The following is a 274,935-nucleotide window of genomic DNA, read 5'->3' as shown; positions in this document are numbered from 1 at the left end:
AAAACAAACACACTATAGTAGTGTGCGTGCAGTCATTTAAGCTAGCAAAGTCTGCCATATTGCCATATTGGACATGAATATCTCTCACTTTTTTCACAACACAATCTTGAATAGAAATATGTTAATATGTAATTAAGATGTTTTTTTCCATTGCCTTTGTCTGCATGGGGGTACAGACGGTTGTCTTTGCCTAACATAAGTACCTTAAACGTTTTTTTGCTAGTATGATTCTTATTTATTTGTTGAGGGATCAATAACTCTTATGTTGTGATGCAAAAAAGGAGTAGTTCCCATACCGGGAGTCGAACCCGGGCCGCCTGGGTGAAAACCAGGAATCCTAACCGCTAGACCATATGGGAAGCTGTCCAATGGTCATCTTCGTGGTTATATAATATAAATATATTTTTATGTGTGTTAATAATTGTCACTATGGAAATTAAATTAATTAAATTAATTGCTTTATATAATGCTATTCTGACCAAATATCTCGTGAGGTAGCACACAATATTTAATGTATCGTTAAGATACATGCAAACAACGGTTTGCGCCAGTGACAAGGTACATTATAAAATAAAGTAATGAGGCCAATTTCCACTGCAATGTCTTTGTTGGTCTGCAAGTAAAGTTGTATGTACTTACATCAAATTAAAAAAATAGTAGTATTAGTAGTTTTTATAGTAGTATAAATAGTATTTCTTCTTCTTTTTTTTGAAAGCCGACGGCCGATGTCGTCATCACAAATGGACAGTGTTGTCATTCTTGAAATGTAGGAAGCGGTTGTCTTTTTATTTCTTTCGTTTTATATTCTTCGCTGCCTTTTAACCACCAAGACCTAAAATGTAAGTAAGGAGACACATTCATTATATTTTGTCTGTAATGTTAGGTGATTTATTCAGCTCAGGGCAGGAATTCAGTTAGCAGTTAGCCACATTAGCTGTCCCAAGCTAAGGGTTGTTTAACTCATTTGTTATGATTGCTAACAATAGTTGTCTGCCTTTTCAGGGCTGACTACTGGAAGTCACAACCGAGGAAATTCTGCCAGTACTGCAAGTGTTGGATCGCCGACAATAAGCCTGTGAGTTGGCCAAAAACGTGCAGTAGTTGTAGTGCATGTTGCTCAGGAAAGTCTCCATGTGATGCTAATATATTTCCTCATGTTTGTTTTCATCTGCAGAGTATCGAGTTCCATGAAAGAGGGAAGAATCACAAAGAAAATGTTGCTGCCAAAATTACTGAGGTAATAACATTTTTAAAAATATATTTTCCTTGTGTTTAAGTAATGATTGAATCAATCCACATAGCAGGAGTGAAATGGTGTCAAGTTCTAATGTAATAATTGATATGATCTCCAGAAATAAATAGAACCAAAAGAAAATATTTCACTGAAATTCAACCATGAGTCACTTGAATTGAAATTCACATTTTGCATGAATCCTGCACATGTATATCCTCAGTCTGCTTGCTCATTTACAAACATGGATTGACATTTGGTACAATAATACACACATTACACACACACTATATTCATCCGTGGTGGTTCTCAGTTACATGGGCATGAATATAAACAGCCAAGAAAAACTTGCGTGTCTTGGCACCGTCGTCAGGACTGGCAGGAGAGATAAGGTCCAAACATGACGGTGTGACTCTAAAGCCGTCTTCTTATTGGCCACAAGCAGCTGCCACTCATCTCATCCTATCTGTCTCTCTGCAGATTAAAAAGAAGAGTATTGAAAAGGCGAAGCAGGAGGAACGTATGTCTAAAGAGTTTGCAGCGATGGAGGAGGCTGCGCTGAAGGCATATCAGGAGGATCTGAAGAGGATGGAAATGGAGTCAGGTAATATTGTGACATTTTAACCAAAACAGGAGGAACCTTTGCTCTTTGATTACACTTTGATCAAATGTTTTTGTGTGTTAGGATCAGGTTCACAAGCTCAAACGACAGAACAACCACAACATCAGGCACAACCGCAGACCAAAAAACTGCAAAAGAAAAAAGAGAGACCAAGCAAGTCATCCAGACAACAAACAGAAGCACAGGCTTGGGTTGAAGGAATGACAGATGATGGACACACATACTATTACAACACAGAAACTGGAGGTGAGCATGACTTGAAAACACAATATTCAATCAAAACGTGCCATATTCCTAAAATATATCCATACTTTTTGGTAAATTAACTCTTGCAAATGTGGTATTATGTTGTGTATGTCTTGTCTGTCTACGACAGACTCTCAGTGGGAAAAACCAGATTGTCTCCAGGGAGACTTTCCAGACTCTGCACAGCCTGAACAAACTGAGGTTATTAATTTTTTGGTTGTCATACATTAAATTAATATAATCTAAAATATATATTATCTTCTGTTAGTTGCTGATAACATTAATCATGACATTGTGTTTCTCTGTAGAGCTCCTTGAGCAGTGCTTGGATGGAAGGCGTCAGTGCTGATGGTCTTATATATTACTACAACACAGAGACAGGAGGTGGAATCACTTTTGCTTAATTACTATTGAATTACTCTTTTTCTGGATTACATTTTATCCTTATTATGGAGTTACCTTCCTGTAATCACAACCTCTGTCCTTCTCACCTCTCAGAGTCCAGCTGGGAGAAGCCAGCAGACTTTCCCTCTTATGAGGAGTCTGGATCCGGCCGTGGATCCAGCAGAGAGGGGGAGAGTCAGGAGGAGCCATTGACCCCTCAGCCGGAGCCACTCTCTGGAGGAGAGGAGAGCTCAGATGGGGCTCGGGCATCTCAGGAGGCTGAAGTCACTGAACAACCCAGCCAGCAGCCTAAAGTCCCAAAGATCAGCTTCAGGGTGAGAGAAGAGTCCTGACAGTGAGGATGTGTCAAGAAGTATAAACTGCTGTGAAAAAAATCATCTTCAGTTTTAAACTCAATTAACCAACTTCTTTATTTGCTGTTTTCAGAAAAGGAAAGCAGAGGCTGAGCCCTCAGAACAGGAGGGAGAGGATAAGGCTAGCGATGGTAGTCCTAAAGAGGATGCTGAAGAGAACAAAAAAGAGGAAGAGGTCCAAAGCACAACAACTGAGCCTAAAGAGGAAAAAGAGCCACAAGCCAAGAAGCCAAAAGCATATAACCCATATGGGACTTGGGAACAGATCCAGCTGGAGGAGGATCCATAGTAAGTATCCCATCTATAAGTGAGGATGTGAAACTGTTTAAGTGCTAAAACGTTTCTTATCGTTCTTTTTTTTTCTCCCTTCTTTCCTCTCCAGTGCCAGTGTGGACTTACAGTTGCCCCAGGTGGAGGGAGGCGCAGCCACCACTCAGGCCGAGCTGCCACCAGAGCCCAAACCGAAGTTCAAGGAGCGCATCATCACCTCCCTCGGTGAGGAAGGTGGACCTGCTTCATTCAGGAAAAACAAGACACAGAACGGCAGATCCAGGAGCCTCCGACAGAGAGACAATGATGACTGAACCAAACACATACTGACTTCATGCCAGAGTTCTGCTGAATTATTTACAAAAGTAAATACTCTTCCTAGGGACGTTTTTGACATTTAGATGTACCATTTTAATGTTTGTGTATTAGGATTTTGTTTACCTAAGATGCACAGGTAGCATCTTTGTTTTTTTTTTTTTGTTTTTTTAAAATAATTTTTGGACAAATTGGCCTGACAAACCTGAAGACAAAGTAATCAAATCTACTGCTGTTTTTTCTCCTGGAAACCCCAATTTTTTTTTTTTAATCCTTAAAATATGTGGCATTGGAGATAATCAATTTATTTTCCTTTGTACTGAAATCTATCACAATAAAGGTGTGCCAGTTTTATACAGAATAGGTATTAGGTTTACAATATTCAACTAGTCAGCTTCCCGGTGTGTACATTTATCCATATCTATCTATCGTCTATAAAGAGCAATTCAAATAACTTTTTTTATTGTCCATATGTTTTTGTTTTTTTTTTACCAATGTGCACTGGTAAAAGCTAGTAAGGCACCCATGTGGACATGTCATTGCAATGTTTGTCAGTTAAAGTGAATTACTATTATACTTTAATAAAGCAATATCAAAAGAGGTGATTAAAGATGGGAAAATTATCACCATAAATGATGACTGTCAGGGTACTAAAATATATAAAACTAAAAGCTTTTTAACCACAGCTGAATTAAAGATGATCAGACTTTATCTCACAAAGACAGGCACTAGTCAAGAGTGAGGAAAACATTAATTTATAATAAACAGGCCAAATGACTGTAGAAAAATACTAGAGGCTGCCAGTCAGTTGGCACACACATGCAGGGTGTGACATGCTGGTGGGGAGCATGTGTGTATAAACCTGATAGGTGATTTCACCGCACCCTGGTTGGCACAGAAGGATACTTACTGAGTTACACACATGTATATTGATGTCTGTTTACAGTAGAAAGAGCAGCATTTGGCCTGTGGCTCATATCTAATCAGTCCAAAATAATTTAGTAGATTAAGTAGAATTTAGTAATCAAGTAAATACAACTTAAGTAGCTCAATTTGCAAAGAATTTGTCACCTCTGGGATAAAGCAATTTAACAATAAATCCAGGCTGAAGTTCATGAACAATAAGGAGACAAGTGAAGGCGTTTAGCCTCTCCTAAAGAGAGGTTATGTGAATAAGTTTAATGTAGGTGATGTCTAAAGGATATTCTGATTTGTCCTCCAGTTTAAAATATATTTATAAAGCTGCTGTGCAAATTAATATGCAACAACATACATAATTTAAGATTTTATTACAAAAATAATGAGTGATACCTGAAATTTGTTTCACACTGCATTATTTACAGTATTTCTGCACACATTTTGTTGCAATATTACATCAACAATATATATCTCAGGCCTAACATGCAGTCGGGCTTCCACCAAATGACGTACTGTATATTCAGTCCACTTGAGAGTAAGTTGTGGTGGGTGTCAGTCCGCAGATTGTCCAGACTGGTCATTTCAGGCTGCTGTTGCTATTCACCACCATCTCCAGAAGAGCCTCCCTCTCTGCGTGTTCGAGTACGTCAGAAATCAGATCATCGAGGGCCTCCCCTCCTCTCATGAACTCCTGAATGTGGATCAAAAACAGATGTGACAACAGATACAAATTTCACACCTCAGGCTGTTCTTGGTGATAAAGAGTTGGAGTAGCAAAACCTGACTAAAAAGGCAATAAAATAAAGCTTCTACCGTCTTTACATCATGTGGGGTGAAACTGTTTGACAAGAGAAGCTCCCTGAAGTCTGACAGTTTAAAATACAGGAATACAGGTTTAATAGTTTCCTTTGATTTTTCACACAGAGTTTGGGGACTCCTGTGTGCTAACCTTAATATCTCTGGTAACATAGCCAGTCCTGTGGTCTGTGACTCGATCCTGGCTGAAGTTGTAGGTGCGAATCCTCTCTGACTGAGAGCGTGTGCCCACCTGGGTAAGAATGAATAAATAGTTTTTTAAAAAGTCAATAAATCTGTGAATACTCCTTGCATTTTCCATGTAGAAAAACGGGAAAAAACCTTCTATAGAAGGTCACTCACCTGCTGTTTCCGCGCTGTATGCCTCTGCTCAGTCTCTTTACCCATCATGCTCTGGTAAAGCCGGGCCTTCAGTACGCGCATGGCCGTGTCTCTGTTCTGCAGTTGAGAGCGAGTCTGCTGACACTCTGCCCTAATACCTGTCAGGAGGGAAGGAATACAATTAAAACAGAAGCAGAATATGTTTGGAATTTTTAAGAATCTGTTTAAATGTTTTACCTGTGGGAAGATGAACAATGCGCACTGCGCTGTCTGTTGTGTTGACACTTTGGCCCCCAGCACCTCGAGATCTGAACGTGTCAATGCGGAGGTCCTTCGAATCGATGCTGACATCAAACTATGAACACAAACACAACCCATAAAGGACAACATAAACAGACAGGTGATGAAGAAACAACAGTAGAATAGGGAGTACCTCAATGGGCTCTGGCAGGATAATAACAGTCATGGTTCCAGTGTGGATACGCTGCATCCTGGAGGAAAGGCCCACCTCAGGGATCCTCTGCACCCGGTGTGTCCCTCCTTCATGCTTCAGACGTCTGTACACGTTTTCCCCGACAATTCGTACCGCTGCATGGTGCAAACCACCTGAGGAACACGGTCAAAAACAAAGTTTAAATGTTAATCCTGCAACAACTCTGGACAGCTCAGTGCATTTATGAAGATACAGAAAGTTACAGGAAAAACACTGGCTGATTTTCTCAAGACAGAAACACTGTCAGTAAAGTTCTAATGTCTTCAGAGTATTACAGATTTGAGATTTGGTTGATAAGATTCCAACTTTTGCAACCACTGAAACTAATATAATACATGATAACAGACCTTTTTCTGCATGTGACTGAAAGACAGAGGGAAAAGACGTACCATACTCAGCAGGTGTGTAGTTTAAAACTTCAAAGTCCCAATTCTTGTAAAAAGCAAAACCCTGGTACATGTCAAACATTTCACTGGTGAACTGCTGACAGATGTCCCCTAAAACAACATAAACAGGTATTAGAAAGGATCAGAAAGCTGCTAAATACTGGTGAGCTGTGGCTGTAACTTAGTATGAGTATGTCTAATACTTCAACTTAAATACATTTTCAAATAGTAACAGTGGAAAGCCTGATTTCGGGCTTCACAAAACACGCTAAGCAGGAAATGAACTGCTAATGTCTTTAATTAAGCAGATAATGTAAATGTATTATTTAGTCATTAATCTAAATTAGACATGCAGCAGGTAATCTGTAACAGGAAAGTGGAAAACTATATATTAGACATATAATATTTCAGGAGTTGTTACATACCTCCTGTTGTCCGACCTGAGACAACCTCGAGCAGCACATTACTGGAGTCAAGAGGGTCAGTCGGCACAAGAGCTTTGATTAACTGGAGAGAAAGAATATACACTTAAATACATTAAAACCTGATGTTTTGCAACACATTTCTACGCATATTTGACCATCTATGTGTGTTCTTACATCTTTTCTTAAGGCTACAATTCTGCTGGAGATCTGTGCTTCCTCCTCTTTCAGCAGCTGGGTCAATTGTTTGTCTTCGTCTTTGGAACCAGCTGAACCTGCAGTCAAGGGGAGAGCAAAACATATTTATTTGCATGTTAAGGTATCTCAATTATTTAACCATAATCAACAGACAGACTGTGAAAAATCTGCTTATTTACAGCAGCAAATACATGATAAACACTCTGATTTGTGTTAAATAATACAAACTGGATGCATGCTTTGTTTTTGGTTTTTAAAAAACACCCCTATACCTTTCTAATACTGTTTAGGCCCTTACATTTTTAATTTCAAGACTTTGTCTTTTTGACATTTCAAGGCAATCAATCATTATGTAAGTGTTTAGTTGATCTATTTACATATTTTTTACAAAATATTACTGACAAAAATACAGAAATAAAAAATCTACTCACTGTGCAGAACTGATAGGACTTCCTCGAGGTCTTTCAGAGCTTGTTCAATACTCCGAAACACATTTGCCAATGGCAGCAGCTCTGTGTGCTTCTTAATAAGCACTTTTCTGTCTGACTCGCTGAGGTATGCATGCTGTAACTTTTTGCTGAGGTCTCTGTACTCCTCCATGAGCTGCTGGAGATACCTCTGCACGGACTCATTCTTGTATAAGTCCCCCAAATCACTGTGACAGAAGCGTTTTAATGTCACTTTGTCCCAGTGTTGCACCTCTGTAAGTGTCCTCCATCCTGCTCCTTTTCTGCTGCTGTAAACTACACGGCTACAGGAAGAGCATAAACGAACCCAACGACGCATTTGACTACATACGAAATAAGTAAAGTCACAGTATGTTCACAGGTGTTTTTGTGACAAATGAAAATATCATTCCCACTGTAGCTCGCAGCATGTAAGAGAAATCGGATGTAGTTCAGCAAACAAGGTCGAGGAGGTCGAAGTGAATTCTGGGAATTGTAGTTGTATGCTATACGGGCAGTTATTCACCTTGCTGTAGTTGTATGATTTGTTTTACATTTTCAGTAAAATACGACAATATAATACATTATACTATAATATAACAATATCTTAAATTATCTATCTGTATAATAATCTGCACATTTATTTAACTAAGTTATCTATTTAACGCTAGCTTGATATCTAACGTATCTATCTATAAAACTACTTTTAGCATCAAACGTTTTGCCGTTAAGTCAGCGTTAACGTTAGCGAACGTTAGTTAGCTAATTTAACTGATGTGAAAATGTCAAATTTCAAAGCCAGTGAAGATGGTAAGACTATTTTAACCAGTTTGACATATTTATTTACAGAATTAAACAAATAAAATCAGTATTAAAGTGTTTCAACAGCTGACACTATGAAATAACAACTTATAACTTTATATTTTCGCTAGTTAACCTTATGCTAACAGTTAGCCAGCGATAATTTAACTTATTTAGCGTTACTGTCAATGTTTTCTTTTAGTTTAAAATTAATTGCAGCCTTATTATTTGGCGGTTTATTAGCTACAAACCCTAACTTTTTGTTGTGTGTCAAAAGTGTATCGCAGCCTACAATCTATGTAATTTTGAAAATACTGTCAGCAAGACCTAACTGTTAAAAGTCGGATGGTTTAATTAACTGAAACCGTTAATACACTTTTATTAACTGATCCTCAGGAACACGGCAAAAGTGTTCATTAACCAAGGCGGTGGAGGATGTCAGCCAACGCGGGTACGCACAAACTGAGGCCCTGAAAGAAAGACAGAAGACACTCAGCTCCCTGAAGGTTCACCTTACACCTCTAATTATACTCAGACTAACATTGCATGTTAACTAAATCCACTTATTCTCATCATTATGTGCTCAAAACACTTTCTTGGTGTTTACATAGTAGCTGAGGCAATGATAAAAGTAGTAGTTGTAGAGGTAAAAGTTGTTGACACTACGGTTTTAATGGTACTACAACCATAATAATTTGCCATATTATGTTTGGAGATCTTTACTTCTAATTTAAATCTATTGTTTTGTATTAGCCAGGATACAGCAATAATAATAATAACTTTAATTTGGCCAATATACCACCTTTTAAAACAGAGTTTACAAAGTGCTTTGATAGCCAAAACAAAAGCAGGATGCTCAGAAAGCAATATAACAACAGAAAGACAGCCAGACAGTGAGGCCAAAACAAAACAAAAGCAAGACAAAATTAAGATAAAGTTAAGACGAGAAGACAAAAGACACAAAAAGATAGTAGAGAGAAGACAAAAAGATGACGAAAGAAAAAAAGATGATAAAAAGACAACATCACACAAAAGCAAGTCTATAAAAATGGCCAGAAGGGCCCCAACACTGGAAGGAATCAGGGAAATCCTGGAATAATTCGAAGAAAAAAAAGTACAGGAATAAGGAAAATAAGTAAAAAGGAATGCAACAACTACAGTACAGCTGGTACACCTGTGTTTCCTTTTATACTATTTGTTGCTGGAACATAAACATGGTTGAAATTAAGGTACATTCTTCAAGTTATAGCCTATAGCCACATTCACATTTACCGCAGTAATAAATTAATCATTTTTATTTGTGATTTACTTACAGAAAATATAGTCTTGCAAGTCTGGCCTGCAAACACCTAGATTAGGAAGAGGAAGTCCATGGTTAAATTAATATTTCTATAGGTGATCCCTGCAGTAAAGTTGTTAAAAAACATATTTATATTAGAATTTTCTTTTGCATCCAGTTGATAAGGTTGACCACTGTCCAAAAGAGCTTTTAGGTTTAAACATCTAATGTCTTCTCCAGGTGAGTCTCTCAGATGTTGAGAAGAAAGCTGAGGAGGCAGAGCAGGAGCTGAGATCTAAGGTGAGGGAGCTCCTCATGCTGGAGGGTGAGGTGGAGCATCTGGAACTGCAGACACGAGTCCTGCACAATCGCTGCGCATCCATCAGCGCAGACAACACAGAACTCCAGATTCGTATAAGCGAGGAGGAGGAGAAGGCTTGCACGGCACTGGCAGGGTTCAACACTTATCGAAACAAGATGGAGGGCCACAGAGCAGTGGTTTTGCATGCAGAGAGCCAGACGGAGGCCCACAAAGAGCTGGAGGAGAAGAGAGCGCTGGTCAGGATGTTGACACAGACGAAAGAGGAGCTAAAGGAGGATTTGGAGAATCCAAATGGAAACACAGTGCAGATGGCAAAGGTGTTATATGGTCCTGATTCTTTATTGGGTTTTTAAACATAATAAAATATATTTTTATTTTATTTTTGGTCTGTAGGACAAAAAATTACATCTCTTTCTTTCTGTTGTAGAATATCAACTTAACTCCTGCCCTCCTCCATTTGTCTCTCAATTTCTTCCTCAATTCCACCGAGTTCTGCAACATTTTTCTGCATTTTGTCAACAGAGAGAGATTAATGCTCTAAAAGGCGAGATTACAGTGATGAGGAAGAGTGTAGCTGAGAGGAGAGAACAATTGAGAAAAGAGTTTGTGACCCAGAGCCAGATAAAGAAAGACATACAGGTATGGCATACAAAATGTGAAACTAATAACCGTTAATAGATATGTTGAAAATGATACAGCAGAACAGATGAAGCTACAGAATTTCCCTTTTTGGACAATAAAGAACATCTTTCTTTCTTTCTTTCTGAAAACTCAACATTCATGTTTCCACTGTTTAAGATCCAAAACAGGCGCTATGAAGCCATCATCAAGCGCCTCCACTGCCAACTGAGCAAGGCCCAGGCTGTCCACAGGTAAAAATAAATACAAATACAACACCAGTGATGGTGCAATCTATATTTGTATCGCTATGAAGTGTTTATGAACGCTTAATTTCAATAAATGTTTTGCACAGATGTTAAACCTACATTTATGGAAGACAAGCAAGAAGTAAACTAAGAACTAAAGATCGCAAAATTACATTATTTTTGCTCTACAGCAGCTTTAAAAGACAAAATAGGAGGGAGAGATCTATTTTTTGTTTATAATAATACTCCCTATCACTTTTCATACTGTATATAGTAACTTAGCATTTGTTGTAATATAACAGGAGGCTCTTTGGAGGAAAATTGCTGCAAGGGCAATAATGTCCCGCATATTAAACTCTACTGAAGTACTGTCTGCTTTACACAGGCAAATGTCAGGAGATATCTACCACATGGAGAGACAGATAGCCAAGCTCAAACGGCAGCTGGAGTCATCACAGGACTCAGTGGTGATTATACTGTAGTGTCAGGTATGTCTTATTTAGATTAACATGGTTTATGAAACCCTCTTATTTGGATTGAAATGGTTGTGTTATGAGTAGCTCTCTTTGTGTAAGGAAGAGTTGTTACTGTTACTACAATTGAACAGCTGGGGGCAGCAGTGTCAACAAAATGTCTAACTTTATCTTCTTAACTCCTATCACAAAGCCCTCATCTCCACTGTCTTTGATAACAGATATAAACAACGGTTATCACTCTATTTATTCCTCTTTATGAACAAGTTTTGTTAGAAAAAAATAGAAGAGTATTAACATATTCTTTTTTTATCGTATCAAATGATTTCCTTTGATAGCAGCAAAGCATGTACGCACTTTGTGTCACATGTGTTTTAAGACCAGATCAGGGGCAACATCAGCCGTGCGTGGGAAGGGATTTTAGGTCTGGTGGCGATGACACTGATATCAGCTTGTCCTGTCGATGTCCACAACAGTGACCCGTCCAGAACAAAGGCCAAGTGTCCACTCCAACTGTCGATGAGATGGTGTTGTTTTGGTACACGATGTTCCAGCTTCCGCTTCACCGGGTCGGTTGATGGACTGCGAGGTGACAGTCCCACTGCCGGCTAACAAGGGCGGGACTGTGCTACTTCAGCCATATCTCAAAAACTAATTAAACAGCAGAGCTGCCATTTCAGAGCATTTCTCTACATCGGAGTGCGTTGCATCAGCCTCAAAATGAGTTTCTGTGAAGGTTGCACATTTTTCTATACCTGAATTTATTGGAACATTTATGTAAAAACCAAGAAAAGTCATGGAACTGCATATCCAAAGCCTGGAAAGGAAATTCCAGGCTATAGAAAATTTGATTTCCTGTAGCATTACAAAGCTTAAAAAGATGAAAAAAATATCCACACACGCTTCTTATATTCTACATGGACATGGCTTTTGGATGTGTGTGTCTCGTGATGATTGCCAGCTTTCCAAATCTTACCTGGCATATATGCGGTTAGTCATCCACTAAACAACAAAATGAACAGTTTCAAAACAACAAATGCAAGTATTGCACAACAAAATTATACTTTTATTTGATGAAATATTTGTGGGAAAAGTTTTGAGCAGGAACATACAGTATACAGTATGTGGTAACCCCACAGCTTTAATTTACAGTCAGGGAGTCTGGTTGAATGTGTGGGAGGTAAAGGAAAATGTGTGATGAATTATCTAAAAGTTGGGACTGTTTACTGTTACCCACTCAACCACAAATTATAGTTTAAGGGTCCATTTCCTCAAAGGTGCTCTAGGGGAGTCCATCCAGCCAGTGTGGGATGTCTGCTGTACTGATTGACCTCGTTAGCATGTTCCTGGTCTGTCAACCCTCTGCTCAGCCCCCAGCCTCCTCTGCTCAAATTGTCAAATTACACCCTCACAGGATTACACAAAGATAAACTGCAGAAAACAGTCCAAAACATCCTCCTATAAAGAATAGTCCAGTATATATAAAGACGTACTGCAATGTCACTGGCGGAGTGATTTTTCTTTCTCCCTTCGAGCATTCACATTTTACAGTACAAGCACGTGCCTGTACACTCACCCCCACTGTACCACTGCTAACAGTGTGACCTTTTGAAATACACGAGACATAAATATTCCTCGTCATCACTTGCTTTAAAAAAAAAAAGATTCCCTTTATCAAATTAACTTATTTTCGTTCCCTATAAATAAACTTTTTTTCCTTTCAAATGCAGAAATATTATGCTCCTATATGCCATAGTGGAAAACTGTTAACTCAGAGTGAATCATTTGTTGACCATAGTCATGCAAGTCATGCATTGTCAAACACACCTTAATTACGTTAGAAGGGGTTCTAGAACTGTTTTTTTGAAATGCGTTTCCTTGTAGTTTGTTCCTTGTGTTAGCAACTCTTTAAATAAATGCTCCCAGTCATAGCTAATTAAGCCATGCTAATTTGGAAATTAATTTAACACCAGTCTTCTACTTCATGCTGGTTTTATTTATCTGGCAGTGGCACATTTGTCTCTAATTTGGCACCAATCGTCATCTCAAAGTATACTTGGCAGCTCAATTAAAGGAAGTACAGGGGGAGTTTGGGGATTTACCAGCCAGTGGAAACTTAAACAAACTTAAAATTAGAGATTTATTTTTCTCCCAAAAGGCAAAAACAATCCATATTTTTGTAGTTATATCACCCTTGAAGGTCATTTTTACACCATCAAGAAGTACCTTGACATTCTCATACTGTAAAGAGATTATCATGTAGTGACATAAAAAACATAAAAATCTGGGTCTTTGTTCTTTGACCTTAAATAACAAAATTCAAATTTTAACATTCCTTCTTCCAAGAAACATGAATTGGCCTTTTGATAAATGAGTGTGCTATGAAAACACGGCTGGCAGCATTTCAGATCAACTGATAAGCTCTCTGCAGAAAGGCTGAGCACATGTGTTTTTGCATGCAACATTGTTATCTTTGATAGAAGCAGCACACTATGTATTTATACATTTCTACTCATCCAACTAAGCAGCATCCATAGAGAAAGTAATAAAAAGCGAAAAAAGAAGAACTCAGTTCATTTCACTGTCAATGTATTTGACTAAGAGTGAGCCAGTGTGTTAACGAAGCTTATTGTCCTGTATCACATTAATTTAGCTTTTTTAGAATGTGTAATGGTAAATAAAACACTATAAAATGTACAGTACAAATGACCAGATGCACAAAATATTTAGTGGGTCAAGCTCTTTCTTTATTTATTTTCAGTGGTTATTCGATAAAAAAAAATTGAGTTCAGCAATGATAAGGATTTAGGACAGCTATTAATAACAGAATTGTTGCATTTATTTTCCTGTCTATGCTGAATCATGAGGCCTTTTGCGTTTTGTCACTGAGAAATTACATTAATTTGGAGGAAAAAAAGGTACTTTGGTGATAAATATGGTGTTTATCTTAGCAGCTAGATTTATTTTTGGCATTGTAATCCAGATTTTTTTTTTAGCATCTTATTAGATTCTATATGTTTCAAAGGTCCACCTGCTCCATCTAGGCTGATTTAGTCCCAAATAGTAAATGGCAACGGATGACTGTAAACTTTAAATTGCAGAAAACATACTTCTTCCTTTGTTGCATGTGCATCAATGGTTGCATAACACAGAAAGACATGGTGTTTTTTTTGTAGGTGTGCGGTTATAAATCTCTTCTCCAAAGGAACAAGAGATGTTGGAAGCAGAACAGAATGTGACAACCTGTAATTTCATATCCCGCTCTCGGCTGTGTTTTGTTTTGCACCGTCACAGCTCTGCACACCTCCCTTCTCGTGCATGATGAAGTGTGTCTGACTGGCACATTTATAGCTGTTTTTTTCCCTCCTCTGGCTAGCTGCCCATGTGTGTTGCATGGAGGCAGAGACAGCTGACCCGAAGCGTATGAGAAATCGTTCTGCGTGCCTCGAGTGTTCGGTTATGTGTAATAAATTCCTGGACTCCTACTACTATAGGTTGAGGTGTATTTACTGCAGAGTTTGGCAGCAGCACTCTACTGAAACATAGCACTAGGAGTGTAGAATAAAAAAAAAACAGATGATGCACCGTGGGAGCTGTGTTTATTTTGCTGGTTGTGTGGGTGTGTATGTTGTTTAAACATGATGAAAATCTCATTTGGTCTCTTCTGTTTTCATGTGCACTTGTATGTGTTAACACTCCCTGATTTCCAGTAGTCAAAATCCAGTTTTAAACATTTTATCTCACCTGAGTTACCTCTAACTCCTGTGACAACAATTTTTAAAACAAGTCAAGATAATCCTCAACTTATGAAAACATTGTGTCTTCCTTAAGTGTCACTCAAATGCGTTGGACAGAACAGATCACATTCCAGACAAATGTGTATCAGCTGCTGTAGCTCCCTTTTCAACATTAAAATAACAAGTTGTGTTAGTCTGTCAGACTGTTTTTGCACAGCAAAGATCCTCTGTGGCTTTTTTCCAAGAAGCAGGGACTCTGAGTTATCCGGAAAATTTGGCCATTTTCATTGAACATTCATGGACTAAACAATTACTTGGTTAATCAAAAAAATAAAACTATGGCTGCAACTAATGCTTTCTTTCATTATCTTAATTATTTGCCAGTACTTTGTTGATTAATTGACTAGTTTTTTAGTCCATAAAATGTCAGAAAATAGTGAAATTTGGCAAGTTTCCAGAGCCCAAGGTGACGTCTTCAAATATCTTGTTTTGTTTGAACAACATTTCCAAAACTTAAAGAGATTTTATTTGCTCTTAAATAAGTTAAACTAAAGAAGGGTCTGGAACCAGTACCTGTAGGCATTTTTGCTTGAAGAATAACAATTATCAAAATTGTTTCTCCTCTCGATTGACAAATCTTTAAAATGACTTGTCGTTTCAGCTTTAATTCACATCTCTATCAAACCAAACACCCAGCTGATATCTTATGGTCATTAACAATCATTAAAAATCTCTTTTTATATGTGTTTGAGCTTCTCCCTGTATCTTCAGGTGTATTTTTACACCAGGTTAATGGTGGGTGGCTCACAATTAGCTGAGCTGATGTGCGCGTAAACACACTAAAGAAAAGTTTTCATGCAGCTCATTAAAACCTGAGAAAAGGTGCAGTGATCTTACCGAGAAAGCATGCCTGAAATAAGCTCCAACTGACTGGCCTTCACTCAGTATCACCTCCCTCCTCTCCATGTTGTCACACAAGCTCAACGAGTTAGGAGAGGGTGTTGGATATATTGGTGTTTGATCTCTGAAAGATGAACCCAGTTTCAGAGGTTGATCGTGTATCAATTCCCAGAGAAACATGCATTTCAGTGTTTCGGGTAATTGTTTCACGGTGTCTTTAAGAAGCTTAGACCCCCCAGGCACCAGCTTGAGAATGGATTTACCTCCAGAGACCTGAGAGAGTTTACTTGCCTTCTTTTGTTTGTACAAGTAATTACTGTCTCTGTAAAGTTACCCAAACAACTCTGAGAAGGGCCTGTCTGACAAAGCAGTAATCCTGATTCATGAGACACGAGCCCCTGGTTTGTGTCGGACTCGGTGTGTAGTTTGCGTGGGCGTAGCCAAATTAAAAACGATGTGAGGATGGGATATCCCTAGAAAGGCAAACTGAGCACACAGGGGAAACCACTGTGACTCTGCTGGCCTCTAATTGCTCCCATCGCTCCTTGTTAGACTAAACAACAGCATGACACAGGCCTTACACTACCTTATTTTGCCTTTTATGTATCTGATTAAATATGCAATAATAATTGTCAATATGTGATTCATTGATGACTAAAATTTTCTCCTCAGTTCTTTTTCTTCTTTTACTTTGAAACAAAACCACTCGTTGAGTCACAAGGCCGTTTATCAAAGATTTATGGTTTCCAGAGGTCAAGAGCTGTGCCCTTTAATTGCAACACACAGAAACCAGGTACAATGAAAAGGTGTTCAGAGCTACAGTACATAATTTAGGGTGTGGTTTGGCTTTAGCCTGAGAAATGTTGTGATCTGCATGGACACGAAATGATCAACAGATGAGTTTGACTTTGCGTGGGGAATGCTGGATGAGGGAATTAAATAGCATGACACGGCTAAAAGGTCTTGCTCAACTTCAGACATGAGCCTCGGACAAACACGCCTTTAACAGAGCCACACCCTGCAATGTACCTGAGCAACGCAAACAAACACACACACTTTATGTCCTGGTATCCATGGCACATAACAGGATCAGATCTTTGTTCTAAAACACAGCTTGCATCATATAATACATGTGGGCAGCATGTTGTAGGATTTATTTAGTCTCCTATGAATTTTGAATCTACAAGAACGCATACTCTATATATACAATATACTGTATATGATATATATCTGGCCCCCCTGCCAAATGCACTGTACATCTGGAGGCGTGTGAGTCAGTGTTTCACACCCACCCACCCAACAGTGAGTCATTTTTGTAAACGCTGTTCAGCATTTCACCATCTTAAATCATCCAGTGTTAATCAGATGGCTACAGCTTCTGTCCCAGAGAAAGAAAGCATTTAAAATCATAAAAAAATGATTAGTTCCAGTCCTTTTCAAATAAAACATTCTGTGGTTGCAGCTTCCTAAAATATGTGGACATTTTAAGATGACACACAAATTATAATGAGCATTTTTCACTATTTTTGACATCTTACACTCAACACAATTAAGTGATTGTTCACAAAAATAATCAGAGGATTAATTGACAATGAAAGTAATTGTTAGTTGCAACCCAAAATCAGTTATGCCAAGGCCTCAAATTATGTAGAATCTTCTGTCCAGACTGTTATTCAGCGTATGTATGTGTGGTGAGAAAATAAACACATTAGGAGGAGGATATTGATTATTATTTCTTCTAGTAAAAATGTTAATATGTAGTTTTTGCACAAGTCACAGACTCCTGACTCTGTGCATTAAATATGTGTTACACCTGTTCTTCCTACTTTGTATTTAACATCTTTGTGTAAAATATAAAAGAAAGCTTAAAACATGCATACATCAACATTTTCCACAGCACTAATCTTCCTTGTGTGTAATCTGTCGAGGTTCTGTGTAAAGAGTACATGGTGATCCGGATTAAAAAAAACCCAGCCTGATCCAAATGACATGAATGACATTATGTCTTTTCCAAAATGGCCTAAATTTGAGAACATGCACCACACTAGTTATAAATAGCAAAGGTTCTGGTGTAAATAAACAAGTGCAATCTGAGACATGAGATGCTTTATGCCATATGCGTGCAAGCGAAACCGTAAAAGCTCTGGCCTCCCTTTAAACTGAAACACAAGATATGAGGAGGCTGATTTTCTTCCTCCGCAAGCCAGAAAGTAGGACAGCTAGGGGGAGCAGCAGGGAGTCCCGGGTCGTCCATTACATCATGAGAACAAGTGTGCTGGCAGGAGGAGGGGGCTTTGCCTTAGCTTGTTTCCTCCTCTCTGTATCCTAATTGCAGACAGAACATTGGAGCAGTAAATTATGAATGAAACTGAGAGGGAAGCATTTGTGGGCAGGAACTAAAACTCACGTATCTCTCTCTCTCCCCCCACCTCTTTTTCTCTCTCGCATGCAAAGATGGAAAAGCTCGGCACCGTCCTGTACATACTGTTCCCTATTTATTTCCCCCTCGCACAGGCACACAGAAACCACAGCTGCAGTTTTATCACTCTACAGTGATTTTTTTTTTTTTTTTTCACAGGGCATTGAACATGGCCAATGAAAAACACGAATAACATCCTCCCCTGTTCCTAAAATGTTCTTGCTCCGATCTATATGACTGAGAACATTAAACCTTATATGGATTTCCTTATAAGGTTTCACTCACATTTTAGATTCAGTCAGCCTCTGTATGTGGACAAATATTATAAAACAACCTAGAAAAGCCTAAATTTACAGATACTGGTGTCACCTAACACCTCATTAAAACATTTGTACTGAGAATAGAAATCAGCCTCTATCTAAATACCAGACAGCACTCAGAAATGACCTTTGAAGACAAACCAAAAATATTAGAGCCTTGACTTTTAAAGCAAAATTTTAAACACAGGAAGAAATTAAAAAAAAAGCAGGACATTGTAACATAACTGTATAATTAAAAGTAAGTAAATTTTGGTCACATTTGGTGAAAATCCTCAGACAAAATATGAGCCTTTCAGCTGAGGAAATGTCATGCTCTTTCCCACAAAAGTACATTTTTTATTCTTTAGTATTTAAATAGGAAAATCACGGTGATAATAAAAGGCTATGGGGATGATAATGTCAGCCTGTTGGTCATTACTTTTCATCTAGCACCACCACTTTTGCTGTGAAATATCTCAACATCTAATAAGTGGATTGACACAAAATTTGGTGTAGACTTTCATGGTTCCCAGGTGATGTATCGTCATGGTTTTGGTGATCCTCTGACTTTTCCTACAGCGCTACCATGAGGTTGAGATTATTTTATTTTTTCAGTTCAGTTCAGATCTTTATTGTCCCACAAGAGGAAATTATTTTTGCAGCAAGGCAGCATAAAAAGAACCATGAAAACACAGCAAGACAATAAGCAAGACAATAAAAGACATTAAAGGTGCCAGTGCTATAAACACAATTCAGACAACAAGGATGTATGTTAAAAGCAAGGAGAATAACTTGACAGCTATTGGATGGATTTCTCCCTCAAGATGAATCATAATAATTTTGGTGATCATCTGAGTTTTCATCTGACATTGGTTTATGTGCAAATACCTGCAAAAATGACATTCCCATCAGCCTCACCTGTACTTTGTGATGAATAGCAAACGTCTTGTGTTAGCATGGTAACACAAGATGGTGAACATGTTAACATGCTGACATCTGCATTTAAGCTCAAAGCACAGCCTCACAGAGCCGCTAGTGTGGCTGCTGACCGGCTATAACAAAGACAAAACGTCTTACCAGTCGCTAATATCCTCCATAGCTTTATCCTGCCTCCTTCAAGCTTTTGAATAAAGCAGATAGAAGCTCCTACAAAGTAAAGCTACATAAGCAATATGCACCATTCTTCAGTGTTTAGATGTGAAAATAGGCTTTATATGATGATAAAAAGGCTTCTTTTTATCTCCCACAAACACCATTTTAAGCACAAGAAATGTAGGGTAACTGCAGCACATTTACAACATCGCTCTTATCCCTCATAATGACAAAGGAGAGGTTGACATTCACCACTGCCGTACTTCTCCCATGGCACTCCAAAAAGAGGCTCCAGACTGAGATAAACACTTGATGCAAACAAACCCAGCAGCCCTTTTTCAACCCTTGCTTATTAAGAGGCTGCTTGTTTACCTCTCAGTACTGTAAACCAGGTGTGTGTGTGGGTGTTTAGATGCCAATATTTGCCTTTTCTCTGCTGGTGTTTTTTTTTTTTTAAAGAGAGTGCTTCTGGGTAGCTGCAGGCCCAAAAAAACATTTCATTTGCACAAAGAGTATGCTTGAAAATTTTCCAGTGTACAGTATACTAAAAAATCCAGCACAGTAAATGTTAAATCTCATTTTGGCTTTAGCAGAATTTCACTTTTGTCATTGCTTCATTGTGCTGTGTATTACATCAGGCTTTATGTCAATCACTTGGCACCTACAGGGAGACTCCCCCATGGAGTAATCCTTCAAAACATGTCGTATCAGAAGCTTTACTGTCACATCGTCATCTTCATATTCGGGACGTCTTTGTAAGCCATGACAGTCTCTAATGTAACGTTAGCTTTGACATTTTGTATTGTAAAAATGACAAATTATGTACAGCTGCAAAACTGACAACAGTCAATGGGTAAAAACCTGAAATTGTGCTGTTTTTCTTGTTTAAAGCACACGAGAACTTCAGTATTTTGCACATTCTGCCTACGCTCTGATGTATCGTGACTGCTGCTAAAACACTGACCCTTCCACTGCTTTTGTTTGTTCTTCCTCTATGGTTGTTGTGCATGCATGTGTGTTTCTTTGTTCATTTTATCAGTCTGAGTGTGCATGTGTGAGTTGTATTAAGCTTCAGTTCCCACATTTCTAAAGTTGCAAATACAGTATTTGTGTGAGTCCTGGATGAAGGAGAGAAATAAGATCTTCTCTGAGAACAGAGGAGATATGAATTAATCTGGAAGCTGAGGGTGTTTCAGAAGTTGTACTACGATTAGAGGCATTAAATCAATGCTGCCAGACGACAAAGCACAACATCATGTGATACAGACAATTCAAGCATGTGATAATGAGGGGAAAGCATTTGAGCACTGATGTAAGTGAGAAGAGACAGTTCTAGACGTATAATCAAGAGTAATTTAGCGCTGATAGATCTAAATGATCAATTTGTTGGTCCAACATGATTAAATATAGAAAAAAAGAATCATACACCTTGTGATTTTTAATGTAATTTATAATGAAGTGATTGAATTAAAAAGGCAAACCTAGGGTCCAGATTGTGATGACAAGTGTTTGGTATCATTTCAATACTACAGTTCACATAATTTAATGCAGTTAAACATACGTGGCATTAATGTTTTGTGCCGTTTTATTTGTGCTTGAAAGCTAAATCACAAAGTAACTTTGATATTATGTGTGTCGGCTTTTCATATCGTCTTGTGCTAATAGCGCCATTTTTCGGAACTTGAAAACGTACACATAAAAACACCTTTACAAGCATGTCGCCAAAAAAAAAAAAAAAAAAAAAATTTAAATCACTTTAGAGGTCCATTATTTACTAACTATTTCCTGGACAGAACGGTGTAATTTGATACAGTACATACAGGATATAGAAATAACCTTGAAATAAAACTCCATTTAAACACAAGTAAATATTTAGTGAATACTGTTTCTATTTTCCTTGTTATTAATACCAAATTAAATAATTTTTTTTCCAAAAGTTATCAGATAATTACAGACCTGTAAAGTGTTGTGATCTTTTTCCATGTATGTTGATCGTAAAACAATAGTTCTGAATGCAGATGAATGCTCTGAGTTTCTGTAGGTATTTCATAGTATTTCACACTTTATCTGATATAAGGAGTAAGAGTAAAGATGACATCTACCATATGAGGATTCATTAGCTTATGTGAAAAAAAGATCCCTAGAGAACAATTATAACTGGCTGCGTTTTTCTTCCCACACTGGATACAGACTCCTTTACAAAACTGAAATGTTGTGGTGAAGAACAGAAGTGCTTCATCTGTATTTTACAACATACAGTACATCCTGTATTCATGCCACATCCCATGAACTGCAGGTGTTTTGTGTCCCACGCCTGACACTCATATTTAACGCTGCCCTGCACCTGTTCTGTTAGAGACGGACTGATGAGGACACTGTGTACTGCATGGAAATATTAAAAACAATGCAAAAAAAAATGCAAATGTTGGTGTGTGTGTTTGTGTGTGTGTGTGTGAAAGAGAATACAAGTTGGGCGGGCGCATTCTGATGCATGCACACACATGTGTGTCAATACATGCGAGTCTGCTGTATTCTATATGTACAGACTGTGCTGGAACAGCCTGTACTTCTCAAAGCCTAAAACCCCACGGCTAAAGAGAGGAGGGGTGGTAGTGCTGGTGGGTGCTGGTGGGTGCTGGTGGGGGGGGGGTTCAATCGGTGTTTCCCACAGTGAGGTTGACCTAAATATCAAGTGTACCTTTTGTATCAATCTACACGGTTTAATTCTGATTAGAAGATTGATTGTTTAACACTTAAGGCAATCGCTCTTTCTTTGTCTGTTTAACTCCCCTTGTTTTCGCTCTCTGTCTCTCTTCATTTGCTTTGATGGGAGGATTCAGAGGCTCAATGAATAAATAATATCCCGTATATCATCTATCAGGGCTGCATTGTTCTAGTGAATCTTGCTTAAATGCATAGAGAAAAGCAGAGGAAAGAGAAACGTTAGAACATACGTTAAACCACCAAGTCCTGCTAATCTGTATCATTTTAGATTGTCTGTGAGTCCAGTTATGACACGTGACCTTTTATTTTGTATATTTTTATCCTATTTTTATCCTTTACAAAGCAAAACATTACAGCTTAATTGTGAGTGACGTTTATGCAGCTACACAAAAACATTTCAAACAACCATTTTATATATTTTAAGACAGTGAAGTTACTAACATCCACTCTAAGTTTAAACTATCTTGAATTATTTAAAGCTCACCTCCACTCAAAAATGTTTTTCTTCTTGTTCCTTCAGTCGCATGTTTGAGCTTCACTGTGCAGAGTTTGACACGAGAAGGCAGTTTTCACTTTAATCTGCTGAAAGTGGAAAGTTTCTCTGTGCTCATTGAAAATCTGAGTTTAAAGCGTATTCCTGCGCTCATAATTTGAGACATCACAACTAGTTTGGAGCCAGTTGTTGTCCTACACAAGTGTGAGATGGAAACCTGAAGCCTCCAGTGCACATAGACTGAGAATGAACTTTTCAGTGAAGTACAAGACATCTTGTATCCAGCAGTTAAACTTTTGAAATTAATAATATTTGCATATTCATAAATTATGAATTTTTCAATGAGCTAGAAGGAGGAGATGTCAATTTAAGGATTTTTAATAAAGGGTAATTGAACTTTTTTGTGTGGAAAAAAACATATCAGACACAATTTATTTTATTCCAAGCAAAGAGTTCGTATATGACGTGACTGGAGGGAGTCTTTAAACTAAACATAGCTACATTTATGTATCATGTAAATCCTCAAAGCTTTAAAATGCTTGATGACTGTGTTTTCTGTCGCCCGCTGTTAAATTAGTATCAGCTGGTCTTACCCAACTGATGGTCACATGCCTTAATGCATCTACTGTACATTGCGTACAACATCTCAATTGATACACAGTGAAACTTTGATGAAATTCAGTCACATACAGCCAAGTTGCATAAAAAGGTTTGACATGTAATTCTGGCACATGTGCATTTGGCTGTGTAACTTATTCTTTTATGTCGTCCTTGGCCTTCATGTTTCTCTCACTGCTTCACTCTGCTGCGTTTGTGCTCCTCTCCGGTTCTTGCCTCTGCCTGCGTTTTCTTCCTGCTGATGTTGGCACCACGTGTCGCTGTCTGCTGCCTGGAGCTGGACTAAAAACGTGACAGAGACCCTCAGACTTAAGGAGGGAAGAATTTAAAGAAACACTTCAGATTTTTGAAGAAGATTGTCTTATCTTGCCAGTCAGGTGTGAGATGTGACACCAAATTATTTCGCACTATGAGTGGTAGTAAAGAATTTCCTACAATATATAGATTAATGGGCAACTAATATTCAAAATAAAGGCTTTCTATTTAGGGTTAGTGGTTATTTTGTAATCTAGCCTCAAGCAATAAATGTAATTTTAGCTGTCAGGATATCATCGACCGCCAGTGGTCCAGTATTTTTAGTGCATTTCCTCCAGTAATTATCTCAGTGTCAACAAATAGAGAAGAGATGGAAATAATCCAGTGATGTCATACTCTCTGTGGTGGACATTTCCTTATATATCTGAGTTGCAACATGCAGACTTTGTCTGAAATATTGGGCCTCATGAAAATGACTTTGTTTATTGTCATTTTTTATATTTCTACTCTTTTCTTGTTCAAAAAACATGTCATTAAAATGCACTCATTCACTATTTTTGAACCAGTCCATTTGTGTTGTTTGTGTAACCAATTTCCTATGTCAAAAATACAACCTCATTCCAAATCTACAAAATTTGAGCATCAAAAAAAAGAGTATTCAAAAAGAAAGCATCACAGCAGATGGTAGATATGCAGGAGGTCAGTGTAATAAATGTAAAAACAGCTGGAGATGAGCATAAGAGCAAAGACGAGAATAATTATTTGGTATTTGTTGATGGAGATGGATGAGTTGGCCACCCCCTAAAAAAGAAGAAATTACATGACATCCCACCGTTCTGTTAAAAAAATAATAGAAGTGGAAATGAGAGTGAGGTGAGAAGTGAAGGACGGCACGAGGAAGAAAGAGAAGGCTGCTGATTTCTCTTCCTGTCTGAAAAATAGGAAACAAACAGGAAACACTGCCGTGATAGAAGCTGACCTCAGACTATGTGTGTTTACATTTGCGTGTGTGTGTGGTTGAACACTATGTACCAGACGTAGGCGGAACCTGTGTTCAAGGACATGGAGGATACACAGAAATACAGTTTCAGACACACTGAAAATGTGAGAAGACAGCTTGGATGTGAGAGTTTTAGTTAATGTGTTGTCACACAGCTGTGGTGTCTTCACATATCTGTGGCTGCGTGACTGACTGACCCAGATCTGCTCCATCTATCTCTGTTAAATTGCTGTTTATGGTGAGCTGAAGGAGAGCCAACAACAAAATGACTCCCCTGATAGCGCTGCTGCAAGAAAAAAAAAAGCTGCAGAGGAAGCTGTGTTGTGTCTGTGGAAGCACCCGAGTGTCTGGCTAAATTGGAGGAAAGATGAGCAAATATGCTCTGAGATCATCATCAGCCTGGGTTTGTTTAACTTTGCCCTGTCAAATTATCTGTACACTGAACACACCCACTCTCCGGCCCTGCAAACAAAGAGTAGGATTTGTGAGTTTCCGAGAAGGGCTTTGCACGTTCTTGCAGATGTGTCGGCCAGTACAAACGGGCAGATGTCAACCAGATGATGCCTAACTTTCCACTTACACCAGTATCTGGGCTGATCTAGGTTCAGGTTTCCATGACTTTTACCAGATCTGTGCTCCTACTTTATTTAAAAGGCCTCAGGCTTAGTCCACCATTTGGTGCACACCTGCTCAAACAAACTCGCTGTGGTGAATTTTGCATAAACAAAAAAGTCTGGATTTCTGGCACAACACTGGATTGTTTCACTTGTAAGGTCATAGATCATGTTCTTCCCAATCAGATCACGTTCACATCGATCGTCTATGCCTGCCGAGTGTTGAAGTTATTTTTGAGATTGCTGTGGTTTTAGGTCACATTATTGTGGTCAACAAGGTCGAGACTTCTCCTTCCTCCGGTCTGAGTGCTGTGCGAATGCATACATGTAGAGGAGACAGAGGAAGGATGTATTTAATGCTCACACTGGCACTGTGACCGCCGAGCGTGCCCTCTGATTGTTGCTGCTCAGCACATTGTCTGCCAGAGAACAGACTGTCTGCCCTTTACTTCATGAAACAGTTGATGTCAGAGAGTCTGTATAAGGAAGGAAATCAATTATTATTGATGTCACAGTGTGAAGCAATTATCTGTTGCCCCCTTAGTCACTGTTGCTACGCCTGTCAAGCTTTGAATGTTCACAGTGATAGTGGTGGTAGATTTATCACTTGAAATCCTTGGTATTTTCTCGAAATAGTGGGCCCATCATGTCAGACAGAAATAAACAGAAGCAGCTTTTCATTTCTAGCCAGAAATGACGGTTTTTGTCAGCTGAAATTACTACTTTTATCAGCTGAAAGTAGCTTGCTAATTAAGCTCCATGAATTGGTTGAAAATGCCGTCTCAGACTGACTTTTAATGTTTCCAGTTGACTTAAACAAGACCCCTGTTAAATATGCACTATTATAGTATTAAATGTAAAATATCATTCTAATATAACCCTGTTCAGCAGTTTCATTTACATACTTGTTCATTCAACTATTCATTTGAATAGTATCTTGTCACTTTTAACGTTACAAGAGAAAAAGGCTTTTACAATGACAGAGCTGCTAACGTTAGCCTGAACTCTGATAGCTTCCACACAGTGGGGAAGTACTACATATTGGATGCGTTAGTTGTGAACAAGGCTTTTTAAAATATAACCAGTAACCCCACAAACTAATGAAAGTAGTTAATGATGGGCTTCCTGGCCTTGGGATTAAAGCTCTGTCATGAGAGTAGCAGGAGATGGACCCAAAAGCAGGACAGAGCAGGCAGTACGAACTGAAAAATATCTCTTTAATGAGGATGCAGACATGCAAGCTGAACCAGACAGAACACAGGACCCAACAAAACTGAACTGAAAACCAGGACTTAAATACAAACTAAACTAACCAGGAGATGAGGAGCAGGCGGGGAGACAGGAGAACAGACAGGGAGCCGATTGGCTGCGGGGAAACACAGGGAGCAGGGCTGACGAGGCTGATAGAGGGCAGGTGTGAAGGGAAAAGCAGAACAGGGACACAGGAGTAAAAACAAAAATCCAAAACCCAGAATTCACATGAATATAACTTAAATACACAAGTTACTCTGAGCAAAAACAGTAAACACACCTCAGTATAACATTACCAACCTTTTTAAAGACCTTAAACATACATTGCTATTCACATAAAATTGAAACAATAAGTTTATCAAGTAGAGTGACATGCATATAAAGGCTGCATGTAACAAGACAAATTGTCAGACTGTCATCCCAGTGTTACTTAGTTTCTACGAGGGTCAATGTGAAGCGAAACAGCATCTCAAGTGATCCTTTCATATGATCTGCAACCTCTCTCATCCGTCCTTCTCCCACTCAGTCAAGTTAAACAAGGAAAAATACTAACAATAGCAGACAAATACACAGTTTAATTAATTCCTTACACTTTTTCTCTTGTGGTTTTGGTTTTATAAAGGCTTAAATAAAGACACTACCATCCAAACTCTAAATGTAGTAAATACAATATTAATTATATTAATAAAATAATAATAATGAGTTCCTCCAAATGGGTTAAAAATGAGGTAAAACCTTTCAATGTGATACCTTACAAGAGGAACGTACTGACTAGAGTTGAGTATCGGATGCATTTTGTCAACACAAGCTGATGGGAGACAAAGAGTTTTGTTTTTGTGGTGTATTCAGTAAACAAAGTGACACGTAGGTCAGAAACAGTGTTGACGTAAACAGGATGTTGTGGTCAAACTGTTGAGGGTTACTTTGTGTATTTGACTCTGTTTCTGTAGAATATGACATTTCAGCGGTAGATTTATTTCCTTTTTCTAAAGCTGTGTGCAACACACCGACTTAATCTCCGTCATACCATGGATCATTTAAACACTCGTTTTGACACAAGCCTGTTCCTTCCTACCAGACGCAGGTTATACTTCACTGTATAGCCAATAAACTTAAAGTCCTTCAAGCGTCCTTCTTCTAATAAACTGGAGCAGTCTGCGCCATAAACAACCTGATTAAGAGGAAAGCTCTTTAAGTGAACGTAGCGTTGTTGGGCCTGTTGTTCTCTCTCCTGCTGTGTCGGTTCAACAATGGCGTAATGACTGTCTGGCTGCACGGGAAAGACGCACACACACACACACACACACACACACACACACACACACACACACACATTCAAAGCAACAGTCTCAGTATGTCAGCTAAAACAAACAAAGAGTTATAATGAAGCGCACTCAAGCAGAATCCAAGTTTGCTTCCACATCATTTTGTAAAGCCACATGTAATCAGATTCATTCTTTATGTATGTGTGTATATATATATATATATATGTATATGACAAGAAGACAAAAAAGGTGGTAAATTCATGAATTTCTGTGCGTCTTTTCTCGCTGACATTTCGTCACTTGAATTGTGCTCAAGGGAAGTGGCTGCATTCATTACAAATTGTCTAGCAGACGCTAAACACACATCAGGAATGCAGCTGCTTTCTCTCAGTGACACTTAGTGACACTAAACAATAATAACACAGTTAGGGAACTGGTCAAACCACTCTGGGACAGCTGACTGAAGAAAAACCATTACCTGTAAAGGATCCAGTACATTACACTTCAACCATGCACTCAAATGACTAAAATCACATTTTTTAAAAGAAATGAAGTGATTACTGTCCTTGTTAACCCGACCGCATCAGACAGACAGAGAGTTTAGGATGGAAACTTTTCCTGTTTTGACAGCTCACAGGGAGCGAGAGAAGGTGCTGAGAGGAGGAAAAGTGGAGGATAAGAGAGGGCTGTAATCCCCCATAATCCCCTTCTCTCTCCCAGTGGGGCGCGAGCTCCGTGCCTCTTTCAGCGCTTCTGTCTGCAGTTTGTTTTGAATTTTCAGAGGGCTCTCTCGCTCGGCGGCGGGGCACGTGCCTCTGAGAAATGTGACTTTGGATAGAGGACGAATGAGGACACACAGGAGAACAGACCTGCTACAGGAAACACGCACATAGACACCGACCTTGAGCTTCACACAAAATAGTAAATACTCCTGAAAAATCACACTAATAATACTGCAAATATTTGAACTAGTGTTTTACGCAATAAATGGAAATTGAGGATAAAATGGCAGCCAAGTTGTAGCACTGAATGCACGCTGTTAGTGTGTTTAAATTGAGTTTATTATTATGTGATACATCTCGTCTGAACTATATGAAGCCCTGATATGTTTTGTTGTGCATTAACATGTCAAATCTGTCCTCTAATGCTTTAAAGTCATTGTTGTGCAGTTTGTGAATGAAAAATTGAGGTTAGAAATAAATATGTTTGGTTATTGAAAAAAATTTTTCTCTCTGTACAGAATCATCAGTTAAGTGCTCTTTCTAGAGTTAATATTTTGCTCCAATGTTCGACAATAAAAGGGCGGCAGCAGGAAATCCGCTCCACAGCAGAAGAGGGAAGATGAGGAGATACGAGAAGAAGAGATTTTCTCATTTTCTGCAATGGCAACCTCAAGAGACCAGAGTGTAAAACAGCCACAAGATAAGCTGCATTTTGAGTAAAGATGGAAAAATGTGCCAAAGTCAACTTTGATTTCCTTTTTTTGACAGCTTGTAAGTGTTGCTGAGATAGTACAGGACCTTTTTCATTTGGATTTAGCCACAAAAAGCCATAAAAAACACGTTTATTAGTCTGTATTTTTTTTATAAATGCTATTCAGACATGTTGTATTTTATTATCGGAAATGGAGAGACCACTTTTTTTTTTTACATTCTCTCCTCAGAGGCATTCATATTGTTCCCCTCGGTTGTGAACATACAAAATGACTAAAGTTGCTGTGTGAAGACTGAAAAAAAAAGTTTCACACCTTGGCTCAGTGGTAAGTTACAAAAATTGTCAGACACCGGAAATGGGGTTTCAGATGTCATTGAACAATGCAAAGCACTTCGTTTGAAGCATACTGAGGCCATTACAACACTTCCTTACACAGCAAAATAACTCCTGGGGTTCATTGTCCAGCACGGTGATGATAAATGCATCTCCGTTAAATTCGTGACTCTTCAACAGACATCTCGTTCTTCAAGACTCTGTGCAGGTGAAGGAGCTCATATGTTCAGCGTGACTATCCTCTAGACTCTCATGCGCCATTAAAGTGCAGCCCCCTGTTCACACCTCCCCTCAGCTGTTTCCCAAAAACACAGACGTGACCCAGATATAGCCACTGGACATCCAATTAAATGTGACCAGTGTAGTAGAACTGGTAATTTCCAGGGGAACGTAAACACACACACAGACACACACACACATTTTGAGGGTTTCTCCTATTGGCGTCACATGGTGCATCAAATGAGTCGCCCTTCGTCTGTATTTTGCATGTATCCGAATGTTCAGATCAGCTCAGAGATGTACTCGCAGGCCTGTGGCGGCAGCTGACTTGAATTTAAAAAAACAGCGCTGATTGAGGGCACATGCATGAGTCTGTGTGTGTGTACATGTGACTGAAAACAAGACTCCACATGCGGTCTATTTGTGTGGCAGCCTCGGACATATACGCAGACCACTGAATCAACTGATCACGTGTGTGTGTGTGTTATCAAAGAGTTCTCCCAGTTAAACAGAATATCAGATTAAAACGTCAGATTGAAATTTAAACAAAACATCTCTGACCCCATAATTTTTGGTGCAGTTTAAAGAGTAGTATCACTGTTTTCCAACCCAAAAAGTCCTCCCAACAACCTCTCCTTAACCATGAATTCATTTATTTTATTGGCTCACAACCAAAAAAAAATTGAATCAGCCTAAAAAAAAAGTCCCAAAATTCCCTGCAAAAACATCATCTGTAGCGTCAGTTTTGTGAAACTTTACACAATCTAATGGTGCAGTCATGTAGTCCTTCAGAAACCAGGAGTTATCGAAGAAAAACATCTCAGGGGAGCACGTGAAGAAACAAAGACAACCATAGAGGCCCCGACTAAACTTACAATACGTTACATAATAACATTTTGTTAAATGTGTTTTTTATTTTTGGAGCCTGTATTTGTATGAGTCATACTTGAACTTGCTGGTTCTTTCTATTTCCACAAATGTTGGCACTTTCAAGACATTGCACAAGTGTAAATAATAAAAAATAATGAATTCCATTTGGTTTCAGGGTCCGGGTATTGTGTTCGCTGGCTCACTGTAACGCTGTCATGGCTTATTGGGACCATCGCTAACATTTATTAGTAACACCTGTGCTTTTCCTACTGACAAGTCAGAATCTCTGCTGTTGGTCAGCCAAAGTTTAACTGTGCACGAAAGCACTTTTTCTCATACGTTTGCTGTTATAACGTCCCCCTCAGCTCAGCTACAATGTCAGGTTTTAGCCTTTTAACCTGTATTTGGGATTTTGCAGACATGAGTGTGCTTGTAACAGCTTTTCTTTGTGTGTGTGTGCAAACATGAAGTGTGTTTCCGATGCCCGGACACCGGACAGGCTAATCCTATGTAGCGTCTCGGGGGGGGGGGGGGCCAACAGGAGGTGGAGCCTCCCTGATAGTCTGGACAGCCGGGGTTTAACCAGCAGGCCACCTGCTTTCTCAGCAATAAGAAATACATCAACAGCACAGAGGGAGGTCCAGTGAAGGGGGGCGTAAAGAGGATTTTTAGGGGTCGATTTTGGCGCAGATTGGTTTTTGTGTGTCTGGTAACAGTAGACCAGAAGTAGAGGTTGTATATTTACGTGCATCCTTGTCAATAAAAACTTTATAAGTATGTGAGAAAACAGCGTACAGTATAAAACAAGCCACCAGGTCCAAAGACTTCAGTGATGGATCATAGCACATACAGCACTGTTAATTCTGTCCTCTATATTTGAGCCTCCAAACATCACCGGCGGCACAAACAGAGGAGGTTAATCCACGTGTGATCCCTCGGCCTCTGAGTACATCCTGTACTGGTGGCGGCGTGCTTGAAGAAAACACCTTTTGTCAATGAAATGGGATTTGCGAAAGTGCCATCTGGACACGAGAGCAGGAGCGTCTGATCCACCGAGACAGTCAGCCACTCCGAGGTCAGGCACCGGGATCAGACTTGACCTGAGGGGGGCAGAGCGGAAGTGGGGCAGGACACAGCATTTGACCATAGACCACAATTGATTCAATTTTGTTCTGGGACATCCCAAAATGAAGCACATTACTGTTATTTTCATACTAGGGGTGAACAAAACAAGAAGTTGCATTGATTTGAAAAGAATACCTTGATTAAAATACATAAAGATGTTTCTTTTGATTGAAACAATTAAAAATCTTCATCAAAAAGGCCCTGATTTTGATTGGCTGATGCTTTCTACTCTGCAAAGCTATGTATGTGGAAAAAATGTAGCCTAGAAAAAGTTTCTAAAAATACCGTTCAGACACCTCGAGGTTGAAATGTGGCCTTGAAAAGAAGTGTCAGTCAATGAAATATTAAATTGGATGAGCTTAAAGATTCATCAGTGACTTTGGGAACAGAAACTTCTTAGCACAAGGTCCACCTCGAACTTTCACCAACACCTCATGACCCTCTTAAGTGGACGGTGTTGTCATGGAGACTTTAACAACTGAACCATCTCCTTGACAACTGAGCAAAATCCATTCACTGATGAAGGCCAAGGAATGTGGCCAAAGTCTTTGGAACATTTCCAGTAAGTGTACATTGTACTAAAAAATGGTGTAAGGTTGCATGTAGGGCTGCAACTATCGATTAGTTTCATTATCAATTAATCTATCTGTTATTTTCCCAATTAATCAATTAGTTGTTTGGTCTATAAAAGGTCCACGACCCAAAGATATTAAGTTAATGGTGATAGAAGATGAAAGAAAGCAGAAAATATTCACATTTGAGAGGCTGGAAACTGAGAATTTGGACATTTTTTTCTACTGAAAATGATTCATTGATTATCAAAATAATTAATGATTAATTTAATAGCTGGCAACTAATCAATTAATCGACTAACCCTTGAAGCTCTAGTTGCATGTGCTTCATTACAGTTAGGTTGCCTTCATGTTTTACATTTGTAGAGCTGCTATTTTTAAAAAAGTATTAAAATTATTAAAATTAAATTGAATCATTGACATAATAAGACATTTACTGAGACACTAAATCTGCAAAAACAACCTAATTCAAATCAGTTACATGATTTACTTTTATGTTTTATCTTTGTCGATGTGAATAAATATGTATAGAGAATATACTGTAGTATTTGAGTATGTTGGGAGGAGATTACAGAAAAGATTTATAATAATCCCATCGTCAATATTACATTAATACTATACAGACATGGCAGCAGAGCTTGGCTATAAATCCACATTACTGTAGGAGATTAAAAATACCCTCAAGTATATAAACCCACAGACACTAAGTACAAACTGGATTTGTATTTCTTTACAGACACCTATTTTTGTCATCACGTGTTTTGTTTAATATATATTTTTATCTGCATAAATCGAGTTAAAAACATTTTCAAGGCTTCTTAACGCCAATTTACACACAAACCAGTCCAATTGAGTTAAGATAACCAAACAATTAAAATAATTTAATATCAAACACCGTTTTCAGCCTCTACCATCGCCCTCTCATGACGTCGCCCTACATTTATGCGCGCTCCCCCTTAGCGCGCTCTCACCGGCAGCGTGCACATCCACGTGAGGAAGCGGTGGGCGGAGCGGGCATGAGGATGGCTTCAGGGGGGCTCGGTCGCGTACAGCCAATGAGTGGGCGCCATATAGATCAATATTTACATGGTGAGCCTGCTCTGCGCATGTGCAATGTGATCTACTGGACTGTGTGTATACTAGTGGAATAAGATGGTTTACTTGTGGTTTACCTACATTTTTGCTTTAATTTAATGACTCAAATCAAAAGTTTTAGAGAGTGTAACTGATTTAATTAGGTTTTTAGAGAAAGAAAAGACAGATTTAAGCCTGATTCTTATTTTAAGCTTCGTATTTCTAATGAATGCATCTATTTTCTGTGAGAAACACAGCACAGATCAAGTCAGACTTGATTGTAAAATCTTTAAAAACACCAAACAGTACAGTTTAGACTTCTTTTTTTGTTTTCATTTTTATTTGAGGTGCAACTGTCTAGTGCAATTGTAACGTCACATTTGTGATGGGCTGAGGAACATGCACAAAACATTGACATACTTCTGCTAGGCGTTTTCCATTTTTTGCCAAGTGTCTCATTTATAGTGTTCAGCGCTTTAGTTGCCCTACAAGCAACTTAAAACACTTGGCTGTACAAAAGACAAAAAGAAATAAAGAAAGAAAACACCATCGTCATTCATTAAAAAAAAAAAAAAAAAAACCTAAAGAAAAAACTACACACGTCCCCAAATGGAAAACCGTCTAGATCATTTGAGCGAGTGAGTTAAGCGACGGCGGCGGAGAGTTCACATACAGTACGAAGCCGTGTGTCACTGCAGGAGAGACAGCATCTTAGTGTCGAGGTAAATAATCCTCTTCTGTTCCCACCCTGAGTACTGACATCACAGGTAGTTCAAAACCTGGCAAAACCATAGATATATATATTTATACACATATACTGTATATGTACATTGAATAAAATAACTAAAAAAAGGTTTTTATATATGTATCTATGGTTAGAAACCAGGCACTTGGCAGAGTTTAATTGGAATTTTTTAAATCTGTACAAAGTTCACTACCTAGAAACAGTCATGTCCTATTTATACGCCTTTCCATTATTTATTTTTTTTACAAATCACTAGGACATTAATTACATTAACAAGAGCAAAAACAAACAGACAAAAAAACTAATTGCAATCCCAGATCTTTCTCAGCCCTCCCTAAAAAAAAAAAAAAAAAAAAAAAAAAAACAATAATAAAAAAAAAAAAACACATTGATTCCCTGCATAAATGTTTAATGTTCCATCCAAGACGGGGCAGAGTGCGGCGTTAAGGGGTGGGGACAGCAACGTGAACCTCGAAAAAGAACACCGAGTTCTCAAAGTGAGCAATGAGGCGCTGCTAATATATATTTAATCTTTTTTTTTTCTCTTTTTATACCCCTCCTCAACCCAGAACACGAAGACCTGGACTAATTGTTTCTCCCATTCCAGATGGGGCGCACAAATCTTTTGTTTGTCCTTTAAAAGTTCGTCCGCTGTCGATGTGGCTGAAAAAAAACAAAAAAGTGCATTAAACCACGGCACTGAAAAAATCTGAAGCATGAAACAAGAAGAGTAAAAAAAAAAATCGTGTGCAGATGGATAGTGCTGGGTTGAGGCGGGGCGGGGCAAGACAATGGCACACTTCTCCACGGGTCACACTGCGAAGGATTTGACGGTACTGACGAGAGCGTGCAGCGTGCTCCCCACCCCAATTGGTCGGGCCCTGCTTTAGCTCCTCCCTCCCTCCATGGAGGGGGCCCTGAACAATGGCAGCGGCGGCGGCGGCTGCAGTGTCGCCTCTCAGCTCTGTCCTTTCCCTCGTTACCACGATGACAGCGATTGTCTTAAGCAGGTAAAAGTTGGAGACAAAGTAGACACACGCACACACACACACCGGTGCAACTCCACAGTCTTTCAGTTAAATAAAATGTGCAACAAAGTAAAGTTGTTTGTCGTCCTCCGGGTGATTGTAGTGTGCGCTCCTCGAGACGGTGGCATAGTCAGCTTGAGTCACTTCACAGTATGGCGAGACTCCTTCCTCCTCATCCTCCTTCCATCTTTAATCCTCAGGCGGCTTCTTTCCAGGTTCTGTGTTACGCAGACGTGCCTGAGTTCTGTGTGGGAGGGAGGGCTTGTGTCGTCCCGACTGAGCCCGGGAGCGGAGGCTGGGCGGCGCTGGTCGGGGAGCCGCCGGTCTGGACCTGCGCCTGGAACTGAGCCATCTGCTCGGGGCTGGCCAGGGTCTTGAGCAGGTTGTTCTCCTGCTCCAGCTGAGTGTTGCGCTCCATCAGCTCTTTGATCTGCTCTTTCAGCACCTCCACCTCTTCACGCACAGCGTACATCAGGTGACTCTTCACCAGGTCCTGACAGAGGGGGGAGAAACAGACTTTTAGACTGTGGTATTATTATTGTACAAACCAACTTTTTCATTTGTTTATTCTTAAAATTAAATCACACTCATTACATGCACTCCTTTCTAAACAACCCTTTGTTGCTTCCCTAAAATGTATTTTTTACTCATCCATGTTTATTCTATTTATAAATACTGGGGGAAAAATACTCACAAAGATCTAAAATCAACTACAGGAAACACTGAGTAAGTCTCACAAACATGTCACAGAAAAATGCGTGACACAGCACAAAGGCTAAATTTGCAACACAAATCACTTCACTGGCTCACACGGCACCTGCCAGCTGTCACTGAATGACGGGAGGAAACACAGGGATGCTCACACATCACTAATTCCTCCAAAAACACCCATAAAACAGATTTTTTAATTATTTTTTTTTACATGCTCAGCTTTGTAGTGCATCCCCATGATGATGCCTGAGCCGTGTGTTGTCCCAGCCTGCTGAGACAGGGATTAATAATCTGAGCATCCCCTCCTCTGTGGACCCGCCTCCTCCTCCTCCTCCCTGCTCCAGCAGGCAGCGAGGGAACAAAATGTTCCTGCACGGGGTGGGAGGAGCCAATCACCGGCGGAGTTATTTATACCGAGCGGAGGGGAGGCTGCTGCTTGCCTAGCAACACGGCGCGGAGAGGGGAGAGGGACTATGTATATGCATGAGAAAGATAGCGTGTGAACCTTTAGCCTGGCCCACATCAAGTTGCCAACAAGCCGGAGGTCATCGGTCCAAATCGTGACAGAGCAGGAAGCTCCTGTTGCTCCTGCTTCTTAATTGACATACCAGCAGATGCACAGATGCGGAAAATAATCAGCTTTTTTATCCGCATTAATAAACTTAGAATTGAGATACTTTTCATTCATTCATTCGTCTGGAAAGCTTTTTTCTCTACTGTTATCACTCTGAGCTTCCCCCCTCCCTCGTTTATTAAAACATACATAACATTATTTTGCAAATATGATAAATTAAGTAAAGAAAGTAGAGAATAAAGAGCAAAAGTGGGTGATAATAGTTGTGTGTCTCTGCTGAATGAGCGGAGAAGTGTTTGGGTTACATAACACCGGAGGCAGCACATACATGTAAATGATGAGCTGGGCCTATTTACTAACACTGCAGCAACAATATTACTGGATTTTTACATGATTTTAAAATGAAAAACAACAACAGTCGCTTACCATTGCTTGTTCAATCTTGTTGTCAATGGCCACCACACTTGCACCAGAGGAGCTGAAAGACAGAAAAATTTGAATTAAAAAAAAAAAGATTATATGATGCAACATTAGCTGAGTGTGTATTTGGTGCAAATGTGTCTCCATTAAAGGTGTTTTTTTTTTTTATAAAGGCAGAGAGGCATTTGCTGTTTTCAGGCAAGGTGCCAAATAAAAAAATAAAAATATTAAGCTGCTAACATCAGCTGAAACAGAACAACAGAAATCTTAACGAGCGTCTGCAACAAAGCGGAGCAAATGGAGGTCGACACAGCAGCAGTTTTGACTTTGATGGCGGTGAATCAACCAGGCAACATTTTTCAGATTTCATGTTGAATCTTACTGCACATCGCTGAGAAAAAAAAACGCAGTGACATTTACCTATTGTCAACCCTGACTGATGCACTCTCCTTCCCGAGCACAGAGGACAGAAACGATATTGAGAAATTCCTCAGTTGACAAACGCCAAGGTCCATCGCCACTGTGTAACACTGGGAATTCATGCTACCCCGTCCATCAAAACACCCAAAGGCGATTCTTCAGCTGTACAAACTGGACATCCAGCGGTATAAAAAGTAGAAAAATAGAGCATTATTGAGGGGGAAAAGGGGGGGGAAAGGTCTGCTCTCTCCGGGCGACGCGCAGCTCGCAGCCGGGACTGAGCACAAAGACTGAAACGGCGGGCTGCGGCTCCCTCTCTGCGTGATGAGTGCAGGAAAACAGCGCCAGCAGCCCCGTGATTGGCCGAGAGGGGCGCTCATTTGCATAATGTATGCGAGAAAACAGCCCCTGCGTGCGCCTGATTGGACGACAGGTCGCTCATGATGATAATTTATTTAACATCTCTCTACCTGGGTGCACTGTCCTCTATAAAAGCCCGCATCCAGTTTACCCGCCACAGCGCGAAATGAAAGGAGGGTCTAGGAAACGAGCTTCAGTTGTTCTTTTTTTGGTCTTAAAACGTGATGTTGCCTTTCTGGATTAAACCTGTCTGGACATATAGGGGCTGCAGGTGATGCTGAAACTGATATGTGAAACAATGCCTCCACCTATCGGTTATAACGCATGTATGAAGGGGTTAAAACATGCGGGGACTCCTTCACAAACTGTATATACTCGCCTCATGTCAGTTGAGACATTAATCAATTGGCCCTGTGATTTAAAAAAAAAAAAAAAGTGTGCAAAAGCTGAGCTCAGCACTGTCCAGCTGTCACGTCTCGTGGGAAGTAAATAAACAACCCTGAAAGTGCAGCCAGTGTGAATAAAAGTGAAGAGTCAGATGGCACAAAGAGAAGCTGTTTCTCAGTAGATCATCAGTTTGACTGTGAAGTGGGAACACGCTGTTCTTTACAGTAAAACAGGACCACCCCTCCAAATGTGTATGTTAGAGACCAGGCTTTGTTACAAATCATTTGGCATCTGTCTCAACTTGTATTTTATAATTTTAGGATGTGTGATTCCTGAGTAGAAGTGTTTTTTAGCCCCCTGAACAAAAGAAAAGAGTCATATATATATATATATCCATATGGCTTCAGCAGAACCTATATTTTTGCAGAAGTTTTTTCATTTTTTTTGATTCTGAAAGTATCAAAAAGTGTAAATTATCATTGTCATCACAATGGCTGTTAATTCAGCTTTAAACAAGGACATTACATTATTTTGAGATTGTTAAAATTGTATAATATTACAATAGCACAATCAAATATAATATGAGAAGGAAGGAAATAGAAAAAAAAATGAACCCAATCAATCGAATTGTCTACAAAGTGTAATAAAAGTAAAAAAGTGTATATATCAGTGCAATAACACATTTACAGTTGTTTTTGATGTAATCACGGGGCTGTAAATGATTTAAGCAGCTGATCAGATCCAAGTAAGAAACACTAATTACATCACATAAACATCTGACAACAGTTACTGATTAATTAAGCCACACTGATGTGCTTTGATGGTATAAAAAGGTGTGGACCCAGTTTGGATAAACAGTGCATGTGGAGTCAAGATAAAAGCACTGAAACCACACAGACACATTTTAATTGAATCCTTATGAGATAACGGACTTGTTGCTGCTGCTCATTCACACCTTTTACTGACTTTGACTGGAAAAAGGGGGACACATGTAAGAGATCAAACTGTTGTCTGAAGCTTGGATCAGCTGTGTTGTGCTCTTTGACTGCATGTCGGGACACCTGTCCTGCTTTAAGCACCTTAGCTGTGTTATATCCGTCTCTGGGCGGGACATTAATGATCACTGAGTGTGCTGTGTGTGTGTGTGTGTGTGAACGAGATCAGAAATCTGTTTGAAGAGACAGGACTTCCTCAAAGACATAACCCCTCCACCTGCTCATATCTTTGTAATTTCCTTTTAGAGAGCTGGAATATGTTTGTAGTGACTTCTGCTTTTCTTTTATCCAAAAGGAGCAGTGTCACATGTCTGCAGTGTAGTAGAGGCCTTATTTATACATGAATGCTTATGCAAAAATGATTGAGATGAATATTAAATACACTGATGGGAAGGAAATTGTAGAAATTTTGTGCTTTTTGTTGATTGTACAACTGCTTTATTGGGTTTGGGACACTGACGTCTATTAGTGGCCTCATAACTGAGCATGGGGAAGCAAATGTGGGTTCGCCAGATCAATTGAGGAACTGGAATATGATGTTTATCTCTGACAGTTGATATTGGAGGGAAAAAATTAAACTGAAAGCAGGCGAGACAGCCACCCCATGTGATCGCGAGCAAACACCAGTCAACCAGGCTTTTTCACACTCGCATACAGTCGAGCGTAACAACATGCATGTGCAGAAGCAAGAACACTGTGTCCTCGCACACACACTGATAGCCCTTCAGGGCTGCTGAGCAGGGGTTTTGCACATGCTCAGGTGATGCCTCGCTGCAGGAAGAGAAGGGCATAAATTCCACATGCTGATGTTATAAGATAGATTTCAATACCGCTGGATAAAATGTTCACACGACATTTAAAAAAAAGACTCCAACTGAATGCAACAACACCAACAACAAGTAGACAGATACAACAACAAGCCTCTTTGTGTCCACCCTTGTTTATGCCGCCGCGGACCCCCTGACAACATTACAGTCATCGTTACCTCTTCAGATGTTTCTCCAGCTCCCAGAAGAGCAGCTTTAGGGCCATGGCGTCCCTGCCCTGTGCTCCTCCTGCCCCGGCCAGCCCCTTCTCTCTCATTGATGCTCTCAGGCTAAAAAAAAAAAAAAAAACCCCACACACTCCGACCAAGCACGCACGCCCGCCCCCCTCCCCAAAACACCCCAAACAAACACCACCACTACCACCACCTTCTCCCGTCCTCCTGACCTGCGCCCTTCGGCCCCCGACCCCTTGCTCCCCTCAGCTGTAGCAGCTTCACATAGGGGAGCCTGAGCAACAATAGAGACCAGGATGGAGCTTGTGTAAAGACGGGGATGGGAGTGGGAGTGTGTTTGTGTACAACGGGAGCGCGCGTTAGTGTGTTAAGTCCTCCTGATTGCCCCCTTACTAAGCCACCCCTGTGCCTGAATCACATATAGACTGTCAGACGATTGGGCGCACAGCGAGGCGAGATAGGAGGGTGGGCTGTGATGTCACTGCATAAGGAGTCAAGTCACCTCCTCCTTCTGTTGTTATGTAAACTGTCAGCTGAGATTAGGGTGATCCGTCCAATGGGATGAGCCATTTTTGACCACATACCCCGTTAGCACGCGCACAGTCGTCTACAAGCCACTCCCTTCAGCCTGCAACATCCTCTGCAGAGGTGATGGATGATGGGATACTACAGTGGTACCCTGCTCTAAAGCTCCTTCTATCAGTTTTCCACCTTCATCCTTCTTATTTTCTCACACTGGAAGCATTGCACCCCTCCTCAAAATATCTCAGGAGCCTTTAACTGCCCTGTCACTCCTCATAAGTGGACGCACACTGGACACACACACACACTCACAGTATGGTTCTCCACTTAAGTGCGCCTCACGTGTACCTCCATGCTAGCAAAAAAAAAAAAACTCCCACGCAGGCTATGGAGCAGCACGTTACCGTCTGAACAAAGACGATCAAAACAAGATGGCGAGAAAGGCTTCAAATCAGACAATGAACTGATGCATAAAATCGTATCTCAGCGTTTAAAAAACAAAACAGCATCAAGTGTTGAGTGGATGAACTGTAGAGAACAAAAGGGAAGAAACAATGTACAGTGCAGTTATAGGGGACCACAAAATGGCGGCGAGCGGGGTACCGGGCGAGTTTTGTTGGTGGGATTCAGCTCAGTTCATGCAGTGAAATTATTAACCTCATTAGGTCGAGGTCACGTCTTCTTTTCTTCCCTCCACTGTATGTGTCACTAATCTAAGGAGCCGCAGAGGCCCAGGAACAAGATGACAGAGTGGGAAACGAAGGAAACTGCCAATTGCTGAGAGACTAATAAGGACCTATGACCTATTCAAAAGTGCCAGTATTGATTAAAATGCAAACACTCTTCACATACTGTAAATCTGTACATTGTGTACTTGTGGGGTCTGGGGTCACTGTGCGCATGCCCACTTAGAACAAAAGGCTGGAAACCAGTCCGAAGGGAAGCATTCACTGATGTGGAGACAGCTTTACTTTCAACCAATTGCAAATGGCGCAACGGTCTCCACTCAGCCAATGGTGGGAGACTTTGACGCCATGACATCACACATAGCCCAGATGGGATGCTTTCATTCATTGTGTATCCACGTCTACCCAAGGCTGTGTGTGTGGCCTGTTCAAAGAGCTGACCCATATATTACCCAACCATTATGTTGAAGCTTATATGTATACTTAGAAGACTTAGAAATGAAAAGATAAATGTAAAAAAACAGAACAACACAGTTAATTTAAGTCTTCCTCATTAGCCAAGCTACCTCGTTGATGTTCCACTAAGGTTTATTAGTTAGGTAATGAGCTCTCAGCCTCACCAAACTGTGTATAAACCAATTTAATGGAGTTCATTTTAACTCTATTTTAAGCCTTTAACAACAACATGGTGTCCAGCATCTTCATCCATCACAATAACCTTTCAATCCAAGACAATCACTTCCCAAAAATAGCCTACAAGTTGGCTCCGACAGTGTGAGCAGATCTGAAAAGAGTAAAGAAAACAAGTGGCAGCGGTGTACATCTTCACCACACCCTGTAAAACTCACAAAAATGGCAGATGTGTAGCCACATTATGGCAGCAGATGGTGCCTGCAATTGCCCACATAGTTAAAAATATAGAGTTTCATCTCAAAAGTATATTTGAGAAAAGCAACACTTGTCTTTAAAATTCAAATTCTGGTGTACTGGGTGGAAGAAACGCTGCTTTTTTGGATCTCCTGTATATTTCAGAAGCTGCAAAGTAAAACTAATTTTAATTTTTTAAAAGGAGCCATAAAAAACTAAACTAAACCTCAGAGGCTTAAATGTAAATTCAGCCTAGAAGAGACGAGAAACAAGCCAAAACAAGCTCTAGATGTTCCAGAAAAGTAAAAAGCGAGAAATCAATGGTGCCAACATCAACCTAAATGCCTTCTAGTGTTGTTGCTGTACAGTTTAGTATCCATCCATCCTCTTTATACGCACTCTCTCTCACAAAAGCGCCCAGCTGAGTGCAACGCTTCACTATATTGTGTAGTTTTGACAGAAAGCAGAGCTGTGCCCGGTCGGGGAGCCGTCACTCAGGCTGCTGTGTGTGGTCCTGAAAAACACCCAAATCCTCCACAACTTGAATGAAATAATTAAGAAGTCAAGGGTTTGATAACAGCATTCGTAAGAGTAATCACCAGAAAAAAAGACACAACACAACTGGACCCAATGTCATGACAAAATGGTGCATCGCAACAGGAAGTGAATCTAAAAGTAGACACTTTATATCATGCCCCTCTTTTCTTTTTTTTCTTTTTTTAATCAGTGTGTATGCTGTGCTGTGAATCGCCTCCCTCTGCATCATTTCTCTTCATGCAGTTGGGAGACACAAGCTTGCGTGCATCTCTTTGTGTGTGTGTGTGTGTGTGTGTGTGTGAGAGAGGCTATGTATGCAGACTGGCGGAATCCGGTTTCGGAGGCTTTTTACACATCGGAGAAGCAAAGGCCGACAGCCAGATCAACCCCTACTACCGCACACACGTCACTTGAGCAAAAGAAGGGTTTTTATTTACCAAATATGGGAATAAAAACAAAAAGACAACTGAATCTGCAACCTGCAATTATTTTACAAGGTATAATTCCTGCAAGTGCACCAAGGTAGCAATCAAAAGCAGGATTCGGTTTGTTTGCAATACTTGGATGAAATCTTTAATCTTTGATTGCACACAGACAAAACAAAGAGACGGGAACGCCCCAAAAACTCGAATAGCTCTCATGGCATCTCAGAGCTTCGGGGCAGTGATTCTCTGAAGCGTAAGTGAATCGCTCTCTGCCATGCACGCAAGGCCTTACATAACCAGCCTCGGTGCCATATGGGCCATGAGAGAGAGACAGAGAAAGAGCAGGAAGGACGACCGTTAGCGCCAATATCTCTACTGGTTTAATGACAGATCAGACACACCTTGTTCTTCTGATGGATGAGGTATTAACTTTCAACACCCACAGACATTCTTCACACTTTTTTTTTTAAAAATACACAGACAAAAATAACAGGGAGTTTTATAGCTGCTAAATTTAGCGAGGAATTTGTGACACGTTAAAAAAAAAAAAAACGCCCAAAAAGATGATATAGATTTCAAAGAGGACGCTATGATGCATGTATGTGCCTAAAAACACAAACGCACTATTGTACATAGGGAAGAAATTGTTGAGACAGTATAGGATCTCCTGACGTGAGGTCTGTCACTTCCTTACGACTTATTTTAGTCGATTTAACTCCGTTTTGCTCAGAATGAGAAGTTAACAGAATCTTCTGTGTAAAAAATATGCTACATGTGAAATAAAAATCCAAGAAAGCCACACAAAGAGTAAACTGAAATGTTCAGGTATTACTGGGCAGATATAAATGTATTTTCAGTATTTTATAAAGATGTCTGTTGCCAACATAAAAAAAAACAGGGCACAACTTTATGCTAATATTAAACAGTCAGTGTATTTTGTGTTAGTCAAGGAATCGACAGCACTGTAATGTTTTTATCCTGAGTGAGAAGGAGTTAAAAAAAACTAAAAATAATGTTTTCTAATTTCCTAAAATCTAACACTGTTGCTAACAAAAGATTTTCAGTTCATTCCAGTGGATATATTATATTAACATCTGTTTCACCTGGTTTTTAGAGGGTTAACATGAATGTTTAGGTAACATCAAACCAGGTTGTATTTCTTTCACACCTAACACACACAAGAATGAATATTTAGCTTTTTTTTTACTTGACAAAAACATTTGGATAACTCTCTTGAGCACAGAAATGTGACCTTTTGCAAATTTAATAAAAAAAGTTTTTAAAAAAGACCACTGACAGAAGTGATGCACCTCATGTATGGGCACCCTACTCTCTTCATGTTGGCCTCCGTTCACGAGGTCTGCAGTTGGACCCTCAAATAATCTTCTACAAACAAACATCACACAATCTTACGACGCACAGACAACCGTGAGACGTCACAGGAAGTTAGGTTATCGACCCAGAGTCACATGGGTGTGCACAGTGTTTCTGCCTAAAGCTTCGAGGTGTCTCTGTCAATGTCAACAAACCAAACTAGCAGAGCATTAATAGTGAGGCGGCTATGTGAGGTTCTCAGCAGCAATTGAGAAACATTGCTCCAGGCTCTCTGCAGTGTGCTGGCTCCGTGCGCTGCTCTGAAAGTACTTTAACAGTAGGAAGGGTCAAGGTTTTGACACTTTACGCAGAATTATTATTATTTCTCTTTACCATGAAGTCTGTGTTTTACCAGGAAGTGTCAATTTCAGGGGGGATAAATGTTTTTCTTTAGCAGGTAGCGGAGGGGTTATGTTACTCAGAAGTCAACCAAAATCATCCCTTCCATGTGAACAAAAACTGCTCAGGGACAAATTATCCTCTTGCAGAAAGCTGAAGGCTCAGCTGGCTACTTTGAGGTGTTTTGGCATCCAAGGTTCAATTACAGGATTTGAAATATCATCATCATCATAACTGAGAAAAGCCAGGGGGTTACGTTATGTAAAGAGGAAATAACAGAGAGGAAGAAAATAGCCGTACAGTTGTCAGAAGAGCGATCGCGACACAACCAGTTAAAGCCAAAAATGTTGCTTCTCATGATTTCCCCTCCGTTTAAAAGCCTGAAGAGGGAAAAAAACAGTTCAAAAACCTTTAAAAACTTCTCTCCTGTAAACACTTACCATGCACACACACACACACACACACACACACACACACACACACACCATAACAACCCAGAGGGGAGCGTGTTTATGACTTCACCCATCAGGGAGAAGCAGACAGACATGCATGGACACATATTACATCCTCTCTAGGCCTGTGACTCTCAAAGAATCCACAGCTCTGCGTGAAGGCACAAGGCGAGCAAACGTGACACCCTCCAAAACCCACCCACCCATGTGCCTCAAAACCAAATCTGTCGGAGCTGGATGATGTTCCGATCATGCTGCATTAACGTCTTCACGCACAGAGGTCAAGATGCCCTTTCAGAGATGCTGGCAAAGCCTGAAAACATCGCCCATCCGGTGTTTTCTCTTGGATTCAAACATATGGTGTCAGAGCAAAAATAAACATGTGACGCATGCATAAATAATGAAGTCAGACCACTCACATGCACAACAAAGAGTCTAAAACAAGCTCTTTTCATTATCAATTAATCTCCTAATGATTTCCTCCATTAATTGATTAATTTGATCTAAAGAAAGAACTAAAAATAGCATAGTCCATACCACAAAACCAACGGTATGACATATGACAACGCAGAAAATCCTCACAATCAAGAAGATGGAACAAGGAAGTGTTGATTTCAACATTTAATGGATTATTAAAGTTGTCAATTAATGCTTTAGCTCTATAATCCTGTACTGACAGGTTTTATTGAGAATTTTTTGGGGAAAAAACAGTGACAACAAACAAAAAAAGAACCCCAGTCTTATAAGGCAGGTAAAGCTGGGTGCGTTATTATGGCAACTAGAGACAACAGCTGTGCAGTGATTCATATTCAAGATGAGACGCTGTTAATAGTACAAATTAAAAAAGGGAATCCACAATAACTTCTTGTGTGTGACTCATTTATCAGTCACTCAGACAAGATGATACAAACTTAGTAGTACTGGGCAAGCACTGGCAAGCGTGAATCGGTCCATCCCTAAAAATAAGCACACCTACTGTGTTATAAACCCTGCCGGAGGATATATTATATCAATCATTGCACTGCTGGAGCCTTCTGCAGCCGCTAACCTCACTTATCAGACATCACCCACCCATTTTTACTGTGAAAAACACTAATTTGTTGGTGATTCATTCATTGCATGCAGAAAGGCCATTTCCACTTAGCTGCAAGGCACATTTAGGTCAGTGATTCTCAAAAGCACATTAAGGTTATATAAACTGTTGTCCAGGCCGGGAGAAATTATGTGCAGAAGCTGCCACCTTGTGGCGAAACAGCGGTACGACAGCATGAGAGAGCCGAGTTATGTGGCTCAACTGAAGCATGATTTTATGTCTCATTTCATTAATAGACAGATGATTTGACTACCTTCAGCTGTGATTTATTGTTCATGACATCCAGGACAAGCCCGAAAAATTAGAAGCATTGCTGAACTCATTGTTTCACAAAACTTACAGCACACAGAACATCCAACTGAAAGATGCACCAAACAGGAATAACAGCGCAGTAAAAGAGAAACCAAAGGATGGGATATCACTCAGTTTAACATTAAATACTTGATGAGAACTTTAAAAACAAAATAACACGAAATTGGGACAAATTTTAGGGCAAATTATGCAGTCGTATTCTTCCCATTATCCTGAGAAAACCCATGTTTCCCCAAAGTATCAGGGATCTCCACCAGAATTAAAATCAAATTTTGCCAATTTTGAACACTGAGTTTGTAAAAGCTGAAGCAGAGGTGGGTCCAACAGAGTTCAAGAAGTTAACACGGGAAAAAAAAAAAGAAAAAAAGAGAGTTGGTTTTATCTAGAATATGTCTGATCCCAATAACTAAATCTAACATGAAAGAGTAAAAGTAAGTATTTAGCACAGAGGAAGGCATTAAGTTGGCTTTTGGATTTTTAGGCCATCTATTCTGCTACTGGCCACCTAATTTCATATTTAATGCAGAACTCTTAAGACCTCAAATTTGAACAAATGATAAAAACTACTTTGCAATAAGGCATTTTGAATTTTACCCGCTACAAAATTCTCTTCAACATGCCTTGATCACAAGGTCTGCACATTTTAAATCTCACACAGAACAATATGAAGTGAATTCTGTGCAGATTAGTTTCTTCCAGATGTGAAAAAAATGTAATATATTGCATTAAGGATTCAGTTTTAAACTTAAAGCTGTTGTGTCTGACTTTAGTCTCATCTTTATAGCTTGTATAAACCATGCAGTAGTAGACTTAACATTATTATCTTTGGCTGTGTTCACAAGAGCAATAGTTCACAAATGTTTGATGTTAGGTATGACTCACTGCTTAGTTGTAAATGTTTATGCAGAGGTAGAATGGTGTATTATGTTACACTTACAATCCTAAATCCAAGTAAAAAACATTTTTGAGGACACTAAAGCTTCCTTATAATCTGGTTCTTAAAGAAACTAAGACTTTGTTGAAATCATACATCCCTAACAGCAACTTTCCTTTTGGCTCCATGCATATTTGGCCGTTGGGGACCTCACTTTCATTAAAAGCTCAGCTTTGGATGGAAAGCCTTATTAAATACAGGCCTGTCGATATTAACAGAGCATAAATCACCAGCCAAAGCCAGCAGAGCTGCAGTTTGACAGGCAGCTTATTATCACAAAAAACATATGCAAGATCAGAGGCTGAGTTTACAACATCTAAATGTCACCTGACAACTAACTTAACCACCTCTGAATCACAAAAAAAACAAACCTGTATCCCTTGAAAAAATAAAAAATAAAAATCACCCAAGTAACTGCCACAACTTCAAAATATTCACATCTTCACTACAACAAGGCTCTCTTGACAAGATTGATTGTTTTACCAGGCACAATAAAGAGTCTTGACACTCTTACATCTATCTTTTTTATCTGTTTATTGTTACAAAGGCTCTGTTGACTGAATGATAATTATCACTTCGCTCTGTGTTCAAGCTGTAAACCCTTGTGTTTGAACTCACTTAACCTCAGCTGCCAATGAATACGTGTTTACTTAAAGGACCAGTGTGTAAGATTTAGTAGCATATAGCGGATTGGACATGGCAGAAATGGAAAATATTCATAAATTTGTTTTAATTAGTTTATAATCACCTGAAAATAAGAATTGTTGTGTTTTCTTTAGTTTAGAATAAGACCTTTATATCTACATAGGGAGCAGGTCTTATTCTACAGAGCCCGCCATGTTGCACCGCCATGTTTCTACAGTAGCCCAGAATGGACAACCAAACAGACTCCAGAGAGGGTCTTTCATATTTTTCACCACCATAGCTTCTCCTACACGCTAGAAAGGGAGCAGGAGGGGTCTTCAATTGGTTGTAATCTGCAACCTCACTGCTAGATGCCACTAAGTCTGACACACTGGTCCTTTAATTAAGATGCTTATAAAGAAAAAAAAAAAGTTTGCTAATATAAATCTGTCAAGAAGTCAAGAACAGGTGTGTCTAGTATGTTTTATGAGCCAATTATCACTAAAGATGCCGTAACTTTTATGGCTCAAAATGATTATGTCATGCCCCATAAAATGCACTAAATGTACTATGTCACTTAACACATCTTTGACAGTTAGCCATTTACACACTTTATATAAAACATATACAACACCTGGGAAACATTTTTAAAAGGACAAGTGTGCAGGATGTAGTGGCATCTAGCGGTGAGGTTGCAGATCGCCACCAAATGAATACCCCTCCCCTCCCCTCCCCAACAAAAGACCCTCTGTGGAGCCAATGTTTGGTTTGTCCGTTCTGGGCTACTGTAGAAACATGGTGGTGCAACATGGAGGCCTCCGTGGAAGAGGACCTGCTCCCTATGCAGATATAAGGGACTCATTCTAAGGTAACGAAAACACAACGATTCTTATTTTCAGATGATTATACACCAATTAAAACATATTTAGATATAAGTATGGAGTATAACGACCCTGAGATTGTCCAGCAGCTTTTGTTCTTTTTTAAGAGAGATGAATTCGTTTAGGGCTTGCAATGTTTCATTGAATCTGTTCTTACTTATTGCTTTGTGGCCTGGTTTGGTTGCCTCACCCTGTCCAGTAAAAACAGGCTGGCAAAGCTTGTTAAAGAGGCCGATAAGGTGATCGGGGTGCAGCAGGCCCAGCTCCAGGACATTTACAGTAAGCGCGTTATCAATAAGGCCCAAAGTATCCTTAACTGTCCTGACCCTCCACTTTATAAGGAGTTCAACCTCCTTCCCTCTGGCCGCCGTTTCAGAATCTCTGTTGTTATTGATAAGCATAATTTATCGGACTAATTTTTCTTGACTTTTAACCTGCACATCCATATATATATGTAATATCGTTTATTGTTCAATGTGGTAGGAGTGTCCTTGTTTTTACTTGAGCTGACAGTTTACTTCAGATTTTTATTTATTATGCTTGTTACTGTCAAATGTTTATATGTCTCTGTGTAACCTGATGTGTTTGATGCCTGCTGTAGACCAAATTTCCTTCAGGATAATAATAAAGTTGAAGTAGAGGCCACTAAATCTTACACACTGGTTCATCAGCAGAAAATAATTTTGTCATGGTAATTGACTCCAAAGTAATACACACATAAGTATTCATAAGGTATAATTTTGGTTTTGGCTCAGAGCCAACATCACGCTGAACTAGAAGAAAGACGCCGCTGTGCAAACATAAGCAGCCTCTAAGCTGTGCCGTCTCCCCTGTGTTGCTTTGTGATATTATTACACTCGATTTCTGCCTCAAAACAACTTGCAGAAGCTGATATAATTCAGTTTAAAGAAGACTAAAACCCGTATGCAAAGTTATATTTCTCTGCAAGTTGTAATAGATGCTGTAAAGAGAGAAGAGTGTTAGGACAGCAGGTGCATGGTATACTGAAAATGTGTGTGTGTGAAAGTGTTTTCGCTCTACTGTCAGCCAGTCCTGGCAGCTATTCAAAAGTCAAATTATACCAGCACCGACGTGCAGGCTGAAATTCCACCCGGGGAAGCACGAGGACCTGATGAAAGCGCTGATTAATACCACTGTCCTCACTGCACTGACTGATATACAAACAGACAGCGAGCAGGTGAAAAGAAACAAGCTGAATTCTACAAAACACAGACACACCCTCACATCCCCTGTTTTACAACATGACAGCTCACAGTCATGACAGCTGCAACATAAGGCTTCTAGAGACAGGTAGTCACTGCTGAAACTCAGAGTGAACCCGGCTGATTTCCTGGATCATCCTGGAATACAAGTTGTTGTTGTTCCAGTAACTCACTGATAGATAAAAGAGCGACATACGGGGCTTCAACTAACCATTATTGTCATTATCAATTAATCTTTTTGTCTGTAAAATGTCAGAAAATTGTGTGAAAACAGCCTGTTATAATTTCTTAGAGCTTAAGGGGCATCTTCAAATGTCTTATCAACAGTCCAAAATCTAAAGATATTCAGTTTACTATCATGTAAGACACATCAGTAGGGCTGCAGCTAATTATTTTCATCATCGATTAATCTGTTGATGAGTCATTTGGTCTATAAAATGTCAGAAAAGGTGAAAAATGTCGATCAAAGGCCAACATGCAACCAAAAATGTCTTGTTTTGTCCCAATCAACAGTCCACAGTCATAGAGGACTAAAGAAACCAGAAAATATTCACATTTAAGAAGCTGGAACAAGAGAATTTTTATCTTTTTTTTCAAAAAAAAAAAAAAAAAAAAAAAAAAAAGACTGAAAAGATTATTTGATTATCAAAATAGTTGCCAATTAATTTCCTGTTCATAAATCAACAAATCATTGCAGCTTTAGCAAAATGTAACAAATATTTTAAGCCCAGTCACTGTCTTCCTGTCTGTGTTGCTCCCACTAGGTTTGTCATTTAGTGTCGACCCAAATACTGCCCTCAAAACAAAGAAAGAACTTGGCTTCAATGCAAAAAAAAAACTTGTCAGTAACAAAAGCTTTCAAGGTCTGTTAATTTGGTCTGTTCTTCTCTTCAAACTCAGTTTCATTAGAGAAGTTGTTCTTGGACATGTTGAGATTAGCTAAAAGGTACTGACACAGTTCTCATTTCACTCTGCTCTTGCTCACTCTATACAGTAAATACTGGTGTAAAATCCCAAACATACTGGTTGTATGGCTGTATGCTTGCAGGAGACATTGCAGTAGGAGAGGAGAGGGATATTTTGAGAGGAGAAAAGAATAGAAAAAGACTAGTGTTCAGAAGAAAAGGGTAGAGAGGAACAGTTTGGACAGCTGACATAACGCACTGAGGCCTGTAAGAGGAAAAGAGACAGGGTGACAAAGAGAGATAAACAGAGAATAAGCGACAGAAAGAAAGCAGAGACAGCAAAAGAGTCACAGATTGCAGCATGACATGACTATGACTATAAACAAAGCAGACACACACATATATACACACACCAAGACTGTCTGCAGCTCCTGCAGCCTGCAGCACAGAGGCTGATTCATGGAAAGAAAACGAGCCGACAACTGGACTGATACACAGAAACACACTTAGAAAAGGAAGACATGCACAGGCCATGCAAAACACACACACACACACACACAGCCATGATGGGACGCCACGAATCACTGACAAAAGCCTCCACTCAGAATACAGCCCTGCTCTGTCTGCAGCTGAATATGACTAAGACTACGTCGAGATTAAGCCAGCAGTTGTTGCACCCTCCGTCTCTCTGTTCCTCAAGCACAGACACAGTCTAAGCAGCTGAAAATACATAAATGCTAGCTTCAGCTTAGCAATGACAGACTGTGCTGACGACTGAATTAGAAGTAAATCATGGAAATACTCGGAAGTGTTTATTTGTCTCCATTTCTGTGCTGGTAATTTGTGTATTTGCTGCCAACAGCTAAATAAAAAGCCCCAATATTCACAAAGATCTTCTGTTTCTTTGCAGTTATGGGTGCTTGGGTGAGGCAGACAGTACTCAGTTTAACTCCCTTCAAACCCAGGAGGCATTAGTGTTGTACTCACAACATGAATCTCCTGCTCAACCAGAACACAGGACAGTACAGAGGTAACACTACACTGCTGCCACAACAGTACTCCATTTCTCTGCAGCGCCAGTTCATCAAATTCATGCAACACAACTCTTGATCCGACTCTACAGTCTCTACAGGACTGCATCTTCAAATGGGGGCATGGGAGGGTTTTTTTTCCAGGTCATCAGCCGTATTTAGACCAACCTTGCGTTTTTAGAAACCACCTGCAACTGCAATAACCACTTTTGGAGGACGTTAGCATTTAGTAATTGTACACATAAATAAACTATTGCGCAGTTCCCTCGGGATGGTGCCAATCAACAGATCCAGTGTCTAATAAAAGAATAAATCTAAGGGAGAGAGGAGGGAAAAGGAAAACACTGAATGAGGGAATAAGGCTAGGGTGAGGCAGTAAAAGAGAGAAAATGTGGCCTTTACTGACACAGAGTACTGAGCTAATGGAGGTGGATATATGTCTGATGGTAGGGGGTCTGTCAGGGCAGCGCATCTGCTGAGTCACCAGCTCCCTCAGTGACTCAGCAGCTCCGCTGCTTCTATTCAAGCCACTGATATTTTTACAACAGCAATGTCCAGAGAGTTGTTTTTAACCCTGCTGTCTTCCGAAGGCTGACAGAGTGACCTCAGGGGACAAGCGATTTGTGACATTGGACTCGACCTCTAGATCTGAATGAGACTCCTGCTCTGCATTTAAAGCCAGGCAGATCTACAACTAAGTATTATTTAGTCAGACAGTAATATTACACTTTGTTAATCATGCTTGGTTGTGTCAAAGATGAGTGTGAATGTGAGGGGGGAAAGGAGAAATACTTGTGATGAAATGTTGATGAATGCTGATAAAATGTTGCACAAGCTGTAGCAGAATTAATTACTTCATCTCCTTGTTCAGTAAAAAAACAACACACAGTTTACGTAATAACAAACAACTGCCTGTCCTCACCTGTCTTCATCTCCGTCAGCATGCTGAGTCCTGAGGCCTGCAGCCGCCGCAACCATGAAGGCGCTGGCCTCAGCTGACATCCCCATGTGCGCCAGGCTTCCAGCAGCGCCACCGGCCTCTGCAGCTCCCTCTCCACCTGCTGCCACCCCAAGCCTGGGCAGACCCAGCAGGCCTTGGTGCTGGAACAGAAGCTTTTGGGCGTCCTCCAGCTGGGAGGCTTTTAGGGAGCTCACTCCGACACTCTGGGTTAGGGTCGCACCCGGGTTGAGGAGGGGCTGGAGGTCAGCTTGCAGTGCAGTCAGAGGCATGTATGGGGTCACCTGGGGGGGTGGTACTGGGACTGTGGCAGCGGAGGGGGGCTGAGGTTGGGGCTGTGGGTGATGTTGTTGGGGCTGAGTTGGCAGGGTTTGTGGTGGAAAGGTTGCCAAAGCAGGTGGAGCCACCTGACCTTGATGGGGTAGCTGCTGAGTGATGCTGACCGGTGGCTGCGCTGTGACCCCGGGGCCTGGTGCTATGGAGATTCCTGTTGTAATGTGCGGCAGCGGAGGCTGGACCTGGGTCTGGAATGGAGCAGTGGGCTGGATAAAGTCTGGCTGCCGGACACTACCTTGGGCCATGACACCTGCATGGAGCTGAGGCGCAGGGTAACCTCCCTGGGGTTGCGCAGCATAGGGCAACTGTTGGGGCATTACAGGAAGAGGCTGATTTACACCAGCCTGTGCTGTCACCTGTGGAGCTGCTGGAGGGAGAGCGACAGGAGCAACTGGTTTCTGCATGTGAGCTCCACCGACCACCTCCTGCGGTGACACATAGGTGAGAGGGGCGGTTTGGGCCAGTCCCTGTGGTGGGCTCTGCATGGCTTGAGGACTGGTGAAGTCCTGGCTCGGTGGCTGATAGGGCTGCAGCGTGTGAGGTGGTTGTACAGCAGGTGGGCCTGGATTAATACCAGCGTTACCTGCCTCAGACTCTGCAGCAACCTCTGCACCTTTTGGTGCCTCAGACGTAGTTGCATGTTGAACCTCCTTTTCATAATACTCTGTACACGTCCATCTTCCTTTGCGGAACGGCTCAGAGTTAGTGTCTAGTTTGACCACCCTGAAACGAGAGCCGGTGGCTGTCTGAGTTTGGGTGTGCTGGGGTTGAGTGTTGGGGGCAGCAGCAGCAGGCTGGACTGTTCCTCCTCCAGTAGAAGCCACTTGCCCACTCACACTTGTATTGTCAAAACCTGGCAGCCCAGAAGGAGGAGCAGCAGGGACAGCAGACACGTTAGAAATGTTCACATTGCCTTGTAGATCAGTGGCTGCCCCACCAACAATAGCTGAGGTTGTCCCTCCTGCAGCTTTATCCAACATTGGTGGCCTCTGGGACTGACTAGTCCCAGCTTTGGAAACCATAGCTGGGCTGGAGCTAGCCAAGGGAGCGACGGGGAGAGCTGGCAATGGGGGTTCACCTCCTCCCAAGCTGTCAGAGTGATGATGGTGGGGCTGGCTGTGCTGCTGAGGATAATAATGATGCACGGTCCCGTTTACCATGGAGGCATGCTGCTGAGAGCCCTGAGGGATGGAATGGGGATGAAGAGGCTCATTGGGTGACACAATGCCGGGTGTGTCGACCCCATGCAGACTGTTTAAGGTCTCATCGGAAGAGCTTCGCTCTGGCACACCTGTATCCGTGGCCCTCGACACAGAAACATCCAGCATCTCAGAGGAGGAGAGGTCCTCAGTGTGTGACTCATCCATATCATCATAGCTCTCAGTGTCATCAGCTAAACTGTTGTTACCACTCACGTTAATCTGAGCTGAGGTGACACTCGTTATCTGGAAGCCACTCTTCTTCTTCACCTGAGCTCCAGCCACTTGGGACTGGGCCTGATGCTGGTGGTGGAGTCCCGGAGAAGAGGACCCAGCCTGGGTTGGGTTGTCATCGACCACGTTGGATCCACTGCCGCCGGCTGCGGAGGAGGCAGACGCACCGCTACTGCCCCTCCTGTAGTGGGTGTAGTGCGTTTTCCTGCTCCCGGTGCCGGGAGGGTCTCCGGAAAAGTCCTGGTGGTGCATCTTTACTTTGGAGGGAGTTAACGTTTCTAAAAGGCCAAGAAGTGGCTGACGGCTAACTTAGCTGCAGTACCGCGATACTAACGAGCCATAAGTGACAAGTCAGATGATTTATGTCCTTTAAAAAAAATCAAGCTGTGGTTAGACAGACTCTAGCTTATAAGCAGTGTCTATATACAACACATAAGTATTAATCCAACTTGAGAAAGATTAAAAAAACGACTGTATTCAACGAGGCAAATAAAATAAACAACGAAATCCAGCTAGCCGTTGGTTAGCTTAGCGGTTAGCCACAAACCTCCAGCACTTGACGTACCTTTTTCACTGCTAATAAAAATGACGTCGCAGATATTACACTCACAAGTTATGCACACAGAAATAGACTAAATAGTTTAAGGTGCACCCAGGTGGGTCTTCGAGGTGAATGTGGAGGTTTCCTAGCTGGCCGGTGTATGTCGCAGGAAATCAGCCGTCGCATCCATTCCTCTCCTCGGACCCGGAGTCTTCCTTTTTCCCGAAACAAACGTGAGCCTGGTGAAGATATAAATCCATCTGTTGTCAATAGACAGTTGCGTCTAAATAATTTCCGTCTTTGTTATGATAAAAAAGTGGTTGCTACGTCCATCTCCGTGTTTGCTGTATCATTGCCGGTGAGCAGCAGCAGCTAACGGGCTGTCAGTCTGCAAACACTGCGACTGCGCATGCGCGTCTCAGCCCATTTTATCAAACTGGTGCGACGTTCAAGCTCCACTGCAAAATCGGATTTGACTTGATTAACGTGTTTAAATACCTCTGTTTCGCTTTTCTTGGGGTATGAAGATTTATTTATTTAGGCATTACTCGTCTTTCTCCTCTTAACGCACTGTTTAGGCAGTTAAGATGTTAGAGAATTGTTGTTTCTGTTTTGTTTTTTGTCTTCTTGTCCTTTGCCTTTCTTTTCTTATCTTGTGTTTCTATGCTAGTTGGTTATTTTCTGCTATGAATTGCCAGTATGAAGTGTAAAATGCAATGAATTCTTACTATTTGTTACCAGTAGTTTATACTGTTTTGCCCCAGAGGCGTTTTAGGGGAGGGTTGGTGTGGGTGGGGTTAAGGGGGTAATATATGGTTGGCTGCACTGTATTTGTTTTACTTTTATAATTTTTTTTTCGTTGTTCTACGTCTATTTATCTTTAAAAAATAAATCAAAAATATAGGTGTTGGAGAATTAAACATTTCCCACAATATTTATCAATACATCAGGTCGACTGAAAACAAAGTGTCCGTTTTACAATATTTACTAAGCAACTGAAGGCAGCAGAGGTTCTGGGTTGTTTATTTTTTTCTTCTTGTGCCCCACTGTTTGGGAAGTGCTACTATACATGTATGTGAGCTGTATCAACCAAACAGTATTGACTGGTGTCTTAAACCTCTTCCACTCCACCCCTGTTTTGGAGCAAAAACTAAAATGGCATACCCAAATTAAAATGACTGTAGCTCCTGAACCACAGTGACTATTTGCATAAATAAGGTCTTGTCAGAAAGGAAACCTCCCAAAGTTTCTTGTGAAAGCATCAGGAACAATCATGGTGATACAGAAACAGCAGAAGTTTTTGAAATCAGTCCACCTAAAGTAAAAGTGCTTTTCAGTCCAAATAACACATCTGAACAAGATAGCACACAGTCTGGCAACTCTATAGTGTTTTTTTTTTTTCATGAAAAGGTCCAGGCAGATTTCCAAAATGGACATGTGGAGACCCCATATTTATGTAAACACATGGTCTTCATGATTACCGCAAAACCACAAGAAAGGACGAGAGGGACAACTAGCAGACACTGGCATCCAAGCAGAGTTAATGAGGTTAACCCTTCTCCATGTGTAAGCTTTTTACTTGTTTATATGCTAGTTATTGGTTAATATTTAACAGTTTATACCTTTATCTCACATCCACCCCCATTCACATAAATCAGGAAACTCAGGCAAGCTGATTGGGAATAAACTACACTGCATCTTAGAACAGCTGCGGCCTCTATATTCTATATTCAAGTAACCTTTTAATGGATGAGATAACAAACCAATCATCATTGACAGGTAGTGCAAAACAAGTCCTGACACAAAGATAAAGGTCATGCTCCACCTCCTCATATAGGGTAAGCTTGTTATGCCTGTTTGGTCCAACTATACCAGAGGATCTATATAAATTATCACACAAATACTCCCCTTCACTCCACTCTTATACATAAATGACACACTAACAGCCACTTTGATTTTGATGCACCTGTTTGTTTTTGTGCTTGCCTTCAGGCGACAGATTCTCGATCTAACGATAAAACAGCAGGGCAGCAGGTACGACTGAACTGCTGCTGCAGTAAAAGGAAAGAGAAATCAAAGAGTTGAGACATGCCTGTCAGAACTCCTCCGACATGTGAGCATCACTGCTATTCATAAACACATCACATGCACCTGTAGGGGAGGGCGAGCTCTGGGAAAGTTCCACTCTGAAGTCTGATTCCAAAGGTTGCGTAATGTTGAAACCGCAGTAGTAAACAGAGAGATGTGAGCCAAGCTTTCTGTAAACGTCAACCTGAATGTCAAGACTGTTCCTGGACAGCTGCAGCTGATAAGAAGTTTAGACAGTGTTTAATCAAGTAGGATAGTTATAACCTCTAATTCAACTTTACTGAGATAGAAAAATCTGAATTTATACGACATTTTTCAAGGTGATTTATTCCAAATCTTCAAAAAGTACTGTATTGAAAAATAATAATAAATTTCAGAGTAAATATATAAAACAATCATATTACAGCAATTATAACAAATAACAACTGTAACAATGAGCAAAAACATCCATAGATGGAAAAAAAACCCATCCAGACTCCCAAAGATGTTGATGAATTAATGTGGCCTCGTGCTGTCTATCAACTAATAATACTAATAATACTCCTTACGATGACCAATCACAGTGGATTGAAGTGTTAACAGTGGTATAAAAGCGATCACTGCAGGTCTTCACAGGAATATTAGAGTGATCCCACAGAAGAAAACAAAAACACTACAAAGTCCAGTGACCTCATTATTATATAACTCAGTAGTGACTCTGTCCCTGTGTAAACCTTCGTTTTCATGACTATTTTTGCAACAGAGGGGGGAAAATGTTCTTTTTGAGTTACTGTACTGTAGATTTATTCAAAAAAATAAACTGTAGTTCAAAATGTAAGAATCAACCACAAGGTAAAATCAACAATCCCTCAGGTCATTTGTAATTCCCTGCGTCCTGTGTAGGTCTCAAACAGTGATGTCTGCTGCAGCCTGGATCTGCTGTGATTTCAGGTTGTAGTACATCTTACTCCAGAGCCAGAAACTGTCTGGGCTGAAAAAACAAAAGTTAAACAGCTCATAAAGAATCAGAAGTCAATTTGAGTTAAGTCAAATGTATTAACATTAGTCAAAATCACAAAGGGATTACCAATCTGCACAACATGACACCCTTTATCCTTAGACCATCAAAGATATGTGAAAGAGGAACATATATATTTATGTTTACTGGTTATTTGCATTAAGTCTTTCATTTTATTTATTTTTTTGAAACATGATTTACTGCAAATTCAGTGTTTCACAGTAGCTCAAACTTAAGATAATGACTGGAAATTACATTCCTAGTAATCTTAGTATATTTTGTACTTGCATAATCTTACCATCAGTGGTGGAGAGTCACTTTATTTTACAGATGTCACTTAGGCTTCTTGTCTTCTGTAGGTGTATTTACATAACCTAGAGCTACACTGTCTCCCCTGACCGCACTGGTGAGAGACTTGAGCCTGACTTTCTGGCACCAGTTAACAGGCTTTGCAGATGTGGATGGCTGTAACGCAGGAGAGAATTCTTCAAACGATTGCCCTTTACAAAGAAAAATAGCACAGATATTTTCCTCAGGGTGAAATTTATTACTGCGGACACATCTGATCATCTCTCAGCTGTGACACTATTTACACTTTCTCTTAGCAACGTCCAACACATGAACATCAGCAGAAGCCTTATTATGGAAACAGACACATGACATTTAAGGCCCACGTTAATGATGTGATTGCCAGAGAGGAGAAACACAGAGAGACTTGTAGTGATACTCCACCAAGTAACTATCTTGAGTATCAAAGACTCACCATCTGTAGCTGTAAAAACTGGCTAGAAAAGCTTGTTGTTTCCTTTTTTCTGCCAAAAATTGCAGATTTTGTCTGTCAAGTTTTCAAAGTGAAATTAAGTGTCAACATGTGCTTGTAAATCTCTCAAAGTGCAACAAGGTCTCTTAATTTGTATGCTCACTAAATTTCAACCACTGATTGTTTGTATTGCTGATCTCAGGCTGGGAAGACCCTGACATCACAGATTATGTATCTGGCTTTACATAATTCCAAGAAGCACTTGACTTTATCTAAACATTTGCCCCGTGTGAGGCTCGAACTCACGACCTTCAGATTATGAGACTGACGCGCTGCCTACTGCGCCAACGAGGCCCATGATATAACCAAGATGGATTGTTCTTCATGCACCGATGCTTCTGTCCCTTGTTTGTTTCACCATTTGCCCTCCATTTCCTTTTTCCTTCCCTGAGTATATATACACCATAAACTCTGAAAAGCAGGAAGGTCTCAAAAAACACTCATGGAGAACTCTGGAAGAACAAACTAAGCAAGTAGACTTTGTATGTTCTAAGTGTTTGAAGCCTGTCTGTTAGCATGAAAGTGCAACAGAAGGGAAGCAGAAAGCCAACAGAAACTAAAAATCCTAGGATGCCACTCCAATTCGTATGTCTGATTGTACATACAATATTTCAGATATGTAACATAACATTTGCCCCGTGTGAGGCTCGAACTCACGACCTTCAGATTATGAGACTGACGCGCTGCCTACTGCGCCAACGAGGCCCACACCAACTCAATTCCAGAGGGAATCAACTGGTTGTCTCCACTTTAAAATAATATGCAATATGTGAACTGTTGGAAAAATACCCTGCATTAACATCATATGTCAACATAACCCTATTTGATAATGTATACATAATCTCTTTTATACATTACTCCAATTGGACTTCCTGGATCTTATTTCATTGTCTTACCAGAACCCAAAACACACGCCACCACCAACATAAAAGACGTAATATTGTTCAAATACGGGGATAACAGCGCATGCTTTCCGAAAATCTCTCCTGGAAGGCAATAATTGTGTTGCAACATTATCAACCATTTGGAATGGTGTTTCTGGCCACTCTTTTAGCTCTGTTCTTCATCTTTACCGAAATATATTTATCTTCTAAACACTCCAATCACCAGCTAGTCGCTAACTATTTGTCTGTTTGCTGCAGAGCTGCCTGCTCCGGCTCAAAGCGACACTATGAGAGCAGTGAGAGTGAACGAAGGAAGGACCTGTGTATCTGATAATACAGGATTTCAGCTGAAACCATACATGTATCAAAATACATGCCCCATGTGAGGCTCAAACTCACGACCTTCAGATTATGAGACTGACGTGCTGCCTACTGCGTCAACAAGGCCCAGAAAGCATACAAAATTGATGGTTTTTCAGGGCCTATGCTTCTGTTTACCCTCAAATCCCTTTTACAATGTAATGTCCATAGCTCAGAAATTCAGGAAAAAATTAGGTTTGTTTCTTTTTCTCTCTGGTGTTATGTCAGTGAGTTGGAAATGTCTCACAAACCCCAGCATCTTCTGATGCATCTCTCCTGGTAGAAACTGTGAGTGCAGTTTTATGTAGATGTTGAGTTTCATGCTCTTGTTTTGGTGTCTCTGCAAAACCTGCATGTTCGGTGTCTTGCCAGAGAGCTCAACTGGCTGGTGGGGCTCTAATGTATTTAAGCCTCTATCAATTGTTCAGTCCTCTTTCGATAGAAAAAGAGAATCCCCCTCAAAACAGAGTGGGCTCACTGAAACTGACGGATGGGTGCATCGTAGTGGAAACCCTTTACATGGCTTGGCTGTCTAGCATCTAGCCAAACGCAGTCAGCACAAACCATTCAATACCATAACATCCCTGCTGGTACACCATGAACACCTTTGTATCTCAGTGTACATGATTCCAGGCAGAGACACAGACAGAACAAAACTCCTGCCCTGTGTGAGGCTCGAACTCATGACCTTCAGATTATGAGACTGACGCACTGCCTACCGTGCCAACGAGGCCTAGAACATATACAAAATAGATGGTTTTACAAGTCCAAAAACTTCTGTTTTCACTCAAATCCATTTCTCATGGCTTGGTCAGCGCAGTGTCCTTAGCACCGAAACTCTGGAACATTTTTCCCAAGACTTTGTCTCTTTCCCTCTGGTGCTCTGTACCTGTTCCGAACAGCTTCGCTAAAACGCGGAGTGAGAAGCCGTACGTCACAGAGACGCGAGGGGTGTGGGGGAGACACAGTATCGTTCAGATACGAGGATAATGGCACATATTTTCAGACAATCTCTCCTGGAAGGCAGTCACTGTGTTGCACTTGGTTGTTAACATAAAAAGTGACAGAAATACTTGTGTCAAGAATGAAAAATGAGAGCAAGAGAAAGTTCAAACCTTGGCTCCTCCCCTTCGCACAGCTAGGCAATCACTGCGTAAAGTGGGCGTAATGTTGGTTTGTCCATATCAGAAAGTTAGGAAAATGGCCATGTGCAGCTTCCCCATGTCCGCTGGTTGGGGCGGGGTTTAATGGTCGTCTTCTGACAAGCATGTCTGAGGGAGTATACAGCCATCTTTACATTGCTTGGCTAGCCAGAGTTTTCTAGTCACAGGGAGTCAACACGTAACACATGAACCATTCAACACCATAACATCTCTGCTGGTACACCATAAAGACTTGTGTTGCTGACGCAGGATTCCAGATGAAATATATAAGAAAGCATCTGCCCTGTGTGAGGCTCAAACTCATGACCTTCGGATTAGGAGATTGATGTCTGATGTCTCACAAACCCCAGCATCTTCTGATGAATCTCTTCTGGTAGTAACTGCGAGTGCAGTTTAATGTAGATGCTGAGTTTCATTAACTCACTTCTTTTGGTGCTCGCTGTAAACATCTTTTATGTTCAGTCTCTTGAAGATGTCTCTACTGGCTGGTGGGACTCTCATGTATTTAAGCCTCTTCGATTCATTCAAACCTCTTTCGACAAGAAAAAATGAGTGCCTCCAAAGCAGAGTGAGCTCACTGAAATTGACAACTGGATACTGTCAACTTAACCAGGACCACCAGAAACCTCGTAGTAGAACTCTCTGAGGTGGCTGGGCTACCAGGCATCTAGTCAGAGATTTCTGGTCAAAGACAGTCAGCACTTAACACAAACCATTCAACACCATAACATCCCTGCTGGTTAACCCCTAAACACATTTATCTCTCACTGTATATAATTCCAGGCAGAACCATACAAGGGACAAAACATGTGCCCCATGTGAGGCACAAGCTCACTACCTTCAGATTATGAGACTGACGCACTGTCTACTGCACCAACGAAGCCCAAAAATCCTTCAAAATTGATGTTTTTTCATGGCCGTTTGCCTCTGCTTTCCAGCAAATCCATTTCCCATAGCCTCCTTCTACAATCAGCATTTCCCACATTATTTAAACCTCCATGAACTGTTTTTTTGGCCACTTGGGGGCAGCGGAAACAAGTTGCGAACACAACATACACCTATCATAACCTTTTAAGGTTAACTTCTTAGCAAAAAGTTGCTTATTTCCACATCCAACAGTCATGTTTCTGGCGCCCAATGAAATTAAGTCCAATATCCAGTATCTTTTTGCACTGTTCTTGATCTTTACCAACTCCTTAAGGGAAATATATTTAGCTTCTAAATGCTGCACAATGTTCACTAGCTAGTCGCAGAGGCAACTGCTCCAGCTCAAAGTGACACTATGAAAGGGGTGAGAGTAAACCCATTAAGGACCTGTGTATCTAATAATACATGATTTCAGATGAAACCATGCATAGATCAAAACACATGCCCCATGTGAGGCTCGAACTCACGACCTTCAGATTATGAGACTGACGCACTGCCTACTGTGCCAACGAGGCCCAGAATTCATATAAAATTGATGGTTTTTCAGGACCATATGCTTCTGTTTACCCTCAAATCTCTTTCCCAATGTAACGTCCTAAGCTCAGAAATTCAGGAAAAAAAACTATGTTTGTTTCTTTTTCTCTCTGGTGTTATGTCAGTGAGTTGGAAATGTCTCACAAACCCCAGCATCTTCTGATGCATCTCTCCTGGTAGAAACTGCAAGTGCAAGTTTAATGTAGATGTTGAGTTTCATACTCTTGTTTTGGTGTCTCTGTAAAACCTGCATGTTCAGTCTCTCGCAAGACAGCTCAACTGGCTGGTGGGGCTCTAATGTATTTAAGCCTCTACGGATTGTTCAACCCTCTTTTGACAGAAAAAGAGAATACCCCTCAAAACATAGTGAGTTCACTGAAACTGACGCATGGGTGCATCTTAGTGGAAACCTTTTATGTGGCTTGGCTGTCTAGCATCTAGCCAAACCATTCACCACAAACCATTCAATACCATAACATACCTGCTGGTACACCATGAACACCTTTGTATCTCAGTGTACATGATTCCAGGCAGAAACACAGATAGAACAAACCTGCCCCGTGTGAGGCACGAACTCACGACCTTCAGATTATGAGACTGACGCGCTGCCTACTGCGCCAACGAGGCCTAGAAGTTACTCAAAATTGTTGGTTTTTCAGGACTGTATGCTTCTGTTTCCTCTCAAATCCCTTTCCCAATGTAACATCCTTAGTTCAGAAATTCAGGAAAAAAATTTGTTTGTTCCTTTTTCTCTCTAGTGTTATGTCAGTGAGTTGGAAAAGTCTCCCCAGCATCTTCTGATACGTCTCTGTAAAATTAAAATGTCCTGTCTCTTGCCAGAGAGCTCAACTGACTGGTGGGGCTCTAATGTATTTAAGCCTCTACGGATCGTTCAATCCTCTTTCAATAGAAAAGCTGTGGAACAATTGTCTGTATAAAAAGGGGAAGAAGAGGGGAGGCGAGGGGGGAAGGAGGAAAGAGAAAACACCAAAGGCAGACCGAGTTCAAATCCCATCCAATGCCACCAAAAGTTGAAGGCTTTTCTTGTGGCAATTGTTTATAATTTGTTGTTATTTGTTGAAATCCAAGTTCAATTCAGTAATACATGATTACTTATAATAATAAACACAGAGTGCTTGTTTTCATGGCTGTAGTACCTGAATCAATCACATGCTGTCAGCAGGAGGGAAGGAAGAAAGAGAAAACAAAGGCAGTGTTGAAATGTGTTAAAAATGCAAGTTCAGTTCTTCTTCTTCTTGATTTTGGCATCCAAAATGTGGCATTACCGCCATCTACTGGATTTAAACTAAACTCTCAACTGACTAATTAAAATAAAATAATAACCCCTTCCCACCCTTTTCCCATTCTGCTATAAGTTCTCTACTTTTCAGGTGTTTAAGAGAAACTAAAAGCATCTCTCAACAGCTGCTGCACACCTTCTTCAGACACTCCCATAACACCCAGAAATCTCCTTGCTGCATACACAGTTACATAAATTTTCTAAGATTTCCTTTCTCCTCCAGCAATACAGTTAATAATCATTGCCAAAAAGGCTAAAAACGTTCAATCCTTTATTTTGCTCCTGACAATTCTGAGGTACCTGGAAGCTGTACTGAAGGAGTCGATGGTTGGATCTGGGTGGAAAGTGACTGAAGGTGGGGGGCTGATAGCTCTGTGGAGGTAACTGAAGGCTCGATCCGCTGAAACCTGGTTTTTGCCTGCCCAGCTGTGTTGGGTGGCATGTGGTAAGTGTGCAGCTGATGTTGATATTGTGGAGGAACCTCAGGCTGTGTCTTCACAGGTATCAGTGGTTCCCCCCTCCAGAAGCACAGAGACCTCCTGACCCTTCAGCCGTTGGTTATACCAATGGATGAGGGTGGTCTGGTTTACCTCAACCAGAAGGGTGGTTTGCTGCATTATTATACCATTGCACAAAATCAGCTGCCTATTTTTTTGTAGTCCTGCAGAATAAGAGACCATCTTGACATGCTGTGCTTTCCCATTTTTGGGGGCTTGTGTGAATGTTGCACAGCCTCACAAAGATAGTCTCAATAAGATGACAGCAGTGAGGCTACTGAGCAGATGAACCACTTGAACCCAGAACACACCTCTTTGTGCTCTCAACACCAGGAGTAAAAACTGCCTTCTTTGCTCCTAAAGCAGCCTGTCAACAACCTGTCCTGATTCTGAGCGGCATACACAACTCTGTCCTTATGAAATTGTTCCAGGTTCTGCCACAGACCCACAATGGTGCTGGCCTGCTGGTTGGTCAGTGTTAGGCCTGTCTGTGCACGCAGCTCTACCAGGAACTCTGCCAATTCGTCCACACTGTCCATTCCTGGTATGTTATGCTGGAAAAATAAAACAGATGTTTAAGACTGGCTCTGCAGCATCACAATCTCCTTGTGTCTAGTTAAGCTTTGGTTATGACAAAACAAACTGGCTTGCAGTGTATTTGATTTGTGTCTGTGTTGCTCATGTATAGATTTACTGGTCTAAAAAGAGAAATGAGTGAAGATGGAGACTGAAGTTGAGGCCCTTTGACTTTCTGACTTAACACATTACTGGATGCAAGGGTGCTCTGGCCAGCAGTGTTTGCTGAAGCAGCAGGAGGAAACTGTGGGGTCACAGGAAACACAATAATTTACATTTGCAGGGTGCATGTACATATAACTGAGGTTATGTCTAGAGTGTGAATCCACTAACACGTTTCAACAATCTTTTGCCTTACACAGATGTAAAGCATAATTAACGAGCAATTTAATAAAAACATTACTGCCACCTTCTGTACGTGTTTAATACCTGTTAGTGCCTGTTGCATACTGTTGAAAGCTCTGCTATAAGTGGCCGAGACAAACTCCACTCAAACCTGCCTCTGACTAAATTATTTCATTATAATTGGTGATAAGTCAAAACATGGTCAAATGTCATACACCATTTGTGCGGATTTTTACTGAACTACATCTGAACTTTCAAGTGAGACTACACAAACACAATCAATCATCTAAGACATAGACAACCAGTAGAAAACCTGAGGCCAAAGGAGAAGCTGTGGTTTTCTGCACCTGGCAAACATCCTTAAATTTTAACCTCAAACGTTAACAAGTAGAAGTTTCCAATGTTTCATGGAATGTGTTGTAAACAAGTAGAAGTTTCCAATGTTTCATGGAATGTGTTGTAAGTGACAGTCAAAGAAGGGTCACTGATTTGTTCAAAGTCATGAAACATCAGCATGTAGCTGGTAGATGTCCTGGTGGAAGACCATATATGGATGTAGGAATGTAAGAAGGGGGAGATGTAAAAGATGGGCGGAGATGTATAAAAGCCAAGGGAGACGGGGGGGCTTCCTTTTTGAGTCATCATTTGAGGTCCTTTTGCCAGCTTGCCTTTTTTGCGTCTTTGATTTTTTTTACTCAAGTTTGTGTACTTTTACTTTTTGCATATACATTATTTATTTTTGAAAAAGCCAAATAAAACTGGTTTGTATTTTTATACACTCCAAAGTTCCTGACTTGTGCTCATCTCTGAGGTCTTCTAGAAGCTCTTTCCAGGTAAGCAAAGACGTCCCTCTGGGATATGGCTGACATGAGATTTAAATTTAGATTACAATTTTATAATGAAATTTGCTAAGGACAAAATTTCAATGTTTATTAATTCACAGAATTGTAAAGATTTAGATTTAATGATTGAATGATCAATCTGCTGCAAATGTGATAAAGGTATATTTCAGTACAGTAGTTGAACGGTTTATTATAGGTGTTTAACTGGCTAAAATGTTAGGGCCAGGGCATTGAAGCCGCCCTATAAAACTGGACAAGTGCCCTTGACTGATGGAGCGGGCCTCCTCCAGAGACAGCCTGTTAGATCTAAATTTTTGGTTCACTTTCTGTTTGTGTGCTATATATTTGTATGCATCTGCTCTCTGTCCATGCCCTCCAAGTAAAAGAAAGTGTAGAATACCATTTCTATCAAAAATTGTCTAAACAAGGCAAAACAAAATTGAGTGTATTGTGTCAGAGTTTTTTGGATCATCATTTTACCTTATGACAAAGGTCATGGCATCTTTTTTGCCTAGGAACAGGCTTGTTGCCTGCACTTGTTGGCCAGGCATCTGTAGAGGAAAATGACCTCGGCCAGACCTTAAGTAAAAGTATCAACACCACAATGCAAAAATACTTAATTACAAGTAAAAATCCTGCTGTGTCCGATTTTCTGCAAAATTAGTACTTACTTTCGTACTTTGAGTAAATTTTAGTTGGTAATACTTTTACTTGTGTAGGATTTTAAATGCAGGGTTTTTACTTGTAATTAAGTATTTTTACATTGTGGTACTGATTCTTTTACTAAAGCTAAGGATCTGAGTACTTCTTCCAGCACTGCAGGCCACAGAATCTGACAGGTCACCAAATACAGTGCACAGGTGTATTGTTTTGGTGTTTATAAGTGTGTGCGTCAGCATGCATTACATATGTAATTGGGACATATTTACATAATTTTTAGAATGATACGGACACCTGGACAAACTAGTAAAACCAGGATTGTTCAGATGAAAATGGGGCATCTGGTCACCCGGGTCTGGAATAGTTAGCTAGTTAAAGTTAGGTAGCTACTTTTAGATGTTTTTTAAATGGTTAATGCCACAGATGTAACGTTGGCCTTGCAAATTTAGTGATTATATGAAGTGACGACATTTACGTGAGTGGCAGCAATTAAAATAAACATAGACTATTTCATTGGAATCAAATTCAATGCAACTCAGACAAGAACATAGAGGTTTTAACTTACCAACCGAAAACCGCAGCAAAAAATGGCGGCAGCAACGTTGAAGCCCACTTGACATGATTGGTTGTTCAAAGATGGAACGCATGATTTGATTGTCCTATCAAAGTTGGATCTTGCCATTTGATAGGCGTTTAGAAAGATGGACCACGAACCATGATTAGTTGTCAAATGATGGAATTCGTGATGTGATTAGCCATATCTGTATAGACTAGCGGCTGTCAGGTACTGCCAACAAGGCCCTCAGGGTGTTCAAAATTTCCCATTTCCCATTGTGTCTTTCTACAGCATCTCCCACATTATTTAAACATCCATGAGCTGCTTTTTTTTTGGCCACTTCAGGGCAGCAGAAACAAGTTGTGAGCACACATGTATCAAAACACATGCCCCGTGTGAGGCTCGAACTCACGACCTTCAGATTATGAGACTGACGCGCTGCCTACTGCGCCAACGAGGCTCACTTGATGGTTAAAATGGATGATTTTTAAGGGCCATATGCTTTTGTTTTCCCCACAAATCCATTTCCCATTGCGTCCTTCTACAATCAGCATTTCCCACATTATTTAAACCTCCATGAACTGTTTTTATGGCCACCTGGAGGCAGCGGAAACAAGTAGGGAACAAAACACACACCTATCATAACCTTTTAAGTTGATACATTAAACTTGTTAGCAAAAAATTGCTTATTTCCACATGGCAGTCGTGTTTCTAGCCCCCTGATGAATGTAAGTCCAATATTCACTCTCTTTTAGCTCTGTTCTTGATCTTTATCGACTCTTGAAGGGAAATATATTTAGCTTCTAAAGACTCCACTGTGTTCACCAGTTAGCTGTTAATTCTTTGGCTATTTGCTGCAGAGCTGCCTGCTCTGGCTCAAAGTGACACTATGAGAATGGTAAGAGTGAACCAAGGAAGGACCTGTGTATCTGATAATACATGATTTCAGTTGAAACCATACATGTATCAAAACACATGCCCCATGTGAGGCTCGAACTCACGACCTTCAGATCATGAGACGGCCGCCCTGGCTACTGCGAGGCTCACTTGAAGTTCAAAATGGATGATTTTTAAGGGCCATATGCTTTTGTTTTCCCCACAAATCCATTTCCCATTGCATCCTTCTACAATTGACATTTCCCACATTATTTAAATCTCCATGATTTTTTTTTTGGCCACATGGGGGCAGCGGAAACAAGTTGTGAGCACAACACAAACCTATCATAAGCCTTTAAGTTGATGTTGAACTTGTTAGCAAACAGTTGCTTATTTCCACATCCAGCAGTTATGGAGCAACATTGTCAAACATTGGGAGTCGTGTTTCTGGCCCATGATGGACCTAAGTCCAATATTCACTCTCTTTTAGTGTTGATTGATCTTTACCGAATGCTGAAGTGAAATATATTTAGCTTTTAAACACTCCACTATGATCACCAGCTAGTTGCTAACTGTTTATCTGTTTGTCAGTCAGCACTTACCACAACCAATAACAACCAATACCCCAAAACTGCAGCTCTCTTCAGCTTGAATTTATGTTGTTTTAATAGATTCCAATGATGACAAGTTTTCACAGCGCAAATTCTCAAACTGCGCCTGCAGCAAACCGAAATTGCTGAGTTTTCAGGCTCATGCAAATGGGATTGTCTCACAAATTTCACCATCTACCAAAGTGTCTCTCCTGGAAGTTGTCACACTACGGGCCCAAATACACACAGACTCAAAATAGCAGGTTCTGTCTTGCCTCTCAGAAGCCCGAAGCTTGTGGGTGTGTTTAGTGTAAAGCATATAATTTATATACTCAGCTCTGGTTGGACATTTAGGGCACCAGTATACGTCATCAGAAGTACTCCTCTAACAGCTACAGAAACCCCTACCCCAACAACTTTCCGACATCAGAACTGCAGACTTCTCACTCAAACTCTACTTCTGCTACTTTTTATGTTTACAACCGAGTGCAATATTATGATACCTTATGGGAGACACTGTGAAAGTGTGTCATTCTAACCATATTCAAGTCTCTCCCCTCTCTATGATGGCCAGCTTTTCACCCTGGCTACGAGTGTGGTGGTTCAGAACTGTAGACACTTTCGCCAAACATGGTCTGACAACACATCTTACGAATCAGTTCTTATTTCGCATAATCCAGGACATGATGCACGCACTTCTTGTTTTACCATTTTCTCTTCATGTCACCTACAGATTGCCCTAAGCCTCAAAACGCCTGTTGCATTGGCCGGGAATCGAACCCGGGCCTCCCGCGTGGCAGGCGAGAATTCTACCACTGAACCACCAATGCTCACATACTTAAATTTCTTTTCCCGCTGTGGCATTGGAAAGTTTTTAACTTTGTTCCTTCCTGCCACAGTTTCCTTCTAGTGTGGTATGACTTGGAAATGTCTCAAAAACTCCAGCTTACTCTGATATTTCTCTCTTGGTAGTAACTGCGAATAGTTTGGTGTACGTGGAGTTTCATGCACTTGTTTTGGTGCTCTCTGTAAAATCTTGTATGTTCTGTCTCTTGCAAGAGAGCTTTACTGGCTGGTGGGGCTCTCATTTATTTAACCTTTTATGGATCGTTCAAACCTCTTTTAACAAAAAAAAAAAACTACAGTGAATCCCCATAAAACAAACTCAGTTCACTGAAACTGACAGACAAAGACCACCAGAAGCCTCCCAGTGGAACTCCCTCACAAAGGTCAAAATCAGTCAGCACTTACCACAAACCATAACAACCAATACCCCAAAACTGCAGCTCTGTTCAGCTTGAAATTATGTTGTTTTAATAGATTCCAATGATGACAAGTTTTCACAGTACAACTCCTCAAACTGGCCTGCAGCAAACTGAAACTGCTGAATTTTCAGGCTCATGCAAATGGGATTGTCTCACAAATTTCACCATCTACCAAAGTGTCTCTCCTGGAAGTTGTCACAGTACGGGCCCAAATACACACAGACTCAAAATAGCAGGTTCTGTCTTGCCTCTCACAAGCCTGAAGCTTGTGGGTGTGTTTAGTGTAAAGCATATAATTTATATACTCAGCTCTGGTTGGACATTTAGGGCACCAGTATACGTCATCAGAAGTACTCCTCTAACAGCTACAGAAACCCCTACCCCAACAACTTTTCAACAGCAGAACTGCAGACTTCTCACTCAAGCTCTACTTCTGCCACTTTTCATGTTTACAATCGAGTACAACGTTATGATACCTGATGGGAGACACTGTGAAAGTGTGTCATTAAACCCATATTCAAGTCTCTCCCCTCTCTATGATGGCCAGCTTTTCACCCTGGCTACGAATGTGGTGGTTCAGAACTGCAGACACTTTTGCCTTCCAACATGGTACACCAACACATATTACAAACCAGTTTTTATTTCGCATAACCTGCGACAGTAATTGTTTCGTCATTTTCTCTTCATTCCCTTTCTCATTGCGCTATCTCTTTTTCCACTCCGATGCCAGAACACTTTTCCCTCTTTTCCTTCCCACCACAGTTTCCTTCTAGTGTGGTATGACTTGGAAATGTCTCAAACATACAAAAATATAAGCTTTTGAGTTGATGTTGAACTTGTTAGCAAACAGTTGCTTATTTCCACATCCAGCAGTTACGGAGCAACATTGGGAGTCATGTTTCTGGCCACCTGATGGACATAAGTCCAATATTCACTCTCTTTTAGCTCTGTTCTTGATCTTTACCAAATGCTGAAGGGACACATATTTAGCTTTTAAATAGGGATGTACAATATTATCGGCACGTCATCGGTATTGGCCGATAAAAGCTCTAAAATGAAATATCGGCATCAGCCATTTCTGCTGATTACGAGAGGCTGATTTGTTGCCATCTCCTCTGCCACCTGACTGTGCTTCCCTCCACAGACTGTTTCACCTTGATGGTCCCGGTGCTTCCTCCATAGGCTCCACTTCACTCAAGCTACCTGTCAGACCTGCTGCTTCTTCCCACTTTAACTTGAATAACAAACTGGGGCTCGGTGCTCTGGTTGGATCCACATGCAGAACCGGGGCTAACGTTAGCTGGGAGGCTAGCAGAGGCTAGCTGGCTGTGCTTCCCTCTGGCCATGTTGTGGCTAACGCTCTGCTAGCCTCTCAGCTAACATTAGCCTCAGCTCTCCATGTGGATCCAAACAGAGCACCAGGCCCTGGTTTGTTATTCAGGTTAAAGTGGGAAGAAGCAGCAGGTCTGACGGGCAGCTTGAGTGAAGTGGAGCCTGCGGAGGAAGCACCAGGACCGTCAGGGAGAAACAGTCTGTAGAGGAGCTTCGGCTGCACAGATAGGAAACACCTCGGCTGACAGGATGTACCACTCTGGAAAAAAAAAATCTTTTTAGTTTATGACGGCAGTTGGCAACCAGTGTAGTAGGTGCATTCGCTCGAACTCACGACCTTCAGATTATGAGACTGACACGCTGCCTACTACGCCAACGAGGCCCAGAAGTCCTGCAAAATTGATGGTTTTTCAGGACCATATGCTTCTGTTTACCCTCAAATCCCTTTCCCAATGTAACGTCCTTAGCTCAGAAATACAGGAAAAAAAATATGTTTGTTTATTTTTCTCTCTGGTGTTATGTCACTGAGTTGGAAATGTCTCACATATCCCAGCATCTTCTGATATATCTCTCCTGGTAGAAACGGCGAGGACAGTTTAATGCAGATGTAGAATTTCATGCTCTTGTTTTGGTGTCTCTTTAAAACCTGCATGTTTCGTCTCCTGCAAGATTGTACAACCCTCTTTTGACAGAAAGAGAGAATCCCCCTCAAAACAGCATGAGCTCACTGAAACTTGCATGATTCCAGGCAGAAACACAGATAGAACAAAACTCATTCCACGTGTGAGGCTCTGACAGGTGGTTCTGAAATGTTTGTAGTTTCCTTTTTTACCCCAAGACAGAAGGATGTGGTTTACAACGGATTCCAATGATGACAAGTTTTCACAGTGCAACTCCTCAAACTATGCTTGCAGCAAACCAAAATGGCTGGGTTTTCAGGCTCATCCACTTGGGATTGTCTCACAAATTCCATCATCTTCCAAAGTGTCTCTCCAGGGCAGTTTTGACACTAAGGCCCTGTTCGTACATACGACTCAAAATAGCAGGTTCCATCTTGCCTCTCACAAGCCTGAAGCTTGCGGGTGTGTTTAGTGTAAAACATATAATTTACATACTCAGCTCTGGTTGGACATTTAGGGCACCAGTATCCATCATTAGAGGGACTTCTCTAGCAGCTTCAGAAACCCCTACCCCAGTCAGAAAAGTCAAAATCTCATTGCATTGGCCGGGAATCGAACCCGGGCCTCCCGCGTGGCAGGCGAGAATTCTACCACTGAACCACCAATGCTCACATACTGGTTTTTCATTGGACATTGGATGACTTTTCCCTCTGTTCCTTCCCGCCACAGTTTCCCTCTAGTGTGGTATGACTTGGAAATGTCTCAAAAACTCCACTTTAATCTGATACTTCTCTCTTGGTAGTATCAGCTAGAGTAGTTTGATGTATGTGGAGTTTCATGCACTTGTTTTGGTGCTCTCTGTAAAATCTTGCATGTTCTATCTCTTGCAAGAGAGCTTTACTGGCTGGTGGGGCTCTCATGTATTTAAACCTCTAAGGATCATTTAGACGTCTTATGACAAAAAACAAAAGAGAATCTCTTCAAAACGGAGTCAGCTAACCTAAACAGATGAATGGATACTGTCAACTCAACAAGGACCACCAGTCAGCACTTACCACAAACTATTCAACACCACAAGATCTCTTCATGTACACCCTAAACATCTTCATATCTGACTATACATGATTCTAAGCAGAGCCTGGAACATAGAACAAAATACATGCCCAGTGTGAGGCTCAAACTCACGACCTTCATGAGACTGACGGGCTGCCTACTGCGGCAACAAGGCCCACAAAGGACAAAAACTGGATGGTTTTTCAGGGCCACATGCTTCTGTTTTCCCTCCCTTTCCCTCAGGAAAGTCAGGAAAAAGTTTGTCTCTTGTTCCCTCTGGTGTCTTGTGAGTTAGAAATGTCTGACAAACCTCAACATCTTCTGATGCGTCTCTCCTTGTAGTAACTATGACTCACTTACGTGGCTTGGCTAGGCAGAGTTTTCCAGTCACAAGGAGTCAGCACATAACACCATAACATCTCTGTTGGTACACCCTAAAGACTTTTATATCTGACTGTACATAGTTCCAGGTGAAACATGTAACAAAAAACGACCTTCAGATTATGAGACTGACGCGCTGCCTACCGCACAAATGAGGCCCACAACATACTGCTAAGGGCCAATTCATGCTTTTGTGTCTACGTGGCTGCGAGGGCTCACTTGGGTCTGTATGACATAAATTTTGTCATTTGCCCATGTCCATGAGGTCTAGGTGGATCCCCCTGTGGATGTCCACATGTAGCACAAAATTTGTGATCACATGGACTGTACGCTATACGTGTGCTGGAAAAGCAAACAAGAATGCCTGTCTCATCTACTGTATGAATGTACTCTATTCCTATTTCTTTTCAATTGTCTCTTGTGGACAAATAAAGTGATTTGAATTGAAGTGAATTCTCAGTAAGCTGTTACTTTTCTTTTTTCAAATTGTTCTTGTTGTTCAGCAACATACAGGAACTCCTCAGCTACATTCTGACTGAACACAGTCCTGTGTAAAACAATATCAGGAGCTGTGTTGGTGTGGGCATGATGTTTAAAGTACTGATGAGACAATGAAATACGATCCAGCAAGTTTGATTGGAGTAACAGATTATTGTGTTTAAAAGCTGATCAGAAAAACACTACACAGAGGTTTGTAATACTCACAGTCTGGATTTTACAACTCTGGAAAGTTATCAGGCTGCAACCTTGCTTACTAGTGCGCACATGTGGAACACCAAAAAAAGTATTTATGGAACTGCATGTGCATGCACAGTCCTCATGCAAGCTCTGGTTGGACATTTAGGGTACCAGTATACGTTATGAGAAGGACTTCTCTCACAGCTTCAGAAACCACTACCCCAAAAACTTCCCAACGTCAGAACTGGGGACATCTCACTCAAGCTCTATTTCTGCCACTTTTCATGTTTACAACCGAGTGCAACGTTATGATACCTGATGGGAGTGTCATTATCCCCAGATTGAAACCCTTAACAAGTCTCTGCTCTCTCTATGGTGGCCAGCTTTTCACCCTGCCTACGAGTGTGCCCATTCAGAACAGCAAACACTTCTGCCTTCCAACACGGTCTGATAACACATCTTACAAACCACTTTTTATTTTGCATAACCTGGGACAGTAATTGTTTTACCATTTTCTCTTCATTCTATTCCCCTTTGTGTCACCTACAGATTGCCCTAAGCCTCAAAACGCCTGTTGCATTGGCCGGGAATCGAACCCGGGCCTCCCGCGTGGCAGGCGAGAATTCTACCACTGAACCACCAATGCTCACATACTGGTTTTTACCCTTTTTCCACTCTGACATTGGACCACTTTTCCCTCTGTTCCTTCCTGCCACAGTTTCCCTCTAGTGTGGTATGACTTGGAAATGTCTCAAAAACTCCAGTTTAATCTGATACTTCTCTCTTGGTAGTATCAGCTAGAGTAGTTTGATGTATGTGGAGTTTCATGCACTTGTTTTGGTGCTCTCTGTAAAATCTTGCATGTTCTATCTCTTGCAAGAGAGCTTTACTGGCTGGTGGGGCTCTCATGTATTTAAACCTCTAAGGATCATTTAGACGTCTTATGACAAAAAACAAAAGAGAATCTCTTCAAAACGGAGTCAGCTAACCTAAACAGATGAATGGATACTGTCAACTCAACAAGGACCACCAGTCAGCACTTACCACAAACTATTCAACACCACAAGATCTCTTCATGTACACCCTAAACATCTTCATATCTGACTATACATGATTCTAAGCAGAGCCTGGAACATAGAACAAAATACATGCCCAGTGTGAGGCTCAAACTCACGACCTTCATGAGACTGACGGGCTGCCTACTGCGGCAACAAGGCCCACAAAGGACAAAAACTGGATGGTTTTTCAGGGCCACATGCTTCTGTTTTCCCTCCCTTTCCCTCAGGAAAGTCAGGAAAAAGTTTGTCTCTTGTTCCCTCTGGTGTCTTGTGAGTTAGAAATGTCTGACAAACCTCAACATCTTCTGATGCGTCTCTCCTTGTAGTAACTATGACTCACTTACGTGGCTTGGCTAGGCAGAGTTTTCCAGTCACAAGGAGTCAGCACATAACACCATAACATCTCTGTTGGTACACCCTAAAGACTTTTATATCTGACTGTACATAGTTCCAGGTGAAACATGTAACAAAAAACGACCTTCAGATTATGAGACTGACGCGCTGCCTACCGCACAAATGAGGCCCACAACATACTGCTAAGGGCCAATTCATGCTTTTGTGTCTACGTGGCTGCGAGGGCTCACTTGGGTCTGTATGACATAAATTTTGTCATTTGCCCATGTCCATGAGGTCTAGGTGGATCCCCCTGTGGATGTCCACAGGTAGCACAAAATTTGTGATCACATGGACTGTACGCTATACGTGTGCTGGAAAAGCAAACAAGAATGCCTGTCTCATCTACTGTATGAATGTACTCTATTCTTATTTCTTTTCAATTGTCTCTTGTGGACAAATAAAGTGATTTGAATTGAAGTGAATTCTCAGTAAGCTGTTACTTTTCTTTTTTCAAATTGTTCTTGTTGTTCAGCAACATACAGGAACTCCTCAGCTACATTCTGACTGAACACAGTCCTGTGTAAAACAATATCAGGAGCTGTGTTGGTGTGGGCATGATGTTTAAAGTGCTGATGAGACAATGAAATACGATCCAGCAAGTTTGATTGGAGTAACAGATTATTGTGTTTAAAAGCTGATCAGAAAAACACTACACAGAGGTTTGTAATACTCACAGTCTGGATTTTACAACTCTGGAAAGTTATCAGGCTGCAACCTTGCTTACTAGTGCGCACATGTGGAACACCAAAAAAAGTATTTATGGAACTGCATGTGCATGCACAGTCCTCATGCAAGTCTACAGCTGTCCATGGACACAGAAAGCATCAATTGGCCTTAAATGGGCGGTTACTCACTAGAAACTGCTGGTTGACTTTGTGGTGAGATTGTTTTGCCAACCACTTTGTTTCCAATGTAAAGAAAGGACTTTCCATTTCACTCAACATAATTCAATTTCACTTTTAAGCTAACAAAGTCAAGAAGGCCTTAAAGTGCTCTAAAAAATGGAAAACTGAAAATCTAAGGTTCCATGAAATCCTTACAAGTTCAATCTGTACTCCGTTTTGGAATACACTGAATGAAAAGTTGAAAGGATATTGCATTGGCCGGGAATCGAACCCGGGCCTCCCGCGTGGCAGGCGAGAATTCTACCACTGAACCACCAATGCTTACTTTTGCATAAATATATGTTTTCCACTGTCGCATTGTCCATTTTCCCCTCTGTTCCTTCCATACAAAGTTTCCTTTGAGTGTGGTATGACCTTGAACTGTGTCACAAAGTTCAGGTTACTCTGACATTTCTCTCTTGGTGGTAACTGCTAGAGTAGTTTTAGTGGTGATGGTAAAGTTTAGTTTGATTTGTTGGACACAGCACCCCATTTTCAACATCAGAAAGGTGCTCGGTGAGGGAGTTTAATGATAAGAGCACTTCGTTTCAAGCAAACTGACACATTAAACCCTGGTTCTGAGGATGTGAGCAACCTGCCAACAACTATTTTATCATTTACTCTTCATTTCCTTTCCTACTGCTCTGTCTACAGAGTGTCCTAAGCACCAAAGAGCAGGATGGAAATGTAACCATGAAATGTAGCCAGTTGCACTGGCTGGGAATAGAACCCAAGTTGTTAAGCAAACCACAGCTCCTCTCCTCCAGGTCTTTCCTCAAGTGCACCTTATGAAGCCAAATACAACTCAGTCATGGAACATTTGCTTTTAACCAAAATAATTTAAGTACAATGTAGAAACTTAATATCTCTGTCACAGTGATAGATGATGATGAGCAGCTGGAGAAAGCAATGCAGAGCAAACTGAGACGACTGTCTCAGCCCCAGGTGTGTATTACGGGCTGATTTGTGTATTCAGTTTTATTTTCTCCAAAATTATGTCTACATTGTGGCCCATATGGGTGTTCTAAGTTTCTGTCAACTTGAAACTGTGATGGTTAGCTTAGTATGCCTATAGGAAGTAGTGACCACTTGTAGCTAAAGTAACCTGTATTTAACCTGCGTGCAGCTGCAGCTGGGCTCTGGTGTTGGCAGCTGAGTGAAAACACACCCTGCCTACGAGTGTGCCCATTCAGAACAGCAAACACTTCTGCCTTCCAACACATCTTACAAACCAGTTTTTATTTTGCATAACCTGGGACAGTAATTGTTTTACCATTTTCTCTTCATTCCATTCCCCTTTGTGTCACCTACAGATTGCCCTAAGCCTCAAAACGCCTGTTGCATTGGCCGGGAATCGAACCCGGGCCTCCCGCGTGGCAGGCGAGAATTCTACCACTGAACCACCAATGCTCACATAGTTACATTTCTTTTCCCACTGTGGCGTTGGAAAGTTTTTAACTTTGTTCCTTCCCACCACAGTTTCCTTCTAGTGTGGTATGACTTGGAAATGTGTCAAAAACTCCAGCTTACTCTGATATTTCTCTTGGTCGTACCTGCTAGATTGATGTCTGTTTGATGGAGATGTGGAGTTACATGCACTTGTTTTGGTGCTCTCTGTAAAATCTTGTATGTTCTGATTCTTCCAAGAGAGCTTTACTGGCTGGTGGGGCTCTTGTGTATTTAAACCTCTATGGATCATTCAGAGCTCTTTTGACAAAAAACCAAAGAGAATCCCCTGAGAACAGAGTCAGCTCACCTAAACTGACAAATGGATATTGTCAACTTAACAAGGACTTCCAGAGGCCTTGCAGTGAAAGTCTCTCACAAAGGTCAAACTCATTTAGCACTTACTACAAACCATTCAACACCATAACATCTCTGCTGGTACTCCATAAACACCTTCATATCTGACTATACATGATTCCAGGCAAAGCCATAGATAGAACAAAACACTTGCCCCGTGTGAGGCTCGAACTCACGACCTTCAGATTATGAGACTGACGCGCTGCCTACTGCGCCAACGAGGCCCACAGGACACACCACTCCAAATGGGAGGTTAATTGTGCACAAATGCTTCAGCTGCTGGGTTGTTCCACCATTTCACCAGCACTGAGATAAACTTGTTGCTCTATCTTTCAGTAATTCCTGTCCATAATGGTGAAATATAACATACTGGAGTTGCAGCTTTGTGTTAACTTGGAACTGTGATGGTTAGCGTAGCATGCCTATAGGAAGTAGTGACCACTTGTAGCTAAAGTTACCTGTATTTAACCTGCGTGCAGCTGCAGCTGGGCTCCAGTGTTGGCAGCTGAGTGAAAACACACCTGAATCGTTTCACATTAACAACTCACCTTCAGACAAACCTCACAACAAAATTGCGAGCACCACCTGCTTCAACATCACTGAAACAACAGCACAAAACACAACATTAGAGGTCTATTATGCTGCTATGAGAAGTGTAAAAATATTTTCGGTTCATTATGAAACGTGGCGGGACAAATTAGACTATGGCAGGCTCTAGGTAATTAATGGGAAATACTGGAGTGTATCTAGCAACACAGGCAAACCTGTGCATGTAACAAAACACCAGTTTTTTTTTCACGCACACATCTACGACCCAATCAAAACAGCCACCTGTATACAACCACTGATCCAAGGTAAATAGGTACTCGGTAGTACCGACGTAATTCGGTCCATACCCTTAAAAGTACTGAGTTCGGTACCCAACCCTAGCAGCAAACCAAAATTGTTGTGTTTTCAGGCTCATGCAATTGGGATCGTCTCTCATATTCCATCATCGTCTGAAGTCTCTCCTGGAAGTTATGACACTAAGGCCCTGAATACATAAAGACTCACAATAGGCTCCATCTTGCCTCTCACAAGCCTCAAATTTACGGGTGTGTTTAGTGTAAAGCATATAATTTACATACTCAGCTCTGGTTGGACATTTAGGGTACCAGTATACGTTGTGAGAAGGACTGAAAGGATATTGCATTGGCCGGGAATCGAACCCGGGCCTCCCGCGTGGCAGGCGAGAATTCTACCACTGAACCACCAATGCTCACATTCTTTTATTCCTTTTTCCACTCTCACATTGGATTATTGTTCCCCTTGTTCTTGTTCTGTCCTGCCATAGTTTCCTTCAAGTGTGGTATGACTTGGAAATGTCTCAAAAACTCCAGCTTACTCTGATATTTCTCTCTTGGTAGTACCTGCTAGATCGATGTCTGTCTGATGTAGATGTGGAGTTTCATGCACTAGTTTTGGTGATCTCTGTAAAATCTTTTCTGTTTTGTCTCTTGCAAGACAGCTTTACTGGCTGTTGGGGCTCTCGTGTATTTAAATCTCTACGGATCGTTCAGACTTCTTACGACAAAAAACAAAAGAGAATCCCCTAAAAATAGAGTCAGTCACAGAGTCACTAAACTAATGAATGGATACTGTCAACTCAAGAAGGACCACCAGAAGCCTCCCAGTTAAACTCCCTCACAAAGGTCAACCTCAGTTAGCACTTACCACAAACCATTCAACACCATAACATCTCTGCTGGTACACCATAAACACCTTCCTATCTGACTACACATGATTCCAGGCAGAGCCAGACATAGAACAAAACACCTGCCCCGTGTGAGGCTCGAACTCACGACCTTCAGATTATGAGACTGACGCGCTGCCTACTGCGCCAACGAGGCCCACAACATACTTCCTTCCAAATGGGAGGTTACTCGTGCACAAATTGCTTCAGCTGCTGGGTTGTTCCACCATTTCCCTGTTTCCTTAACAATTGCTTTATCTACATCAGGCCCTATCACAAATTGGGCCATGACAAAAGAGGGAGACACACGCAACCAAGTCAATTTAACTATTTATTGAAAAAAGGAATAACATAAGAAGAATCTAAACTAACAGTGGTATGTGTCACCAAGATCAGCAGTTTAGATGAGTGTATGAGTAAGGAAGTTTGTAGGTGCAATGTTGTATGGTACAGAAACAAAAGCCAAATGCCAACCAAAGGGAGGAGAGCACACAGCAACTGAACTTGAAGAGGGTTTTTGAAAGAACACTGGCAAGATTACTAACCAGAAGAAAAAAAAAAACAACACTACACAATAAGTTGATTATCACAACTTACCCCCCTAAACATCCTGCCAGTTCACAAACCATTCCCACAGCAACCTCTCAACCTATAGGGAGCAAATTTAAAGGAATAAAAGGAGAGAGGGAAGACCAGGAGATGAACAAATAAACTTAAAAGCCACTAACCCAAAACTGGATTGAGTCTGCAACCACATTGCCATGGCCTTTAATGTTTCAGATGTCCAGATCATAAGACTGCAGGTGTGACCACCTAATCAGCCTCTGGTTAAGGCATTGTAGGGTGTGCAGAAAGGTTAATGGGTTGTGGTCTGTGTAGACCACCACTGGTGCCACCCCAGACCCCACATAAACTGCAAAATACTGCAGCGCCCTGACAAAAGTAAGAGCCTTTGTCTCAACAACTGAGTAGTTTAACTGATGTTGGTTAAACCTCTTAGAAAATAAACTATCTGGCATCAACATGGCTTCTGCCCCTATAGGGCTTGTAACCACTTGCAAAACAAAAGGATAGTCAAAATAGGGTGCAGCCAGCACTGGTGCTGACCGCAAAAGAGACTTTACATTACCCGAAGCTTCCTGGCACTCAGTTGACCACACAAACTGAGCCCTGGCCTTCAGTTTGTCAGTACGTGGAGCCACAAAAGTCGAACAGTTCTTACAGAAACTGTCACAAAGAGCAGCAGGAGATGGACCCAAAAGCAGAAGACTAAAGGCTGAAGAAAACCCCTTTATTAAAGACTCATGCAGGCCAAAAACAAAGCTGGCAGGTCACAGCAAAACCTGAACAACACAGGACTGAGCAGAGCAGAATAATACACAACAAAACCAATGATCCAACAAAGAATGAACTGAAATAACTTAAATACAAACAGAATTAATGAAGGAATGAGGAACAGGTGACTAGACAAGGAACAGGCAAGAAGCTGATAGGCTGAAAGAAACACTGGGAGCAGGGCAAGACTAATGAGGTTGATAGAGAGCAGGTGTGTGGATGAGCAGAGGAGGGAAAAGCAAGCACAGAAATACAGTAGGGAAACAGAGCAAACAGAATACCAAAAATACAGAAAGCACAAGTAGGCTCAAGAAACCCTCAAATGCCAGCAGGCCAAATGCAAACAAAAAACACTCTAAATAGGCTGCAAGATAAACTAACAAATGCAAACTCTTAAACTCCAAAACATATCTCTTCCATAACCCAAAAACTGATTCACCACTTGGAGTGTGAATTTCATGAAAAGCATTGAACCTGGAGGCTAGATTTCACTTCAGTTCTGTATGCTCTTCCAGTTGAGCACATGTATAATGAACTGGGCAGTAAAATGTCTACACAAAGGTTCAATGCAGTGAACAACAGTATCTCAAGTGGTCCTTTAATATAATCTGCAACATATTTTATCTGTCCATACACTCAGTCCAGATTAACAAACAGGGGAAAAGACTGAGGGCAACTGGTGGACTGATGGAGGGATACAAGGCCAGAAACAGTTGTAATACCCCACCATCCCGAGAAATCTCATGAGCTACTTTTTAGTGGCCAGCTGCATAAACTGCTCAACTGCCAACACGCACAGGAGCCACACGCCCCTGTCCACCCATCCAACCCAGGTAAATCACAGCTGCATGAACAAATTCACACTTCGCAAGACTCACTGTGAGCTTTGCTTCTGCCAAACAGCACTCTAACCCCTGCATGTGAGAAAACCAAGAATCACTGCAGACCAATAAATCATCTAAGTAAACTGCACAGCCAGCCAGCCCAGCCACCACATGATTCACCAGAAGTTGAAAAGTGGCCAGCGCATTTCTTGATCCAAATGGTGTGACTTTATAGGAATACAGCCCAGATGGAGTGATAGAAGCTGCCACTTCCTGTGCTCTTTTGGACAAGGGCACCTGCCAGTAACCCTTCAGCAGATCAAATTTGCTGACATACTTGGCAGCACCAACCTGGTCTATGCAATCCTCCATACGAGGCTATGTAAGAGGATCTGACTTCATTACCTTGTTGACCTTTCAAAAATCTGAACAGGACTTGGTGTCACTTTTAGGCACTAACAAACATGGAGAAGCCTAGCTTGATGGGGAAGGCACCGCAATATCATTGTCAACCATAAACTTCACATCAGCATCTACATATTTACGCTTCTCAGGAGAAACTCTATAAAAATGCTGACGGATAGGCTGTGCATCACCCACATAAATATCATGCTCAACCTGACCATTGCGGGATGGCCCGTCACCAAACAAACCTGAATAGTTCAAAATAGGCTCTTCAAAGTTCAAAGTCTGTGCTTCTGGCAAATGGCCAAGCAAGCAGGGTCTCTGGATTTTTCAGCTGACCGGACAACAACCCCTCATCAGGCTCAGGAACAGCATCGTCCATACACTCACCCAAAACCATTCCCACCGTACCAGCTACCAAGGCAGGACACCGTTGATCCCTGCTGGTCAGCACCAGACGCACTAGAAGAGTGAGCATAATAAAGTTCAAGCAAATTGACATTGAACGGTTTCACAGGCTTCCTACGACCAGGAGTTGAAATCAAATAATTTCAGTCTGAAATACGTGTCACCACTGGATAGTAAAAATAGCCTATATATAATAGAGTTTACATGCCAGTACATGTGCAGCTGTTTACTCACAGTTTACGTGAAACCGGGTGATTTTACTTTTTAAAGAAAAGTCTGACATTAATGTTTTATTAAAAATCAACTGAGGTGTGGCATGCTGTTAATACTGCTGCTGTTTTTGTTTGTATTATATTTAATTTAACCTCTTTCTCATTATCTGACACACTGACACAAATCCTACTGTATTTCAATCTGAAGGGGAAAATATAAAATAGTAAATTTGAATTAATAAAGATGATGAATATTATTAATCTAGATATGATGACCAAATACGTAGAGCAGAGTGAAAAACCTGTACACCTGTGCTACAAATCACTAGTAAAATGACATAAGAGATGATATTTGCTATATAAGTGCTTTTTGATTACACAGAAAAAAGATAATATTTAGGAAATTACAAAATATTATAGGTGAAAAATAGGGTGGGAAAGTACTTTGTGGTATCCACCAGGGTTTATCTGCACCACTGACAAATATTCTATTAGCATTTGACTTCAATGAAGTTTCAATTTCAATGGCCTTTTTACAAGGTCTCAGACCTTAATCAGTTCGTAGGCTTGAGGCATGTCAACAATTGTCATTAGGAAATGTCAGCTGGTGCCAGTTTCAAAACTTACAAATAGTCTGATTTTTCAAACCTTGTGCAGACACTCAGCAGCCATGGGCTCCTCTAAGCAGCTGTATAAGACTCAATAATGAAAGTTATTGATGCCCACAATGCAGGGGAAGGCGACAAGAAGATAGCAAAGTGTTGTCAGCTTGCAGTTTCCACTGTACGAAATGTAATTAATAGATAGCAGTTTAAGGGAACTGTGGAGGTCAAGATGAGATCTGGAAGAACAAGAAACTCTTAGAGAGAACTGCTTGTATGCTGGTCAGAAGGGCAAATCAAAATCCCCATTTGACTGCAAAAAACATGCAGGTTTGGCAGACTGAGGAATGGGGGTGCACCGTTCCTCTGTGGAGCAATGCTTGCATTAACAAGACATTCATGGAAGAGCCAGTAGAAGAAAACCTTACCTGCGTCCTAATCATAAAATCCAATGTCAGAACTATGCAACAGAACATGTACAGAAGCCTGATGCATTGTGGAAACAAGTAGTGTGGACTGATGAAGTTAAAATAAACTCTTAGGACACAATCAGCAAAGGTATGTTTGGAGAAAAAATATCTTTATGTCTCTGAGTTTGTCCCTTTTTTCGTCTGATGTCTTGTGAGTTGGGAATGTCTGACAAACCTCAACAACTTCTGATGCGTCTCTCCTGGTAGTAACAATGACGCACTTCCATGGCTTACCTAGACAGAGTTTTCTAGTCACAAGGAGTCAGCATGCAACACATAAACTATTCAACACCATAAGATCTCTGCTGGTACACCCTAAATACTTGTGTATCTGACTGTATGTGGTTCTAGGTGAAACATGTAACAAAACTCCTGCCCCGTGTGAGGCTCGAACTCACGACCTTCAGATTATGAGACTGACGCGCTGCCTACTGCGCCAACGAGGCCTGCAACACACCCTTCAGGCCAATTCAGACTTCTTCATCCATGTGACTGTGAGGGTCTGTGTTGTAAACTTTGTCATCCACAAAGTCTGCGTGGATCCCTCTGCAGACGTCCACATGCAGCTCAAAATTTGTGGTCATGCGGACTGTACAGATAGCAAGTGAGCCACCTGCGCATGTGCTAGAAAAGCAAACAGGAATGCCTGGCTCGTCTACTGTATGTATGTACTGTATTCCTATTTCTCTGCAATTACCCTTTGGAGACAAATAAGGTGATTTGAATTGAACTGAATTCTCAGTAAGTTCTTTTTTCAACTTTCTCTTGTTGTTCAGCAACATACAGGAACTCCTCAGCTACTTTCTGACTGAAGACAGTCCCATGTAAAACAATATAAGGAGCTGTGTTGGTGTGGGCGCGATGTTTAAAGCGCCGGTGAGACATTAAATACGATCCAGCAAATCTGGTTGGAGTAACAGATGATTGTGTTTAAAGGCTGATCAGAAAAACACTGCACAGCGGTTTGAAAAACTCATAAAACTAGATTTTACAACTCAGGAAAGTTATCATGCTGCAACCCTGTGTACTAGTGTGCACATGTGGAACATGTCTGTGTCTGTGGACCTCCAAAAAAGTATGTATGGAACTGTGTGCGCATCTGCAGTCCATGTGCAAGTCTACAGCTGTCTGCGGCACATGGAAAGCATGAATTAGCCTTAAATGGGTGGTTACTCACTAGAAACTGCTAGTTGACTTTGTGGTGAGATTGTTTTGCCAACCACTTTGTTTCCAATGTAAAGAAAGGACTTTCCATTTAACTCAACATAATTCAATTTAACTTTTAAGCCAACAAAGTCAAGAAGTCCTTAAAGTGCCAAGATTCCATGAAATCCTTACAAGTTCAATCTGAACTCCTTTGTTGATTACACTGAATGAAAAATTAAAAGCTCATTGCATTGGCCGGGAATCGAACCCGGGCCTCCCGCGTGGCAGGCGAGAATTCTACCACTGAACCACCAATGCTTACATGTATATTTCAGTTTTTCCACTGTGGCGTTGGACTATTTTTTTCTCTGTTCCTTCCCTACAGAGTTTCCTTCTAGTGTGGTATGACTTGAAAATGTCTCACAAACTCCAGGTTACTCTGACATTTCTCTCTTGGTGGTAACTGCTAGAGCAGTTTTAGTGGTGATGGTAAAGTTTAGCTTGTTTTGTTGGACAGAGCTCCCCATTTTCAACATCAGAAAGGTGCCTGGTGAGGGGGTTTAAAGATCAGAGAAGCACTTTGTTTCAAGCAAATTGACGCATTAAACCCAAGTTCTGAGGATGTGATCAACCTGTCAACAACTATTTCACCATTTTCCCATGTTCCCTTCATTTCCTTTCCCACTGCTATGTCTACAGAGTGTCCTGAACAGGATGAAAATGTAACCATTAAAGGTCGAGTCAGTGATTCTACTCTCAATTCACTTTTTGTCAAATTCAACAAATATCTCCTCACAGTCCGTTAGCTGTCTGTTCTGTGTGTGCTGGAAAAAAATCCAGTGTCCATACATAGCACTGGCTCTGTAAACAGGCATGTAAACACAGTAGCTTGGAGCACACCATACAACACTACTACAGCCAATCAACAGAGGGCATTTGTGCAAACGACAGGGGGAAGTCATGAGAGCAGCTGTCTGTCTGAGGACATGACAGTCTCCTGTCTTCAGCATCTGTTTAATGGTGGGGGAGGGCTGGCGAACTGGAGAGAGAGACCGTGGCCAATTCACAGAGAAAGTGTTTTCTCACAGAACAGATACACTTCCATTTTATCAATCCACACTGAATCCGAGATAGTCTCATAGAGAACCCCATGTTTTTTTTATGCTCCAAGTCTGTTTGCGCAATCTGAGCAGGCAGCTGTTTAAATCACATGAATATCCTGCTGTATATGTGTTTTCAATTTATTAACCATATCAATGAATCAATAAATACAACCAATACTGATTTCTTCCTGTGGAGCTGACATGCAAACTATTTTGGTTCAGTTAATTTCTGTTGTCAGTCAGCCTGGTGAAGGCATGTTGACGTTAGCATTTAGCTCAAAACACTGCTGTGTCTAAATACAGCCTCACAGAGAGAGAGAAGCACTATTGGAGGGGTGAACAGACATGGACACAAGACTGGCATGCCTATCGATAGTAATGTTGCCAGTTTATCTTCTGGTAAACCATAACTCTAAAGTTTTGTTGTTGGTTGAACAGCATACTGCACAAAATATTATAGGAAACTATCAAAAGAAACTTCAAGCAGAGCTGTTCTGCTGTCAAACATATTTAAAGATCCCCACCTCGTGTTTCTGATATGGCTTTTCCAGAAAAAGATCCTATTATTACCATGTTAAAATCCTAAAAATGGCATCTACTCTTTCTACCTTATTAAATATTCTAGGATCTATAAATATGTAAATATCATTAATCTCAGAAGTTTAACTGCTGAACACAAGATGTCTCCTACTTCACTGAGAAGTTCATTCTGTGTCTGCGCACTGGATGCTTCAAGTTTCCACATCACACTTGTGTAGGTTTCCTATTGGACCAAGATCGGCACAACTAGCTGTGATGTCACAAATCCTACTCATATGCCTGCCCCTTAAAATCAGATTTTCAATGAGCACAGAAAAACTTTCCACTTTCAGCAGATGAATGTGAAAACAGCCCTCTAGTGTCAAACTCTGCACATACATCATTCTGCACAGTGAAGCATCCAACAGTAGGAACAAGAAGAAAAACATATTTATGAGTGGAGGGGGACTAATTTTGATGTAGCTCTGCAGCATTATTAGAGAAAAGATTATCAGCATATACCCAATATTGGAGTATCATGTTTAAAAAATTAAAAAATAAAACATCAGCGGCACAGAAGCATGTGACTTTCCATAGAGCATTAGAGTTCCTGTAAACATATAATATATTGATCAAGCTTATTCAATAGAGAATATGTCACCCTCTCATAAGCAGCCAATTGAGCCATTGTGGTAGCCCATTCCTCATAAGGGGCTGTTTCAATTTTACTAAAAATTACTCTGTTCCAGTGAAACAGCCTGTTTTCTTATTTTTTTAACTTCTGTTTTTCTTATTTTATTTATTTATTAGGTTATCATTATTATTATTATTATTATTATTATTATTATTTGACCTCAGTACTTCTGAACTGCTGGTTACGTCCCTGCCCAGCAACTCAGGTTCCTTGGTACAGAAATAGAAACTTGTGATGAAAAAATAAATAACTTGTGATCAAACAGTTTCAGTTACTCATACTTTACTAATGATTACTCACCAGGAAGTTGAAAGCTGAGGACAGTTTTTCTTTCACTCTGTTTCTCTGTTGCTCTCTTTGGACCTGATCTCAAATTAATCACAAGTGACCATGAGTGACACAATTTTACCTCCACTCTTCTTTTTGATTTAATCCGTGATAAACTGAAATATGCATGCAGAGAAGACAACTAAACCTCTTCAAAACAACTGAAAATGAAAGGGATTAATACAAGTAGGCCAGGACAGTGCAGATAGAGGGAGAAAGAGGATGTTTGTGGTTTGTCATGCTCGTCCCGCTGCAGTGCAATCTAATAACAGATGCAACAACATGGCACTGCTTTCCTGGCGATATAAAGGCTCTTACTGCACATCGTCTGTTTGTTTGTGATGTCTCTGTTTATCTGTTGTTACCTTTATTGTGATGTTGTTTGTTGCAGCAATTCTCTTCATCCAAGACGAATTTCTCCTGAGGAAGACAATAAAAGTGACCTTGACCTTAATCTGTAATCAGACTACAATAAATGCTTGAGTTTATATTATGTTCATATGTGTATTTAGAGCAGTCTGCATGTGATCACCCGTGCCAGGTTTTTAATGCCAGGTATGAACTGGACCTTTCTTAAACTTTTACTCATTATGAAACATGTTAATCTACATAGTAACATACATAGTACCAACATGTACTATGGTAGTGAAAAATTAAGCTCTAATTCAGCCACTGTCTTCTGTGGAACTATAGTTTCAGTCTAGTAAAAGTTACACAATATTATATTCTATTCAAGAATAACACATAAGATCCAAGTTGATCTTAAAGTTCAAGGTATATTATTTTCAAGTCGCACCACCCGTCACTGTCTGAATGAAAACGGGCACCATGGTAGAAGACCGAGGAAGACCCAACTTCTAAGAGGGAGGCACAAATAAGCCAGACTGGACTTTGCCAAAATGCATGTTGATAAGCCACTGTCCTTCTGGGAGAATGTGCTTTGGTCAGATGAAACAAAATTAGAGCTTTTTGGTAAATCACACCAACCCTATGTTAACACAAAAATGAAGCCTTCAAAGAAAAGAACACCATGCCTACTGTGAAACACGGAGGAGGCTCAGTGATGTTTTGGGGCTTTGCTGCCTCAGGCACTGGGTGCCTTATATCTGTGCAGGGCACAATGAAATCAGAAGACTATCAAGGTGTTTCGGAGCGGAACATGCAGCCCAGTGTCAGAAAGTTGTGTCTTAGTCACAGGTCATGGGTTTAGCAGGATAATGACCCAAAACATACATCAAAAAGCACCCAAGAGTGGATGAGAAGAAAACGCTGGAGCATTCTGAAATGGCCTGCTAGGAGTCCTGATCTGAATCCAACTGAACATCTGTGGAAAGAGCTGAAACTTGCTGTTGGGAGACGGCACCTATCAAATTCGAGAGAAGTGAGGACTTTGCTCAAGAAGAGTTGGCCGAACTTCCAGTGGAAAAGTGTAGAAACCTTATTCAGAGTTACAGAAAGCACTTGACTGCAGTTATTGCCTCCAAAGGCTGTGCTACAAATTTTTAAGTTAAAGGTACCAATATTTTTGGCCATGCCATTTGTTTTACTGTATTAAATAATATGTTAAGTTGTAAATCAAAAGCAAAGTTTCAGTTATATTCAATGTGAAATAAAGAATAGTGGATACCATACACTTCTGTCGGTTTCAACTAAATACAGAGAAAATTTAACTTTTTTTAAAAAAGGTGGAAGGGTACCAATATTTTCAGCCACGTCTGTATTTGTTAAACTACATCTGCCTGAGTGTTCACATTTCTTCCACCAGATGGAGGTCGTGTGATATAGTTTGTTGATAGGGAACATCATAACTGCGATTCATTTCCTGGTTTGGGCAGTCTGCTTAAAGACAGGGCTCATAAAACAACTTTACTGCTGCGTTGTTGCTCGTTTTAACAACAATGACCCACCCAACAGATGATATTATCAATCCTAAGCCAGAGAGTAAGTTTGTTTACTTAAATTTCTGTCATTTGATAGCCTTTTGGCAAGTAGAGGGATATTTACTGTGGTCATCTGCAGTGTTTCACGTCATTCATTCGAGGCTTGCAAACCAGCTCTAACAGGATTTCGGTTTGTACATTTGAGGACTTTCCGGAGTTTTTTTAACTTCAATGACAAAATAATTATTTTCTTCGCTGAAATCATCAGCAACAATCAATTTTATCAGCTGATGAAATTATTTAAAGAAGTTTAAATAACGTGTCTGACTAGTATGTTTTCTGGTTTTGTTAATAGTTTTACTGTATTGTTTTACACTTGAAGGTGGCCGTGCCGTACACACTCAGGAGAGTGGGTATGTTTCCGTTTCTTTTCTCTTTTATTCTAAATGTTATGTAATTCAGTGCTCAAGCAGTGATAGCTGGAGTCTTAGCTGCATGTTTGTACCTGTTTCGATAAATGTGGCTGAAATATCGTAATTTGTTTAAATCTATTTCACATTAGTTTTCATTGAAAAGTTTATTCTCGAAATGAAATATGCCTTTTTTCATCGAACAGTGATGCTGGCCTCTCCTCCAACATGAGGCACAAGTTCAGTGATAAAAGTGCTTTGCCCATAGAGATTAAAGGCAGCTCTGTGATACCGATTCCGACAAGCGAACTACGGGAAATCTTTGAGAGCCCTGAGATGGTTGGAAAGATTAGGCAACACCCATCAGTGTTTGGGCCTGTAGATGTCCTGTCCATGATGTGCCACACAGAGCCTGAGGCATACCCTGCAGCTGCTGAAGAGGATTTCTTAAAACTGTCCACTCTGGTTCAAAAAAGCAACTTTCCACCACAAGCCACACCCCAAGCCCTGACTGTCAGCACTTTACCCGGAACAACAGCCATTACAGATGCTGAGGAGGTGGTGGGAGGAGAGCAGAGCTGCACCAGCAAGATGGACACCGAGGGAAACCAAGCAAAACCAAAAGGCCCACCATTGGTTCCTGGAGAAGGGAGAAATAGGAACCGTCGCAGAAAAAGAGCAGCCACGAAGAAATGGAAATGTAATTAAATTTCATTTTAATTTTAAAATGTGCATTTATTTCAAATGTTTACTAATTTTGTGCAATATTATTTAATTAATGTATGATTCTCATGTTATTCCCAAATCTATTTACATGCAATAATTAATATAATCTTGGAGTTAAATCCAAAAGTTTCTATTTTTTCTTTTATGTTTTCAGGGTGCCTTCTAGGTTGGATGACATTCATAAATATTCGTGCCTGTGGGGGCAATGCTGGTATGTGGTGTGACACACAAATATACTGCATTGCATCTTTGCACTGCATTTTATTCATTTATTTAGATTTTACTGTCTTGAATGGGAGCTTCGATTACTTCTCATAGTGTACTGTGAACACTGTTTTGACCCACAAAGCGCAGTATATTTTTTAAACTAATTGATATTTTCCTTACATTATCTGCCATAGGTGCTCAACCTGCAGCAGACCAGAAGTGTAAGATAAGACTGATTTTGTTATTTCAAATAATATTGTAGCAAGAGTTCTTTAAACATCCTTTCTGTAAAATTTAAATGTACACACACTTACGCCTGGGAGCTACTCGCCTGTTTATATCTCTAACTCATCAATACTTTTATTCTCTGTTTTGACAGCAGTCAAGTGTTTTTCCTGCATGGACAAGGATACATGTCCAAAGTTGGTGAACATATATGAAACTGCTGACACTCATCTGTACCAAAGACGCCTAAACCAGCCATTTCCAGGATGCTCTGGAATCCCTGCACCTTCTTCTAAGAGTTGTGCTGTGTGCTATGTGGAATCCAGCATCGCCATCATCTGCTCAGGGGATGTTGGAAGACTGGAGGTGGAAGATAGTGATGGAGGGCATATCGTAAACACCCATGCAGTCTGTATGTATTACATAAATATACATACATCTTCTCACAAAATATATCTCTGCTCCATTTTTCAATAAGCTGAGTGGTGATTTCCTTTTTTTCCAGATATTGAGTTATTAAAATGACGTTAAGCTAGCAGTTATCAGGGTTTTCTCTAGGAAACCGTTAAGCTGAGATGGAAAGGCACTCAAATCTTTGGTCGCATCTTGTGTCATGATCAGTTTAATTTGAAGATGATGGCCTAAAAAGATCACAGTCATAGATATATGCCATTTTTTCAGTGAAATAGTACCTCTGTTCTTTTCCTGTATGTTTTATTTTCATTTTTTTGACATTAACCGATAACTAACCGCTTAAGTTTAAGAAAAGTTGTGATGTAGCTTTCATTTGTGAGAGCTGTCCAGTAGTCAGTGGTCAGAGCTAACGTTAGCTTGATTCATCCTTCTCCTCAAGTGTTTTTCAATGCATTTAGTTACAGTAGCTCTTGATGGCATAACATACTTGGGCTCAAGGTACGAATATAAATAATACTAAGAATATATGGCGACCCTGATTATAAGACGCCCCCTCACCCCCTTTTCCAACAGCTTTTTTTTGGAAAAATAACGTTACTTTTTGAATGTAACTTACATCATACTATAGTTACATACTCACACACTCTCCTGCCAGTCTCTTGGAAGCAGTAAAAATTATTTTCTCCAGCAGTTAGCATATATAAAACTGCCTGTTTGTCTTTCTGAGCTTCTTATCATCTGTGACAGTTGTATTTGGCAGCTTGACATATTCGGTTTCTGCAGTAGAGACGTCAGAGGACGCTTTGGACTCGTTTTCACTAGTTATGAATTTATTTCCTCCGTGGCAGGGGAACATATTACATGAGCCTTCAGAAACTCCTGCAGGTTAAACTGGACTAATGAAACACTTTAAGGGTGGATTGACTCTAACACACTGACTATAAACACAGACTTTAAGACATTTGCTTGCCCAGCAACATTAATGCTACAAACAACCCATCATGCAACACTTGTCAAGCTTGTCTAATGCAACTGTCTAGCCATTAACGGAGTGTGTATGCAAATTAACCTATAGACTGACATGCATAACTAGTCAAAAATATTCTCGACGGTTAACCGATTAACGGTTAACTGTTGACTAATCCCCATATTAGTATCTATATCTAAAAAAATCAGTGAGCTGTCAATCAAAATCAGTGCATCTTGTGTCCACCCTGTGCTGTAACGTTTGCTGTTAATTTCCTGTACATGTACAACAGGCTACTACTGTTTATATAACTGCAACCTTTTTTTGTCTCCCTTAAACAGCTTGTTCCATCATGGAAAACAGCCCCATTGAAAGCAGTGAGTGTCAAGACTATGCCGTCTTACAATACGAATTCAATTTTCAAAGTGTTATTATAAATAAAAAAAATAAAAAAGTGCATTAAAAATGAAAAGTTTGGTGTAAATTCTGATACTCTGTTAAATTCTTGCTTCGTTTGTAGAGCAGAAGCAGCAAACCTCGAACCTCGGTTTACTTACTGTATTGATTGGTGGCTGCAGTATGTAATTGACACAAACATGACACAATTTGATACTGACACTGATGGACTACATGACTTAAAATGTGGTTAAACTAACCACAGTTATTTTTTCATGTGTTTTCATTTTGCAGTTCTGTTTGTACAATGGTGGCCACGCTTACCTACAGTGTAAGTGTGACTCAGTATGATCACAATAAAGATTATATTTTAGACCCTACATATTTATTTTTAGTTTAGTTTTGAATTTATACTATATGTTTTGGATATTGTTAGTCATATTTCTCAATTTGTCGTTTTTCTTTCTCTTTGATGCTGCTATAGAAACAGGTAGGTTCAGTCTGTTTTGATTATTCAGTTTCACAATGAGCATGTGTCATTATAATTTCTGTTCCCATAGTTAAATAAAGAATTTAAGTACAAAATCATTCAGACTTACAGTATAATTATATATAATTCTCCCTTGAACATAAGTAGTTATGAAATATTAGTTTCAAACAATTATATTAAACCCAGAAATACATCAGGCACACTACTGGGACTGTGAATATTTTTAACTAAATAAACTCACTTGAAACTCAAATCAAGTTTTTTCATCCTCTTTTTTGAAACAGGACTGAAACTGCTCAACAGTGACGAACACTGCATGATCAAGAAGAGGACAGCACTCTACTGATGTATTCAGTCATAGTCTATGTATTTTAATATGCATATTTTAATTCATACTATCTTTGAATACTTTTATCACACTCTGTAACTTCATTTCTTCTTTCCTCATATTTCTTTTTTTTACTTTACAATTTGTGTCTGAAAATAGCATTAGATGTCATACATAAAATAGCTGTAGAAGGTATTTTTTACTCTTCTTGATTAATCATCTGAAATGTCAGGAAAATTGCTTGTTTTATCTATATGTCCAATCAACTAATGCCTTGCTTGACTGATTGACTTTTAGTTCTGACATTTGGAATTAGCAAGCTTTCTGTAAACATGAATATGTCTACCTATTGTCCTGAATAAAAAACTTTTATACAGCATCATAGTTCTGTCGTTATTCACAGTACAGACATTGTGCAGGCCATAATGTTTGAAGTAAAGTAAAGTAGATGTGAAGTAAAGTGAAGGAAGTAAAAGTAGCATGGTGTAGAAATACTCTATGACAAGTTAGCAAGTCCTGCATTCAATTTTTTTCAAGTATGCACAGAAGTATTAGCAACAAAATATACTTAAAGTACCAAAATAAAAGCACTCAGTACACAGAATGGCCCATTTCAGAATAACTAGTGCGGTGCTGGTTCAAAACGTGCCTGTTCAGAAGTGGCCAATTTCTCAATACCAAGAGAGAACAGTGCTGAATATTTGGAAACTACAATTTTGAGTTGAGCTGAAGTTGATTGGATTAACTGTAGTGCCTGTACAAAACGTGGCTGACACATCCTGTACTATGTCTATATACAAAGTTCCAGGAACGGGACTAGAACTTTACTCTCTTAACCTTTCATTCTCTATGGTAGTTCTTATCACCAATGGTGGAGGAAGTACTCAAACACTTTACTTAAAGCTTCTGGAAATGAGGCTTGAAATAGTAAAAATGCATATATGATATCAAAGTTGAGTGTCTCATTAAACATCCACAAAAATCTGAATGAAAATAAACATTCATAACTATTAGGAAACCTAGCTCAAAAACTGAGCTGATTTGACTGCTCAAACCATTTCTCAGGACTGTGTGGGCGTATTGAGATCACATTTGATTGACAGCTCACTTTCAGCTCAAGTATCATTATACTTTCCATTCAATCACTAAAACGTTTTGCTGACATGGAATAAATGACCAAATCTATCAATTGGACCCTACTTGGCTAGAAAGCTTGAATAATCGACTAACTAGCAAAATAGGTTAGACCACCTAAATCTGTGTTTTTATTTAACTATACCCCCTGGAGCATTGAGCTAATGGTATAAGCATTCTCCATTGACATACATGAAACAGTTAGCATAGCTTAAACGTTTTGCTATTAACTGCCAAATCTATCAAATGGACCCTACTTGGTTAGAAAGCTTGAATAATCCACTAACTAACAAACAAGGTTACACCACCTGAATCTGTGTTTTTATTTAACTATAAGCCCCAGAGTATGGCACTAATCATTTTAGCATCTTCCATTCACTTACATGAAACAGTTAGCATTAGCTTTTCTATACGAAACTTTTGAGATTATTATCAACTACCCCAGTAGTCTGCTAGTTATCTTGACTAATTGGCTTACTAGCAGACTAAGGTAAATCACACATATCTGTGTTTTTATTGAACTATACAGCCAAGACTAAGAAGCTAAGTGTTTTAGCATCTTTCATTCACTCATATGACACGGTTAGCATTAGCTTTGCCATGCTACACTTTTGACTTTTAGTGATATAAATTGACAAACATCATATGTGAAAATCATGTCACAATTCAAACAGGATCAAAAAACTGGCTGACATAACAGACCTAAGTTTGGGGAAACAGATAGGATAACAACAACAGGATGTTTGTTGCTCCTGGCAAGGGTTTCAAAGTCTGGGGAGATGGTAGACAAAGCAATTCTAAGGTTGTGCTCAATGTCCAATCTGTTCCTCTGCAGACCCTGACTACATACAGATTTAAAATAGCAAGCTCCATCTTGGCCTCTCACAAACCTGAAGTTTGCAGGTGTGTTTAGCGTTAAGTGTATAATTTGCATTCTCAACTCTGGTTGGACATTTAAGGCACCAGTATACGTCATCAGAAGGACTTCTTTAACAGCTTGAGAAACCCCTACCCCAACAACTTTCCAATGTCAGAACTGGGACATGGTCATTTTTAAAACTGAATGCAACATTATGAAACCTGATTAGAGACATTGTGTAAGTTTGCACCATCATACCCATATTTAAAAACTAGTCTCTCCCTTCTCAATGATGGCCAAGTTTTCACCCTGTCTACAAGTGTGGTTGTTCAGAAAAGCAAATACTTTTGCCTTCCAATATGGACCACACAAAGTATCTGACTACATGATTACGGGCAGAGCCATACATAGAACAAAACATCTGCCCCATGTGAAGCTCAAACTCACAACCTTCAGATTATGAGACTAACACATTGCCTACTGCGCCAAAAAGGCCACTACCAATCTCTTTTACAAATGGGTGATTACTCATGCACAAATGCTTCATCTGCTCGGTTGTTCCACCATTTCGCTGTTTCCTTTACGATTGCTTCATCTACACCGTGCCCTTAGCTTTAAACCAAAACATCTTCTGACATGTCTCTCATGGTAGTTACTGCTGGTCGACCTTGACAACATTGAACCGTTTTGTATTTTTCCCCCCAGATTGAATGAAATACACTTGTAACGCCAGCACTGAGATGAACTTGTTGCTCTATCCTTCACTATTTCCTCTCCTTATCAGTGAAATATGACATACTGCAGTTGCAGCTTTGTGTTAACGTGAAGCTTTGATGGTTACTTAGCGTGCCTATAAGCCGTAGCGGGTGCTAGCAGCTAAAGCTACCTGTACGTAAACTACATGCAGCTGCAGCTGGGCTCCAGTGTTGGCAGCTGATTAAAAACACATCATATCATTCACATCATTTCACATTAACAACTCACCTTCAGACAAACCTGACAACAAAATTCCTAGCACCACGAGCGTCAACATCGCTGAAGCAACGGCATAAAACACAACATTAAAGATCTATTCTGTTATTGTGAGTAGTGTAAAAATATTTTCAGTTCATTATGAAACTGTGGCTGGACAAATAAGACTATGGCGGGCTCTAGGTAATTAATGGGAAACACTGGAGTGTATTTAGCAACACACGCAAACCTGTACATGTAACAAAACTCCAGTTTTTTTTTTCACGCACACATCTACGACCCAATCAAAACAGCCACCAATTGACAACCACTGATCAAAGGTGAATAGGTTCTTGGTGGTACTTACGTTATATGGTCTGTACCCTTAAAAGGACCGAGTTTGGTACCCAACCCTAGCAGTAAACCAAATTTGCTGGGTTTTCAAGCTCATACAATTGGGATTGACTCTTATATTCCACCGTCTTCTGAAGTCTCTCCTGGAAGTTATGATACCAAGGCCTTGAATACATCAAGTCTGAAAACAGGTCACAAGCCTAAGGTTTGCGGGTGCGTTTAATGTAAAGCATATCATTTACATACTCGGCCCTGGTTGGTCCTTTAGGATGCCAGCATGTGTCAGGAGAAGGACTTTTCTAACAGCTTCAGAAACCCCTTAAACCCCTTGTCGGCCAACAAGACCCACAAGGTCCACAACACACCATAACTGCCAATTCATGCTTTCCGCCTCGTTGTGGCCGCGAGGATCCACATGGGTCTGACTGATGTGAATTTCATCATTCACCCACATCTGCAAGGTCCACACAAAGTCCTCTGTGGATGTCCACATGCCGCTCAAAATTTGTGAACATGCGGACTGAACACATAGCAAACGTGCCAACTGCAAGAAAAGCAAACGGCTGCCTGTCTCATCTACTGTATGTATGTGTTTTATCCCTTTTCTCAGTAAGATGTCACTTTTCTTTATTAGTGTGCACATGTGGAATATGTCTGTGTCCATGGATCTTCGAAAAAGTATATATAGAACTGTGTGTGCATCCACGATCCACATGCAAGTCTGCAGGTGTTGAACATGGAAAGCATGATTTAGCCACAAATGGGTGGTTACTCAGTAGAAACTGCTGGTTGACTTTGTGGTGAGATTGTTTTGCCAATCACGTTGTTTCCAGCATTAAGAATGGACTTTCCATTCAACTCAACATAATTCAATTTAACTTCAGGAAGCCCTTGAAGTGCTCTGAAAAATCCAAAACTGAGCATCTAAAATTCCATGAAAACTTCACAAGTTCACTGTGAACTCCTTTTTTGAGTATACTGAATGAAAAGTTAAAAGCTTGTTGCAGTCCTGAAGTTGCATTGACCAAGAATCAAACCCAGGCCTCCCACGCGTGCCCCGAGAGTTTAGCTAAACTGCCCTAAACTGTTTCCCAGTCATTCTCTATGGTAATGCTAAACCACTACCGAGGTAGTGCGCCTTCCGGCCACTGATGCTTTTTGGCGCTGTAACCGCTTCAACTCAGTCTCTCTTCCTCAAATCTTCACTCAGTGTCAGTGACTGGAGAAGAACAGAGGCGAAATTGAGCAGCTACTTTGTATATTGCATTTGTCTTGTCCAACAAAAGTAAGCGACTTTTTGACGAAAGACTAGATAAATAGTGGGCAGATATGTACATTTCCTCTGGGAATGTCAGAGCTGTGTATACGGAATGACATCGATCTTTGTAGGGCTGTAGTCTATTGGTCGACTGGTCTTTTAATTGGTCGATATGCTCTCGTCCGACTAAATTCTCATTGGTCGAATAATCTGTGTTATTTTCATAAGGAGAAAAGTACTACATCAATAGCTTTCCAGGAGTAATCCATTATTTATCCATTAAATGCGTGGCTGCCATCACAAAACTAGCTGTGATGTCACAAATCCTGCTCATAGGCCTGCCCCTTAAGATCATATTTTCATTGAGCAAGGAGAAACATTCCACTTTCAGCAGATGATTGACACATTAACACATAAAACGTAAAACACACAGTTTCTCCTGTGCTTAGCCTATTGTATTTGTTAAACTACATCCGCCTGAGTGGAGTGAGCCTCTTGAAGCCTCACGTTTCTTCCACCAGATGGAGGTCTTGTGTTATAGTTTGTTAATGGGAACACCCTAACTGCGATTCATTTCCTGGTTTGGGCAGTCTGCTTAAAGACAGAGATCATACAACACCTTTACTGCTGCGTTGTTGCTCGTTTTGACAACAATGACCCACCCAACAGATGATATTATCAATCCTCAGCCAGAGAGTAAGTTTGTTTACTTCAATTTCTCTCATTTGATAGCCTTAGGCGAGAAGAAGGATATTTCCTGTGTTCGTCTGCAGTGCTTCATGTCATTCATTCAAGGCTTGCACTTGAGGACTTTCATCATGTAGCCTTTGAACAAATTCCGAGTTTTATTAACTTCAATGACAAAATAAATTATTTTCTTCATATTTTTGCTGCTGAAATCATGCCAGTAGCAAACTACAATGGCATCTACATCACAAGTAGCCCGTGTTGCTGTATGTTGCATCATAATCACATACAGGAACTTTTAGCATTTCTGTTACGCATCATTATCTGACTACTGTACATATATCTACATTTTTAGGGTCAAAATTAGAGTGTATAATTTTTTTATCAACTGGTGAGATTATTTTAAAGTTTAAATGTGGCTGACTAGTTTTTTCTGGTAATGTAATCTAATCAGTGCTTAAGACTAAAATATATTCATATTTTTTAAATTATAGCTGTTGTTAATAGTTTTACTGTATTGTTTTACACTTGAAGGTGGCCGTGCCCTGCACACTCAGGAGAGTGGGTATGTTTCTGTCTCTTTCTCTTTTATTCTAAATGTCATGTAATTCAGTGCTCAAGCAGTGATGGCTGGAGTCATTTTAATTTTAGCTGCATGTTTGTACCTGTTTCCATAAATGTGGCTAAAAAATCTATTTCATATTAGTTTTCATTGAAAAGTTTATTCTCGAAATGAAATATGCCTTTTTTCATCAAACAGTGATGCTGGCCTCTCCTCCAACATGAGGCACAAGTTCAGTGATAAAAGTGCTTTGCCCATAGAGATTAAAGGCAGCTCTGTGATACCGATTCCGACAAGTGAACTACGGGAAATCTTTGAGAGCCCTGAGATGGTTGGAAAGATTAGGCAACACCCATCAGTGTTTGGGCCTGTAGGTGTCCTGTCCATGATGCGCCACACAGAGCCTGAGGCATACCCTGCAGCTGCTGAAGGGGACTTCTTAAAACTGTCCACTCTGGTTCAAAAAAGCAACTTTCCACCACAAGCCACACCCCAAGCCCTGACTGTCAGCACTTTACCCGGAACAACAGCCATTACAGATGCTGAGGAGGTGGTGGGAGGAGAGCAGAGCTGCACCAGCAAGATGGACACCGAGGGAAACCAAGCAAAACCAAAAGGCTCACCATTGGTTCCTAGAGAAGGGAGAAATAAGAACCGTCGCAGAAAAAGAGCAGCCACGAAGAAATGGAAATGTAATTAAACTAATTACTAATTTTGTGCAATATTATTTAATTAATGTATGATTCTCATGTTATTCCCAAATCTATGTACATGCAATAATTAATATAATCTTGGAGTTAAATCCAAAAGTTTCTATTTTTTCTTTTATGTTTTCAGGGTGCCTTCTAGGTTGGATGACATTCATAAATATCCGTGCCTGTGGGGGCAATGCTGGTATGTGGTGTGACACACAAATATTCTGCATTGCATCTTTGCACTGCATTTTATTCATTTATTTAGATTTCACTGTCTTGAATGGGAGCTTCGATTACTTCTCATAGTGTACTGTGAACACTGTTTTGACCCATTTTTTAAACTAATTGATATTTTCCTTATATTATCTGCCATAGGTGCTCAACCTGCAGCAGACCAGGAGTGTAAGATAAGACTGATTTTGTTATTTCAAATATTATTATAGCAAGAAAGAAATCCTTTCTGTATAATTTAAATGTACACACATTTACGCCTGGGAGCTACTCATCAATGCTTTTTTTCTCTGTTTTGACAGCAGTCAAGTGTTTTTCCTGCATGGACAAGGATACATGTCCAAAGTTGGTGAACATATATGAAACTGCTGACACTCATCTGTACCAAAGACGCCTAAACCAGCCATTTCCAGGATGCTCTGGAATCCCTGCACCTTCTTCTAAGAGTTGTGCTGTGTGCTATGTGGAATCCAGCATCGCTATCATCTGCTCAGGGGATGTTGGAAGACTGGAGGTGGAAGATAGTGATGGAGGGCATATCGTAAACACCCATGCAGTCTGTATGTATTACATAAATATACATACATCTTCTCACAAAATATATCTCTGCTCCATTTTTCAATAAGCTTTGAGTGGTGATTTCCTTTTTTTCCAGATATTGAGTTATTAAAATGACGTTAAGCTAGCAGTTATCAGGGTTTTCTCTAGGAAACCGTTAAGCTGAGATGGAAAGGCACTCAAATCTTTGGTCGCATCTTGTGTCATGATCAGTTTAATTTGAAGATGATGGCCTAAAAAGATCACAGTCATAGATATATGCCATTTTTTCAGTAAAATAGTGCCTCTGTTCTTTTCCTGTATGTTTTATTTTCTTTTTTTTGACATTAACCGATAACTAACCACTTAATATTAAGAAAAGTTGTGATGTAGCTTTCATTTGTGAGAGCTGTCCAGTAGTCAGTGGTCAGAGCTAACGTTAGCTTGATTCATCCTTCTCCTCAAGTGTTTTTCAATGCATTTATTTACAGTAGCTCTTGATGGCATAACATACTTGGGCTCAAGGTACGAATATAAATAATACTAAGAATATATGGCGACCATGATTATAAGACGCCCCATCCCCCCCTTTTCCAACAGCTTTTTTTTTGGAAAAATAACGTTACTTTTTGAATGTATCTTACATCATACTATAGTTACATACTCACACACTCTCCTGCCAGTCTCTTGGAAGCAGTAAAAATGATTTTCTCCAGCAGTTAGCATTTATAAGACTGCCTGTTTGTCTTTCTGAGCTTCTTATCATCTGTGACAGTTGTATTTGGCAGCTTGACATATTCGGTTTCTGCAGTAGAGACGTCAGAGGACGCTTTGGACTCGTTTAAACTAGTTATGAAATTATTTCCTCCGTGGCAGGGGAACATATTACATGAGCCTTCAGAAACTCCTGCAGGTTAAACTGGACTAATGAAACACTTTTAGGGTGGATTGACTCTAACACACTGACTATAAACACAGACTTTAAGACATTCGCTAGCCCAGCAACATTAATGCTACAAACAACCCACGATGCAACACTTGTCTAGCTTGTCTAATGCAACTGTCTAGCCATTAACGGAGTGTGTATGCAAATTAACCTATAGACTGACATGTATAACTAGTAATAAATATTCTCGACGGTTAACCGATTAACGGTTAACTGTTGACTAATCCCCATATTAGTATCTATATCTAAAAAAATCAGTGAGCTGTCAATCAAAATCAGTGCATCTTGTGTCCACCCTGTGCTGCAACGTTTGCTGTTAATTTCCTGTACATGTACAACAGGCTACTGCTGTTTATATAACTGCAACCTTTTTTGTCTCCCTTAAACAGCTTGTTCCATCATGGAAAACAGCCCCATTGAAAGCAGTGAGTGTCAAGACTATGCCGTCTTACAATACGAATTCAATTTTCAAAGTGTTATTATAAATAAAAAAATAAAAAAAGTGCATTAAAAATGAAAAGTTTGGTGTAAATTCTGATACTCTGTTAAATTCTTGCTTCGTTTGTAGAGCAGAAGCAGCAAACCTCGAACCTCGGTTTACTTACTGTATTGATTGGTGGCTGCAGTATGTAATTGACACAAACATGACACAATTTGATACTGACACTGATGGACTACATGACTTAAAATGTGGTTAAACTAACCACAGTTATTTTTTCATGTGTTTTCATTTTGCAGTTCTGTTTGTACAATGGCGGCCACGCTGACCTACAGTGTAAGTGTGACTCAGTATGATCACAATAAAGATTATATTTTAGACCCTACATATTTATTTTTAGTTTAGTTTTGAATTTATACTATATGTTTTGGATATTGTTAGTCATATTTCTCAATTTGTCGTTTTTCTTTCTCTTTGATGCTGCTATAGAAACAGGTAGGTTCAGTCTGTTTTGATTATTCAGTTTCACAATGAGCATGTGTCATTATAATTTCTGTTCCCATAGTTAAATAAAGAATTTAAGTACAAAATCATTCAGACTTACAGTATAATTATATATAATTCTCCCTTGAACATAAGTAGTTATGAAATATTAGTTTCAAACAATTATATTAAACCCAGAAATACATCAGGCACACTACGGGGACTGTGAATATTTTTAACTAAATAAACTCACTTGAAACTCAAATCAAGTTTTTTCATTCTCTTTTTTGAAACAGGACTGAAACTGCTCAACAGTGACGAACACTGCATGATCAAGAAGAGGACAGCACTCTACTGATGTATTCAGTCATAGTCTTTTGTATTTTAATATCCATATTTTAATTCATACTATCTTTGAATACTTTTATCACACTCTGTAACTTCATTTCTTCTTTCCTCATATTTCTTTTTTTTACTTTACAATTTGTGTCTGAAAATAGCATTAGATGTCATACATAAAATAGCTGTAGAGGGTATTTTTTACTCTTCTTGATTAATCATCTAAAATGTCAGGAAAATTGCTTGTTTTATCTATATGTCCAATCAACTAATGCCTTGCTTGACTAATTGACTTTTAGTTCTGACATTTGGAATTAGCAAGCTTTCTGTAAACATGGATATGTCTACCTATTGTCCTGAATAAAAAACTTTTATACAGCATCATAGTTCTGTCGTTATTCACAGTACAGACATTGTGCAGGCCATAATGTTTGAAGTAAAGTAAAGTAGATGTGAAGTAAAGTGAAGGAAGTAAAAGTAGCATGGTGTAGAAATACTCTATGACAAGTTAGCAAGTCCTGCATTCAATTTTTTTCAAGTATGCACAGAAGTATTAGCAACAAAATATACTTAAAGTACCAAAATAAAAGCACTCAGTACACAGAATGGCCCATTTCAGAATAACTAGTGCGGTGCTGGTTCAAAACGTGCCTGTTCAGAAGTGGCCAATTTCTCAATACCAAGAGAGAACAGTGCTGAATATTTGGAAACTACAATTTTGAGTTGAGCTGAAGTTGATTGGATTAACTGTAGTGCCTGTACAAAACGTGGCTGACACATCCTGCACTATGTCTATATACAAAGTTCCAGGAACGGGACTAGAACTTTACACTCTAAACCTTTCATTCTCTATGGTAGTTCTTATCACCAATGGTGGAGGAAGTACTCAAACACTTTACTTAAAGCTTCTGGAAATGAGGCTTGAAATAGTAAAAATGCATATATGATATCAAAGTTGAGTGTCCCATTAAACATCCACAAAAATCTGAATGAAAATAAACATTCATAACTATTAGGAAACCTAGCTCAAAAACTGAGCTGATTTGACTGCTCAAACCATTTCTCAGGACTGTGTGGGCGTATTGAGATCACATTTGATTGACAGCTCACTTTCAGCTCAAGTATCATTATACTTTCCATTCAATCACTAAAACGTTTTGCTGACATGGAATAAATGTTCAAATCTATCAATTGGACCCTACTTGGCTAGAAAGCTTGAATAATCGACTAACTAGCAAAATAGGTTAGACCACCTAAATCTGTGTTTTTATTTAACTATACCCCCTGGAGCATTGAGCTAATGGTATAAGCATTCTCCATTGACATACATGAAACAGTTAGCATAGCTTAAACGTTTTGCTATTAACTGCCAAATCTATCAAATGGACCCTACTTGGTTAGAAAGCTTGAATAATCCACTAACTAACAAACAAGGTTACACCACCTGAATCTGTGTTTTTATTTAACTATAAGCCCCGGAGTATGGCGCTAATCATTTTAGCATCTTCCATTCACTTAAATGAAACGGTTAGCATTAGCTTTTCTATACGAAACTTTTGAGATTATTATCAACTACCCCAGTAGTCTGCTAGTTATCTTGACTAATTGGCTTACTAGCAGACTAAGGTAGATCACACATATCTGTGTTTTTATTGAACTATACAGCCAAGACTAAGAAGCTAAGTGTTTTAGCATCTTTCATTCACTCATATGACACGGTTAGCATTAGCTTTGCCATGCTACACTTTTGACTTTTAGTGATATAAATTGACAAACATCATATGTGAAAATCATGTCACAATTCAAACAGGATAAAAAAACTGGCTGACATAACAGACCTAAGTTTGGGGAAACAGATAGGATAACAACAACAGGATGTTTGTTGCTCCTGGCAAGGGTTTCAAAGTCTGGGGAGATGGTAGACAAAGCAATTCTAAGGTTGTGCTCAATGTCCAATCTGTTCCTCTGCAGACCCTGACTACATACAGATTTAAAATAGCAAGCTCCATCTTGGCCTCTCACAAACCTGAAGTTTGCAGGTGTGTTTAGCGTTAAGTGTATAGTTTACATTCTCAACTCTGGTTGGACATTTAAGGCACCAGTATATGTCATCAGAAGGACTTCTTTAACAGCTTGAGAAACCCCTACCCCAACAACTTTCCAATGTCAGAACTGGGACATGGTCATTTTTACAACTGAATGCAACATTATGAAACGTGATTAGAGACATTGTGTAAGTTTGCACCATCATGCCCATATTTAAAAACTAGTCTCTCCCTTCTCAATGATGGCTAAGTTTTCACCCTGTCTACAAGTGTGGTTGTTCAGAAAAGCAAATACTTTTGCCTTCCAATATGGACCACACAAAGTATCTGACTACATGATTACGGGCAGAGCCATACATAGAACAAAACATCTGCCCCATGTGAAGCTCAAACTCACAACCTTCAGATTATGAGACTAACACATTGCCTACTGCACCAAAAAGGCCACTACCATGCTCTTTTCCAAATGGGTGATTACTCATGCACAAATGCTTCATCTGCTCGGTTGTTCCACCATTTCGCTGTTTCCTTTACGATTGCTTCATCTACACCGTGCCCTTAGCTTCAAACCCAAACATCTTCTGACATGTCTCTCATGGTAGTTACTGCTGGTCGACCTTGACAACATTGAACCGTTTTGTATTTTTCCCCCCAGATTGAATGAAATACACTTGTAACGCCAGCACTGAGATGAACTTGTTGCTCTATCCTTCACTATTTCCTCTCCTTATCAGTGAAATATGACATACTGCAGTTGCAGCTTTGTGTTAACGTGAAGCTTTGATGGTTACTTAGCGTGCCTATAAGCCGTAGCGGGTGCTAGCAGCTAAAGCTACCTGTACGTAAACTACATGCAGCTGCAGCTGGGCTCCAGTGTTGGCAGCTGATTGAAAACACATCATATCATTCACATCATTTCACATTAACAACTCACCTTCAGACAAACCTGACAACAAAATTCCTAGCACCACGAGCCTCAACATCGCTGAAGCAACGGCATAAAACACAAAATTAAAGATCTATTCTGTTATTGTGAGTAGTGTAAAAATATTTTCAGTTCATTATGAAACTGTGGCTGGACAAATAAGACTATGGCGGGCTCTAGGTAATTAATGGGAAACACTGGAGTGTATTTAGCAACACAGGCAAACCTGTACATGTAACAAAACTCCAGTTTTTTTTTTCACGCACACATCTACGACCCAATCAAAACAGCCACCAATTGACAACCACTGATCAAAGGTGAATAGGTTCTTGGTGGTACTTACGTTATTTGGTCTGTACCCTTAAAAGGACCGAGTTCGGTACCCAACCCTAGCAGTAAACCAAATTTGCTGGGTTTTCAAGCTCATACAATTGGGATTGACTCTTATATTCCACCGTCTTCTGAAGTCTCTCCTGGAAGTTATGATACCAAGGCCTTGAATACATCAAGTCTGAAAACAGGTCACAAGCCTGAGGTTTGCGGGTGCGTTTAGTGTAAAGCATATCATTTACATACTCGGCCCTGGTTGGTCCTTTAGGATACCAGCATGTGTCAGGAGAAGGACTTTTCTAACAGCTTCAGAAACCTCTTAAACCCCTTGTCGGCCAACAAGACCCACAAGGTCCACAACACACCATAACTGCCAATTCATGCTTTCCGCCTCGTTGTGGCCGCAAGGATCCACATGGGTCTGACTGATGTGAATTTCATCATTCACCCACATCTGCAAGGTCGACACAAAGTCATCTGTGGATGTCCACATGCCGCTCAAAATTTGTGAACATGCGGACTGAACACATAGCAAACGTGCCAACTGCAAGAAAAGCAAACGGCTGCCTGTCTCATCTACTGTATGTATGTGTTTTATCCCTTTTCTCAGTAAGATGTCACTTTTCTTTATTAGTGTGCACATGTGGAATATGTCTGTGTCCATGGACCTTCGAAAAAGTATATATAGAACTGTGTGTGCATCCACGATCCACATGCAAGTCCGCAGGTGTTGAACATGGAAAGCATGATATAGCCACAAATGGGTGGTTACTCAGTAGAAACTGCTGGTTGACTTTGTGGTGAGATTGTTTTGCCAATCACGTTGTTTCCAGCATTAAGAATGGACTTTCCATTCAACTCAACATAATTCAATTTAACTTTGAAGTGCTCTGAAAAATGGAAAACTGAGCATCTAAAATTCCATGAAAACTTCACAAGTTCACTGTGAACTCCTTTTTTGAGTATACTGAATGAAAAGTTAAAAGCTTGTTGCAGTCCTGAAGTTGCATTGACCAAGAATCAAACCCAGGCCTCACGCGCGTGCCCCGAGAGTTTAGCTAAACTGCCCTAAACTGTTTCCCAGTCATTCTCTATGGTAATGCTAAACCACTACCGAGGTAGTGCGCCTTCCGGCCACTGATGCTTTTTGGCGCTGTAACCACTTCAACTCAGTCTCTCTCCTCAAATCTTCACTCAGTGTCAGTGACCGGAGAAGAACAGAGGCGAAATTGAGCCTATCAACTACTTTGTATATTGCATTTGTCTTGTCCAACAAAAGTAAGCGACTTTTTGACGAAAGACTAGATAAATAGTGGGCAGATATGTACATTTCCTCTGGGAATGTCAGAGCTGTGTTTACGGAATGACATCGATCTTTGTAGGGCTGTAGTCTGCTGGTCGACTGGTCTTTTAGTTGGTCGATATGCTCTCGTCCGACTAAATTCTCATTGGTCGAATAATCTGTGTTATTTTCATAAGGAGAAAAGTACTACATCAATAGCTTTCCAGGAGTAATCCATTATTTATCCATTAAATGCGTGGCTGCCATCACAAAACTAGCTGTGATGTCACAAATCCTACTCATAGGCCTGCCCCTTAAGATCATATTTTCATTGAGCAAGGAGAAACTTTCCACTTTCAGCAGATGATTGACACATTAACACATAAAACGTAAAACACACAGTTTCTCCTGTGCTTAGCCTATTGTATTTGTTAAACTACATCCGCCTGAGTGGAGTGAGCCTCTTGAAGCCTCACGTTTCTTCCACCAGATGGAGGTCTTGTGTTATAGTTTGTTAATGGGAACACCCTAACTGCGATTCATTTCCTGGTTTGGGCAGTCTGCTTAAAGACAGAGATCATACAACACCTTTACTGCTGCGTTGTTGCTCGTTTTGACAACAATGACCCACCCAACAGATGATATTATCAATCCTCAGCCAGAGAGTAAGTTTGTTTACTTCAATTTCTCTCATTTGATAGCCTTAGGCGAGAAGAAGGATATTTCCTGTGTTCGTCTGCAGTGCTTCATGTCATTCATTCAAGGCTTGCACTTGAGGACTTTCATCATGTAGCCTTTGAACAAATTCCGAGTTTTATTAACTTCAATGACAAAATAAATTATTTTCTTCATATTTTTGCCGCTGAAATCTTGCCAGTAGAAAACTACAATGGCATCTACATCACAAGTAGCCCGTGTTGCTGTATGTTGCATCATAATCACATACAGGAACTTTTAGCATTTCTGTTACGCATCATTATCTGACTACTGTACATATATCTACATTTTTAGGGTCAAAATTAGAGTGTATAATTTTTTTATCAACTGGTGAGATTATTTTAAAGTTTAAATGTGGCTGACTAGTTTTTTCTGGTAATGTAATCTAATCAATGCTTAAGACTAAAATATATTCATTCATTTTTTAAATTATAGCTGTTGTTAATAGTTTTACTGTATTGTTTTACACTTGAAGGTGGCCGTGCCCTGCACACTCAGGAGAGTGGGTATGTTTCTGTCTCTTTCTCTTTTATTCTAAATGTCATGTAATTCATTGCTCAAGCAGTGATGGCTGGAGTCATTTTGATTTTAGCTGCATGTTTGTACCTGTTTCCATAAATGTGGCTGAAAAATCTATTTCATATTAGTTTTCATTGAAAAGTTTATTCTCGAAATGAAATGTGCCTTTTTTCATCAAACAGTGATGCTGGCCTCTCCTCCAACATGAGGCACAAGTTCAGTGATAAAAGTGCTTTGCCCATAGAGATTAAAGGCAGCTCTGTGATACCGATTCCGACAAGCGAACTACGGGAAATCTTTGAGAGCCCTGAGATGGTTGGAAAGATTAGGCAACACCCATCAGTGTTTGGGCCTGTAGGTGTCCTGTCCATGATGCGCCACACAGAGCCTGAGGCATACCCTGCAGCTGCTGAAGGGGACTTCTTAAAACTGTCCACTCTGGTTCAAAAAAGCAACTTTCCACCACAAGCCACACCCCAAGCCCTGACTGTCAGCACTTTACCCGGAACAACAGCCATTACAGATGCTGAGGAGGTGGTGGGAGGAGAGCAGAGCTGCACCAGCAAGATGGACACCGAGGGAAACCAAGCAAAACCAAAAGGCTCACCATTGGTTCCTAGAGAAGGGAGAAATAGGAACCGTCGCAGAAAAAGAGCAGCCATGAAGAAATGGAAATGTAATTAAACTAATTACTAATTTTGTGCAATATTATTTAATTAATGTATGATTCTCATGTTATTCCCAAATCTATGTACATGCAATAATTAATATAATCTTGGAGTTAAATCCAAAAGTTTCTATTTTTTCTTTTATGTTTTCAGGGTGCCTTCTAGGTTGGATGACATTCATAAATATCCGTGCCTGTGGGGGCAATGCTGGTATGTGGTGTGACACACAAATATTCTGCATTGCATCTTTGCACTGCATTTTATTCATTTATTTAGATTTCACTGTCTTGAATGGGAGCTTCGATTACTTCTCATAGTGTACTGTGAACACTGTTTTGACCCATTTTTTAAACTAATTGATATTTTCCTTATATTATCTGCCATAGGTGCTCAACCTGCAGCAGACCAGGAGTGTAAGATAAGACTGATTTTGTTATTTCAAATATTATTATAGCAAGAAAGAAATCCTTTCTGTATAATTTAAATGTACACACATTTACGCCTGGGAGCTACTCATCAATGCTTTTTTTCTCTGTTTTGACAGCAGTCAAGTGTTTTTCCTGCATGGACAAGGATACATGTCCAAAGTTGGTGAACATATATGAAACTGCTGACACTCATCTGTACCAAAGACGCCTAAACCAGCCATTTCCAGGATGCTCTGGAATCCCTGCACCTTCTTCTAAGAGTTGTGCTGTGTGCTATGTGGAATCCAGCATCGCCATCATCTGCTCAGGGGATGTAGGAAGACTGGAGGTGGAAGATAGTGATGGAGGGCATATCGTAAACACCCATGCAGTGTGTATGTATTACATAAATATACATACATCTTCTCACAAAATATATCTCTGCTCCATTTTTCAATAAGCTTTGAGTGGTGATTTCCTTTTTTTCCAGATATTCCAGTTATTAAAATGACGTTAAGCTAGCAGTTATCAGGGTTTTCTCTAGGAAACCGTTAAGCTGAGATGGAAAGGCACTCCCCATCCCCCCCTTTTCCAACAGCTTTTTTTTTGGAAAAATAACGTTACTTTTTGAATGTAACTTACATCATACTATAGTTACATACTCACACACTCTCCTGCCAGGCTCTTGGAAGCAGTAAAAATGATTTTCTCCAGCAGTTAGCATTTATAAGACTGCCTGTTTGTCTTTCTGAGCTTCTTATCATCTGTGACAGTTGTATTTGGCAGCTTGACATATTCGGTTTCTGCAGTAGAGACGTCAGAGGACGCTTTGGACTCGTTTAAACTAGTTATGAAATTATTTCCTCCGTGGCAGGGGAACATATTACATGAGCCTTCAGAAACTCCTGCAGGTTAAACTGGACTAATGAAACACTTTTAGGGTGGATTGACTCTAACACACTGACTATAAACACAGACTTTAAGACATTCGCTAGCCCAGCAACATTAATGCTACAAACAACACTGACATGTATAACTAGTAATAAATATTCTCGACGGTTAACCGATTAACGGTTAACTGTTGACTAATCCCTATATTAGTATCTATATCTAAAAAAATCAGTGAGCTGTCAATCAAAATTAGTGCATCTTGTATCCACCCTGTGCTGTAACGTTTGCTGTTAATTTCCTGTACATGTACAACAGGCTACTGCTGTTTATATAACTGCAACCTTTTTTTGTCTCCCTTAAACAGCTTGTTCCATCATGGAAAACAGCCCCATTGAAAGCAGTGAGTGTCAAGACTATGCTGTCTTACAATACGAATTCAATTTTCAAAGTGTTATTATAAATAAAAAAAATTAAAAAGTGCATTAAAAATGAAAAGTTTGGTGTAAATTCTGATACTCTGTTAAATTCTTGCTTCGTTTGTAGAGCAGAAGCAGCAAACCTCGAACCTCGGTTTACTTACTGTATTGATTGGTGGCTGCAGTATGTAATTGACACAAACATGACACAATTTGATACTGACACTGATGGACTACATGACTTAAAATGTGGTTAAACTAACCACAGTTATTTTTTCATGTGTTTTCATTTTGCAGTTCTGTTTGTACAATGGTGGCCACGCTGACCTACAGTGTAAGTGTGACTCAGTATGATCACAATAAAGATTATATTTTAGACCCTACATATTTATTTTTAGTTTAGTTTTGAATTTATACTATATGTTTTGGATATTGTTAGTCATATTTCTCAATTTGTCGTTTTTCTTTCTCTTTGATACTGCTATAGAAACAGGTAGGTTCAGTCTGTTTTGATTATTCAGTTTCACAATGAGCATGTGTCATTATAATTTCTGTTCCCATAGTTAAATAAAGAATTTAAGTACAAAATCATTCAGACTTACAGTATAATTATATATTATACAATATATTATACAATATAATTCTCCCTTGAACATAAGTAGTTATGAAATATTAGTTTCAAACAATTATATTAAACCCAGAAATACATCAGGCACACTACTGGGACTGTGAATGTTTTTAACTAAATAAACTCACTTGAAACTCAAATCAAGTTTTTTCATCCTCTTTTTTGAAACAGGAAAACTGAGACTGAAAGACTGAAACTGCTCAACAGTGACGAAAACTGCATGATCAAGAAGAGGACAGCACTCTACTGATGTATTCAGTCATAGTCTATGTATTTTAATATGCATATTTTAATTCATACTATCTTTGAATACTTTTATCACACTCTGTAACTTCATTTCTTCTTTCCTCATATTTCTTTTTTTACTTTAGAATTTGTGTCTGAAAATAGCATTAGATGTCATACATAAAATAGCTGTAGAGGGTATTTTTTACTCTTCTTGATTAATCATCTAATCATTTGGTCTATAAAATGTCAGGAAAATTGCTTGTTTTATCTATATGTCCAATCAACTAATGCCTTGCTTGACTAATTGGCTTTTAGTTCTGACATTTGGAATTAGCATGCTTTCTGCAAACATGGATATGTCTACCTATTGTCCTGAATAAAAAACTTTTATACAGCATCATGGTTCTCTCGTTATTCACAGTACAGACATTGTGCAGGCCATAATGTTTGAAGTAAAGTAAAGTAGATGTGAAGTAAAGTGAAGGAAGTAAAAGTAGCATGGTGTAGAAATACTCTATGACAAGTTAGCAAGTCCTGCATTCAATTTTTTTCAAGTATGCACAGAAGTATTAGCAACAAAATATACTTAAAGTACCAAAAGTAAAAGCACTCAGTACACAGAATGGCCCATTTCAGAATAACTAGTGCGGTGCTGGTTCAAAACGTGCCTGTTCAGAAGTGGCCAATTTCTCAATACCAAGACAGAACAGCGCAGAATATTTAGAGACTACAATTTTGAGTTGAGCTGAAGTTGATCGGATTAACTGTAGTGCCCGTTCAAAACGTGCCTGACACATCCTGCACTATGTCTATATACAAAGTTCCAGGAACGGGACTAGAACTTTACTCTCTAAACCTTTCATTCTCTATGGTAGTTCTTATCACCAATGGTGGAGGAAGTACTTTACTTAAAGCTTCTGGAAATGAGGCTTGAAATAGTAAAAATGCATATATGATATCAAAGTTGAGTGTCTCATTAAACATCCACAAAAATCTGAATGAAAATAAACATTCATAACTATTAGGAAACCTAGCTCAAAAACTGAGCTGATTTGACTGCTCAAACCATTTCTCAGGACTGTGTGGGCGTATTGAGATCACATTTGATGACAGCTCACTTTCAGCTCCAGTACCATTATACTTTCCATTCAATCACTAAAACGTTTGGCTGACATGGAATAAATGACCAAATCTATCAAATGGACCCTACTTGGCTAGAAAGCTTGAATAATCGACTAACTAGCAAAATAGGTTGGACCACCTAAATCTGTGTTTTTATTTAACTATACCCCCTGGAGCATTGAGCTAATGGTAGTAGCATTCTCCATTCACATACACGAAACAGTTAGCATAGCTAAAACGTTTTGCTATTAACTGCCAAATCTATCAAATGGACCCTACTTGGTTAGAAAGCTTGAATAATCCACTAACTAACAAACAAGGTTACACCACCTGAATCTGTGTTTTTATTTAACTATAAGCCCCGGATTACGGCGCTAATCATTTTAGCATATTCCATTCACTTACATGAAACGGTTAGCATTAGCTTTTCTATACAAAACTTTTGAGATTATTATCAACTACCCCAGTAGTCTGCTAGTTATCTTGACTAATTGGCTTACTAGCAGACTAAGGTAGATCACACATATCTGTGTTTTTATTGAACTATACAGCCAAGACTAAGAAGCTAAGTGTTTTAGCATCTTTCATTCACTCATATGACACGGTTAGCATTAGCTTTGCCATGCGACACTTTTGACTTTTAGTGATATAAATTGACAAACATCATATGTGAAAATCATGTCACAATTCAAACAGGATCAAAAAACTTTCTCTGTGTCTCGCCGTTGACATATTTTTTCCGAAACAGGGAGCCATGTGGTCCATAGGAAGGGGAGGGACTAAGGCTCTCTATTATGAAGAATATTCACTAGCACTTCACTTGAACCTTTCATCATAAGGCTGACATAACAGACCTAAGTTTGGGGAAACAGATAGGATAACAACAACAGGATGTTTGTTGCTCCTGGCAAGGGTTTCAAGGTCTGGGGAGATGGTAGACAAAGCAATTCTGAGGTCGTGCTCAATGTCCAATCTGTTCCTCTGCAGACCCTGACTACATACAGATTTAAAATATCAAGCTCCATCTTGGCCTCTCACAAACCTGAAGTTTGCAGGTGTGTTTAGCGTTAAGTGTATAATTTGCATTCTCAACTCTGGTTGGACATTTAAGGCACCAGTATACGTCATCAGAAGGACTTCTTTAACAGCTTGAGAAACCCCTACCCCAACAACTTTCCAATGTCAGAACTGGGACATGGTCATTTTTACAACTGAATGCAACATTATGAAACCTGATTAGAGACATTGTGTAAGTTTGCACCATCATACCCATATTTAAAAACTAGTCTCTCCCTTCTCAATGATGGCCAAGTTTTCACCCTGTCTACAAGTGTGGTTGTTCAGAAAAGCAAATACTTTTGCCTTCCAATATGGACCACACAAAGTATCTGACTACATGATTACGGGCAGAGCCATACATAGAACAAAACATCTGCCCCATGTGAAGCTCAAACTCACAACCTTCAGATTATGAGACTAACACATTGCCTACTGCGCCAAAAAGGCCACTACCACGCTCTTTTCCAAATGGGTGATTACTCATGCACAAGTGCTTCATCTGCTCGGTTGTTCCACCATTTCACTGTTTCCTTTACGATTGCTTCATCTACACCGTGCCCTTAGCTTCAAACCCAAACATCTTCTGACATGTCTCTCATGGTAGTTACTGCTGGTCGACCTTGACAACATTGAACCGTTTTGTATTTTTCCCCCCAGATTGAATGAAATACACTTGTAACGCCAGCACTGAGATAAACTTGTTGCTCTATCCTTCACTATTTCCTCTCCTTATCAGTGAAATATGACATACTGCAGTTGCAGCTTTGTGTTAACGTGAAGCTTTGATGGTTACTTAGCGTGCCTATAAGCCGTAGCGGGTGCTAGCAGCTAAAGCTACCTGTACGTAAACTACATGCAGCTGCAGCTGGGCTCCAGTGTTGGCAGCTGATTGAAAACACATCATATCATTCACATCATTTCACATTAACAACTCACCTTCAGACAAACCTGACAACAAAATTCCTAGCACCACGAGCCTCAACATCGCTGAAGCAACGGCATAAAACACAACATTAAAGATCTATTCTGTTATTGTGAGTAGTGTAAAAATATTTTCAGTTCATTATGAAACTGTGGCTGGACAAATTAGACTATGGCGGGCTCTAGGTAATTAATGGGAAACACTGGAGTGTATTTAGCAACACACGCAAACCTGTACATGTAACAAAACTCCAGTTTTTTTTTTCACGCACACATCTACGACCCAATCAAAACAGCCACCAATTGACAACCACTGATCAAAGGTGAATAGGTTCTTGGTGGTACTTACGTTATTTGGTCTGTACCCTTAAAAGGACCGAGTTCGGCACCCAACCCTAGCAGTAAACCAAATTTGCTGGGTTTTCAAGCTCATACAATTGGGATTGACTCTTATATTCCACCGTCTTCTGAAGTCTCTCCTGGAAGTTATGATACCAAGGCCTTGAATACATCAAGTCTGAAAACAGGTCACAAGCCTGAGGTTTGCGGGTGCGTTTAGTGAAAAGCATATCATTTACATACTCGGCCCTGGTTGGTCCTTTAGGATACCAGCATGTGTCAGGAGAAGGACTTTTCTAACAGCTTCAGAAACCCCTTAAACCCCTTGTCGGCCAACAAGACCCACAAGGTCCACAACACACCATAACTGCCAATTCATGCTTTCCGCCTCGTTGTGGCCGCAAGGATCCACATGGGTCTGACTGATGTGAATTTCATCATTCACCCACATCTGCAAGGTCCACACAAAGTCATCTGTGGACGTCCACATGCCGCTCAAAATTTGTGAACATGCGGACTGAACACATAGCGAACGTGCCAACTGCAAGAAAAGCAAACGGCTGCCTGTCTCATCTACTGTATGTATGTGTTTTATCCCTTTTCTCAGTAAGATGTCACTTTTCTTTATTAGTGTGCACATGTGGAATATGTCTGTGTCCATGGACCTTCGAAAAAGTATATATAGAACTGTGTGTGCATCCACGATCCACATGCAAGTCCGCAGGTGTTGAACATGGAAAGCATGATATAGCCACAAATGGGTGGTTACTCACTAGAAACTGCTGGTTGACTTTGTGGTGAGATTGTTTTGCCAATCACGTTGTTTCCAGCATTAAGAATGGACTTTCCATTCAACTCAACATAATTCAATTTAACTTTGAAGTGCTCTGAAAAATGGAAAACTGAGCATCTAAAATTCCATGAAAACTTCACAAGTTCACTGTGAACTCCTTTTTTGAGTATACTGAATGAAAAGTTAAAAGCTTGTTGCAGTCCTGAAGTTGCATTGACCAAGAATCAAACCCAGGCCTCCCACGCGTGCCCCGAGAGTTTAGCTAAACTGCCCTAAACTGTTTCCCAGTCATTCTCTATGGTAATGCTAAACCACTACCGAGGTAGTGCGCCTTCCGGCCACTGATGCTTTTTGGCGCTGTAACCGCTTCAACTCAGTCTCTCTTCCTCAAATCTTCACTCAGTGTCAGTGACCGGAGAAGAACAGAGGCGAAATTGAGCCTATCAACTACTTTGTATATTGCATTTGTTTTGTCCAACAAAAGTAAGCGACTTTTTGACGAAAGACTAGATAAATAGTGGGCAGATATGTACATTTCCTCTGGGAATGTCAGAGCTGTGTTTACGGAATGACATCGATCTTTGTAGGGCTGTAGTCTGCTGGTCGACTGGTCTTTTAGTTGGTCGATATGCTCTCGTCCGACTAAATTCTCATTGGTCGAATAATCTGTGTTATTTTCATAAGGAGAAAAGTACTACATCAATAGCTTTCCAGGAGTAATCCATTATTTATCCATTAAATGCGTGGCTGCCATCACAAAACTAGCTGTGATGTCACAAATCCTGCTCATAGGCCTGCCCCTTAAGATCATATTTTCATTGAGCAAGGAGAAACTTTCCACTTTCAGCAGATGATTGACACATTAACACATAAAACGTAAAACACACAGTTTCTCCTGTGCTTAGCCTATTGTATTTGTTAAACTACATCCGCCTGAATGGAGTGAGTATCTTGAAGCCTCACGTTTCTTCCACCAGATGGAGGTCTTGTGTTATAGTTTGTTAATGGGAACACCCTAACTGCGATTCATTTCCTGGTTTGGGCAGTCTGCTTAAAGACAGAGATCATACAACACCTTTACTGCTGCGTTGTTGCTCGTTTTGACAACAATGACCCACCCAACAGATGATATTATCAATCCTCAGCCAGAGAGTAAGTTTGTTTACTTCAATTTCTCTCATTTGATAGCCTTAGGCGAGAAGAAGGATATTTCCTGTGTTCGTCTGCAGTGCTTCATGTCATTCATTCAAGGCCTGCACTTGAGGACTTTCATCATGTAGCCTTTGAACAAATTCCGAGTTTTATTAACTTCAATGACAAAATATATTATTTTCTTCATATTTTTGCCGCTGAAATCATGCCAGTAGCAAACTACAATGGCATCTACATCACAAGTAGCCCGTGTTGCTGTATGTTGCATCATAATCACATACAGGAACTTTTAGCATTTCTGTTACGCATCATTATCTGACTATTGTACATATATCTACATTTTTAGGTCAAAATTAGAGTGTATAATTTTTTTTATCAACTGGTGAGATTATTTTAAAGTTTAAATGTGGCTGACTAGTTTTTTCTGGTAATGTAATCTAATCAGTGCTTAAGACTAAAATATATTCATATTTTTTAAATTATAGCTGTTGTTAATAGTTTTACTGTATTGTTTTACACTTGAAGGTGGCCGTGCCCTGCACACTCAGGAGAGTGGGTATGTTTCTGTCTCTTTCTCTTTTATTCTAAATGTCATGTAATTCAGTGCTCAAGCAGTGATGGCTGGAGTCATTTTGATTTTAGCTGCATGTTTGTACCTGTTTCCATAAATGCGGCTGAAAAATCTATTTCATATTAGTTTTCATTGAAAAGTTTATTCTCGAAATGAAATGTGCCTTTTTTCATCAAACAGTGATGCTGGCCTCTCCTCCAACATGAGGCACAAGTTCAGTGATAAAAGTGCTTTGCCCATAGAGATTAAAGGCAGCTCTGTGATACCGATTCCGACAAGCGAACTACGGGAAATCTTTGAGAGCCCTGAGACGGTTGGAAAGATTAGGCAACACCCATCAGTGTTTGGGCCTGTAGGTGTCCTGTCCATGATGCGCCACACAGAGCCTGAGGCATACCCTGCAGCTGCTGAAGGGGACTTCTTAAAACTGTCCACTCTGGTTCAAAAAAGCAACTTTCCATCACAAGCCACACCCCAAGCCCTGACTGTCAGCACTTTACCCGGAACAACAGCCATTACAGATGCTGAGGAGGTGGTGGGAGGAGAGCAGAGCTGCACCAGCAAGATGGACACCGAGGGAAACCAAGCAAAACCAAAAGGCTCGCCATTGGTTCCTAGAGAAGGGAGAAATAAGAACCGTCGCAGAAAAAGAGCAGCCACGAAGAAATGGAAATGTAATTAAACTAATTACTAATTTTGTGCAATATTATTTAATTAATGTATGATTCTCATGTTATTCCCAAATCTATTTACATGCAATAATTAATATAATCTTGGAGTTAAATCCAAAAGTTTCTATTTTTTCTTTTATGTTTTCAGGGTGCCTTCTAGGTTGGATGACATTCATAAATATCCGTGCCTGTGGGGGCAATGCTGGTATGTGGTGTGACACACAAATATTCTGCATTGCATCTTTGCACTGCATTTTATTCATTTATTTAGATTTCACTGTCTTGAATGGGAGCTTCGATTACTTCTCATAGTGTACTGTGAACACTGTTTTGACCCATAAAGCGCAGTATTTTTTAAACTAATTGATATTTTCCTTATATTATCTGCCATAGATGCTCAACCTGCAGCAGACCAGGAGTGTAAGATAAGACTGATTTTGTTATTTCAAATATTATTATAGCAAGAAAGAAATCCTTTCTTTATAATTTAAATGTACACACATTTACGCCTGGGAGCTACTCATCAATGCTTTTTTTCTCTGTTTTGACAGCAGTCAAGTGTTTTTCCTGCATGGACAAGGATACATGTCCAAAGTTGGTGAACATATATGAAACTGCTGACACTCATCTGTACCACAGACGCCTAAACCAGTCATTTCCAGGATGCTCTGGAATCCCTGCACCTTCTTCTAAGAGTTGTGCTGTGTGCTATGTGGAATCCAGCATCGCCATCATCTGCTCAGGGGATGTAGGAAGACTGGAGGTGGAAGATAGTGATGGGGAGCATATCGTAAACACCCCTGCAGTCTGTATGTATTACATAAATATATATACATCTTATCACAAAATATATCTCTGCTCCATTTTTCAATAAGCTCTAAGTGGTGATTTCCTTTTTTCCCCAGACACTGGGTTAATAAAATGATGTTGAACTAGCAGTTATGAGGGTTTTCTCTAGGAAACCGTTAAGCTGAGGTGGAAAGGCACTCAAATCTTTGGTCGCATCTTGTGTTATGATCAGTTTAATTTGAACATGATGACCTAAATATATCACAGTCATAGAATATATGCCATTTTTTCCGTGAAATGGTACCTCTGCTCATTTCCTGTAAAATTGTGTTTTCTCTTAATTTTTATGATGTTAGCAGAGTTTTGGTAGGAGCCCACCTCCTGACAGAACACTGCTGAAAACCCTGGTTATATCTATAGTCTGGATATCTTAGACCTACAGACGTTTGGTCATCTTTTGACTTGAAACACACCAAATCAATGCTTATTGTGCGCATTCCTCAAACATATTTTAACTATGGTTTGCAGCTTCATCTCTTCATAATATTTATAATCCTCATTAGAGATGTCAGTTTCAGTTAATTTTGAAGTCAACAGACCAGCATCCATTAACCAATAACTAACCGGTTAATTTTTAAGAAAAGTTGAGATGTAGCTTTCATTTGTGAGAGCATTGAGAGCTGTCAAGCAGTTGGTGGTCGGAGCTAATGTTAGCTTGACTTTTAACTCATCCTTCTTCTCCACAAAGGGTTTTTCAATGGCATAATGAATATAAATAATACTAAGAATATACCCCCCGCCCTCACCTACCCCCATTCCAAAAATAACCTTACTTTTTGAATGTCATCACAGTATAGTTACATACTCACACACTGTCCTGCCAGGCTCTTGGAAGCAGTTAGCATTTATAAGACTGTCTGTGTGTCTTTCTGAGCTTCTTATAATCTGTGACAGTGGTATTTGACAGCTTGACATATTCCGTTTCTGCAGTAGAGACGTCAGAAGACGCTTTGGACTCATTTTCACTTTACACAAGCCTTCAGAAACTCCTGCAGGTTAAACTGGACTAACAAAACATTTTTAGGGATGATTGACTCTAACACACTGACTATAAACACAGACTTTAAGACACTAGTTAGCCTAGCAACATTAATGCTACAAACAACCCATAATGCAACACTTGTCTAGCTTGTCTAACGCAATTGTCTAGCCATTAGCACAGGGTGCAAATTAACCTATAGACCAACATGCGTAACTGGTCAAAAATATTCTTGGCGGTTTACCGATTAGCGGTTACCTGCTGACATCCCTAATCCCCATATTAACATATATTATCTATATCTAAAAGAATCAGTGCATTGAATTGCATCATCTTTTTGTGTCCACCCTGTGCTTTGACATTTGCTGTTAATTTCCTGTACATGTACAACAGGCTACTACTGTTTATATAACTGCAACCTTTTGTCTCCCTTAAACAGCTTGTTCCATCATGGAAAACAGCCCCATTGAAAGCAGTAAGTGTCAAGACTATGCCGTCTTACAATATGAATTCAATTTTCAAAGTGTTATTATGAATAAAAATCAAAAGTTTGGTGGTGCTTCTGATGCTATTTTAAATTCTTGCTTCTTTTGTAGAGCAGAAGCAGCAGACCTCAGACCTCAGTTTACTTACTGTATTGATTGGTGGCTGCGGTATGTAATTGACACAAACATGTCATATTATGATATTGACACTGATGGACTACATGACTTAAAATGTGGTTAAACTTCCTGCAGTTAATTTTTCATGTGTTTTCATTTTGCAGTTCTGTTTGTACAATGATGGCAATGCTGACCTACAGTGTAAGTGTGACTCAGTATGACCACAATAAAGATTATATTTTAGACACTTTATATTTATTTTTAGTTTAGTTTTGAATTTATACTATATGTTTTGGATAGTTAGTCACATTTCTCAATTTTTTTTTCTTTCTCTTTAATAATACTGTAGAAACAGGTACGTTCAGTCTGTTTTGATTATTCAGTTTCACGATGAGCACGTGTCATTATAATTTCTGTTCCCATAGTTAAATAAAGAATTTGAGTACAAAATCATTCAGACTTACAGTATAATTATAAGTAATTCTTCCTCAAACGTGAGTAGCTGTGAAATATTAGTTTAGAAACAATTATATTGAACCCAGAAATACATCAGGCACACTACGGGACTGTGAATATTTTTAACTAAATAAACTCACTTGAAACTCAAATCAAGTTTTTTCCCCTCTTTTTTGAAATAGGACTGAAACTGCTCAACAGTGAAGAACACTGCATGATCAAGATGACGACGCACTCTACTGATGTATTCAGTCATAGTCTTTTGCATTTTAATATGCATATTTTAATTCATATTGTGTCTTTGAATTCTTTTATCACGCTCTGTAACTTAATTTCTTCTTTCCTTTTCTCATAATTCTTCTTTTTACTCTACTTGCTGTCTTTTGGCAGCCAGCTTGTGTCTGAAAATAGTATTAGGTGTCATATATAAAATAGCTATAGAGGGTATTTTTTAATCTTCTTGATTAATCATCTAATCATTTGGTTTACAAAATGTCAGGAAAATTGCTTGTTTTGTCTATATATCCAATCAACTAATGCCTTGCTTGACTAGCTCTGTGGTTTTGGAATTAGCAAGCTTTCTACAGACATGGATATGTCTACCTTTTGTCCTGAATAAAAAACTTTTATACAGCATCACGGTTCTGTTGTTATTCACATCTCAGACATTGTGCAGGCCATAATGTTGTCAGTGAAGTGAAGTAGAAGTGAAGTAAAGTGAAGTAAGTAAAAGTAGCAAATACTTATCATTGAATGCACTTAAAGTGCATTCATTTTTTTCTAAGTAAGCACAGAAGTATTAGCAACAAAATATATTTAAAGTACCTAAAGTAAAAGCACTCAGTATGCAGAGTGGCCCATTTCAGAATAAGTAGTGCAGTGCTCGTTCAAAACATGCCTGTTCGGAAGTGGCCAATTTCTCAATACCAAGAGAGAACAGTGTCTGTCCCCTAAACACCACTCATGCAGACTATTCCTGCGTGTGAGGAATGGGAATAGAGCTTAACTCTCTAAACCTTTTCAATTCAGTCTCTTTGGTAGTTCTTATCACCAATGGTGGAGGAAGTACTCAAACACTTTACTTAAAGCCTCTGACAATGTGGCTTGAAATAGTAAAATGCATATATGATATCATGGTTGAATATCTCATTAAGCATCCACAAAAATCTGAATGAAAATAAACATTCACAACTATTAGAAAACCTAGCTCAAAAACAGCTGATTTGACTGCTCAAACCATTTCTCAGGATTGTGTGGGCATACTGAGATCACATTTGATTGACAGCTCACTTTCAGCTCAAGTACCATTATACTCACTAAAATGTTTTGCTGATATGGAATAAATGACCAAATCTATCAAATGGACCCTACTTGGCTAGAAAGCTTGACTAATCGTCTAACTAGCAACATAGGTTGGACCACCTAAATCTGTGTTTTTATTTAACTATACCTCCCGGAAAATTGAGCTACTAGTATTAGCATTCTCCATTGACATACATGAAACAGTTAGCATAGCTTAAACGTTTTGCTATTAACTGCCAAATCTATCAAATGGACCCTACTTGGTTAGAAAGCTTGAATAATCCACTAACCAACAAACGAGGTTAGACCACCTGAATCTTTGTTTTTATTTAACTATACCCCCTGGAGTATGGCGCTAATCATTTTAGCATCTTCCATTCACTTACATGAAACGGTAGGCATTAGCTTTTCTATACGAAATTTTTGAGCTTATTATCAACTACCCCAGTAGTCAGCTAGTTATCTTGATTAATCGGCTAATTAGCAGACTAAGGTAGATCACACATATCTGTGTTTTTATTGAACTATATCTCCCAAACTAAGAATCTAGGTATTTTAGCATCTTTCATTCACTTACATGACATGGTTAGCATTAACTTTGCTATGCTACACTTCTGAGCTACTTATCCACTCCATGATTGATACAGATTTGGGTGATGTACCCCAGTGTTCTAGTTAGCTTAACACAGTAGCTTTCAAACCATGTTCGACTAATTTGAATTCTCAATCTGGCTACAAGCAAAAAAAAAGTGCTCTGCATTGTTTAATCATCAACTCAGTAGGAACTTAACACAAACCATTCAACACCATAACATCCCTGCTACCCCTACTTTTCCTTCTGTTCCCTCTTGCAATAGTTTCCTTCTGGTACAGAATAAGTTGGAAATGTCTCAAAACTCCAGCCTACTCTGATGTTTCTCTCTGGGTACTAACTGCTAGAGTAGTTTGGTGTGTGTCTGAGGTAGAACTTGAGTTTCATGCACTCGTTTTGGTGCTCTCTGTAAAATCTTCTATCTTCTGTCTCTTGCAAGAGAGCTTTACTGGCTGGTGGGTGTCTCGTGTATTTAAGCCTTTACGGATTGTTTTGTCTCATGACAAAAAACCAAAGAGAATTTCCTCAAAACAGAGTCAGCTCGCCTAAACTGACAAATGGATACTGTCAACTTAACAAGGACCTCCAGAGGCCTCGCAGTGAGAGTCTCTCACAAAGGTCAAACTCAGCGAGCACTTACCACAAACCATTCAACACCACAAGATCTCTGCTGGTACACCCTAAACACCTTCATATCCGAGGTATGATACTAAGGCCCTCAATACATAAAGACCAAAACAAGGCTCCGACTTACCTCTGGCAAGCCTGAAGTTTGCAGGTGTAGTGTAAAGTATATAATTTACATACTCAGCTCTGCTTGGACATTTGGAGTACCAGTATACGTCACGAGAAGGACTTCCTCAACAGCTTTCCAACATCAGAACTGGGGACTTCTCACTCCCGCGACTTTTCTGCCACTTTTCATGTTCACCACCGCGCGCAACATTGTGATACCTGACGGGAGACTCAATGACTCTTGTTTGACCATTTCTCCGCCGGTTCCTTTCCCACTGCGCTGCCTACAGAGTGCCCCTAGCCTCTAAAACCTCGCTGCATTGGCCGGGAATCGAACCCGGGCCTCCCGCGTGGCAGGCGAGAATTCTACCACTGAACCACCAATGCTCTCGTGCTTCACTGGCTTTTTCCACTCGGACGTTGGAACACTTTTCCCTCTGTTCCTTCCCGCCACGGTTTCCTTCTAGTGCCGTATGAGTTGGAAATGTCTCAAAACTCCAGCCTACTCTGATGTTTCTCTCTGGGTACTAACTGCTAGAGTAGTTTGGTGTGTGTCTGAGGTAGAACTTGAGTTTCATGCACTCGTTTTGGTGCTCTCTGTAAAATCTTCTATCTTCTGTCTCTTGCAAGAGAGCTTTACTGGCTGGTGGGTGTCTCGTGTATTTAAGCCTTTACGGATTGTTTTGTCTCATGACAAAAAACCAAAAAGAATTTCCTCAAAACAGAGTCAGCTCGCCTAAACTGACAAATGGATACTGTCAACTTAACAAGGACCTCCAGAGGCCTCGCAGTGAGAGTCTCTCACAAAGGTCAAACTCAGCGAGCACTTACCACAAACCATTCAACACCACAAGATCTCTGCTGGTACACCCTAAACACCTTCATATCCGAGGTATGATACTAAGGCCCTCAATACATAAAGACCAAAACAAGGCTCCGACTTACCTCTGGCAAGCCTGAAGTTTGCAGGTGTAGTGTAAAGTATATAATTTACATACTCAGCTCTGCTTGGACATTTGGTGTACCAGTATACGTCACGAGAAGGACTTCCCCAACAGCTTTCCAACATCAGAACTGGGGACTTCTCACTCCCGCGACTTTTCTGCCACTTTTCATGTTCACCACCGCGCGCAACATTGTGATACCTGACGGGAGACTCAACGACTCTTGTTTGACCATTTCTCCGCCGGTACCTTTCCCACTGCGCTGCCTACAGAGTGCCCCTAGCCTCTAAAACCTCGCTGCATTGGCCGGGAATCGAACCCGGGCCTCCCGCGTGGCAGGCGAGAATTCTACCACTGAACCACCAATGCTCTCGTGCTTTACTGGCTTTTTCCACTCGGACGTTGGAACACTTTTCCCTCTGTTCCTTCCCGCCACGGTTTCCTTCTAGTGCCGTATGAGTTGGAAATGTCTCAAAACTCCAGCCTACTCTGATGTTTCTCTCTGGGTACTAACTGCTAGAGTAGTTTGGTGTGTGTCTGAGGTAGAACTTGAGTTTCATGCACTCGTTTTGGTGCTCTCTGTAAAATCTTCTATCTTCTGTCTCTTGCAAGAGAGCTTTACTGGCTGGTGGGTGTCTCGTGTATTTAAGCCTTTACGGATTGTTTTGTCTCATGACAAAAAACCAAAGAGAATTTCCTCAAAACAGAGTCAGCTCGCCTAAACTGACAAATGGATACTGTCAACTTAACAAGGACCTCCAGAGGCCTCGCAGTGAGAGTCTCTCACAAAGGTCAAACTCAGCGAGCACTTACCACAAACCATTCAACACCACAAGATCTCTGCTGGTACACCCTAAACACCTTCATATCCGACTGGACATGATTCCAGGCAAAGCCATAGATAGAACAAAACACTTGCCCCGTGTGAGGCTCGAACTCACGACCTTCAGATTATGAGACTGACGCGCTGCCTACTGCGCCAACAAGGCCCACAGGACACACCACTCCAAATGGGTGGTTACTCGTGCACAAATGCTTGGGCTGCTGGGTTGTTCCACCACTTCCCTTTGTTTGCTTTACAATTGCTTATTCGACATCGTGCCCTTAGCTTCAAACCCAAGCATCTTCTGTCAGCTCTCTCATGGTAGTAACGGCTGGTCGACCTGGCCAATATTGGACTAACCAACGCCAGCAGCAAACCAAAATTTCTGGGCTTTCAAGGTCATGCAATTGGGATTGTCTCTTATATACCACCGTCTTCTGAAATCTCTCCCGGAAGGTATGATACTAAGGCCCTCAATACATAAAGACCAAAACAAGGCTCCGACTTACCTCTGGCAAGCCTGAAGTTTGCAGGTGTAGTGTAAAGTATATAATTTACATACTCAGCTCTGCTTGGACATTTGGTGTACCAGTATACGTCACGAGAAGGACTTCCCCAACAGCTTTCCAACATCAGAACTGGGGACTTCTCACTCCCGCGACTTTTCTGCCACTTTTCATGTTCACCACCGCGCGCAACATTGTGATACCTGACGGGAGACTCAACGACTCTTGTTTGACCATTTCTCCGCCGGTACCTTTCCCACTGCGCTGCCTACAGAGTGCCCCTAGCCTCTAAAACCTCGCTGCATTGGCCGGGAATCGAACCCGGGCCTCCCGCGTGGCAGGCGAGAATTCTACCACTGAACCACCAATGCTCTCGTGCTTTACTGGCTTTTTCCACTCGGACGTTGGAACACTTTTCCCTCTGTTCCTTCCCGCCACGGTTTCCTTCTAGTGCCGTATGAGTTGGAAATGTCTCAAAACTCCAGCCTACTCTGATGTTTCTCTCTGGGTACTAACTGCTAGAGTAGTTTGGTGTGTGTCTGAGGTAGAACTTGAGTTTCATGCACTCGTTTTGGTGCTCTCTGTAAAATCTTCTATCTTCTGTCTCTTGCAAGAGAGCTTTACTGGCTGGTGGGTGTCTCGTGTATTTAAGCCTTTACGGATTGTTTTGTCTCATGACAAAAAACCAAAGAGAATTTCCTCAAAACAGAGTCAGCTCGCCTAAACTGACAAATGGATACTGTCAACTTAACAAGGACCTCCAGAGGCCTCGCAGTGAGAGTCTCTCACAAAGGCCAAACTCAGCGAGCACTTACCACAAACCATTCAACACCACAAGATCTCTGCTGGTACACCCTAAACACCTTCATATCCGACTGGACATGATTCCAGGCAAAGCCATAGATAGAACAAAACACTTGCCCCGTGTGAGGCTCGAACTCACGACCTTCAGATTATGAGACTGACGCGCTGCCTACTGCGCCAACGAGGCCCACAGGACACACCACTCCAAATGGGTGGTTACTCGTGCACAAATGCTTGGGCTGCTGGGTTGTTCCACCACTTCCCTTTGTTTGCTTTACAATTGCTTATTCGACATCGTGCCCTTAGCTTCAAACCCAAGCATCTTCTGTCAGCTCTCTCATGGTAGTAACGGCTGGTCGACCTGGCCAATATTGGACTAACCAACGCCAGCAGCAAACCAAAATTTCTGGGCTTTCAAGGTCATGCAATTGGGATTGTCTCTTATATACCACCGTCTTCTGAAATCTCTCCCGGAAGGTATGATACTAAGGCGCTCAATACATAAAGACCAAAACAAGGCTCCGACTTACCTCTGGCAAGCCTGAAGTTTGCAGGTGTAGTGTAAAGTATATAATTTACATACTCAGCTCTGCTTGGACATTTGGTGTACCAGTATACGTCACGAGAAGGACTTCCCCAACAGCTTTCCAACATCAGAACTGGGGACTTCTCACTCCCGCGACTTTTCTGCCACTTTTCATGTTCACCACCGCGCGCAACATTGTGATACCTGACGGGAGACTCAACGACTCTTGTTTGACCATTTCTCCGCTGGTACCTTTCCCACTGCGCTGCCTACAGAGTGCCCCTAGCCTCTAAAACCTCGCTGCATTGGCCGGGAATCGAACCCGGGCCTCCCGCGTGGCAGGCGAGAATTCTACCACTGAACCACCAATGCTCTCGTGCTTCACTGGCTTTTTCCACTCGGACGTTGGAACACTTTTCCCTCTGTTCCTTCCCGCCACGGTTTCCTTCTAGTGCCGTATGAGTTGGAAATGTCTCAAAACTCCAGCCTACTCTGATGTTTCTCTCTGGGTACTAACTGCTAGAGTAGTTTGGTGTGTGTCTGAGGTAGAACTTGAGTTTCATGCACTCGTTTTGGTGCTCTCTGTAAAATCTTCTATCTTCTGTCTCTTGCAAGAGAGCTTTACTGGCTGGTGGGTGTCTCGTGTATTTAAGCCTTTACGGATTGTTTTGTCTCATGACAAAAAACCAAAGAGAATTTCCTCAAAACAGAGTCAGCTCGCCTAAACTGACAAATGGATACTGTCAACTTAACAAGGACCTCCAGAGGCCTCGCAGTGAGAGTCTCTCACAAAGGCCAAACTCAGCGAGCACTTACCACAAACCATTCAACACCACAAGATCTCTGCTGGTACACCCTAAACACCTTCATATCCGACTGGACATGATTCCAGGCAAAGCCATAGATAGAACAAAACACTTGCCCCGTGTGAGGCTCGAACTCACGACCTTCAGATTATGAGACTGACGCGCTGCCTACTGCGCCAACGAGGCCCACAGGACACACCACTCCAAATGGGTGGTTACTCGTGCACAAATGCTTGGGCTGCTGGGTTGTTCCACCACTTCCCTTTGTTTGCTTTACAATTGCTTATTCGACATCGTGCCCTTAGCTTCAAACCCAAGCATCTTCTGTCAGCTCTCTCATGGTAGTAACGGCTGGTCGACCTGGCCAATATTGGACTAACCAACGCCAGCAGCAAACCAAAATTTCTGGGCTTTCAAGGTCATGCAATTGGGATTGTCTCTTATATACCACCGTCTTCTGAAATCTCTCCCGGAAGGTATGATACTAAGGCCCTCAATACATAAAGACCAAAACAAGGCTCCGACTTACCTCTGGCAAGCCTGAAGTTTGCAGGTGTAGTGTAAAGTATATAATTTACATACTCAGCTCTGCTTGGACATTTGGTGTACCAGTATACGTCACGAGAAGGACTTCCCCAACAGCTTTCCAACATCAGAACTGGGGACTTCTCACTCCCGCGACTTTTCTGCCACTTTTCATGTTCACCACCGCGCGCAACATTGTGATACCTGACGGGAGACTCAATGACTCTTGTTTGACCATTTCTCCGCCGGTTCCTTTCCCACTGCGCTGCCTACAGAGTGCCCCTAGCCTCTAAAACCTCGCTGCATTGGCCGGGAATCGAACCCGGGCCTCCCGCGTGGCAGGCGAGAATTCTACCACTGAACCACCAATGCTCTCGTGCTTTACTGGCTTTTTCCACTCGGACGTTGGAACACTTTTCCCTCTGTTCCTTCCCGCCACGGTTTCCTTCTAGTGCCGTATGAGTTGGAAATGTCTCAAAACTCCAGCCTACTCTGATGTTTCTCTCTGGGTACTAACTGCTAGAGTAGTTTGGTGTGTGTCTGAGGTAGAACTTGAGTTTCATGCACTCGTTTTGGTGCTCTCTGTAAAATCTTCTATCTTCTGTCTCTTGCAAGAGAGCTTTACTGGCTGGTGGGTGTCTCGTGTATTTAAGCCTTTACGGATTGTTTTGTCTCATGACAAAAAACCAAAGAGAATTTCCTCAAAACAGAGTCAGCTCGCCTAAACTGACAAATGGATACTGTCAACTTAACAAGGACCTCCAGAGGCCTCGCAGTGAGAGTCTCTCACAAAGGCCAAACTCAGCGAGCACTTACCACAAACCATTCAACACCACAAGATCTCTGCTGGTACACCCTAAACACCTTCATATCCGACTGGACATGATTCCAGGCAAAGCCATAGATAGAACAAAACACTTGCCCCGTGTGAGGCTCGAACTCACGACCTTCAGATTATGAGACTGACGCGCTGCCTACTGCGCCAACGAGGCCCACAGGACACACCACTCCAAATGGGTGGTTACTCGTGCACAAATGCTTGGGCTGCTGGGTTGTTCCACCACTTCCCTTTGTTTGCTTTACAATTGCTTATTCGACATCGTGCCCTTAGCTTCAAACCCAAGCATCTTCTGTCAGCTCTCTCATGGTAGTAACGGCTGGTCGACCTGGCCAATATTGGACTAACCAACGCCAGCAGCAAACCAAAATTTCTGGGCTTTCAAGGTCATGCAATTGGGATTGTCTCTTATATACCACCGTCTTCTGAAATCTCTCCCGGAAGGTATGATACTAAGGCGCTCAATACATAAAGACCAAAACAAGGCTCCGACTTACCTCTGGCAAGCCTGAAGTTTGCAGGTGTAGTGTAAAGTATATAATTTACATACTCAGCTCTGCTTGGACATTTGGTGTACCAGTATACGTCACGAGAAGGACTTCCCCAACAGCTTTCCAACATCAGAACTGGGGACTTCTCACTCCCGCGACTTTTCTGCCACTTTTCATGTTCACCACCGCGCGCAACATTGTGATACCTGACGGGAGACTCAACGACTCTTGTTTGACCATTTCTCCGCCGGTACCTTTCCCACTGCGCTGCCTACAGAGTGCCCCTAGCCTCTAAAACCTCGCTGCATTGGCCGGGAATCGAACCCGGGCCTCCCGCGTGGCAGGCGAGAATTCTACCACTGAACCACCAATGCTCTCGTGCTTCACTGGCTTTTTCCACTCGGACGTTGGAACACTTTTCCCTCTGTTCCTTCCCGCCACGGTTTCCTTCTAGTGCCGTATGAGTTGGAAATGTCTCAAAACTCCAGCCTACTCTGATGTTTCTCTCTGGGTACTAACTGCTAGAGTAGTTTGGTGTGTGTCTGAGGTAGAACTTGAGTTTCATGCACTCGTTTTGGTGCTCTCTGTAAAATCTTCTATCTTCTGTCTCTTGCAAGAGAGCTTTACTGGCTGGTGGGTGTCTCGTGTATTTAAGCCTTTACGGATTGTTTTGTCTCATGACAAAAAACCAAAGAGAATTTCCTCAAAACAGAGTCAGCTCGCCTAAACTGACAAATGGATACTGTCAACTTAACAAGGACCTCCAGAGGCCTCGCAGTGAGAGTCTCTCACAAAGGCCAAACTCAGCGAGCACTTACCACAAACCATTCAACACCACAAGATCTCTGCTGGTACACCCTAAACACCTTCATATCCGACTGGACATGATTCCAGGCAAAGCCATAGATAGAACAAAACACTTGCCCCGTGTGAGGCTCGAACTCACGACCTTCAGATTATGAGACTGACGCGCTGCCTACTGCGCCAACGAGGCCCACAGGACACACCACTCCAAATGGGTGGTTACTCGTGCACAAATGCTTGGGCTGCTGGGTTGTTCCACCACTTCCCTTTGTTTGCTTTACAATTGCTTATTCGACATCGTGCCCTTAGCTTCAAACCCAAGCATCTTCTGTCAGCTCTCTCATGGTAGTAACGGCTGGTCGACCTGGCCAATATTGGACTAACCAACGCCAGCAGCAAACCAAAATTTCTGGGCTTTCAAGGTCATGCAATTGGGATTGTCTCTTATATACCACCGTCTTCTGAAATCTCTCCCGGAAGGTATGATACTAAGGCCCTCAATACATAAAGACCAAAACAAGGCTCCGACTTACCTCTGGCAAGCCTGAAGTTTGCAGGTGTAGTGTAAAGTATATAATTTACATACTCAGCTCTGCTTGGACATTTGGTGTACCAGTATACGTCACGAGAAGGACTTCCCCAACAGCTTTCCAACATCAGAACTGGGGACTTCTCACTCCCGCGACTTTTCTGCCACTTTTCATGTTCACCACCGCGCGCAACATTGTGATACCTGACGGGAGACTCAATGACTCTTGTTTGACCATTTCTCCGCCGGTTCCTTTCCCACTGCGCTGCCTACAGAGTGCCCCTAGCCTCTAAAACCTCGCTGCATTGGCCGGGAATCGAACCCGGGCCTCCCGCGTGGCAGGCGAGAATTCTACCACTGAACCACCAATGCTCTCGTGCTTTACTGGCTTTTTCCACTCGGACGTTGGAACACTTTTTCCTCTGTTCCTTCCCGCCACGGTTTCCTTCTAGTGCCGTATGAGTTGGAAATGTCTCAAAACTCCAGCCTACTCTGATGTTTCTCTCTGGGTACTAACTGCTAGAGTAGTTTGGTGTGTGTCTGAGGTAGAACTTGAGTTTCATGCACTCGTTTTGGTGCTCTCTGTAAAATCTTCTATCTTCTGTCTCTTGCAAGAGAGCTTTACTGGCTGGTGGGTGTCTCGTGTATTTAAGCCTTTACGGATTGTTTTGTCTCATGACAAAAAACCAAAGAGAATTTCCTCAAAACAGAGTCAGCTCGCCTAAACTGACAAATGGATACTGTCAACTTAACAAGGACCTCCAGAGGCCTCGCAGTGAGAGTCTCTCACAAAGGTCAAACTCAGCGAGCACTTACCACAAACCATTCAACACCACAAGATCTCTGCTGGTACACCCTAAACACCTTCATATCCGACTGGACATGATTCCAGGCAAAGCCATAGATAGAACAAAACACTTGCCCCGTGTGAGGCTCGAACTCACGACCTTCAGATTATGAGACTGACGCGCTGCCTACTGCGCCAACGAGGCCCACAGGACACACCACTCCAAATGGGTGGTTACTCGTGCACAAATGCTTGGGCTGCTGGGTTGTTCCACCACTTCCCTTTGTTTGCTTTACAATTGCTTATTCGACATCGTGCCCTTAGCTTCAAACCCAAGCATCTTCTGTCAGCTCTCTCATGGTAGTAACGGCTGGTCGACCTGGCCAATATTGGACTAACCAACGCCAGCAGCAAACCAAAATTTCTGGGCTTTCAAGGTCATGCAATTGGGATTGTCTCTTATATACCACCGTCTTCTGAAATCTCTCCCGGAAGGTATGATACTAAGGCCCTCAATACATAAAGACCAAAACAAGGCTCCGACTTACCTCTGGCAAGCCTGAAGTTTGCAGGTGTAGTGTAAAGTATATAATTTACATACTCAGCTCTGCTTGGACATTTGGTGTACCAGTATACGTCACGAGAAGGACTTCCCCAACAGCTTTCCAACATCAGAACTGGGGACTTCTCACTCCCGCGACTTTTCTGCCACTTTTCATGTTCACCACCGCGCGCAACATTGTGATACCTGACGGGAGACTCAACGACTCTTGTTTGACCATTTCTCCGCTGGTACCTTTCCCACTGCGCTGCCTACAGAGTGCCCCTAGCCTCTAAAACCTCGCTGCATTGGCCGGGAATCGAACCCGGGCCTCCCGCGTGGCAGGCGAGAATTCTACCACTGAACCACCAATGCTCTCGTGCTTCACTGGCTTTTTCCACTCGGACGTTGGAACACTTTTCCCTCTGTTCCTTCCCGCCACGGTTTCCTTCTAGTGCCGTATGAGTTGGAAATGTCTCAAAACTCCAGCCTACTCTGATGTTTCTCTCTGGGTACTAACTGCTAGAGTAGTTTGGTGTGTGTCTGAGGTAGAACTTGAGTTTCATGCACTCGTTTTGGTGCTCTCTGTAAAATCTTCTATCTTCTGTCTCTTGCAAGAGAGCTTTACTGGCTGGTGGGTGTCTCGTGTATTTAAGCCTTTACGGATTGTTTTGTCTCATGACAAAAAACCAAAGAGAATTTCCTCAAAACAGAGTCAGCTCGCCTAAACTGACAAATGGATACTGTCAACTTAACAAGGACCTCCAGAGGCCTCGCAGTGAGAGTCTCTCACAAAGGCCAAACTCAGCGAGCACTTACCACAAACCATTCAACACCACAAGATCTCTGCTGGTACACCCTAAACACCTTCATATCCGACTGGACATGATTCCAGGCAAAGCCATAGATAGAACAAAACACTTGCCCCGTGTGAGGCTCGAACTCACGACCTTCAGATTATGAGACTGACGCGCTGCCTACTGCGCCAACGAGGCCCACAGGACACACCACTCCAAATGGGTGGTTACTCGTGCACAAATGCTTGGGCTGCTGGGTTGTTCCACCACTTCCCTTTGTTTGCTTTACAATTGCTTATTCGACATCGTGCCCTTAGCTTCAAACCCAAGCATCTTCTGTCAGCTCTCTCATGGTAGTAACGGCTGGTCGACCTGGCCAATATTGGACTAACCAACGCCAGCAGCAAACCAAAATTTCTGGGCTTTCAAGGTCATGCAATTGGGATTGTCTCTTATATACCACCGTCTTCTGAAATCTCTCCCGGAAGGTATGATACTAAGGCCCTCAATACATAAAGACCAAAACAAGGCTCCGACTTACCTCTGGCAAGCCTGAAGTTTGCAGGTGTAGTGTAAAGTATATAATTTACATACTCAGCTCTGCTTGGACATTTGGTGTACCAGTATACGTCACGAGAAGGACTTCCCCAACAGCTTTCCAACATCAGAACTGGGGACTTCTCACTCCCGCGACTTTTCTGCCACTTTTCATGTTCACCACCGCGCGCAACATTGTGATACCTGACGGGAGACTCAATGACTCTTGTTTGACCATTTCTCCGCCGGTTCCTTTCCCACTGCGCTGCCTACAGAGTGCCCCTAGCCTCTAAAACCTCGCTGCATTGGCCGGGAATCGAACCCGGGCCTCCCGCGTGGCAGGCGAGAATTCTACCACTGAACCACCAATGCTCTCGTGCTTTACTGGCTTTTTCCACTCGGACGTTGGAACACTTTTTCCTCTGTTCCTTCCCGCCACGGTTTCCTTCTAGTGCCGTATGAGTTGGAAATGTCTCAAAACTCCAGCCTACTCTGATGTTTCTCTCTGGGTACTAACTGCTAGAGTAGTTTGGTGTGTGTCTGAGGTAGAACTTGAGTTTCATGCACTCGTTTTGGTGCTCTCTGTAAAATCTTCTATCTTCTGTCTCTTGCAAGAGAGCTTTACTGGCTGGTGGGTGTCTCGTGTATTTAAGCCTTTACGGATTGTTTTGTCTCATGACAAAAAACCAAAGAGAATTTCCTCAAAACAGAGTCAGCTCGCCTAAACTGACAAATGGATACTGTCAACTTAACAAGGACCTCCAGAGGCCTCGCAGTGGGAGTCTCTCACAAAGGCCAAACTCAGCGAGCACTTACCACAAACCATTCAACACCACAAGATCTCTGCTGGTACACCCTAAACACCTTCATATCCGACTGGACATGATTCCAGGCAAAGCCATAGATAGAACAAAACACTTGCCCCGTGTGAGGCTCGAACTCACGACCTTCAGATTATGAGACTGACGCGCTGCCTACTGCGCCAACGAGGCCCACAGGACACACCACTCCAAATGGGTGGTTACTCGTGCACAAATGCTTGGGCTGCTGGGTTGTTCCACCACTTCCCTTTGTTTGCTTTACAATTGCTTATTCGACATCGTGCCCTTAGCTTCAAACCCAAGCATCTTCTGTCAGCTCTCTCATGGTAGTAACGGCTGGTCGACCTGGCCAATATTAGACTAACCAACGCCAGCAGCAAACCAAAATTTCTGGGCTTTCAAGGTCATGCAATTGGGATTGTCTCTTATATACCACCGTCTTCTGAAATCTCTCCCGGAAGGTATGATACTAAGGCGCTCAATACATAAAGACCAAAACAAGGCTCCGACTTACCTCTGGCAAGCCTGAAGTTTGCAGGTGTAGTGTAAAGTATATAATTTACATACTCAGCTCTGCTTGGACATTTGGTGTACCAGTATACGTCACGAGAAGGACTTCCCCAACAGCTTTCCAACATCAGAACTGGGGACTTCTCACTCCCGCGACTTTTCTGCCACTTTTCATGTTCACCACCGCGCGCAACATTGTGATACCTGACGGGAGACTCAACGACTCTTGTTTGACCATTTCTCCGCCGGTACCTTTCCCACTGCGCTGCCTACAGAGTGCCCCTAGCCTCTAAAACCTCGCTGCATTGGCCGGGAATCGAACCCGGGCCTCCCGCGTGGCAGGCGAGAATTCTACCACTGAACCACCAATGCTCTCGTGCTTTACTGGCTTTTTCCACTCGGACGTTGGAACACTTTTCCCTCTGTTCCTTCCCGCCACGGTTTCCTTCTAGTGCCGTATGAGTTGGAAATGTCTCAAAACTCCAGCCTACTCTGATGTTTCTCTCTGGGTACTAACTGCTAGAGTAGTTTGGTGTGTGTCTGAGGTAGAACTTGAGTTTCATGCACTCGTTTTGGTGCTCTCTGTAAAATCTTCTATCTTCTGTCTCTTGCAAGAGAGCTTTACTGGCTGGTGGGTGTCTCGTGTATTTAAGCCTTTACGGATTGTTTTGTCTCATGACAAAAAACCAAAGAGAATTTCCTCAAAACAGAGTCAGCTCGCCTAAACTGACAAATGGATACTGTCAACTTAACAAGGACCTCCAGAGGCCTCGCAGTGAGAGTCTCTCACAAAGGCCAAACTCAGCGAGCACTTACCACAAACCATTCAACACCACAAGATCTCTGCTGGTACACCCTAAACACCTTCATATCCGACTGGACATGATTCCAGGCAAAGCCATAGATAGAACAAAACACTTGCCCCGTGTGAGGCTCGAACTCACGACCTTCAGATTATGAGACTGACGCGCTGCCTACTGCACCAACGAGGCCCACAGGACACACCACTCCAAATGGGTGGTTACTCGTGCACAAATGCTTGGGCTGCTGGCTTGTTCCACCACTTCCCTTTGTTTGCTTTACAATTGCTTATTCGGCATCGTGCCCTTAGCTTCAAACCCAAGCATCTTCTGTCAGCTCTCTCATGGTAGTAACGGCTGGTCGACCTGGCCAATATTGGACTAACCAACGCCAGCAGCAAACCAAAATTTCTGGGCTTTCAAGGTCATGCAATTGGGATTGTCTCTTATATACCACCGTCTTCTGAAATCTCTCCCGGAAGGTATGATACTAAGGCGCTCAATACATAAAGACCAAAACAAGGCTCCGACTTACCTCTGGCAAGCCTGAAGTTTGCAGGTGTAGTGTAAAGTATATAATTTACATACTCAGCTCTGCTTGGACATTTGGTGTACCAGTATACGTCACGAGAAGGACTTCCCCAACAGCTTTCCAACATCAGAACTGGGGACTTCTCACTCCCGCGACTTTTCTGCCACTTTTCATGTTCACCACCGCGCGCAACATTGTGATACCTGACGGGAGACTCAACGACTCTTGTTTGACCATTTCTCCGCTGGTACCTTTCCCACTGCGCTGCCTACAGAGTGCCCCTAGCCTCTAAAACCTCGCTGCATTGGCCGGGAATCGAACCCGGGCCTCCCGCGTGGCAGGCGAGAATTCTACCACTGAACCACCAATGCTCTCGTGCTTCACTGGCTTTTTCCACTCGGACGTTGGAACACTTTTCCCTCTGTTCCTTCCCGCCACGGTTTCCTTCTAGTGCCGTATGAGTTGGAAATGTCTCAAAACTCCAGCCTACTCTGATGTTTCTCTCTGGGTACTAACTGCTAGAGTAGTTTGGTGTGTGTCTGAGGTAGAACTTGAGTTTCATGCACTCGTTTTGGTGCTCTCTGTAAAATCTTCTATCTTCTGTCTCTTGCAAGAGAGCTTTACTGGCTGGTGGGTGTCTCGTGTATTTAAGCCTTTACGGATTGTTTTGTCTCATGACAAAAAACCAAAGAGAATTTCCTCAAAACAGAGTCAGCTCGCCTAAACTGACAAATGGATACTGTCAACTTAACAAGGACCTCCAGAGGCCTCGCAGTGAGAGTCTCTCACAAAGGCCAAACTCAGCGAGCACTTACCACAAACCATTCAACACCACAAGATCTCTGCTGGTACACCCTAAACACCTTCATATCCGACTGGACATGATTCCAGGCAAAGCCATAGATAGAACAAAACACTTGCCCCGTGTGAGGCTCGAACTCACGACCTTCAGATTATGAGACTGACGCGCTGCCTACTGCGCCAACGAGGCCCACAGGACACACCACTCCAAATGGGTGGTTACTCGTGCACAAATGCTTGGGCTGCTGGGTTGTTCCACCACTTCCCTTTGTTTGCTTTACAATTGCTTATTCGACATCGTGCCCTTAGCTTCAAACCCAAGCATCTTCTGTCAGCTCTCTCATGGTAGTAACGGCTGGTCGACCTGGCCAATATTGGACTAACCAACGCCAGCAGCAAACCAAAATTTCTGGGCTTTCAAGGTCATGCAATTGGGATTGTCTCTTATATACCACCGTCTTCTGAAATCTCTCCCGGAAGGTATGATACTAAGGCCCTCAATACATAAAGACCAAAACAAGGCTCCGACTTACCTCTGGCAAGCCTGAAGTTTGCAGGTGTAGTGTAAAGTATATAATTTACATACTCAGCTCTGCTTGGACATTTGGTGTACCAGTATACGTCACGAGAAGGACTTCCCCAACAGCTTTCCAACATCAGAACTGGGGACTTCTCACTCCCGCGACTTTTCTGCCACTTTTCATGTTCACCACCGCGCGCAACATTGTGATACCTGACGGGAGACTCAATGACTCTTGTTTGACCATTTCTCCGCCGGTTCCTTTCCCACTGCGCTGCCTACAGAGTGCCCCTAGCCTCTAAAACCTCGCTGCATTGGCCGGGAATCGAACCCGGGCCTCCCGCGTGGCAGGCGAGAATTCTACCACTGAACCACCAATGCTCTCGTGCTTTACTGGCTTTTTCCACTCGGACGTTGGAACACTTTTTCCTCTGTTCCTTCCCGCCACGGTTTCCTTCTAGTGCCGTATGAGTTGGAAATGTCTCAAAACTCCAGCCTACTCTGATGTTTCTCTCTGGGTACTAACTGCTAGAGTAGTTTGGTGTGTGTCTGAGGTAGAACTTGAGTTTCATGCACTCGTTTTGGTGCTCTCTGTAAAATCTTCTATCTTCTGTCTCTTGCAAGAGAGCTTTACTGGCTGGTGGGTGTCTCGTGTATTTAAGCCTTTACGGATTGTTTTGTCTCATGACAAAAAACCAAAGAGAATTTCCTCAAAACAGAGTCAGCTCGCCTAAACTGACAAATGGATACTGTCAACTTAACAAGGACCTCCAGAGGCCTCGCAGTGGGAGTCTCTCACAAAGGCCAAACTCAGCGAGCACTTACCACAAACCATTCAACACCACAAGATCTCTGCTGGTACACCCTAAACACCTTCATATCCGACTGGACATGATTCCAGGCAAAGCCATAGATAGAACAAAACACTTGCCCCGTGTGAGGCTCGAACTCACGACCTTCAGATTATGAGACTGACGCGCTGCCTACTGCGCCAACGAGGCCCACAGGACACACCACTCCAAATGGGTGGTTACTCGTGCACAAATGCTTGGGCTGCTGGGTTGTTCCACCACTTCCCTTTGTTTGCTTTACAATTGCTTATTCGACATCGTGCCCTTAGCTTCAAACCCAAGCATCTTCTGTCAGCTCTCTCATGGTAGTAACGGCTGGTCGACCTGGCCAATATTGGACTAACCAACGCCAGCAGCAAACCAAAATTTCTGGGCTTTCAAGGTCATGCAATTGGGATTGTCTCTTATATACCACCGTCTTCTGAAATCTCTCCCGGAAGGTATGATACTAAGGCCCTCAATACATAAAGACCGAAACAAGGCTCCGACTTACCTCTGGCAAGCCTGAAGTTTGCAGGTGTAGTGTAAAGTATATAATTTACATACTCAGCTCTGCTTGGACATTTGGTGTACCAGTATACGTCACGAGAAGGACTTCCCCAACAGCTTTCCAACATCAGAACTGGGGACTTCTCACTCCCGCGACTTTTCTGCCACTTTTCATGTTCACCACCGCGCGCAACATTGTGATACCTGACGGGAGACTCAATGACTCTTGTTTGACCATTTCTCCGCCGGTTCCTTTCCCACTGCGCTGCCTACAGAGTGCCCCTAGCCTCTAAAACCTCGCTGCATTGGCCGGGAATCGAACCCGGGCCTCCCGCGTGGCAGGCGAGAATTCTACCACTGAACCACCAATGCTCTCGTGCTTTACTAGCTTTTTCCACTCGGACGTTGGAACACTTTTTCCTCTGTTCCTTCCCGCCACGGTTTCCTTCTAGTGCCGTATGAGTTGGAAATGTCTCAAAACTCCAGCCTACTCTGATGTTTCTCTCTGGGTACTAACTGCTAGAGTAGTTTGGTGTGTGTCTGAGGTAGAACTTGAGTTTCATGCACTCGTTTTGGTGCTCTCTGTAAAATCTTCTATCTTCTGTCTCTTGCAAGAGAGCTTTACTGGCTGGTGGGTGTCTCGTGTATTTAAGCCTTTACGGATTGTTTTGTCTCATGACAAAAAACCAAAGAGAATTTCCTCAAAACAGAGTCAGCTCGCCTAAACTGACAAATGGATACTGTCAACTTAACAAGGACCTCCAGAGGCCTCGCAGTGGGAGTCTCTCACAAAGGCCAAACTCAGCGAGCACTTACCACAAACCATTCAACACCACAAGATCTCTGCTGGTACACCCTAAACACCTTCATATCCGACTGGACATGATTCCAGGCAAAGCCATAGATAGAACAAAACACTTGCCCCGTGTGAGGCTCGAACTCACGACCTTCAGATTATGAGACTGACGCGCTGCCTACTGCGCCAACGAGGCCCACAGGACACACCACTCCAAATGGGTGGTTACTCGTGCACAAATGCTTGGGCTGCTGGGTTGTTCCACCACTTCCCTTTGTTTGCTTTACAATTGCTTATTCGACATCGTGCCCTTAGCTTCAAACCCAAGCATCTTCTGTCAGCTCTCTCATGGTAGTAACGGCTGGTCGACCTGGCCAATATTGGACTAACCAACGCCAGCAGCAAACCAAAATTTCTGGGCTTTCAAGGTCATGCAATTGGGATTGTCTCTTATATACCACCGTCTTCTGAAATCTCTCCCGGAAGGTATGATACTAAGGCGCTCAATACATAAAGACCAAAACAAGGCTCCGACTTACCTCTGGCAAGCCTGAAGTTTGCAGGTGTAGTGTAAAGTATATAATTTACATACTCAGCTCTGCTTGGACATTTGGTGTACCAGTATACGTCACGAGAAGGACTTCCCCAACAGCTTTCCAACATCAGAACTGGGGACTTCTCACTCCCGCGACTTTTCTGCCACTTTTCATGTTCACCACCGCGCGCAACATTGTGATACCTGACGGGAGACTCAACGACTCTTGTTTGACCATTTCTCCGCCGGTACCTTTCCCACTGCGCTGCCTACAGAGTGCCCCTAGCCTCTAAAACCTCGCTGCATTGGCCGGGAATCGAACCCGGGCCTCCCGCGTGGCAGGCGAGAATTCTACCACTGAACCACCAATGCTCTCGTGCTTTACTGGCTTTTTCCACTCGGACGTTGGAACACTTTTCCCTCTGTTCCTTCCCGCCACGGTTTCCTTCTAGTGCCGTATGAGTTGGAAATGTCTCAAAACTCCAGCCTACTCTGATGTTTCTCTCTGGGTACTAACTGCTAGAGTAGTTTGGTGTGTGTCTGAGGTAGAACTTGAGTTTCATGCACTCGTTTTGGTGCTCTCTGTAAAATCTTCTATCTTCTGTCTCTTGCAAGAGAGCTTTACTGGCTGGTGGGTGTCTCGTGTATTTAAGCCTTTACGGATTGTTTTGTCTCATGACAAAAAACCAAAGAGAATTTCCTCAAAACAGAGTCAGCTCGCCTAAACTGACAAATGGATACTGTCAACTTAACAAGGACCTCCAGAGGCCTCGCAGTGAGAGTCTCTCACAAAGGCCAAACTCAGCGAGCACTTACCACAAACCATTCAACACCACAAGATCTCTGCTAGTACACCCTAAACACCTTCATATCCGACTGGACATGATTCCAGGCAAAGCCATAGATAGAACAAAACACTTGCCCCGTGTGAGGCTCGAACTCACGATCTTCAGATTATGAGACTGACGCGCTGCCTACTGCGCCAACGAGGCCCACAGGACACACCACTCCAAATGGGTGGTTACTCGTGCACAAATGCTTCGGCTGCTGGGTTGTTCCACCAATTCCCTTTGTTTGCTTTACAATTGCTTATTCGACATCGTGCCCTTAGCTTCAAACCCAAGCATCTTCTGTCAGCTCTCTCATGGTAGTAACGGCTGGTCGACCTGGCCAATATTGGACTAACCAACGCCAGCAGCAAACCAAAATTTCTGGGCTTTCAAGGTCATGCAATTGGGATTGTCTCTTATATACCAACGTCTTCTGAAATCTCTCCCGGAAGGTATGATACTAAGGCCCTCAATACATAAAGACCAAAACAAGGCTCCGACTTACCTCTGGCAAGCCTGAAGTTTGCAGGTGTAGTGTAAAGTATATAATTTACATACTCAGCTCTGCTTGGACATTTGGTGTACCAGTATACGTCACGAGAAGGACTTCCCCAACAGCTTTCCAACATCAGAAGTGGGGACTTCTCACTCCCGCGACTTTTCTGCCACTTTTCATGTTCACCACCGCGAGCAACATTGTGATACCTGACGGGAGACTCAACGACTCTTGTTTGACCATTTCTCCGCCGGTTCCTTTCCCACTGCGCTGCCTACAGAGTGCCCCTAGCCTCTAAAACCTCGCTGCATTGGCCGGGAATCGAACCCGGGCCTCCCGCGTGGCAGGCGAGAATTCTACCACTGAACCACCAATGCTCTCGTGCTTTACTGGCTTTTTCCACTCGGACGTTGGAACACTTTTCCCTCTGTTCCTTCCCGCCACGGTTTCCTTCTAGTGCCGTATGAGTTGGAAATGCACTCGTTTTGGTGCTCTCTGTAAAATCTTCTATCTTCTGTCTCTTGCAAGAGAGCTTTACTGGCTGGTGGGTGTCTCGTGTATTTAAGCCTTTACGGATTGTTTTGTCTCATGACAAAAAACCAAAGAGAATTTCCTCAAAACAGAGTCAGCTCGCCTAAACTGACAAATGGATACTGTCAACTTAACAAGGACCTCCAGAGGCCTCGCAGTGAGAGTCTCTCACAAAGGCCAAACTCAGCGAGCACTTACCACAAACCATTCAACACCACAAGATCTCTGCTGGTACACCCTAAACACCTTCATATCCGACTGGACATGATTCCAGGCAAAGCCATAGATAGAACAAAACACTTGCCCCGTGTGAGGCTCGAACTCACGACCTTCAGATTATGAGACTGACGCGCTGCCTACTGCGCCAACGAGGCCCACAGGACACACCACTCCAAATGGGTGGTTACTCGTGCACAAATGCTTGGGCTGCTGGGTTGTTCCACCACTTCCCTTTGTTTGCTTTACAATTGCTTATTCGACATCGTGCCCTTAGCTTCAAACCCAAGCATCTTCTGTCAGCTCTCTCATGGTAGTAACGGCTGGTCGACCTGGCCAATATTGGACTAACCAACGCCAGCAGCAAACCAAAATTTCTGGGCTTTCAAGGTCATGCAATTGGGATTGTCTCTTATATACCACCGTCTTCTGAAATCTCTCCCGGAAGGTATGATACTAAGGCCCTCAATACATAAAGACCAAAACAAGGCTCCGACTTACCTCTGGCAAGCCTGAAGTTTGCAGGTGTAGTGTAAAGTATATAATTTACATACTCAGCTCTGCTTGGACATTTGGTGTACCAGTATACGTCACGAGAAGGACTTCCCCAACAGCTTTCCAACATCAGAACTGGGGACTTCTCACTCCCGCGACTTTTCTGCCACTTTTCATGTTCACCACCGCGCGCAACATTGTGATACCTGACGGGAGACTCAACGACTCTTGTTTGACCATTTCTCCGCCGGTACCTTTCCCACTGCGCTGCCTACAGAGTGCCCCTAGCCTCTAAAACCTCGCTGCATTGGCCGGGAATCGAACCCGGGCCTCCCGCGTGGCAGGCGAGAATTCTACCACTGAACCACCAATGCTCTCGTGCTTTACTGGCTTTTTCCACTCGGACGTTGGAACACTTTTCCCTCTGTTCCTTCCCGCCACGGTTTCCTTCTAGTGCCGTATGAGTTGGAAATGTCTCAAAACTCCAGCCTACTCTGATGTTTCTCTCTGGGTACTAACTGCTAGAGTAGTTTGGTGTGTGTCTGAGGTAGAACTTGAGTTTCATGCACTCGTTTTGGTGCTCTCTGTAAAATCTTCTATCTTCTGTCTCTTGCAAGAGAGCTTTACTGGCTGGTGGGTGTCTCGTGTATTTAAGCCTTTACGGATTGTTTTGTCTCATGACAAAAAACCAAAGAGAATTTCCTCAAAACAGAGTCAGCTCGCCTAAACTGACAAATGGATACTGTCAACTTAACAAGGACCTCCAGAGGCCTCGCAGTGGGAGTCTCTCACAAAGGCCAAACTCAGCGAGCACTTACCACAAACCATTCAACACCACAAGATCTCTGCTGGTACACCCTAAACACCTTCATATCCGACTGGACATGATTCCAGGCAAAGCCATAGATAGAACAAAACACTTGCCCCGTGTGAGGCTCGAACTCACGACCTTCAGATTATGAGACTGACGCGCTGCCTACTGCGCCAACGAGGCCCACAGGACACACCACTCCAAATGGGTGGTTACTCGTGCACAAATGCTTGGGCTGCTGGGTTGTTCCACCACTTCCCTTTGTTTGCTTTACAATTGCTTATTCGACATCGTGCCCTTAGCTTCAAACCCAAGCATCTTCTGTCAGCTCTCTCATGGTAGTAACGGCTGGTCGACCTGGCCAATATTGGACTAACCAACGCCAGCAGCAAACCAAAATTTCTGGGCTTTCAAGGTCATGCAATTGGGATTGTCTCTTATATACCACCGTCTTCTGAAATCTCTCCCGGAAGGTATGATACTAAGGCCCTCAATACATAAAGACCAAAACAAGGCTCCGACTTACCTCTGGCAAGCCTGAAGTTTGCAGGTGTAGTGTAAAGTATATAATTTACATACTCAGCTCTGCTTGGACATTTGGTGTACCAGTATACGTCACGAGAAGGACTTCCCCAACAGCTTTCCAACATCAGAACTGGGGACTTCTCACTCCCGCGACTTTTCTGCCACTTTTCATGTTCACCACCGCGCGCAACATTGTGATACCTGACGGGAGACTCAACGACTCTTGTTTGACCATTTCTCCGCCGGTACCTTTCCCACTGCGCTGCCTACAGAGTGCCCCTAGCCTCTAAAACCTCGCTGCATTGGCCGGGAATCGAACCCGGGCCTCCCGCGTGGCAGGCGAGAATTCTACCACTGAACCACCAATGCTCTCGTGCTTCACTGGCTTTTTCCACTCGGACGTTGGAACACTTTTCCCTCTGTTCCTTCCCGCCACGGTTTCCTTCTAGTGCCGTATGAGTTGGAAATGTCTCAAAACTCCAGCCTACTCTGATGTTTCTCTCTGGGTACTAACTGCTAGAGTAGTTTGGTGTGTGTCTGAGGTAGAACTTGAGTTTCATGCACTCGTTTTGGTGCTCTCTGTAAAATCTTCTATCTTCTGTCTCTTGCAAGAGAGCTTTACTGGCTGGTGGGTGTCTCGTGTATTTAAGCCTTTACGGATTGTTTTGTCTCATGACAAAAAACCAAAGAGAATTTCCTCAAAACAGAGTCAGCTCGCCTAAACTGACAAATGGATACTGTCAACTTAACAAGGACCTCCAGAGGCCTCGCAGTGGGAGTCTCTCACAAAGGCCAAACTCAGCGAGCACTTACCACAAACCATTCAACACCACAAGATCTCTGCTGGTACACCCTAAACACCTTCATATCCGACTGGACATGATTCCAGGCAAAGCCATAGATAGAACAAAACACTTGCCCCGTGTGAGGCTCGAACTCACGACCTTCAGATTATGAGACTGACGCGCTGCCTACTGCGCCAACGAGGCCCACAGGACACACCACTCCAAATGGGTGGTTACTCGTGCACAAATGCTTGGGCTGCTGGGTTGTTCCACCACTTCCCTTTGTTTGCTTTACAATTGCTTATTCGACATCGTGCCCTTAGCTTCAAACCCAAGCATCTTCTGTCAGCTCTCTCATGGTAGTAACGGCTGGTCGACCTGGCCAATATTGGACTAACCAACGCCAGCAGCAAACCAAAATTTCTGGGCTTTCAAGGTCATGCAATTGGGATTGTCTCTTATATACCACCGTCTTCTGAAATCTCTCCCGGAAGGTATGATACTAAGGCCCTCAATACATAAAGACCAAAACAAGGCTCCGACTTACCTCTGGCAAGCCTGAAGTTTGCAGGTGTAGTGTAAAGTATATAATTTACATACTCAGCTCTGCTTGGACATTTGGTGTACCAGTATACGTCACGAGAAGGACTTCCCCAACAGCTTTCCAACATCAGAAGTGGGGACTTCTCACTCCCGCGACTTTTCTGCCACTTTTCATGTTCACCACCGCGCGCAACATTGTGATACCTGACGGGAGACTCAACGACTCTTGTTTGACCATTTCTCCGCCGGTACCTTTCCCACTGCGCTGCCTACAGAGTGCCCCTAGCCTCTAAAACCTCGCTGCATTGGCCGGGAATCGAACCCGGGCCTCCCGCGTGGCAGGCGAGAATTCTACCACTGAACCACCAATGCTCTCGTGCTTCACTGGCTTTTTCCACTCGGACGTTGGAACACTTTTCCCTCTGTTCCTTCCCGCCACGGTTTCCTTCTAGTGCCGTATGAGTTGGAAATGTCTCAAAACTCCAGCCTACTCTGATGTTTCTCTCTGGGTACTAACTGCTAGAGTAGTTTGGTGTGTGTCTGAGGTAGAACTTGAGTTTCATGCACTCGTTTTGGTGCTCTCTGTAAAATCTTCTATCTTCTGTCTCTTGCAAGAGAGCTTTACTGGCTGGTGGGTGTCTCGTGTATTTAAGCCTTTACGGATTGTTTTGTCTCATGACAAAAAACCAAAGAGAATTTCCTCAAAACAGAGTCAGCTCGCCTAAACTGACAAATGGATACTGTCAACTTAACAAGGACCTCCAGAGGCCTCGCAGTGAGAGTCTCTCACAAAGGCCAAACTCAGCGAGCACTTACCACAAACCATTCAACACCACAAGATCTCTGCTGGTACACCCTAAACACCTTCATATCCGACTGGACATGATTCCAGGCAAAGCCATAGATAGAACAAAACACTTGCCCCGTGTGAGGCTCGAACTCACGACCTTCAGATTATGAGACTGACGCGCTGCCTACTGCGCCAACGAGGCCCACAGGACACACCACTCCAAATGGGTGGTTACTCGTGCACAAATGCTTGGGCTGCTGGGTTGTTCCACCACTTCCCTTTGTTTGCTTTACAATTGCTTATTCGACATCGTGCCCTTAGCTTCAAACCCAAGCATCTTCTGTCAGCTCTCTCATGGTAGTAACGGCTGGTCGACCTGGCCAATATTGGACTAACCAACGCCAGCAGCAAACCAAAATTTCTGGGCTTTCAAGGTCATGAAATTGGGATTGTCTCTTATATACCACCGTCTTCTGAAATCTCTCCCGGAAGGTATGATACTAAGGCGCTCAATACATAAAGACCAAAACAAGGCTCCGACTTACCTCTGGCAAGCCTGAAGTTTGCAGGTGTAGTGTAAAGTATATAATTTACATACTCAGCTCTGCTTGGACATTTGGTGTACCAGTATACGTCACGAGAAGGACTTCCCCAACAGCTTTCCAACATCAGAACTGGGGACTTCTCACTCCCGCGACTTTTCTGCCACTTTTCATGTTCACCACCGCGCGCAACATTGTGATACCTGACGGGAGACTCAACGACTCTTGTTTGACCATTTCTCCGCCGGTACCTTTCCCACTGCGCTGCCTACAGAGTGCCCCTAGCCTCTAAAACCTCGCTGCATTGGCCGGGAATCGAACCCGGGCCTCCCGCGTGGCAGGCGAGAATTCTACCACTGAACCACCAATGCTCTCGTGCTTCACTGGCTTTTTCCACTCGGACGTTGGAACACTTTTCCCTCTGTTCCTTCCCGCCACGGTTTCCTTCTAGTGCCGTATGAGTTGGAAATGTCTCAAAACTCCAGCCTACTCTGATGTTTCTCTCTGGGTACTAACTGCTAGAGTAGTTTGGTGTGTGTCTGAGGTAGAACTTGAGTTTCATGCACTCGTTTTGGTGCTCTCTGTAAAATCTTCTATCTTCTGTCTCTTGCAAGAGAGCTTTACTGGCTGGTGGGTGTCTCGTGTATTTAAGCCTTTACGGATTGTTTTGTCTCATGACAAAAAACCAAAGAGAATTTTCTCAAAACAGAGTCAGCTCGCCTAAACTGACAAATGGATACTGTCAACTTAACAAGGACCTCCAGAGGCCTCGCAGTGAGAGTCTCTCACAAAGGCCAAACTCAGCGAGCACTTACCACAAACCATTCAACACCACAAGATCTCTGCTGGTACACCCTAAACACCTTCATATCCGACTGGACATGATTCCAGGCAAAGCCATAGATAGAACAAAACACTTGCCCCGTGTGAGGCTCGAACTCACGACCTTCAGATTATGAGACTGACGCGCTGCCTACTGCGCCAACGAGGCCCACAGGACACACCACTCCAAATGGGTGGTTACTCGTGCACAAATGCTTGGGCTGCTGGGTTGTTCCACCACTTCCCTTTGTTTGCTTTACAATTGCTTATTCGACATCGTGCCCTTAGCTTCAAACCCAAGCATCTTCTGTCAGCTCTCTCATGGTAGTAACGGCTGGTCGACCTGGCCAATATTGGACTAACCAACGCCAGCAGCAAACCAAAATTTCTGGGCTTTCAAGGTCATGCAATTGGGATTGTCTCTTATATACCACCGTCTTCTGAAATCTCTCCCGGAAGGTATGATACTAAGGCCCTCAATACATAAAGACCAAAACAAGGCTCCGACTTACCTCTGGCAAGCCTGAAGTTTGCAGGTGTAGTGTAAAGTATATAATTTACATACTCAGCTCTGCTTGGACATTTGGTGTACCAGTATACGTCACGAGAAGGACTTCCCCAACAGCTTTCCAACATCAGAACTGGGGACTTCTCACTCCCGCGACTTTTCTGCCACTTTTCATGTTCACCACCGCGCGCAACATTGTGATACCTGACGGGAGACTCAACGACTCTTGTTTGACCATTTCTCCGCCGGTACCTTTCCCACTGCGCTGCCTACAGAGTGCCCCTAGCCTCTAAAACCTCGCTGCATTGGCCGGGAATCGAACCCGGGCCTCCCGCGTGGCAGGCGAGAATTCTACCACTGAACCACCAATGCTCTCGTGCTTTACTGGCTTTTTCCACTCGGACGTTGGAACACTTTTCCCTCTGTTCCTTCCCGCCACGGTTTCCTTCTAGTGCCGTATGAGTTGGAAATGTCTCAAAACTCCAGCCTACTCTGATGTTTCTCTCTGGGTACTAACTGCTAGAGTAGTTTGGTGTGTGTCTGAGGTAGAACTTGAGTTTCATGCACTCGTTTTGGTGCTCTCTGTAAAATCTTCTATCTTCTGTCTCTTGCAAGAGAGCTTTACTGGCTGGTGGGTGTCTCGTGTATTTAAGCCTTTACGGATTGTTTTGTCTCATGACAAAAAACCAAAGAGAATTTCCTCAAAACAGAGTCAGCTCGCCTAAACTGACAAATGGATACTGTCAACTTAACAAGGACCTCCAGAGGCCTCGCAGTGAGAGTCTCTCACAAAGGCCAAACTCAGCGAGCACTTACCACAAACCATTCAACACCACAAGATCTCTGCTGGTACACCCTAAACACCTTCATATCCGACTGGACATGATTCCAGGCAAAGCCATAGATAGAACAAAACACTTGCCCCGTGTGAGGCTCGAACTCACGACCTTCAGATTATGAGACTGACGCGCTGCCTACTGCGCCAACGAGGCCCACAGGACACACCACTCCAAATGGGTGGTTACTCGTGCACAAATGCTTGGGCTGCTGGGTTGTTCCACCACTTCCCTTTGTTTGCTTTACAATTGCTTATTCGACATCGTGCCCTTAGCTTCAAACCCAAGCATCTTCTGTCAGCTCTCTCATGGTAGTAACGGCTGGTCGACCTGGCCAATATTGGACTAACCAACGCCAGCAGCAAACCAAAATTTCTGGGCTTTCAAGGTCATGCAATTGGGATTGTCTCTTATATACCACCGTCTTCTGAAATCTCTCCCGGAAGGTATGATACTAAGGCGCTCAATACATAAAGACCAAAACAAGGCTCCGACTTACCTCTGGCAAGCCTGAAGTTTGCAGGTATAGTGTAAAGTATATAATTTACATACTCAGCTCTGCTTGGACATTTGGTGTACCAGTATACGTCACGAGAAGGACTTCCCCAACAGCTTTCCAACATCAGAACTGGGGACTTCTCACTCCCGCGACTTTTCTGCCACTTTTCATGTTCACCACCGCGCGCAACATTGTGATACCTGACGGGAGACTCAACGACTCTTGTTTGACCATTTCTCCGCCGGTACCTTTCCCACTGCGCTGCCTACAGAGTGCCCCTAGCCTCTAAAACCTCGCTGCATTGGCCGGGAATCGAACCCGGGCCTCCCGCGTGGCAGGCGAGAATTCTACCACTGAACCACCAATGCTCTCGTGCTTCACTGGCTTTTTCCACTCGGACGTTGGAACACTTTTCCCTCTGTTCCTTCCCGCCACGGTTTCCTTCTAGTGCCGTATGAGTTGGAAATGTCTCAAAACTCCAGCCTACTCTGATGTTTCTCTCTGGGTACTAACTGCTAGAGTAGTTTGGTGTGTGTCTGAGGTAGAACTTGAGTTTCATGCACTCGTTTTGGTGCTCTCTGTAAAATCTTCTATCTTCTGTCTCTTGCAAGAGAGCTTTACTGGCTGGTGGGTGTCTCGTGTATTTAAGCCTTTACGGATTGTTTTGTCTCATGACAAAAAACCAAAGAGAATTTCCTCAAAACAGAGTCAGCTCGCCTAAACTGACAAATGGATACTGTCAACTTAACAAGGACCTCCAGAGGCCTCGCAGTGAGAGTCTCTCACAAAGGCCAAACTCAGCGAGCACTTACCACAAACCATTCAACACCACAAGATCTCTGCTGGTACACCCTAAACACCTTCATATCCGACTGGACATGATTCCAGGCAAAGCCATAGATAGAACAAAACACTTGCCCCGTGTGAGGCTCGAACTCACAACCTTCAGATTATGAGACTGACGCGCTGCCTACTGCGCCAACGAGGCCCACAGGACACACCACTCCAAATGGGTGGTTACTCGTGCACAAATGCTTGGGCTGCTGGGTTGTTCCACCACTTCCCTTTGTTTGCTTTACAATTGCTTATTCGACATCGTGCCCTTAGCTTCAAACCCAAGCATCTTCTGTCAGCTCTCTCATGGTAGTAACGGCTGGTCGACCTGGCCAATATTGGACTAACCAACGCCAGCAGCAAACCAAAATTTCTGGGCTTTCAAGGTCATGCAATTGGGATTGTCTCTTATATACCACCGTCTTCTGAAATCTCTCCCGGAAGGTATAATACTAAGGCGCTCAATACATAAAGACCAAAACAAGGCTCCGACTTACCTCTGGCAAGCCTGAAGTTTGCAGGTGTAGTGTAAAGTATATAATTTACATACTCAGCTCTGCTTGGACATTTGGTGTACCAGTATACGTCACGAGAAGGACTTCCCCAACAGCTTTCCAACATCAGAACTGGGGACTTCTCACTCCCGCGACTTTTCTGCCACTTTTCATGTTCACCACCGCGCGCAACATTGTGATACCTGACGGGAGACTCAACGACTCTTGTTTGACCATTTCTCCGCCGGTACCTTTCCCACTGCGCTGCCTACAGAGTGCCCCTAGCCTCTAAAACCTCGCTGCATTGGCCGGGAATCGAACCCGGGCCACCCGCGTGGCAGGCGAGAATTCTACCACTGAACCACCAATGCTCTCGTGCTTCACTGGCTTTTTCCACTCGGACGTTGGAACACTTTTCCCTCTGTTCCTTCCCGCCACGGTTTCCTTCTAGTGCCGTATGAGTTGGAAATGTCTCAAAACTCCAGCCTACTCTGATGTTTCTCTCTGGGTACTAACTGCTAGAGTAGTTTGGTGTGTGTCTGAGGTAGAACTTGAGTTTCATGCACTCGTTTTGGTGCTCTCTGTAAAATCTTCTATCTTCTGTCTCTTGCAAGAGAGCTTTACTGGCTGGTGGGTGTCTCGTGTATTTAAGCCTTTACGGATTGTTTTGTCTCATGACAAAAAACCAAAGAGAATTTCCTCAAAACAGAGTCAGCTCGCCTAAACTGACAAATGGATACTGTCAACTTAACAAGGACCTCCAGAGGCCTCGCAGTGAGAGTCTCTCACAAAGGCCAAACTCAGCGAGCACTTACCACAAACCATTCAACACCACAAGATCTCTGCTGGTACACCCTAAACACCTTCATATCCGACTGGACATGATTCCAGGCAAAGCCATAGATAGAACAAAACACTTGCCCCGTGTGAGGCTCGAACTCACGACCTTCAGATTATGAGACTGACGCGCTGCCTACTGCGCCAACGAGGCCCACAGGACACACCACTCCAAATGGGTGGTTACTCGTGCACAAATGCTTGGGCTGCTGGGTTGTTCCACCACTTCCCTTTGTTTGCTTTACAATTGCTTATTCGACATCGTGCCCTTAGCTTCAAACCCAAGCATCTTCTGTCAGCTCTCTCATGGTAGTAACGGCTGGTCGACCTGGCCAATATTGGACTAACCAACGCCAGCAGCAAACCAAAATTTCTGGGCTTTCAAGGTCATGCAATTGGGATTGTCTCTTATATACCACCGTCTTCTGAAATCTCTCCCGGAAGGTATGATACTAAGGCCCTCAATACATAAAGACCAAAACAAGGCTCCGACTTACCTCTGGCAAGCCTGAAGTTTGCAGGTGTAGTGTAAAGTATATAATTTACATACTCAGCTCTGCTTGGACATTTGGAGTACCAGTATACGTCACGAGAAGGACTTCCCCAACAGCTTTCCAACATCAGAACTGGGGACTTCTCACTCCCGCGACTTTTCTGCCACTTTTCATGTTCACCACCGCGCGCAACATTGTGATACCTGACGGGAGACTCAACGACTCTTGTTTGACCATTTCTCCGCCGGTACCTTTCCCACTGCGCTGCCTACAGAGTGCCCCTAGCCTCTAAAACCTCGCTGCATTGGCCGGGAATCGAACCCGGGCCTCCCGCGTGGCAGGCGAGAATTCTACCACTGAACCACCAATGCTCTCGTGCTTTACTGGCTTTTTCCACTCGGACGTTGGAACACTTTTCCCTCTGTTCCTTCCCGCCACGGTTTCCTTCTAGTGCCGTATGAGTTGGAAATGTCTCAAAACTCCAGCCTACTCTGATGTTTCTCTCTGGGTACTAACTGCTAGAGTAGTTTGGTGTGTGTCTGAGGTAGAACTTGAGTTTCATGCACTCGTTTTGGTGCTCTCTGTAAAATCTTCTATCTTCTGTCTCTTGCAAGAGAGCTTTACTGGCTGGTGGGTGTCTCGTGTATTTAAGCCTTTACGGATTGTTTTGTCTCATGACAAAAAACCAAAGAGAATTTCCTCAAAACAGAGTCAGCTCGCCTAAACTGACAAATGGATACTGTCAACTTAACAAGGACCTCCAGAGGCCTCGCAGTGAGAGTCTCTCACAAAGGCCAAACTCAGCGAGCACTTACCACAAACCATTCAACACCACAAGATCTCTGCTGGTACACCCTAAACACCTTCATATCCGACTGGACATGATTCCAGGCAAAGCCATAGATAGAACAAAACACTTGCCCCGTGTGAGGCTCGAACTCACGACCTTCAGATTATGAGACTGACGCGCTGCCTACTGCGCCAACGAGGCCCACAGGACACACCACTCCAAATGGGTGGTTACTCGTGCACAAATGCTTGGGCTGCTGGGTTGTTCCACCACTTCCCTTTGTTTGCTTTACAATTGCTTATTCGACATCGTGCCCTTAGCTTCAAACCCAAGCATCTTCTGTCAGCTCTCTCATGGTAGTAACGGCTGGTCGACCTGGCCAATATTGGACTAACCAACGCCAGCAGCAAACCAAAATTTCTGGGCTTTCAAGGTCATGCAATTGGGATTGTCTCTTATATACCACCGTCTTCTGAAATCTCTCCCGGAAGGTATGATACTAAGGCGCTCAATACATAAAGACCAAAACAAGGCTCCGACTTACCTCTGGCAAGCCTGAAGTTTGCAGGTGTAGTGTAAAGTATATAATTTACATACTCAGCTCTGCTTGGACATTTGGTGTACCAGTATACGTCACGAGAAGGACTTCCCCAACAGCTTTCCAACATCAGAACTGGGGACTTCTCACTCCCGCGACTTTTCTGCCACTTTTCATGTTCACCACCGCGCGCAACATTGTGATACCTGACGGGAGACTCAACGACTCTTGTTTGACCATTTCTCCGCCGGTACCTTTCCCACTGCGCTGCCTACAGAGTGCCCCTAGCCTCTAAAACCTCGCTGCATTGGCCGGGAATCGAACCCGGGCCTCCCGCGTGGCAGGCGAGAATTCTACCACTGAACCACCAATGCTCTCGTGCTTTACTGGCTTTTTCCACTCGGACGTTGGAACACTTTTCCCTCTGTTCCTTCCCGCCACGGTTTCCTTCTAGTGCCGTATGAGTTGGAAATGTCTCAAAACTCCAGCCTACTCTGATGTTTCTCTCTGGGTACTAACTGCTAGAGTAGTTTGGTGTGTGTCTGAGGTAGAACTTGAGTTTCATGCACTCGTTTTGGTGCTCTCTGTAAAATCTTCTATCTTCTGTCTCTTGCAAGAGAGCTTTACTGGCTGGTGGGTGTCTCGTGTATTTAAGCCTTTACGGATTGTTTTGTCTCATGACAAAAAACCAAAGAGAATTTCCTCAAAACAGAGTCAGCTCGCCTAAACTGACAAATGGATACTGTCAACTTAACAAGGACCTCCAGAGGCCTCGCAGTGAGAGTCTCTCACAAAGGCCAAACTCAGCGAGCACTTACCACAAACCATTCAACACCACAAGATCTCTGCTGGTACACCCTAAACACCTTCATATCCGACTGGACATGATTCCAGGCAAAGCCATAGATAGAACAAAACACTTGCCCCGTGTGAGGCTCGAACTCACGACCTTCAGATTATGAGACTGACGCGCTGCCTACTGCGCCAACGAGGCCCACAGGACACACCACTCCAAATGGGTGGTTACTCGTGCACAAATGCTTGGGCTGCTGGGTTGTTCCACCACTTCCCTTTGTTTGCTTTACAATTGCTTATTCGACATCGTGCCCTTAGCTTCAAACCCAAGCATCTTCTGTCAGCTCTCTCATGGTAGTAACGGCTGGTCGACCTGGCCAATATTGGACTAACCAACGCCAGCAGCAAACCAAAATTTCTGGGCTTTCAAGGTCATGCAATTGGGATTGTCTCTTATATACCACCGTCTTCTGAAATCTCTCCCGGAAGGTATGATACTAAGGCCCTCAATACATAAAGACCAAAACAAGGCTCCGACTTACCTCTGGCAAGCCTGAAGTTTGCAGGTGTAGTGTAAAGTATATAATTTACATACTCAGCTCTGCTTGGACATTTGGAGTACCAGTATACGTCACGAGAAGGACTTCCCCAACAGCTTTCCAACATCAGAACTGGGGACTTCTCACTCCCGCGACTTTTCTGCCACTTTTCATGTTCACCACCGCGCGCAACATTGTGATACCTGACGGGAGACTCAACGACTCTTGTTTGACCATTTCTCCGCCGGTACCTTTCCCACTGCGCTGCCTACAGAGTGCCCCTAGCCTCTAAAACCTCGCTGCATTGGCCGGGAATCGAACCCGGGCCTCCCGCGTGGCAGGCGAGAATTCTACCACTGAACCACCAATGCTCTCGTGCTTTACTGGCTTTTTCCACTCGGACGTTGGAACACTTTTCCCTCTGTTCCTTCCCGCCACGGTTTCCTTCTAGTGCCGTATGAGTTGGAAATGTCTCAAAACTCCAGCCTACTCTGATGTTTCTCTCTGGGTACTAACTGCTAGAGTAGTTTGGTGTGTGTCTGAGGTAGAACTTGAGTTTCATGCACTCGTTTTGGTGCTCTCTGTAAAATCTTCTATCTTCTGTCTCTTGCAAGAGAGCTTTACTGGCTGGTGGGTGTCTCGTGTATTTAAGCCTTTACGGATTGTTTTGTCTCATGACAAAAAACCAAAGAGAATTTCCTCAAAACAGAGTCAGCTCGCCTAAACTGACAAATGGATACTGTCAACTTAACAAGGACCTCCAGAGGCCTCGCAGTGAGAGTCTCTCACAAAGGCCAAACTCAGCGAGTACTTACCACAAACCATTCAACACCACAAGATCTCTGCTGGTACACCCTAAACACCTTCATATCCGACTGGACATGATTCCAGGCAAAGCCATAGATAGAACAAAACACTTGCCCCGTGTGAGGCTCGAACTCACGACCTTCAGATTATGAGACTGACGCGCTGCCTACTGCGCCAACGAGGCCCACAGGACACACCACTCCAAATGGGTGGTTACTCGTGCACAAATGCTTGGGCTGCTGGGTTGTTCCACCACTTCCCTTTGTTTGCTTTACAATTGCTTATTCGACATCGTGCCCTTAGCTTCAAACCCAAGCATCTTCTGTCAGCTCTCTCATGGTAGTAACGGCTGGTCGACCTGGCCAATATTGGACTAACCAACGCCAGCAGCAAACCAAAATTTCTGGGCTTTCAAGGTCATGCAATTGGGATTGTCTCTTATATACCACCGTCTTCTGAAATCTCTCCCGGAAGGTATGATACTAAGGCGCTCAATACATAAAGACCAAAACAAGGCTCCGACTTACCTCTGGCAAGCCTGAAGTTTGCAGGTGTAGTGTAAAGTATATAATTTACATACTCAGCTCTGCTTGGACATTTGGTGTACCAGTATACGTTACGAGAAGGACTTCCCCAACAGCTTTCCAACATCAGAACTGGGGACTTCTCACTCCCGCGACTTTTCTGCCACTTTTCATGTTCACCACCGCGCGCAACATTGTGATACCTGACGGGAGACTCAACGACTCTTGTTTGACCATTTCTCCGCCGGTACCTTTCCCACTGCGCTGCCTACAGAGTGCCCCTAGCCTCTAAAACCTCGCTGCATTGGCCGGGAATCGAACCCGGGCCTCCCGCGTGGCAGGCGAGAATTCTACCACTGAACCACCAATGCTCTCGTGCTTTACTGGCTTTTTCCACTCGGACGTTGGAACACTTTTCCCTCTGTTCCTTCCCGCCACGGTTTCCTTCTAGTGCCGTATGAGTTGGAAATGTCTCAAAACTCCAGCCTACTCTGATGTTTCTCTCTGGGTACTAACTGCTAGAGTAGTTTGGTGTGTGTCTGAGGTAGAACTTGAGTTTCATGCACTCGTTTTGGTGCTCTCTGTAAAATCTTCTATCTTCTGTCTCTTGCAAGAGAGCTTTACTCGCTGGTGGGTGTCTCGTGTATTTTTAACCCTTTACGGATTGTTTTGTCTCATGACAAAAAACCAAAGAGAATTTCCTCAAAACAGAGTCAGCTCGCCTAAACTGACAAATGGATACTGTCAACTTAACAAGGACCTCCAGAGGCCTCGCAGTGAGAGTCTCTCACAAAGGTCAAACTCAGCGAGCACTTACCACAAACCATTCAACACCACAAGATCTCTGCTGGTACACCCTAAACACCTTCATATCCGACTGGACATGATTCCAGGCAAAGCCATAGATAGAACAAAACACTTGCCCCGTGTGAGGCTCGAACTCACGACCTTCAGATTATGAGACTGACGCGCTGCCTACTGCGCCAACGAGCCCCACAGGACACACCACTCCAAATGGGTGGTTACTCGTGCACAAATGCTTGGGCTGCTGAGTTGTTCCACCACTTCCCTTTGTTTGCTTTACAATTGCTTATTCGACATCGTGCCCTTAGCTTCAAACCCAAGCATCTTCTGTCAGCTCTCTCATGGTAGTAACGGCTGGTCGACCTGGCCAATATTGGACTAACCAACGCCAGCAGCAAACCAAAATTTCTGGGCTTTCAAGGTCATGCAATTGGGATTGTCTCTTATATTCCACCGTCTTCTGAAATCTCTCCCAGAAGGTATGATACTAAGGCCCTCAATACATAAAGACCAAAACAAGGCTCCGACTTACCTCTGGCAAGCCTGAAGTTTGCAGGTGTAGTGTAAAGTATATAATTTACATACTCAGCTCTGCTTGGACATTTGGTGTACCAGTATACGTCACGAGAAGGACTTCCCCAACAGCTTTCCAACATCAGAACTGGGGACTTCTCACTCCCGCGACTTTTCTGCCACTTTTCATGTTCACCACCGCGCGCAACATTGTGATACCTGACGGGAGACTCAACGACTCTTGTTTGACCATTTCTCCGCCGGTACCTTTCCCACTGCGCTGCCTACAGAGTGCCCCTAGCCTCTAAAACCTCGCTGCATTGGCCGGGAATCGAACCCGGGCCTCCCGCGTGGCAGGCGAGAATTCTACCACTGAACCACCAATGCTCTCGTGCTTTACTGGCTTTTTCCACTCGGACGTTGGAACACTTTTCCCTCTGTTCCTTCCCGCCACGGTTTCCTTCTAGTGCCGTATGAGTTGGAAATGTCTCAAAACTCCAGCCTACTCTGATGTTTCTCTCTGGGTACTAACTGCTAGAGTAGTTTGGTGTGTGTCTGAGGTAGAACTTGAGTTTCATGCACTCGTTTTGGTGCTCTCTGTAAAATCTTCTATCTTCTGTCTCTTGCAAGAGAGCTTTACTGGCTGGTGGGTGTCTCGTGTATTTAAGCCTTTACGGATTGTTTTGTCTCATGACAAAAAACCAAAGAGAATTTCCTCAAAACAGAGTCAGCTCGCCTAAACTGACAAATGGATACTGTCAACTTAACAAGGACCTCCAGAGGCCTCGCAGTGAGAGTCTCTCACAAAGGCCAAACTCAGCGAGTACTTACCACAAACCATTCAACACCACAAGATCTCTGCTGGTACACCCTAAACACCTTCATATCCGACTGGACATGATTCCAGGCAAAGCCATAGATAGAACAAAACACTTGCCCCGTGTGAGGCTCGAACTCACGACCTTCAGATTATGAGACTGACGCGCTGCCTACTGCGCCAACGAGGCCCACAGGACACACCACTCCAAATGGGTGGTTACTCGTGCACAAATGCTTGGGCTGCTGGGTTGTTCCACCACTTCCCTTTGTTTGCTTTACAATTGCTTATTCGACATCGTGCCCTTAGCTTCAAACCCAAGCATCTTCTGTCAGCTCTCTCATGGTAGTAACGGCTGGTCGACCTGGCCAATATTGGACTAACCAACGCCAGCAGCAAACCAAAATTTCTGGGCTTTCAAGGTCATGCAATTGGGATTGTCTCTTATATACCACCGTCTTCTGAAATCTCTCCCGGAAGGTATGATACTAAGGCGCTCAATACATAAAGACCAAAACAAGGCTCCGACTTACCTCTGGCAAGCCTGAAGTTTGCAGGTGTAGTGTAAAGTATATAATTTACATACTCAGCTCTGCTTGGACATTTGGTGTACCAGTATACGTTACGAGAAGGACTTCCCCAACAGCTTTCCAACATCAGAACTGGGGACTTCTCACTCCCGCGACTTTTCTGCCACTTTTCATGTTCACCACCGCGCGCAACATTGTGATACCTGACGGGAGACTCAACGACTCTTGTTTGACCATTTCTCCGCCGGTACCTTTCCCACTGCGCTGCCTACAGAGTGCCCCTAGCCTCTAAAACCTCGCTGCATTGGCCGGGAATCGAACCCGGGCCTCCCGCGTGGCAGGCGAGAATTCTACCACTGAACCACCAATGCTCTCGTGCTTTACTGGCTTTTTCCACTCGGACGTTGGAACACTTTTCCCTCTGTTCCTTCCCGCCACGGTTTCCTTCTAGTGCCGTATGAGTTGGAAATGTCTCAAAACTCCAGCCTACTCTGATGTTTCTCTCTGGGTACTAACTGCTAGAGTAGTTTGGTGTGTGTCTGAGGTAGAACTTGAGTTTCATGCACTCGTTTTGGTGCTCTCTGTAAAATCTTCTATCTTCTGTCTCTTGCAAGAGAGCTTTACTCGCTGGTGGGTGTCTCGTGTATTTTTAACCCTTTACGGATTGTTTTGTCTCATGACAAAAAACCAAAGAGAATTTCCTCAAAACAGAGTCAGCTCGCCTAAACTGACAAATGGATACTGTCAACTTAACAAGGACCTCCAGAGGCCTCGCAGTGAGAGTCTCTCACAAAGGTCAAACTCAGCGAGCACTTACCACAAACCATTCAACACCACAAGATCTCTGCTGGTACACCCTAAACACCTTCATATCCGACTGGACATGATTCCAGGCAAAGCCATAGATAGAACAAAACACTTGCCCCGTGTGAGGCTCGAACTCACGACCTTCAGATTATGAGACTGACGCGCTGCCTACTGCGCCAACGAGCCCCACAGGACACACCACTCCAAATGGGTGGTTACTCGTGCACAAATGCTTGGGCTGCTGAGTTGTTCCACCACTTCCCTTTGTTTGCTTTACAATTGCTTATTCGACATCGTGCCCTTAGCTTCAAACCCAAGCATCTTCTGTCAGCTCTCTCATGGTAGTAACGGCTGGTCGACCTGGCCAATATTGGACTAACCAACGCCAGCAGCAAACCAAAATTTCTGGGCTTTCAAGGTCATGCAATTGGGATTGTCTCTTATATTCCACCGTCTTCTGAAATCTCTCCCAGAAGGTATGATACTAAGGCCCTCAATACATAAAGACCAAAACAAGGCTCCGACTTACCTCTGGCAAGCCTGAAGTTTGCAGGTGTAGTGTAAAGTATATAATTTACATACTCAGCTCTGCTTGGACATTTGGTGTACCAGTATACGTCACGAGAAGGACTTCCCCAACAGCTTTCCAACATCAGAACTGGGGACTTCTCACTCCCGCGACTTTTCTGCCACTTTTCATGTTCACCACCGCGCGCAACATTGTGATACCTGACGGGAGACTCAACGACTCTTGTTTGACCATTTCTCCGCCGGTACCTTTCCCACTGCGCTGCCTACAGAGTGCCCCTAGCCTCTAAAACCTCGCTGCATTGGCCGGGAATCGAACCCGGGCCTCCCGCGTGGCAGGCGAGAATTCTACCACTGAACCACCAATGCTCTCGTGCTTTACTGGCTTTTTCCACTCGGACGTTGGAACACTTTTCCCTCTGTTCCTTCCCGCCACGGTTTCCTTCTAGTGCCGTATGAGTTGGAAATGTCTCAAAACTCCAGCCTACTCTGATGTTTCTCTCTGGGTACTAACTGCTAGAGTAGTTTGGTGTGTGTCTGAGGTAGAACTTGAGTTTCATGCACTCGTTTTGGTGCTCTCTGTAAAATCTTCTATCTTCTGTCTCTTGCAAGAGAGCTTTACTGGCTGGTGGGTGTCTCGTGTATTTAAGCCTTTACGGATTGTTTTGTCTCATGACAAAAAACCAAAGAGAATTTCCTCAAAACAGAGTCAGCTCGCCTAAACTGACAAATGGATACTGTCAACTTAACAAGGACCTCCAGAGGCCTCGCAGTGAGAGTCTCTCACAAAGGCCAAACTCAGCGAGCACTTACCACAAACCATTCAACACCACAAGATCTCTGCTGGTACACTCTAAACACCTTCATATCCGACTGGACATGATTCCAGGCAAAGCCATAGATAGAACAAAACACTTGCCCCGTGTGAGGCTCGAACTCACGACCTTCAGATTATGAGACTGACGCGCTGCCTACTGCGCCAACGAGGCCCACAGGACACACCACTCCAAATGGGTGGTTACTCGTGCACAAATGCTTGGGCTGCTGGGTTGTTCCACCACTTCCCTTTGTTTGCTTTACAATTGCTTATTCGACATCGTGCCCTTAGCTTCAAACCCAAGCATCTTCTGTCAGCTCTCTCATGGTAGTAACGGCTGGTCGACCTGGCCAATATTGGACTAACCAACGCCAGCAGCAAACCAAAATTTCTGGGCTTTCAAGGTCATGCAATTGGGATTGTCTCTTATATACCACCGTCTTCTGAAATCTCTCCCGGAAGGTATGATACTAAGGCCCTCAATACATAAAGACCAAAACAAGGCTCCGACTTACCTCTGGCAAGCCTGAAGTTTGCAGGTGTAGTGTAAAGTATATAATTTACATAGTCAGCTCTGCTTGGACATTTGGTGTACCAGTATACGTCACGAGAAGGACTTCCCCAACAGCTTTCCAACATCAGAACTGGGGACTTCTCACTCCCGCGACTTTTCTGCCACTTTTCATGTTCACCACCGCGCGCAACATTGTGATACCTGACGGGAGACTCAACGACTCTTGTTTGACCATTTCTCCGCCGGTACCTTTCCCACTGCGCTGCCTACAGAGTGCCCCTAGCCTCTAAAACCTCGCTGCATTGGCCGGGAATCGAACCCGGGCCTCCCGCGTGGCAGGCGAGAATTCTACCACTGAACCACCAATGCTCTCGTGCTTCACTGGCTTTTTCCACTCGGACGTTGGAACACTTTTCCCTCTGTTCCTTCCCGCCACGGTTTCCTTCTAGTGCCGTATGAGTTGGAAATGTCTCAAAACTCCAGCCTACTCTGATGTTTCTCTCTGGGTACTAACTGCTAGAGTAGTTTGGTGTGTGTCTGAGGTAGAACTTGAGTTTCATGCACTCGTTTTGGTGCTCTCTGTAAAATCTTCTATCTTCTGTCTCTTGCAAGAGAGCTTTACTGGCTGGTGGGTGTCTCGTGTATTTAAGCCTTTACGGATTGTTTTGTCTCATGACAAAAAACCAAAGAGAATTTCCTCAAAACAGAGTCAGCTCGCCTAAACTGACAAATGGAAACTGTCAACTTAACAAGGACCTCCAGAGGCCTCGCAGTGAGAGTCTCTCACAAAGGCCAAACTCAGCGAGCACTTACCACAAACCATTCAACACCACAAGATCTCTGCTGGTACACCCTAAACACCTTCATATCCGACTGGACATGATTCCAGGCAAAGCCATAGATAGAACGAAACACTTGCCCCGTGTGAGGCTCGAACTCACGACCTTCAGATTATGAGACTGACGCGCTGCCTACTGCGCCAACGAGGCCCACAGGACACACCACTCCAAATGGGTGGTTACTCGTGCACAAATGCTTGGGCTGCTGGGTTGTTCCACCACTTCCCTTTGTTTGCTTTACAATTGCTTATTCGACATCGTGCCCTTAGCTTCAAACCCAAGCATCTTCTGTCAGCTCTCTCATGGTAGTAACGGCTGGTCGACCTGGCCAATATTGGACTAACCAACGCCAGCAGCAAACCAAAATTTCTGGGCTTTCAAGGTCATGCAATTGGGATTGTCTCTTATATACCACCGTCTTCTGAAATCTCTCCCGGAAGGTATGATACTAAGGCCCTCAATACATAAAGACCAAAACAAGGCTCCGACTTACCTCTGGCAAGCCTGAAGTTTGCAGGTGTAGTGTAAAGTATATAATTTACATACTCAGCTCTGCTTGGACATTTGGTGTACCAGTATACGTCACGAGAAGGACTTCCCCAACAGCTTTCCAACATCAGAACTGGGGACTTCTCACTCCCGCGACTTTTCTGCCACTTTTCATGTTCACCACCGCGCGCAACATTGTGATACCTGACGGGAGACTCAACGACTCTTGTTTGACCATTTCTCCGCCGGTACCTTTCCCACTGCGCTGCCTACAGAGTGCCCCTAGCCTCTAAAACCTCGCTGCATTGGCCGGGAATCGAACCCGGGCCTCCCGCGTGGCAGGCGAGAATTCTACCACTGAACCACCAATGCTCTCGTGCTTCACTGGCTTTTTCCACTCGGACGTTGGAACACTTTTCCCTCTGTTCCTTCCCGCCACGGTTTCCTTCTAGTGCCGTATGAGTTGGAAATGTCTCAAAACTCCAGCCTACTCTGATGTTTCTCTCTGGGTACTAACTGCTAGAGTAGTTTGGTGTGTGTCTGAGGTAGAACTTGAGTTTCATGCACTCGTTTTGGTGCTCTCTGTAAAATCTTCTATCTTCTGTCTCTTGCAAGAGAGCTTTACTGGCTGGTGGGTGTCTCGTGTATTTAAGCCTTTACGGATTGTTTTGTCTCATGACAAAAAACCAAAGAGAATTTCCTCAAAACAGAGTCAGCTCGCCTAAACTGACAAATGGAAACTGTCAACTTAACAAGGACCTCCAGAGGCCTCGCAGTGAGAGTCTCTCACAAAGGCCAAACTCAGCGAGCACTTACCACAAACCATTCAACACCACAAGATCTCTGCTGGTACACCCTAAACACCTTCATATCCGACTGGACATGATTCCAGGCAAAGCCATAGATAGAACGAAACACTTGCCCCGTGTGAGGCTCGAACTCACGACCTTCAGATTATGAGACTGACGCGCTGCCTACTGCGCCAACGAGGCCCACAGGACACACCACTCCAAATGGGTGGTTACTCGTGCACAAATGCTTGGGCTGCTGGGTTGTTCCACCACTTCCCTTTGTTTGCTTTACAATTGCTTATTCGACATCGTGCCCTTAGCTTCAAACCCAAGCATCTTCTGTCAGCTCTCTCATGGTAGTAACGGCTGGTCGACCTGGCCAATATTGGACTAACCAACGCCAGCAGCAAACCAAAATTTCTGGGCTTTCAAGGTCATGCAATTGGGATTGTCTCTTATATACCACCGTCTTCTGAAATCTCTCCCGGAAGGTATGATACTAAGGCCCTCAATACATAAAGACCAAAACAAGGCTCCGACTTACCTCTGGCAAGCCTGAAGTTTGCAGGTGTAGTGTAAAGTATATAATTTACATACTCAGCTCTGCTTGGACATTTGGTGTACCAGTATACGTCACGAGAAGGACTTCCCCAACAGCTTTCCAACATCAGAACTGGGGACTTCTCACTCCCGCGACTTTTCTGCCACTTTTCATGTTCACCACCGCGCGCAACATTGTGATACCTGACGGGAGACTCAACGACTCTTGTTTGACCATTTCTCCGCCGGTACCTTTCCCACTGCGCTGCCTACAGAGTGCCCCTAGCCTCTAAAACCTCGCTGCATTGGCCGGGAATCGAACCCGGGCCTCCCGCGTGGCAGGCGAGAATTCTACCACTGAACCACCAATGCTCTCGTGCTTCACTGGCTTTTTCCACTCGGACGTTGGAACACTTTTCCCTCTGTTCCTTCCCGCCACGGTTTCCTTCTAGTGCCGTATGAGTTGGAAATGTCTCAAAACTCCAGCCTACTCTGATGTTTCTCTCTGGGTACTAACTGCTAGAGTAGTTTGGTGTGTGTCTGAGGTAGAACTTGAGTTTCATGCACTCGTTTTGGTGCTCTCTGTAAAATCTTCTATCTTCTGTCTCTTGCAAGAGAGCTTTACTGGCTGGTGGGTGTCTCGTGTATTTAAGCCTTTACGGATTGTTTTGTCTCATGACAAAAAACCAAAGAGAATTTCCTCAAAACAGAGTCAGCTCGCCTAAACTGACAAATGGATACTGTCAACTTAACAAGGACCTCCAGAGGCCTCGCAGTGAGAGTCTCTCACAAAGGTCAAACTCAGCGAGCACTTACCACAAACCATTCAACACCACAAGATCTCTGCTGGTACACCCTAAACACCTTCATATCCGACTGGACATGATTCCAGGCAAAGCCATAGATAGAACAAAACACTTGCCCCGTGTGAGGCTCGAACTCACGACCTTCAGATTATGAGACTGACGCGCTGCCTACTGCGCCAACGAGGCCCACAGGACACACCACTCCAAATGGGTGGTTACTCGTGCACAAATGCTTCGGCTGCTGAGTTGTTCCACCACTTCCCTTTGTTTGCTTTACAATTGCTTATTCGACATCGTGCCCTTAGCTTCAAACCCAAGCATCTTCTGTCAGCTCTCTCATGGTAGTAACGGCTGGTCGACCTGGCCAATATTGGACTAACCAACGCCAGCAGCAAACCAAAATTTCTGGGCTTTCAAGGTCATGCAATTGGGATTGTCTCTTATATTCCACCGTCTTCTGAAATCTCTCCCAGAAGGTATGATACTAAGGCCCTCAATACATAAAGACCAAAACAAGGCTCCGACTTACCTCTGGCAAGCCTGAAGTTTGCAGGTGTAGTGTAAAGTATATAATTTACATACTCAGCTCTGCTTGGACATTTGGTGTACCAGTATACGTCACGAGAAGGACTTCCCCAACAGCTTTCCAACATCAGAACTGGGGACTTCTCACTCCCGCGACTTTTCTGCCACTTTTCATGTTCACCACCGCGCGCAACATTGTGATACCTGACGGGAGACTCAACGACTCTTGTTTGACCATTTCTCCGCCGGTACCTTTCCCACTGCGCTGCCTACAGAGTGCCCCTAGCCTCTAAAACCTCGCTGCATTGGCCGGGAATCGAACCCGGGCCTCCCGCGTGGCAGGCGAGAATTCTACCACTGAACCACCAATGCTCTCGTGCTTCACTGGCTTTTTCCACTCGGACGTTGGAACACTTTTCCCTCTGTTCCTTCCCGCCACGGTTTCCTTCTAGTGCCGTATGAGTTGGAAATGTCTCAAAACTCCAGCCTACTCTGATGTTTCTCTCTGGGTACTAACTGCTAGAGTAGTTTGGTGTGTGTCTGAGGTAGAACTTGAGTTTCATGCACTCGTTTTGGTGCTCTCTGTAAAATCTTCTATCTTCTGTCTCTTGCAAGAGAGCTTTACTGGCTGGTGGGTGTCTCGTGTATTTAAGCCTTTACGGATTGTTTTGTCTCATGACAAAAAACCAAAGAGAATTTCCTCAAAACAGAGTCAGCTCGCCTAAACTGACAAATGGAAACTGTCAACTTAACAAGGACCTCCAGAGGCCTCGCAGTGAGAGTCTCTCACAAAGGTCAAACTCAGCGAGCACTTACCACAAACCATTCAACACCACAAGATCTCTGCTGGTACACCCTAAACACCTTCATATCCGACTGGACATGATTCCAGGCAAAGCCATAGATAGAACAAAACACTTGCCCCGTGTGAGGCTCGAACTCACGACCTTCAGATTATGAGACTGACGCGCTGCCTACTGCGCCAACGAGGCCCACAGGACACACCACTCCAAATGGGTGGTTACTCGTGCACAAATGCTTCGGCTGCTGAGTTGTTCCACCACTTCCCTTTGTTTGCTTTACAATTGCTTATTCGACATCGTGCCCTTAGCTTCAAACCCAAGCATCTTCTGTCAGCTCTCTCATGGTAGTAACGGCTGGTCGACCTGGCCAATATTGGACTAACCAACGCCAGCAGCAAACCAAAATTTCTGGGCTTTCAAGGTCATGCAATTGGGATTGTCTCTTATATTCCACCGTCTTCTGAAATCTCTCCCAGAAGGTATGATACTAAGGCCCTCAATACATAAAGACCAAAACAAGGCTCCGACTTACCTCTGGCAAGCCTGAAGTTTGCAGGTGTAGTGTAAAGTATATAATTTACATACTCAGCTCTGCTTGGACATTTGGTGTACCAGTATACGTCACGAGAAGGACTTCCCCAACAGCTTTCCAACATCAGAAGTGGGGACTTCTCACTCCCGCGACTTTTCTGCCACTTTTCATGTTCACCACCGCGCGCAACATTGTGATACCTGACGGGAGACTCAACGACTCTTGTTTGACCATTTCTCCGCCGGTACCTTTCCCACTGCGCTGCCTACAGAGTGCCCCTAGCCTCTAAAACCTCGCTGCATTGGCCGGGAATCGAACCCGGGCCTCCCGCGTGGCAGGCGAGAATTCTACCACTGAACCACCAATGCTCTCGTGCTTCACTGGCTTTTTCCACTCGGACGTTGGAACACTTTTCCCTCTGTTCCTTCCCGCCACGGTTTCCTTCTAGTGCCGTATGAGTTGGAAATGTCTCAAAACTCCAGCCTACTCTGATGTTTCTCTCTGGGTACTAACTGCTAGAGTAGTTTGGTGTGTGTCTGAGGTAGAACTTGAGTTTCATGCACTCGTTTTGGTGCTCTCTGTAAAATCTTCTATCTTCTGTCTCTTGCAAGAGAGCTTTACTGGCTGGTGGGTGTCTCGTGTATTTAAGCCTTTACGGATTGTTTTGTCTCATGACAAAAAACCAAAGAGAATTTCCTCAAAACAGAGTCAGCTCGCCTAAACTGACAAATGGAAACTGTCAACTTAACAAGGACCTCCAGAGGCCTCGCAGTGAGAGTCTCTCACAAAGGTCAAACTCAGCAAGCACTTACCACAAACCATTCAACACCACAAGATCTCTGCTGGTACACCCTAAACACCTTCATATCCGACTGGACATGATTCCAGGCAAAGCCATAGATAGAACAAAACACTTGCCCCGTGTGAGGCTCGAACTCACGACCTTCAGATTATGAGACTGACGCGCTGCCTACTGCGCCAACGAGGCCCACAGGACACACCACTCCAAATGGGTGGTTACTCGTGCACAAATGCTTCGGCTGCTGAGTTGTTCCACCACTTCCCTTTGTTTGCTTTACAATTGCTTATTCGACATCGTGCCCTTAGCTTCAAACCCAAGCATCTTCTTTCAGCTCTCTCATGGTAGTAACGGCTGGTCGACCTGGCCAATATTGGACTAACCAACGCCAGCAGCAAACCAAAATTTCTGGGCTTTCAAGGTCATGCAATTGGGATTGTCTCTTATATTCCACCGTCTTCTGAAATCTCTCCCAGAAGGTATGATACTAAGGCCCTCAATACATGAAGACCAAAACAAGGCTCCGACTTACCTCTGGCAAGCCTGAAGTTTGCAGGTGTAGTGTAAAGTATATAATTTACATACTCAGCTCTGCTTGGACATTTGGTGTACCAGTATACGTCACGAGAAGGACTTCCCCAACAGCTTTCCAACATCAGAACTGGGGACTTCTCACTCCCGCGACTTTTCTGCCACTTTTCATGTTCACCACCGCGCGCAACATTGTGATACCTGACGGGAGACTCAACGACTCTTGTTTGACCATTTCTCCGCCGGTACCTTTCCCACTGCGCTGCCTACAGAGTGCCCCTAGCCTCTAAAACCTCGCTGCATTGGCCGGGAATCGAACCCGGGCCTCCCGCGTGGCAGGCGAGAATTCTACCACTGAACCACCAATGCTCTCGTGCTTCACTGGCTTTTTCCACTCGGACGTTGGAACACTTTTCCCTCTGTTCCTTCCCGCCACGGTTTCCTTCTAGTGCCGTATGAGTTGGAAATGTCTCAAAACTCCAGCCTACTCTGATGTTTCTCTCTGGGTACTAACTGCTAGAGTAGTTTGGTGTGTGTCTGAGGTAGAACTTGAGTTTCATGCACTCGTTTTGGTGCTCTCTGTAAAATCTTCTATCTTCTGTCTCTTGCAAGAGAGCTTTACTGGCTGGTGGGTGTCTCGTGTATTTAAGCCTTTACGGATTGTTTTGTCTCATGACAAAAAACCAAAGAGAATTTCCTCAAAACAGAGTCAGCTCGCCTAAACTGACAAATGGATACTGTCAACTTAACAAGGACCTCCAGAGGCCTCGCAGTGAGAGTCTCTCACAAAGGTCAAACTCAGCGAGCACTTACCACAAACCATTCAACACCACAAGATCTCTGCTGGTACACCCTAAACACCTTCATATCCGACTGGACATGATTCCAGGCAAAGCCATAGATAGAACAAAACACTTGCCCCGTGTGAGGCTCGAACTCACGACCTTCAGATTATGAGACTGACGCGCTGCCTACTGCGCCAACGAGGCCCACAGGACACACCACTCCAAATGGGTGGTTACTCGTGCACAAATGCTTCGGCTGCTGAGTTGTTCCACCACTTCCCTTTGTTTGCTTTACAATTGCTTATTCGACATCGTGCCCTTAGCTTCAAACCCAAGCATCTTCTGTCAGCTCTCTCATGGTAGTAACGGCTGGTCGACCTGGCCAATATTGGACTAACCAACGCCAGCAGCAAACCAAAATTTCTGGGCTTTCAAGGTCATGCAATTGGGATTGTCTCTTCTATTCCACCGTCTTCTGAAATCTCTCCCAGAAGGTATGATACTAAGGCCCTCAATACATAAAGACCAAAACAAGGCTCCGACTTACCTCTGGCAAGCCTGAAGTTTGCAGGTGTAGTGTAAAGTATATAATTTACATACTCAGCTCTGCTTGGACATTTGGTGTACCAGTATACGTCACGAGAAGGACTTCCCCAACAGCTTTCCAACATCAGAACTGGGGACTTCTCACTCCCGCGACTTTTCTGCCACTTTTCATGTTCACCACCGCGCGCAACATTGTGATACCTGACGGGAGACTCAACGACTCTTGTTTGACCATTTCTCCGCCGGTACCTTTCCCACTGCGCTGCCTACAGAGTGCCCCTAGCCTCTAAAACCTCGCTGCATTGGCCGGGAATCGAACCCGGGCCTCCCGCGTGGCAGGCAAGAATTCTACCACTGAACCACCAATGCTCTCGTGCTTCACTGGCTTTTTCCACTCGGACGTTGGAACACTTTTCCCTCTGTTCCTTCCCGCCACGGTTTCCTTCTAGTGCCGTATGAGTTGGAAATGTCTCAAAACTCCAGCCTACTCTGATGTTTCTCTCTGGGTACTAACTGCTAGAGTAGTTTGGTGTGTGTCTGAGGTAGAACTTGAGTTTCATGCACTCGTTTTGGTGCTCTCTGTAAAATCTTCTATCTTCTGTCTCTTGCAAGAGAGCTTTACTGGCTGGTGGGTGTCTCGTGTATTTAAGCCTTTACGGATTGTTTTGTCTCATGACAAAAAACCAAAGAGAATTTCCTCAAAACAGAGTCAGCTCACCTAAACTGACAAATGGATACTGTCAACTTAACAAGGACCTCCAGAGGCCTCGCAGTGAGAGTCTCTCACAAAGGTCAAACTCAGCGAGCACTTACCACAAACCATTCAACACCACAAGATCTCTGCTGGTACACCCTAAACACCTTCATATCCGACTGGACATGATTCCAGGCAAAGCCATAGATAGAACAAAACACTTGCCCCGTGTGAGGCTCGAACTCACGACCTTCAGATTATGAGACTGACGCGCTGCCTACTGCGCCAACGAGGCCCACAGGACACACCACTCCAAATGGGTGGTTACTCGTGCACAAATGCTTCGGCTGCTGAGTTGTTCCACCACTTCCCTTTGTTTGCTTTACAATTGCTTATTCGACATCGTGCCCTTAGCTTCAAACCCAAGCATCTTCTGTCAGCTCTCTCATGGTAGTAACGGCTGGTCGACCTGGCCAATATTGGACTAACCAACGCCAGCAGCAAACCAAAATTTCCTGTCTTTCAAGGTCATGCAATTGGGATTGTCTCTTATATACCACCGTCTTCTGAAATCTCTCCCGGAAGGTATGATACTAAGGCCCTCAATACATAAAGACCAAAACAAGGCTCCGACTTACCTCTGGCAAGCCTGAAGTTTGCAGGTGTAGTGTAAAGTATATAATTTACATACTCAGCTCTGCTTGGACATTTGGTGTACCAGTATACGTCACGAGAAGGACTTCCCCAACAGCTTTCCAACATCAGAACTGGGGACTTCTCACTCCCGCGACTTTTCTGCCACTTTTCATGTTCACCACCGCGCGCAACATTGTGATACCTGACGGGAGACTCAACGACTCTTGTTTGACCATTTCTCCGCCGGTACCTTTCCCACTGCGCTGCCTACAGAGTGCCCCTAGCCTCTAAAACCTCGCTGCATTGGCTGGGAATCGAACCCGGGCCTCCCGCGTGGCAGGCGAGAATTCTACCACTGAACCACCAATGCTCTCGTGCTTTACTGGCTTTTTCCACTCGGACGTTGGAACACTTTTCCCTCTGTTCCTTCCCGCCACGGTTTCCTTCTAGTGCCGTATGAGTTGGAAATGTCTCAAAACTCCAGCCTACTCTGATGTTTCTCTCTGGGTACTAACTGCTAGAGTAGTTTGGTGTGTGTCTGAGGTAGAACTTGAGTTTCATGCACTCGTTTTGGTGCTCTCTGTAAAATCTTCTATCTTCTGTCTCTTGCAAGAGAGCTTTACTGGCTGGTGGGTGTCTCGTGTATTTAAGCCTTTACGGATTGTTTTGTCTCATGACAAAAAACCAAAGAGAATTTCCTCAAAACAGAGTCAGCTCGCCTAAACTGACAAATGGAAACTGTCAACTTAACAAGGACCTCCAGAGGCCTCGCAGTGAGAGTCTCTCACAAAGGTCAAACTCAGCGAGCACTTACCACAAACCATTCAACACCACAAGATCTCTGCTGGTACACCCTAAACACCTTCATATCCGACTGGACATGATTCCAGGCAAAGCCATAGATAGAACAAAACACTTGCCCCGTGTGAGGCTCGAACTCACGACCTTCAGATTATGAGACTGACGCGCTGCCTACTGCGCCAACGAGGCCCACAGGACACACCACTCCAAATGGGTGGTTACTCGTGCACAAATGCTTGGGCTGCTGGGTTGTTCCACCACTTCCCTTTGTTTGCTTTACAATTGCTTATTCGACATCGTGCCCTTAGCTTCAAACCCAAGCATCTTCTGTCAGCTCTCTCATGGTAGTAACGGCTGGTCGACCTGGCCAATATTGGACTAACCAACGCCAGCAGCAAACCAAAATTTCTGGGCTTTCAAGGTCATGCAATTGGGATTGTCTCTTATATACCACCGTCTTCTGAAATCTCTCCCGGAAGGTATGATACTAAGGCCCTCAATACATAAAGACCAAAACAAGGCTCCGACTTACCTCTGGCAAGCCTGAAGTTTGCAGGTGTAGTGTAAAGTATATAATTTACATACTCAGCTCTGCTTGGACATTTGGTGTACCAGTATACGTCACGAGAAGGACTTCCCCAACAGCTTTCCAACATCAGAACTGGGGACTTCTCACTCCCGCGACTTTTCTGCCACTTTTCATGTTCACCACCGCGCGCAACATTGTGATACCTGACGGGAGACTCAACGACTCTTGTTTGACCATTTCTCCGCCGGTACCTTTCCCACTGCGCTGCCTACAGAGTGCCCCTAGCCTCTAAAACCTCGCTGCATTGGCCGGGAATCGAACCCGGGCCTCCCGCGTGGCAGGCGAGAATTCTACCACTGAACCACCAATGCTCTCGTGCTTTACTGGCTTTTTCCACTCGGACGTTGGAACACTTTTCCCTCTGTTCCTTCCCGCCACGGTTTCCCTCTAGTGCCGTATGAGTTGGAAATGTCTCAAAACTCCAGCCTACTCTGATGTTTCTCTCTGGGTACTAACTGCTAGAGTAGTTTGGTGTGTGTCTGAGGTAGAACTTGAGTTTCATGCACTCATTTTGGTGCTCTCTGTAAAATCTTCTATCTTCTGTCTCTTGCAAGAGAGCTTTACTGGCTGGTGGGTGTCTCGTGTATTTAAGCCTTTACGGATTGTTTTGTCTCATGACAAAAAACCAAAGAGAATTTCCTCAAAACAGAGTCAGCTCGCCTAAACTGACAAATGGATACTGTCAACTTAACAAGGACCTCCAGAGGCCTCGCAGTGAGAGTCTCTCACAAAGGCCAAACTCAGCAAGCACTTACCACAAACCATTCAACACCACAAGATCTCTGCTGGTACACCCTAAACACCTCCATATCCGACTGGACATGATTCCAGGCAAAGCCATAGATAGAACAAAACACTTGCCCCGTGTGAGGCTCGAACTCACGACCTTCAGATTATGAGACTGACGCGCTGCCTACTGCGCCAACGAGGCCCACAGGACACACCACTCCAAATGGGTGGTTACTCGTGCACAAATGCTTGGGCTGCTGGGTTGTTCCACCACTTCCCTTTGTTTGCTTTACAATTGCTTATTCGACATCGTGCCCTTAGCTTCAAACCCAAGCATCTTCTGTCAGCTCTCTCATGGTAGTAACGGCTGGTCGACCTGGCCAATATTGGACTAACCAACGCCAGCAGCAAACCAAAATTTCTGGGCTTTCAAGGTCATGCAATTGGGATTGTCTCTTATATACCACCGTCTTCTGAAATCTCTCCCGGAAGGTATGATACTAAGGCCCTCAATACATAAAGACCAAAACAAGGCTCCGACTTACCTCTGGCAAGCCTGAAGTTTGCAGGTGTAGTGTAAAGTATAGGGTAAACGTCCCTATTAAGCCCGCGTACCATATAAGCCCACTTGCAACTTCTGAGTCGAATTTAAAAAAAAACACATCATAATTTATTTCTGTTTGATGTTTCTTCCCATGAAGCTGCTTGTTACATAAATGACACTTTTTATTGTAAGTCAATCAGATTTGTCAATATTGAGTTATCGAAGCATATGTGTGACATGTGCCTGCTGATCCCAAAAGAAGTTGCAAGAAAACTTTGGTGATTTTGGTACCCTCAGAAAATAACATTTTTTGCATATTTCTACTCCTATTTTTGGTAAATACTCAATTGTTATCAAAATTTAAGAGATTAGTGATTTGAATAAGACATATGTTAGAATATTACTTGAATCAGAAATATTGTTTCTTTTGAAATCAAAATATGAGTTTTAGCATGCAAGCAAACAGACCACATGCTGCATCAATAGAGTAGCTGCATAGTATGGTTCATTGCAATGACATAAAGCATGATAAGTATGTATAGTTTACATTTTTGTATGCAGTTCATATTATTATACTGTTAAATAGATAATAAATGTGTATGTTTATCTTTATTTATTTTTTAATTAACATTTTTATCTGGTGGGCTTAAAGGGTACGCTACCAAAAAAAATCACACTGTTTGGGGTGGATATAAATGAGTATAACTAATTATTTCTCAGCATGATCAATTAATACTCTTCATGTTATGTTAGCACACCATGTATAGATTTATTTCATATAGTTTTTTTTAATGTCATGTGCATAGAATAAAAATATTCTGTCTTTTAACCATAAAGTCACTGATTTTCCCTTTAAGCCCACCTGCTCCTATTAAGCCCACTTGACTGTGTTTCAATGGGGATTTTGTCCCTTTTGACTTTTGAACCATTCCCCCCCCCTAATTTTAACCTCACCTCATGAATCAGCTCAATAAATTTCATAATTATATTTAAATATCACTGATATTAAATAGGTCAATTCATTCTGGACAGCCCTATATTCTATGCTAACATAAGCAATATTTTTCTAATCTTTACTTTTCAGATAAGTTTTAGTTTAAGATGAGATAATGAGCGTTAAGATGTTATGACCGATGTCTCCTCACAATGAACTGTATGTTATAATGTTACTCCACAATGAACTGAATGGTTTTAAAATGTGTTCTTACAAGGTTTTCAAACTATTAGCCTAAACGTGATTAACATTCGAAAATCAGTTAAATTTATTGTTTAATTGTAAATCCTGAAATTGACTCATTTACCATCCCTAGAACATTAGTGTTGAATCTGCAAGCTGTTTTTCCAGTCAGTTGGTCTTCAGAAATCTTCATAAAAACATCTTCGTACTTTCAACCAGCTGGCTGAACCAGAAATTTTGGCCAATTTCAAAAGCCAACAGCACACCATAGAATAGAGATACAGACAAAATGACAACACATATTGAAAGATGAAGTATTTGAGAATAATTTCCACTATAGTTTTAATTTTGTTCATGAATAGTTTTTTGGCTACATTCCAAAGAGGACATGTTGTAAGTTTAGCTTTTTCTGTGTTGACAACATAGCAAAATGGCTGGTCACGCCCATTTCAAATGCCATTTACAGGCCATAGGAATGAAGTGGAGACAAAATGAAAATAGCTATTGAGAGCTAAGAGTTTACAGATTTGAATAGAACAAGTTTGTATTCTTAAGATTTTTTAATATATATATTTATTTATCAACAAATCATGAAGTGGGCCTATTTGGAACACCCATGGGCTTAAAGGGTACGTTAGGTACCCATTAAGCCCATACCGGACTTTTGCCATATTTTGACAAATTAAACATTAAAAACATTAGAAACTGGAATAAATGAATTGTTGACACTTCAAATGAGAGATTAGACTTTCATTTTAACAAAAATGTTCTCACTTAAATTGGGGCATTATATATGAAAAATGTCTGAAAAGTGGATTTGGTGGGCTTAATAGGGACGTTTACCTATAATTTACATACTCAGCTCTGCTTGGACATTTGGTGTACCAGTATACGTCACGAGAAGGACTTCCCCAACAGCTTTCCAACATCAGAACTGGGGACTTCTCACTCCCGCGGCTTTTCTGCCACTTTTCATGTTCGCAACCGCGTGCAACATTGTGATACCTGATGGGAGACTCAACGACTCTTGTTTGACCATTTCTCCGCCGGTACCTTTCCCACTGCGTTGCCTACAGAGTGCCCCTAGCCTCTAAAACCTCGCTGCATTGGCCGGGAATCGAACCCGGGCCTCCCGCGTGGCAGGCGAGAATTCTACCACTGAACCACCAATGCTCTCGTGCTTTACTGGCTTTTTCCACTCGGACGTTGGAACACTTTTCCCTCTGTTCCTTCCCGCCACGGTTTCCTTCTAGTGCCGTATGAGTTGGAAATGTCTCAAAACTCCAGCCTACTCTGATGTTTCTCTCTGGGAACTAACTGCTAGAGTAGTTTGGTGTGTGTCTGAGGTAGAACTTGAGTTTCTTGCACTCGTTTTGGTGCTTTCTGTAAAATCTTCTATCTTCTGTCTCTTGCAAGAGAGCTTTACTGGCTGGTGGGTGTCTCGTGTATTTAAGCCTTTACGGATTGTTTTGTCTCGTGACAAAAAACCAAAGAGAATTTCCTCAAAACAGAGTCAGCTCGCCTAAACTGACAAATGGATACTGTCAACTTAACAAGGACCTCCAGAGGCCTCGCAGTGAGAGTCTCTCACAAAGGTCAAACTCAGCGAGCACTTACCACAAACCATTCAACACCACAAGATCTCTGCTGGTACACCCTAAACACCTTCATATCCGACTGGACATGATTCCAGGCAAAGCCATAGATAGAACAAAACACTTGCCCCGTGTGAGGCTCGAACTCACGACCTTCAGATTATGAGACTGACGCGCTGCCTACTGCGCCAACGAGGCCCACAGGACACACCACTCCAAATGGGTGGTTACTCGTGCACAAATGCTTCGGCTGCTGGGTTTTCCCAATACTTAGCTGTTTCCTTTACAATTTCCTTATCTACATTGTGCCCTTAGCTTCAAACCAAAGCATCTTATGACAGAACTCTCATGGTAGTAATGGTTGGTCGATCATGACAATATTGAACCTTTTTGTATTTTTTTCCCCAGATTGAATTAAATTCAGTTGTAACGCCAGCACTGAGGTAAACTTGTTGCTCTATCTTTCAGTAATTCCACTACTTACCAGTGACCTTATCAGTGATCAGACCTCTGAAAAAGTGTATATGGATCTGCATGCGCAGTCCATGTGCAAGTCCACAGCTGTCTGTTGAAGGTGGAAAGCATGAATTGGCCTTAAATGGGTGGTTCCTCACTAGATATTGCTGATTGACTTTGTGGTGAGATTACTTTGCCAACCACACTGTTTCCAATGTAAAGAAAGGACTTTCCATTTAACTCAACATAATTCAATTTAACTTTTAAGCCAGCAAAGTCAAGAAGTGCTCTGAAAAATGTAAAACCATGAAAACTTCACAAGTTCAATGTGAACTCCTTTTTTCAGTACAATGAATGAAAAGTTAAAAGCTTATTGCATTGGCCGGGAATCGAACCCGGGCCTCCCGCGTGGCAGGCGAGAATTCTACCACTGAACCACCAATGCTTACATGTATAGCTTCCTTTTTCCAGTGTGGCGTTGGACTATTTTCCCCTCTGTTCCTTCTGTACAAAGTTTCCTTCTAGAGCGATATGACTTGGAAATGTCTGACTCACTCCAGGTTTCTCTGACACATCACTCCCTTAGTGGTAGCTGCTAGAGTAGTTTGGTGGTGATGGTGAAGCTTAGCTTAATTTGTCGGGCACAGCCCTCCGGGAATACCGTCTGGCGGTTGTATGCCTCCACCAACCAGTCACATTGCAGTTTACATCCATGTCTGTCCACACTCATGTAATATTTGTAGTGTAGACTTTGAAAGTATTTACTAAGATTTTATAAGTGTATTTTCCTTGAATGTGTTCACATGCTTGACCAAAAGTTGTAGCCATGACAGTAGACAACACTTCCAATATGGATATTGCAGCAAAGAATCTACAAATTCTGAAATGTGGATGCTTCACACACATCTTCAACCTGGCAGCACAGAAGATCTTTACAATCACCACAGTTTCAAGGTGGGCACCCAAAATTAGTGTCATCAATTCAGTATCCAACCGAATGTGAGATATTGTCACAATCTCTCCTTCTGTTCCTGAGTTATGGCGTTGAATAATGGCCAGAAAAGTGTTTTTGCAGAACATTATGATGTCACAGTGATGTTGATCTTTGACCTTTTGGATATAAAATGTCATCACTTAATCCTCTTAGACATTTGCATATGAATTCTTGAATTATGGCCAAATTATGTTTTGTGAGGTCACAGTGACCTTGACCTTTGACAACCAATTCTAATCAGTTCATCCTTGAGTCCAAGTGGACATTTGTGCCAAATGTGAAGAAATCCTCTCGAGGCGTTCCTGAGATGTCACATTCACAAGAATGGTACTGACAGACAGACGGATGGATGGACAACTTGAAAACATAATGCCTCCAGCCATGGCTGTCGCCAGTCTCGAAGCATAAATATCAGTCAAATAGGGTTCATGCTCGTCTGAACGCCACCAAAGCCAAATGTCATTCATCTTTCTTGAGGAACCAGTCGGTTTAGTGAAAGTGTGAATACAAATGTCCTCTTCCTTATGTGAAGCACTCTGTTTGCTCAAAACAAAGCAAGAAACAGATGTATTCACACCATGTTAGTATAACTAAAAGCAATCATAAGTCCAGTAGTAGCATATTTTGCCAGAAAGTCCTGATTCAAAGAATTTTCCTCACAACGCTCTACAGTAACTCTGTCTGCTTTCCCACTTAAAAGGGGGAGGGGCAAAGTATATTGACATCTCCTCGTTAGTATAGTGGTAAGTATCCCCGCCTGTCACGCGGGAGACCGGGGTTCGATTCCCCGACGGGGAGTGTACATCCTTTTTTTTTTTTTTCACCCCTTAATACCATGTAACCAATGCACATATCCAGCTTCTTTTGATACCTCTCTCCTGTAGTTGGATGTTGACAGTTCTTTCAGGCTCTGTAGTGCTTCAGCTATAATCTCATGATGTTGCAGTAAATAGGAAAAACAAAAGAGCTTGACAGTGACCAAAAGATTGAAGGAACTATAAAACCCAATTAATTCATCTCAGGAACTAAAAGTTTTTGTCTTGCACATTCTAACAATACAAGTTTCCCAAAAAGCGAAAAGTGTGTTGCATTGGCCGGGAATCGAACCCGGGCCTCCCGCGTGGCAGGCGAGAATTCTACCACTGAACCACCAATGCTCACATATCAGAGACATTTTTGCTGCTGGGGTCTTGGACAATTTTTCCCTTCCACTCCTTCCCTACATAGTGCCTTTATTTTCCAAAAAGTTAAGTTAGTCTCTTCTTCTTTCTGGTGTGATATCTTGCATGTTCTGTGGTTCTTGACAGAGGATGATAGATGCTGGCTGTGGTCTGCATTTCTGTGGTTACTTGTTAAATTTTTAAAAAAATACAGATAAAACTATCAGCAGCACTCTAATGCTACTGTCCACTGTGACAAGATCTGAGACTGCATCACAAACACCAAACATCTTTGAGCTGTTGGGATTTTCTCAAGCTAATGATATATCATCCACAAATATACTGTGCATCCTTAATTGAAAGAGCTGAATATGCATGTCAGCCTTGCAGCAATTCACCCTACAACAAAAGTAAGTACACTGAGACAAAAGTAAGTCTGTGCAAGTTCACTGAGAGCCAGTAAACTGGAGTTGGAATATGTGTAAACATACTTTGCCAATAAAGATGATTCTGATTCTTTCTTGAGGAATCAGTATGTTTAGTGAAACCAGTGCAGAGTATGAACTCAAATAGTCTTCTTCCTTGTGTGAAACAACGTGTTTGCTCAGAACAGAGCAAGAAACAGATGTATGTATGTATACTTTGCTAGCAAGTGGTCAGTCTTTCTTCGCCCTCTACAGTAACACTGCCTGTTTTCACACTTAAAAGAGGGAGGGGCTAAACAACCTCACATCTCCTCGTTAGTATAGTGGTAAGTATCCCCGCCTGTCACGCGGGAGACCGGGGTTCGATTCCCCGACGGGGAGTGTACATCCTTTTTTTTTTTTCCCCCCTCCCTAATACCACTTAACCAATGCACATTTCTTTCTTCAAATATCTCAAAACGTTTTCTTACAGCTGTTTCTTATAACCTTAATTGATGAATAAAACATCCTTTATGGAGATGTGCCTTCATTTAGAGTGAACATGTAGTGAATCTCACAAAGAGAAAGCCTCTGCACATTCTGCATTTCATTCTACAATATCTTTTCTGCACCAATATTCAAAACTGTGACTATATTTGGTATGTTTACATGCACACTAATATTCAACTATTACTCCAGATATGACAATATTCTGAATTTGATATGGGTCATGTAAACAGCATATTCCATTTGGATATTATTAATTAGGCCTTATTCCAAATGTAAAATTTTTCGATTAAGACATGAGAGGTATGCCGGTATTATTCTGACTTTGTGACACACCAAAAACACTCAGCAGTGTAGTAGACATCATGGGAACACCTAGGTACTTGGTGTGCCTGCAACTATACATTTATAATATCAGTCATATCAATATCACTTATAAATATCAGGCAGCAGCTCATTAATGTTTGTCACCTCACTGGTTTCCTTAACTGCCTGCAGGGATCTTGTGATTCCCATTCCCACTGGAGCAGAGGGAAACTCTGAAAACCCTGAAAACCCTCTGCATGTAAACTGGAACATTGATGGAATATTCATAGTAGGAATATTGCCTTTTTTGGAATAAACCGGAATATTCTGTGCATGTAAACGTAGTCATTGTGTAGTGTATCTAGCAACACATAATTCCAGGCAAACCTGTGCATGTTACAAAACACATGCCCCGTGTGAGGCTCGAACTCACGACCTTCAGATTATGAGACTGACGCGCTGCCTACTGCGCCAACGAGGCCCACAGGTGTGCAGAACTGAATGAGTAAAACCCCTGGTATCTTTTTTTACTTAACATTAACAGAAATTACTAGTTGGCTTGTACGCAGCAATGCATCTTATTCCTACAAAAAATAAAGAATAAAAGCAGCAAATAGCAGATATGCACCACAAAAGAAGTGCATAACTGTGTTCAGTGGAATACTGTAATTGTACTGTGTTGCTGTTTTTGACTATTTGTACACAAAAATTTGGTGATGGGTATATAACAATCACCTTACGTCCACCATATACTTTAATTTCAAACAATACATTAATATTAAAAGTGAAAAAGTGTGTTGCATTGGCCGGGAATCGAACCCGGGCCTCCCGCGTGGCAGGCGAGAATTCTACCACTGAACCACCAATGCTCACATGAGCACTAAAAAAGCCTGTGTGTTTAAATACTACTATCTCCACAGACATACAATGACAAAAGCAGTTTCACTTTCACAATTACGTCAAATCTGTCAGGAAATACGGTACTTTTGCTTAGGCATAGTCCCACAGTAACTTGCTATACACAGACAACAGCATGTTAACATTACAACATAACCAAACATACTAAAACATTACCCACTAATCAATCCACTCATATCTCAATCACTGCTAACTAATAAATGCTATTAAGTGTAAGCCTTGAGAATCAATGGCTACAATGTATAATCAATAGACTTAAGAAGATAGAGAGAGAGAGAAAAAAAAAAAAAGTTGTGCGCCCAACGTGGGGCTCGAACCCACGACCCTGAGATTAAGAGTCTCATGCTCTACCGACTGAGCTAGCCGGGCCTGATGCAACATGAAAAACCTTCCCTTTATATAACATCTCACAGCTATCTAACAATGGAAATTACAATTCATCTATTGCTTCAATAAAAATTATCATTCTGATTGTTGGTTTCTCTAATACAGCTAACTGAACTGTATGATGCAAATGAAATGTAAACGAAAATTATTAAAATACTTACAGGAAAGTATTAAACTGTGATTTATTTTCCTTCCAAAAGCATTTATTCATATATCAGTTTGCTTCTAACAATTTCCTGTACTTGAGTAACAGCTTTCTACTAACAAAATCTTGCATCAAGCATGTTTATAAATCCATTTACCGCTAAATAAACTGTAGTAAAAGATATTGTTAAATTAAAAGCAAAACATTTGCCCCGTGTGAGGCTCGAACTCACGACCTTCAGATTATGAGACTGACGCGCTGCCTACTGCGCCAACGAGGCTTCAGTAACAACGTAACAGGAAGTGTTTATATAGGTGCTATACTAATAACCTTGCTCCATCATCCACTCACTCCGCTAGCTTACAGTTAGCCGTTAGCCTGCACACTGCAGCTACTGAAGTATTTTTACATTGTGGTATTGATAGGCTACTTTTACTCAAGTTAAGGATACCTCCTCCTGTTCACAGAATTTGATGGGTCACCAAATACGGTGTAACACCGGGGCGTGCAATACACTGGCGGAGACCCTGAATTGTTACTTTTCGACACTATAACCGGTTATATCGGCAGAAAAAACGTGATTTGGGCGTGAACACAACACCAACCAATAGCCTCAATGACCTCTAATGCCCTAAAACACACCACAATCAGCAGCGTTTGTGCTGATTGTACTGACAGCTAAAAGCCAAATAAAATATGTTGTTTGTAGTTTCTCTCTTTGTCCACCGGACGGTAGCAGAGTGCTTCTCACTCTCACTGTACAGCCTGCCCGCTTCTGACCTAAAGTTACCCCAGTATGCCTTCTTCACCATCCTTAACCTGTCTGTATAGTTTCCAAGTATATTTAGAGGAAATTAACATAATGGATGACTTATTCTCTACCTAATATTACACAAGGACACGACAAAGATATATTACAACTCCTACCTTGATGCGCCTGACTGAGAGCTTTCAGAAGATGTTAATTTAGATGGTGGATGAAAATTTAACAAAGGACCAACTTTGTAGCTTAACTTTCCACAATTTAAGTTGCATTTTCATGTATTTATTTGCTGGGAAGTTCGTGAAAATCACTTCAGAGCTTCCAAATGGGACAACCTTAAAAATTAATTAAAAGCGTGCAGATTTGCAGCTGAAACGCAGTGCAAACGATTTTTTCGGGTTTGCTGTGTTTGCACAACTCTGAACCAAAGTAAATATGGAGTGTTGAACTTACAATTAAGTAGTTAATAAAATTCTGACTTAATTGAGGCTTCGGGTAACACTTTGTAATGCGTTTCAGCTGCACCGTTTCAGTCTTTCTGCTAAGCTAGGAGAAACCTTCAGTTCAACTCATCTTAAATTAGCTAACATCCAGCTATACACGGTACAAATAGTCACAAAAATAGTATGTGGATAATAAAAGTTATGCTAATAGAGATAGTAGTAAGTTAACTCACCTATTAGCCGCAACGAATTAGCTTAAATTTTTCTCCAACGGTCGTGGGCAAAAATAACTCTCGCGTCTTCATCAGGAGCTGGTGCATTTCCTCTTCGGGAGTCCGGTTTCTTCACGAAAATTTGCTGAATTCTACATTTTGTGGCAACCTTGAAGCGCAAACTTTACCGACAATGTAAAAATATACGATCACATCTGCTAAATTTCCTTCATCGGCGTCGTCAAAGTCACCGGAGACACTGAGGCGCCTTCAATTAAGCAGCAGCCAATGAGGGAAGAGCAGCCACATCACGTGGTGTTAGAATGACATCATCACACCACGATGAAAAACTACGTACAGTTTGACCACACTGTCAAAAAACTATTATTTTTGCATCTGACAGTTAGTTTTCAGGATTCATTTTTTTAGGTTTTATGTGCAAACATTTGCTTACTTTGTAAATATACATTTTATATAATATAGTGGTTAATTGGTTCGCAATCTGGCCGTCCAGACCCCTCCAAAGCGTTTTAAAACTTACCTGAAGGGTCACAGAACAGGAGAAAAGGAAAAAATATATACTTCAGCATCACAAAATTATGCTTTTTTTCTGGTTTTGTCAAATCTTTGCCATTTTTGGTGAAATGCTGGATAGTTTAACCTCTTCAAGACTCTAAAAGTATCTAAATAAAACAGTTTGCAAAGGGAAAATTGCTTCATTTTTAGATGTCATAATGCAAAAAAGTAGGGAAACAACTGATCTAAACCACCTCTGCAACAATACAGTTCCTGTAATGCATCAATAAACACATAGTACATTTCTCGTTTAAAAACCAGGATGATTGTTTTTAGTTATGAACAAAATTCAGATATGCGCCAACTGAAAGCCATATTTAATAATTTAATTTCACCATGCATAAACCATATAGAAAATACTTTACAGTAATGACAATATTAAAAAAAAGACATTTCATGATGCCAAAAAAAAAAAAGCAATTGTCACAGATCACTGAAGGCTCACAAGTCGTCATCGGGTTAAGCTGATGATAGTTAGTACATGGTTAAATCAACAGGGTTACATTTCACCCCGTGAGGAATGAAGAACAAAACAGTTAAGATAAAGAACACATGAAAAACATAATCAAAATTTGTTAGAAAAATGTTGATGTTACTTTTATGTTACATCCATTTGATTTCCACCCAACCCACTATGGGTGCGCTTGTTTTTTTTTGTTTTTTTTACAACCGTCTTTGCTTTGTGATATGAGTCTTAGCTCCTGGAGGTTTGTCACTACTTTGCAAATGAAGCACGTTTCTAATATTTAATCAGTGACCCCCGACAGAAATGGGGGTAGAAATGAATAAAAAGGTGTAAGGGAAGGGGTATAGTGTGTGTTAGCTGAGGTGTGGGTACATGCAGAAGGCATCCACTCCACACCTCCACTTTTCAAATGGCACTAGTTTAAAAAATAACATGGCAAATACACTCCTTCATATTACAAATGATTAGCATCGTTGTCCCACAATTAATACTGCTTTCATTACATCAGAGAATGGTCAAAACATCACAGAGAAACTTTCAATATGTAATGTTAAGCCAGTGCCTGATCTTCAAATATCTGGAAGAAACTCATCAAGTCATCTGTTTGGCATTTGATTACGCTAACTTGTATCTTGGTAAAATCTCATTTTATTTGTTTTGTTTGTAGAGGGCAGAGGTAAACAAGTCAAAAAAATAACCCTCTTTACTCACATTTTCACAGTTAAATGATGGTGACGGCAGGCTGGTGTATGTTCCTGTTTTTTCACATCTTTTCAAACATGGCTTCAGAGTCAAAACACGGCCTCATTGTCAACTAGCACATCAGGGAAAGGAAGGGCCAATACCTCTTTAATTGAAAACACTAAAACTAAGTAATTACCATAATGAGATTTTGTTTAATTGAGCTTCTTTGCTTTCATTTTTGGGATGGGACATGACATTACATTTTCAAATTATGTGGTATCCCAAAAACCACTCTTGGTACTAGTGCATCTCCCGCTTTGAGCATTTGAATTATCCCACTTAGTCTTTGTTATTGGCTTAAGTGGTTTAATTCAAACACCGCTTTGGAATTCAATTAATTGTTAAATTACATCCGGGCAAGAATTTCAATCTGTATTTTGAGCTCAAAATGTGCTTCACAACATCGCTTAATTACAAATACTGCTTCACACGTGTTACGAACCAAAGCAAAAAACAACATAAAGCACCATTTCACTTGTTCATGGTCCAAGTCACTTCCTCTCTTCACCGTCTGCCACTGGTGTGATGTATGGCAGCCAAAGCTGTGTAAATGAGATCTGAAATGAAAACCAGCCACTAGCCAAATGCTGGTAAATATTGGTTGTTTTCTGTAAAGTCTGTCTGTTCTACTGGCTATGTTGTCCAGCAAACAGTCTGTGTTGAATTTGTCTGTTCGATTAGAAAACATTTTTCTGTTCTTTATGTGTTCAGCCATGGAAAAACTCCCAAACATTTCCTTTAAAAGGGATCCCATGGCACTGAATTGTGACTTTTCCTCTGCAAAAGGGTTTTAGGGTGTCACCTTCAGAGGCAAAGCAAGCAGGTGGAGAAGTGAGAGAATGCAGGATTGGTTCAGAGACAGTGAGGAAGAAATGTTAACAATTGAAAACCACTGAATTTACAGCTCTATCAGTTCTATTATTGGGTGTAATTACACAGTAAGAAAACTGATCAACAGAGAGTGACTGGGCATTGGTTTTCTATGTTAGCAACTAAAATCCTACTATGTTAGATTACTGTGTAATTACACTTCACTCAGTGGTACAGAAGAGGGAGCTGTAATGTAAAAAAAAAGTACATAAAAAAAGGAATGAAAACACAATAGGTCCAAGTCACTTCAGTTCCATTCAGAGGAATGATTGCGCATTATGGATGAGTGATTCACTTTTTCCATTCATTCATTCATCCAGCTGTCTACTGTAATGAAGTCAGTGCTTCTTCTCTTGAGGAAGATTAAAGGGATACCTTGACACTGTGGAAAATAAAGTAAACAAAAAAACCACCAGAATTTTAGGGAAAAGTTGCTCTTTTGGTAAATATGTTGGTCAGAAAGCAGCATTTTTCACTGAAACCTCTAGTTTCTCATTAGCTTGTGGCTAGTGGTATCATTTGGTTTCTGTGGTAAATGCTAACAATGCTAACCAAACATTTTCAAAGTAGCATTTCTGGTGAAGAAAAATTAAAATGCCACAGAGAGAAAAAAAATGTCAAGACATCCATTTAAGAAGAAAGAGAGCAACATAAAGATGGATCCCACAGTGTTTCCCCTACGTAGACAAAGTAGTGTCGTTGCAATGCTACTAGTATTAATCCCCTTTTCTTCCAGCTCATTAAGAGACATAAAATCCCAAGATTCATTATTCCAGTAATGCCATTTTGTACAGTTATTACATTAGAAATTTATGATCTTCTGTAGAAGCTTCAAGTTTGTTGACTAAAGTGTTGCTAATGTACATTAGAAATGTAGGGAAACACTGCATCCTTCCATTCACTTCTTCGCTCAAAGAAGAGTCTTCACTATGTTTTTTTTTTCAATTCCTTCTTTGCAAATAGTCACTTCCTTCATTGATCCTTCCTTCAACTCCTCATATAAACAGTTAGTGTCCCTTTTGTCCTCTCTAGCAAGACACAAGTCTCAGGTATCTTGCTTGTTTCTCCTTCGTTTTCTTGTCAAAAAATCAACAGGTCTTCCATCTTTTCACAGGAGGACAACACATATACTCCCAATCTCTCTGTCCTTCCTCTCCTCACTGGAAGAATCATTTCCCTCCCCCCCTCCTCTCAGAACAATACATCTTCGTTGGTAATGAGCATTTCCACCACCAGTCTCTGGTATCGGATGTCGTTGAGCGCCGTCATAGCGTCCAGATCTGGGGCTCGCATCAGTGTCGGACCGAAGACGATACCCAGGTTCTCGCTGGACATGAGGTTATCCTTCTCATACTGGGTTACTCTGAGTGAAGAAAAGGGGAAAACACAAATAATCAGAAGGGGAAAAGGAAGGGATGGAAGAAGTATTTCTTCAAACCCCTATACCACAACAACTACAAATAAATCTATTAAAACCCAGTCATTAAGCTGAATAACTATCTTCAACAACTAAGCTAAGCAGTTTGTATGTTCAGACCTCTTGAGGTGAGCCATGAGGTATCGCAGCGACTCGCAGTGAGCTGGCGGCAGCAGCTTCAAGGCCTCGTGGACAGACTCCAGCCGTTTTTCTGCGTCTGCAATCTCTGCAACAAACAACAGACACACACACACAAAAAAATATCGAAAAACACTGATTAAAGGAGATGTGTTTCAGGAGCAAATCTCATACCCACACACAAACACAGGAGGAAGGATCCATTATCATATAATGAAACGAAAGACCCAAAAATTTAATGTAATAAGGTCCCGACAGCTTGAAGACCTACTTGCGGCTTCTATGAAGCGTGGGTAGGCATCATATGTGATGAGGGGAATTGGCAGCTCTCTGAAGTAGAGTTTGAGGGCTCCGGTGATGATGTTAATGTCCTCATAGGCGTTTGAGGAAATATCAGCTTTTTCTCCATCTGTAGGGCAAATCAATCGATAAATCAAACAAAACATCGAGGAGATAAGTTAAAGTGGTGAGTGAGTGTAGCGGTAATTTGTAGTTTTTGCGCATACTAACCTCTGTCAAAGGCCAACTTGACGTCTTCAATCAGCTCACTGAAGCCTGATATTCTGTACAAACCCTCTGACTGAAGACCTGGAGGCAGATAAGGAGAATTGGTATTAGTATAAAGCACTGACTGAACTTTAACTGTAGCGTAAATAAACATTTCTTTTAGTGCTGAAAGAGTTTTATTTATTACCTACAATTTAAGACATTTCTCAAGGGGAAATGCCAAAAAGTCTCTGGTTCTAGCTTGTAAAATGTGAATATTTGCTGATTTTCTTAGTTTTCTATGATCAGAAAACTGAATATATTTGGGTTTTGGACTGTTTTTGAACAAAGAGACATTTTTTCAGATATCATCTTGGGCATTGAGAAAATGTGAAAAGCATTAATATTTCCTTACATCTTTTAAAATGAACAATTAATCAAGAAAAAAATGTTAGTTGCAGCCTTAATTTCTTTATTACATTATTGCTGATTACTCCTATTATTCCAGAGATGTCAGCTGTTGATAAATGTTGACGTACAACAATGGTTTCTTTCCTGTTGTGCCAACGGATCGGCTTAAGTAAATTCAGCTAAAATAGATACAGGAATAGGAGTAAAACACACACAATCAAGATATAAACTGATAGAAGGAGACAGTGAATATTGATTAGAGGACAAAAGAAAACATGACAAGCGAGACAGAGTGTGGGGGGGGGGGGGGGGGGGGGGGGGGGGGTTAAGGGGGCATGAGGGGTGGATTCAGCTGGCGCTCCTGTTCCAGTCAAGTTCAATCACTTCACAGTCAGGTGTCTTTATTGATTTCGCATGTTAGTTTCACTCCAGACTTGAATTTAAGTCAATAAAATCCTGTCTATGGCAGCTCCCTTATGGCTTGTCAGGTCCCACAGGGGAGGAATCATCAGGCTCTCAGTCTATTACACACATACACACACACACAAGCGTGATTTAGCCTGCTTGTGTACTGACGAACACACATTTTACGTACATGCCAGCATCGTGGGTGTTTCTCTTTTAAGGCTGCAGCAAACAATACTTTTTTTTGTCAACATTATATAATCACTGACTCACTCAAATTCACACTCACACTGCTTTCTCTCTCTCACCTCTGGCCTCGATTTCCTGTATGCACATGTCGACCACCATCGGTCTCTTGGTGTTGTGGGCTTTGACCAGCGTGGTCAGGTCGCAGCTGTACACCTTCTTGACGTGCCGCAGGTCCGGCTGGCAGTCGTTCGGCACCACTTTGGAGCACTGCTTGTGTACGTTCAGCCCACAGTCTGACACAAAGAAAGACACACAGGGGAAACTGAAAATGGCTCTCCTGTGACGGCATTTACAGAAATGTGTGCTTGTATGACTTCACCCTGCTTTAAACTGCTTAATAGCGCCAACAGTAATATCACTACGATGTGAGTTTGTCCATCCAAATCTGATATTTAAAGTATAATAAGTATATTGGATGGTAAAAGTAGCATTTAAACAAAAAGTCTACCCGTAGGTGTTGCAGAGACCCACGCACACAGCAATAATCTCACTGACAGTGTGTTCTTTGGCACTAAATTGAGTCTTTTAACATTTAAATCCATGACACGTTGTGGATGAGTCAACAGTGAAAGCGACCAACTTTCATCTGCTGTCCCAGTTTTGAGTCACGGTTTAAGCGAGAGGAGGCGCAACATGTCAAACACAGTGGAGGAGGCAAAAAGGGGCAGGAATTTATATCTTTTATGGCAGATGAAAGGTTAACAGCAGAGAAGAACTTCAATAAATAAAAATCAGCCAGCATGAGAAAGGTATGTGCGTTACCTGCACACTTGACTCCCTGAGCGATGAGACCCCACATGAAGTTGGCACAGTACTCACACCAGTGGGGGCCTCTAAATGTATGAACCTGGTTAAAGATAGAAAGAGAGGGAGGGAGAAGGAAATAAGGTGTCTCTTTTACATGTCAAGTACCCCAGAATTCACTGCAAATATATAAATGACAACAAATACATTCACACAAAAAGATGATTGGAAAAACACATTAATTGAAAGTACCGAAAATTGTATATTTAAGAACAAAAAGTGAGAAAATATTAGCTTCTGTATACCTCGATGGAAATCTAATCTGAATACTAGCAATAATCTTTATTATAGAATGACAGGCGCTGACAAAAGCATGATGGACACTGAATAGGAGGGCTCTTATAGTGAGAACAGTTTCAATCTGCCCATTTATTGCATAAATTGGCTCCACATAATGAAATGCTAATAACCTCCACACACACACATCCCTATGCTATCTGTCAGTGTGCGTGCTCTTCCACATTTCTCCAGAGCTCTATGGCTCTGACCTTTATGCTCCTTACTAATGGCTGCTTGTAATATTGAAATTTGGGAATTGGAAGCTTTTGTAGTGTAGCAGTAAACAAACGCTGTAAACATGACATGTAAATGCATAAATGTGTGTGTTCACTGTGTGTGTGTGTGTGCGTGAATACCCAGTGCTCTCTGAGGTGAATTTGAATAAGACCCCACGAGCTGAATCAGCGGTCCTGGCATACACACATGAGCACTGCACACACACACACAAACAGGACGTGATTTGAGGAAGCGAAGGAGCGGCTCACCTTGAAGTTGTGCACCTTCTCGTACTTGGGCGCAAAGTCGCTCTCCCTCAGGGTGGCCCGCCGCACCAGCGATGTGAGCTGCGAAAGGGCAAAAGATCGGATTGGTTGCCAGAAGGTGGAAGCAGGGGAGTTGGGTTTGGAGGGGGCCGGTGCTCGGCCGAGACGGGTCCCCGACCCTGCTGTGCAGGGGTCCGAGGCGCCGCTGGAGACTGGCAGCGAGGGAATCGAACCGCCGCTGACATTTAAACCGAGAGCGGCGGTAAACAAAGAACCCTTCTGACCTGCCTCCTTCTCAGCTCGCCTTCCTGATTGCTTTTTACCTCTCCTAACAACATACGACTCTCGGCTCGGCATTGTGGTATGTGTAGTTTCACCGTGGATTTAGCTCCACCTGGGGTAAATAAATTGCTTGAATAAAATCCTGCTCTTGACACTACAATCTAATCAGACTGAAAAAACTGGAAATACTCTCATAAAGATGCTGTTAAAAATGATAAAAACAGGAATAAGTTGGAAAACAGCAAAACAACCAGACTCTCATGGAGAAATATAATCATTTCAGCTCCACAACAACAAAAACAACAACATCCAAAACTGAGGAGCCGACACAGGACCAATCCTGCTGTCTTAGTACCACAAAGATCAGCCAATCAGATTAGCTCTGCATACTGATGCAACTGCACTGTGCGATTCCTGTTCAAAACAAAAAAAAAAAAAAAAGAAGCCAGCCAGCGAATAATGAATCTGTCTTGGGATACAAAAAAGAAAAATCCTGAAATAAGTTCACTTAATATGATTTGATAAATCTTCTCTTCTCGGAAGGTGTGACCAAAATCCTCCAGCCCAGACTGATGCGGCAGAATGTGCATTCCTGGCTCTCGGTCTCGTGTAGGTGAGCGCTTCAGCCCACATGGCTCAATGTGTGTGTGTGTGTGTGTGTGTGTGTTAATCCGCTTTCCTCTTCCTCTACACACTCGCTAGGCAGAACCAGCGGAGGAGGGAGGGAGGGAGGGATAGAGGCGGAGAAAGAAAGGAGTGGAAGGAGGAGGAGGAGGAGGAGGAGGGGGTCGGGGCAGAGCTACGATGCAGTAATGGATGAATTTAACAGGTCACATTGAGAGGAGAACGGACCAATCAGAAGACAGCGGTTCTTGTTGTTCGCTACCAATTCTGCCACCTCGATTGTCCCAGGAGGGAGAAAGAGAATGAGCTGAGAAACAGACTATTATTTTATTCATTCGTTCACACTTTTTGTTCCTCTTTTGTTTCCTCCCCTTTTTGTCATTCTTGCCTGCAACATCCATCTGTTTTTCCAAATTCTCTAAATAAACAATAGGAATTGTAACGCACACTGAACTGCGATAGTCTGAAAATGTCTTTACCAAAAATCTGCCCTACAACAAAATCTACACTCTCTTATATCCTCAGTTATTTTAGATCATATAATTAGCATTATGTAAGAGCAGTTTAAGGCTGAATTTTCACTTTAGATACGTCTGATTGGCTGTTTTACGCTACGTGTTTTGATCTTTTTTAGATATTTTATACGAAGATACTAAAAAAAGCTTGTTTTGAGGCAAAAGCAGTAACAAATAGAAACAAAAAAACACCACAAAATGTCATTATAATGCACAACTACATATTCATGTAACTAATCCTCAGCTCATATACACAACACAGTGAATATGTATGACTCGTCATGGATATTTAATGACTGTTTTCATTGCATGGAGATCAGGGGGCGGAGGGTGCTGCTGGGTGGCTAACAAAAGAGCATCTCATAGAAAGAATGAAAAAGAAAAGAGGAAAAAGCTCATATATTGATGGGGATATATTCTGTGGTCTTTGCTAATTTTCTGATGGTTTTTTCTGTATTTTTTCTACATTTTCTGTCAGATTGAAATTGGATCATGATCTATGTGTTCCTGCCACCTCATCTCACCTTCCTCCCTGTCACCGTCCAGCAAATTCAATCTCACAACCAGGTCTTAAAAATTAAAAATTTAAAAACTCATCACCAGAGCGATGTCATTATCACTCTCGGAGGGGCTGTAAAACTGCGTTTAATCCACAATAAGAGGCGATTAACCGTTCAAACATATAAAATATGTATTTCTCACGCGCCTTCCCATACAGAGCCACCTCTGCTCTCAATGTCACAGCCATACTGCTTTGTCTGCAAATCCACCCAATTATGAAAGCATGCACGTACACGGGACCACCCCCATTACACACACACACAAACACACACACACACACACACACACACACACACACGTACAGACAGTGATGTATGAGGTGCAGTGTAGGTGGTCATGCACTGCAGGTCATGTAAGGCCTCAGGAGGTTGGTGTACACACTATACCTACTTTGCTATGAGCTTGTTGGTTAGTGTTTTGTGTGACAAATATCCGCTGTAACTGCACTGTGTTACATATATTTAGATGTATGTGTATGTTTTATTACATGTGTCTGTGGGTGTGTAGTTCTGCAGCAGTTACCAGAATGGATCTGCATCTCCTGCCTCATTTTCCCGCATCCACCTGCACACATATACACACATATACACACACACAGCTGCAGAACTAATATGTACATTAAATGCTGCCCAGTGTCACACAGAAACCTCACATCTCCACTTTTTTTGTCAAATCTGTTTCAATCCTCTGAAAAAGCAAAAGTGTCTCCATCTCTAGAAAAAGTTTCCAGTCTGTCTCTGAGATAAAAAAAAAAAACTAAACACAGAAAACTTATTACATCCCACGACAAACTCTGAATACTTTTAGGCGATAGCAGGTTTCTGCAGGCAAGCTGCTGTTATGTAATTTTACTGCAGAGCCCTTGGCTGGAGGCCATCTCTCCTCTGCATCCATCCTCCTCCTCCTCTTTCTTCTTCTGCTTCTCCATTCAGCATGATCTTCAAATCTCATCCTTCCATCCTACAGCAACTTTTCTTACTTAAACTCTCTGCAGGGTATCTAAACATTATATTTTTAAAAATGCATGCCCAATTTTTTAGATATACATTTATCTCATCATAGTTTTAAACTATTCTGGATATTCTGGTGATATATATGGTAACGTTTTGTGCATTATTAATTACATAACCTTCATTTATGCAAGTTAGGTTTAAGAGATTGTTATTTGTTTATTTCACTGCCCACAGCATAAATCCAGTCATCTTCCACTGAAACTAAAATTTCTAAGATTTTGTTCCTCTGTCTTCCACATTCAGAGATCGTCAGAGATGACGCAGGACACAGAAATGAATCCACTCAAACCCCCTCATCTCTCACTCCTCCTATGAATCATTCCATCTTTAAAAGCATCATCCATCTCAGTGTTCCTACACATTTTCCACTGTCAGTTTCTGTTCTGATACTGATTAACTACTCACTTTTCAACAGTTCTCTATTACTGGGAAAGAAAATAAATGAGCAACACATGAAATAAATAAGACATGATGAATGTTTCTGCATGTTGTGAACAAGTCAATTTGTCTTAGAAAGTGAATTCTTAAGGGTTCCCCAATGGGGGAAAGCTTTGGTTTGTAGCTCCAACAAAGCACGCAGCCAAGACTCTGTGCCAATAATATAACATATGTTGATTAGTGAATACTTTTTGCCAGAGTTCCTACACAGTTTCCATTTAAAAAATATCCATTTTTCTTGCAGCGTGATAAGTTTTGAAGATATCGATTGGTATTCAGTATGATTTCTGCTGAAGGTTTATTGTACAGCATCTAAAAGCAACAACATATCGTTCTATAGCGGGAGATTCTTTCTCCAAATGACATTCAACTGAATATATGAGATTCTTTAAAGTCTTGTGTCAAAAATCAATATATACTTGTGTGTTTGTCCTTACCCTCTCCTCTGCGTTGCGGTCGTCTTTGGCTGGAGCAGGTCCATCAGGGGCCTCGGGGCTGATTGGCAGGTGTTTCTTCAGGGTGGGCTCCTGGTTCAGTGTGGTGTAGCCCACATGCTCATAGATAGGGTTTATGGTCATCTTAGCGATGTACTCCGCTGCCTGACAGAAGAGACAGTTACTGTAAATAAGCCAGTTACTTCTTTTTCCTACACTTTTTACAACTTTTTCTCTCCACTGACAGTATGATTATTTTTCTGCCTTTGAAACATTTGACACAGCTGGACCTGGACTTCATTTTCATCACTGGTTTGTCCCAGTTGGTGCATTCCTATTGTCTGAATAAAGAATGAAATACTTAACGGAGACTGTGCTCAAGAAAAATGCAGATTTTCCTTCTTTCCTCAGCATTTTTTTTTTTTACTTGGCAAACATGGGCCGAAAGCTTGCTTTAAATGCTGCCAGTTATCATACATAATCAGCAAAAGATAACAACTATTTGGCTCTGATCAAAAGTGATGTCTGTTTGTTGCTAGAATAAGTATAAAAAGGAAGGGGGGGGGCAGATAGACACACACACAAACACACCTTTGTCTCAATATAGAGTGTGATGAGGCCGTCTGTGACCAGGTCATGGATGGACTCAAACCTCTTCTCTCCAACAAAGTGCTTCCCATCATGGTAGAGACGGAAATTTCTCGTCTGGTTCCCAAATCTGGAAGCAATGGAGGAAAAAGCAGTTGTCTATAAATCTGAAATTCAAATGATTTGCCCATAACAGACTCTTCAAACAGTGTCTGGCCATTATTTGACAACACTGGATAACTTTTTTTCCTCTAATACTGTATACAAAGAGAGTGGAAGAGTCTACAGTTTGTACCAAATTCCATTTAAGTCTACCTGATAGTTGTTGAGACATTTCACTAAAACTAACTACTGGTGCTATAGGAAATGTCAGTGGATCAACAAGTTATTAGGATTCATCCTGAGAGCAGCATGAATATCTGTACAAACTTTTCTGGCAATCCATTCAATAGTTGTTAAGATATTTCAGTTTGGACCAACATGGTGGATGACCAAGTGACGGATCAATTCACCAACAGACATCAAAAAGGCTTTTTGCTTCCAAGAAGTGGAGAAAAGGAAAGTAGGACGCTGAGATTTTTGTATTATAAAATCACACACAAAAATACCGCAGCCCATCAAAGTCAGAAGAAATAGCACAAACTCAAAGCGACAGAACTGTGACAGACAGACAGACGCTGAACTGGGCCAACACATTATCTCCTCCTTAGTGGATCACAATGAAACCACAGTGACATAAAACGGCACCGCTAGATCATTAACCCAAAATCCAACCTTTCCTTTTCTGCCTACCCAGAGCGGGACTCTAGTTTATGAGGGAGTATTTATGGAAGGTAATTATAACCACAGGGATGAGAGAGAGAAAGCAAAAAGAGAGAAACATGGTCAGGTGGAAGAGTGACATGACTATGAATAGAGAACACTGACCCAAAACCAAACAGTGCTCCACTTCAAATTAAGCCATGAGCCCATTTAAAAGTGTGACACCCACTCTGAGAAAATGATAGATCATATTGAAGTAAAACTGACTACAACTCAGGGTATTTATTTAAGAGCAAACTGGGCAATTTATGGTTCCAAAATACTGAACCAATAAACATCTGGTAGCCATATAAGTAGCTAAAGGGAACTCTCAGACTAGCTTCCACAAACTATCACTCCCTCATACTCTCATCTCTCCTCACGAGGAGTGTGTGTGCAGCCATGTGAGTTCAGAGATGAGATCCTCTGAGCAGCTTAAAGTTCGACGGCCGCCTTTACTCGAGGGATAAACCCTCACACCTCACAGCGCCTGGAGACTGGACTCACGATCAGGCGTCCTCATCATTCACACAGCACCGCATGCTCCTTTTTCTTTGTCTTGTCGTACATTCGGTATGGGCATAGGCAGACAACAGATAGTAGAAATGATGGCAAGGCAAGATATCATCTACTCTCCAAAATGCCAGGAGGTAAAAACTTTGAAGCTTTCAACAATGACACCTACAAAATACGACTGAGAACATGCATTTTCTTCCAAACTTCAGCAGACTTTCTGGACTCTTGTTGTTTTTCTACTTGTCGTGGTTCATTTTCTAATAAATCCATTGAAAACCCCCGACCCAGAACATAAGCTTACACACATCCAGTGGCACCACTGAGTGTCTGAGTCTCCCTAAATGATCCAATCACTTAGACACAAACATACCTTAGAGCCAGCGTGTATGTGCCTGGCTGTCTCTGACTCTCTCTGATGAGGTAGCTGCCTTCGGCCTGACTCAGCAACTGGTCGGCTTCTTCTCTTGAAATCATCCCGTGGTACCTGGACATAAAAAAAAGAAGAAAAAAAAAACTGCCTTCACAACACTGTATCATCATACATTTTTCTGAATTTGTTAGATTTGTTTGCTGTGATGTGCAGACAGCACTGTTGGGTAGGTTTGCTTCCAACTGAACATAAGTACAATAAATACTCCCTAAAAAAATTATGTTTTTATTTATGTGGGAAACATGACTTAAATATAAAGGTAGGTGAAGATGGATTCCAAAATTGCAAAAAATTGTGGGAATATACCGATCAAGAGAGGGCCAACTTACTCTCTTCCATAGTATTTAGGTCGGTTGTCCACCTGCAGGAAAAAGAGAAATATTCATTTCATAAAACACTAAAAAAGGCAGAAGAATTACACCCATCTGCAAAAACAAATTTGTAAAATTCAGGAATAAGGTACCAAAGTGATGCTCAAGAATGTTTAAACTGGTAAATGAGCCAGAAAACACAATAACAGATTATTAATCCCTCCAAAAATAACAATATCGATTGTGAAACGACATTGGCTCAGAAACTATACAAACTGTGTGTTCCTGCAGACTTTGGCAGATTTTTGAGACATGAATGTAAACCTTGCTTGGCAACGAGCGTGCGCACATGTGAGTTTGTGTGTGGGCGCGGAGAATATTGCACAAGTCAGATAAAAAAGCTGAGTACTGAACGTTCTGTTGTTCTCAACAAAACTGCTGTCCAGCCAATAAATCAACAAGGACCCAACAAACAGTGGTGAATTTTAATTTGGACGCTTTGTGTGTGTTTGTGTGTGTGTGAGGAGGAAGGAAGGCAAGTGTGTGTAAATGAAAGAGATGGAATTGGATTGGATTGCATCTAAGAACAAGAAATAATCTGCCTTGTATTTGTGTTAGCTCTCCATTATCAGCCATGCACGTGCACCTCTGGACACCTACCAAAACTGCTGTGAGGCCTGTCAGTAAGCCATGCATGGAGCGTACAGACTAACACCCATTACTAATGCTCAATAGACATCCATGACTGCACATTACACAGTGCTGAGCTGAAGAAAAACACATTTCCAGTCTCTGCTGCATATTATTTGAAATGAAGTGATGAAATACATTTGTAGAGACTGAAATGGAATAGTTTAAACACATCCATTTAGGCAAATAAACTGCCTGTACGTTTTTGAATATCACATGTAAGGCACTTGTAGCAGATTTCTTAGTTCTTAATTAGTGTTTATATAAAGCATAAATTAAGACTTCCATTAAAATCAGAGAGCTTGCCACATAACAGCTTCTTGGTTACAGATGGTTAAAGATGAAAATCTCAGCTCACAACAGAGAAAAGGTAAACTATTAATACTCAGGTTTACGGACAAATTGTCCAAAAGAAACTGAAAAGATGACTCTGATTCACAAATTTAATCTACACAATGACAAAGAGATGTTTTGAGATCAAGTCAGGTAATTTTTGTTATAGCAGGTCAATTCAATTCCAAGTCCCAAATGCTTCACTATTTCATTTAAAGCTGCTATTAATCTACTATTATTTTAACTGCCTATTCATCTCTCTATTTTTTAAAATTAATTGTGTTATTCTAGAAAAAGTTGCAATTTCCCAGAGGCTAAGCTACTAGACATATAAGCTACTAGTGTATTGGTGTTTTGTATGTGTTGAATAAAGCTACTGGATGCCTAAATTTCCCTTAGGATCAATTAAGTTTCTTTCTTCCTTCCTTTTCTTCATATTTCTTGATTATTTTTGTGATTTTACTGTTTTTACAGTAATCTACTGTAACTCTGCCTCTAAAGCACGGCCTCTCTACTCATTTATGCCACCCAAACACACTGACACGCCGCAAATTATACCACCCATATTTAAGTGTTTATATGGCTTATTTTATATGTTTATTTAAGTGTTTATTGGCGTTTCATTAAACCACATATGGCTGAACTCCCAGCAGACAGCACTGGGCTGCTGGTAGCAGGGGACGGGGAGGGGGGCTGCTCCACTCTGTCTGTCTGCCAGTCTGTGTGCTTTAAACTGGGTCAGCACCGACTACCTGACCAGACCAGGGCATTAAATCCAACACATGTTCATTTTTTAGCTTCTATACACACACACACAGATACACATTGTACCATCCATCCCCCATCTTTAATCCCCCTTGGATTCCCCAAAATACACACATCTGGTGGTTGTCTCCCCTGTGGGCAGATGTGCTGGTTGGTGCATGGCATTTGTTGGGCATCAGCAACGTGCCACCTGGGTGCCCTCGGCTAGGACGGAGGTGTTTGTAACCCAAGTTAGGTCCTTTTCAGGGAATCACTGGGTACTTGTAAGTCACCATGCAGAAATAATTTAACCACTGTCACTAAGCTCCATCTTTCCTGTTGCACTACTTCATCTGCTAAAACCTAATGAAGCAGAACAGGGTTAAACATAACAGGAGCTGAGTGCTTCAAAATACAAGTACAAAAATACCGATACACTATGTTGAATTGTCTTTATAATAGTGAAAAAACGTGAAAAAAACATCATGCTGTTTCTCATTTTTAGGTGAAGTCTGTAGACAGCTTAACAGATGCCTTTGCTGTGAGGACAATGGATTGGTGAACTACAGCAAAAACAATCAGACCTGCTACAAGTCAAGTCAGCAAATACAGACTCTGAGGAGGCAGGAACACACACACACACACAAAGACACACTATGAAGCATTCAGCTTGCTCCAGGCTTCATTAATACATTATTGTTTCTGCTGGTTAAAATCACATTTAAGTGTTGCGCTCAGAAAGTGTATGTGGTGTTCAAGTCGAATACACAATAATAATAAATTTAATTTGTACAGCACCAGGGTTTTTTTTACTATTTAAAATGGATATAATCTTGTTTCACAGTAGATATGCGTACAGTGCATTGATCCGCTCAGCCCCCTTGCCCCGCTCTCGGTTTCTCACTCTCTCTCACAAACACACTGACAACGGACTGTCTGTGAATAGCCCCTCCTCTCTGTGCACACTCCAAATCAAAACATGATCATGCGCAGGAGGAAGGATTGTTGTTGGCTTTTCACTGCAGAGAAGACGGCATCCGGAATTCCTGAGTAGAATCATACTGGAGTTCACTAATGGTTAGTATCATGAACACCTGCACAAACTTTTCGGCAGAAAAGTTGTTGGGGGGTGTTAACGTATGTAAAGGTGTTATCAATACTTAGATGGACGGCTGACGCTCCAATTATAAACTATAGTGCCTGCTCCATGAGTCTGCAGCAGCAGCAGAGTCACAGCACCGAGTAGCAGAGTGAGACGTCTGTCTTCTCTCCTGCTCTCTGCTGTAGCTGTTAGCGAGCAGCTGCTCTCATGTCTCCCCACCTCTTGGTGCTTGTTTTCAGCAGGAACTCTCCCGCTCCTTGTCTGCTCAGCCTGCTCTCGGTGTGTCTCTCTCTGGATGGCAGGCAGGTTGCTCCGGTTCTGGTTCTAAGCGGTGGTCATCCTCTGGCTCATCTTCGCGTCTGTGTGCACTGCAGACCAGTGTTGGCACAGCCACACACACACTTTCTCTCTCTCACTCAAGACCGCACACTCGCTACGCACTGAGCTATTCCCTAAAGTAACTACGCTACTTGTATAACACATTTTAGTTTCGCAAACATATTAAAATACTTTTTTCTTTTTAAATTCCTTGATGCTTAGGCTTAGGTCAACTCAGGCCTGGCGGGCCGTTGGGCTTGCAATAATCTGGTGGAAACCCTGCAAGTTATCTCTGATAAGTTAGTCTATGTTCTTAACACAACACTGTCAAAATACAGCTGGATTGTCAAGATTAGCTGTACATAGCTGCATTCTATTTGCAGTGGAGCACCTTATACAAACGGTTTTATATGTTCATGATTTCGCACTCTCATCAGGATCCTGGCAGCGCTGTTCTTAATGTACTGGAGCTTCTGGATGCTCCTGCCCGGGATCCCTGTGAAGAGCGCATTTCAGTAGTCCAGTCTTGAAGAGATAAAGGCATGGACAAGTTTCTCTACATCTGACAGGGTCAGAGAGAGGTGGAGTTTAGTTTTGTGATGGTAGAAAGAGGTTTTGCATAGATGTCTTATATAGTCATCAAAAGTCAGCTGACGGTCAAACCTGACACCAAAATTAGTGACTGAGGAGGAAAGAGGGATGTCCTGGCCATCAAAGGTGAGATAAGGTATGGAAGATAACTGAATCTGGCGTGGAGTGCCAATAAGGAGAGCTTCAGTTTTGCTGGTGTTTAACTTGAGGAAATTTGAGGCCTTTATCACCTCAAGACAGGTGCTAAGGTGTGACATGGCTGAAGAAAGACTTGGGGCAGTTTTGATGTACAGCTGGGTATCATCAGCATAGCAATGAAAAGACATCCCATGTCTATATGCACCCTCTTGGACGTGTCATCAGCAGAGGGTTAACAGGATGGGGCTGAGAACTGATCCTTGTCACCATAGGTGACAGGGAGCGATCTAGACCTGCATCCTCCCAGTGAGACATATTCTACAGGAAAGGTAGGACTGACACCGCATAAGTGCAGAGTCTGACAGTCCTTCTTGAGGAGGGGGCAGATGACTGTGACCTTGAGGGCAGATGAGATGGAAAACTACCAGTTTGAAGGGAGAGGTTGACAGTTTGGGTGATCGGGGGCTGAGAATGGGGATGTATTTGATTTGAGCAGAGCTGTGGGAATGGGGTCTGGGGCACAAGTACAGGGTTTCATCTTCCTGAGGATTTCCTCAATATGGCCCTGCCTGATGCCAGTAAAATGGAGTAGAGCTGGCAAGCTCCCAGACAGAGGGTCAATGACAGGAGGAGGCAGAGAGGAAGAGCTGGACGTCAGAGAGTGAATGTTGTTGATCTTGGCTCTGAAAAAGTCAATGAAACTGTTACATTGCTCTTCTATAGCCTCAATTGGGAAAGATAATTATGGCTTCGGGAGATGATTTATGGTTGAAAAAAAGATGCCTAGGTTGCCAGGATTGTTATTAATTAGGTTGGAGTAGAACTGTAACCGAGCATCTTTAAGGGACTTCTCCTTTGATGTTCATGGAAGGCCAGTTTATGGAAAGCAAGCCCAGAGTGTCTGAAGTGTCGTTCCAGGAGACGTCCAACTATTTTCATTTTCTGCAGGTCATGAGTGAACAAGGGCTGAAAGGGGCATGACGATCAAAGACACTGGTCAGGGATGTATTGTAGAGTGCCACTAGTTCATCCACTGATGCACAAGCTGGGCAGGTGATGTGTTGGAGGTAGGGGTTGACAGGAATGTCAAATCCATTGAGACCATCTTGTGGTCGGACACATCCGGATCATAGACCTGTAGGTTATTGATGGGGGCGGAGTCGGTGATGACCAGGTCAAGTGTGCCCCCTGGTGTGAGTAGGGACATTAACATGCTAATTCACGCCAAGACATTCAATCAGACTAAAATATGTTTGACTTGGGGGGGGCAGTAGATGAGAAGCACTGTCATGGAATATGGAGGTTTACATTTTAGAGTAAGGCATTGAATAGTAGAAAGATCAAGCATTGGCAGGGGACAGTTTCAGTTCAGCCTGATATGCTAAACCATCACCAGAACTGTGGGCTTTTTCCATGTAACTATAGCCAGGAGGGCAGGCCTCATTAATTATACCAGGTTTCAGTTAGGCACATGAAATCAAGCCCCTTGTCCAAGATGTGGTCATCTATGAGGAGGGCTTTATCGGTGAGAGATTGTGCATTAAATAGTTCCATGGTGGCAGGAGACAGACCTGAGGATGGAAGTCTCTGCAAACTCCACAGTGCACTGATCCACTCCATATTTTGCATCTTGCCTGATATAGGGTAGTCTCGCAATGTTTCCAACGATGACGCCCAAATTTGTTTTGCTTCCGTATTCCACATTGAAACTACAGCGCGAACCTCATATGGATGTCTTAAAATCCCAAACTCTTGGCAGCAGGTTAACAACCACTTGTCGGGTGTAATTAGGAAACTGCGTAAACTCCACAGCTGTGTGGCAGTGTAGGACATCATAATTAAAGCAGTTGCGTCATTTGGGCAGACTGGCAGCGTTAGTAACAGCCACAGTCACAGTCTCACAGTGGAGATCATTACAGCAAACAAGCAGGGAGCTCCAGTTGAAGAAAAACCCCCAGTCACTAGCGTCTGTCAGTGACAGTGCAGCTCTGGGTGACTTCCATGCTGATAGAGAGTGCAGGGGAGCCAGAAGGGGCTTTGTGGTACACCTGAACCAGTAGGGTGGAGGACGAGATAGTCGCTGTCCTCCGGAGAAAAGGGATTCCAGTAGAGCAGGTAGGACGCACTTTACATTGAATAATCCAAAAATCAGTAAATCCCAGTAGAGCAGGTAGGAAGCACTTTACGTTCAAAAGTCCAAAAATCATGAAATACCAGTAGAGCAGGTAGGAGGCACTTTACATTGAATAATCAAAAATCCGTAAATCCCAGTAGAGAAGATAGACATTACTTTACTTTAGTTAATCCAAAGTCCACCAGTTCGACAGAGCGTATTCAAACTCGGGGAGCAATCAAAACACGAAGACAGAAGACAGAAAACAGAAAAACAGAAAAAGCTTGAGCAAAATGCAGGAGGGCCATGTTAATCACACAAGCAGTGATGTTCACAGTTAATTGTCTATTTAGCAAAGAGGAGCAGCAGCCAGTATGCGCTAGCATTCCCTCGTAATGTAGAGCAGCCTCTCTCCCATCACAACACAAGCACCAAAACAAATCTTGTACTTTTGGTTGCTGTGATAATCCTACAACATGTGTAGATACAATGTAGCGGGATGTCAAACTTAGTGCCAGACCTCCTGAGGGTGCTTTGGGTCTAATTCAAATCCAACATCTGTGAAGGGATGCCCCATAAAAAAGTGACCCACTGACTGCACTTGAGCTAAAATTTCTCCTTCAAGGTACATTTTTGTGTGTTGACCAAAAATAGCACTGGGGATTGCCGCATGATATTACGCAGAATGGTAATTATAACAGGTGACAGCACATCCAAGAGGGAAATTTAGACAAACAGAAATATTTAGTATCCATTATTTTTAAGAACACTATCATAAAGTCTTACAGGAAAATCATGCATGAAAATGTCTATCTGAGGGAAATTATAAGCTTAAAACTTAATTTTTCTGTCTCACTTAATTATGCTGAATAGACTGTTAACTACAAAAAAAGGAATAACTTTTGTCTTCCTAGATTAACTGAGACAGAAAGCTCTGACAATGCCTCATGCCTATGCAGTTAATTTATGCTACCTCACTTAAATATCAAATAGATCAAAACTAGATTTCCCAGGAATACCACAAACCATGACAGACTGGTTAAACTGGCTGACGATTAGGAAGTGTGTTCTCACCTCACAGGTGCAGGTGACTCTGCGTGGGTGAGGTGCCTCCTGCTGGAGCTGGTACACTATGGCAGAAAACACACATCACCATCAGTATAAGGCATGTTTAATAAGGGTATGATGAGGACAGCAATGGAAAAGCTAGTAAACGATAATTCCAATAATGGAAAATATTCAGAAAAAAGTAAAAATATTTGTAGGTACTTACAGTAGGACTTCCACACTGGTGGTCTGTATTCATCATGATCTGAGGACAGAAAAAGTACAGCATGTTACTCAAACTTCATTACCTTTGCTACAGCACCCCCAGGTGGAAGAAACACGGTAGTGAACAGTGCTGATTTTATCTGCCAGTTGTGTCTCAATTTTGATATGAACCAGATAAAATAGGATCAGGATTCTCTGTCTCATTTCATCTTCTTTCTGATGTTAAATCAATGAAATAAGACAGCGTCCATTTGATAATTCAGGGGGAGCTTTATGTAAAAACAAAAGCAGACTTTTCAATCAAAAATACTCAGTTCAATTGATTAACACTTGGTGCTGGGAAGTAACAGCAGGAATTCCCACCAATCACATGAATTTGACTTTAGTGACTAAATATGCAAAACGCTATTGACGCCAAACAAACAGTTGTCTAAAGAAAACTACAATTGGAAGGTTATCACAAGGACAGCAAGACATTTGAAGTCAAGGCATTCAATGACCTTATTTTCTTTGGTTCGATTGCAATTACTTTGGAATATCAGACTGATTGATGATGTTCTTTTCCACAACAAACGCTGCACTGAGCACACAAGCAGCTTAATGAATAAATCTACTCTGCAGAGCATAAAAAGCTTTTAAAGGTTCATTTATATTGAGACGGAAATCGGATGGCTTGTAAATTATCTCTCCGCGCTGACTTTATCTTTGTTACACTCAGACGGGCTTTCGCTGTCACGCCCTCAGGCTTACACGTCTTAATTGGACACCAACATTATAGCTGTGTTTCAACACTGCTTGTTCAGCCGTAGCACACCATAAACAACACTGACATTAATATTAGCGTGAATGTGACTCGGAGCAAGATTAGAAACTGAGAAGAACAGTCATTTTCAGCCCTCAGGCACTCATTTGGAGTTTGGCTGAACTCTGCAAGAGCTACTAAACACTTCCACTCTGAGTGATTACTGTGAAATCCTTTCAGGTTCATATTCTGCGCTGTATGCATTTATTCAGTGACTCATAGTGTGATGCAACTGTGTAAATTCACAGCACTGGTGCAGTTCTCCATTTACAATACTTACTAACCATTTGAAAGTGTTTCGTTTTAAAAATAAGTGTGACAAAGGCAGTATTGGTCAATACACTGGTTTCATGTTTCTATTCTGTATATTGAGCAATATCTTCTTCTACAAAATACAAAAGATGCAATAACTGCAATTAAAGCACAAATGTGCATCCACACTGCAGCCATTCCTATAGTGAAAGACCAACTTGAACTAATCCTTGAATCAGCCAAACATTAATTTAAAACTTTCTTTAATCCTTCCTCTTAAAAATATCAATACTAGAGTTATAATGTGATGGATGTCCCATCCTTTGGCCAGCATCTTGCAAATTCAGCCATAAGCTGTCTTCCACCTTCTCTGCACCGGTAGAACTAAACAGTCTGTTTCCTGTCTTGGTGGACTCTATGTTCACTCCACAACCCTTATCTATTCAACACTCGTCGCCCCGGTATCCTGTCTTCAAAATAACTTCCAAGTCCTCCCCCAGGCAAAGTGTCTCACCCTCCTTCTCAAGGCAACGTACCCTTGAGCATAGACAAACTCACAAGAAACCAGACATAACATATCAAATACTGACACACACAGTGTCTGCAACAGAGAAAGAAATACAATCCAGAGCTTTTCACTGAATTGTGCAAGCGCAACTGTGTAATGCACTGACACTCTAGCTGAGTATTTTTTCTTTTCGTGTTATAATTTTATCCCACTGAAAGAGGAACACGCCACCATATTTTTCTTCCAGCTGCAACTTCTCAGTACATTGCAGATAAAGGTTTTACATTAAAATGCACTAAAAAGATCATAAAATATTATTACACCACTTAAATCTGAATGGGACCCTTCTCCACAATGAGTAATTGGACTTTTGATGCATAAGTACATTTTACTGGTAATAATCTTTTGCATATTCTGGTGTACGACAACCAGCTACAATATATCAGTGGTAGAAGTTGTAATACGAGCCTATACTTAAGTAAAAGTAGTAATTAATAGTAGTAACCACAATATAAAATCAACCTAAATGTCCTGCATTATGTAATTAATTATTATTGCTGATGCATTACTGTGTAAGCAGCACTTCTATGTTGTAGTGGGTCATGGTAAAGCTGATTTAACTACTTTATATACTGTTGGGTAATCTAACACATAAAAATGTATTATATCATATATAAACCAACCATGTAATGTGTATTTAAAATTTTAATCTGCAAAGAATAATTGCCAAATAAATGTAGTGGAGGAAGAAGTATGATATTTGCATCAGACATGTGGTGGAGTTGAAGTAGCATATAAGGGAAATATTTAAGCCATATATAAGTACCTCAAAATTGTATTTAAGTGCAGTACTTAAATAAATTGTCTCAATTATGTCCACCACAGCCACTGGATCCACAAGATTTCAACTGGTTTCTCCCAATTTTACCCAAATTACAGTGAAGAGACATAATAATAACTGACGGCTTTAGACTATATATTAATGTACCAGCCACAAACAAACAAAATACACAAAGACAAAAAAATTAATACACTCAGATAAGGACACAATAGCCAACATCTGAGGTGTCATGCTGCTTACCAAACACATTTAGGGCCATCTTGAGTCTGTGATTTGATGATGATGAACAATTAAACAAGCAGATCCACTTAGTTTAAATCCTATAAAAGAAAATACACATAAAAGAATAATAAGAAAGGATTAGACAAGTGCCTGCGATGAGCTACCTTGGCTAATGTGTGAAAACAGCTGAGTAACGTTAAACAATAAATGATCTGGCAGCAGATTAAACGAGAGCTAACGTTAGCGGTTACTTTAGTTGGCAGGCTGATGCGAGAGTAAAAACGGCACTGGCTGTTGTTTTAACGTGTTTACGTTGTAGAAGGAATATTTGTTTTGTAATAAAAATGCAACAGCGTGAAACAATTCATTGTCTTATTAATCCAGCCGTTAGATAATAATACGTAGTACTCACATTCACATCCATTCTACATTGTGATCGCCATCTTGCTGTGTCACGTGAATAGTCTCGCCCTCTCTCTCTCTCTCTCTCTCTCTCTCTCTCTCTCTCTCTCGGTCCCTCTCTCTCTTTCTCTGTCCAGGGTAACTATGGCAACGAATCTACACGACGAAGAAAAGACGATTTCCCGATTTAAAGTTCGGCTTTTTGATATGTTTTTATTTATATAGTTAACTTAGGCTGTATTTACATGGTCATCTCGATATTTTAGTCTACAGTGTGAGTTAAAGTTTGTTTTTTTAAAAAGAGAATTAGCTAACAGAAGCTTCAGCCCAGTTACTTAACTGGACACGTCTGGTCAGGCTAAGTGCAACATATAAATATGACGTTATTTTCCTTGCGGAATTGTGGCCGGTTAGCTCAGTTGGTTAGAGCGTGGTGCTAATAACGCCAAGGTCGCGGGTTCGATCCCCGTACGGGCCAACTGCGCTTTTTCTTTACTGCCTATTGTTACATGACTTTAGAGTATTGTTTTGAATAATTACGTAACCTCACTAATGGATAATACACATGTTGTATTGTTTCTATTCTCTATATAACATGCGCTCAATACAATACAACTTATATAATTTGAAAAGTAATAAAATACAGCGTCAAACAAGTGGTTTATGTTTTTTTCGAACATGTAACAAATAAGTAAAAAGCAAAAACAAAACAAGAATAACAAATACAATTAACAGTAAACATATACTCCCAAACTCTCAATAAACAAATTCACATAAACAACATAAATAAACAACATAAAGAAATATTACATGGCTGAAAAGGAGGAGTAAGAAGTATACAATTACATGGTCCAACCCCTTCTTCATAACTCAATTAACTCAATATTTATCATACATATAACTTACAACCAACTACCTCAATGCTGTTATGTACAACCCAAAATATCCACCCAGTGTCAATCAGATATAACTTTAACTTTAACAATTACCTCAACGTTCATCCTACCAACCCGTCCTCATCAATATACCTCTTAAAAATTATTTTTTGTACATATTCTTGAATTTATTTATATCTGGACTTTGCTTGAGTTCTGTATCCAAACTAAGTTGAAATACACATACAAACCAAACCATTCACTGCATTTGACCCCTGTTAAATAAAAAACAAGTTGAAATTAATAGCACAATATGTACATATATATCATTTATGAGCAAGTATTCAGATCTTTACCTAGGTAAAATGAACAATACTGCAATCAGAAGCAATAGTCCTGCAAAAAAAAGTTACAAGTAAGTATTCCTATCAAAAACATATATATATATATATATATTATATTATATTACTGGATTATTATTACTGATACATCAATGGGTATTAAGCAGCATTTTACTGTTGCAGTTGGTCAAGGTGGAGCTAATTTTAACTATTTATATAACCACTGTTGGGTAGCTTAATCTGTGACAAAGCATCATATTTTAGAGGAAGCATAACTCATTTTATGCTTCCTCTGTAAAATCTGAATGTAGTTAGTCTTTTAACTATAGCTGTCAATTTGTGTACATGGAAAAATCAGATCTAATCCACATAAATCACATGAACATTCAATATAGCAAAATTTTAAAAGAAACCCTCTCTCACTTTATCATTATCTAAACCATGTAGGTGTGCTAGTTCAATAAAGGGATGCCTGAATAGATCTTTCTGATCTTTATTTTGCATTTTTCCTTCTCCTAAGAACATTTTATTATCAAATATATCATTTGAAGAGTTTCTAAAAACACTGATGTGAATTATGTTGGTGTAGCCTACTGGCAGTTTGAGTGTTAGAAGAAGTATTCGGATCATTTATTTAAGCAAAAGTACCAGTACAGCAACGTAAAAATACTCTATTACAAGTAAAAGTCCTGTATGGAAAATCCTACCCAAGTAAAAGTACATAAGTATTACGAGCTTGATGTAGTTAAAGTATTGCAATAAAAGTAGTGGTTTGGTCCCTCTGACTGATATATTATTATATATGACATCATTAGATTATTAATACTGAAGCATCCGTGTGTAAGCAGCATATTACTGTTGTAGCTGCTGGAGGTGGAGCTAGTTTAAACTACTTTACATACAGTTAGCTAGTTTAGTCCAGTGGTTCCCAACCTGGGGGTCAGGGCCCCTCCAAAGGGTCACCAGATAAATCTGAGGGGTCATGAGATGATTAATGGGAGAGGAAAGAAGAAAAAACAAAGTTCTGATACACAAATCTGTTTCCAGCTTTTGGACTTTCTCTCTAATTGTTGATTTTTGTTGAAATATTGGATCATTTGAACATTTATTGAAATGAAACCATGTAAGAAGTTTAGAGGGAAAAATCACTATTTGGTGGAGCTGTTAACAACTCATAGACATCTGAAATGTGACGCTGACTACACACTGCTTTTTGTAAGATGTCAAAAGCCAAAAAGGTTGGAAACCACTGGTTCCATCTTTAACAATGTGTTGTATTTTAAAAGCTTGTTATATTATCCATTATGTCAAACCTTCATCTGAAAAGTAACTAAAGCTGTCAAATAAATGTAGTGGAGTAGAAAGTACTATATTTCCCTCTGAATTGTAGTGGAGTGGAAGTATAAAACAGCAGAAAATGGAAATACTCAAGTAAAATACAAATACCTCAAACTGAGTAAATGTACTTTTCACCATTACCTGCTTGTAAATGTATAAATAACCTATCATAAACCTATTGCGAATTAGAAAACGACCATTTCAGTTGCTCAACTGATATCATACTGTTATCAGACACTTATATTTCCCCCAAACCGCCGTGGGATCGCGCTGTTGAGCCGCCCTGCTCGCACTTTCTCCCCGCCTGCCTCACACTGTAGTAGTGCCGGGGTGCCTGACTGTGCTGGAGGCGGTGTGTTGCCCTTTATTGTTCCAGCAGAAAGCTCACTGCTCCGTTTTTCCCCCCACATTTGTTTCAATGGCTACCACGCAGAAACCACGTCCCGCCTGAGAGGGAGAGCTTCAGCTGTTTTAACTGTGCGGGATTTTTTTTAACCGGACAGCGTTGGGAAATAAGAACGCTCCCACTGACGGACAATCTGTGGATCCTGAAGAAAGAAGAGAGAGAGAGAGGGGGGGTAAGGAAATCATGCTATCCGGATTATGAAGCGAGGTTACACGTAGCCTTTCTGGTGTAATAGTAGGTTGCACACTTTAGGTTCATTGCATTACCAGTTTCCAGTTTAAACACGTAAAGCTTTGGCTTTCTTAATGCAACTATGCGTGATGTTTGATGAGCCCGATAAGCTCGCCTCGATTGCAACCAGCCTGTTCGTTTTCCTTAATCGGCTGAGCTTTAGGAGGTCCAGCAGAGCTTCTTTTACTGTAAGCTTAATCATAGGCAAGGACAGCCTCCTCCAATTTAATTTAATCTTCTCCCAACACTTGAAATTTGTGTTTTTTTCAACTCTGTCTGTGTTAATTATTGAATTTTATTTTCCCAGTTTCTCCTCCTCAGCTACTCCCTGCAGTTTTGTGTCAATGCCTACCCATTCAATAGAGCTTACAATAGGCTGAGCTTGTCATTGTCAAAACGTCACCACATGAACATTAATATTAAGCAATGCACACACAGACATACACATGCACAAACACACACACGCGCACACACACAAGCCCTGTCTCTTAAGGTTGACTTAGCCTACTGACATCTTTACTCTGGCCTAAAGGATTACTCTGTTAACCTACATCCAGGGGCTTGCACTTAGCCAACTGTACTCATTATGTGTGTGTCTTTTAAAAAAAATGTGCCTCACATAGTGGGTGTGTTTGTTTTATTTCACTTGACAAGGCTGTTTTTGTTGTGTGTGTGTGTGTGTGTATAGACCTGCAGGTGCTTGTCACATGCAAACCTTGACCAGGCACCCACCCCCTAGGGAATGCATATGTGGCACCTATTAGGCGTCAAACAAATCCCTTCCCTTTATTGATCTCTGGGGGGCACGTGTGCTTTTTTGCACCCCCCCTAGCCCCTCCCCATCCAGAGTGGGGGTCAGGGCACAGGGTCAGTGGGGGAAAAGGATGGAGATGGAGATGGAACCTTGGGTGTTCTGGTTTGAATCACCGTACAGCTTTGTTTCCGATTCACTTTTGCAATCAATAGCACACCCACCATGCTAGGAGAATTGGTGTTACACTCTCTTTATTTCTTGCCCACACACACACACACACATACACATACACAACCTCACAATAGGAACTCTCCTGAGGGCAGTAGAGCAGCTTAATGGCTCGGCGAGCGGAGAGTGTCACCTTGATAAAACGTGGCACCGAGCGCAGCCATTGATCTGTCGAGGGCCGCCGGTGTAAGTGTACTGTGTTGTAGCCTTGATCTCGCCCTCACCTGCGCTTGGCAGGTTGTAGTTGATGCTTGTAGTAGATGTTGTTTTTCAGGCGTTGGTGTTGGGATAAATGGCAACTAGAAACACAGTCAATGTGGGGCTTGTAGCTGAGGCTTAGATTTACTCTTTCTTTTGTTCTTAGTGGTGCAGATTTGTTGCAATACACTTATATTAGTTTTATTCTCATCCTGTAATGAATCCACATCCTGTATTTCCGAATTACTCACCTTTTTCTGCTCCTTTCCCTCCATTTGCAGCCAATTTCTGTTATTTTATTCCCAAATCTTCACACTACACAGGAGCAGATCAAATAATATAGACCTTAAATTTAAATGAAAAGGAGTAAATCTCCAATAGAAACACTGCTACAGGCTTGAAATGTGGGTTATATATGAATTCATGAATTCATTCACATCCCTTTTTAGTTGCTCTTGACCACCGATCCTCTTTAATTTCTGTATTTCGCTTTGAAAATTCACAAAACATCAATTTTTCAGACCTGTTTTATATCTGATGACCACCATGTGTGTATTCTTACCACGAGTACATTATAATGTCAGATATTTATTGCTTATTTTCACTTTTTTACTTATGTATGTCTTCATTTATTTTAAAAAAATACCAATTTGCTATTACAAAATGACTAAAACCATATTATGCTTGTATAAAATAAAGCTTTCTCTGCACTTGTACACACACAGACACACACACACACACACACATGCACTCACATCCGATTCCCAGGGTCTGGCTCCCCTCTCACAAACTCTTGGGAAATTTTCAACTAACACCAGTTCAAAGGCTGGTTGAGAGGCCTCTGTCCCTCAGAGTTAAAGCCCCGCTGCTGGAGGCTCCCACAGTAGCTTCCTTTGTGCCTGTGTGACCAACTCGCTCTGTATTCCTCTCTTGCTCTGCTTCATGTATAATCCTTCCAACGCCTTACTGAGCAGATGATGAAACTTCTGCTGCCAAATTTCCACTCTTAAGATTCATTTCATGATCAGAAGTAGAAGAATTAGTGTATTATTCCCAATATTTATGGTTTTGTTGATGAAGGAAAGCTTGCTATTCAGTACACTGTGCATTTCCTTTTCATTTTTTTTGTTTTGATGGTGAAAATAAAGTCCCAAAAAGCCTTACATGTAGCTTGCTGAACCCTCCAGGCTCCTTGTTGATGAGTTTCTGTTGAGAGAATGAAGACATGAAGGTGACAAACAAGCCCTGCTGATGTATGTCAGGGTAATTGGCACACACTTGTCAGTGACTGATTAGTCTGAATTATAAAACTGGCTCAAAGTTGACACCGCCTTCCTTTGAAGAGACAAAAAGGTAACCCTAACCCAGTGAGCGTGGGGTTTCAAGAACCAGAAATATTCAAGCACGTTGTGGTTAACCACAGTCTTTCCCTTGTCAGTTACTGACTCAAGCTGGCCAACCCTGAACTACTTATAAACAACCATACAGAGCTTTCGTTTCAGTCCAGCGGGGAAGTAGCACACAGGAACAAGCGAACGTTCCCACAGGTGTAATGAGTAACTTGAATATCAGGTCCCTTTTTATTGTCAGGTCACTTCCTTGGCCAGGCTCCAGTTTCCAGTTGCAGCTTTTGTCACTGAGGCGGAGAGAGTTTTGTGTGTGCAGGTGGAGGGATTAGTTTAAAGATAGTGTCATTTTTTCAGAGTTTTTTTTTTTTTTTCTAACATGTTACCTTGCTGTTTAAACACCCTTGTGAATTCTGTGGACAAAAGATATAGGCTATTCAGTTTGGAAATAAAAGGCTAGGTTAGGCGTGAGAGAACAAAGGGAAACCAACGAAAAGCGTTTCTTTGCAAACACAGATTATTGCATATGTTTTTCCTTGTTTAAATATCGTTTTCATGGCTGCATATTTTTACGATTTCCAACAAGGAAATGTCCACTTTCACAGGGAAGTCAGAGGTCATTTCCGGGGCCCTCCTCCTTTTGGACTTCTTGCCTTTTGGGAAGGCTCTGTAAAACCTGAAGTTGGTACTCCTCCTTAAATTAGATAGCGACTTCAGTACAGTGTCATAGCAACTTCCTGTTTTAACCTCACACAGTAAAAGAAATGTGACTGGCACTCAGTGGATTTCACGATCGTCTGCAGGAGACCGCTAATTGTACGCTAGATGTATCCTCCAGATTTTCGGGCGAAAGAAAGCAGCTTTGGAATTGGACAACCCGATGACATACTGTATTTTGTCTTGAAATATGGACCTTAAATTGGCCGTGGCGGAGTCTTCTTCCCCCCGCTCACTACACCACCCATCAGCCCCTAAATATTTACAAAGATCTGTTTAGTCAGTTTCACAGTGTTATTTTCACGTTTAAAAAAAAAACAAAAAAAACTGCATGTGGTCCCTTTTCAAATGAGGGCCTTTCAACCTATGAAGGTAGTAACTGCAGAAAGATTGTTCCTCTAAAGACCTAATGACCTGTTAATCAGCATGAAGTCCAATGAGTCCTTAATGACCTATTGATTTAACAATATACTGACAAGATTGATGTTTTCTCCCTGTGCTTTAACACAAAAGGGCAATTCCAGCTTGGAGGAAACAGAGAAAAAGCGATCCTGCACAAAACTCCTGCACTCACACGCACAAAAAAACACAGAAGGTAGTTGAGGAAGGATGGAAATAGTGGATCATTGATGCTAACAAGTGTGTATGCATGTAACCCTCATCCCGGCGTTGCCCTCTTCTAAAACATTCCTCAGCCGTGATGTCACCAACCGTCTGAGAGGATATTTATTGTCTGAGGTCGAGGTTTATCAAGTGTGGGGTGGAGGTGGGGGCGCTGAAAAGTTTGTGTGTTTGAGCCTGGCAAAAAGGGGAGGGAAGCAGAGGGGAGGGGAGGGTAGTGTCTTTGTGTGTTCTCAGACCGTATCTCATCTGCCCCACTTGTGAATCTTTGATTCAAGTCTGAACTGGTCTTAAACAGAGCTTAGTTTGTCTGTAAATCCCACCTGCGTGTGCTAAAAGTTAGTGTGATGTGAGTGTCTAGCTAGGTTTTAGACACATCTGTCTGCTCCTTTGTGCACTGGCCTAAACTCTAACTTTAGCTGTCATGTTAGTGATGCATGTCCTGGTCTGTGGTTTATACACTCATTTCATTTCATCATCCTCCAACCAATAAAAAAAAAAAAAATCACAGCTGGAAAACTCAACAGCTGTATCTCTTGTGGTGCTCCCATTGTGCAAGGCCAATTTAACCTAGACTGAATAAACGTGGCGAGACTTGTCACACATTTCTACAACTAATGAAGTTCCTCTCCTAGCAAAGGTTTCTACATTACCACAACAGAAACCTCTTTTGAGGCAAATGTTTTATGTACTTCCCAACTTTCCCTTAGAGAAGGCTGATGGAGCCTCTCATTAACAGCCGCTCCCTGCTCCCTACTTTTATGCAGTTGGCCCGGTTGCCTTAAAGGTATGCTGTGCATGAATTGTTTGTTGGTGTTTGTAAACACGCAGCATTCAAGGTTGGCCCCTCCTCTCTGGCCAAAGCGAGAGAGAAAGAGAGAGAAGTGGTCGAGCGAGCAAGAGAGTGAATGAAGAGAGCGAGTGGCGCTGTCGAGACTGAAGCTGTTAATCAGAGTAATAAAACTTTATTTTCTGATTGTTTCACAGCGGTTATGTTCTCAAGCACAAATAAACACGCCTGCTCTCTGCTCTGCATGTGTGTGTGTGTTGGTCAAACACACACACAGACAGCAGAGGAGCAGCACTCTGCAAACAGCAGAGGAGGGAGATGGAGAAGCAGGGGAAACATTGAGTCAAATAAAAAACACAGTGAGGTAACCTGGTCGCTATGCTACAAGTCCGGACCCCACACCTTGCGTGCTGTTATTGGTTGGGGGGCTACACACCCACTGCACAAAGGTTGACGCCCAGAAACATCCCAAATACAGCAAAATAATAAGAACATATAGTCAGAGGGCAGAGTCTCTGCAGATAAATACACCGTCACACACTTCTAGTGGGTCATAAGTGATGAGAGGGGTTACTTTTGTATGAGTCTATAAATTGTTTTTTAGTAAAATCTTGCATAGTATACCTTTTTAAAATGTATGTTTAATTATGTATCAAACACCCACAGAAGACACTTGCCGATTCCTAAAAAGGAATACCTTACAAGATAATTGTGTGCATAAATTTAACAGCACACAGGATGTGATGCAACTGTGCTATTTAGGGCGAGGGCTTAGTCAGAAACTTGGAAGAAATGCCTCAATCTCCTGGTTTAAAATTGTCTGCTATGTATTTAAGAGGCCAAAAATCAAAAATACACTAAATCACAGACTGAAGAGGTTGTTGGCTTCGCTAAATTGAAGCGCCTGAAAGAACACAAACTGAAACCCCATATTTTGGAACATGGAAGCAAAAATCTAACCCTCTTTTCCTCTCTATCCTCTACATGTGAACAGAGGTCCCTGAAGCTTGAGAGCTCCTCACTGTAGCGTCTGTCACCATGGTCGAACCAGCCGACCGGCCATCTGCAGCTGGCCAGAGGCTGGGTGCCCCCGAAAGTTTCGGGGTGTCCACCCTGGAACCAGGCCTGCGCCCTCCTGCCCAGCCTCCAGGGAAACAAGTCTCCATTAGAGTTCAGATGCTTGACGACACACAGGAAGTCTTCCAGATATCGGTGAGTAATGTGTGCTTATTTTGCTTACATGAGTTGTTTGATGATTACTGACATAATGAAGGGATTTTGCTGATTCTCTGCTGATCAGACAAACTGATTAGATCTCGCTGCCAATCAACTGTTGCGAGCACAATCAGCTGTCATGCTTCGTTGTAACCGCTCCTTGCATGTTGTTATTGCAATCCCAGCGACGTGTCCTTGTCAAAATTTGTTTTTTTTCCACTCACCTAAATGGGGGAAGAGGTTGTAAAGAGTTCACTGTAGTGTTACCTGTGTTTTTCGTTAAGGTAAACTGTTCACATCCTGGTTGTTGACTTTTGGCTTTAGTGACACTGTTTTACCGGAGTAAAACCCAAGAAAGAGTTAGTTTGATTAAACGCTTGTTGATGCACTTTATCAATTTATGCCTATTAGAACTACAACGATTAGGCGTTTAGGCAATTGTCAGACAATGAATCACTAACTATTTTGAGTCATTTTTAAGAAAAAATGCCAAAATTCTTTGGTTCTAGCTTCTCAAATGTGAATATTTTCTGGTGTCTTTATGTAAACAGAATGTATTTGGGGTTATGGACTATTTGTCTGGACAACAAAACATTTGAGGTTGTATTTTGGTGGTTTGGGAGACGGTGATCGACATTTTTCACCATTTTCTGACATTTGACAAAACAACTAATCAATTAATTGAGAAAATAATTGATAGATTAATTGCTAATGAATATAATTGCCCTATTACCTATGTTATTTATTGATTATGAGGCTGTTGTAAGTACACTAAAATCCTTGTAGATGTAATTGCTAAGTTGTGTTACTGTTCGGTAATCAGCAATCATTTTTGACATGCTCAGAACTTGGATGAAATGCATTTTGAAACAAATTTTTCCCAGAGAACCCAAATTCTACATGCATATAATCCATCATAACCCTTGAATACAACTATTCACATCAAAAACATTCTTTATTTTCAAATCGTCTGGTGATCCTGAAAAAGAAAATGTTCAGTACATCCGTATTCAAAGCTAATTAGAGACCTCGAGAGGCTCATAAATGGAAGAAGGACTTGTTTTGTTTGTTTTCTTTGGACTAAAAGTTACTCCATGAGAATGTTTGGTCCTGTATCAGTAACAGGAGCTCTCATACTTGAACAAACTGTCATTCCCAGGATGAACACACAGATATGTTTTGCTTAAACCTGTTTGATAAGTATATCATTTATATGGTGGTACACAAAAGCAGCAGTTGTTGAGTGACGGTGATGCCTTGAGGGCTCAGCTTAGCTGCGTCATTTGCTCTGTTTTATCTAAGGATTTGTTTGCCTGCCAATCAATCAATCTCATCTATCAGCCTCCTGCTGTACCCTCAAATAAATGACTGATGCGTATCTTCAAAAAGGTGCGATAAAACACAAGAGAAGTGGCGTATCGGTGGGGATATTCAAATATTTTTGTCCTCATTCCTTACACAATCCATCTACAGTTGCTAGCTGTGAGAGGATGGCTCGATATTTAGCTTTTACCTTGAATCTTATCTCAGAGGAAGTGGGAGAGAAGCCAGCTTCCTGTCTCAGCACACCACTCCTACAGGCCCCTGACGAAATACTGAACATAATGCTGATTCATAGACAGAAATACACTATCCTCTATCTCTGACTGTATTTCCACCTTCTCCCTGCCTCGATCCCTCCCTTCATCTGCTATTATCTTATTTTCCTGCCTTATTTATGCTCTTGTTTGCATCCAGAAATGTACATAACTGTTATATTCTGTTTGTAAATCAGGCATTTTTGCATCTTCAAGAATTCATGTATGAGCTCGAGTATGCCCAGAGTGTGCATGCTCGCATATAAGTGAGTCTGAGGCATGTGTTTGTCTACAGCAGCACTCTGACTTCCTAATGCTGTTTAGAGAAAGGAGTCCTTTGAGAGGCTGCAGCCAGCAGCTTTAATCACATTGGTGCTGCGGTGCTTCACTATGTCATCTCTGGGTGTAGCCTCGGCCTCTGAATTAAAGGCTGCCGTGATTTGCATGCCTTTAGATAAACCCAGTTGCCACATTATCAGCTTTAAAATTTTGGGGAGTTGTTGTGATGATAATTAAGAAAGAATGCAGCGAGTCACTGTCTCAGCTGGCTTGTAGAACATCCAGAGCTGCCAGTTCGGGGGAGCCGTAATTGGCTCTTGTGAAAATGCCAAGAATGTATGTGGTTGTTAGTGCCTGAGGATGTGTCTGTGGCTGAGTGGACAGTTTGACAGAGGGTAGGGATCTTCTATCTGTGTGTGGGTGTGAGTGTGGGTGTGTTTTTCATTTTTTTTTTTTTTTTTTTAGCATTCTTCTAAATTGATGTCTTCTCAAATTGATGTAAAAACACTGAGCTTGTGGTTCTCCACAAAGCAGCTCCTCATGGCAGGGATCTCCTCCCCTAATCTGACAAACACGCTCTGTGGAACATCTTCAGACGTCACTGCTCGGACCACAGGAGAGCATCCTCTGAGAACACACTGACAACACTAAATACCAATACTGCACTCACACACACACACACACACACACACTATTGTTTAGGCTGAGATCAATACCAGAGTTAGTTTCACAATCTGAACCAGGACTGGACTGGGAATTATTACAAAGGGAGAAGTGGAGATGAGAGAGAAGGCATGAAGAGCGAGGAGTAAAGAGCGTAAAGGGAACTGACAGAATTAATGACGATTCAGTGAAATAAGGGTGCCATTGTCTTCTGAGCTTGACTCACCTAATCAGTCTTCTTTTTTTTCTGGTACAATGCCCTCCAGTGTATTTGTGCAGTAGGTGTAGTCTAACATTGAATCAAGAGATAAGCATGCAGCTCGCACTTAACGTTGGTACTTGACGGGCCATTTTTCTCTCTACAGGGAGGTAAATTGGAAGGCTTGCTCATTAACCGAGCCTGTTATCTTAAAACCTCAGCCAGCCGGGGGGCTGTGGAATATAGGAACAATACAATTTAAAGATCCAAAACATTAGACTCTTAATCATTAATGGTCACGTTTTTTTACTTCTAGTAATAATGTTGGTATACTGTGGCACTGTTGTAATGTTTGCTTGAGCTCACAATGGCTGAATTTGAGTTTGAACCCTTTTTTCTTCAAAGTTTTAAAAGCAGCCAACAACAGCAAAGTGGTCACCTACATTTGATTTGACCCATTGGCCGCTTGTTTTGGCTTCAGAAAAGGCTCACCAGAACATTTTTTTTGTTTAAAAAGATAAAGATAAAATGATTTGAGTTGGTAATTTGTTTATATTTCAGCAGGGTAGATAGGGATGCATGAAACACTTTTTTTCGCTTTTGACAGCATTCCAGATAGCTAAACTCAAGTAGCAGATACCAAGTACTGATCCGATACTACATGCTTCTGCCTGTGTGCGTTTTTCTTATTCTTTTTTCACATACCAAAACCAACTTTCTAAACCGACGTTATGTAGCTCTTCTGTAGTGTTTTTCATCTACTCAAGTAGCTAAAAGTTTGTCTTTTTTGGAACTGTTCTCCCACAGTATATCTAGCTTTGTATTTTGTCCATGCAATGTTTAAAAAACATTCAGCAGAAAATATGTCCTTTTTGAAAAACTGTGTCAAGCCAATAGCCAATTATGCATCAGTGTTAGCTCAATGCAACATATGAATGTAGCAGAACAAAAAATATTCAAGTATTTTCAATGTGGCACCTCTGGCAGATCCATGATCCATTTTACAATGTAGATGACTCTTGAGTGACTTTGTTTTCCAGTGAAAGTTAAATCTGGGATTATGATGCTGCTAGTCTAATGTACATCCGGAAGAACAGGTTTAGTATTTGAATTAGTTTCCATAGAGAATAAAGCTTTGCCTTTTAGAGACTGAAATGGTGTTTCATAAACACCACGTGGGTCAAGAAATTCATGAGCAACATTCAAAAATGTTGTGGCGCAACATGCAATAGTCAAATGTCTTGGATCCAAGTGGTTGACGTTGAAGGCCCAGGCTTTCATCCTCAGAGTCGATGTCCTCAGGATACTTCTAGTGTTTATAGAATCAGCTGTATCCTCAAGGTTCCAGTTGGGAATGTAGACTCCTCTCAGCACCGTGAACGGACTATTAACCGGATTCCCGTGAGGGGTAACGGTGAATCCATTAGATCAAAAGGAGAGCCTACAGAGTTGTAGCTGGACTCTCGTGTTTTTATAGGCACGACGACTGAATACCATTTAAATCTAATACAGCTTTTCCCTCTTGTGGAATGACAGGAAAATAGAATATTCAGCTTCTGCGTATAGGAGATACTGTGGGTAATATTGTTAAGCTTCTGTTCATTATTAGTCAATAGTTATTTGTCTTTCTTGCTGACATTTTCACAAGACATTGGCTCCAACAATATGACAGCACTTATAGCATTAGCAACCACTATGGCTACCCACCAATACACACACTCACACACAAATACACTTCATTATTATTTGCGTGTATACCCCTTTAAGATGGGGTTTGCGTGCTTCTCCCTTTAGAGCCGGATGCGACGTGATTGCATTTTAGATGATGTGATTGTTTTCAAGAGGTGTGACTGATGAAATGCATTGTGATTCGCTGAAATACACATGGAAAATACATTATGGGATGCATTTTTTGTTTGTTTGTTTGTTTGTTTGTTTTATTCAGCGCTCTTAGCCTCAGGTTTTAGGAGGTTGTTTTCAAACAATGCCTTAGGTTTTATAATGTTTTTTAGAGGGTACCTTAGGTCATAATGGGTTAATGTAGAGAGGAAGCAGCTTGTGTGAGTGCAGAACATCGTCGTTCACTCCCACCTGGTAAATAATTGAAGGTTGAGAGGATCTGGGGTGTGTATGTGTGTATTGGCATTACAATTATAATCTGTTTAAGCCGCAGTGTTTACTTGCATGACAGAGAGAGAAACTTTGTTGCATGATTTGCCCTCACAAGTTAAGCCTCCTGCCCCAGATTATCCCAGTTTATCGTGAGGCAGCACCATCAATGATGGAGGACATTTCTCTCCACGTTAAGGAGGGAAACCTTTGTGATTTGTAGGGTAGAGATTAATAAAAGAACAAGTGACGGCAGTGTAATTTAACTCTGACCTGTTTCTAAATGAAGCTAGCATGTGCCCCAATTCAAATACTGATTTGAACGTTTTCTGAAAGTCATGTCGAGTGGTAAAATTGAAGTGAGTGGATTGGATAATCTGACCATAATAACTGGGGCTGAAACTAAGAATTACTGTTGAATAATTGACTAATCATCTGGTCTATAAAATGTCCATCACACATTCATAAATCTCAAAGTGACATCTTAAATTGCTTAAAAGTGTTTTTTTCTGACCAACAGTCCAAAACCCAGAGTTTATTATTGCACAAAACCAAGAAAAGCAGCAAATCTTCACCACTGAGAAGCTTGAAATGGAGAATGTTTCTTGTTTTTACTTGAAAAATTACTAAAACTATTATCAGTTACCAAGATAGTTGTTAATTGATGAATTGGCTAATTATTTCTCCGAATCCAAGAGAATAAAATGTGCTAGAAAATAGTAGGACAACCACGTTATCTGGGTCTCAACCTAAATCTGAACAAGAACAAAATAAACTCGAGCCATACAGGAAGAAAAGGAATCAATAACAAGAATTAAACCGTTTTGATCCTGTCCGCCTTGGAAACATTGCAACCAACATCCGCAACCACTGCTGGTTTTTACATTTAGCCGTGATTTACACACACCTTACTCTCCAGCGGACCTCCTCGACGGCCCCTGCGGCTGTAGCATGCTACACATTTGTCAGACATCTGCAATATCTCCATATTTCAGCGCGGACTTGCACTACATTACGGTGACAAAGATAAAGTCCTGCTGATTCCCCAGAGAGCAGTTGAGCTCGGATAAGTCCGTCCCCCCCCACGGACAAGCCCTCGCTTGGAAAATCTCATTGGTGCAGATGATGCATATATAATACCGAGAGTGCACATATGGAGCCACATGTGCCCTGACAGAGATTTCACTCTTGCATCACATTTAGTCTCTTTTTTTCCCTCAAAGATGATAAATTACTGATGGAGTACGCTGTCCTTTTTTCCCCCTTTTTATCTAGCCATCAGTGGTCTCTGATTGGTCAATATTTGTCTTGTCTAGCACGCATACTTGACCTTAATCTCTGTAAGACCATCCAATATATCCACATCATGATTGACTTTCTCAGTGGATATTAGAAGCTTTAAAAACGGACCGATAGCAGGAGAGAGGACGGGGTGTGTGTGTGTGGGTGCAATAAGATCACTAAGTGGGGTTTTGGAGCCTGATTGGATTGTGGTTTTATGATCCGTGTGGCTCCTGACCTTATGTTTGTCTAAGATACAGTGTTGGGCAAAGATACAGAACCACAGGGAGTAAGGGTTCTGAGGATTGGGATGATAAAACAGTTTTATAGACAAAATCACTTGATGGACTAGCATTCCCTGAGGCCTCTTGATAAATGGGCTACAAGTCCCCTGCCCCATTATGCACAAACGCACACACACACACACACTCACACAGTCACTCCTTTACTCCGTGGTGGCACGGTTGACATTTCAAACGGATGAGCCTTTGTGCTGTCGGTTGCCTCGGGAGTAAATGATACATGTGGAAGTAGCAGATATGAAAGGAATGAGAAAGGAAGATAGTCAGTCACACCTTTTTTTAAAAAGTGTCTTTAAAGACAGTAGGATGAATAAAAACAGACAATGACAGGCTGTCTAAAAATGAATAGTCTTTCTACTTCTTTCACAATTTAGTTTTGCTTTCTTTTGGTCTGATAGGTATGACTGCCTCATTGCTGCTCTTACACCACTGAGACAAGAGCAGAGGCAATTAGTTTTAATGCAGTCGGGCCACTAGTGGATTAGTATGCAAGGAACCAGACACTTACAATTTCTCAGTCTCCACAGTAACTCACAAAGTTATTTTAAAACTTTCAGCTGTGCAACAAACTTATTTTCTTTTTACAAGCTAGAATTCTCATATTTAATTTGAAGATGTTTTCAAATCCGCTATCTACTGCATGTCCTCTGAGATTCACTTATTACACCCCACTAAAAGAAGAGAGAGACAGACAAGTACAATGTTAAAAGAGATTAGTAAATGCGTGTTTTGAAGCTTGGATCGTGTGACTTTATAGCTTCTAAAGTTGGCAGGAGTCCCGGCAGTGAAGTTGCAGTGGTTTTTGAAGTGTGGGTGAAGCCAAGGTGATGTTTAAAGACAGTAAAATGTAGTTATTTCAGGGTGAGGCTGAAACCCAAGCTTTGTGACTCTGTGACTCAGTGTGGTAGAGAAGAGCTCTTCACTTCTTCCAAATGATTTCTTTCTACCTTCTTGGAGCGATTACAGCACTACCATTTGGCAGGCCTCATTCATCACTGTCTGCAGAGACCTGCTCTGTGTGTGTGTGTGTGTGTGAAAACCCCCCAGTCCCTGCTCGAACCAGTGTTGTAACATACTAAAACTATTTTGACGACGTATACATGGGCTCACAGGGGCCACATTAAACCAAGTTACATGGCCCATATGCACAAACATATATACAGTAAGTGCATGTGTGCATGTTACAACCCGCCATGCAGTTCTACAGACTCCTAGTTAATTACAGTCCTCTATAAATATATATATATTTTTTTTAGATTTGCAGATGTAATATCCTTCCTGATTCTCTCATAGATGGGAATGTAGAATGAACATGACTAAATAATGCATTGTGTTTTTTTAATCATTTAAATGAATGAGTGATGCATCATCCTACCCTCCGCACTGAGTCACAACACAGACATATTGAAGTGTGTCAGGAAAATGTGTACATCATGGTTTCTTAGCCTTTTCTGGTCCTATTTTTAGGTCCCATCAATGACTGTTCATTTAGTTCAAAGAGAGGGTGGTGACCCAAAACACAAGAATGAGAATTGATTAACCAGTGTTTTTGTCCCCTGTAATGTAAGCTGCAAATGTTAGCATGTCTGGCTAACTAGCTTAAAATATACAGTACTTAGCCTCACTACCTAACTGCATTATGTTGTGGGATTAAAGGTTATGTTAGAAAAATCCCTGTTCAGAACTACTCTACCGTGTTGGAAGACCCTTTTTTTCCCTTGTAAAAGTGAAATAAACTATTTGATAGTACAAATAGTAAGGCATATCCTAGTATTTGAGTTGCTTATCCCAGTGTTTGTTATAGGCATTCAACCAGGGTTATGTTAGAACAAATAACATTGTAGTTACATTTTTATTTATGATACTGTACTATAATAGTATAAGACTAACTAGCTGTAAGCTAAAATGCTACCATTTGACTTTTTGCCCGGGACATCCAGCGTTAGCCTCAGGATTTTAGCACAATATCATGAATGTAGCCATAAATTGAATATTTATGACCATTTTACAGGGTTCTAGTTCCAAAACAAGTCAGCTGGAAACATTGAAAAGTCAGCTAAACACAGAGTCTTCCACCAATGTACAGAGTTGGCATTAATAAGCTAGCTAGCTAGCTAGCTAGCTAAAGCTGATAAAAGGTACTAATGGCAGTCATTTAAACTGACAGAATTGACAGTTATAGGCCTGAAACAGGAAGTCTGCTATTGTTTAAAAAAAATGAGAACCCATTTTTTTCAACAGTAACTACAGATTCTGAGTGGTAAATCTGCCACCTGTAACCATATAAACTGCATATCTGCCATGTTAGCTCAACAAGTGTAGCAACAGTAAGGACAGGGCTTGAGCAATTAGAACTAGTGTGCTATAATTTTTGTTTTCTATCCTACAAGTATCCATTCATCAGTGGTTTTCTACGCCCTCCATCTGCCTATGAAGTGACCAGAGTTTGAGAAACATGTGGATCCAGCATGCCTGAATAAAGAGTCTCACAGAGGAACAGTGCTGTATTATGTAATGGTTGGCATTCCCGGTCTCATTCCTGTGGTCGAAAAGACCTTGGAAAAGGACTTCTGACAGGGAATTGACTTTCCTCTCAGCTACTTCTTCTTCCTCCAGTAGCTGAGCAGTATGCTTTGACCCACCTGTGGAGCAAATGAAGAGAGATTTCACTCATGGGAAACAATGAAGTATCGTACTCGTCTAGCTCAAAAGATCAGGCTGAAAGAGGTGATAATACTGCAGTGTTTTTAGTCCAACATAAGTGTGTATGACATAAACAAGTAGGTGCAGAAACACACTTGTGTTCATTCAATAGAGCCAAGTATTTTGTGACTTTGCTATTAAGGTGGGTGTGTGCACATGAAGCCACGTGGAAGCATTTAGACGTGCTGAGTTCAAACACGGTGCCACAGACAGAGCTGCCTCCGAGCTAGGAAGGAGGGAACCAGCGAGCGAGACAGTGAGATTATTACTTAGTGAGTGGAAGACTGGTGCTGATGGAGGGACAATTACTGAGAGATTGTTTCTGAAAGGGAACAGGATGGGGGTAGGAACAAAAAAAAAAAAAGAGAGGGCCCCACTGAGGGATGTAAAAGAGACGTGGTGTTACGCTTGCTGTGATGGCAAAAGAGAGAGATTGCACTACAGAGAGTGAGAGAAAGCCGCATACAGACACACATCCGTCTCCCACAGAAGCCTTTTGCATTGCGCCGGCAGCCAGTGAATGAGCAAACACTGTCCGCTCCGCTCGGCTGCAGATGGGATCCTTTTTTTTTTTCTTTTTTTTTTTTTTTGTAATTGCAGTGAATGAGGTCCCCAGTGACGAGGCTAGTCAAGCCAACAGTGGAAGAGCTGGGCCCCATTTAGGGTAATCACTGCACTGCCGTTTCACTGTGCTACACGAAACCACCATACCAAATTATTAGTTTTTGTGGCTAACGTGTAATGGTTTGAGGCAGCTTGAAGTAGCTGTCGAGGTGGGCTTTGCGGTGAAATTTCCAGCACTGTTTTTACAACTTTGTCTTGTCATTACATTCTTAAAAGTGGGATATTAATGATTTCCTGTATTTGATAGAAGTTATAGTACTCTGATGCTTAACACACTACAATAATATCTCGACTAGCATTCCAATTTGGCATGGTAATACCTCAATATTGTTGTTTTAAACACAATGGAAAATGAACATCAGCAGCTAGCCAAATGCTGGCAGGTTTATCATCAGTACCAGACACGCTGGCAGATGGCCAAAACTCATTTTGGAGCTCCTGTTGTATTTGAAAAAAAATGAATCTGGATGGTGAAAGAGGGAAGAGGTCGTCGGGTAAAAAATAGAAGCGGTGGAGCTGCGGTTGGACATAGTGTTTAGTTTCACTGATTTTAATCAGCCTCCTGTCCTGGTTTTCAGACATTTTTTGCTGCATTATGAGGGCTGACTGTGATTTTCTCTCTCTTCCACCTGAAATCTCATTTGAAAGAGCAAGGCCATGGCAGAAATGGAAGGTCGGCTACTTTAGTGAGGTTAATTAAAAAGCCTGTTGCACAATATGTCACTCAGAAAGTAACTAAATTTAGCCATTTACTGTTATTTCTCTGGTGTGAGGTAGACAGGTCTATGTGGTTCCTCTTTCCTGCTCTCTGCTGCAGTAAATATCTGATGATGGAGGAGAATAGTTTGCTTGTGTGCACCTTGACAAAGGTAATAAAATCACTGGTAATGTAGGGGAAGGATGGCTATAATTTCCCCCCAAAACACATCACTTATTAGACAATCAAAAAAGACAAATGTACTCTTGTTTTTGCTGCAGTAAATACTGTTAAAATAAAAGGTGACTGAAATATGTACCGAAACTGAGCGACTCCTCAACTTGAGAGTCTGTTGTCTTTCATATGGGAACCAGTGCTTTAGATTAAAATAGAGACATAAGTGGGCGTGCTAAGAGTTTAGCAAGCAGCTTACACCCCAAGTGTCGGCTTCAATGTCCTAAATGAGATTTCTCCCCCTTGCTAAGTGTTAACCATGGCTCCTTATTAAACCTTTCTAAGGCCATAAAGCTGCCTTACTCAATCTCTGTCACAAATCTGGACCTGTATCTTCGCTCTCAAGACTTTAGATGTTGCTGAGTGTGTGTGTGTGGGAGCATGCCTCACCGAGCTCTCTTTCAATAGGTAAAGTGTTTCTCAATCTCTTTCCTCGCCCACTCCTCGCCTTCCTTTTGGATGTTTTCCAGAAGCCTCAGTGGAATTCAATGGCGTCTCCCCTGCTGTGTCCCGAGTCTCCAGCCGTTTGTTTCTCTGAGAAACGAGCAGAGGAATGTAGCCCGAAAATGTGATGTTTGGGAGAAAAAGTAGTTTTGTTTTTCACTTTAGCTTCCTGCTTTTTCTCTGACTTGTACATTCTTAAACTCTTGCTTTCTTACTTTCTTTCCTTCTTTCTCTTCTTCACAGGCTTCATGCACTTCTCTGTCAAACTATTTCATCACGCTTAAGTCTCATCATTCTTGCAGTGTTCAAACACAAACATAATTCACTTAGAATTTCCAGTATTGCATCCCCTGATGAATCACTCTCATCATTCTGCTGGCTTAGCCTGTGATTGATTTAAACTCTCAAATGGATTGAGTGAGCTTTCTAGTGCTTTTTAGCTTATAAATGCTTTTTGCAAGCATTTTATTTGAAGTAGATTTGCCTCAGAGATTGCAAAGAGATTTCATTGTCATCTGAATATAACTGTTTGGTGAATGACCACTCAAATGTCACTGAACTATCCGGTTGTAACTAAAGATTTCTGACTGTGGTGTTACTAAAGTGGCATTTTATTCCTTAATTGTAAATCATTTTCATCAGAACCACACACACAAATATGTTTACCACAAGTCTTATGTAATTACTCAGTTATGTTTAAACACCCTTTTTGCTCGTAAATCCTCCATTTCAGCATCATGTGCATTGACACACAACAAAAAACATGTCTAGCTCAGGCATCTGTGATTTGTGTTCAGAGCTGCAACCATTAGTCAATTAATTGATTATTTGCTATTTTGATAATCAATTAATCGCTTGGAGTCATTCTTAAAGAGAAAATGTCCAAATTTTCTGATTCCAGCTTCTCAAATGTGAATATCTTTTGGTTTCTAAGACATTAAACCGAATACCTTTGAGTAGTGGACTGTTGTTCAGGTCAAAACAACATTTGAGGACGTCATCTTGGACTTTGGGAAACAGTGATGGACATTTTTCACCATTTTCTGACATTTTATAGACCAAACAACTAATGGATTATCGAGAAAATAATCGAAAGATTAATCGATAATGAAAATAATCATAAGTTGCAGCCCCACTTGCTTTTAATGGCTGGTTCTTTGCTGGAACCTAAAGATCAAAGTGTCTAGTGTTATCTTTTTACAGATAACCTCACATAATGAACAACAGTGTTGGCGTTCATGATTAATAATGATAGACCTTTGGCAAACTGGCAACCAGCACTTAAAGCAAAACTATTGACATGGATTGTGTTCCCACTGCAGCCAGCTACGCTACAAGTGTACTCATGCTACTGTACGATAATTTAGATAAAAGCATCTACCACTTGGTTTTCATTTTATCATCCTGTTTTCGATGGAGCTTCAGAGGCTTTTAGGAAACAAAAGCAGCCCTGTTGCGAGATTTACAGACCTCATTATTGCACGAGGCATAGTACAAACGTACCCACCGCCATCCTACACAAGACACTAATTGCTTTTTTTTAATGGTACAACACTGTGCATGTATTCCCCTCTGCTGTTCAATTTAATTGTCTGCCTCAAGTGTGCTGTGAGCCGTAACGTGCACTCACACACACTCACACTCACACACTACTGCACACAGAGACACGCTGCTGTCTTCATTACAGCCTGTAGGCATTTTCATCACGAGTCCCCCATCGGGGGTGTTGCCAGTTTGATTTCCCACAGTGCCTTGCTGTCACTGCTGACAATGCTTGCAGGTATTTTGCCAACATGCGGTTTATTCAACAGTCCGTTGAAGCATATGTGTGTGTGTGTGTTTGTGTGTGTTTGTGCATGGACCCTTAGTCCTTTCCCTTCTGTTGGTTCAGAGGAACTTGCTTTGACGTCTTGCCAGTAGGTTAAGCCATTTAACCTAATCTGAACAAGAGGATGTGATTGGTGGACAATCGAGGAGGGAGGAAGCCTCTCCCAGCTGTCCTGCTGTTTGTTGGTTGTTTTTTTTTGTAACTTTTTTTTTTCACTTGAGGGGAAATTGCACTGTCCAGGCTAGGTACTAAATATAGTCAAACCCTCCCAAATAATCAACTGTTATTGGTGAGTGGTGGAAAGTGTGTATTAGTTTGCATGAATTTTGCAGTTTGCTGAAACAAAAGGTCTAGAAAGCTTGATTTGTCATCCAAGTGTAGCTAAAAGCAACCCTGAATTCACCTTATACACAACAGCATAGAGAATATATTGTTGTCCAGGATTTGGATCAACCAGTGGATACATTAGGAGTGTAATTATACATATATTACATGAAGATGCAAGGCTATTAGGCAACCAGCATCAATATTGACGCCTACACACTGACCCCAATAGACAACATTTCAATCCCAGTCAGAATGTTTAAAAATGGTTATCACACCTGTATGTATACCACACTACCACAGCTTGAGGCCAAAGCCAATGTGGAAGTACTTGAAAGTGCAACACCACCGACAGCTGCTAGGTCCTGGCTCCAGTTGAGTCCCACTCAAAAAGCATCAACTTCTCTCTAGAAATACTAAGTCAATGAGTCATTACGGTCTCAGTAGTTAAATTCAGTCCCTCTAGTAAGTGTGCTGGTGGTCATTTGGGAAATGATTTCACTGTTAATAAGTTTTGAAGACTTATATTAGCTTTGATGTGCGATTCCATCTTTATATACAGTCTATGATATATACCGATAGGTTCTATGATGACAGATGTAGTTAAACATCCAACCAACCACGAGTTGGTGGTGAAGATGTCAAAACAATTAACAATTCAAGAAGCATATGATGACAACTCAATCAAAAGTAATCAATCGCAAAGAGTAGGAGACAGAAATATCTCAAATATATCAAAATATCCAAAATGGGCGAATCCATTAGCATGCTAGGTGTTGCTGGTGCTTTAAAGTCTACTGCTTCTGACATTATGTGAGCAGTTGCTGGGTTTACCGCTGTAACACTGTGGGGAATGAGCAACACCAGCTGGGGGTGTTTGTGATTTGTTTTCTCACTTGAGAAGTGACAATATTGCTTCAGGCTGCATCAAAGAAAGCTAAAGCACCAGCATGGAAATTACATTAACATGACACTATTAAACTAGATTTTATGGGCTCTTGTTCTTGCTCCTCTTGGAAGATATCCTGTGTGTTTAGGCTGTTAAACATTGCAGAGATTACTCAATGCATGAGGGAACAACCCTCTAACCCCATCTGTTTGTCCCAGTAGATGATCTGGGAATAGGATAAAATGATGCGTGCATACTAACACTTAATAATAGCAAGAAGGCTCTTTTGAAAAGACAACTTTGTGAGTGATTTCTGTAGTTGTGTCATATTGCACGTGGGTGTAAATCAACCTGAGTCTGCTCTGTTGATCTTGGCCCATTGACCTGCAGTATTAGAGCAGGACGCAGCATGCTCTCTGGTATGAAGCCTTCAGAGTTTAATGATAAGGTTGACCATGAAAAGAAAAAGCATTTACAGGTTTACAGCTCAAATTACTGCTTGGTAAGTACATGCACAGCCTGACAGGGGTTTAGCTAAGGTTCAGGAGCTCTCTCAGCTGGGTTATGTGATGATTGACAGTTAAATATCTCTGTCTTTATCTGTCTTCCTCTCCATTCCTCTGTCAGTTTCTCGTTTGTCACATAGCCCTGAAGTTGACAATGTTTGTTTTGAGTATGACTAATTGATGGATTTCCTTCATTTCCTGACATTTTTCTCCTCTAGAAAGGTTGTGTTTTTGGGCCCTTGCTGCTAAATTGTCAGTCAGAAAAAAGCATGGTGCAGTTTAAAAGTAATAACTCAAAGCACTCTTCTCTCATCTGCCTGACAAAGAGCTGCACTGAAAGGATCCCTGCTGGAATTCATAGCAGGGGACCGAAGGAAGAGAGTGCACAGCTTTGAGGTGTTTTTTTTCCTGCCTTTTTCCCCCCGTGGAGAGTTCTTATCATCAGTCTCACCCATCTGGTTTCTATCCCTGTCGACATTAGTCAGAGTGCTGCAGAACAGACCAGAACTAGAGAGAAGTACCTTTCAAACATCCCCTTACTTCAAACATCCCCCTTACTTTGGGCCAGTTTCCCTCAAGACATTTTCTATCGTTTCATGTATGAAATGAGTCACATTATTCTGAAAACACAATTCTGCAAGGGCAGTAAAACATCTTGATTTTAAATTTCCGGAAAAAGCTTGATAAGTCCTCACCAAGTTTGTCATTTTTACAGTGGACCAGACCAGTAGTGGCCTTATTTAGAAAAGTCAATTAAAAAGCACCCATAATCATAACCCAAGTATAAATATAACCAATGCAATGTCCACTCGGTTTTTTAATTTCATAGATCATTTGCATCAGTGACGCTGTGGGGCTTTCTGTAAACCCTCAGCACACCACAACAGATGGTGAGAATATTTTACTTGGCCATTGGCTGCAGGGCTGAATAAAAGGAGAGTGAAGGAAAATATTGGAAAATAAATAAAATAATGAATAGGTGTAATATGTCAATGTAGACTGTATGGTAGATGGATGGCAACAAGAGTGTGAGATACAGATCGTAAGTTAAGAGATAGCGGTTTATAAAGGCCACATAGTGACTGTTGTGGCTGTTTTATTAACGGCAGACTTTCTTGGGAGAAAGACAGATTGCGGTACTTTCCTATAATTGATGCCTTTTCATTAACTGTTCATCTAACATAAAGTGAGTTTTGGCCACAGAGAAACAAAGAGAAAAGTGAAATATATGTAGGTTTTCTTAGCTATTGGCCTCAAGGGGCAAAAGGGGACTGGATAGTAGGAAAGAGGGAGTAATAACTTTGTTAAACCGCATCCCAGTTTAATCAAGCATTGACTGTGTCACATGAGAGATGTCTAGAGATGAAAAGAGACTAGTGAGTAGGAGAGGATTTGTGTTCGCAAGTTTTTTTGTGTGTGTTTTTGCTGGCTGACGACTGACGCCGGGGAACAGTGAGGGTGGGTTTGGCAGAAAGACGGACAGCGTTGAGTCGACAGCCATGCTGACAACTTACTGGCAAGACTTCCAGATAGGCAAAGAGCCACGGGTTAACTGGAGTCTGGACGCCAGACAAGGGATGTAGTGAGTCCAAAAGAAATCCGCAGAAACAGAGGCAGAGATGGAAAGAGGACCATATCATCCCAAATTGCAAATCACATTAATAAGTTCAAACATGTCGATCTTCAGCGCTCATTCTTAGAGGAGTTTTGTAGATTTACCATCGATTTGAGCTTTGGCTCTTTTGCTGACACACTCCAGCCATGTTTATTGTCAGCAACACAAACCCGGAACCCTCACTGCGTGGGAGCCACCACAATCAACCTGCCAGCTGACCATAATGGATATTTTTATACTCGGTTGTGACACACAAGCCCCTAACATACATTTTGTTGCAGGAGCACCACTATAATTTAAGAACAGTTTGCTGCAAAAAAAAGGGCACGGGTCATTTTATGAAAAGTAAACAGAGAGGAAGCATTTGCTACAACTTGCAGACAGGCTCAGTGTTTTACTGGCAACTTTTTTTTTTTGTGACTCTCACTTGCTGAAAAATAAGCAGCTATTTTGGTTCTCTGTGCTGTTGCATCAATAAGAATGGGTTGTTTTTCCCCATTAGTTGTGTCACAAACAATAAAATTGGATATATGCTGAAAAGGTGCTTGGAGGAGAAGCGCTGTTTTTTTGTTCCTTTTCCCATGTCTGCAGCTATTTTGATGACTTCTTACCCATTTTTTTTTTTGCCTTGGATGGTTGGATGAGGCTTGCCAGATTCCAGCACAGTTCACTGATGGACAGTCGGTGGTTAAGGCTCAGTGCTTTAGCAATGAAGCTCTCTAATTTTCTTAAAACGAGGAGAGCTGTGTTGGTGTAAGGCCCAAAAGGACAGCTGTGTGAGACTGCACCCTGCCTTTTTAAGGACCTGGACTTGGCCTCTGCAGGTCGCTTTTACAGTCTAGAGTTAGAGCAGGAAAGTCTGACTTCAACAGATCTCCACGCTGTTGAATTGCGTGCCTGCATGCGAGTATGCATATGTAACAGAAAGTACTTAATATGTCCTGGATCACGTAGCATCATTCCACATCTGTGAGATAAGACAAAAATCACGCTCCAAGATAAGATAAAAATGTGTCTTATGTGTGCGTGAGTGTGTACAAGTGTGTGCGTGTCTTTGGCCGACTAAGAAAGGGTCATTGATGGGAGTTACTGAATGAAGTGATTGTGATTTGAACTGAAAGAAGCTCAGTTTGGACTCCACAGTGCTCAGTCAGCTCTCTTCAGCTGAAAGATTTCAACACGCATACATACTAGATATTTTTAGACCGTCAGACCTTCAAAATGTGAAACTTGTTGAAATGTCTAGAAAGGTTTGACCTCCTTGCTATCCTTATCCCCGTTCACTCCTCAGTAAGTGCAACAGCAAGCCTATTTTTATTCTCCTGTATTATTATAAACAAACCCTATATATATATCACATTTGACCTCGGCCCGGATGACTATTTCCTTTGCTGAAACTGCTGCCAAGATCAGAGCAGATCATGAGAGCAGGCTGGGCTGTTCCATTTTAAGTGCCACTTTCATTTAGTAAGCAGTATTTCCTCCACATTTGCACCACTGTTTACTGAATTTGTTAACAAAAGTGTTGCTGCGTAAGGTGGAAAAATCTGTTGCTTTTTTGGTACATGAACAAATGTTTCTGAAAAGTTCACAGCCTGAACATACAAATCCATGTATCACAGAGTATCACATGTCGTCAGGAAGTTTAATCAGACAATCATCAGTATGGCATGCAAGGAAAATCTTTGGAGTACAGCATTTAACCATCGTTTAAAAATGAAAAGCAACTAATCTTCTGCAGAAATCTGGCAGAGGCATAAAGATGGCTTCATCCTTTTTAATTTGCGGTGAAGCCCGAAGCCTCCACAAATCAGGAGAGCACACAAGAGCAGTTTTATCTACCTGTTAACCTCTTAGTACCTCAGTAATTGCTTGGACTAAGTATGACATTTTAATATCCATAAAAACTGGAATCCAAGGATGTTATTTCTGTCCAGAGTGTCATTAAAGGTAGGAAAGGCTTTTGGTTTCCCATGAACAGATGAGTGACCGCAGCCTGAGAATCCTTGACCTTTTGATTTTCACCACTTAAGACGTGACCGTTGCGTGTTACAAAGTGACTTTGCTGATGAAGGGGATTAGGAACTGAGAGGTCTGACTGAAAACTTGCAGGTATTATCTCAGATGAGAGGGAACTGTACCTCTGACTGAAAGACGCTCTTAATGATCCTGCAAGGTTTACACAGTTTTCTGCTCACAGTGGCAGATAGCCAGTGCTCCATCTTTCAGTCTATAACAGGATGAGAGAGTCTTGGGAGTTTAGTTCCACATCATCCCACTTCTCTTTCATTTCTGTCCTCTCAAAAAAAAATAAAAAAATCAACAAAAACAACAAAACAAGCTTGATAAACCTACATTAAATGTGACTATTAAAACTCTTCTACACATATCACATCTGAGATTTAAAAGTATCTCTCCCTGCTCTCTTTGTACCAAAAGCTTTGATGAGCAGATTTCAGTGAATTTGGCCTGCTACGTTGTTTTTGGAGGTTTTACTTCAGTGGCCAAAAGAACTGAATCTGACCGCGCCTGTTTGGGTTAAGGTTGGGTCGGGATCCTGCTTTCCTCACTTTCCCTGCACTTCTTGTCTCACCTTTTCATTAGGACGTCTTCTCCCCACAAGTTTCACACAAATTAAGTCTTTGAGTTTCTGTTATGACTGGAATAAACTTGCATCTAGCATTACTCTTTTTTTCAAACAAGGGGTTAGGGTTAGGGTTAAAGTTTAGGGGGGAAAAGTAGCTTTCCTGAACCAAAGAATGTCTGAGTGAAGGTGTTTAATCTTTGCACATGGCTGTAAGAAGATACAGCAAACCTCTGCGGTGACACATCATGTGTTCATGAGGTCTGTGTTATTGTAACTGGTATTGATATTTAAAGGTTTCGCCACCGTTACTTCAATGACATTCCACGGTCTAACATTACTGGAATGTGATATGAGATATCTCCCCGATGCATGCACGCAGGCTTACTGTAGTTATTGGAGAACGGCTCGCTGATATTGAAGGAAATTGGTTTTGCCCAAAACATACTTGGAATTTTGCCTCAGGCCTTATTACAGTAAGTTCCTCTTGTACGAGATGACCTGCTACACCGCACAATTTCCTAACCTTTTTCCACGCTTTTCTTACTCTTTTCTGTTCAGAAATGTGATTTTAACATAAAATTGTAGGAAAAAAAGACAGGGTTGTGGGTGATATCGACTAGAAATTAAAGAAATTGTGCATTCCTAGTTCTGTCTCATCTCTGTCTTTCACCAAAGTTATTTTCCAAAAGTTAATCTTAAAAAAAAAACAACCAAGATGTCTATCATCTTGTCAAGCAGCTCATCACTGAAACAGACAGAAATCATGATTTTTGTTTGTCTTATTCTGTCCTGACTGTCTTCTTTTCACCCATCTGTAAAGTCTAAATCTCTAACACCGTACTATCTCCCTCTTCTTTCTGTCTCAGCATGTGCTGTGTGTGTGTATGTGTGTGTGTTTTGGGATCACATGACGGAGCTCATGTGCCTCCTCCAAGCCCACCATTGTTGTGCACTGCAGAAAACTGGATCCTGCATTGTTGTAGTTGGACATTTCATATGGGAGTTTCCATACAAGTTTTTAATGAGGCACGTTTAAAACAAACACGGTTGACTTAAGTTCTGTTCGATGAGTGCTGAGTTGGTTTGAGAAGAATCAATCGGGTGAATGAAACTAATATATCTGGTGAGGCTTCAGCTCGAGGAAGGAAAGAAAGAGATGGGTGGAGCAGTAGCTAGATATTTGCTCTCCTGGTTTTCTTCTTTGTCTTCTTTCCTGTCTTTTAATCCGTGTTGCTCAAGGATTCTCTTCCAACCTGTTCGCCCGCTTCCTCCTCTCCCTCTCCCCTCTTAACCTCCTTTCAACCAAGATTACCACAGCCCAGAACTGGATCCCGTCCAAACTCCAGAGATCCTCTGGGCTTTTTTTGTACGACAGTGTCGTCTGCCGGTCATTTTCCCAGGATGTCATTCAGGTTTCAGTGGTGTATCTTCACTATCTGACAGCAGGATCTATGCCCATCTGCAGAACATGTTGTGGTCATTTAGCAAGTGTTGTTTCTAGGGGTGTGTGTGTGTGTGTGTGGCATGAGTGTGTGTGTGTGTGGGTGTGTCCTTACAGGCACACAGACCACACAGAAACAGATGGACACACGGTAGCCAGATGGTGACAGACTTGGCTCACACCTTGGCCTTCACTGCTCTGATTCCTCTTCTCCTCATTTTTCTTCTCTGCTTCTTTTTCTTTCCACTTATCTGTTTGCAGCTCGCTATGACACATGCTGATGCTTAAAAAGTATTTAGTCTGTGCTGCTATATATGCAATTGTAGCCTCCGTCCTGTTTTGTATCCTGAAATAACAGGCACTATGTCTGTTTCTGCTAATTCTGTCCCTCAAGCATTAGCAGTATGGAGTCCCAAAGTGTTCAATATAAAAAAAACCCAATATAAACCAATAAAAACTACATAAAAGAAATAACCACATTAATAAATTATGTAAAATATATAAATAAGCCATTTAATAATTTTTATTTTCATATTAACTGAGTTTTATTAGAGTTCATTTTTATTTGATTATAGAAAACTCTGATCTAATAAAAATGAACTCCAATGAAACTCAAATTTTATTTTTTCATTTATTTTCTGTTTTTATTCTATAATGGTATTTTCTCCCCAATTACATTTTTGTTCAAGTCACATTTTATTTCATAACGTCACTTTTCATGTGGCGCCAGTCAATTAAAGAACATTTATTAAATAACATTTCTTTACAATGAGGTTGAGTTTTAATTTTTTCTTAAAATATTTCAGCACAATACATAGAAACACAGACACACATCAGCACTTACCTTTTATTAGGGAGAATATAATAATAAGTCTTTTCTGCAAGTAAAGGTTTTTTGCTTGTATGTGCCTGTCAAAGGAAGGAATGCCTGCTATTATAACTACATATTAACTTGACTGGAGCCTCATCAGATTCACTGAATGTATAATAGTATGTTGTAACTCTAAAGCTCTGCAGACTGGCAGGGTGGTACCAGTTTGCTTGAGCTGCCGAGGAGAAAATTACCCTGGGCTAATTTTGGGTTTGGTTCCATGTCTGTGTCTTTTTTTGGCCCCGCTCTTGTTGCTCGAATCAAAGGAAAGTCAAATTCTGGAGGAGAGGATGCTTGTAATGTTCTTCGCTGCTGAATGAATCCAGAGAAAACAATGATATACAGTATACGGACACAAAACAATGATTACCCTGCACTGCCAGCACCAGGTATAGCTACATCATTACAGAGACCACAGCTGATGCTAGTGTAGTGTAGCTGACACACACACACACACACCTTTCCTAGGCCATTGCGGTTTTTTCTGAACACTACCAGCTGAGCATCAGCCTCTAGCTATTCATTAGACCCAAACCTGAAGCCTAGACCTCACATTAGGGTCAAAGGTCAGTTGCTTGTTAAGTATGGGGAGGCTCGTTAGAAAAAAATGGCATCCACAAGTCAGGATTTTTGGCTTCTTTTGTGTTTTTCCCACCTTCTACATGTCTCTTAAACATCTCACTGTGCTGTCTAACATAATCTAATTTGTTTTTTTCCACCTCTGTGTTTCTCCTACAGCAACGTTCTCCTGGCAAAGTGCTGTTCGACCTGGTTTGTGTTCATCTCAACCTGGTAGAGGGGGATTATTTTGGACTGGAGTACCAGGACCAGCGCAAGATGACGGTGAGTTATATTAATTACCATAGATTCTGGTTTGCTACTTGTTATTTTTAACATTTTAAAGTAGACGGGAATAAAGACTGCACGATTATGGCAAAAGTTAAAATGTCAGTTATTTTCTTAAGTACTGTCACTATGAATAACTTGGACTGGCAAGTACAACAAACATGACATATTTTCACCCTTTTACCCTTTTTAGTACAGTATTTCTCAAAGTAGCTTTAGCTATAAAGCCTAATTTTCCTGTCGTACTGTTATTTTGTTCACATGTGCAAAAATCATATAATAAATAGTAATTATTTACAAGCCAAGGGGAAACTTTGAACTCAATCTCTTCTTGTTTGTTGCTGTCTCGTTTGAAACCACATGACTTATACTGATCTACTTTTAGCGTCTGAAATGTTTGTACATGTAGGGGATTTTCCTTTCCGTGGTTGGGAAGATCTCCTCCAATTTACCAACATCTTGAAGCGAGGTCACTTTCTTTCCCACTAGTTAGAATCACATGGGTGCACATTTTGCACTCAAAGGTTGCGACTGGCCGTGTGGAAGTGAGGGGACTCTGCGTAAAACTTATCTTTCATCTACATCTAAGAGATCACAGTTTTCACCTGGATTCACTTGTTCCACCAATTTCATAAAAGGGCAGCTGTTTGTAATAGTTTGCACACTTGCTGTACATGCCATGAGGCGTGTCTGTAGCTAACAGATAATATCGCCTCTACTGCTGCTCTGGCAGCCAGCGTCTGCTGGTAGAATCTCTATCTGTGCGTGGAAACCACTAGAAATAAAGGAAAACAACACATGCACGAACAAATACTTGAATGTACTTGAACACAGATGCTTACTGTGCATTTTGGTGCCTCGGGCATAAGAGCAGTTGCTTTGAAGTGGAACAGATGATGCAATGCTGAAGAAATAATGACAACATTGTTAGCACACAAGAAGACACAGAAACGCAAATACATTCAGCTAGTGTTTATTATCTAGTTTATAATATTGGTGTGGTAAATAAGCCAATAAATTAGGTGATTTTTATAAGCTTAAAATGTTATAACCCTGTCGTTATGGTTTATAAGGCGCTTTCCGAGCGTAATGGTGGTTTCAGTGGTAATTTGATCAAATATTCAAGTTGTTTTGCACTAATAGAAACAGCAGTGTCAGCATTGTCACGCTTACTGTTGGTGAGAGCTGAAGTAAGCCAAGAGCAGAAGCACAAAATGACCTTGCTTAAGCAGTCGCAGCTAAAGTGAAAATTATTTAAATTGAGGTTGTATTGTGATAATTTCTGACACATTAAAACAGATGCATCAGTGTTGCTGGTGCAGTTATTCTACAGTTTAGACTGGCCGAAACTGTCAAAAGTGTAGCTATTAATCTATTAAAGAAGCACTTAACAGAAGTACCACAGTAATTATGTTTTAGGAGAAAATCCTCAAGCATCAGTCCTTTTGAGGCAGTGATGTTTATGTTGTACTCTGTCCTTCTCAGGTGTGGCTGGATCTGCTGAAGCCGACACTGAAACAGATCAGACGTAAGTAACTCTCATGTTCATTTATTTAATTCTAATTTTTCAAATCTGTTGTGCCATTAAATTTAGAGTTTTTACAAAATAGTTCACCAGAATGATCAAGAGTACAATTACACCATTTTGCTGAGCGAGAAGTGCAAAGTTACAGTTTGCTTGTGCCTCATTACACCATGTAGATAAGATGATATGAGAATACATAACAGGGTTGGTGAAAGGATTTTTCTCTACTGTACCTCTTCTCTGCCTTCTACAGTTTCTCTAACTTTCTCTTTCTGTCTCTTCCTCCTTAACCGCGCCCCTTCCTCTCCCTCTTTCAGGGCCTAAAAACACCATCCTTCGTTTTGTGGTGAAGTTCTTCCCTCCTGACCACACACAGCTCACGGAGGAGCTGACTCAGTAAGTCTTCTCAACACAGAAAAACCACACCTATCCGAAGAACAACTTCTTCTTTAATTAAAAGACATTTTGTTTTGCCATTGGTTTTTCTGTCTGGCTAGAGTGTTTTCAGACCTTCAAGTAGGTCTTGGAGGATTTATAAGCGCTATTTATGGTTGACAGCTGACTCAAAACATAAAGCAGAGATATTACAATATGTTTGCATGTCTTTTTTGTACTTTTTTGTTGACCATGGTCAGCTACATACCATTTATAACACATTTATCTCCACATGTCATGACGTCAAACGTTTTTTTTCTGTTTCTGGACTCAAACAAGAATTCTTAGTTTGTCATCTGGGAACCAGGCTCATGAAAAAAGTGTTCAAAACCAGCTGAAAGGAGGTGAATGCTCTGACCACTTCTGAGTCATAGTTTTGGAAACAAGCAGTTTTACTGTAAAAAGACTGATTTTTTTTACTCTGGAAGACATATTTTAACCTTTCAGGAATCTCAGACATCCAGCTGTATCTGGGGAAGCATCTCTTTTGCCTTGATAGAGTCGAAAGATGAGATTATATAGGATAAACGTTCACATTCCCACCTTTTTGCCTCAGATCTTTTCAGCGTCTTGTTCAGAAATTGTAAACTATCAGTGACCATCTTGTCTGGCTTCTTGTTTTGTTTTGTTTAGTCTTACAAAGCTTATCAGAGCTGATTCCTGAGCCCAAGCTCATGTAGTACTTTCAGCTACAGTGCAGCACCAATCTGCATCACATAACCAAAACATAAACATGAAGAATGATTTGACCTTCCACATTTTCCCATGATGCTCCCATGAAGTGTCCAGCTGGGTTCACTTGAAACCAGAGCCAGACAGGAAGCGAGCGTCGTGCCTCTCATCTGTGATGAGATAGAAGAAGGACTTAATTTCACAAAAGAACGTCATCACCAGTTCAGAATGCTGTACATGTTTTTTTTACTGACGATTCACTGACGTTATGAAGCCTCTCATCTGGCTATTTATTCCACTGAACTCATATTATCTTTGAGAGTGCCAGCTGACTCCAGAGTTAAACAGGAAATGGGCACACAGCCTTTTTTCCTTTGTTTGGCTTTCACAGCGTTTCACTGTTGTCAATATTTCCTTTCATGGGCAATACAGACCAAATCAATAACATATCAGCCTTCTATTAAAAATGGGGGGATACTAGCCAATCAGTGGTTCTCCAGTATTTTGGAAGTGAGGTTAAAGGGGATCTTTTATGCTTTTCCTTATTTTCAGCCATATATATAATATTATAATGTCGAATGTTCATGTTAAAAGTGGCCCAAGTGTCAAATAATGAGGTAAATGTATGTAGAAGTAATCCCTGTGAGCAAAAGTCATCATCTTCAGACTGCTCTGAACACTCGGTTTCCAATGTTTTTTTTCTACGTTCAGCCCGAGCTGACGTTGGCTCATGACGGATTTCTTTATATGAACATCTGCTCTATGCACAGCATGCCAGTTCACTGCGCCGCTCCGCTAACATTATGGCATTTTTCCATTGCTCTAGGGGTAGTTATGGCGAGCCATGACTCGAGTCGAGCTGGCACTCTATGAGTGTTTTTCCATTACACAGCATGGCAAAGTATAATAGGTAGTTTACCTGTTGGAGGTGTGCTGGTCGTCTGCAGCTCTTCATCAAATATCGTCATCACTGTGGTTGTTTCTGCTTGTACTATTCCTGCCTGCATTATTTCTAACTGATCCGCTGAACAAAGATCCAAATATCTCCATATGTTGTTGTGTCAACCAGTTCTTAGCGCTACTAACGTAGCTCTGCTAATTCAGTGAGGAACATTTTTAATTTCCTGTAAATTCTTCGCAATAAAAGTCTCCCATTATTTAGTCATTTAAAAGCTTTTAATATGAAGCAGTAAAGCAGGAAATGTTGGGTTTGCATCAGCAGTAACTTAACACAACTCTGATATGGCTGCCCCTCAGCAGCTCCCGGAAAACTGGCCAATCAAAACAGAGTGGGATCATCACGAGGGGGGCCTTAAAGAGACAGGAGCAAAGACTGCCTGTTAAGAGACAGAGGCTGAACTGAGAGGCTGCATAAAGGGCCAGTATAAGATAAATAAGGAGATTTTTGAGCTGTGAATCATGCAAAGCTACTCTAGGGTACTCCAAAAATAAAACTATAGACATTTTGGACTCTATTTTGCTGCTTTCTTTCCTTTCTTTATCACTCTAAGCTGTGAACATAGCAAGGTTGCATTCTCCATAGCGGAGTATCTTTTAAGAATTTGAATTGGCCTGATGTATTTCACTCTAAACTTCAAATTGCCAGGTATTCTTTCACTCCAGGCTAAAATAAAATCATACTGGAACTCATCTAAGCCTCATTAACTTTATTAGAGGTAATCATGCAGCTATTAAAAGGTTGAATTATCACATAAAAAAAAGGTGCTGTGGACCATTAATCACATACACACACATGGATGCACTCTCCTGCACAGTTTGTCCTCATATAGTGAGTAGAAGACTGGTGAATCAGCCAAGCTCTGTGTTTAAAAAAAGCACTCATGTGGGAAAAATAAGATAAAAATTTTAAAAAATAATAAGACAAAGAATGTCTGGAAAATGTGTGCAAGCATGTGTACATGTGCTGTAGTGTGCATTTTTGAGCTGATAGTAGGTTTTTAGGTCAGCTGTCTGAATGCACTAAAGTCTTCAACACACACCACTTCACTTTATGGTGCTGTCTCTGCTGTTTCCAGACTGAAATGCAGCGTCATGACCCAGCAACATGTGCACGCTGGGTGCTTATATGTGTGAACCAATGACTTACAATGTCCAGATCACGTTATAAGTAGCACAATAATTAACAGAAAACAACTGCGGAGGGCGTTTTCTCAATTAGAAAGCAGTTTGAAGTCAGTAAATGTGTCGTATCAGCAATGTGTGTCTAATAAATGACAACACTTTGATGATAATGGGATTGCTTCCAACATTGTAAGCTCTTGAGTTTATAGAGTGTGCATTAGCCCAATAACCTCTCGCTTTCTGTCTTCCTTTTTTTTCCCGCTCTGTCTCACGCTCTCTTCCATTTATCTCTGAATCTGTCTCTTTCTGTTTTCCTTTCTCCAGGTATCTGTTCGCCCTGCAGATTAAACGCGACCTGGCCTGTGGTCGTCTCATCTGTAATGACACCAGCGCTGCTCTTATGGTCTCCCACATCATTCAGTGTAAGCGCAAGACACACATGTACACACATGTACAATTAGTATGTGCAGGAGCTGTGAATCAAATAAGAAATGTCATTTCATTTCAGACATGTACCTCGTTACGTCTTATGTCTGAATACTCGCCTGAGTCACTTTTATGTAAAAGTCACAACGGCAATCTGACTAGGACGTAGTAACATTTCCTTAACACTTTAAACATGGCAGAAGTCTCATCTGAATTAACAAAAATAACCATGAAATAATAAACTGTGAATGAGACCATTTTACATTCTTTTCCCCTCATTATAAAGGACAAAAATGAACAAAATTTATTTAAAAATAGTAATAACTAGACCAGCTGCAGCTTCATTCATGCCAACTGCACGGAAGACTAAATGAATCTAGCAAAACGCTTTACATACAACATGTGAGTAAGTAGGAATTGAACTATAGTCCCAATTTAATGTCTTGTCATTCTACGTTTGGGTAAAGTCTGACTTTATGAAAATTCTCTATTATAATACATAAGAAAATTGATTAGCAAACACTCTTTTCCTCCCTTCTATTATTACTTTTTAACTCACTGCTGTTCTCACTGATTCAGAATCAGCTTTATTGGCTAAGAATGTTTACGCAAACAAGGAATTTGACTCCGGTTTTAGTGGCTCTCAGTGTACTCACACAAAACAATATTCAGCAAAATACACACAGGCATAAAGCCAAGGCAAGGACAACAAAGCTGAACAAAGATAATAAAACATATCATTATGTACACACAAGTTGGTGAAAAAATGGATACATAGATATAGAAGCAACAAAATATACATAATATGGGTATTAAGTTACTTTATATACATACAAGTGGTGGTTATGTACAGTATATACAGCCTGCTTAAATATATAACTAACAGAAATGGATGATATTTATACATGTTATTGCACATTTCGTATTTTAAACTTATATAAATATATGTATAATTTGTGAACCAGATGGCATTAAAGTGCAAGCATGTGACTCTTTCTATAAATGTCCTGTCATGTCTGAATAACAAAAAGCCATCATTTTATGAGAGATTTAAACAGAAATGTTATGTTTTCCTTGTCCGATTATATAAACACATAACAGATTTTCCTTATGGGGGTATATTCAGGCTGCACTTGCTATGACTAGTATGTCACTAGATTAAGTTTAAACCAGTTAGGTTGAACCACAAATATAGCATCAATTCAATACAAAGCTGTATTTTATTACATTTAAAAAAAACACTAATACTAATGGGGATCTGTATGGGTGGGGATTTTTTTTTTATGTGATTGAGCATCTTGCACACTCCAGCAGGGCAGATGCTCACCAGCATGAGACCATGATCCCTGTTCATCCTGCTGAAGGACTCTCTACATTGTCACTTTTTCTTTATTCCATTATCCTGACAGTATATAGCACCATTAATACATAAAGCACCAGTATTCCCTCATATTTAAAACCATCATCACAATTGAATGAAGTGAACACTGTGTGGGAGCATCTGTGTTCATCTCAGTGTCCGTTATTATTCAGCACCATATGTGGAGGATAGAATTTATGGATTCGACTGAGTCTTGCAGACAGCGGTGGGCTACGGCGCAGCATGCTAAAGAATATCACTCGGTTGCCGTGGTAACCATGCGCACCTGCAGGTGATACAGTATGAGGGTTTATTATTGCTGATATCGGACAGATGGAGACACACGCTTCATCTGATCTACAGGAGAATAGATTAGAAAGGAGTAGAAATGAAAAGAGACAAGAAAAATAAAGTTAAAGAATGTATATTTTCTTTTTCTTTCACCCATTTCCCCAACTCACCTCACTCCCGTCTCCTCATTTTCACTCCAAATAAATATTCAATACTCTCCCTTCTGCCACCCCTCCTTTCCTCCCCCATCAGCCGAGATAGGAGACTTCGATGAGACCCAGAGCTGGCAGCACCTCCTCCACAATAAGTACCTGCCCGACCAGGACGCCATCAGGGACAAGATCACTGACTGCCACCGCAAGCACGTGTGAGTTATTGGGAGTGTAAGGTTTAAAATGAGACAAAAGCTGCCATGTGTTCAGTACATTGTTGAATCTGTAAATGTGTACAGGTTAAAACATTAAATTAGGGCTGCAACTAACGATTAGTTTCATAATCAATTACTATACCAGTTATTTTCTGGATTAATTGTTTTGTCTATAAAAGGTCAGAAAACGTCCATCATAATGTCTTAAAGCCCATGATGATGCCTTCAGATGTCTTGCTTTGTCTGATCATCAGCCCGAATCTCCATCATAAGGAAAACATGTACTTCTAAATATAAGAAATTAATAGCAAGACTGTACTAACAATGTAGGTCACTCTAGCGCTGTTTACCTGGAAATAGCTGGTCAAGATTATCCCTGCTTGGAAAACAATACTGAGCTGCTTTAGTCTGACTGGGGATCAGTTTCTAGGTGGCATTAAGCTATAAGGTGTCAGGAGAGAGATTGTTGTTTCACGTAAACACAGAGCACATATATTGTACCTCCACAGTCTCACACCAGATGTTTATTCAAATGTGCACTCACACTAACAAAAACACACACCCTTTACACAATTACACCACACCAATTAGCCTCTCTCCTGCAAAGATATTTATCTCTTTAACCACAACTGCGCACACACACACACACTTCTAATCTCTTCCCCACAGAGGTGGCTATCTGCAAACATACCACTTGGCACTCGCTATATGCCCCCTGTACCCCCCCAACACCACACACACACACACACATATATATAAAACACACAGCACTGCTCTCATTTGCATTCTAGCTGTGTTTCCCCCACCGCTGTTTGCAAATACATGACAAATGCTTTGTATGTAGATGTAAATTCCCCTTAAAACCTTTTGTTTAACCACAGTTAAGAGCTGGAAACCAAACCACTGACATGTTGGTTATTTGTCACGGTCACACTGCAGGCTCCTTCTCCACCCACCTCATACCTCTAATCCCTCAAACCCTGCCCCCCCCCCCCCCCCCCCCTCAGCCAACACAGGAAGGAAGTGGCTAATTCAGCAGCTCATACAGGAAACAGGAAGCTATTTTCAGATTTGTGAGGAAACAAACTTCTTTTGTGGCAGATTGTTTTTTTTTTCGCCCTCTGTGGGCATCTCTGATCCTGATCCTGCAGTGTATTTAGAGACAGTAAATTCATGACTTAATATGCTAAAACCAACTGGAATGGGCTAACATCTGGCACATGCAAACAATAACACATGACAGCTTATTTAAGGATACTGAAAGGAAAGTACACTAAAATATCCCCATGGTTGTTGCCATGGTAACAGACACCCACCCCTGCTATGAGAGAGTATTGTTGCTGAACAAAGAGAGAATAAACTATTTTTTTCTCGCTTCTGCTTGACAATGAGTTAGATGACAGGCTGCTGATTGATTTGTTTGTTGATTGATGGATAATTGATGGGCTGATCTCCTCTGCAGCGGACAGACCCCAGCAGAATCAGACTACCAATTGCTGGAAATAGCCCGGCGGCTGGAGATGTACGGCGTTCGTCTCCACCCGGCCAAGGACCGCGAGGGCACTAAACTCAGCCTGTCTGTGGCACACACTGGGGTGCTGGTTTTCCAGGTAAAACCGTTAATAACTGGCTGCAAATCTCTGTTTGAACAGACTGGTATGAGCTGTAAATTTCTTAAATGTCTTTAATGTCTTCTGGAAAAGAGGAAAAAATAATATTTTGTAGAGATCTGTTTTGTGGTTCATAGGCTATTCTTGTTTGGCTCCAGTTTTTGAGTTATCAATCTTAACTTAATCAGCTCCAATCCATGTTTGGCATCCGATTCTTGTAGTTTGAGTGAATACAGACACATGATCTGAGACAAAGTCACACAAAGCTATTAAACTGCAGGTTCGAGTTTAAATACAGTCTGCTTAGCAAAGTGTCGGTCAGCATTTTATGGTTTAATGAAGGCCATGCCTTGTTTGAAACTCATCTCACTTATGTTTGTAACAAAAGAAAAGATGCATCCTCTTTTGATCAGGCTGACTCCAATTAAGTCCTGACTGCGCAATTTCTTCATCCTGAAGTTTTCAAAGAGTGCTGCGATCTTGAAAATTCAGCTGATACGACAAGTTGCTTAATTAGTTCATGAGATTTTGTGGTGAGCCTCCACCCAGCTTCCCTCAGCTTGCAGAGAAGAATGTACTTAAGGGTTGGATGTGCTTGTGCTTAGCTTAATTTTAATGTGCCACAGCTCATATATACTGTACTGGGTGTCTTGATATTCATTTTGGAGCATAAAGTCTATATTGTTGTTTTCTTGGAAGATGTCAAAGTTTATCTTTTTTGTTGTAGTTTTCATTAATATTAACCAGTAATCTCTTCTTCTTTATTCAGGGATACACAAAAATTAACGCATTCAACTGGTCCAAAATTCGCAAGCTCAGCTTCAAACGCAAAAGATTCCTAATCAAGCTGAGAGCAGACCCTTCTGTAAGTTACTTTCTCTCATTTCTTGCTTCTTTTTCCTTGTAGTTTTATTCCTTTTTTCTATATGTATCCACTTATTTAAATATCTGTCATATCTGCCTCTGCATTTTTCAGCAAAACGCCCATCACGACACGCTGGAGTTTGCCATGGCCAGCAGGGATTGCTGTAAGATCTTCTGGAAGATCTGCGTAGAGTATCACGCCTTCTTCAGGCTCTTCGAGGAGCCCAAACCCAAGCCCAAGCCCATCCTCTTCACCCGAGGATCCTCATTCCGCTTCAGGTAAAAGCCGAAAAAGAGGACAGGAAGCTACTACATTTGCATGTGTCTTTTGTTTGTTTTTCATCATTTGCTTTCCTCTCTTTGTGTCTTGTACTTGCAGTGGTCGAACTCAGAAGCAAATCATTGATTATGTGAAAGATTCAGAGGTGAAGAAGGTTCCATTTGAAAGGTGAGTGATTTGTAAAGCTCCTTTTTGAGTGCCGTTTCTCTGAAACACAAATCATTGCATGAGACAGACCCGACCTAGCAAGAACATGAAGCAATAATCTAATTTCTCTGTTTGCTGATTTGTTGCACATGGTTTGACCTCATCTGTCCCCTCTCCTCATTTCAGAAAGCACAGTAAGATCCTGTCCAGTAGCAGCATGACCCCTCAGTCGTCTTCCTTCAGATCGCAAGTGCCAAAAGAGGTAATACATACTTTAACACCAACAGACAATTATTATACCATACCTACAGTTCTTGTTTTTATATTTGTTTACATCGCCTTTATTTTCCTAGTAAAGGCTGCACAGATTTATGGACTCTATTTTTATTACTTCTCTTTATCTTTCTTTTTCAATCTGGAGCTGCAATGTGGCCAAAAGTACAGACCAGTTTTTGTCCCGAGCGGCTCCAGGGAGTGAGAGTGTGTGAATGTGTGCTTTCTCTCTGCTCGCTAGTCCCTCAGGCAGTTCCCGTAAATACCAATTTATTCAAAGTCAGTAACTCAGTGTAAAAAGCCCAGTGAAATAAGAGCTTAAAAAGCTTTTCCTCAGCTCTCTCCTTTTCTCTGCTTTAACCCGTCACTCCCTTTTCTCTCTCTGTTCTGTCTTTTCCCTCATTTTGCAGAGTGCCACGTCTGTCCCATTAGCAGACCAGCCTGACTCAGCCAGACTGGGCCATCAAGCTGAATCTAATGGTTCAGAGGAGCTGGCAGCAGCCATATCCCCCACCAACGGTTTCCACGATATACAGGCGGCTCCCGTCTCAGACCCAATTCAGTCCCGACAGAACCACCACGGCACCGGATCAGCGCCGGACCAGCAGTTCCTCAACCCAGGTCCATCCTGCAGGGCAAACAAAGGCAGCAGCTCCTCTATTCCTTACATAGACTGCAGCGATATAGACAGTGAATGTGATGTGACAAAGAACAACAGGGTTACAAGGGGCTACAGCCACGCAAATGACAGCAATGAGGATGAGCCTTGTGCATACAATAAGCATGTGGGTAGTATTGGTCGCAATGGGGGGCAGCCTGGGAGTCTGTTCGGGGTTGTAAATGGGTTCTACCACACTAATCACCAGGGGCTGATGCAACAGCATCAACAGCAGGGTATGATGGGGCTGCAGCAGCAGCAGCAGCAGCAGGGTATGATGGGGCTGCAGCAGCAGCAGCAAGGCATGATGGGGCTGCAGCAGCAGCAAGGTATGCTGGGTAACAGAAACACAGTAGATCAGTCTCCAGTATCAAACAAGTTCAGTGTGAGTCACGAGCTGACAGATGATGAAATTTTATCAAATGGAGGTTCTTATCAAGGCCGCCTGCCGCTCCACAGCACGCTGCTGGATGAAATCTTTCAGGGCCGAGACAAGCGAGGTGTGGCGGTAGGGCGACCGTTAGGAACCGGGACGCGCAGTCAGTGCTCAAGCCCGGTGATCAGCAGCTTCCACCACCGGACAAACTCGCTCAGTCACGCCGAGATGACGAACGGTCACGGTCAGCCTCGCTCGACCCCACGCTGGGATGATGGCGGGCATTATTTCAGTAAACGTCCAGGGGTGATGCCTGTGGAGACTCCCACTGTCCCGCCGTCATCCCACCCAACACCGCTAAACCACTACGGCAGCTACTCCCCAATCACCTCAAACCGCACACCACCACATTTCGCCAAACCGTACAACAACAACAACATGCGCAATCGCTCCGATACTGATCCGTTCATTCTCAGCCAGCTAACATCCACCCCCGTCCACCACCACGACCCACGTCGCTCCGGGTTGAACGCCCAAGCCCCTTGTTCTGCCCCGATGGAGCGAAGAATGATCATAACTAACGGCAACCATGCAGGGAACCTCATAGTTCCAGGTCAGGCGCGGTCCAATACAGTGCAGCGGCTGTTTGGCCGTCATGGAAAGCCCGGTAATAGTCCAGCTCATAACCACAACAATCTAAACCAGCCGGTCCAAATGATTGACGGCTCCACCAGCAGTGGCACTGACACCAGTGACACAGAGTCGGACACCGGGAGCAGTGCGTACAGCCAGCCGTTAATGTACGGCAACCCCGCCGCAGTCAGCTCCATGAATTCGGTTCACTCGAACGGCGTAAACTCGTCCCCGATGCCCCGCAGCAAGTTCTCCTTCGGGAGTCTGCAGCTGGAGGAGGGGGACAATGGTGAGGTCGAGGAGGAGGAAGGGTGTTATCGCTTCACTGAGGAAGACATAGGTGGTCGTGTTTTCAGCTGCTGAGGAGGAAAAGATCCGTGATGATGAGTAGCTGAGCGTCACTTTAGGCGTTACGATGCACCATAAATATAATGTAAGAATTGTAACAACATATCTAGTATATTATAAATGGAAGCTGGTTTTATCTTCTTATTGTCTAAAATGTATCACATAGCTATAAAAATGAAGATCTTTAATAGCTGATGATTAAAATAGAGAACCTTATATATCCAAACACACATTTTAAGGTTCTAACATATTTTAGAAGTATGGGAATTTACATTTTTGACAAATTTCGTGGGCTAATTAACCTACTTTTCCATGCCACAGAGGCTTATAATTACATTTTGTATCTAAGCCCCATGATCTTTTGTATTTAGTATGCAAATCTCTTCACAAACTGCTGACTTAAGTCTAACTTTACTCATAGTATAAGTTTTGGCTGGCTGTTTGTCAAAGGGAGAATCAATTCGAAAAGCTTGGGTGCAATTCTGCCAGCTCTCTGTAAAAAAAAAAAAAAAAAAAAAGTTAAAAGAATCAGCATAGGTACTGTTTTAAGGATTACAATGTGCCATAACTTAAACATAAAACTGTATATTCAGTGTAGATGTGTATGTGCAGATGAATAATACAGTTTGTGTAGGGAAGTTAGGAAATTGTAGATTTTGTTAGGAAGAATATTTCTACAATTCTTCCTCATTTTCTATCAAGAGAAACACTTGATAGCATTGATATTATTCAATCTATTCTATTTAGGAGGAATTAGGATTATGCTGACTGTTTTGTAAATGAGAAAAAAAACCTTTTGTTGTTCTTGCTGATGTGTTGAAGCAAAGAGAGATCGATTGATTTTTTTCAGTGGCGTTGACTGAAGGTGAAATGTGACTGAAAGCTGTTGAGCTGAGGATCTGCTGCCTTCCTGTGTCACTATATGCTAATATGACGACAGTATGTTTGTAGTAATCATGTTTCCTAATGTAGCATTTTCTCTAAATCGAACTTTTCTAATTATTTGACTGTTGTCTTGTGCAATAGAAGGGCTTTAAGATAATAGATAATTAAGGGATTTCAGTGGGAAGTCACGGAGGTTTAAAGAGGAACGTTGTTTATGTCAGATGTGATATACAGTTTGTGGATCGTTGACTTGGGAGATATTTCCCTTGAATTGTACAGTAATGTTCTTGGTAGCAAATGGATTGTACTTAGAATAATACACTTGACTCGGTAGGAAAAATGTGTTTTAATGTGTAAGCTATTTGGATCTGTTGTTGGAGGAGGAGGAGGAGAAGGAGGAGGAGTGCTAAAGCTACCGGCCAGTTAGCTGACGTCCTTTTCTTCGGAGCACTTTTTCATACTTTCATTTGGTTTCTTGTCTCGTGGGGGCAACTTGCACTGTAATTTGTTTGTGGTAGAGACTTTTTGTAGTAAATCTTTTTTATATTCATCATTAGGGAGGACAGTGTCCCAACAATTTGCATAGATTTGTATCGGTGTAAAACGAACAGGACCATTTATATCCGTATTTTTGATAATATTACATAGTAACTGAAGCTGGGCTTTTTCAGACTTAATTTCTTTCTATTTTTCATTCTTTTCCAGTTGTACACGCATTTCCACACACTATGGGCAACAATCAAACATGCCAATCATCGTAAACTTGTGACCATCCATAGCTGTTTGCTTTGCTTGGCTTGCACTACAACCACACACAAAAAGTTAACTCGCTGTTGTCTTTATTTGGATGCGATTTTCTCCTCTGTTATGGTATCATTCTAGTTTTCGAAGGTGTGCTGGCCGTCCATCCCCGTCACTGTCATTTGCTGGCTGTGTGCTCACATGACTTTTTTTGGTACAGTATTTACAAGCAGTTCGAATTTATTAAATTACACTTAGCACACGTGCTAGAATCAGCACTAATTTCAGAAAACTGTATCAGGAATCTACAAGGTGACTTAACTTGGACTAAATCATCTGTATCTTATCAAACGTTGTCGCTTTCTGAAGCCAAACATCCTTTTCTTTGCTCAGAGCTTCTTCTTGAAACAAATGTTCATGCTTCATGCTTTGTAAATGTGCTGTTTTTAAGCATGTTTTCTGTTAGCTGGGAGGAAAGGGGGGGGAAAAAATGCGCCTCAACACTGTTTTCTCACAATTTCCCTTTCTTTTTTTCTGAATGCATGTCAACCAGGCAAGCAAAGCCCCTGCTTTTCTGTCATTCTGCGCTGTTTTTGCTCACTTTGTCACTCTGTGTTTCTGTCATGGGGCTCAAAATGGTTCCAAATGTTTGAGAAGCATCGGGTGCACTATTACGCAAACTAAACAACTCTAGAAATGTACTTTTTTTTTGTTTTTCATACACTCACATCTCTTAACTTGTGGGAGATTACAGCTTTCATGCCTTTTTTGATATTCCACCCTCATGATTAATTAACCGCACCCTGTCTTTTCAAATATTTAGACGCCATTGGTGTGTTTTGCCCTAGGTTTCCTCACTGTACACAAGGATGAAACAACGTTGACTCAGCTCCAGTGCTCTTTTTAAAACGGCGAGTGAGAAGGCGAAGGTAGACAGACACAAGTAAAGTTAAGCTTAACGCATAATGTAAGTGGAAAAACAAACAAACAAAAAAAAAAAAGATTTTTGAGAGTCACAGCATTTTATTTTCTGAGAAAAGTCAGAGGATTGTCAGAAGATGGACACACATGCACACACACACACGCGCACACACGCACACACGAATACTGAAGCTGAGTCCACCTTGTGTTTCCTTCCACTGCCTGTCACCGAATAGCACTTGCAGCAAGTCACTTCCATTGAGGCGTTTTTGTGATTTTTAATGTACTGTACATACAGTATCAGACTGATAGATTGTGATTTTGTACTCATATTGTAATTTGTATGTTTATGGAGTTAATTAAATCAGAGCCAAATTTGCTAGATTTACTCAAAAAAAAATGATTGTAGATTCTTCTGCGATGTTCACACTGTGATGATCTTATTTGACTGATATCAGGCTGCTTACAGTAAGTCTGACTGTTAAAAAAGGTGTAAGCTGGCGTTTTGGCATCACATCTGTGCTTCTCTTTCTGTTTACATAACACACTTGGTACTGACTTCTTCTTTTAAAGGAATAAACTGGCTTTTTGCCATTTCGTCTTCATTTTGCGATTTGAGGATTGAGGTGGCAGATTGACTTTTGCATGCATTGCGTTTATTTGATTTCTCATGCATGCCATGGCTGTCGCAAGAAGTGTGTGTCGAGTGCACAGTGCGTAAAATCACAATAAATACTCAGCATGCAAAGGTCAAACAGCTGCCGATCTAGCTAGCTCAGAAAGTCTTTATATTCCTTTACAAAAGACAGAATTGAAATGACGCATACTGAATATATGGCCTAAAGACGCACTGACTCACTGGTTTTCTTTGTCACTCTTGTTAACACTTTGTATTTCTGCACACCTGTCCTTTTTTTTTTTTTTTTTTTTCTTCATCCTCAAAACATCTACTGGATTTTTATTCTTGTGACTTCTCTGAGGTTTTGCTCTTTTTCTTTACCCTTCATTTTCTCTTTTTAACACTGTAACTGATTGTGTGCACTAGTGTCAATAAAAAAAAACGACCTTGTACGTTCGAAGAAAAAGGGACTCCAGAATTTTTCTGTAGACGGACACAGTGTCCAGCAACCCTCTGCCCCCACCCCTCACACACCTTCACCCACCCGCATACCCTCATCCTGCTTGACCTGTGACCCCTCCCTGTGTCTTGTATTGTAGTAGTTAGACTGTAGAGTAGAGGCTGTTCGTTTCGTGCTCCGCCCGACGCGCACGGTTTGATCCGTTTGTCTGTTTGTCATGTTTTCAAGCATGTGTTAGCTTGTCTTGTCACCTGTGTTTATCGTTGTAGTAGTTTTTTTTTTTTTTCTGTATGGTGGTAAGTTCTTTTTATAGCACCCGTCACAGATCTGCACTCAGTGGTTGCCATGGTTTTACCCATGATCCAGTTTGGAAACTTTGCACCTGGGCAAGTATGAAGTCACAACTTAGTATTTGACCATGTAGTTAACCTCTGTAGTGACTCTAGCTGTAGTGAAAAATAGTCTTTATTCTTCTGTCCAGATCTTGGTATTTTCTCAAAAACCTGCCAGACTTAGATGTAAGTTATTTCAACTGCAATCATGCCAGACTCCTATTAAAAAAACAGGTGATTTTAGGCAGCTAACACTGGATAAGAGATCATATCTGTAGTGCATTGTAAGGGAACTAAAAAAGCATATGTGGTCACATCATTTTTCTGTTAAATAAAAGTAAAACTAGGTCACATGGAGTTACGAAGAGTATAGACGTCCTCATAACCGTATTTATTGCAACTTTGTCTTTTACCTGCCCTTATAATTCACAGATATGCCCTTTTATTAAAAGTCTTGCAAGTAAACTAACTTGTATAATTCGTAACTTGTCACTAACCGTCTACTTTTCATTTTCTTCTTCAAATTTATTCCCTTTCACTTTGGCTTTTGAACCTTTTCAGATGACGATCCAAATAGAGAAATAGAGTAGCCTGATTCAGACTCAAGGGATCCTGGTATTTTTGTCATGTGCCAAGCTGCCGGAACATGACACAGATTGATTTTGTCGGGTTGTCTAACCCTGAAATTCATTGCCATACAGGTTGGTTACGTATAGAGGAAATATTAATGGGGTATGTTCATATCTTCAGCTTCTAAATGCTGAAAATATGTAAGGGGGTGAATGTAGAAACCTTTTCCACCACTGAAAAGTGTGAAAGAGTGAAAATGTCACTGCAAGAATTAAATGATAAGGAAAACAAGTTGGCAGTGAATTTCATGCAAGTAGCTCAATCTGTTTTAACACTTATCCTCTCCTATCATCTCCCTTATCTCACTCTTTGTTCTATTCCTGTCCCCCGTCTCCCTCCCCTTTCCATTTTTCTCGGTTTTCCTCTCCTCCCCACAGGAAGCCCTGGTTCAGAGGACTCTCCGCTGGGAAGTCCCAGCGTGGTCGTTAACGGTAACGGCTCGGTAAATGGACAGGGGATGGGCGTCACCGCTGTCCTGGGTCCGGGTCAGAGTCCTGAGGGACGGCAGCTATCGCCGCTCACCAGCCCACTGCTCACTGACGCAGGATATGTCCGCAACGAGGATGAAGACGAGGCGAGGAGGAAGGTGGGCACGCAGACAGGGAAATAACAGAATTTCCTCAACCAAGTCACACACATTTCTACTATATTTACGGTAAATAAATTGGATGATATATGGGAAAACCAGGACTAGATTTTCCAGTCTTTTTCTGGGCTAAACAGAATGAAAAGAACAAGTTGAAAGTGAGAAATCCGCCTTTCTGTACTTTCACTATCTGCTTCTGAAAGCCTCTTAGTGCCGTACATGATGGAATAATAATCCCGTCTTCCCATTCTGTGCCATAAAGCAATACAGCAGATTTCCTGCTGCCTCAAAAAGTAAATGAGGGTTGGTGGCAAAAAGTAAACAGTGCCAATTTCTTATGATTTATGTGTTGATTAAATAATGAAAAAATGCATCCAACATGTGTGAAGCTGTTTTCTGTAGAAAAAACAGAAATGTATCAGTGGATTGATGGATGGAGAGATGGATCGAACTTTCTTTCTGTTTGTGTCCAGAAGTTTCCTACAGACAAGGCTTACTTCATAGCCAAGGAACTGTTGACCACGGAGCGGACCTACCTCAAAGACCTGCAGGTCATCACAGAGGTAAGGAGGACATTTCTAACATAACATTTCTATAGTTTCTACATCTCCCCCTCCCCACACACACACACCATCTACTTATCTGTTTCTGCCTCATCTGTTTTCATGTCCCCGCTAAGCGTGAGGCCGTTCTCGTGCGGCTGACAGAAAAATCTTTGTAAAAGCCATCTGACCAGGAGCTCGTCTGGCCAACTGTAAACACATTCCCTAAAGTATACAGTCGTGCATAGCGCGCATGCAGGACTGTGAGCCAAGTTTGGTCTCTTTTAAAGCTTTAGTCTTGAGTCAAGGCTGGTTATTTCAAAGTCAGATGGGGACAGTGAACCGAAGTTGGTCGTTTTAAAGCTTATGTGTTGGGACAGTGAGTCAGAGAAGCCTAACTGTTGGGATCCAGATGTGAATTTGGTGTTTTTACAACCTGAATGTCGGGAAAGTGAGGTCATTTTGGTCTTTATAAACGAACTAAAGTTGGTTGTTGTCTTTGTTGTAATGTGACATTAATATTAAACTGAGGTTTCAGTATTTTGACTTTTTTATTCTCATCCCGAAAATGGGCTTTCATGTCCATTTAGTTTGGCCTTCGGCGAAAGACTGAGGCTCAACATCTGAGAGTTGCAGGACAGATGACAGATGAAAATATGGCTGCCAAGTGAACATATTGAAGTGACTTGTGCGAGTGTTTTTTAAATTACTTTCATCCTTTTTGTTTTTAAGAAGAGAGCGACACAAAAGTGCTAAATGATCTTCATTCAGGCCATAAAACTTGTGTCTTGTTTGTTCTTTCTTGCTGTAAAACGCTGGATCCTAAATCCTGGGATAAAAGAGCAGCTTAATGTGGGTCAGACTTTGCTTTTTACATGATTCCACTTTACTGTCTGTCTGTTACCAACAAAAAAAGGGGAAAATCAGCAGCAAAAGCCTGAATGGAGACCACCAATGGGGAAAACACAGGTTCAAGCCCTGTGTGGCAGTAAGACCCCCATCACCTTGACCTCTGTCCTCGCTGTGGACTGGAAAATGAAATTATATTTCCCCTCTCTTCTTGTCTTTTTCTCCCTCTCAGCTGTTTTCTTCTCAACAGTAGTTTCCACCCTCTTTGATGTGGGAGGAAGGCGTGTGCTGGCGCTTTTTTAAAACCTCTTAAATATTTTCTTTGGCTGGCACCGCTGAGGCCTGAGATCCCACACCCCTCCCTCCCTCCCTCCCTCCCTCTCTCTTTCCCTCCCCGTCACCCTTTCTCACCGAGTCCCTCTGTGAAACAGCTGGCCGGCCTCCTTTCTGCACTAGCTGTCATAATCGTGAGTGATTTACTCTGTAGAGGAATTCAACACCTCGGTGTCAGGGGTTGTGGTGTAGTCGCTCGGGGCCATGAGGATCACGGTGTGTTTGTAAGCTGGCTGACGGTTATCCTTGGTGCAGACAAATGTGATTGCGCTTTCAAGTCAAGTCACTCGTTTTGACCTCTGACCTCCGTCTGTCTGTTGGGATCATCACAGTATATTGTGTGTTTTATCTGCTCACATGTTTCCACATATATGTCCCCTGGAATCACTCAGTCGCTGTTTTGAGAGATTTGGATGTGTAGTATGTACAAAAGCTTAAATACAGTGTGTTGTTTTGTTGTTTAAAGTATAAAATATTTTATTATACAAGTCTTAGATGGGGCTGTAACTAATTTTTTTCATTATAGATTATTCAGCTGATTATTTTCTTGATTAATTGATTAATCATTTGGTCTATAAATATCAGAAAATTGTGTATTTTTTAGTGTTTTTGTCTGACTAACAGTGCAAAAACTCAAAAATATACAGTTTATTATTACATAAGACAAAGAAAAGCAACAAGTCCTCATATGAGAGGCTGGAACTTTTCTGCTAGACATCATAAATAGTTGCTGATTAATTTCCTGTCAATTGAGTAATACATGAAGGGATTAATTGTTTGAGCTTTAACCTAAACCACATTCATTGCTTCACAGTAGAGCTTCATCCACATTACTTCCTTTGACACGGCTCTTTTGAGACAGTCATAAGTATCCTCCAAATGTAAACTTTTATTTGGACCTTTCTGAATGTTTTGATTGCTCGCTTTGAGAGCTGCACCCAGACAAGAACTCACTCATGTAACTGATGTGTTTTTGTGTGTGCATATTTGTGTGTGTGTGTGTGTGTGTGTTGCTTTATCCTAGTCCTTCCAGGGTGTTTTGGGGAAAGACGAGGCGTTTCCAGACTCCGTTAACAACCTGATCTCCGCCAGCTACGATCCGGTCTACAAGTTCCACCAGGGATTCCTCAAAGAGGTGGAGCAGAGGCTGGCGCAGTGGTCAGTGTCTGTGTGTGTTCTCATTCAGAAAACGGAAACCTTTTCTTTTTACATTACAAACACATTCATTCTCATCAGAGAAACAGAGGTTTTACTTATAATTTATGAGGCCGTTTGGAAAAACAAGTCAAAAAATCATTAACTTAAAGATCGCAGCATCATGGCTGTACAATGTCTACAGAGTTAGTCTTTTTCTGCACCCTTTCCATATTTAGTTGATTTTGTGTGTTTCAATCCTGGAAAATGTTGCAGATATTTTAGAGATGCAAATTCATGTGAGTTGATGCAGTGAAACAGGATTAATGGATGTAAACAAAACACATCCAGCAGAAAAATGTGAGGCATTTTAAGACCAGATTAGTGTTTGGTAATTTGCTGTTCTGCTTTAGCGATAACTAATGCTGGCTGAAGAAGAAGGAAAAAAATAAGGTGATCCAGCTTGCTGATGTGACATGAAGTCTAATGTGACTCTGCTTAGGATCTCCAAGTCCTCTTTGCCTCCTGGAGGAATCTTGTGTGTGTTATTTCTGTAATGACAGACAGGAGAAACTCACATACACACACACACACACAAATGAACCACGCTTTTGGCAGGGGCCCAAGGACTTGCTGGTAATGATGAATGGGATTGTGGGGGAATATTTTCCAGTCCTCTGTGTGTGTGTGTGTGTGTGTGTATGTGTGTGAGAGAAAAACAGCTCTGGTCTGGCATCTACTGGTGAATAAATGTTACTGCTCTCTATCTCTTTCAGGGAGGGTCGCTCTAATGCTCACATTAAAGGAGATTATCAACGAATTGGTGATGTTCTACTGAAGAACATACAGGGTCTTAGGGTAAATAAACTACATCTCCCTCTCTACCATAGCCGTAAAAAACTACAAATGCCATCTTCAGTCGCCTCTTTATCTCTCATCTCTATTTGAACTCCCTGTTATCGCTTTTACATCTGCAGCAGTTGACCATGCATCTTCAGAAACACTCAGAGTGCCTGGTGGAACTGGAGCGAGCCTGTAGGTGAGTGCATAACGCAGCACAACGCAGCACAACACAGCTATAAATAAGCAAAGGTCAAAGGTTACAGGCTGGCATGAAACAAGTATATAGCTGTGTGTTCAGCAGCCAAACACTGGATTGAGGTTACTTGAATGGCTAATGTTATGTGAGTTAGCCCTTTGCTTTCAAAAGCTACATTTAAAGGAAAAGCTACTGTATATCTTTACTTGTGAAACCTCCAGTTATAATAATAATAAAGTTTATTTATTTATTTATTATCAAAACTACAAATTACAAAGTGCTTTACAAGAAAATAAATACAATTTCAAAGCCATATACACATACAAACAAAGAATAGTGAACCATAGAAATCTAGATCTGGTCATACATATAATCATATACGGTACATGTTACATATATATTAGTTACAATCTATCACACACATGCAGACAAAAGTAGTTAAGGAGTAAGCAGTAATAGGCATGATTGGTATGTTAATTTACAGTTTGAAGTGGTTGCTTTGCATGAGAAGATATTAAAACTTTCTTAGTAAAATGAGCACATATGTAGGTAATATTATACAGTACTGCACTAGAAACAACCCAGGACTTATTTAAAGGACACCATGTTTAATATAGTGAGATTTTAGCCCCCAAAAAACTTTCCTTTAATTCATGCATTGCAGCTTAAGTTACTTCACATGAATTGCATAGAAACACTGAACAAATCAAAGTTTGCAAACAAGCAATAAAATTCAATAAAACTGAGGTACTGAACTAAAAACTGAACTAGAAGTAACATGAAATATTTCAGTAAGATGCATTACTGTAGTGTTCAATGACCTAAAATAGCAACCGGAGGTCTTAATCCATTCAGGGCTTTGTAAACTAGCAATAAACTGTTTAAAATTGATTCTTAAAGAGACAGGAAGCCAGTGGATAGATGCTTAAATGGGTGTGATGTGCTCTCTTTTGCTTGTTGTGGCTAAAAAAAAGTAGATTAGTTGTAGTAAGAACAGACAAAGTCAATTAATAAAACAGAAAACTGATATTAAATAGGAAAAGTAGTCACAGGGAATGTAGTTAAATACTTAAATATGATGGTCCTTATTCTGCGCCTCAGGTCCAGTCGGAAGGCGGAGGCTCTGTGTCGGGAGTTTGAGCAGCAGAGGGTGTGCTACCTCCCCCTCAACATCTTCCTCCTCCGGCCTCTTCACCGCCTGCTGCACTACAAACTCATCCTGGAGAGGCTTTGCAAGCACTACCCGCCCACCCACGATGACTTCAGGGACTCCAGAGGTACGTGTTGCGTTTGTGGATGTTTTTCTTTTTATCTTCACCATCTCGACCTTCCCTCCCACACATATGTATATTCTTGTGCATGTGAATATGAATTTGTCCCTGTTCCTTCCCCTCCAGCGGCTCTGGCCGACATCTCCGAGATGGTGCTGCAGCTCCAAGGCACCATGATGAAGATGGAGAACTTCCAGAAGCTTCTGGAGCTGAAGAAAGATGTGACCGGCGTCGACAACCTTGCCATCCCCGGCAGGGTTAGACTCTTTTATTTTTGTGTTGTAGGACAGGAAACAGTTTGATGTTGTTAGTATAAGTGACTTATATGTTTTTTATGGTTACTCTTGGCCAATTCTTTGTGATTTTGTTTGACTTACAGGAGTTTATCAGGCTCGGTTGCCTCAGCAAGCTCTCGGGGAAGGGCCTTCAGCAAAGAATGTTCTTCCTGGTACGACATTAAAGCTACTTTTCGAACTGGATTTAATATTTGTGATGGCAAAAATATTTAACACCCACTTTTTTCTGTTTGTCCTTTGTTCTCTTTGTCTTTTCTCCAGTTCAGCGATTCTTTGTTGTACACCAGTAGGGGGATGACCCCGTCCAACCAGTTCAAGGTTCATGGCCAGCTGCCTCTATATGGCATGACGGTATATAAAGACTTCATTTTTTTAAAACTAGATTTAAAAATGTGTCAAGAAAAATTCAAATCAGTTTTGTTTTCTCTTTTTCTTTCAAAGTGAAAGCTTGTTTTCACATCTTATGATGCTAAAATTAAGAATATTTTGTCCAGGGTTATTTTTCTGGGAAGCATATTCTGGAAAAAAAAACCTCAGCTGGGATTTGTGTGTGTATTTAAGCTTAAGCTTGATGATACCGTGTGTGTGTGTGTGTGTCTGCAGATCAGAGAAAGTGAGGAGGAGTGGGGGGTCCCTCATTCATTCACCTTGTTTGGACAGCGCCAGTCTGTGGTGGTGGCCGCCAGGTACAAGCATGAACACATGAACACATTAATTTACTTACAGTGAGCATAATAATGATACAATACAACAAAGACACTACAAACAGAAGGCTAAATAATTTAAAATATGTACCGTGAATGAAAGAAAGGAAGGAAAAGAAAATGAGTGAAAACATTACACGAACAAAGAGATCAAACAAACAGTACGTCATCCATTTTTAATGAAAGTTGTGTGCGTCTAAGAATAACAGTTTTAAAGATTAATGCAGGTCAGCCTCATTAAAAATAGATTTTCTTCTCTGCAGGACCCCCGCCACAGTTTGGTTGTCCTCCAATTAACTGACCTAATTTCCATTCAGTTACTCATTCACTGATTAAAAAGTTGTATGTGTGGCTGTAAAATAGAGATCTTATTTCATACTTTTCTAATTCTCATACACTTCGTGGGAACATATGAAGTTAATATTGCTACAGCATGTAGATACATAACCGTTTTGCATTAAAACTCTCTCTCTCTCTCTCTCTCTCTTCCTTCCTGTGTCTGTGCAGCTGTGCGTCAGAGATGGAGCGGTGGGTGGAGGATATCAGGATGGCGATTGACCTGGCGGAGCAGAGCAGCAGTCCTCAAACTGACCTGCTCTCCACCAGCCCGTCTGACAACAGTGAGTCTGACTCATTATAGACTTGTCTTTCAGTTTGTGAATATGAAAAACATCAAGTAAGACTTCAAACAGTTTTAAAAAGTAACAACCTTTTAAATAATTGACCAATTTGGCACTCACTTGCTCATTTTTAAAGTCTGACCCTTTACCTATAGTCCTATAGTCCCTTTGACAAGACAGACAGCTGCTTTCAGCACCTCATGAATTGTTCCAGGTGGCCTTTCATCATGTTTTTAATGTCACCTGATATATGGACGTCCAGGCACCTCTTCTTCTTCTCATTCTTTATCTTAAACGCCTGTCATTATCTTCAATGAGGCCTCCGCCGGGTGACCTTTGCTTTGACGTCTCCATTGTGCCGCAGCTAAATCGCCTGCTATGTACATTTTAAACTCAAACTGTTGAAGAGTATTGGCTTACAAGTAACAACAAAAGGGTTTTTTCCCTTCCTTTTTTTTGGACCAGATTGTATTGAAATTGCTTTGATCACAATTTTGGCTCAGCTCTTTGTTTCTGGTCAAAAGAGCTTCTTCTTTTGCTCCATTTGTGTACACATTTTTAGACTTTTATGAACTAAATCTTAAAATTTTATGCATCTGTCAGCATTTGACTCATGTCTACCTTTTATATATTTTTCTGTTTGCTGTCAAAACAGTAAAATAGCAAGCAGATTTGTAAAGCTAAATGTTGAGGCTGTAGCTGTCCTCAATAATATCTATTAAAGCCAGATTGTTGTTACAACATTACATCCAAGTCCTGTAAAAGCTTCAGCGTGTCTATGAAAAGTGCAATCTAACCAAAAAAAGCCAAAGCTGGAAGCCCCAATACTTGCTTTTGTGCAAATTTGTCCAACAAAAGAAGACTGGAAATGCTCACCTCCAGCTGCAACCAGTTAAAATACAGAACATTTGCCAGCCATGCATAACAAAACAATCTTGAGGATGTTGCAGAGCTCGTTTCTCCACAAGTTTGGTCCTGATGTGATCTATCAGTCGACAACCAGTTCTTCAGCAATAACAGTTATGACTGTAATTGTTTGTTAGCTTTCTTTAAAGCAATACTGTCCATTAGCAATGAGGTATTGAGTTCCTACGGGAATGTCGTTAGATGCTATGAGCCAACTGGTATTTGTTTATACTACTTACAGCGGACTTTTACTTCTATTTTTCCAAATCAAGTATCAGAAACATTGTTTGCTGTTCAGATTGTAAAGCTGTCTGAGACAGATGTGTGCTTGTAGACTATAAAAATTAAATGGATTTGAAAACCCAAACTCCAAAACCCATGTGTAATGGAGTGTGAAACCAAGAACAAAGTGTTACACTTTCATTTAACCTCCCATCAGTTGGTAAAAATAAGAAAGGCATTTTATGTTTTTCCCCCTTTACTACCAATCAGTTGATGAACAATTCTCGCTTCCTGGAGGCACAAATAATTCAGCCTTGACTGACAGAGACAAGCTGACTAAAAAACCCCAAAAAACAGCTCCAGTCAAGATATAATATATAACATATGTATAATATGAATGCATGTATTTTCTTGAACTGTCCGTCGTTCTCCAGAGCTGTTGGAGGACGGTGGAGCCGAGCAGGAGTCGGAGGAGGAGCTTGGCGGCTCACGCTCGTCTCTGGAGCGCCAAGGTCACCGCGGTAACACCACCGTGCATGTCTGCTGGCATCGCAACACCAGTGTGTCCATGGTGGACTTTAGCGTTGCTGTGGAGGTACCGGACTGTGTCTAAATCGTCTTCTCTCTACACATCACATCCCTGTTTCTCCTCTTCAAGCTGGTAGCTGTGGAGTCCAGTCGTCTGTTTTTGTCCAGTGTGTTCTGTCTGTCCTGGTCTTCTTCTTTACAGGCAAAGGACCATTGAGTCAATGTCCTTTGTCTCACTTTTCTTCTCATGTCTGTGTTTTTTGGTCTTTGTCTTCCCTCCATTTGTCTCTCTGTCTTCACTTTCATCTCTGTCTGTCTACGCTGACATTACCAGAGGCCAGTAGTCCGGCCAGTGAGTTGATGAGGCCCCTCAGCAGACTTCAGGGGCCCCGTGTGTCTCTCTCTGTGTGGTTTGCTGGTACAGAATATACAGCCTGTCCTTTAGTGACACCTGCTGGAGCAGAGAGGTACTGCAATAGTTACAGCTGAGGTCTGACTGTACCAAATCCACCACAAACTACAATCTAGACAAACAAGTTCAATGTTAGAGACATAGTTTTCTGAAATTCTATATCTTAGAGCCCACATTGATGTTTTCAAATGCTTTTTTTTTCCTAAACTATGCTCACTATCATGACAAATTGCTGACAGAACCACACAACCCATTTGAAGAGGATGTCAGAATGTATTTCATATTTTAGAGCTGAAAAAATGAGTCTAATCAATCAGACAGATAATTAATCTGCAACTATTTCAGTCACTCGTTATTTTTTTGACTCACTTTTCTAGCAAAAATGTCAAACATTTGCCCAAACAAGTAATTTGAAGACATCATATTGTGAAAACTGTGATGGGTATTTCTCAAAATGTTAAACTATTTATAAATCAAGTAAATAATCAGCAGATAAATTGATAATGAAAAGAATCGTTATGTGCAGCCTTGTCATATTTCTTTTGCATGACAAGTTTCTCTCTCCCATCTTTTTTCTACATTTTAACATTATAATGGAATCAGTTTGTGTTATTTGAACTGGTTTTCATTCTCTTGTCTTCTCTCTTCTTCTGTGTTTCCAGAACCAGCTGTCAGGTAACCTGCTGAGGAAGTTTAAGAACAGTAACGGCTGGCAGAAACTCTGGGTGGTCTTCACTAACTTCAGCCTCTTTTTCTACAAGTCGCACCAGGTTAGATGTAAAACAACGCAAGAAAAATGTACTATGTTGTACTTTTTAGTGTATTTTTTTCGTTTTTGCCACTGTATTAGTCAGTCTGTTTATTACCGGTTTATAAATGTAACTTTAGATTGTCAGTAAAGTTAACTGAAGTCTGCCTGCAGGATGACTACCCTCTGGCCAGCCTTCCTCTGCTGGGCTACTCTGTCACTGTCCCATCCGAGTCGGAGAACATCCACAAGGACTACGTCTTCAAACTCCACTTCAAGTCCCACGTCTACTACTTCAGATCGGAGAGCGAGTACACGTTTGAAAGGTACAAGGTCTTGGTTGATCAGTGATGAAGACAGTGATGTCTGTGTCCTTTTAGTAGCTGTACAAACAATCAAATCTATCTCATTTTATTTTAATACAATGTTGACTTTTCTGGCAGGAACTTAAAATTTATGTGCAACAGTATGTAAAGACCTGAAGAAATAGCCACAATTTTAATAAGAGAGATTAGTAAGATAGGGAATTCAACAAGAGAACAAACAGAAATATTCTGGTGTCCAGATGATCTAACTTTGTCTCAAAAGTCTGTAAAAGAAGGCGAGACAGACTATAGTATTTACTCTGATTTGCCCAGTATTATATAGTAAATGTTTTCATGAGGGATTCATGAATTTTGTTGGAAATGGTGAACAATCATTGTTTTCTTTATCTTTTGGCTTTTTTTGGTAGTATTGTTTGAAAATGTTCATTGTTTCATTCTCAGATGAAGAGGTCACTACTATAATAATCTGTACTTATGAAAGTCCTTTATTTTAAATGATGTGTGAAATAACTGAAAATAGGTGCAAAAGCTCAGTACTTATGGCTGTAAAATTAACTAACCAAGTTTGTTTTTTATGTTCTTATATAATTTTTCTCATCTCCAGGTGGATGGAGGTGATCCGCAGCGCTACTTGCTCCGCCAGCCGCTCCCTGCCGAGTACCAGGAAAGACCTTTACTAATGAATCTGCCGCCCTCAGCTCTCCTCGAAGACGCTCACCTGGGTGAAGATCTGGACTTTCGACTGCACAAACACCAGAAAAAGACTCTTACAATAGTGTTGCACACAAGCAGGCGCTAATTAATACCTCTGAATAGTTGATTCACTCCCTCTTTACACATCACTCAGAGGTCCTCCCACTTCACCTTGGTCACCTCCACCTCCTGTATCCACCTTCTTATTACACAAACAGCTTAATGCCACTTTCTGCACCACTAGTGTCTGATTAGAGGCAGTTCATTCATAAAATAATTGTACTTTTTTTTTTTTTTTTTACTCTGAACTGGCAGCACGCAGTATTTGTGGCAGTGTTATGTTTGTCCCATCGAGTGTTCACATGCACACATGCTGACATGGATTTACGGTAATATTCACCCCAACAACACATCCTGTTTACAGTCAGGAGGATTTTATCTTTATCATAAACCTGAATGAAATACAAGAGATTTTCCAGAAGTATTTGGGACACTGACGCATGTGTTTGTGCAGCACATCCTATCACAATGTAATGTTTCCCTGATTTGTAATGTTCTTAATATTCATGTATGATGACATATTTGTGATAGGGATTCAAAAATGTACATAATTTGCTTAAATGTGGAAAAGTGTGTGCATGTGAACACACTCATGTTGTCTTTTTTTGTATGACAATCTATAAATAATTTGAATTACAGTAAATGTGATGCCAGTTTGGACACAATTACAACACAACCATCTGTTTCCCTTTTAAGGCGACTTTTTGTACAATACTTTGATACACTGTGAAATGTTCAACTCTGCTTAATTTCTCTCTTTTTTTTTTATTGGTTGTTTTTTTTCTCGTTGTAAAAGGACAACTGACTTTGAAACTGCTTCCAAACGCCAATAGAGATTTCAACGGTTCATTGCCAAATATCTTCTTCTTCTGTATCCCTCCAGGTTTTCTGGATTTTAATATTTTAAATAAAGATGAGAAAAGATTGTGTTCATATGGAAAAAAAGAGACAATTCACTTTTTTTTATGAAGACAAAAGCCTGGATTGAGTTAGGTCAACATAACATAGGGAAAATAATGAAAAACTATTGTATTTTAAGGAAAAACTCAAATATAAATATGTATATATAAAGCCATCATGGGTACAAAAGTGAAGCTACAGGGAGTTTTTATTGGTAAAATCCTGTTTTTTTTTTTCTTTCTTTGAATGTTTTTGTCACTGCAAATTAGAAAAGTGCAGCTAAGTAATGTCGAGTTCTTTCAGCTGATTTATCTTCCAATTAGTTCAAACTGACTGCACATTTAAACATACATAAATCATTTAGATATTTACAAATTTGTCTGAAAAGAGTAGCTTTGTGGTTTCAAGATTTAAAACCGGGGAAATTTCAAAACCCACCTGTGGGCCAAACGCACAGCACGACATCTCCAACAGCTTTGATATCAAAGTCTTCAGAGTTTAAATTGCAGCTCCAATAAGTGTATTTTTCTTGGTTTTGAAATAAAGTATAAACAGGTCATGCTGTCAGACGCCTGAGGCAGCAGCTTCACACGTCTGTTAAAAAATATGACACCATATCTCTGCAGGGAAAACCTCATCAAGCCTTTATTTTCTTTCACAGGAACACCCAGTTACAAAAAGCCTGCAGGTCCAGTATAATGATATTCATGCCTGCTGTGAATCAGCGTTGGCTACTGACAAGTCATGTGCCAAAGAGGATGTGAATGATTCAGCTGATCCAGTTACTGAAGCAAATTCAAGTCAAATGAGACATGTTTTAAATGTGTGGAGCTTCCTTCCACATCTACCACATCACTTGCCACTCCTGGAATGTCTTAAAACAGAAAAATATTTGAATGCTAGTGAGAAATTGGATGGTAAAACACGATAAGAACAGAAGCACGATCAATGCCCATTACATTTCCCTGTGATTGTCCCTTTTCAGGGACTTTAAATGAGACAAATCAGTTAAAAACCTACAATGAATTACATATTAACATCATAGAAATTAACCTACAGTAATGTTATGGGGTAAGTAAAAGAAATAGGACTCAAAAATGGCTGTTGATTGTACCGTTAGTGTCAAAATGTAGGAAGCCTTTCCCGTCTTTAAATTCCTCCATTAAAATAATACTATGAAGTGCAATATTTCCTTCTACTTTTATGTTTTATGGCTGACTTCAGGAGGTAAAATACATTATTCTGATACGTCTTACCTCTAATGATTCACTGCCTCAGTACTTTCAGTAAATTTCAGCACATAAAGGTGAATGACTACATATAATATGCCATTCCTAAGATCCTAGAAGCAGGAGTGCATTCAAGTATGATTTTCTTCAAATGTGAGAGAGAGTCTGCACCTGCTCCACTGATGATAAATGGATTAGTAGAGAGGTAGAAAGGAAGCTGATTTTTATGGGGATGCAGGTAAGCCGTGTGGACGCTATCTACTCAGGATCTTCATATCCAGCGAGATACATCAGTCTCGAGCTTCTCTGGTGACGTACTTGAGCCCGTGATCCCCATACGAGTCGTAGCTCTCGTAGCTGGGCAGAGAGGGCCAGTCCGGCTTGTACGTTGTCGTGCTGTACACGAACGCCTCCGTGATGCTTCCAGGTGACGGCGTCTCCTCACCCTCTGTCTGTCCCTTCCATTCCTTCACCTCCAGTTTGACCAGAGTCCGCTGGTACATGGTGGGGATGCCTTCAAAAGCATCCAGGAATTTCAGCATCTGGTCGTCCACTTTGTAGATTTCACCTTGGACTCGGTGACCCTGGCCGGGGATGTTGAGGAGGAAGGGGATATTGTACTCGCTGGCGATCACCAGTGGGTATTTCTCAGTGGTGCAGGCTGAAGCGAGGAACTCTGCCTTTCCGTTGGGGCTGTGAAACATACGAAAGTAGTTTGGCTGCCCCTTCTTCAGGGTGCCGTAGACGAAGACATGAGCCATGCGGACGCAGGAGTGCAGAAACACCTCTGAAATAAGACCAGGTGGAGCAGTTAGGGGTCAGATATCATATTCTAACTCTGATTTTTTAAAATTATCAACCTCTGTTGTTTAGTAGAGGCTTGTTAAAATGTTCAGAGACTTTGCTTTGACAGCACATCTGCAAACCTGACATGCATTTCAGCCATTTGGAGAGACACAATTCAACATTTTCTGAGCAAATTTTTAGGAATACAACAAAAGAGACATAGAATTATAAATAAAACAAAGCCTGAGATGCTGAAAAACACCCCAATGTGAATAAAACTCTGCAACATTCTCGTGTCTGTAACTTTATATGTAACTGTTGTGACTGCTTCTGCTCAATACTGGGGTATATTAAATATTAAACAACCTAAAAACATCAGGAATAGAACTAAAAAATGAGAGATAAAAGTTTTTTTTTTTCTTGGCTGTGGGTGGTGACATTTATATATCCACATATACAAGTTTGAAAACAGTGAATAAAACGCTGCTGCCTGAACTTTCCTGTCACTTTAAGGAGGATCTGCCGCCTTGTAAATATTCATCAGAGAGTTTGTGAGTTATTATAGCAGCACAACAACATCCCCTGGGAAAAGAAATAATACTTTCTATCAATGTGTGAACAAAAATTGCATCTCTGCGACCTTCAGGCCTGCAATCAACTGGAGATCTCTGGACTTTGTTATTGCAAAGTAAATCAACTCAATAATTAATTCACTGTGACAGCCAAGTCATAAAACTGGGTGCAGGATGAGTTTGCACAATGATACAGTATGCATGCATAAAAACTGACAGAAACACTGGATTAGGGCTGGGCAATATATCAATATATTGATATCGTGATATGAGACTAAATATCGTCTTAGATTTTGGATATTGTAATATTGTGATACGGCACAAGTGTTTTCCTGGTCTTAAAGGCTGCATTGCAGTGAAGTGATGTTATTTTTGGAACTAACCAGACTGCTCTAGCGGTTCTTTTATTGGCCTTTAGTCATTACATCCACATTATTGATGATTATAAAAACCTCATTGTGTAAATAATCCTCCCTACAATATTGTTGCAATTGGTCAAAAAATATCGTGATCTATTCGTATCTACTAATGTACTGTAAGAAACACCATGTATGAAGTGCTTTGAGAAGCTGCACTGTTACAGTTTACCTTCCATACATAAAGCCTTTTATATATTATATACAAATAAAGGACACTACGTCTGTGCTCACATGTCTCTGTATTGTTTTTAACTGTCTAACTTACTGTGCAATACCTTTTTTTATCTTGTTTTCTATTGCTGCTGCTCTCTAAAGTGTCTCTCGAAAGTGTCTCTCATAAAATCCACGTTATATCTGTATAACAACGCAAAACACGGCTTACAAGTGCACCCAAAGGTGCTCAGCTTACCTGGAATGAGGTGCAGATGATTGTTCAAAGTTCTGTTCACTAACTGTGTCTGTTTCAGGAAATGAATGGATCGGATCATCGGACCAAACCACATTCAGAAGCCGGGGAGGAAGTGAGTGCGTATTGACGCATGCGCAGTAAAAATTCTGGTGAACCAACAGATGGCACCAAAGTGATGAGGAAGAGTCAGTTGGTTTCTTTATTTTTGAATATCAAATTAGTCCAATAGGGTTCAGTAATTAGTCTAAAAAGTACATTGTTAAAAAAATATAGTTCATAAACAGTTAACTCTACATATTGTTCTTGTTTTGGCCCTTCAAAGTATTCTTTCAGTAGTCTACCAAATTTCTGAAGCACAAATCTATTTCTCATTCATAAATACATCATCAGTTATTGATAAATGGGTGATTAACCCTTAGTTAAGCTTTCAAAGAGCAGAGAGAGTATATTCTTTAGGTTTTACTCTCTTTGTTTATTGAGAAAAAAAACATTCACAATCATGGTCCCATATTACCTAAAACAGCCATAATGATTTCATTGAATATGGAGAAAGCAAAAATATTTTTGAATTTTTTTTTTTTGTCTGTTTGTTTGTAAGTGATTTTTTCTGGATAATTATTACTTTTTTAATTGCCAAATTCTACACAAGTCTTGGCTTCTCCTGCTTGTTTTTAAAATTGTGCTGAAGAGATACTGTGATTTAATTAAGTCCTCCAGAAATGTTAAAACTATGAAAACTGGGTTTTTATTTGCAACTCTCCTGAAAAAAATGTGTTAATGTATATTTATTTAAAAGATATTATTCTGATATCCATGTCATGTCTGTATACCCTGTACATAGTTCTGTAAAATGTATGTTACTTAATAACGTATATACACAAAACAAACAACTCGTCTGCTATCTGAGCCGAGGAAAACATGGTATTTTTAATTGTAGGGTTGTCTTTAATTGTTCCTGAGTGAAACAATTATACTCACAAGTAAACAAAATAATAAATGCCTGATAAAATATTGTTGTGAGAGTTCACCAGGCCAAGAAGAATCACAGTATAATAAAAATAATCCTGGGAATAAAATAAATAAGAAATCCAATACACCCACTGCTAATTAACTAGACATGGTCTTTGTAGAGAGGTGAAATATGAAGATACTGAAGTATGAAAACAATATAATAAAAGGGAGATTTGCACTGCGGGCTCTATTAAAATCCACTTAGCATAACATCAATATTAGGAGACTATTTGACAATGATATTGTCATAGAAGCAAAACATTAAAAAGAATTACATCAAAGGCTTTAAAGTTCAGCATCTCTTTAATACACCGGCAAACTGGAGCCAAAAGGACAACGGCCTCATTACTGTCAGTCCAGCCAATTTCAGCACCCACACTGGATCCCAGTAAACAAATTAAGATTATTACTATGAGGGCAGCAGATAGATCTCATAAAAATTAAGTTCAAGTTGTCTGAAGAGCAGATAATGTTTCCTCAGGCAGACATTTTTCATCCTGCCATGCTACCCTGACTGCAGACTCACCGGTAAGTGCTTGCTGAGATGAACTGCGACAATAACTCAGCCAGGAATTAAAGTGCATCTATCTTTGCCTTAACAGACACTTGATATTCTGTCTAACAACAAAGTGGAGCCTGCAGACTCAGTCGAGGCAAGCTGCTGTCTTCTAATAAAGTACCTTTCACTTGTGTGGAAAGAAGGAAATTCACTGATTCTGGTGAAGCGATAAGAAGAGTAAACACAGCATCTCTGTGGTTGCGTGTAACACGCTGTGTCTTCCTCAGGTCAAGACACTTCAGTTTAGTGGTATTGAACGAACACTTGTGCCAAAACTACAGGTGTATGGGTATTAAAACTATAGTAAAAATCATATTGTAAGGCTAAAATGAGGGAAGTTAAAATTTCATGACATTTACAGACATACTTGAAGCTTTAAAGACTATTTCATGGATAAAAAAAAACAACTTCTCAGTGTTTAATTTGAGTTTTTATTCACAGCATTTGGATTCTCTGTTGA

General features: G+C 41.6%; 11 protein-coding genes and 102 non-coding genes across 123 annotated transcripts; 10 read left to right on the top strand and 103 right to left on the bottom strand.

The window, feature by feature from the left end:
- Nucleotides 1–287: 287 nt before the first annotated feature.
- Nucleotides 288–359, bottom strand: trnae-uuc (transfer RNA glutamic acid (anticodon UUC)). The gene has a single exon. It is a non-coding gene; the product is annotated as a tRNA-Glu (tRNA).
- Nucleotides 360–704: 345 nt separating this feature from the next.
- wbp4 (WW domain binding protein 4) lies at nucleotides 705–4,044 on the top strand. Of its 2 annotated transcripts, none has more exons than XM_067583165.1 (10): nucleotides 705–839; nucleotides 1,003–1,075; nucleotides 1,175–1,237; nucleotides 1,712–1,835; nucleotides 1,923–2,099; nucleotides 2,230–2,300; nucleotides 2,408–2,483; nucleotides 2,598–2,818; nucleotides 2,931–3,145; nucleotides 3,240–4,044. In XM_067583165.1, coding segments are annotated over exons 1-10 (1,224 nt in total). In that variant the 5' UTR covers nucleotides 705–837; the 3' UTR covers nucleotides 3,442–4,044. The 2 variants fall into 2 exon arrangements, with proteins under 2 accessions (XP_067439266.1, XP_067439265.1); XM_067583164.1 differs by having other exon boundaries at nucleotides 706–839; nucleotides 1,917–2,099.
- Nucleotides 4,045–4,714: 670 nt separating this feature from the next.
- On the bottom strand, nucleotides 4,715–7,906 carry mtrf1 (mitochondrial translational release factor 1). The gene is made up of 9 exons (XM_067583163.1): nucleotides 7,428–7,906; nucleotides 6,976–7,073; nucleotides 6,802–6,883; nucleotides 6,380–6,487; nucleotides 5,931–6,103; nucleotides 5,735–5,852; nucleotides 5,519–5,655; nucleotides 5,310–5,408; nucleotides 4,715–5,051 (listed from the first exon to the last, which is right to left on the bottom strand). The coding sequence occupies exons 1-9, from the start codon at nucleotides 7,780–7,782 to the stop codon at nucleotides 4,938–4,940; spliced, it is 1,284 nt and encodes a 427-aa protein (XP_067439264.1). The 5' UTR covers nucleotides 7,783–7,906; the 3' UTR covers nucleotides 4,715–4,937.
- A 172-nt stretch (nucleotides 7,907–8,078) lies between these two features.
- Nucleotides 8,079–52,426, top strand: LOC137177065 (coiled-coil domain-containing protein 122). Of its 4 annotated transcripts, none has more exons than XM_067583172.1 (7): nucleotides 8,079–8,252; nucleotides 8,640–8,749; nucleotides 9,763–10,161; nucleotides 10,367–10,483; nucleotides 10,643–10,716; nucleotides 11,096–11,198; nucleotides 52,202–52,426. In XM_067583172.1, exons 1-6 carry the CDS (start codon nucleotides 8,225–8,227, stop codon nucleotides 11,190–11,192), a joined length of 825 nt encoding a protein of 274 aa, XP_067439273.1. In that variant the 5' UTR covers nucleotides 8,079–8,224; the 3' UTR covers nucleotides 11,193–11,198; nucleotides 52,202–52,426. The 4 variants fall into 4 exon arrangements, with proteins under 4 accessions (XP_067439273.1, XP_067439271.1, XP_067439269.1 ...); XM_067583170.1 differs by lacking the exon at nucleotides 52,202–52,426 and adding an exon at nucleotides 28,481–29,317; XM_067583168.1 differs by lacking the exon at nucleotides 52,202–52,426 and adding an exon at nucleotides 11,660–12,827.
- Nucleotides 34,551–55,991, bottom strand: zgc:65895 (uncharacterized protein LOC393546 homolog). Of its 2 annotated transcripts, none has more exons than XM_067583160.1 (3): nucleotides 53,245–55,991; nucleotides 36,962–37,013; nucleotides 34,551–35,743 (listed from the first exon to the last, which is right to left on the bottom strand). In XM_067583160.1, exons 1-3 carry the CDS (start codon nucleotides 55,299–55,301, stop codon nucleotides 35,474–35,476), a joined length of 2,379 nt encoding a protein of 792 aa, XP_067439261.1. In that variant the 5' UTR covers nucleotides 55,302–55,991; the 3' UTR covers nucleotides 34,551–35,473. The 2 variants fall into 2 exon arrangements, with proteins under 2 accessions (XP_067439261.1, XP_067439262.1); XM_067583161.1 differs by lacking the exon at nucleotides 53,245–55,991 and adding an exon at nucleotides 37,376–38,459.
- Nucleotides 55,992–59,716: 3,725 nt separating this feature from the next.
- On the bottom strand, nucleotides 59,717–59,789 carry trnam-cau (transfer RNA methionine (anticodon CAU)). Its single transcript has one exon. It is a non-coding gene; the product is annotated as a tRNA-Met (tRNA).
- A 338-nt stretch (nucleotides 59,790–60,127) lies between these two features.
- Nucleotides 60,128–60,200, bottom strand: trnam-cau (transfer RNA methionine (anticodon CAU)). Its single transcript has one exon. It is a non-coding gene; the product is annotated as a tRNA-Met (tRNA).
- Nucleotides 60,201–63,271: 3,071 nt separating this feature from the next.
- On the bottom strand, nucleotides 63,272–63,344 carry trnam-cau (transfer RNA methionine (anticodon CAU)). Its single transcript has one exon. It is a non-coding gene; the product is annotated as a tRNA-Met (tRNA).
- A 573-nt stretch (nucleotides 63,345–63,917) lies between these two features.
- trnam-cau (transfer RNA methionine (anticodon CAU)) lies at nucleotides 63,918–63,990 on the bottom strand. The gene has a single exon. It is a non-coding gene; the product is annotated as a tRNA-Met (tRNA).
- Nucleotides 63,991–68,526: 4,536 nt separating this feature from the next.
- Nucleotides 68,527–68,599, bottom strand: trnam-cau (transfer RNA methionine (anticodon CAU)). The gene has a single exon. It is a non-coding gene; the product is annotated as a tRNA-Met (tRNA).
- Nucleotides 68,600–70,364: 1,765 nt separating this feature from the next.
- trnag-gcc (transfer RNA glycine (anticodon GCC)) lies at nucleotides 70,365–70,435 on the bottom strand. Its single transcript has one exon. It is a non-coding gene; the product is annotated as a tRNA-Gly (tRNA).
- A 2,984-nt stretch (nucleotides 70,436–73,419) lies between these two features.
- On the bottom strand, nucleotides 73,420–73,490 carry trnag-gcc (transfer RNA glycine (anticodon GCC)). Its single transcript has one exon. It is a non-coding gene; the product is annotated as a tRNA-Gly (tRNA).
- A 2,019-nt stretch (nucleotides 73,491–75,509) lies between these two features.
- trnag-gcc (transfer RNA glycine (anticodon GCC)) lies at nucleotides 75,510–75,580 on the bottom strand. Its single transcript has one exon. It is a non-coding gene; the product is annotated as a tRNA-Gly (tRNA).
- Nucleotides 75,581–77,483: 1,903 nt separating this feature from the next.
- Nucleotides 77,484–77,554, bottom strand: trnag-gcc (transfer RNA glycine (anticodon GCC)). The gene has a single exon. It is a non-coding gene; the product is annotated as a tRNA-Gly (tRNA).
- Nucleotides 77,555–78,611: 1,057 nt separating this feature from the next.
- On the bottom strand, nucleotides 78,612–78,682 carry trnag-gcc (transfer RNA glycine (anticodon GCC)). The gene has a single exon. It is a non-coding gene; the product is annotated as a tRNA-Gly (tRNA).
- A 544-nt stretch (nucleotides 78,683–79,226) lies between these two features.
- trnam-cau (transfer RNA methionine (anticodon CAU)) lies at nucleotides 79,227–79,299 on the bottom strand. The gene has a single exon. It is a non-coding gene; the product is annotated as a tRNA-Met (tRNA).
- A 963-nt stretch (nucleotides 79,300–80,262) lies between these two features.
- trnag-gcc (transfer RNA glycine (anticodon GCC)) lies at nucleotides 80,263–80,333 on the bottom strand. Its single transcript has one exon. It is a non-coding gene; the product is annotated as a tRNA-Gly (tRNA).
- Nucleotides 80,334–80,891: 558 nt separating this feature from the next.
- On the bottom strand, nucleotides 80,892–80,964 carry trnam-cau (transfer RNA methionine (anticodon CAU)). The gene has a single exon. It is a non-coding gene; the product is annotated as a tRNA-Met (tRNA).
- Nucleotides 80,965–85,436: 4,472 nt separating this feature from the next.
- trnam-cau (transfer RNA methionine (anticodon CAU)) lies at nucleotides 85,437–85,509 on the bottom strand. Its single transcript has one exon. It is a non-coding gene; the product is annotated as a tRNA-Met (tRNA).
- Nucleotides 85,510–86,456: 947 nt separating this feature from the next.
- trnag-gcc (transfer RNA glycine (anticodon GCC)) lies at nucleotides 86,457–86,527 on the bottom strand. The gene has a single exon. It is a non-coding gene; the product is annotated as a tRNA-Gly (tRNA).
- A 2,756-nt stretch (nucleotides 86,528–89,283) lies between these two features.
- On the top strand, nucleotides 89,284–96,495 carry LOC137177064 (uncharacterized). Of its 2 annotated transcripts, none has more exons than XM_067583167.1 (10): nucleotides 89,284–90,793; nucleotides 91,115–91,145; nucleotides 91,349–91,842; nucleotides 92,023–92,079; nucleotides 92,270–92,296; nucleotides 92,458–92,712; nucleotides 94,023–94,058; nucleotides 94,202–94,258; nucleotides 94,372–94,408; nucleotides 94,852–96,495. In XM_067583167.1, exons 1-10 carry the CDS (start codon nucleotides 90,751–90,753, stop codon nucleotides 94,871–94,873), a joined length of 1,059 nt encoding a protein of 352 aa, XP_067439268.1. In that variant the 5' UTR covers nucleotides 89,284–90,750; the 3' UTR covers nucleotides 94,874–96,495. The 2 variants fall into 2 exon arrangements, with proteins under 2 accessions (XP_067439268.1, XP_067439267.1); XM_067583166.1 differs by having other exon boundaries at nucleotides 92,455–92,712.
- Nucleotides 96,496–99,904: 3,409 nt separating this feature from the next.
- On the top strand, nucleotides 99,905–104,751 carry LOC137177305 (uncharacterized). 2 transcript variants are annotated; one of them, XM_067583483.1, is made up of 10 exons: nucleotides 99,905–100,147; nucleotides 100,673–100,703; nucleotides 100,899–101,392; nucleotides 101,538–101,594; nucleotides 101,771–101,797; nucleotides 101,929–102,186; nucleotides 103,499–103,534; nucleotides 103,678–103,734; nucleotides 103,848–103,884; nucleotides 104,328–104,751. In XM_067583483.1, exons 1-9 carry the CDS (start codon nucleotides 100,105–100,107, stop codon nucleotides 103,874–103,876), a joined length of 1,032 nt encoding a protein of 343 aa, XP_067439584.1. In that variant the 5' UTR covers nucleotides 99,905–100,104; the 3' UTR covers nucleotides 103,877–103,884; nucleotides 104,328–104,751. The 2 variants fall into 2 exon arrangements, with proteins under 2 accessions (XP_067439584.1, XP_067439583.1); XM_067583482.1 differs by having other exon boundaries at nucleotides 103,848–104,751.
- A 12,201-nt stretch (nucleotides 104,752–116,952) lies between these two features.
- Nucleotides 116,953–123,636, top strand: LOC137177320 (uncharacterized). The gene is made up of 10 exons (XM_067583502.1): nucleotides 116,953–118,812; nucleotides 119,338–119,368; nucleotides 119,564–120,057; nucleotides 120,203–120,259; nucleotides 120,448–120,474; nucleotides 120,606–120,863; nucleotides 122,322–122,357; nucleotides 122,479–122,535; nucleotides 122,649–122,685; nucleotides 123,123–123,636. Exons 1-9 carry the CDS (start codon nucleotides 118,770–118,772, stop codon nucleotides 122,663–122,665), a joined length of 1,020 nt encoding a protein of 339 aa, XP_067439603.1. The 5' UTR covers nucleotides 116,953–118,769; the 3' UTR covers nucleotides 122,666–122,685; nucleotides 123,123–123,636.
- Nucleotides 123,637–125,885: 2,249 nt separating this feature from the next.
- Nucleotides 125,886–125,956, bottom strand: trnag-gcc (transfer RNA glycine (anticodon GCC)). Its single transcript has one exon. It is a non-coding gene; the product is annotated as a tRNA-Gly (tRNA).
- An 855-nt stretch (nucleotides 125,957–126,811) lies between these two features.
- On the bottom strand, nucleotides 126,812–126,882 carry trnag-gcc (transfer RNA glycine (anticodon GCC)). Its single transcript has one exon. It is a non-coding gene; the product is annotated as a tRNA-Gly (tRNA).
- Nucleotides 126,883–127,429: 547 nt separating this feature from the next.
- Nucleotides 127,430–127,502, bottom strand: trnam-cau (transfer RNA methionine (anticodon CAU)). Its single transcript has one exon. It is a non-coding gene; the product is annotated as a tRNA-Met (tRNA).
- A 640-nt stretch (nucleotides 127,503–128,142) lies between these two features.
- On the bottom strand, nucleotides 128,143–128,213 carry trnag-gcc (transfer RNA glycine (anticodon GCC)). The gene has a single exon. It is a non-coding gene; the product is annotated as a tRNA-Gly (tRNA).
- A 547-nt stretch (nucleotides 128,214–128,760) lies between these two features.
- trnam-cau (transfer RNA methionine (anticodon CAU)) lies at nucleotides 128,761–128,833 on the bottom strand. The gene has a single exon. It is a non-coding gene; the product is annotated as a tRNA-Met (tRNA).
- Nucleotides 128,834–129,473: 640 nt separating this feature from the next.
- On the bottom strand, nucleotides 129,474–129,544 carry trnag-gcc (transfer RNA glycine (anticodon GCC)). The gene has a single exon. It is a non-coding gene; the product is annotated as a tRNA-Gly (tRNA).
- Nucleotides 129,545–130,091: 547 nt separating this feature from the next.
- On the bottom strand, nucleotides 130,092–130,164 carry trnam-cau (transfer RNA methionine (anticodon CAU)). Its single transcript has one exon. It is a non-coding gene; the product is annotated as a tRNA-Met (tRNA).
- A 640-nt stretch (nucleotides 130,165–130,804) lies between these two features.
- trnag-gcc (transfer RNA glycine (anticodon GCC)) lies at nucleotides 130,805–130,875 on the bottom strand. Its single transcript has one exon. It is a non-coding gene; the product is annotated as a tRNA-Gly (tRNA).
- Nucleotides 130,876–131,422: 547 nt separating this feature from the next.
- trnam-cau (transfer RNA methionine (anticodon CAU)) lies at nucleotides 131,423–131,495 on the bottom strand. Its single transcript has one exon. It is a non-coding gene; the product is annotated as a tRNA-Met (tRNA).
- Nucleotides 131,496–132,135: 640 nt separating this feature from the next.
- On the bottom strand, nucleotides 132,136–132,206 carry trnag-gcc (transfer RNA glycine (anticodon GCC)). The gene has a single exon. It is a non-coding gene; the product is annotated as a tRNA-Gly (tRNA).
- Nucleotides 132,207–132,753: 547 nt separating this feature from the next.
- Nucleotides 132,754–132,826, bottom strand: trnam-cau (transfer RNA methionine (anticodon CAU)). The gene has a single exon. It is a non-coding gene; the product is annotated as a tRNA-Met (tRNA).
- A 640-nt stretch (nucleotides 132,827–133,466) lies between these two features.
- On the bottom strand, nucleotides 133,467–133,537 carry trnag-gcc (transfer RNA glycine (anticodon GCC)). The gene has a single exon. It is a non-coding gene; the product is annotated as a tRNA-Gly (tRNA).
- A 547-nt stretch (nucleotides 133,538–134,084) lies between these two features.
- On the bottom strand, nucleotides 134,085–134,157 carry trnam-cau (transfer RNA methionine (anticodon CAU)). Its single transcript has one exon. It is a non-coding gene; the product is annotated as a tRNA-Met (tRNA).
- A 640-nt stretch (nucleotides 134,158–134,797) lies between these two features.
- trnag-gcc (transfer RNA glycine (anticodon GCC)) lies at nucleotides 134,798–134,868 on the bottom strand. Its single transcript has one exon. It is a non-coding gene; the product is annotated as a tRNA-Gly (tRNA).
- Nucleotides 134,869–135,415: 547 nt separating this feature from the next.
- trnam-cau (transfer RNA methionine (anticodon CAU)) lies at nucleotides 135,416–135,488 on the bottom strand. The gene has a single exon. It is a non-coding gene; the product is annotated as a tRNA-Met (tRNA).
- A 640-nt stretch (nucleotides 135,489–136,128) lies between these two features.
- Nucleotides 136,129–136,199, bottom strand: trnag-gcc (transfer RNA glycine (anticodon GCC)). The gene has a single exon. It is a non-coding gene; the product is annotated as a tRNA-Gly (tRNA).
- Nucleotides 136,200–136,746: 547 nt separating this feature from the next.
- Nucleotides 136,747–136,819, bottom strand: trnam-cau (transfer RNA methionine (anticodon CAU)). The gene has a single exon. It is a non-coding gene; the product is annotated as a tRNA-Met (tRNA).
- A 640-nt stretch (nucleotides 136,820–137,459) lies between these two features.
- Nucleotides 137,460–137,530, bottom strand: trnag-gcc (transfer RNA glycine (anticodon GCC)). Its single transcript has one exon. It is a non-coding gene; the product is annotated as a tRNA-Gly (tRNA).
- A 547-nt stretch (nucleotides 137,531–138,077) lies between these two features.
- On the bottom strand, nucleotides 138,078–138,150 carry trnam-cau (transfer RNA methionine (anticodon CAU)). The gene has a single exon. It is a non-coding gene; the product is annotated as a tRNA-Met (tRNA).
- Nucleotides 138,151–138,790: 640 nt separating this feature from the next.
- On the bottom strand, nucleotides 138,791–138,861 carry trnag-gcc (transfer RNA glycine (anticodon GCC)). Its single transcript has one exon. It is a non-coding gene; the product is annotated as a tRNA-Gly (tRNA).
- Nucleotides 138,862–139,408: 547 nt separating this feature from the next.
- On the bottom strand, nucleotides 139,409–139,481 carry trnam-cau (transfer RNA methionine (anticodon CAU)). Its single transcript has one exon. It is a non-coding gene; the product is annotated as a tRNA-Met (tRNA).
- Nucleotides 139,482–140,121: 640 nt separating this feature from the next.
- trnag-gcc (transfer RNA glycine (anticodon GCC)) lies at nucleotides 140,122–140,192 on the bottom strand. Its single transcript has one exon. It is a non-coding gene; the product is annotated as a tRNA-Gly (tRNA).
- A 547-nt stretch (nucleotides 140,193–140,739) lies between these two features.
- On the bottom strand, nucleotides 140,740–140,812 carry trnam-cau (transfer RNA methionine (anticodon CAU)). Its single transcript has one exon. It is a non-coding gene; the product is annotated as a tRNA-Met (tRNA).
- Nucleotides 140,813–141,452: 640 nt separating this feature from the next.
- Nucleotides 141,453–141,523, bottom strand: trnag-gcc (transfer RNA glycine (anticodon GCC)). Its single transcript has one exon. It is a non-coding gene; the product is annotated as a tRNA-Gly (tRNA).
- A 547-nt stretch (nucleotides 141,524–142,070) lies between these two features.
- trnam-cau (transfer RNA methionine (anticodon CAU)) lies at nucleotides 142,071–142,143 on the bottom strand. Its single transcript has one exon. It is a non-coding gene; the product is annotated as a tRNA-Met (tRNA).
- Nucleotides 142,144–142,783: 640 nt separating this feature from the next.
- Nucleotides 142,784–142,854, bottom strand: trnag-gcc (transfer RNA glycine (anticodon GCC)). The gene has a single exon. It is a non-coding gene; the product is annotated as a tRNA-Gly (tRNA).
- Nucleotides 142,855–143,401: 547 nt separating this feature from the next.
- On the bottom strand, nucleotides 143,402–143,474 carry trnam-cau (transfer RNA methionine (anticodon CAU)). The gene has a single exon. It is a non-coding gene; the product is annotated as a tRNA-Met (tRNA).
- Nucleotides 143,475–144,114: 640 nt separating this feature from the next.
- Nucleotides 144,115–144,185, bottom strand: trnag-gcc (transfer RNA glycine (anticodon GCC)). The gene has a single exon. It is a non-coding gene; the product is annotated as a tRNA-Gly (tRNA).
- A 455-nt stretch (nucleotides 144,186–144,640) lies between these two features.
- On the bottom strand, nucleotides 144,641–144,713 carry trnam-cau (transfer RNA methionine (anticodon CAU)). The gene has a single exon. It is a non-coding gene; the product is annotated as a tRNA-Met (tRNA).
- A 640-nt stretch (nucleotides 144,714–145,353) lies between these two features.
- trnag-gcc (transfer RNA glycine (anticodon GCC)) lies at nucleotides 145,354–145,424 on the bottom strand. Its single transcript has one exon. It is a non-coding gene; the product is annotated as a tRNA-Gly (tRNA).
- Nucleotides 145,425–145,971: 547 nt separating this feature from the next.
- On the bottom strand, nucleotides 145,972–146,044 carry trnam-cau (transfer RNA methionine (anticodon CAU)). The gene has a single exon. It is a non-coding gene; the product is annotated as a tRNA-Met (tRNA).
- A 640-nt stretch (nucleotides 146,045–146,684) lies between these two features.
- On the bottom strand, nucleotides 146,685–146,755 carry trnag-gcc (transfer RNA glycine (anticodon GCC)). Its single transcript has one exon. It is a non-coding gene; the product is annotated as a tRNA-Gly (tRNA).
- A 547-nt stretch (nucleotides 146,756–147,302) lies between these two features.
- On the bottom strand, nucleotides 147,303–147,375 carry trnam-cau (transfer RNA methionine (anticodon CAU)). Its single transcript has one exon. It is a non-coding gene; the product is annotated as a tRNA-Met (tRNA).
- Nucleotides 147,376–148,015: 640 nt separating this feature from the next.
- trnag-gcc (transfer RNA glycine (anticodon GCC)) lies at nucleotides 148,016–148,086 on the bottom strand. Its single transcript has one exon. It is a non-coding gene; the product is annotated as a tRNA-Gly (tRNA).
- Nucleotides 148,087–148,633: 547 nt separating this feature from the next.
- trnam-cau (transfer RNA methionine (anticodon CAU)) lies at nucleotides 148,634–148,706 on the bottom strand. The gene has a single exon. It is a non-coding gene; the product is annotated as a tRNA-Met (tRNA).
- Nucleotides 148,707–149,346: 640 nt separating this feature from the next.
- On the bottom strand, nucleotides 149,347–149,417 carry trnag-gcc (transfer RNA glycine (anticodon GCC)). The gene has a single exon. It is a non-coding gene; the product is annotated as a tRNA-Gly (tRNA).
- Nucleotides 149,418–149,964: 547 nt separating this feature from the next.
- trnam-cau (transfer RNA methionine (anticodon CAU)) lies at nucleotides 149,965–150,037 on the bottom strand. The gene has a single exon. It is a non-coding gene; the product is annotated as a tRNA-Met (tRNA).
- Nucleotides 150,038–150,677: 640 nt separating this feature from the next.
- trnag-gcc (transfer RNA glycine (anticodon GCC)) lies at nucleotides 150,678–150,748 on the bottom strand. Its single transcript has one exon. It is a non-coding gene; the product is annotated as a tRNA-Gly (tRNA).
- Nucleotides 150,749–151,295: 547 nt separating this feature from the next.
- Nucleotides 151,296–151,368, bottom strand: trnam-cau (transfer RNA methionine (anticodon CAU)). Its single transcript has one exon. It is a non-coding gene; the product is annotated as a tRNA-Met (tRNA).
- A 640-nt stretch (nucleotides 151,369–152,008) lies between these two features.
- On the bottom strand, nucleotides 152,009–152,079 carry trnag-gcc (transfer RNA glycine (anticodon GCC)). The gene has a single exon. It is a non-coding gene; the product is annotated as a tRNA-Gly (tRNA).
- A 547-nt stretch (nucleotides 152,080–152,626) lies between these two features.
- Nucleotides 152,627–152,699, bottom strand: trnam-cau (transfer RNA methionine (anticodon CAU)). The gene has a single exon. It is a non-coding gene; the product is annotated as a tRNA-Met (tRNA).
- Nucleotides 152,700–153,339: 640 nt separating this feature from the next.
- Nucleotides 153,340–153,410, bottom strand: trnag-gcc (transfer RNA glycine (anticodon GCC)). The gene has a single exon. It is a non-coding gene; the product is annotated as a tRNA-Gly (tRNA).
- Nucleotides 153,411–153,957: 547 nt separating this feature from the next.
- trnam-cau (transfer RNA methionine (anticodon CAU)) lies at nucleotides 153,958–154,030 on the bottom strand. Its single transcript has one exon. It is a non-coding gene; the product is annotated as a tRNA-Met (tRNA).
- A 640-nt stretch (nucleotides 154,031–154,670) lies between these two features.
- trnag-gcc (transfer RNA glycine (anticodon GCC)) lies at nucleotides 154,671–154,741 on the bottom strand. Its single transcript has one exon. It is a non-coding gene; the product is annotated as a tRNA-Gly (tRNA).
- Nucleotides 154,742–155,288: 547 nt separating this feature from the next.
- trnam-cau (transfer RNA methionine (anticodon CAU)) lies at nucleotides 155,289–155,361 on the bottom strand. Its single transcript has one exon. It is a non-coding gene; the product is annotated as a tRNA-Met (tRNA).
- A 640-nt stretch (nucleotides 155,362–156,001) lies between these two features.
- Nucleotides 156,002–156,072, bottom strand: trnag-gcc (transfer RNA glycine (anticodon GCC)). Its single transcript has one exon. It is a non-coding gene; the product is annotated as a tRNA-Gly (tRNA).
- A 547-nt stretch (nucleotides 156,073–156,619) lies between these two features.
- trnam-cau (transfer RNA methionine (anticodon CAU)) lies at nucleotides 156,620–156,692 on the bottom strand. Its single transcript has one exon. It is a non-coding gene; the product is annotated as a tRNA-Met (tRNA).
- A 640-nt stretch (nucleotides 156,693–157,332) lies between these two features.
- trnag-gcc (transfer RNA glycine (anticodon GCC)) lies at nucleotides 157,333–157,403 on the bottom strand. Its single transcript has one exon. It is a non-coding gene; the product is annotated as a tRNA-Gly (tRNA).
- A 547-nt stretch (nucleotides 157,404–157,950) lies between these two features.
- Nucleotides 157,951–158,023, bottom strand: trnam-cau (transfer RNA methionine (anticodon CAU)). Its single transcript has one exon. It is a non-coding gene; the product is annotated as a tRNA-Met (tRNA).
- Nucleotides 158,024–158,663: 640 nt separating this feature from the next.
- Nucleotides 158,664–158,734, bottom strand: trnag-gcc (transfer RNA glycine (anticodon GCC)). The gene has a single exon. It is a non-coding gene; the product is annotated as a tRNA-Gly (tRNA).
- Nucleotides 158,735–159,283: 549 nt separating this feature from the next.
- trnam-cau (transfer RNA methionine (anticodon CAU)) lies at nucleotides 159,284–159,356 on the bottom strand. The gene has a single exon. It is a non-coding gene; the product is annotated as a tRNA-Met (tRNA).
- Nucleotides 159,357–159,996: 640 nt separating this feature from the next.
- On the bottom strand, nucleotides 159,997–160,067 carry trnag-gcc (transfer RNA glycine (anticodon GCC)). Its single transcript has one exon. It is a non-coding gene; the product is annotated as a tRNA-Gly (tRNA).
- Nucleotides 160,068–160,614: 547 nt separating this feature from the next.
- trnam-cau (transfer RNA methionine (anticodon CAU)) lies at nucleotides 160,615–160,687 on the bottom strand. The gene has a single exon. It is a non-coding gene; the product is annotated as a tRNA-Met (tRNA).
- Nucleotides 160,688–161,327: 640 nt separating this feature from the next.
- On the bottom strand, nucleotides 161,328–161,398 carry trnag-gcc (transfer RNA glycine (anticodon GCC)). Its single transcript has one exon. It is a non-coding gene; the product is annotated as a tRNA-Gly (tRNA).
- A 549-nt stretch (nucleotides 161,399–161,947) lies between these two features.
- On the bottom strand, nucleotides 161,948–162,020 carry trnam-cau (transfer RNA methionine (anticodon CAU)). Its single transcript has one exon. It is a non-coding gene; the product is annotated as a tRNA-Met (tRNA).
- Nucleotides 162,021–162,660: 640 nt separating this feature from the next.
- On the bottom strand, nucleotides 162,661–162,731 carry trnag-gcc (transfer RNA glycine (anticodon GCC)). The gene has a single exon. It is a non-coding gene; the product is annotated as a tRNA-Gly (tRNA).
- A 547-nt stretch (nucleotides 162,732–163,278) lies between these two features.
- On the bottom strand, nucleotides 163,279–163,351 carry trnam-cau (transfer RNA methionine (anticodon CAU)). The gene has a single exon. It is a non-coding gene; the product is annotated as a tRNA-Met (tRNA).
- Nucleotides 163,352–163,991: 640 nt separating this feature from the next.
- Nucleotides 163,992–164,062, bottom strand: trnag-gcc (transfer RNA glycine (anticodon GCC)). Its single transcript has one exon. It is a non-coding gene; the product is annotated as a tRNA-Gly (tRNA).
- Nucleotides 164,063–164,609: 547 nt separating this feature from the next.
- trnam-cau (transfer RNA methionine (anticodon CAU)) lies at nucleotides 164,610–164,682 on the bottom strand. Its single transcript has one exon. It is a non-coding gene; the product is annotated as a tRNA-Met (tRNA).
- Nucleotides 164,683–165,322: 640 nt separating this feature from the next.
- trnag-gcc (transfer RNA glycine (anticodon GCC)) lies at nucleotides 165,323–165,393 on the bottom strand. Its single transcript has one exon. It is a non-coding gene; the product is annotated as a tRNA-Gly (tRNA).
- A 547-nt stretch (nucleotides 165,394–165,940) lies between these two features.
- On the bottom strand, nucleotides 165,941–166,013 carry trnam-cau (transfer RNA methionine (anticodon CAU)). The gene has a single exon. It is a non-coding gene; the product is annotated as a tRNA-Met (tRNA).
- Nucleotides 166,014–166,653: 640 nt separating this feature from the next.
- Nucleotides 166,654–166,724, bottom strand: trnag-gcc (transfer RNA glycine (anticodon GCC)). The gene has a single exon. It is a non-coding gene; the product is annotated as a tRNA-Gly (tRNA).
- A 547-nt stretch (nucleotides 166,725–167,271) lies between these two features.
- trnam-cau (transfer RNA methionine (anticodon CAU)) lies at nucleotides 167,272–167,344 on the bottom strand. Its single transcript has one exon. It is a non-coding gene; the product is annotated as a tRNA-Met (tRNA).
- Nucleotides 167,345–167,984: 640 nt separating this feature from the next.
- On the bottom strand, nucleotides 167,985–168,055 carry trnag-gcc (transfer RNA glycine (anticodon GCC)). Its single transcript has one exon. It is a non-coding gene; the product is annotated as a tRNA-Gly (tRNA).
- Nucleotides 168,056–168,602: 547 nt separating this feature from the next.
- On the bottom strand, nucleotides 168,603–168,675 carry trnam-cau (transfer RNA methionine (anticodon CAU)). Its single transcript has one exon. It is a non-coding gene; the product is annotated as a tRNA-Met (tRNA).
- Nucleotides 168,676–169,315: 640 nt separating this feature from the next.
- On the bottom strand, nucleotides 169,316–169,386 carry trnag-gcc (transfer RNA glycine (anticodon GCC)). Its single transcript has one exon. It is a non-coding gene; the product is annotated as a tRNA-Gly (tRNA).
- A 547-nt stretch (nucleotides 169,387–169,933) lies between these two features.
- trnam-cau (transfer RNA methionine (anticodon CAU)) lies at nucleotides 169,934–170,006 on the bottom strand. The gene has a single exon. It is a non-coding gene; the product is annotated as a tRNA-Met (tRNA).
- A 640-nt stretch (nucleotides 170,007–170,646) lies between these two features.
- Nucleotides 170,647–170,717, bottom strand: trnag-gcc (transfer RNA glycine (anticodon GCC)). The gene has a single exon. It is a non-coding gene; the product is annotated as a tRNA-Gly (tRNA).
- A 547-nt stretch (nucleotides 170,718–171,264) lies between these two features.
- Nucleotides 171,265–171,337, bottom strand: trnam-cau (transfer RNA methionine (anticodon CAU)). Its single transcript has one exon. It is a non-coding gene; the product is annotated as a tRNA-Met (tRNA).
- A 640-nt stretch (nucleotides 171,338–171,977) lies between these two features.
- On the bottom strand, nucleotides 171,978–172,048 carry trnag-gcc (transfer RNA glycine (anticodon GCC)). Its single transcript has one exon. It is a non-coding gene; the product is annotated as a tRNA-Gly (tRNA).
- Nucleotides 172,049–172,595: 547 nt separating this feature from the next.
- Nucleotides 172,596–172,668, bottom strand: trnam-cau (transfer RNA methionine (anticodon CAU)). The gene has a single exon. It is a non-coding gene; the product is annotated as a tRNA-Met (tRNA).
- A 640-nt stretch (nucleotides 172,669–173,308) lies between these two features.
- On the bottom strand, nucleotides 173,309–173,379 carry trnag-gcc (transfer RNA glycine (anticodon GCC)). Its single transcript has one exon. It is a non-coding gene; the product is annotated as a tRNA-Gly (tRNA).
- A 547-nt stretch (nucleotides 173,380–173,926) lies between these two features.
- Nucleotides 173,927–173,999, bottom strand: trnam-cau (transfer RNA methionine (anticodon CAU)). The gene has a single exon. It is a non-coding gene; the product is annotated as a tRNA-Met (tRNA).
- A 640-nt stretch (nucleotides 174,000–174,639) lies between these two features.
- On the bottom strand, nucleotides 174,640–174,710 carry trnag-gcc (transfer RNA glycine (anticodon GCC)). The gene has a single exon. It is a non-coding gene; the product is annotated as a tRNA-Gly (tRNA).
- A 547-nt stretch (nucleotides 174,711–175,257) lies between these two features.
- Nucleotides 175,258–175,330, bottom strand: trnam-cau (transfer RNA methionine (anticodon CAU)). The gene has a single exon. It is a non-coding gene; the product is annotated as a tRNA-Met (tRNA).
- Nucleotides 175,331–177,951: 2,621 nt separating this feature from the next.
- Nucleotides 177,952–178,022, bottom strand: trnag-gcc (transfer RNA glycine (anticodon GCC)). The gene has a single exon. It is a non-coding gene; the product is annotated as a tRNA-Gly (tRNA).
- A 547-nt stretch (nucleotides 178,023–178,569) lies between these two features.
- On the bottom strand, nucleotides 178,570–178,642 carry trnam-cau (transfer RNA methionine (anticodon CAU)). The gene has a single exon. It is a non-coding gene; the product is annotated as a tRNA-Met (tRNA).
- Nucleotides 178,643–179,274: 632 nt separating this feature from the next.
- trnag-gcc (transfer RNA glycine (anticodon GCC)) lies at nucleotides 179,275–179,345 on the bottom strand. The gene has a single exon. It is a non-coding gene; the product is annotated as a tRNA-Gly (tRNA).
- A 1,275-nt stretch (nucleotides 179,346–180,620) lies between these two features.
- On the top strand, nucleotides 180,621–180,692 carry trnad-guc (transfer RNA aspartic acid (anticodon GUC)). The gene has a single exon. It is a non-coding gene; the product is annotated as a tRNA-Asp (tRNA).
- Nucleotides 180,693–180,980: 288 nt separating this feature from the next.
- trnag-gcc (transfer RNA glycine (anticodon GCC)) lies at nucleotides 180,981–181,051 on the bottom strand. The gene has a single exon. It is a non-coding gene; the product is annotated as a tRNA-Gly (tRNA).
- A 737-nt stretch (nucleotides 181,052–181,788) lies between these two features.
- On the top strand, nucleotides 181,789–181,860 carry trnad-guc (transfer RNA aspartic acid (anticodon GUC)). The gene has a single exon. It is a non-coding gene; the product is annotated as a tRNA-Asp (tRNA).
- An 819-nt stretch (nucleotides 181,861–182,679) lies between these two features.
- On the bottom strand, nucleotides 182,680–182,752 carry trnam-cau (transfer RNA methionine (anticodon CAU)). The gene has a single exon. It is a non-coding gene; the product is annotated as a tRNA-Met (tRNA).
- A 317-nt stretch (nucleotides 182,753–183,069) lies between these two features.
- Nucleotides 183,070–183,140, bottom strand: trnag-gcc (transfer RNA glycine (anticodon GCC)). The gene has a single exon. It is a non-coding gene; the product is annotated as a tRNA-Gly (tRNA).
- A 345-nt stretch (nucleotides 183,141–183,485) lies between these two features.
- On the bottom strand, nucleotides 183,486–183,558 carry trnak-cuu (transfer RNA lysine (anticodon CUU)). Its single transcript has one exon. It is a non-coding gene; the product is annotated as a tRNA-Lys (tRNA).
- Nucleotides 183,559–183,928: 370 nt separating this feature from the next.
- Nucleotides 183,929–184,001, bottom strand: trnam-cau (transfer RNA methionine (anticodon CAU)). The gene has a single exon. It is a non-coding gene; the product is annotated as a tRNA-Met (tRNA).
- Nucleotides 184,002–186,015: 2,014 nt separating this feature from the next.
- LOC137177042 (N-chimaerin) lies at nucleotides 186,016–209,409 on the bottom strand. 3 transcript variants are annotated; one of them, XM_067583122.1, is made up of 15 exons: nucleotides 209,318–209,409; nucleotides 208,924–209,003; nucleotides 206,282–206,320; nucleotides 206,083–206,138; nucleotides 198,998–199,029; nucleotides 198,609–198,722; nucleotides 196,925–197,051; nucleotides 196,337–196,498; nucleotides 192,470–192,547; nucleotides 191,664–191,748; nucleotides 190,961–191,134; nucleotides 189,861–189,938; nucleotides 189,622–189,759; nucleotides 189,333–189,438; nucleotides 186,016–189,158 (listed from the first exon to the last, which is right to left on the bottom strand). In XM_067583122.1, exons 2-15 carry the CDS (start codon nucleotides 208,940–208,942, stop codon nucleotides 188,987–188,989), a joined length of 1,380 nt encoding a protein of 459 aa, XP_067439223.1. In that variant the 5' UTR covers nucleotides 208,943–209,003; nucleotides 209,318–209,409; the 3' UTR covers nucleotides 186,016–188,986. The 3 variants fall into 3 exon arrangements, with proteins under 3 accessions (XP_067439223.1, XP_067439225.1, XP_067439226.1); XM_067583124.1 differs by lacking the exon at nucleotides 209,318–209,409 and adding an exon at nucleotides 209,157–209,279; XM_067583125.1 differs by lacking the exons at nucleotides 196,337–196,498; nucleotides 196,925–197,051; nucleotides 198,609–198,722; ... (3 more) ...; nucleotides 208,924–209,003; nucleotides 209,318–209,409 and adding an exon at nucleotides 192,695–196,324 and having other exon boundaries at nucleotides 192,470–192,598.
- A 302-nt stretch (nucleotides 209,410–209,711) lies between these two features.
- On the top strand, nucleotides 209,712–209,785 carry trnai-aau (transfer RNA isoleucine (anticodon AAU)). Its single transcript has one exon. It is a non-coding gene; the product is annotated as a tRNA-Ile (tRNA).
- A 2,382-nt stretch (nucleotides 209,786–212,167) lies between these two features.
- LOC137176745 (FERM, ARHGEF and pleckstrin domain-containing protein 1-like) lies at nucleotides 212,168–269,637 on the top strand. Of its 2 annotated transcripts, none has more exons than XM_067582641.1 (28): nucleotides 212,168–212,439; nucleotides 218,147–218,364; nucleotides 240,279–240,383; nucleotides 241,872–241,914; nucleotides 242,229–242,307; nucleotides 245,425–245,522; nucleotides 247,430–247,544; nucleotides 249,007–249,154; nucleotides 249,924–250,019; nucleotides 250,131–250,297; nucleotides 250,398–250,466; nucleotides 250,632–250,707; nucleotides 251,129–251,339; nucleotides 257,699–257,907; nucleotides 258,384–258,470; nucleotides 260,656–260,789; nucleotides 261,542–261,623; nucleotides 261,743–261,804; nucleotides 262,906–263,081; nucleotides 263,202–263,332; nucleotides 263,455–263,523; nucleotides 263,633–263,722; nucleotides 263,975–264,057; nucleotides 264,583–264,695; nucleotides 266,258–266,418; nucleotides 267,426–267,533; nucleotides 267,686–267,837; nucleotides 268,442–269,637. In XM_067582641.1, the coding sequence occupies exons 2-28, from the start codon at nucleotides 218,191–218,193 to the stop codon at nucleotides 268,515–268,517; spliced, it is 3,114 nt and encodes a 1,037-aa protein (XP_067438742.1). In that variant the 5' UTR covers nucleotides 212,168–212,439; nucleotides 218,147–218,190; the 3' UTR covers nucleotides 268,518–269,637. The 2 variants fall into 2 exon arrangements, with proteins under 2 accessions (XP_067438742.1, XP_067438741.1); XM_067582640.1 differs by having other exon boundaries at nucleotides 258,381–258,470; nucleotides 268,442–269,636.
- LOC137177447 (uncharacterized) lies at nucleotides 251,618–257,337 on the top strand. The gene is made up of 2 exons (XM_067583787.1): nucleotides 251,618–252,818; nucleotides 257,253–257,337. Exon 1 carries the CDS (start codon nucleotides 251,618–251,620, stop codon nucleotides 252,746–252,748), a length of 1,131 nt encoding a protein of 376 aa, XP_067439888.1. The 3' UTR covers nucleotides 252,749–252,818; nucleotides 257,253–257,337.
- Nucleotides 269,638–270,109: 472 nt separating the features above from the next.
- Nucleotides 270,110–273,031, bottom strand: LOC137176892 (gamma-glutamylaminecyclotransferase-like). The gene is made up of 2 exons (XM_067582919.1): nucleotides 272,906–273,031; nucleotides 270,110–271,506 (listed from the first exon to the last, which is right to left on the bottom strand). The coding sequence occupies exons 1-2, from the start codon at nucleotides 272,997–272,999 to the stop codon at nucleotides 271,010–271,012; spliced, it is 591 nt and encodes a 196-aa protein (XP_067439020.1). The 5' UTR covers nucleotides 273,000–273,031; the 3' UTR covers nucleotides 270,110–271,009.
- Between the last annotated feature and the right edge of the window lie 1,904 nt (nucleotides 273,032–274,935).

Source organism: Thunnus thynnus, chromosome 24, assembly GCF_963924715.1.
Source record: "Thunnus thynnus chromosome 24, fThuThy2.1, whole genome shotgun sequence".
Taxonomy (NCBI): Eukaryota; Metazoa; Chordata; class Actinopteri; order Scombriformes; family Scombridae; genus Thunnus; species Thunnus thynnus.
The sequence above is the reverse complement of the archived record's forward strand: the minus strand, read 5'-3'. Positions and strand labels throughout refer to the sequence as shown.

Bases quoted from the DNA above. Each gene is read 5' to 3' on its own strand.
- LOC137177320 (XM_067583502.1), top strand. From the start codon at position 118,770: ATGACCCACCCAACAGATGATATTATCAATCCTCAGCCAGAGA. The intron at 120,058-120,202 runs GTAATTAAACTA...TTATGTTTTCAG, and splicing joins AGCCACGAAGAAATGGAAAT to GGTGCCTTCTAGGTTGGATG. The intron at 120,864-122,321 runs GTATGTATTACA...TCCCTTAAACAG, and splicing joins CGTAAACACCCCTGCAGTCT to CTTGTTCCATCATGGAAAAC.
- LOC137176745 (XM_067582640.1), top strand. From the start codon at position 218,191: ATGGTCGAACCAGCCGACCGGCCATCTGCAGCTGGCCAGAGGCTGGGT. The intron at 245,523-247,429 runs GTAAGCGCAAGA...CTCCCCCATCAG, and splicing joins GGTCTCCCACATCATTCAGT to CCGAGATAGGAGACTTCGAT. The intron at 250,467-250,631 runs GTGAGTGATTTG...TCCTCATTTCAG, and splicing joins AAGAAGGTTCCATTTGAAAG to AAAGCACAGTAAGATCCTGT.
- mtrf1 (XM_067583163.1), bottom strand. From the start codon at position 7,782: ATGCGTCGTTGGGTTCGTTTATGCTCTTCCTGTAGCCGTGTAGTTTAC. The intron at 6,488-6,801 runs GTATGTAACAAC...ATGTTGTTTTAG, and splicing joins CTCAGGTCGGACAACAGGAG to GGGACATCTGTCAGCAGTTC. The intron at 6,104-6,379 runs GTACGTCTTTTC...CGTGTTCCTCAG, and splicing joins CTACACACCTGCTGAGTATG to GTGGTTTGCACCATGCAGCG.
- LOC137177305 (XM_067583483.1), top strand. From the start codon at position 100,105: ATGACCCACCCAACAGATGATATTATCAATCCTCAGCCAGAGA. The intron at 101,595-101,770 runs GTATGTGGTGTG...TATCTGCCATAG, and splicing joins TGCCTGTGGGGGCAATGCTG to GTGCTCAACCTGCAGCAGAC. The intron at 103,735-103,847 runs GTATGTAATTGA...TTCATTTTGCAG, and splicing joins TGTATTGATTGGTGGCTGCA to TTCTGTTTGTACAATGGCGG.
- wbp4 (XM_067583164.1), top strand. The intron at 1,076-1,174 runs GTGAGTTGGCCA...TTTCATCTGCAG, and splicing joins GGATCGCCGACAATAAGCCT to AGTATCGAGTTCCATGAAAG. The intron at 3,146-3,239 runs GTAAGTATCCCA...TTTCCTCTCCAG, and splicing joins CAGCTGGAGGAGGATCCATA to TGCCAGTGTGGACTTACAGT.
- zgc:65895 (XM_067583160.1), bottom strand. From the start codon at position 55,301: ATGCACCACCAGGACTTTTCCGGAGACCCTCCCGGCACCGGGAGCAGG. The intron at 37,014-53,244 runs GTGAGGACAGGC...TCTGTCTTTCAG, and splicing joins GCTGACGGAGATGAAGACAG to CTCCTCTGGTGCAAGTGTGG. The intron at 35,744-36,961 runs GTAAGCGACTGT...CCCCTCTGTCAG, and splicing joins ACAAGATTGAACAAGCAATG to GACCTGGTGAAGAGTCACCT.
- LOC137177065 (XM_067583172.1), top strand. From the start codon at position 8,225: ATGTCAAATTTCAAAGCCAGTGAAGATG. The intron at 8,750-9,762 runs GTTCACCTTACA...TGTCTTCTCCAG, and splicing joins AGACACTCAGCTCCCTGAAG to GTGAGTCTCTCAGATGTTGA. The intron at 10,484-10,642 runs GTATGGCATACA...CCACTGTTTAAG, and splicing joins AGATAAAGAAAGACATACAG to ATCCAAAACAGGCGCTATGA.
- LOC137176892 (XM_067582919.1), bottom strand. From the start codon at position 272,999: ATGTGGTTTGGTCCGATGATCCGATCCATTCATTTCCTGAAACAGACA. The intron at 271,507-272,905 runs GTAAGCTGAGCA...GTCTTATTTCAG, and splicing joins TCATCTGCACCTCATTCCAG to AGGTGTTTCTGCACTCCTGC.
- LOC137177447 (XM_067583787.1), top strand. From the start codon at position 251,618: ATGGGGCTGCAGCAGCAGCAGCAGCAGCAGGGTATGATGGGGCTGCAG.
- LOC137177064 (XM_067583166.1), top strand. From the start codon at position 90,751: ATGACCCACCCAACAGATGATATTATCAATCCTAAGCCAGAGA. The intron at 91,843-92,022 runs GTAATTAAATTT...TTATGTTTTCAG, and splicing joins AGCCACGAAGAAATGGAAAT to GGTGCCTTCTAGGTTGGATG. The intron at 94,409-94,851 runs GTAAGTGTGACT...TTTTTGAAACAG, and splicing joins TGGCCACGCTTACCTACAGT to GACTGAAACTGCTCAACAGT.
- LOC137177042 (XM_067583122.1), bottom strand. The intron at 199,030-206,082 runs GTGAGAACACAC...TTTTTCCTGCAG, and splicing joins GAGTCACCTGCACCTGTGAG to GTGGACAACCGACCTAAATA. The intron at 196,499-196,924 runs GTGTGTTTGTGT...CTCTTCTGTCAG, and splicing joins CACTCTATATTGAGACAAAG to GCAGCGGAGTACATCGCTAA.